Source organism: Lepidochelys kempii, chromosome 1 (assembly GCF_965140265.1).
Source record: "Lepidochelys kempii isolate rLepKem1 chromosome 1, rLepKem1.hap2, whole genome shotgun sequence".
Classification (NCBI taxonomy): domain Eukaryota; kingdom Metazoa; phylum Chordata; order Testudines; family Cheloniidae; genus Lepidochelys; species Lepidochelys kempii.
Window position 1 is genome coordinate 229513435 of NC_133256.1, and position 272219 is coordinate 229785653.

At 42.2% G+C, this 272219-nt stretch overlaps 3 protein-coding genes across 5 annotated transcripts; all 3 read right to left on the minus strand.

Annotated features, from left to right (window-relative positions):
* Positions 1-16723: 16723 nt before the first annotated feature.
* Positions 16724-78729, minus strand: BMAL2 (basic helix-loop-helix ARNT like 2). Its single transcript, XM_073317364.1, has 16 exons — positions 78539-78729; positions 66637-66784; positions 61366-61404; positions 59248-59405; positions 55467-55546; positions 54578-54670; positions 53376-53493; positions 52448-52591; positions 50362-50602; positions 48458-48564; positions 47762-47912; positions 38164-38222; positions 35263-35371; positions 23837-23924; positions 20698-20806; positions 16724-19709 (listed from the first exon to the last, which is right to left on the minus strand). The coding sequence occupies exons 1-16, from the start codon at positions 78600-78602 to the stop codon at positions 19573-19575; spliced, it is 1845 nt and encodes a 614-aa protein (XP_073173465.1). The 5' UTR covers positions 78603-78729; the 3' UTR covers positions 16724-19572.
* A 20226-nt stretch (positions 78730-98955) lies between these two features.
* Positions 98956-157347, minus strand: STK38L (serine/threonine kinase 38 like). Of its 3 annotated transcripts, XM_073317398.1 has the most exons (15): positions 128707-128724; positions 128397-128517; positions 122782-122926; positions 120658-120709; positions 118208-118330; positions 117678-117761; positions 111222-111345; positions 110498-110652; positions 109373-109475; positions 108459-108520; positions 106441-106558; positions 105854-105977; positions 102584-102679; positions 101547-101638; positions 98956-99966 (listed from the first exon to the last, which is right to left on the minus strand). In XM_073317398.1, exons 3-15 carry the CDS (start codon positions 122913-122915, stop codon positions 99839-99841), a joined length of 1395 nt encoding a protein of 464 aa, XP_073173499.1. In that variant the 5' UTR covers positions 122916-122926; positions 128397-128517; positions 128707-128724; the 3' UTR covers positions 98956-99838. The 3 variants fall into 3 exon arrangements, with proteins under 3 accessions (XP_073173499.1, XP_073173489.1, XP_073173480.1); XM_073317388.1 differs by lacking the exons at positions 128397-128517; positions 128707-128724 and adding an exon at positions 157229-157347; XM_073317379.1 differs by lacking the exons at positions 128397-128517; positions 128707-128724 and adding an exon at positions 123101-123241.
* A 100056-nt stretch (positions 157348-257403) lies between these two features.
* MED21 (mediator complex subunit 21) lies at positions 257404-267911 on the minus strand. Its single transcript, XM_073317412.1, has 4 exons — positions 267629-267911; positions 266392-266506; positions 264019-264119; positions 257404-260177 (listed from the first exon to the last, which is right to left on the minus strand). The coding sequence occupies exons 1-4, from the start codon at positions 267668-267670 to the stop codon at positions 260001-260003; spliced, it is 435 nt and encodes a 144-aa protein (XP_073173513.1). The 5' UTR covers positions 267671-267911; the 3' UTR covers positions 257404-260000.
* Between the last annotated feature and the right edge of the window lie 4308 nt (positions 267912-272219).

Genomic DNA, 272219 nt, shown 5'->3' on the forward strand with positions numbered 1-272219 from the left:
TGAAAAACGGTGTGGCTGGTTGTGAGTGCAGCTCCTCAGAAGTAACTCATGTTTGGTTCATCATGCTCGTTTCCTGCTTTTCAAGGGTTATCACTAAAGTTAATTATTCTAAGGCGGCAGAATGCAAAGTTCTCCAATAGGCAAGCAGCCAATATCAGCAAACAGATTTTTTTCCATTTATTTAAGTCCCGCCATTCGGCGTTCTCCATATGATTTTCTTCATCAGAGGCTTCATAGCAAGAGTAGCTTTCAAGTTTCAATACTGGCAATTGTTTTAAAAAAAACCAATTAGACTAATTCCTTGACCTATACATGTGAACTTTCCCATCTGTATCTGGGTTAGACTCCAAACTACAGTATAGATTTCATTATGTTTTCAGGACCATGCATACTTACCACACACCTGGGATATGAACATAGTCGCTTGACCTGAGATGTGGCAGTTAACAAATCTCCATCACTTTGCTGCTAGCCATTGGCAGCCACTGGAGTTCGCATCAAAGGCTGGGTTTTTAGGTACTATGTGGCCTCCATTATTGTAGTATCTGAACCCTGGTCTACAGTAGAAGTTTAGGTCGAATTTAGCAGTGTTAAATCGATGTAAACCTGCACCCGTCCACACGATGAAGCCCTTTTTTTCGACTTAAAGGGCTCTTAAAATCGATTTCCTTAATCCACCCCTGACAAGTGGATTAGCACTTAAATCGGCCTTGCCGGGTCGAATTTGGGGTACTGTGGACGCAATTAGACGGTATTGGCCTCCGGGAGCTATCCCAGAGTGCTCCATTGTGACTGCTCTGGACAGCACTCTCAACTCAGATGCACTGGCCAGGTAGACAGGAAAAGGCCGGCAAACTTTTGAATTTCAATTTCCTGTTTGCATGGTCACCTGCAGCTTGCAACGCTGGCCAGAGCTCATCAGCAGAGGTGACCATGATGGAGTCCCAGAATCATAAAAGAGCTCCAGCATGGACCGAACGGGAGGTATGGGATCTTCTCGCTGTATAGGGAGAGGAATCCATGCTATCAGAACTTGGTTCCAGTTTTCGAAATGCCAAAACATTTGTCAAAATCTCCCAGGGCATAAAGGACAGAGGCCATAACAGGAACCCAAAGCAATGCCGCATGAAACTTAAGGAGCTGAGGCAAGCCTACCAGAAAACCAGAGGGGCGAACGGCCGCTCCGGGTCAGAGCCCCAAACATGCTGCTTCTATGATGAGCTGCATGCCATTTTAGGGGGTTCAGCCACCACCACCCCAGCCGTGTTGTTTGACTCCTTCAATGGAGATCGAGGCAACACAGAAGCAGGTTTTGGGGATGAGGAAGATGATGATGATGAAGTTGTAGATAGCTCACAGCAAGCAAGCGAAGAAACCAGTTTTCCCGACAGCCAGGAACTGTTTCTCACCCTGGACCTGGAGGCAGTCCCCCCCGGACCCATCCAAGGCTGCCTCCCGGACCTGCCAGGTGGAGAAGGAACCTCTGGTGAGTGTACCTTTTAAAATACTATACATGGTTTAAAAGCAAGTATGTTTAATGATTAATTTGCCCTGGCATTTGTGGCTCTCCTGGATGTACTCCCAAAGCCTTTGCAAAAGGTTTCAGGGCAGGGCAGCCTTATTCCGTCCACCATGGTAGGCCACTTTACCACTCCAGGCCAGTAGCATGTACTCAGGAATTATTGTAGAACAAAGCATTTCAATGTATGTTTGCTGGCATTCAAACAACATCCGTTCTTTATCTCTCTGTGTTATCCTCAGGAGAGTGATATCATTCATGGTCACCTGGTTGAAATAGGGTGCTTTTCTTAAGGGGACATGCAGAAGTGCCCGTTCCTGCTGGGCTGTTTGCCTGTGGCTGAACAGAAATGTTCCCCGCTGTTAGCCATGGGGTGGGGGGGGTGTGAGGGGCTAGCCACGTGGTGGGGGGCGACCTTGGAACGAAAGCACATGTGATGTGTATGTAATGTTAACAGCAAGGTTTAACGTGAAAGACTGTAGCCACTGTTCTAGAAAATGTGTCTTTTTAAATACCACTGCCTCTTTTTTTTTTCTCCACCAGCTGCATGTGTTTCAATGATCACAGGATCTTCTCCTTCCCAGAGGCTAGTGAAGATTAGAAGGCAAAAAAAATGCACTCGCGATGAAATGTTCTCTGAGCTCATGCTGTCCTCCCACACTGACAGAGCCCACATGAATGCGTGGAGGCAGACAATGTCAGAGTGCAGGAAAGCACAATATGACCGGGAGAAAAAGTGGCAGGCTGAAGAGAGTAAGTGGTGGGCTGAAGAGAGGGCTGAAGCTCAAACGTGGTGGCAGCGTGATGAGAGGAGGCAGGATTCAATGCTGAGGCTGCTGGAGGATCAAACCAATATGCTCCAGCGTATGGTTGAGCTGCAGAAAAGGCAGCAGGAGCACAGACTGCCGCTACAGCCCCTGTGTAACCAACCGCCCTCCTCCCCAAGTTCCATAGCCTTCTCCGCCAGATGCCCAAGAAAGCGGTGGGGGGGGGGGGCCTCTGGCCACCCAGACACTCCACCCCAGAGGATTGCCCAAGCAACAGAAGGCCGGCATTCAATAAGTTTTAAAGTTTTCAACTTTTAAAGTGCTGCGTGGCCTTGTCCTTCCCTCCTCCACCCCCCCCCCCGCCCAGTGCTTCTCTCCTCCACCACCTGTCCTGGGCTACTTTGGTAGTTAGCCCCCATTTGGGTGATGAATGAATAAAGAATGTATGAATGTGAAGCAACAATGACTTTATTGCCTCTGCAAGCAGTGATCGAAGGGAGGAGGGGAGGGTGGTTAGCTTACAGGGAAGTAGAGTGAACCAAGGGGTGGTGGGTTTCATCCTGGAGAAACAAACAGAACTTTCACACCATAGCCTGTCCAGTCATGAAACTGGTTTTCAAAGCTTCTCTGATACGCACCGTGCCCTCCTGTGCTCTTCTAACCGCCCTGGTGTCTGGCTGTGCGAAACCAGCAGCCAGGCGATTTGCCTCAACCTCCCACCCTGCCATAAATGTCTCCCCCTTACACTCACAGATATTATGGAGCGCACAGCAAGCAGTAATAACAGTGGGAATATTGGTTTTGCTGAGGTCTAACCGAGTCAGTAAACTGCACCAGTGCACTTTTAAACATCCAAATGCACATTCTACCACCATTCTGCATGTGCTCAGCCTGTAGTTGAACAGCTCCTGACTACTGTCCAGGCTGCCCGTGTATGGCTTCATGAGCCATGGCATTAAGGCTGGGTCCACAAGGATACATATAGTCATTTCAACGTCCCCAATGGTTATTTTCTGGTCTGGGAATAAAGTCCCTTCTTGCAGCTTTTGAAACAGACCAGAGTTCCTGAAGATGCGAGCATCATGTACCTTTCCCGGCCATCCCATGTTGATGTTGGTGAAACATCCCTTGTGATCCACCAGTGCTTGCAGCACTATTGAAAAGTACCCCTTGCCGTTTATGTACTCGTCGGCTTGGTGCGCCGGTGCCAAGATAGGGATATGGGTTCCGTCTATGGCCCCACCACAGTTAGGGAATCCCATTGCAGCAAAGCCATCCAGTATGACCTGCACATTTCCCAGGGTCACTACCCTTGATATCAGCAGATCTTTGATTGCGTGGGCTACTTGCATCACAGCAGCCCCCACAGTAGATTTGCCCACTCTAAATTGATTCCTGACTGACCGGTAGCTGTCTGGCATTGCAAGCTTCCACAGGGCTATTGCCACTCGCTTCTCAACTGTGAGGGCTGCTCTCATCTTGGTATTCTTGCGCCTCAGAGTTCCATGAAAGTACCCTTATGCATGCGAAAGTTTCGCAACCACTGGGAATCGTCCCAGACCTGCAACACTATGCGGTCCCACCAGTCTGTGCTTGTTTCCTGAGCCCAGAATCGGCATTCCACCCCATGAACCTGCCCCATTAGCACTATGATGCCCACATTGCCAGGGCCCGTGCTTTGAGAGAAGTCTGTGTCCATGTCCTCATCACTCACATTACCGTGCTGACGTCGCCTACTCACCCGGTATCGCTTTGCCAGGTTCCAGTGCTGCATATACTGCTGGATAATGCGCGTGGTGTTTAATGTGCTCCTAATTGCCAAAGTGATCTGAACGGGCTCCATGCTTGCCGTGGTATGGTGTCTGCACAGAAAAAAGGCGTGGAACGATTGTCTGCCGTTGCCCTGACGGAGGGAGGGGTGACTGACAACATGGCTTACAGGGAATTAAAATCAACAAAAGGGGTGGCTTTGCGAGAAATTGAATGGCCCCCTCAAGGATAGAACTCAAAACTGGGTTTAGCAGGCCATTGATTTCACAGAGGGAAGGAGGGAGGGAGGAGAAAATGAATACAAAACAAATCTGGTCTATTTCTTGTTTTGAGCCACTTCATCTATCTTTATACATCTTGCTGGCAGCAGACTGTGCAGTATGACCGCTAGCCGTCATCATCTCCTGGGTGCTCGGCAGAAGAGGGTGCAGTATGACGACTAGCCATCATCTTCTGCTGGCTGGAGGTTAAAAGACAGCGCACTCCTGGTAGGACTGAATCGCCATGAGACAAAACTTAAAAGGGAAATGACCTGGCTGAGTCACTCCCATGTTTGCCCAGGTGCCCGATTAAAAGAGCACTCAGGACTACGTCGATGACGGCTACCAGTCATACTGCACTGTCGGCTGCCAAAAGGCAATTAACTGCTGCTGTGTAGCAATGCAGTACCATGTCTGCCAGCACCCAGGAGACATACGGTGACGGTTAGCTGAGCGGGCTCCATGCTTGCCGTGGTATGGCGTCTGCACACGTAACTCAAGAAAAAGGCGCAAAACGATTGTCTGCCCTTGCTTTCACGGAGGGAGGGAGGGAACGGGGGCCTGACAATATGTACCCAGAACCACCCGCGACAATGTTTTAGCCCCATCAGGCGCTGAGATTTCTACCCAGAATTCAAATGGGCGGTGGAGACTGCAGGAACTGTAGGATAGCCACCCACAGTGCAATGCTCCGGAAGTCGATAGTTGCCTCGGTACTGTGGATGCACTCCGCCGACTACATGCACTTAGAGCACTTGTGTGGGGACACACACAATCAACTGTATAAAACCGCTTTCTACAAAAACGACTTCTATAAATTTGACCTAATTTCGTAGTGTTGACATATGAGAAAATCTGTAATGTATTCTCCTCAACAAGTCATGCAGTGCTATTCACACTTGGGAGCGATGAGCAAATGGGGGACTGAGGGTCCATGAAACTCAGTGACTTGTCCAGGGTCAAACAGGAAGTCTGTGACAGGGTAGGAAAATTGAACCTAGGTTTTCCACGGTCCAAGCTAACAGCCTAATCCAGTGGACTACTTTTCTCATCCTCTCTTGGTATTTTATATATATATATATATATATATATATATATATATATATATATATATATATAAAAATGTGTCTTTGCATTGCTTCAGTAGCTGTAGCAAAGCACACTGTGTCATCAGTGTTCAACCAAGAGAAATCCCAGCTCCTTTCACTTGTCAAAACCTTACAAGGTTTTGTCTCATAATAAATTCTTTGTATATGTTAAACACCTGAGGACAAAACACACCTTTGTCTTTCACCCTGTCCTGGGAAACCCCTCACTGCTGCCTACTGCTGTTTGCACTGTAGTCTGTTGTTGGTGTCTGCCAGTATCCTCCAAACATTGTCGTCTTGGATGGCATCAAAAGCAAATGATCAGTAGGTTATCGTACTCTGCATTTTTCAATGATGTGATGGATTTTTGTGATTTGGTCATACGTGCCCTCAGCCCCCTCCACAACTAACTTCTTGTGAGGGTAGTTCTGCTTCTATCCTTTGTTTTATGCAGTCCTGCAGTATGTAGAGCAGAACTTTGCTTGTGAGAGATATGGGGGACATGGTACGATAGTTACTACATGCTATAAAACCAGTTAGTGAGGAATATGGACTATTCCTGAACGGGACAAAAACAAAATGCCTGCACATTGACACAATTAACAAACAGGATGCAGACTGATATCATGATAAACAGACACGCTGTAGAGGCAGTAGATGAATGTAATGATCTGGGATCATATATATCCAACCAGTGAGGCTATTCTAAAGAAAACAGAAGAGGACTAGGGATGACTTCTTCAGCTATAACCTCCCTTAAGTAAGTGTGGGAAAACCATGGATTCATGAAATGTACGAAGGTGGGACTGGTGCCCATTTTTTTCCACAGCAATTTATGGATGTGAATTGTGTGAAGAAAATGGAAGCTTTCGAAATGAGGTGCTGGCAAAGACTGTTGCATATCTTTAGACAGAAGAAAAAAGGACAAATGCCCATTCTCCTTCCTCTACCCCCTGATATTCATCATTATATTTATTAATGGTTTTCCCACACTTATTTTATATATGAGAGAGAGAGATTATATATATATATATATATTTAAATTATATCCTATTATCCTTACTCTTTCTCCTTTGCACCACAAGGTTACCAGTTGAAATCCCACCCAGGCTGGGACTGCTTGAAGTTACTAGTGGTCCCTGTAAGAGAAGCTGGTGGTGTCATTCCAGTGTCTGGGGTGCCACTGTCCACACATCACAAAGCAATCACAGCTGACACTCAGTTAGAACCCCTGTGGGCAAACTGAGCAAAAGGGCCCCAAACTGAACTTTAGAACCAGAGATGGAACTTGAACTACTCTCTCAACACTAGAGGGGGTTTCTCCCATCAGGGTTCAGGCCTAGACAAAGATTGTGGAATGGAAAGATCTATGGATTAGAAATGGAGTTTACAGTGTGAATTTACTGTGGGACAAGTCATGTCACCTCTGTGTCCATTTCCCCATTATTAAAATGGTAATAATACTTCTTCTCCGCACAGGAATGTTTGTGAGGATTAACTAGTACGGTGCTTTGAAGATGTAAAATGCTACATATATAAGTACTAAGTATTACTTTGGTGTGCTCATGCTGAACCTTTCCTGAAGATAGAGGATTTCATTTCCAATGCTGTCAATCAAGAATACCTTTTTCAACAGTACTAAATTCAGCTATGAAAAACAGATGAGACAAAACGGTGTCATGAAAACATCAAGATGCACAGGCTGATCATTTTTATTTAATACTCTCCCCTGAAGTTAAACTTCAAATTAGAAACAAGGCACAATTTAACAGTGAGGATGATTAACTACCAGAGGAAGTGGTAGATTCTCTATCTCTTGCTGTTTCAGATCAAGACGGAATACCTTTCTGGAAGCTACTCTTTAGCCAAACACAAGTTATGCTTTAATAAACCCAAGTTATTGGGCTCAATGCACGTGAAATGTGTTGTGAGGCTAGATTACATGATCAAATGGTTCCTTCTGCCTTAACTTTATAAATCTTTAGGGGTGGGGGAAATCTATGAACATGGTGGTTTAGATATAAATCAAACCCAAAGCATCCTGATACTGCAAAAACAAAACCCAGACTGGTAAGATTTTGTAAATCATAAATCAAACCCATGCTGGTTTGCTCCTTCCTCCCATTCAAAGAAAGGTGGGGTGTGGATACAATGGAACCCACATCTAAATCAAGTTTGGGTTTAACAAAGGGAAAAATGTGTCATCTTGCAAAACTGAAACATGAACTCAAATAGCCTCTTAGATCCCCCTCTAACCTCAATTACACATTTTGCCTTGGCAGCAAAACTTCCTCTGTCTGTTGCACTTGGGAAAGGGGAGGGGGTATGTGTATGTGGGAGAGAGGGCCTATGATTTTTAAAGGGAGTCAGATGCTCACTTCCCACTGAAATATAATGGCAGTTTGGTGCCAAACTCCCTTAGCTCTTTTGAAAATGCCAGCCAGTGTAACCTAGGGGGTATGACTACACATAAACTGCTGCATCTGTGCCACTGAAGCACATCAGTGAAGACACTACCTATGCCAACAGAAGGGGTTCTCCCATCAGTGTAGGTATTCCACCTCCTGTCGACCTACCGCTGTCTACACTGGGGGTTAGGTCGGTTTAACTGTGACACAGGGGTGTGGATTTTGCACACCATTGAGGACAGATATCTAATGTTTTGAATCATCATTTCATCTAGGTTTAAAAACAAGGCAGGCAAACATGCTGGAATTAGCTAGGCCGACTATTTAACAAACTTGAGTTCTGACTGCTAACTGTTCCTTTAATACATCTAAATCATACTGTAACTAATCATTTAACTAATTTGAAAGAAAATGTAACGGCAACTCCTGATTATGATTATTCATCTTAAAATAGAGGACAGGCAAAAAGTATAGAAGCACAAGTGATTTAGGAAGCTAAGGCTATGTCCACACCACCGCTGTAAGTTGAATTACTCTACGCAACTCCAACTATGTGAATAACGTAGTTGGAGTCGACGTATCTCAGGTCAAGTTACAGCGGGGTCTACACCGTGGGGGGTCGATGGGAGAAACTCTCTAATCGACTTACCTTACTCTTCTCGTCGGGGGTAGAGTACGGGGTCAACTAGAGAGAGATCTGCTATCGATTTGGCGGGTCTTCACTAGACCCGCTAAATCGACTGCCAGTGGATCGATCTCAGAGCGTCGATCCTGGCTCTAGTGTAGATGTAGCCTAAGTCTAATTGAAAGTCAATGGGACTTGTGTTAGTCTCTAAGGTGCCACAAGTACTCCTTTTCTTTTTGCAGATACAGACTAACACAGCTGCTACTCTGAAACCTGTCAATGGGACTTAGGATCCTTAGGCTCATATGTCCCATTTTCAAGAGCAACTAAGTTACTCGGATCCTTTTTGAAAATTTGACCTGACAGCTAATCTCTAAGGATCTAAAACAATAAGAACAGCTAGAGAGAAGACAGGTTTGGGAATCTGAGAGGCACAATTAAAAATCTGGGAATTGTATACTGAACTTTTACATAAGGCAAGTCACATTTGTTGTTTTGTACAGTTTTGCTTACTTCAGTTTTGTCATTGAAATCACATGTTATCTTGGCTTTGGTCTTAGTCAAGTTTGTCATTGCCAAGGGATAGCTTTTGTAGGGCCATTCAACACAGTTTTACAATAGCTATGAAATTTCATCCTCTGCCCCTTGGACTTCTAAGTGGTGTTTGTAAGGCACAGAGAACTGAAGAGATAAGTGTTTCTTTATTATTCTTAGTAAAATTTAAGTAAGAAAGAGTTATTCATAGATTTTCTGTAAATAATGATCACCACATATATTTTCAAAAACCAGCTCAACAGAAGTGGCTGCACTAGATCAGATGAGATATAAACTTGAGGTATGGGCCACTTTTGATCATTAATCACCCCATGGTCATTTTTGCAAGAATAAAGTAATCTGGTCAAATTTCAATTCTGGTAATTACAATCTGCCTACATACCTGTAATTCCATTTGGAATAATCTCCCTGAAATTCTTAACTCTTGTTCTAAACTTCTCTGTTAAAACAACTACTATCCTTTTTTGAAAGGTAGCAGAAGTGATTGAACTGCAGGATTGGTCCCTAATTTGTATATTAGACCTGACCCTGCATATATTTATTAAGCATGTGAGTAATTCCCGATAGAACTGCTCATGTGAGTAAAGTTGCTGATGTGTTTAACTTCTGGAAAGATCAGGCTTTTAGTTACAGAAGTAACATACATGGGATCCTTGTGGAGGAAAGAAACTACAAACAGATGCAATTATTAAGGATCTGATTTGGTCACACAAGGGCACAGATTGTGTGTCTTTAACAGATGTCCATGAATTCTTTGGCTTCAGCCCCAAGTGGCGGGGCTCAGGGAGGGAGTACGACCTTCACACCGAGCCACCTCTGTGGGGCACCCAGCCTGTAGGGCAGTCAGTGTCAATTCCTCCATGTCCAGTGGAGTTTTTTGGTTGCTGTGACAATACCCTGATTTTGTACATTTTCACCTTGCCTGTTCTGTGATTTTTGCCTAATTTTACCATGACCAAATCATATCCATAACAATGATTATAATACAACTTATTTAACATAGCCACGAGTGGAACATTTGATTCAGGACCATTATTATTTGGTTTTCAGCTGAAAAATATAAGCATACAATCAGTTACATGCCATTATTTTAAAAGGTTAACTTGCAAAAACAATCCCTCTAATTAGTATTAATTAAATTAAATTCTAATTACATTCCTTCTGAACAATTACAGAAAATTGCTCTTTTCTAATTTGATTTGAATTTAACCATCACGAAAATGTCATATCTTCAAGGAAAAAACACGAATAAAAATACTCACTTCTATAGCACTTTATGGCTGAGATTTTCAAAGCCATCTGAATTAATTGTAATGGGAACTGGACATTGTGACAAAGTGACTCACCAGCTGGTGTGCTGCCTCATGGCTGGGTTTTTCCTCTCCATAGCCCCACTGCCCAGCCATTCAGATCCTCTTGTGGCCTCCATCTTGTGACTAGGCCCTCTCTCCAGGTCACATTTAGTCTTTTGGGTTAAACCAGAGTTCAACTCAACAATAGTTCCGTGACCTCAGGTCAGGTCATCAGCCTGGATCCAGGCCCGGTATTCCTTCTGCCCGATGTGTCTGGGGTCTGAACCTAGTTGCCCTCAGTGAGGCTCTAGGGGAACCCAGTCTCTCCCTCAACCCTGGGTTGCATTCCAAGGACCCTGTAGCAAGCAGTTAAAGTCTGTATCATCCAACATCTTGATTTTTCCCTGGACTACTTCCTATGTCAGCCTTCTTTCTCCTCAGAGGCTTGCATTGTTGGCAGGGGTCTGCCCTGGGCCAGGCCCCCCGGTCCCCATTCCCAATGTGACAAAGGAAAGAAAACTAAACAAACAGAAATAAATACAGGCACCAACCCTTCTGTCCCAGAAGGATCTTTTGCCATTTGTGCTCCCACTCCACACCACAAGAGACCTGAGGTAGCTTATCTGATAGCTGAGGATGCAAGTTGTGTCTCTTTTCCAGGGCTGGTCCTCTGAACCGGGCTTCTACCTTTTTAAGGCTCTTCCTTCAAGTCTTGGCATGCTTCTCATGATTTTCCCCACAATTTTGTCTGTTACAATGAAAATCTAAGTTTAGGTCCACCTAGCACATATTACAAGTACTACAGTCTCTGGTCTTGTTGCTCAGTGAAGATCAACAATTCTCAGAAGGCCTCTGAAGAAACAAAAATTGAATAGAAAAATTAAGGGCTGATAAATAATTTTAGGATTCTGGCTAATTCTACCAAAGCCATCTAATAATGTAGGATTATCCTGGGTAATTCACAGAGAAATTGTACACTATTTCCTTGAATAATACTTATTCGAGTGTCTGATTGACTGGGGGTAGGATATCTATTCTCTCCTTAGTTCAGAAACATAACTCCCATTACCATTCACCTGAGTTACTCTGGCACACGCACAAGAGCATTGAGAACAACTTTTAGCCATCTTTGTTCAGTGTTGCTTTGCAGAAAATCTTTTAAGAATCTCAACACAAAACCTATTCCCCATATCTTTTCTCCAGGACAGAAGCTGTTTAGGGGAACAAAGTAGTCTAATTTCTTGTTCCAAAAATTTTTCAACATTATATTTTACTAGGGTGGGACAGTCCCCAGGATTGCAACATGGCTCATCAGAGGCTAACTTTGGAAAGCTCTTTTCCTGTTATTCTGTCTTAATATATCTGGGTTTGGCTAATCAAGGTTAGAGTAAAGTATAAAAGCAGGCAAGGAACAGCAGGATGCACACGTTGAGTTATAAATGGTATGGTAAATTTTCCATTAATACTTCAAGAAGTCAGACTTGGGTTGTCTTATTGGAAGTGAAGTGTTTTAATTCCCACAAGCTCTCTCTTAATACATCACACCTCTCTAAGTTCTTTAAGGACAGAATTTGACATCTGGTCTTAGATACACTTGTGGAAAGCTAAAGACAAACAGATTACAAACGTTTAACTAAAAAAACAACGAGGAGTCTGGTGGCACCTTAAAGACTAACACCATCTGTTAGTCTTTAAGGTGCCACAGGACTCCTCTTTGTTTTTGTGGATACAGACTAACCCAGCTACACCTCTGATACTATAAACATTTAACTGAGGACTGAATTTGACTCACTGGGATTGATTTACTTCTTAGTCACTTACAGCCCATAAAATCAGGAGCAGTTCCACTGATGTCAGTGGCATTACAAAAGCATGACACTAGCATAAGTAGAAGAATCCAAACCAGTATGTTTAAAATATTTCCCACCCCTGAATGTTGCCAATAGCAACCCTCAACATTTTTTTCTGAATGGGTTGCCCCTGTAGGCAGGACGTCAAAAGCCAAAGCACTATAAAAAGACTCCTTGTGTAAAATTACCCCATTCAGTAAATATTCAGAAGTGTAAACGTGGCAACTATGTAACTGAAAAAAATACTTTTTCTTTATCACAGAGTAACTGGAATGAAATGTTAACTACAGGAGACCAATCCTATAAATGTTCTGCATACAGCGTGCTGCTAGAATTGTGCTTTGGATCACTTAATTGAACTACTTGTCCAAACTAAGTAGTCTTCTAATAGTATAAAAGACATGTTTTCCTGTAGCTGTATCTAACTTTTCATTCCGTTTGATCTTTTGTTCATATCTAATCTCCCAAAAAGTTAGACCGTTTCCCTGAGTTTCCCTCTAGATCACCCATGAGAACTCTGAAATACTGACATCTCATTTCTGGGATATTCAATACACGTATTTTTGTCTTGGAAACTTAAATGTTCCTTGCAGAATTTGAAAATAAAATACCACAAGAGCTAAAACATACTACAGCAAACTAAACAATTGCTTTTCAGATGACAACCTAGCACCATATTGTAAGTTACTTTCCATGCAATGCACCTCAAGAACTGCATAAAAAGCCTAACAATTTAATTACAAAGCAACACAAAGCCAATGACAGCTATTTATATGACAATTCAAGTGGCGGTTTCCTAATATGAAGAAGGAGCTTAATATAGCTTTCTATAGTGTTCATATCATGAATCTTCAACAAGAGACCTTCCCTGGCAGAGCTCTTTAAAATAAAATATTAGCAATGAAACAAATACTAGGGTAAATATTCAAGACTCAGACACTATCCAGGTAAGAACTTTATATAACTATGCTTACTACTATACTAGAAAGTTTTGCTAAAACAGAATTATTTTTGCCTTTGGAGCTGCAATACTGAAACTCTGAATGCAAGTTAGAAAACACAGTTGAGTTTAACAAGAACTTAACTGAAATTAGAAATGAAATTGTAGGAGCTTCCACAAAGAATCAAGTGGCAGCCGCTAAAAAAACCCAACCTATTTAAAAGCTTTACATCATCAGAACAAGTTTTCATCAGCTGATTCTACCCTAAGGACATGACACTTACTAGCATCTTCTGAACACCTCTGCTTTTTAAGAGACTAAACCATTTCTTGGGAGATACTAAAAGTGTCTGATACTGCAATTACATTGGACTCTGAAATGAAGGATGACAGGATTCTGAAAGACTCCATGGATCAGAACCGTTCAGAAGGAAAGGAAGGAATTGAGGAATGGATTCACTTATTTTCCTATTTAGATAAAACATTATCACTATGAGAAAGGGGCGACCCTTGTCAAGCAAGCTTATTTTTTAAAGTATTTTGTCTAAATAAGCTCCTTTACAGTACACAGATGATGTGATTCCTGCCACAAGGGACATACAATCTAGAAGACAGACTTTACCATTCAGCCAAATCACATATTAGCTGAAAGGTGACATGTCTGTCCCAAAGTCCATTAAAAGTTACTCTGTTTTACCTTTGCTGAGGTCACCATTAAAGTTTTACATGACACAGCAAGTTTGATGAAGTTGGGAAGATATTTCTTTTCAGTATGTTACCACAGCGTTGTGGGCATTGTGAAGGTGATGAAGAAGCCAGAAGGACTTATTTCCATGCTTTCCAAGGTTTGGTCTTGGTGGCTGTGTCCTGATGAAACCTTAACCTTATGGTTTTGTTTGTGCTGATTTCCAAGTTTGTCTTTTTATATACAGGATTGGAGCACCTCAAATCCCTCAAGATTTGGGAGGAGGAGGAAAACTGCACCGTTGAAGCCACTCCGAGCTGTCTCAATCCTGCCAAAGGGCATGAAATGCAACACGCCTCACAGCAACGATGAAGTATTAGAAAAGTTACTAAACTAATTAAGACAAGAGCAACATACCATATTTAATAGTGATGACAACCTGTCCGCAGGAGGTGACCTCCATGAAAGGAGGTATGCAGAACTCCTTCCCTTCCCAAAGCACACCAAAGCATTTCCTGGAAAATGGATACAGCCAGGAGATGCTGCAACAACAGCATACGAGCCTTCACTCTCCCCTCTCTCAGGGTCCTTTCTTTTTTGCCCATGTGAGGCACATCTCTTCACCTTCAAAACTGCCAGATGTGACACCAGCACTCATAATGCATGAAAGATGGCCAAAATGTTATTAGAAAATTTGATCTCTGCTGCCACATTTTTTGTGTGGATTAAACAAAACATTTATCCTTGTTAAAGTCCTAATTTGCAAACATTCCAGCTGCTGTCATTCCTCGTGATAGCTAGTACATTTTGTGAGCTTAAATGTGTCTTCTCATTCCTCAAGATGAAGCAGGGGTCTAGTGAAAGGGACCAGTTTTGGGGGAGGGTTCGGGTCTCCCATGAGAGAGACTAAACCTCCCCCCCTCACCCCAGCCCTCCTAGGGCCAGCAATGAATGCCAATATTTGCTTAATGAAAATAGTGAATAGTATTATATAATGACATGAATAATGGAGTAGAATGTATGCTTATAAAATCTCTGGATGACACCAAGCTGGGAGGGATTGCAAGCACTTTGGCAGACAGAATTAGAATTTAAAATGATCTTGACAAATTAGAGAATTGGTCTGAAGTCAACAAGATGAAATTAAATAAAGACAAGTGCAAGATCTTTCACTTAGGAAGAAAAAATTAAATGCAAAACTACAAAATGGAGAATAACTGGATAGCTGGTAATATTGCTGAAAAAGAGCTGGGGTTTATAGTGGATCACAAACTCAGTATTAGTGAACAGTGTGATATAGTTGTGAAAAAAGCTAATATTCTAGGGCATATTATCAGGAGTTTTGAATAGAAGACATGGGAGGTAGTTGTCCCGTTCTACTTGGCACTGGTAAGGCCTCAGCTGCGTCCAAGTGTGGGTGCTTAAGGAAAGATGGAGAGAGAGTCCAGTGGAGAGCAACAAAAATGATAAAACGTTTAGAAAACCTGACTTATGAGGGAAGGTTAAAAAACTGGGCATGGTTAGTCTTGAGAAAAGACGATTGGGGATGGCCTGATAACGATCTTCAGATGTGTTAAGAGCTGTTATAAAGAGGACTGTGATTAATTGTTCTCTATCCATTTAAAAGTAGAAGTAGTAATGGGCTTAATCTGCAGCAGGGGAATTTTAGGTTAGCTATTAGGAAAAAAACTTTCTAACTATAAGGGTAGTTAAGTTCTGGAAAAGGCTTCCAAGGGAGGTTATGGAATCGCCATCACTGGAGGTTTTTAAAAATGGGTTGGACAAACACCTGTCAGGAATGGTCTAGGTTTAACTGATCCAGCGTCATCACAGGAGGCTGGATTTGATGACCTCTAGAGGTCCTTTCCAGTCCTACATTTCTAGGATTCTATTCCAAAATGTCTTTTCTGTCCTATACTGGAAACAGTTGAGTAAACCCAAATTGATAGCGTAGCGCTTTGTCTCGTTAAAGCCGCTGACCACCTGGAGGTTTATGAGTCTGCTTCTGCCATTAAGCTAATGGCCCTAGTAATTGGCAGCACGGGCTTTTAAACCTTGAAGTGGTGGGTTCATTCTCCCACCGATGATCTGACTGGGGATCATCATTAGACATCATCTAGCCCCCAATCAAAAAAAAAATAAATCCCACACATAGTTAATTTGGGTTACACACCCTATCTGGGGAAGACTGTCCAGAGTTGCAGAAATCCACAAGTGTTCAAATCCCCATACATGTTTGCAGGGATTGGACCTAAATGTATCTAGTGCTTGAGCTCAAGAAACAGGTCAGAGGTACGAGTAGACTCTCAAACCACAATCCATGGTCTACTGTTACCTGAGGATGGAGGGCCAAATTATATTAGCAAGAGTGACAATGCCATCTTCTGAAGTCTTGTAGTGTGGTAGTAAGCCATATGTCCGATACTTTGTGTCATTCTAAACCCTCTGTGTATAGTGTGTGTCTTCAGCAACATTGTGCCAACAAAAGGAGCATAGGAGTTAGGTCATCAGTAACAATGGTTACCTTGACCAGTAACATATCATTTTCAACATTCAAACACTAACTTTTTTAAACCTTCAATTGCTGTTTATACAAAACATTACCACTTTTAAGAAACTTTGTTACAAATAAATTGAACTCCCCCCCGCCCATTTAATTTCATACATCACATTGCTCTACGTTTAAAAAAGGAGATTTGAAGAAAATGTCGGACATAAGCCAAGATTTGGGCAAGCGGTACTTTTTCAAACCATCAGAACTAACATTTTTCCCTCACCAAACACTGCCACGGACTGTTCAAGCAGCTCATTAAATTGATCTTCAGACTCCAAACACAGACTTTTAGAGACCCCCTTTTCACCCCTATTAAAATAGAAATCCCGGCACAATCTTAACTATTATACTGCTACCACATCCACAATAAAAACACCGGGCTTTAAACAAACACACATAATTACCTCAAATTTGTATAAAATATATTTTAATTTCCCCTCTCCGTTCATCATCATAAATATTTACAAAAGACATTGTACAATGTAGAATAGTGTGAAATCAGCAGGCTTGACAAATGGGGTTTTGCAAACAGAAAGGGTTCAATAAAGCAGCTAACAGACATACTTACTGTACAGGTTGCTGATTACAAAGGGCTCAGCAAACTAGCGGAACAAAACTAGTTCTACAATAGGTTTGCCTCTAAGGTAAAAAAAGGTTTTCCAGGAGTAATCTGGGAGGAATCCCAAAACAGTGGTTTGATTATGCATGGTAATATCATCTCTTGTAAGAATCAATACTCCATTCTTGCATGGGAGCATCTGGACTCTTCTTTGAACAATCTGGTTTTAAACTGTTTATTTCTCTGGGTTACCTATAGAACTTGTTTTAATTAGAATTTATTTTTACTTTAAATGTTCAATTAGTAAATGCAGAATAAGGAAAACAGCCATTGTGTTTCATAGCTTTCCCTACAGTTAAAGTAATAATTAGAATCCATCTTTCAGAAACAGTTATAAAAATAGAATCTGATCACCATTCTGAAAAAGAGTCCTGATTTTCTGTGTTGCTCCATACCAAGGGCCAAATTCAGCTCTAGCAGTAAAATTATATCAGATATTATTGTCCCCAGGGTTGGAAATATATACATTTCAGACATCTCAGTAATCTTCTCTAATGTCTATAAGGTATACAGCTGTCCCAGTTAAGTATAGGAGTTAATGCATCACAGAAGAAGATTATAGTATCCCACCTTTCAGAGTCAAATTATTGTCAAACAGAGGAAGTTTGACATCTAGTGGCTATTTAGGGTAATTACTTAGTACTTTTTCTTGAAATATCCTAGGAAATTTTCTATACACCATTCTACACTCTTATCTAGATGCATCGGCAGTCTGCCAAGTGTCAACCATCACCTTTAATGTTAGGCATATGTGTACATCATCTGCAATCTCTTCCGTTAAAATATTAATAATTTTACATTTAGAAGACATACTGCTTACAAAGTGAACCTGTGTTTTCAAATTGTAAAAAATATTCTAAAATGAAAGGTCTACACATCTCAAACATTTTCAATGCTTTTCTTTCATTTCATGAATTTGGGGCGGGGGGGGGGAGCATATATGGCATAATCCTTTGACTGACGCACTCATTTATCTGCACATACAATGTACGAGGTAACACATCCGTACCTGGATACTAATACCATATTGTTTTAATACAACATATTAAGGGTGCTGCACTCAAGGGTCACTGGATCACATGTTTTGCAAGAAGATTATAATATTAGAAATAAGAATGCGAAATACATCAATTATATATTAAAGGATTGTAGTAGCACAAAAAAAGTATTTGCAGCTAGTATTAAGTAATAGAATACTCTTTTATATAATACCTTTTATAGTACTTGTATTTTGGAGAAATCAATTCAGTGCATACCCCATATTGCCACTTGCGAACCACCTATTGCCAATACACACACACACACACGTACGTTTCTCCTACTATTTTGTGTAGTTACATAACTCAAATGTAGTTTCAACAGTCTCAATTAATAGATAGAGATAAAGGCCAGGATTCTTTCAAAAGTGGCTAGTGATTTTGGATGCCTCAGTGTTTAAGACCTCAACCTTAGACACCTAATATTGGTGAGCAAAGCTTGCAAAACTGTATTTACATAAGACATTAAGCAGGAAAAAGCCATTAAGGTCAAACATACTTTACCACTTCTGACTAGTCTTAATCCCACTTTATTACTTTTTAAAATCTCCAGCTCCTCAATTCTCACTTTTCTCCAGATGTAAGATTATATTAACTAATTTTATATCTGCTCTCTTTAAATAGCTATGCTCTATAACAGTGGTTTCAACTTATGGTCCGTGGACCCCTGGAGGTCCATAGACTATGTCTAAGATTTCCAAAGGGATCCATCTATCCCTTCATTCAAATTTTTTTAGGGAACTGCAAATGAAAAGAGGTTGACATCCACTGTTCTATAACATATTTCCAAGGCAATAATATCCCCTGAACTATAGTGACCAAATTGCTTTATTACAGTTACAATATTACTACTTTGATTGTGTGTTCTGTCCTCTACTAATATATTTAAATAATACTTTGTATTAAACTATTTTGTTTCTCTCCTTCTGCACCTGTCACATTTGTGCTGTGGGACAATGTTTAACATTGTTTGTCCAGAACTCTCAAAGACTATTGTTTTTACTTGACTACAAAAATTGCACACAATACTTTTAGAAAGGGCAAAGAATTTTAAAATGTAGTGTCCCCTTTTGTACTATAGTACTTTATCTTACAATTTTGCAGTGTGGAAACCATATTTTCAAAGAAAGCATAGAGGTACAAAAACAAACATATCTCAAACTGCGCAAGTAGAGAAAGTCCTACAGAAGTGACGTATAAATAATACACTTTTCCACCCAATTCGTAGAAGAAAATTACAAATAAAAGCTTTCTTTAAAAAGTATTAAAACATTCAGATTAACACAGTTATTCCTATACATTGTACGGTATCTTTGGGTTAAAGCTTTTTAGCAAAAATATAACCATGACTTGTAAGCACTCTAGTTAGATAATGGAGCAAAAAAATTTTGAGGTTGTTGGTCATGAAAAAAATCACATTTTTTCCATATGTGCAGAACAAGCCATTTCTTTGTGAACAAAGCATAAAAGTCTTAGCAAATATACAGATAGTAAATATGAATTAAAATAAAGCCTTAAAAATTACCAATACAGTACTTGAGGATGTGTGGTTGTTGTGCATTACAGAATTTTACATTCTTCTCATTTGTATAAAAAAGAACCACTAGGAAGCCCATTGTATATCACTGAGTTCTGTTGGATCCCCGAGGCCTCCTTCAGCTTCCAAGTAATTCATGAGTGAAGCCATGGCAGTGTCATCATTTTCACACACTGCATCAAAATCCAACTGGCAACTGTCACCTAGGAAATAAGTAAAGAACACTATTTATGCAGCACAAAAACTTACAGAACAAGGTCACTTTCCAAACAAACTTACTTTTAAAACAGCAGCTGTCCTTGAAGACAAAGGGCACTTTACATTCTTACATGTGTTCAAAGATGGGTAAATTGAAGCAAGGTTTGGATTCAGGAGAGACACTTAGTCAAAAAAATAGGTAACTTGATTCTGGGACTAAACTTATGCCACTCCAGAGGCATACCTTAAACTTCATGCTAATAAAATGACAAATTTCAATTCATGCCAGTTAACTGGCAAACTTCACGCCACACCACTTAAGCAGAAAATTTTATTCCAGTTCACGACACTGAAGTGGGAAACTCACCTGTCACAGCACACAAAAGAAGAGCTGATCAATTTTTTTCTTCTTGGTTTAAAAAAATGGCCTTATTTTAAATAATCAAAATTTCAAAAGACATTGTTTTCATTTTTCACAATGTTTTCCACATTTTTATTTTAAAACATTCCAGAATTTTGTATTTACCAAAATCTCAGTTTTTGATAGAAAACAAAATTTCAATATAAAAGAAAAACGGGTCAGTCTCAGACCATATGAAATGGAAACAACTTCAAAATTTCAACCTGTATTGCAAAATGTTAATGTTTCTCTCAGCTCTACATACACAAGCATTCATACTTTTTACATGGAGGGTCTGTACATCATGGCAGATTATATTCAGTTCCCTTAATCCTGCACAGCTCCTATTTTTGGAAGGAAGAACTGTGAAGCAGTCTATTTGTGAGTAGTGGAGAGCAAGAGAACAGACAGTAAACTTCTACTCAGGCTCTCTCTGCTATCATGGGGTATAATTATAATAGGAACCATGATAATCTCTCAAAACTGGCAGCATTTTTGAACACACCTACTATACTACCTTGTGATAAAGCTGCAACCGTTAACAGAGTTTTCTTTAAAGGATAAGTCATGAATTGTAGTAAAAGAGCTCTTACTGAGAAGAGGTTCATTGCTTGGGAATGAAACAGTGTCCTGATTTTGCCCCAAGGTCTCTAAGCCCTCCATTTCTGAAGGACATAACCGAATCGACTCTTTATTTGGCACCTGAAAGCACACAAAAAATGAAAATAATAAAGTTAGGTTATAAATTGATTAAAACCACCACACAAATTAATGAATTTCTCTCTAAGTCTAAAAAACGATCAAGGCTTCCATTTTCCACTTCATGTGCCATAATCTCTACAAGTTTACTGTAACAATAAAAATATATTTTCATGAAAAATACATTCTAGCTTTAAAAAAGACCCACCACATGTTAGTTTCCATACGTAAACTAAATTATTTGGACTGTGAAAATTTGTTTTAAAAAAAGCTGGTATTTCTGTTGTATTTTAAATCTTGTGTTCAGCATTCTAAGATTTAAAATGGTTTTAAATGGGTTTTAGTGCTTACAAGGAGTCTAGGAGTGCCAGGTTGACAGCAGTGGAAACTGACGTCTTTTCACCTCCAAGATAACAGAGCAAGATCTACCACGGTGGTTTGGCAGTAAACCACTTTTCCTATAGGGGACCGTCCCTAGGGGCAAGAGCCAGGGATAGCTCTGCCACTGCAGCTGTGGAAGCAGTTTCCCACATAGAAAAATGAAAAGAGTCCCAGTAAAATAAGTTTGTCTTCATCCCTAGTCCATGCACCATTCATATCTGTAATTTAAACTGAGTACCTCTCTGAGCCCTCTGTTATCTTGGATTCTATGGCACACATTACAGTAGTAGAAGAGAAAACAACAAGACTTCACTGAAGTAACCAGGAACAACACTAAGGGACACATTCAAAGAGAACCTTTAAATAAACACAATATATAGCTGAAGTCCTGGAGAGTGGTTCTATGACCGTAGGCTGCACTAATTAGAGGAAAAAGAACAGGAGGACTTGTGGCACCTTAGAGGCTAACAAATTTATTTGAGCATAAGCTTTCGTGAGCTTCAGCTCTCTTCATCGGATGCATTCATTTTTTTTTCCTCTCCACTGAATGCATTCGATGAAGTGAGCTGTAGCTCACGAAAGCTTATGCTCAAACAAATGTGTTAATCTCTAAGGTGCCACAAGTACTCCTTTTCTTCTTGCGAATACAGAAAAACACGGCTGCTACTCTGAAACTAATTAGAGGGTAGTTCAATATCTATGAGCCAATCAGTTCTGAGAAGGACAGACCTACAGTAATCCATGGGTGGAATGGACATCAGATATTAAAGAGGGAGAAAGGAGGGGAAAAAATCAATCAGTGTAGCACAACGCTGTTGAAAGAAACTCAGAATCAGAGAAGAAAAGCTACCGTATATACTCGTTCATAAGCCAAATTTTTTTTAGTAAAAAAGGGAAGCAACAGAGAAGGGGGTCGGCTTATGAATGGGTATAGAGAGGGGAGAGGTGGGACACAGCCACCCTCCCCAACAGAGGGGGCAAGAAGAGGCAGCACAGCCAGCAGAGCCAGAAGGGAAGAGGCGGGGCCAGAGTCTCTCCACTTCTGACCATGCTGCTCTCCCGCCAGCCTCTGAAGCAGCTGCAGCTCAGGGGCTGGCAGGCTGTGACCGCGCCGCCTGGCCTGCTGGAGCAGCTCCAGCTGGGCCAGACAGCCTCCCCTGGCCAGCCCCTGGTAAGGTGGGAAGGGATGGAATGGGAGGGGGGGCGGATCCCGGGCTAGGGGTGGGGCGGAAAGGGGTTACACGGGGAGGGGTCATGTAGGGAGTGGTCACAGGGGTTATTTCCCTGACCCCCAGCTTCTCCCCTACAAAACATTTTCCCACCAGTTGCTGTCCCGGGACATTTTGTTTACTTAAGTTTACCTGCGTGCCTGCAGACGCTCGAGGAAACAAACCATCTTGGCCCACCAGCAGCTTATCCTGATGGGCCAGGAGCCAAAGTTTGCTGACCCCTGAATTATAGGGTTGGCTTATGAATGGGTCATAAAACTAAGCCATTTTTACTTATCCATCTTGAGGGGGTGGGGTGGGGGGTGTTGGGAGTCGGCTTATAAACTATCTGGCTTATGATTGAGTACATAAGGTACGTTTAAGTGGAAAGACAGTGACTGGATTCACAACAATGTTGTTGGAAGGAAAGAAATAAGGGATTGGGAGTATGGTGTACATTGATAACAGTAAGGGCAATATTGTACAATCTTGCAAAAAGATTCTTTATGCATACCCACCCCCATGCTGTGACATCAGTCAACATCACTCTTGGGTTAGATAGAAGGGTAGAGTCTCATAGCCCTGGTCTACACTGGGGTGGGGGCAGAAATCGATCTAAGTTACGCAACTTCAGCTACGTGAATAACGTAGCTGAAGTTGACGTACTTAGATTGACTCACCGTGGTGTCTTCACCACAGCGAGTCCACTGCTGCCGCTCCCCCATTGACTCCGCCTGCGCCTCTCGTGGCGGTGGAGTACAGGAGTCGACGGGAGAGTGCTTGGGGGTCGATTTATCGCCTCTAGATGCGATAAATCGACCCCCGCTGGATCGATTGCTGCCCGCCGATCCGGCGGGTAGTGTGGACATACCCATAGAATACGCTGCTTCTCCACCTCTTTTATAAAAAGATTTAAAATTCAGAGGATACACCTCAATGGATTACAGTTGTTTCACAGTAGAGTGGGGTGAAAGGTATATAGGAATGGTCATAGGAACCAGACATTTATCTTCATATTGCTGAATTGAATTCAGTCTTGGTGAATATTTTTTAACTATCTGATGGCTCCTGGGTGGTGGTTTCAAATAATTTCCAAGTTTAGAAAAGTCCACATCACAAAAAACACCCTCCCCACATCTAGCATTTTTTTGTAGCCTCAGCAAAGATCCCCCAAGACCTTAACAGTCTTCCCAGCCCTGAGGGATGGTTACTCAAGGCTTGAACTGAGGTTCACTGGTGGTGTAGTGAAGAGAAGTTTGTACTCTTGCTGCCTGTGTCGTACCTCTTCTGTGAGCAGAAGACTTCAATACCCAGGATTGTCAGATACCTTGCACTGGCACTAATTCACACACAAAAATCAGTTTTAAGGTAGATCAAATGTAGGCTTTGAATTATTTGATAGTGACCTTTCATTGAAAGTTCTTGGTGTTAATGATATACTTACATTGCTGCATTTTGGAGTTAAAGTTGGAGAAGATTTCCTCATAAGATCAGATGGACTTAACTCACCAATAGATGGAGAACAGTGTAACCTAAAAAATATACATATGCATGTTGTACAATACATTCACTGTTGAGTATGAACTTCAATCCCTTCCATTTTAAAATGAGAAACTTATTTTGTCAGAGCATAGCAATACCCACCAAAAAACCACAGGTGATAAGCTTTGAGACTTCAGACAACACTGCTTTGTCAAAAGCGAAGCTTAAATTCGGTCACATAGCTCACACACTTCCTGCTCCAAATTTTGGTAAAGACAGAGAACCAGTGGATCATCATGACACAGGATAATTAGTAGAACCCACTTTTGCTTTTTCTCAATTATCAAAATTAACAGACTTCAGGAAAAACTGTCATGAACACTTCAGTACAAAACTACTCGCTCTGGAGCACATAGCTTCCAAATATCAGAATACAGCTGTTCAGAAATTTTGGTATATAACAGAGTGGGAGGAAAAAGAAAAGAAAAAAAAAAAAGGATGGACTCTCCACAGGTCCTCTTGATATTTGCTTTTACTTCTAGTGTTATTTCATGAAGTTCTATCCTTTCCTTAAATTCTGGCGGGAAAACGAAAGTTACCTCTTTGAGATGGACTCTGCACATACACTCATGAGAGCCTTGGAGATGCAGCACTGATGGTAGAACAACCTTGTAGCAGTGGCATTGGAGCACTCTCATGCCTTCTCCTGCGCCTCCCCTCACTGTTCCTGAACATTCTGCACGAGAGGCGAAAAAGGGGGGCCATGGAGCTCCAGCTGCCCCAGTTCTTACCACAGCCTCCCCAGGTTCAAAGTTGCAATTAGGACTCTGAGGAAAAGGGGAAGGTGGGTAGGGAGTGTGAATGTGAAGAGTCCATTTAGATGAGGACCAGTTATAAAGGAGTAACCTTCATTTCTTTGAGTGGTCTCTGTACATTTTTCATGGGATAGTTTCACAAGCAGTACTAGTCTCTAGAGGGTGAGGTGCTGAGTCCTAACTGAATTATCATTGTAGTACTGCCTTACCAAACTGAGCATCAACCAGGACGCTAGATCTAGGGAGTAGCACTTTGTGAAAGTATGAATAGAGCTTCAGGTTGCAGTTCTGCTTACTTCTAAAAACTGGGATATGCCTGAGGCATGCCATGGAAGCCACCTTTGCCCTTTGGAGTGTTATCTAAACTACAGTGGGAGAGAAACATCTGCTTGTAGCTTTCCTCTATACAAAACTAACCCACTTACATAAATGCTGAGATGTACTTGGCTGTTCTTTATTTTCACTACCCCCATATGAAATTAAAGCTTTGTTGACTTTCTAAATTTCTGAGAACCATTTAAGTAGAAGGCTATTGCCCTCTTGGCAGCCAAAGTATGCAGTTTTACCAGATCAATGTCTGGATGGACTGATGGAGGTGTGTAGAAGAATGGACTCATTGTTGGAGCACCTGCTCACAGCTGGTGCTGGGGGAGCTTTTTCTTCTCTAATGCCCCCTGCTGATGATTGCTTTGGTCCCGCAGCAGTCATCATCTTCTTGAAACTCAGCCCTCCAAGCAGATCATGTTTTATTTCTACCCATTTCAGACTCATAAAAAGTCCAACAAATAGTCCCAATCATTACATCTGGTCTTTGACCCTCAACTCTGGATCCCACCATTGCTACATTCCTGCACTCAGGGCTTTCAGTTGTCTTTAATCCCTTCTTAGGGGCCTCCCGTCACCTTCCCAAGTGACTGCTCAGGGAATCCAGGCCCTCCTACTACACTGGGTTCCAATCCAAGGACCCTGTAATCAGCAGCTGAGGTCTGCTCAGTGAGACCTTTTCTGCTGCCTCTGTGGACTTCTTCCTACCCATAGCCTTTTTTCCAAGCCCCTTTCTGGGCTCTTGTAATGAGCAATGCCCCCCAGGGCTTCTCCCTGAGTGTTTGGTTCCTGCCCTTGGCAGTGTTGCAGATCCACCACAACTCTCATGTCAGGGCTCCTGCAAACAGGCTCCATGCAGTATTCCACTCCCAAGGTCCTTCCATCTAGGAGTTCTACCTCTGCCCAAATCCTCCAGGATCACCCTCCTGCTCTTGGGTTTGGCCTCTCCCTGGTTGGGCCAGATCTTCCCCTTTACCTCAGGGCCCTGCATGAGCCTTCTACCTAATGGGACATCCCAGCTCTAGTCAGTTCCACCACAACTTTCTCTGTGCCAACTCCTGCACTTCAGTTCTTTACTACCAAGAGAGGGACTGCAGGGTTCCTTTCCCTTTCTCCCTGCAGGCCCCTTCTGCTGGGGACCTCCTACTTTTATAGCCCCACCCAGCTCTTTCCCAGCAGGGCTTCATCTTGAATTAGGCTTCGCTCACCACCCAGGTACAAGCAGGTGAGTTAATTGGCCTCTCAAGCCCACATTAACCCTTTCAAACTGAGGATGGGGTATTCATCACACTACCCCTCAAGACTGTACACTGCCTGGTACAAGGTCTTTTTGCCTTGGGGAGGAGCCTTCTTTAATTGTGCCTATTATCCACCTGTGCATCCCCCCTTCTCATCTTCCAGGAGCACTATCTGAAACTCCAACCTAAACTTCTCTTCAGCTCCCACCTCTCTCTCTTCAGGGCTCCCACAAGGACTTCTCTACTGTTTCTAGTTTTCCTCTTAGACTTGCTGCCTTCAACACCACATCCTCAGTCCCAACCCCCTTAGGTGCTTCCACCACCAAGGCCTCTGGCTTTTTCACCCAGCCCTCAAGTCGCTGATGCGGAGCGGGAGGGTGGTGGTGGTGTCAACCATGTTTTATTAGGGGCAGTGATCTGTATCTGCACTCTCATAAATCTACAGCTAAGGGTAGCATAAAATCCCTCCTTTACCTGTAAGGGGTTAAAAAGCTGAAATAACCTGGTTGGCACCTGACCAAAAGGACCAATAAGGGAGGAAGATCCTTTCAAATCTGTGGGGGGAGGTTTTGTTTGTGCTCTCTGTGTGTGCTCTATCGGGACAGAGAGAGGGACCAGGCAGGAAAAAAACCTCTCCTAAAACCCTACCTGAAATAAGCATCTAAGATTACAGAAATTATAAGTAAAGCAAGGAAATGCGTTAGATTATCTTTTGTTTTAGCTTGTGAATTTTCCCTATGCTAAGAGGGAGGTTTATTCCTGTTTTCTTGTAACCTTAAAAGTTTTGCCTAGAGGGTGTTTTAAATCTTATTACCCTGTAAAATTACCTTCCATCCTGATTTTACAGAGGTGCTTCTTTTACTTTTTTCTTTATAATAAAGTTCTGCTTTTAAGAACCTGATTTGTTTTTAGTGTCATAAAAACCCAAGGGTCTGGTCTGTGCTCACCTTGTTTACCTATTTGTTTGGTATATTTTTCTCAAGCCTCCCCAGGAAAGGGGGTGAAGGGGCTTAGGGGGATATTTTGGGGAAACAGGAACTCCAAGTTGTCCTTTTCCTGAATCTTTGTCTAACTCACTTGGTGGTGGCAGCAATACCGTCCAGGGACAAGGAAGAATTTGTGGCTTGGGGAAGTTTTTAATCTAAGCTGGTAGAAACAAGCTGAGGGCGGTCTTTCATGTGGGACTCCACATCTGCACCCCAGAGTTCAGAGTGGGGAGGGAACCCTGACATACAAACATATTGTTCAGACTCTGTATTTACCTCAACTTCCACCCAATTTGTTGCAGGGGTAGTACACCTCTGTGTTCCCTCGAGCCTCCTACTAATAGGGCTTAGTTAGCTGTCAGGGCCACAGCCACACCTGTTTTACCTGCAACCATTATACTGGCACTGCAGGACAGCCACTCCTTCTCTTCCCCATTGCTCAGGCCCCATTCTCTCTCTAGCTGCAGCTCACTTTTCCTTGAGGGCAGTGCCTGTTTAAATGCCCCACTACCATACCAAAAATCTCCTTACCCATGATTTGGCCAAGCCTTTTCAGTTATTTCCATGCTTTTCCCCCCAGAGCAAGCCTGTGTGTCATGATACACCTAGGGGAAGGCCTTTCCTGCCCACCAGCATAGCACACGACCCTGGCTGGTCCTCGGCACTCCTGGCTCCCAAATAATTTTTCTTTACCCTATGCCTGTGGCTACTGAGTGCTTCCTTTCTCAGGCTCTCCAGGAGGTTTGTTGCTCCTTCTCCAATAAGAACAGTCACTCTGTAGATCCAAACTGCACCTCCCACTGCAACTGTTGGTTCTCCAGGAACTACAACAGTGCCTGAGTCTGCTTTGGGTGCTTAGTCTTTTCCTGAAACAAACCCATGAAATCTGGCAACCACATAATGTCCCTCCATGCTCCACAGTGGGAGAGTAACCCTTTCAAGAAGGCCTCAGTATATACTAACTCCTCCCTCTTTTTTCTTTCCTTTTTCCTATGCACCAGTGACCCTTCTCACTTTCTCCTTATTTGAGAGCTGACTGTTCTGTCTGCACTCTTCACCTATGTAGAAGAGCAAACTTACAACTGGAGCATCCCCTCATAGCTGGGCGTGGTGTAGCAGCTCTTTCTTCTTTAACTTCCCCTGCCAATGATCACTCTAGTTCCACAGTGGTCCGCCTCTTCTGGCAACAACATGCGTCCTACGCATGTAATAGAATGAGGAGGAAGGGTATTGTTATTTAAAGGCTGGAATACCAGTTCTTCTTCTTGATGGTTGTTAGGATATAGATATTCAGGCCTGTTGGCAAAGGCCTATACTCTAAGAATTTAGGTGTATTCTTATCACTTAGCCAGTTATAGAGGTATAAAAGAAAGACTCAAAATCACTGTCTGCCGGTGTAAGGGCCTTCTCTGACTGTGACAGTCTGAGGCCCTGTTCTTAGGCTAAGGCCTATGGCTAAGCAACAGAGGCAGCAATAAGCTGGGAAGCGAATGGTCACATCCTCACATTCCAAACTAGTCACATTGAAATAAAGTGCTATTGGGCTATTAGGAATACAATCCTGTCCTGATAATGCCTCTCGCCTCCACAGAAAGGGAAGTGCCTAGAAACTGTAGAAGGAAACTTAGTTTGATAGCATCCTGTCTGGCAAGAACTCACTTATCAATAGCTGGGATGTGAAATCCTCATTTCTGTGTTGTTCTATCACCGTAGTCCCCATTTCTCTATTGTTTGTCTGCATAATCTCTGTCTGGTTCTGTGATTGTTCCTGTCTGCTGTATAATTAATTTTGCTGGGTGTAAACTAATTAAGGTGGTGGGATATAATTGGTTAAATAATCATGTTACAATATTTTAGGATTGGTTAGTTAAATTTCAGTAAAATGATTGGATAAGGTAGAGCTAAGCAGAACTCAAGTTTTACTATATAGTCTGCAGTCAATCAGGAAGTGGTGGGTGTGGGTGGAGGAAGGGAACAGGGAATGGGGATGGGGAATTGGAATCATGTTTTGCTAAGGGGGGGAATGGGAACAGGGACACAGGTAAGGCTCCGTGGTGTCAGAGCTGGGAAGGGGGACATTTAAGGAAGGAAACTGGAATCATGCTTGCTGGAAGTTCACCCCAATAAACATCGAATTGTTTGCGCCTTTGGACTTCGGGTATTGTTGCTCTCTGTTCATGCGAGAATGACCAGGGAAGTGGGTGAAGGAATAAGCCCCTTAACAATGGTTAGTAGATCTCAAGAGATCTAGCTGTAGATCTAGTGTCATTCAGATTTTTCTAAGACTGCATCTGATCTTGTACCAAACAGACTATCTCCTTAAAAGGCAAGGTCTTCCATATGTGTTCTTATATTTCTGGTGAAGGTCAGATGATCTCAGCCATGAATGCTGCTTTAATGCAACAGCTGACACCACTGCCCTGGCTGCTGTGTCTCAGGGGTCAAATATGGCTCAGGACTTCCACCAGCTTTTACTAGTCTTCAGGAAGAGATGTGGCAAAAATAGCCACCTTCTCCCACAGATAGTACTGGTAGCTGGACATCACAACTTGATGATTAGAAACCCCAACATCCACGGACCCTGAAGAGAAGACTTTTTCTGCTGAGGGCATCGAGCTTTTTTCTTTTTTGGCTGGATGGGCTAAAATATGCCTGTCCTTTCGTTCTTTAGGAAACAGCAGCAACTACCAGTGAACTGGGAGCTGGATGTTTGTGGGAAAAGTCCATATATTTCATATAGTACATATAGTAAGTAGAAAAGTTTATCAAGACATTACTTGACCAGTTGCAGGATTTGACCATATAAGCTTGGCTAGCTGCAATAATGGTTCCAAAATGAGGAGTGTGATTTTACCGCTGGAAGGAGATTCCAAAATAACAAACACAGGATGAGAAGTCTCTTCCACTGTGAATATTTTCTACACTGTAGCCATTCTTTCTACTAGTTAATGTAACTGAGCATCATCTTCTGACAGAGAAGATGACCCCACATAAGAATGGCCACGCTGGGTCAGACCAATGGTCTATCTAGCCCAGGATCATCTTCCCACAGTGAATGGTACCAGATGCTTCAGAGGGAATGAACAGAACAGGACAATTTATTATAGAGTGATCCATCCACTGTCATTCAGTCACAGCTTTTGGCATTCAGAGATTTAGGCACACCCAGATCATGTGGTTTATCCCTGACGATCTTGGCTAATAGCCACTGATGGACCTATCCTCCATGAACTTATCTCATTCTTTTTTGAACTCAGTTGTACTTTTATATATCAGGAGACACTGGTTGACTGGTTCCATGCCAGTGTTCTGGAATTTGGTGACACCTTCTGGTTCATCTTCTGAAAAGATATCAGGGACTAACATTGGACAAGGGTCCCTCTGAAGTGGAGGTGCAGACTGATCCAGATGAGTTCGATCCAATGCGCAAAGTTTACCCTGTTCCCTCTGAGGAGAGAGGATCTTTGTAAAGATGGGACTGGTCAGCATCCTTTTAATAGCTAGGCAAAGGCCAGTAAGGTCTGTGACGAGTTTGGTCACAGAAACTCCCTCAAGACTGTCACTAGATGTGCTGGGATACCACTGCGAACAAACCCCCCTGCCAGAGAAGTCTTCCCTCCACTCCCATATTGTGGATCTAGACACACCAGTCAGCTACAGCACATGACCAAGAGGTCATGCCCCCCTGCAGTTCACAGAAACTAAGATTCACTTAGCCCAGGGGCTTCTCAGTTAACAGGGACTTTCCCAACACCCAGTATTCAGTCTTTCTGGTAGACTAAACCCCAATTGAATCTGTTTTGCTCTGTATAAAGCTTATACAGGGTAAACTCAAATTGTCCACCCTCTCGAACACAGATAGAGAGATATGCACAGCTGTTTACTACTTGGGGGAGCAATTACTAACTCTGGGTTAATTAATAAACAGAACTGATTTTATTAAGTATAAAAAGTAGGATCTAAGTGGTTTCAAGTAATGACAGACAGAACAAAGTAAGTTACCAAGCAAAATAAAACAACACACACAAGTCTAAGCCTAATACATTTAAGAAACTGAATACAGGTGTAAATCATCCTCAGAGATGTTCCAATAAGCTTCTTTCACAGACTAGACTCCTTCTTAGTCTGGGCCCAATCCTTTCCCCGGTACAGTTTTTGTTAGTTCCAGCTTAGGTGGTAACTAGGGGATTTCTCATGATTGATGCCCCTTTGTTCTGTTCTACCCGCTTTATAGCTTTGGCCCAAGGCGGGAATCCTTTGTCTCTCTGGGTTCCCACCCCTCCTTCTAAATGGAAAAGCACTAGGTTTAAGATGGGTTCCAGTATCAGGTGACATGGTCACATGTCACTAAGACCTCATTCTTCATTACCCACAGGCTGGCCCCCATATCCACAAGAAGGCTTGCAGGTAAATAAATCATCTACAGCCAATTGTCCTAGTCAATGGGAGCCATCAAGATTCTAAACCACCATTAATGGCCCACACTTTGCATAATTACAATAGGACCTCAAAGTTAACTTCATATTTCTAGGATTAAATACAAGAATGATACATACAGACAAATAGGATGAACACACTCAGTAGATTGTAAGTTTTGTAATGATACCTTACAAGAGACCTTTTGCATAAAGCATATTCCAGTTACATTATATTCACATTCCAAGCATACTTGCATAAAGCATGTGGAGTGCAATGTCACAAGGTCATCTAACCCAAGGTGGTATATTCCATTCTTGCCAGTATTCAGCGTCGGATTCTCCATCCTATACTCCTAGGGGAATTATGCACCATTATGCGTGTGCAGAATTCATGTCCACCACAGATTTCTTTGCTGACAGGAAAGCAAAGGGAAGCTGCAAGAGAAGTTACGCAACGCTCCCTAGCTGTGCAGGTACATCGTTTTAGGCACCCAGAGCAGCCGGCGGACCAGTAAATCACCACAGGGCTGTGGACACCCCAGCCAGTGGCTCCTACCCTGAGCCAGAATCAGCTGCTAGTTCTGGCTGGGCTGGAGGCAGGGGAGGACAGGATTTCCTCTTCCTCTGCACAGAGTGGCTGAGGCTGTGTCAGACCCACTCCCAGAGACCTTCCCCAGCTGCAGAAAGCTCAGCATCCTTCCTTGCTTCCTGCCCCCATCGCTCCTCAGCTGAAGGGGGGGGCAGGGGGCACTGAATAGGGAGTTGCTCTCCCATCCGCCCAATCCCTGTGCATCTGGACCTACCATACCCAGACACCTCTGCCAATCCTCACCCTGTACATCCAGAACCTCCCGAACCCTCCATACCGGACCCCCACCCCATTGAACCTCAACCCCTGCATCTGGAGCCCCCTGCCCCCAGACCTCCTGCCTCCAGACCAACCCACCCTGAGCTCCCTGCACTCAAACCCCCACCCTGATGAGCCCCATCCCCATTAGCCCCCACATCCAGACCCCCATGCCACTGACCCCCAACTAGCTGCACCCAGACTCCCACTGCCCCAGCACCCAGACCCCTCCACTGAGCCCCAACTGCTTTCACCTGGAAGCCCCTACAGAGTCCCATTGCCCCTGCATCTGGACCCCCCCCCCCCATGAGCCTCTGTGCATCCAGATCCCCCCACACACCTAAACCCCCCACTGAGCTTCCTGCCCCCAGACTGTCCCATATAGAATCCTCTCACCCACACCTGGATCCCCCTCACACTGAGGCCGTCCACACTTAGATCCTGCCCGGTTGAGCTTGCCAGCCCCACACATGGTGCACCAAGCGCAAAGGAGCAAGGCCCCAGGGTGTTTCTGGGGTAGTCCCAGGCCTTGTGCTATGTCATGGTTGGGTGCAACCTCACCACTGAGTCTGTGTCCTGGGGGTGGGGAAGCTGCAGGGTGATCTCCCACCTTTGTACAACCAGTGGCCTGTGCTCCCCACTGCCATGCTGGACCCTCTGCATTTATTTATTGACAAATTAAAATTCTGCACAATTTTGCAAGGTTTTAAAATATTGAGTGCAGAATTTTTAGTTTTTTGGCACAAAATGCCCTTATGAGTAATCCTAATATCCCTGTTGGATAAGGGTATTCTGTTTGTCTAAATTATCTGTACGTTGTGTCAGTTTAATGTCTTCTAGTGTATCTGAGCCACTCCACAGGAGAAAAAAAGGTGGCAAGTTAACAGGTCTGTACTGGCCCGAGTCTTCAGACTGTGGATCCCAATGCAGATGAGAGAGAATTCAAACTTGAGAGAGTATTAGTCTTGGTAAGTATAGTACAGAAAATGGCGAAGCAAGCTTCCCTAGGGACCCTGTAGATGTCCTGAGGAATGTAGCAACACTTCAGGGGAAACCTGTAACTTGGAGGAGGGATTTCTACTTTTTTTCCCCAGTGGGGAAGATGCAGGAGGGATACCCAACATATATAATATACATTTTAGATTCCCTTTCCTTTCTGCCCAGAGGATCCCTGAACCGGGGTGGCCTTTGGCTCAAAGTATGGTTCTCACTGCAGAGTATGGTTCTGGAACTGATTTATGAACTTATCTGCTTTCATTACTGCAGTGGTGGCCCAACATTGAGGAGTCTGAAGTTGTGTCTGGAGCCTTTTTGGCCATTATTTTGGGGGGTGGGGTTGGGGGGAGGAGAGGAGAAATAGATATGCTTGTTACATTGGGGTATGACCTTTCTTTCCAGATTTATTGTCACTGGGATCCTTTATTTTTGGTTTGGGCTCCGAAGGTCTTGGAATTGAGGCCATGGGATCTGAGAGGGCCCTGGTGTACAGACTGGTCTGCTAACAGAAGCCAACGGGTGCACCATTTCTTTTGCTCAGAACAGAAGGGGCTGGATCCCAGCGATTGCATTTCTAAAGCTTGGTTCTCCCATCAAAGGTCAACACTTGCAGGAACCCATCTTGCTGAACGGTTAGATCTGATGGCTGCAGATCCTTTGGTACGGTGATGCTAGATTTTACCGCAGTAATGGGGGGTCGGTAATTGGGACAGGATTGTATACTCTTTTGAATCCTTGAAGGAGCTGGGGCTGAAGCAGGCCTATCTGTACTCATGGATTCTAAAAATCTGGAACCAGAAGACTTTGCCATTAAGGCTTCCTGGAGAAGTAATTCCAGAATATTTGGAGCTGGTTTTCACATACCTTATGAGTTATAAGTGTGAAGGTGTGCCATATGGCACAGCAAGATGGAGAATACCTTCTCCGATCTAAGTCAAATACCTTGCATGGGTGTATGAAGCTGGTAACATAGCAGGAGAAGAGACACACCTCTTAAATCTTAGTCTTTTCTCTTTTGGATCTGTGGATTTATGCTGAGGCACAGGAATAGACTAAAATGAATTTAAAAACTCTATTTATTTAGAAGAACTTTTATTTAAATGGTTAATTCTATATTAACAGAGCTAGTCAAGGAACTGAGTTTTGAGTCGATGATTCCCAGTCGGAATGACTTGGTGAGGTTCATGGTCTGGCTGCAACTGTGCTTGAAAGGAACTGAGGAGGCTGGAATGCCAGACCACCTTTTAGAACCTCACCCTCACAATATTCGGGAACAGTGAGTAGAGGGATGGGCTCTAAGGCTTTCCAACAGGCACTGCTACAAGAAGGTTCCACATTAGAGCTGCACTGATGGCACATCTCTTAAGTATGAACAGGCAGAGGCCATATGAAGGTAAGATTATTTCTAGTCCCCAGGTATCTGTTCTAATTTAATTAAAGTGAAGATGTGACAAATCCAGAATAATACAATTTTTAGAAATCTGGGTGAATAAGCAAACTTTTTAAAATAAAGAATGACTAGCATACTACTAAGATAGTTATCAGGTCAGTGCTCTGCACTGTCATGAAGAATCTCAGGTTAGGTTGCTATACTTGGTCTCTCCTGAGGCAGTGTACCAATGCTGAACCAAAAAACACCTACTCATATATGATAAGATAAAATAAAAGCAGTACACTAGTGAATTCCCAATTACTTATGCTTCTCCCATCACATTCTACTCTTCTTTGCTTAAAAGCTTAAAATACAATTTCAATTTTCATTACCTTTCTAAGTTCATTACTTCATTTGCAATCTCAGTTCCTATGCTTCCAGCACCAAGTATTGTTCCAGAGGACATCCCAGGTACACTGGGAAAAGACTGCTTTGAAGTATCTACAATTACAAAATGAAAACTAAGTTGAAGTTCATTAAATGTTAAAATATTTTCACTATACAGCAGGAAACAATTAACCCATCTCTTCTCAACCTTTAACCTCTTATTTACCTAAAACAGATTCCTTACTCGTGTTACTAACAACTTAGAGAGAATTTTATAAATCTAATTGATTTTCATTGTTCACTTATCTTCGCATTTTACTAAGCTTCACCAGTGAAACTATTGCATTTCATTTACAATCAGGGTGGACCACTTAAATCATGATTTAAATTGGCAATCATTTTGCATTTGTATTTTTTAGTTATTTTCCTAAAGAAAGGTTAATTCTCATTAATTAATAACCATTAAAACACATTGATGTGAAATAAAATATAGCGTTTACACTAACTTTGGTGCTTCTTTTTTGGTAACCAAGAAGATACAATGTATCTACACAAGATTATTTAATCTATTATAGTTTAATTTACATCTATTCAGATTCTTAATTTTTACACCTTTTATTTATGTTAGAAAATAGTGAACAATGCACTTATTACATGTTGATTTTTTACTTGTAATTTGTGTCAAGCTCTGTGTGATGAAAATTAAAATTAAATTAATTTTTTTATTAGCTAAATGTGCTAGATACCTAAGAAAAAAGTTTTACAATGTTTATCAGAATGTGTTTTGCATCTAAAACTCACTGATTTATTAAACAAAGGAAGTAGTATCTGTAGTTAGTGAATTGAACACATTGTTTCTGGTCACCATGTTCTTCAAGACTGCCATTTAACTGAACTGGTTAAATAAACTGAAATGAAAATATTCTCTTTGCACTTGCACAAGACTCTCAAAAATGGCCATACTGGGTCAGTACAATGGTATATCTAGCCTAGTATCCTGTCTGACAGCAACTAATACCAGATGCTTCAGAGGGAATGAACAAAACAGGGCAATTATTGAGTGATCCATCCCCTGTCATCCAGTCCCAGCTACTGGCTGTCAGAGGCTACAGACACCCAGAACATGGGGCTGCATCCCTGACCATCTTGGCTAACAGCGACTGATTGACCTATCCTCCATGAACTTATCTAATTCCTTTTTTAATCCAGTTATACTTTTGGAAACAAGTTCCAAAAGGTTGACTGTGCATTGGTGAGAAAATACTTCTGTTTGTTTTAAACCTGCTGCCTAACAATTTAATTGGGTGATACCTGGTTCTTGTATTATGTGAAGGAGTAAATACCGCTTGCTTATTCACTTTCTCCACACCACTCATGATTTTACAGACCTCCATCATATCCCCCCTTATTCATCTCTTTTCCAAGCTGAAAAGTCCTAGTCTTTTTAATACCTCCACATGTTCCATACCTTTAATCATTTTTGTTGTCCTTCTCTATACCCTGTCCAATTCTAATACATCATTTTGAAATGGGGTGACCAGAACTGCACACAGTATTCAAGGTGTGGGCATACCATGGATTTATACAATGACCGTACCTGGTCTCTGCGGGCCACAACCCCCAGCACTGAATGCACACATATGCCACCCGCCCACAAGGCAGGTAATCATACATGTTGCATTCAGTACAACAAACAGGATAGCCCCCCACTCTGCTGCTGGACTTCTGCCTGAATTCTTTTTACTCCTGCAGCTTTTTTTTGTTTTTGTTTCCTACTTTTGTCAAAAGCTGACTTAGCATTTCAGCAAACTCTGGTTCCAGGTGCATTGCCAGTGACTTCCACCAGTTCAGTGGTTTTACTTTTTTTAAAACTTCGGCAGCAAATATGTACTGCTTAATTTTTTAAAATTTACATTATCTTCATAAATTATAATAAATTTAGGCCTTAAACATAAATTGTCATAATTTAAAATTTAATTTTAAATGTTTTTTTAAAAGGCTACATTTAAATAAAAAACTGATTTTAATGTGATTTTTAAAGCACTGATTTTTATCCATCCTGCTTATCATCAATTTCACGTTTTTCTACACATGTACTGTGCTGCAGTTTACCAAACTGCAAAGGAATGTTTAAAAATTGTGGTTTCTTTTAAAGTCACCTTTTATAAACCTTGCAGGTTCTGTAACTCTAACCCTCCTTTTTCTTGAAAAAACACAAACATTTAAATATAAATAATCATACTGTCTGTGCTGTGTTTCCTATCAAGAGTGCCAATAGCGTTAGATTGTTTTTTTCGTTTTACTTTAAAAAAAATTTTTTTTTAATTATCTGCGTACAAAGCCCAGCTAAAAGAGGATGAGTGAAAAAGAAAAGGTCTGTGGCTAGATGACATAGCAAGTAAGGAAGCAGGTAGACAACCGATTCTATTTACAGCATATAAACACCGAGATAAATCTGTCAGTACCATCCTACATTCATAATTGGGTACGCGTAAACATCCCAACATTATAATACCAACTAATATTAAACAAATATTATCATGATTAAACTCAGAATGAACCATTCATCTTTTCTTTTGAACTTGCTATGTGTTAGCAGTGTACCATTCTGCCTAGCTGAATACACAAGTTTAGGAGAAGGTGAATAAGGGAGACCAGGCAAATAATCATGATACCTTGGATCACAAAGGGACGCAGTGAGCTACAGGAGCTAAAGATGCTATGTTTAAGTACAGAGCTTTGTATTGGCTTTGAGAAAGCTTATTTTCCTCACACAACCCACTTGGATCAGATGGTCACAGGACCCAGATTATTCCAATACTATATACTAATCGCTTATGGAATGATCTTGTAAGAAATGTACACACTACGACGATAACATTTTGTGACCTAAAAACTGTACTTGCCTTCTGAGGACTGGGAACTACAGGGTAGTAATGCTTCGTCTCCCGACTCATTGTGACCCCTTAGAATTTAAGGGCATAGAAAAAAAATCAGTAAAATTTAAAACACAATACATAGTATACTTGGTATTTGAATGAAAGTAGTACATGAAACCGAGTAAAACATGTCACAATTCTGGGCACATGACAAAGTTATATATGTTTGATCCTTTTTCACCAGAAAAACTGAATTCCTACTGCTAAATAGGAATGCTCTGTGTGTTATTGCTTTGTGCCAGGACAATCCCACTTTCTGTGGCATTGTTGGATCATATTAAAGAAGTTCTGTATTAAAATCACAAATGAGCTTGATTCCCCATAGTTTAAATTCCAGGGTATTACTAATTAAGAGGTCTCTTGGTTTTTGGTACTGTTTCTCTCCCTCTGTGTGTGAAACTTGCAAGCTGCTAATTGCATTAGTACATTCTAAGACAGAGTCTGCTCTCAAAGCAATACTCTAACAACAGAAACAGCACCCAGAGACTCCCCGCCCTTTTGTTGTATTAACAATTGTGATTAAAATAGAGACAGAGGATGTATGTGGATGGATGCTTGGTGTGGATAATAACTGAATGATCAGGGAGGTGACAGCCTCAGAATCCAGTGTCCATCGGCTGAAGAAGGCGACAACTGGAAATAACCAGAGGACCCCCGGAGGGCAGACTGGAATCCACCCAACAGCCTCAAGAATGGGAGAACCAAAGAACAAGATAACATCTAGCAGAATGGAGCCGTCAAGAATGTGCTATCTGCTGATTGATTCAGCAATAGCATGATGAAACAATTCCCATAGACTGGCATAGGAAAAAACTCCTATAAAAATGGAGTCTAGAAAGTGAGAACTTGGGGGTCTGATTCTGCAAACCAACTTCCAGGAGCATCAGATGAGCATCTGACAAGGCCCTGCTCCCTCCTCATGTCCAGGCCACCTGGCCAGTGGCTTGGCATAAGCAACTCTAAGGCTGGTAACTATGATAACAACCTTGCGGAACGTGTGTGTGTGTGAATAAATATGAGATTGAATGGAATGTTATAGCTATAACTAACTGCTTACTATGATTCTTTCTGTATTCACAATAAATGTGGTATTTTGCCTTTTCCTCTTTAATAAGATCCTGTTGGTTTTTAATTTATTGGTAAAAAAAATCAGGAAAATTTAAAACACAATACATAGTATACTTGATATTTGAATTAAAGCAGTACATGAAACCGAGTAAAACATGTCACAATTCTGGGCACATGACAAAGTTATATATGTTTGATCCTTTTTCACCAGAAAAACTGAATTCCTACTGCTAAATAGGAATGCTCTGTGTGTTATTGCTTTGTGCCAGGACAATCCCACTTTCTGTGGCATCAGGTGAAAGATTTAGCTCCACTTATTCGCCAGTTTTGTTTAGGTTATATTTTACAACCAGCGAAGGAAGCTAGAGCAACAGAAAACACAAAGAATTAGACCATACTCCTCTATCATGAGGCAGTGAGGAATGCACTTTGTCTAAAACCTGCCCAGGAACATAACTCACCAGAATGGGTAATCCTAATGTGCAAGGGGACCCATGTTTGACCTGCAGATTGGTGAAGACCAGCTGCTTAGGCTTGTGTCTGAGGAAAGTCACATAAATGCCTCCAAGCACCTCAGGATGAATCTGTGCTCCCTTCTTCCCAGCTTAAGGAGTAGTAAATTCCATGCAAACTTCTGCCAGGAAGGGCAGAGAACCAAGGTTCTTTTCTTGTGTCTCTATGGAAAAGCTACCTCTATATTCTCCAGTGTGTGTTTTGTGGTTGTGTATGTACCTCTCTCATTCTCAGCCCCAGTTACCAAGGGAGTCAGGATAGTACACCAAAACAGGCCCCATCTGAACTTTCTGGCTGAAAAAAGTGTCTTGGGGCACATATCCACTCTGCTAGACGGATAGCTATGGAGGAACTTCACCCAACCTGCTGTTGAGACATCAGAGAATTACTACCTCTCCTGATATATATGGCTTGTCAGGCACTGGGGATTGGCAACAGGTGGGTTGGACAGTCATCTTTCTTGGAGGAGGACTATGTTCCCTTTGACATTCAGTAGGTGTCCGTGGCTGGAGAACCCAGTAGTCATGAAGCTGTTACGGTGTCCATACCACTAACAGATGAAGTGCAATTACTGGTCCTACTTTTATGTATCTTTTTACCTGTTGAACTTTGCCAAATTGTTACAGAGGGAGAACTGTGTATCATTCCCTACAGTACCATGAGACCTTAAGATAAGAATACAAACTAATTCACAGAAACTGAACAAACTCTTTGGGGTGCGAAAAAGAGAGTTTCAGCTAGCTGGATTTAGCACTGCATAATTTTACACTAATGGAGAAATGATTGAACAGATCAAGTAAAAAGTAAATAGAACCATGATCTTCTATCAAACGCCCACATGGAAGCAAACAGAGTAACGGTTGCAAAATGCTTTGTTTCAATTTTAACATTGCCATATCTTTCTAAAAGGTGCTCTCTCACACAGTTATGAGTGTGAAAATGCAATTTGAAAATTGTAAATAGGTCACAGAGTAGATAGTGTCAACTAAGGCAGAGTGTTTGGTCATCTCTGCATTTTTTTCCCCCCAAGAAATGTGCCCTTAGCAATGTAGGTGTATGGTAATAGCTACTGAGTGGTGCCTCTTACCTAAGCCAATCTGCATGTGCTGATCAAGTGCCTAAGAATGAAACAGGTAAAGGGATGGATTTTAAAGTGGGAGGCAGCAACTTAATAAAGCTTTAACTTTAATACCAGACGTTTACGCAGGTCCAACATGGTGCCTCCTGCTAAATAAGTTTTCAGGTTTGGCCCCCTATAGCCTCCCTAACCCTTAGGATTCAGCCCATTTCTGAATTCTCTTACCCTTCCATTCTGAGGGAGAATATGGGTACACATGAAGGATACCTCAGTCAACAAAGATTTAAGGTTGGGTCGCACATGCGCAGTCCCTGTCTCACACCGCCTCAGGCAGTTAACTGGTGCTATGCGACCAACCGCCCCTCTGTTCCTTCTCTACTGGAGAGATCAAGTATTAATGTCTGAAGTAGAGGGGAGGAAGGGAAGGAGAAAGGATAGTGGAGCACCCTCGGGGACACATCTCAAAGTACCTACGTTACGGCACACGGTGAGTAACTTTCTCCTCTTCTTCGAGTGCTGTCCCTGTGGGTGCTCCACTTTAGGTGACTTCAGAGCAATGCCCTCCAGAGGAAGGAGGGGGCTTTGGAGTTGAAGGAGTAAGAAAAGACAGTACACTGAGTCCAAAGAACGCACTGAATGTTGCCTGTTGTTGTAATGCGTAATGCTATGTAAAGGCATGGACTGAGGCCCAGGTTGTAGCCCTACAGATGTCCATGATGGGCACTTCGTTAAGGAAAGGAACAGAGGTCGAGAGGGCTCTGGTGGAATGTGTGCGAATCCCTTTAGGGGGTTGCCGGTCACATTGATGGTAGCATAGTTTTATACAATCAGAGAACCACTTGGAGAGCCTATGTTTGGATATGCCACTCCCCTTGGAGCGTTCAGTAATGGAAATGAATAGTTTGGGTGATTTACGAAATGGTCTTCTTTTGTTTATTTAAAAGGCCCTCCACACATTAAGAGTATGAAGTGTTGTGTGTTTTCTATCCTCATGAAGTTTAGGGTAGAATGTCGGCAGGTAAATGGGCTGATTAAGGTGGAAGACAGACGATTTTAGATAAAAACTTGGGGTGTGGTCTCAGGAATACGTTATCTTTAAAAAGAGACAGCGTATGGGGGTCTGTCATGAGAGCACTCAACTCTCCTACATGTCTGGCAGATGTAATGGCCACTAGAAACGCCACCTTCATGGAAAGGTGTAGGAGTGAGCATGTAGCCATGGGTTCAAATGGGGAACCAGCGAGGGCCCAAAGGACTAGGTTGAGGTCCCATGGTGTAGTAGGATCACATAGCTCTGGATAGACGTTGGTGAGGCCTTTGAGGAAACTTTTGGTGAGAGGGTGAGCAAAGACAGAATTGATCCACCTTGTGGTGAAAAGCTGTAATAGTGGAGAGGTAAACTCGTACTGAAACTCATGGAGAGACCTGACCTTTTAAGTTCTAAGAGGTAATCTAATATTGAGGGTAAGGAGGCTGAAAAGGATGATATCTATTTTTGCTGGCACCAAGCATCGAATCTCTGCCACTTGAGTATGTATGTGTGGTGGGTAGTTGCTCTGCGACTATTCAATAATATGTTTTGTACATCCTCCGAGCAGATCATCTCAGATCCCTTGAGCCATGGAGGAGCCACGCTCTGATATGGAGTCTTTGTGGATCCAAATGCAGGGTGAAACCCAAGTTCTGGGACAGCAGATGAGGCAGAAGCAGGAGCATGATTGGTGGACGCACTGCCATCCTGAGAAGGTAAGGATACCAGGTTTGTTAGGACCATGCAGGGGTATTAGAATTACTTTCACTTTGTCCTGCCTGATCTTGTGGAGCACGTGGTTCAGGAGGGGGATGGGAGGGTAGGCTCCCAGACCTGCCCTGGAGCAAAAATGGAGGCATTTGGTATTTTGTGCAGTTGCAAAGAGATCTATCGGTGGGAATCCCCACTGTTGAAATATGCATTGGAGTACGCGGTTGCCTAGCTCCCACTTGTGGCCCTGAGAAAAGTGCCTGCTTAGGATATCTCCTGTGGTGCTCTGGCATTCAGAAGGTATGAGGCAGAGATGTGGATACTGTGCCTGATGCACCATTGCCAGAGTTTCATGGCTTCCATGCATAGGGAGTGTGATCATGCTCCCCCTTTTCTGTTTATGTAACATATATAAGCTATGTTGTCCGTAAGGATCTGAATGGCCTTGACTTTGATAATTGGTAGGAAGTGGGAGTAGGCTTTGCAGATGGCTCGTAGTTTTAACAAATTTATATGGAGAAGGGATTCTGCAGGGGACCAGTGACACGGGACAGAATGTGGATGCAGGTGTGTCCCCCATCCGAGGAGCGAAGCATCTGTGGTGATGATTAATGTTGGCATGTTCTGAAGGAAGGGCACTCCCATGCAGACGTTGTCTGGGTGTGTCCACCAGAGTAGAGAGTCTTATTTTGTCCGGCATCATGAGGCATTTGTTTAAGCTGTGTTTATGTGGGACATAATATATACGGAGCCATCCTTGGAGGCAATGCACGTGTAATCTCACATGACTGATGACAAAAGTTGTGGCAGCCATGTGACCGAGAAGTTGTAGTAGGCATGTCCTGACAGATACCTGGGGACTGCTTCATGTCGTGGCTATGAGATTGGTTAGAGCAAGGAAATGTTGTTGAGGTAGGGAGGCTATGGCCTTGGGAGAACTGAGATGGGCCCCAATGAACTCAAACTCTTGCACTGGCGTTAGAGTGGACTTTGTGCATTTATTTGGTGGCCTAATCTCATGAAAAGGGTCTCCGTCTGTTTGGTGGCTTCTAACGTCATTTGCCATGTTGGTGCTTTCAGCAGGCAGTTGTCCAAGTATGGGAATATCATGATTCCGTTTCTCTGGAGCTAGGCTACAACCACTGCTAGTATTTTCAAAAAAACCTGATGGACAGTGTATAGTCCGAAAGGAAGAACCTTGTATTGGAAATGTTCCTGACCAATAGTAAATTGGAGAAACCTCCAATGGGAAGGATGGATTGTTATATGAAAATACGCATCCTGGAGTCAAGGGCCAAGAACCAATCCCCTCTTTCTAGTGCTGGGATTATGGCACCTAGTGTGATCATCTTGAATCGTTGTGTCTTGACGAATTTGTTGAGTTGGTGTAGGTTGAGTACTGGTCTCCATCCGCCCGACTACTTCTTCGTTAGAAAATAGTGGGAATAAAAGCCCCTTCCTCTCTGTTTTTTTGGAAACGGTTCTACTGCTCCTAGATGTATGAGGTGGATTACCTCCTGACACAGTAGAGGCTCATGAGATGGGTCCCTGAATAGGGATGGAGAGGGAGGGTGGGTAGGGGGTTTGAAAAGAAAGGGGATGGAGTAACCAGTTCATACAATTTCATGCACCCATTGGTTGGATGTGATGGTTTCCCAGATTGGATAAAACTGAAGTAGGCGGTCTCCGAATGGCCAGGAGAGAGTAGAAGTCTCCAGAACAGACAGACATGGGGTTCTTGGGCCCTCGGCCAAGGCTTCAAATTTGTTGCCTGGATGTTGATAGCTACAATGCAGCTACAGGAGAAGTAGGCTGTCCTTGATTACCTCAGTTTGAGGCCCTGTGACTCATACTGCCGATGTTGTGAATACGGAGTATGGCGGTAATATTGAGGAGCATAACAACTCCTCTGTCTTTTCTTGGGTCTAGGCATATAGATCCCCAGAGATCACAGTGTCGCTCGTGAATCTTTGAGGGTGTGAAGAGAGTCATCAGTGTTTTTGGCAAAAAGTTTGGGCCCTTTGAATGGTAAAGTCTTCGACCATGGATTAAACTTTCCTAGAAAAGCTGGAGAGATGGAGCCATTAGGCCCTTTGCATCACCTCTGCAGTCGCCACTGATCTTGCAGCTGTGTCTGCAGAGTCCAGTGCAGCTTGGAGGGCTTTTCTGGAGACGGGTTGTCCCTTGGATACAAGACTGTGAATTGTTCTGCCTTCAGGAATAAAATCAATACATTCAGAAAACTTTGTCTAGTTATTGTAATATTTTGCCAGCAAGGTCTTGTAATTGGCTATGCGTAGGTGTAGTGTAGCTGAAGAGTAAGCCTTGTGGCCAAAATGGTCAAGGCTTTTTCAGTCCTTATCACAATGTGTTGTCTTGGGCTGTTGTCTGCCACATTCATGGACTGCATTGACCACCAGTGTCGGATGGGAGAAAAGGAACTCTGTGCCCTTCGCTGGCACCTAATATTTTTTGTCAGACCTCTTGCAGGTTGGAGGAGCTGTTGCAGGCATCTTCCAAATGGTCCTGACAGGTTCCATTATCACGTTGTTCATAGGCAAAGCGATTTTGGAGGGGGGTGGTGTTCAAGATGTCCACCAGTTCGTATTGTGTCACCTGGACCTCTTCCAGAGAGATGTCCGGAAAGCTAGCCACTCTTTTAAATAGGTCCTCAAATTGTTTGAAATCATCCCCTATATTAGGGGGAGGAAGCATGACTGTGTCGTCTGGGGAAGATGACGACAGGTGGGTAGGTGGTGCCCCTTCCTGGTATGGTCCTCCTCTTCCTCCCCTTCCCCAGCCAGTTCCGAAGGTCCAGGTACCAAAGGTGCAGACAATTGCTACGTACTCAGTCTAGAAGTGGTGAGCAGTCCCTATTGTGTGGGGTAAGTTGCCCATGGGTTCCACTATGCCCACTGGGGTGGGAGAGGCATAGGTGGACCCCAGGGTTGGCCATACCACTGTAAATGTTTGGGATCTGCGTAGTATGCCCCCTGAAAGGATCCTGATTTGGGTGGCTCATGGTGGGCAGGAGATTGTGGGGGAGAATCTATTTGTCCCTCCTTGCTTAAAAAAGGTGGAGCAGAACATAGTGGAGTGGCAATGAGACTCGGTGCCGAACGTGCCAGGATCGTGTTGGTGCTGAGGATGGGAGAGTCAGGCGTAGATCTGATTAAGAGATTTTTGTGCCATATGAGCTGCTGTGGAGTCTGCATGATCTGCACCGGGGGCTGTGCTTGGAGCGGTGCTGGGAGCTGCGGTGCATATGTTGGCACCATAGGCTGTGCTAGTACGTACACAGAGCGTGATTTGGGGTTCAAGGACTGAGCCATGGTCTGCACCGGTGCTGCACAGCTGTGTGTTGATTGTGGCTTTGACTGAGTCAGTGCCAAGGCATGGGGTTCTGATTTCTCCTTAGCACCTCTGTCCGAGCTGGCTCTTTTAGAGTCCTTAGCTCTCGCAGTACTGGCGGTGCTGGATGGTCCCGCTATCTTGGCTCTGGGCACTAAAGGTGTGGTCAGTGCTGATGCAGTTTGCCTGATCGCGGAATGGCACTTCTTGGCTGATTCCTGCATTGGGGATATAGTTACCCACTTTTTAGACACTTTTTTAGTGGGTTCATCAGAAGTCTGAATGGAGGAGGGACCCTTGTCAGAAGCCATGATTGGCGAGGCTTTTTCCAGGGGAGGTCCAGGCTTCAGGCTCAGAAGCAGGTCTGAGAGACTTCTCCATGAGAAGGAGTTTGAGTTGCAAGTCTCTAGCCTTTCTTGAAAGCCGGAGAATAGAAATGGGATGATATTTAATAGCGCAAAGTGTAAGGTCATGCACTTAGGGACTGACAAGATTTTTTGCTATCAGCTGGGGACTTATTAGTTGGAAGCAACAGAGGAGGAGAAAGTCCTGGGTGTACTGGCTGATCACAGGATGACAATGAGCTGCCAATGTGATGGGGCTGTGAAAAAGTAATCCTCTGATCATATTAGCATCAGACAAGGTATTTCCAGTAATGATTGAGAAGCATTATTACCACTATACAAGGCACTGGTGAGACCTCATTGGGAATACTGTGAGCAATCCTGGTCTCCCATGTTTAAGAAAGATGAATTCAAACTGGAACAGATGCAGAGAAGGGCTACTAGCATGATCAGAGAAATGGACCTTAGGAGAGGAGACTCAAATAGCTTGGCTTGGCTAACCAAAAGAAGTCTGAGGGGAGATATGTTTGCTCTCTATAAATACATCAGAGGGATAAATACCAGACAAGGAGACTAATTATTTAAGTTAAGCACCAGTGCTGAGACAAGAATAAACGGATATAAATTGGCCATCAACATGTTTAGGGTTGAAGTTAGACAAAGGTTTCTAACCATCTGAGGAGTTTCAGAGTAGCAGCTGTGTTAGTCTGTATCCGCAAAAAGAACAGGAGTACTTGTAAGGTGCCACAAGTACTCCTGTTCTTTTTGTCTGAGGAGTGAAGTTCTGGACCAGCTTTCCAAGGTGAGCAGTGGGGACAAAAAAAAAAATCTAACTGCTTTGAAGGCTGAGCTTGATAAATTCATGGAGGGGATGGTATGATGAGATTACTTACAATGACCCATTTGTGACTGCTAGCAGCAAATATCGCCAGCAGCTGGAGATGAAACACTAAATGGGAAGGGTTCCAAGTTACTACAGAGAATTTTTTCCCAGGCGTCTGGCTGGTGGGTCTTGCGGACATGCTCAGGGCTAACTGATCACCGTATTTGGGGTTGGAAAAGAATTTTCCTCAATATCAGAGTGGCAGAGACCCTGGGGGTTTTTCATCTTCCTCTGCAGCATGGGGCAGGGTCACTTGCAGATTTAAACTAGAGTAAAGGGTAGAATCCCTGTAACTTGAAGTCTTTAAATCATGATTTGAGGACTTCAGTATTTCAGTCAGAGGTTATGGGTGTATTACAGCAGTAGGTGGCTGAGGTTCTGTGGCCTGTGATGTGCAGGAGGTCAAAAAACTAGATGATCACGATGGTCTTTTCTGGCCTTATATCTAGGATTCAAACAATTGCAGATTTTGTACTTTCTAGTCCTGTTTTTCTCATTAATATTTTTTTAAATTAATAGCTTTATATTAATGATATTCCTAATTAAGACAAAAAGTAAGATGCAGATTCACATCACCAGTTACTTACAACACTACAGTATTGGTTGATACAATGTACTCCAGTTCTTTGGTCCATGGATTGATGAAACTAAACCACTGACTCTTCAATGTAATGAAAGTTCCATCTTTTGCTCTGAATTTGTAGGAATTTGTAAATATTTTTTCTTTACTCTGCAACACTAAATAGGAAAAAAACATATTAAGCTCATCCGGATTTGTACACACAGGAGGACACAACTGACTTTAAAAAACTGTATTGACAACTCAGTTTTGGTAGCCACACAACCAATAAAACAATTTCAATTTAATATAGTGCCAACAATGTGTTTGGTACTTTCCAGATAAGCACAAAGACTGAATTCCAATCAAATTTCAAACTCAGCCATCTGATCAGACATGAAGCAGAGCCCATCACCTCAGCTCTTGCAAGTCAACAGTGGGAAGATTTGAGGCTTGGTGGTCCTTTAAATTCAATATTTAATTACATGACTACATACGACCCCTGCTTCATTCAGTGGACAGAGACTGAGGCAGAGGGTTAAGGGAAGAGAAAGAATATTCTCTTGTGTTTAAAGCACTGGCAATACTACAGATGTTACATGCGATACAAGGCAATACTTAATGAGGACCTTATTTCTAACTTTTCCTAACTCGTGAGTACTTGATTTTCTTTTCACATAGTCTTTGTATGTCATTTGTATTAGGAGGACCAAGCATTTCATACCTGCTTTGTGTTTATCAGCTAGATGATTGTGATCATCTTGATGGAAGTACTCGTAACAAGAAGTTCCTAGAAGCTCTTGTGGCAGATACCCTAAAATTGCTGTTGCACTGTTAGGCAATAAGAGAGGATTCACACATAATTAAAACACTTTATTCAGCATCTTATGCCAATATCATACAAAACAGAAAAAGCATATTTAAAGGGGAAACACATGTTTATTTGGGTTTGAAAACAAAATTCTACTACAACAGGTACAGATCTAAACAAGTGTAAGAAATAAATGATGGTTAAGCAATAGATTACCTTGAATCCATTAGCAACAGAAACAAGATATTAACATTTTTATGTTAGCCAGTACCATCAGACACAAACTAGTTCAAACCCATATTTCGCAGAGAACATTTGTATTATGTACACATTTAAACAATTAGGATGTACTGCACTGTTAGTTCTACAAACTAGCTCACTATATAGAGAAGAGGCTGATTTAAATTATTTAGAAATTCCACTGTTCAATTAATCTAAAAAAACTGGATATATTTTAAAATTATTGCTTTGAATTCTTCTAGTGAGAATGAAGCACTTAGTGCTTCAAAGTGTTACAAGTCGATATTACTTTCATTCTATATTAACAGGCTTCATCCTCACAAATAAAAGGCAGAATTGTCTAGATAAAGTACAGTAAACCAACCTAATAGTATTTCTACTTAAAGTACTGAGCTACAAAATAAGAAAAACTGACAACTGAGTCTATCCCATAAAGTTTTTTAAATAAACCAGTAACACATGGACAAACTCCCATGCTTATTAAATAATTTGTTGGCATAATTTAAATGTGTTGCATGAATTTTAAGAAACAAGATTAATGATTTTCTGGTTAAATGCTAACTGCTGACACTTATGCTTAGTTTTCTGAAATTCTAATTTGAGGTTTTTGATTAATTAGTTTAAAAGCATTGTGAGGGGTGTGCTCCCCATACTGGCCCTGCAAGAGCTGAATTGGGCCAGGTGGGTCCAATTAGCTAATTAGCCTGCAAACAGGGGCACTTTAGAGGCTGGAGGCAGTGGCTCACCTGTGCAGGAACAGACAGGGTCTATAAAGGCAGGAAGCTGGCAACAGACAGGGGCTGCTAGGAAATTGGGGGCTGCTGGGAAAGGTTGCAGGAAGGCAGGCAGCAGTCCCTCCCTGGGAAGAGGGAGGAGGGTTTGCAGATGGTACACCCAGAGCAAGGAGGGAAGCCAGCAGTTGTAGAAGTAGTCCAGGGAAGGAGGAGTGAGGGCTGGGAGAGGAAAGCCCAGAACTCTTGGGTTGAGGTTCCCTGGACTGGAACCTGAAGTAGTTGGGCAGGCCTGGGTTTTTTTTTTATCAGCCACTGATGCCGTGGCATAAATCAGATGCGGAGCAGTCAACTGGAAGACTGCCTGGGTCACTGTGGGAATGGCAGAGATTTGAAGGACTGTAGCCTAGAAGAGGGGAAGGCTGAGTAACCTAGCCAGAGTAACCTAGCTGAGTCACAAAGATGATGCTGAGGTTCCTGGGACCAGAGAGGAGCTGCAGACCAGAGTGAGAGCGAGAGAAAGAGAGACAGACAGTGTGATGGCATGCAACCATGGGAAGGGGCATCAGCCTCGCGAGCTAATCCCCAGAGTGATCATAAGGAGGCACCAGACCAGCAGTGAGTGATGCATCCCTTGACAAGCATAATTTAACAACATTATGATGTGCTCTTTAATCTGATCAGTAAATTATTTAGTGTAAGGTAATACAATACTTTTTTTTAATATGATGTCTTACATATGTGAGTCCTGCTCAACAAGTTTTGTTCTATGTAACAGAATGCATTAGGCAACCTACATAAGGAATCACTATTGGCTCTTTCTATAATAAAGAACAAAATGCTTACCGTAGGTCTACATAAACAAATTTTCCATCCATGGCAAAGCGTGTAACAAATTCTGTTGGTTTCACCTTTATCTCACCACTCTTTTGTGGAACAATATAAGGATGCAATCTCCCAACTGCAACAAGACAGTTAAAGTCACTGCTGTCTTTTTCTGCATTTTTCTCCTCTTCCACTCCCACCTTGGTAGGAGGCCAGCTCCTCAGATGGCCAGTACAATGGATTGTACGGTACTTTTTGTGATCTAAGTGAAAAAAAGAGGAGTTAAATTCCCAAATGAAAATTAAATTTTAAATTTCTCTTCCAGCTGTTATGTTTTGTGCCTACATACAGGTCTGAGCCCTACAGAGCTGTAAATAAAGTAATTGAATAGCATCTTAAATGTTCTCACACAAAAGAAGAAAATTAAACCAACAGTTTAGTAATACGTATTGCTTTCATTTACTGCAAATATTTTATGCAGTTTCTTTTGTACTGTGAATTACATTAAGCTGAAGAGACATTCTGTAACTTGAATATCATAATCTTAAACAAGGAGACAGATATGGTTATTGAAGTGTAATTGCTAAGACTAAGACATTTTCAGCAAAATGTAAAAGCTTAATTTCTGTTTCTTGAATTTATAGTATATACTGCAATTCATTCCAGTGGATCTCTCACCATTTAATTATGTAACATTCAGGAATCACTACAAATCAGCTGCAGTCCTGCATCCGTCCCATAGTAAGAAGTTTACTATCATACTACACAAGAGAGCAGATGGGGATATTTTGCCCAAAGACATTGGGGCAAACCTTTATCATTCCAGAAAGTCCCATGAGATTGTTAGTGTCCATGCACTGCAGACAGGAACTCTTGTTTTTAGAGTCCTATACGAAGATGCTTTGCCCCAAAGTAAACTGCATGGAATTCAATTTATCTACCTTGGGAAAATGAAAGGCTGAGTCATTTCCATTGGTATTTCAACACGCGTTCTGGGGCATGTCTAGATGTTTAGTTCATTAAGTCATTGTTTTCTTAGGTACTGATATATGCAGTTTAAGAATGAAATGTTGGCCCATTTACAGACAATAGGAGTTTTGCCACTGACTTCAATATGGCCAGGATTTTACACTAAATGTTATGAAAGAGTCAGAGTAAATTAAAATTATTCCATGGTTAATATCAACAAAGTCAGCTTTACATTTAAAATAAAAATGACAATTTTTGGAATGTCTAACAATTTTAGTAAGCCTTGGAAAACTCTATTTTAAATATAGAGTCTAAAACAAAAGCTTTGTTTAAATAAAGCGTCCAAGTACACTGAAAATATGACAAGTGTTTACTATCGCTCATGGAAACCAAAAAAAGCTATAAAAAGATGGGATGTAAATCAGCCAAAAGTTGCACTAAAGAATTAGAGACAAGGTGGATAAGAGAATATATTTTATTGGACCAGCTTCTTTTGGTGAGACACAAACTTTCAAACCATGACCTGAAGAAGAGGTCTGTGTGGCTCAAAAGTTTGTCTCTCTCATCAACAGAAACTAGTCCAATAGAAGATATTACTTCATCCACCTTGTCTCTCTAATTTCCAGGGGCCAACATGGCTACAACTACACTGCATATTAAAGAATTAACTTTAGTAGTTTTTATAATAAAAGGAAAAATCATACCTGACATATAAATACAATAATGTATTTTTGGGAGGGGGGAGAGGATTTTTTTCCCCCCACTACTTAAGTTATCCTGTCCAAAACAGCAGATTTTGCAACCCTATTAATAGTTATCTCCATGACAGACATTTCTTCTTGCTCCTGTGCTTTGAACTGTTCCAGTTCCATTCAGTAATTTTCCTCAGGCTTCAACATCCCACCAGAATCTCACGTACGCTCACAAGCAGTGACTGATTCTTTTTTTTCCCCCTAGGGGGATAACTAAGACAGGCTTTTCCGAGATCATAAAAACAAGGTCTTATCATGTATATCTTATTCCCTACAATTATTTTGTGACGCCACTGCTACCTATTTAGGCCCTGTAACTGACTCAGAATTTAAATATACCATATTTAAAAACAGAAATCCTCCAACTCAGCCACACTTTGAGATACCTTTCTTTTTTGAGTTGGGCAAGCATTTCTTTTCTTCCTTGACTGTGATCCTACTACACTTCATCCGACAGAAGAAGGAACGCCGAGCACCAGAATGCAATCGAGCTGATCCAGCTTGAAAATCCATACGTACTTGCAAGCCAGCTTGTAAAAGTTTAATAAGACAGTCAGAAAAAGGTCTTTGGACTACACAGAATTATTTGTATGTAAATCATTATTATATTCTCCCAATTGCCTTACTGCCTCTTAAATTTTTGCACGTACAATTAACTATTGAAAAAAGTTAAATGAATTAAATAAGATGAACAAAACATGATTGTGAAAAGTGGAAGCTAACAAAATATTTTAATATACTATTCAATGCTATGCAATCTTATTTAGTAAATTAAGATTTTAAAAACTTTCAATTTCTATTTGGTAGGGGGGAAGCTGCAAAGCTGCTTATAAAAAACACTATAAAATAGTGATCAGCTGCACAGTATATAATGTTCTCCATACTAGCAAAATAAGACTTGGTTAAATTGACACTTAGCATTTTCAGAGAAGACAGTGATTCTTGGTATTGAAGCATTTTATCCCATGCTCGACTACATCAGGTCTTTTGTATTGACAAGACCTATCAAATACAAGAAAAAAAGTAGTATGCCTGGTTAAAAAAAATTCATACCAACTCTTGGTAAATGTCTAACAATGTAAACTTCAGTCATTCTTATTACCTAAAATGAGTTCCTTTCTGATGTAGCTTTCAACTTGTTTGTGTATTCTAAGCAGCAGTTATGCATTCAAACATGATTTGTTTGTGCAAATCATCTGAACGTGTTTGCACATATATGCTTGAATGCATGAATATGCCCTACATAATAACCGAACTTAAAAACAAATGAAGACATTACATTAAAAATCTGAGTATATTTAAACAGACACTTACTTTTGGCATCTATAAGCTTTTCTCTTGGTGAAGCGTCTGAGGAGGATAGTTGCTCCTTCACTTTAGCAACATCTTTTGGATGCAAGTAGTCAAATAAACTTTGTCCAATCAAGCTGGCCTAGTGAAAAAATGTTAATTTAAAAGCTGTGCATTATACACTCTATTCCGCATCTCCTCACCAAGGAGCTTAATGTTGAAGGCTGTTTTAGAAAAGGTCAGAATTTCCAGATATCTGAATTATTCTGTCTAAACGGTAACATTTATCCATTGAAATTTTCAAACAACAGCTTTGCTGAATTCTTATTTTTGTTTCAATATTTAATTAAAAGCATATGAACACTATAGAAATTAGTAAAAAACAGGGTGGCAGAAATGCAATTATATCTTACCAATTAAGTTAAATGGTGAAATCGAAAAATATTCATTCATGTTGTTTTCCTACCTTTCAGTTTTTAAGGGGTGATGGTCTCTCTTACTGCTGGCTAGAGAAGGGTAAGGGGACAGACAGCCTAGTTTAAACTCTAAAAATGCTATGAGGAAAAATGAAAAGTGAAGGGGTTTAAAAGGAGACGTGGGTGGCACAAAGGACTCAAAAAGCTTCTCATCAGCCACTGGGCAAGGCAGTTCAGGCCAGAGATTTCCAAGTAAATAACCTGCATCTCCGTAAAGGGGATAGCACTAGACTGGTCTTCATTCTTTCTCCCTTCCCTGAACTAAAATGATTCTAGATTGGCTGGTTTCCATACTACAGCAACACAGATGTCAGTGTAGGACTATTCAATCTTAAAATCTTTGAAACTAAGCAATTACCAAGTTGAGTTTCAATCTACTTGCACTGTTGAAATACTGGTTTTCTAAAGTTCAGAGAATCATTCACCATCCAAAAGCCCAAATCCCCATCAATAAAAGGAGGAAGCAAGGACATCTTCAAAATATATTTTTCTCTTGGGTTGGTATGTAAATCATTTCCTGAAGATCATAGTTTGAAATTAGATGCCAGTAATTGGGTCACAGCGTTCATTGTAGTTGCAGAATGCTTCTAATTTCAAAGTAACGAACCTTTGGAGTAATTGTGTCGAAGAGGAAGCTAAAGCCCAAAGATTTAAAGAAATCATGCACAAGGAACGGTATTTATAACAAAACCAAACACATTATCTAAAAACAAATTTCATTTTAATAAAAAATGACTTGATTATAACTACCTGATCATAATTAAGTATCTCGCAGACTGATTCAGAGACAAAGAGAATTTTTCCTCTATCACATCCAACCACAAACAGGAACCCATCTGCAGTCTATAAATATAAAAATTAGTCTTTATAGAATCAAACAAACACTGATGAAAAACAGCTATATACAATGAGTATATTAACTGATGCTGGAGATTATAATTGTACACCTCAATATTTTAGGTGAATTACAATTTATTAAATAAGAGAGACCAATTAAAATGACAGCAAATATCCAATCAGACCATGACACAGAGCTTAAAAACAAAAATGGTTTTGGGAAAAAGCAGCTTAGCTGTAGAACAGCTTAACTTGGAGTTATTTTACAGATTCTTGCTAAAGGATATTATTACACGCAATAGACAAGGCAAACTTTGGCAAATGAAAGTGTGATAAGAAAATATTGTAAGTAAAAACAGCTACTTTCATAGGTTAATCTCCACATCTTTCAGTAACTTAAGTGTATACTTTGAAAACCAAATGAAGTGTAGAAAATTTGCTGGCATATTAAATGGAAATGAAAGATTTTTTTTTTTTGTATAAGTGCACACACTTAGATATTTACATAAATACAATGAACATATCCACTTAACACATTCATTATGCAGTTTTTATACAGATTTACGATACTCATGGGTACAGTTTGCATAAATGCCCTATTAACACATACAGTTTCCATGGCTCTTATAGAAAAATCCTGTGCATATAATTCTATTGTTAGAGTTTATAAACTGAGTCTTAACAAAGATATCAAAGCACTGACTTGAAGGAAGAAATGTAAGGAAAAGCCCTTTGCAGTCAACTGAAGTTAAACCAAGCTTTAAAGAGGACATCACTTGATACATGGTTTCTTTTTACTTACCTTAAGGATTAACTGTCTCAGCTCACCATCCTGTAAAAATGAAGGCTTATATTGGACTTCTGCATAAGAACTAGTAGAACCTGCAAAACAGCAAGTTATTTATAAATGTTATAAAAGAAACAAAATTTAATCATTTGTTTCCTTTATAAACAAAGCTGCTTTTTCATCAAATTCACATGTAGAACACGCACACAGTGCTTTCTAACCATAAAAAAATAGTTTTCTGCTTTCCATACTGGAATGTACAAATTCACTTTTCTTTTAATAAACAGGTCATTAAACAGTCATAACCTCATCTCAGGAATTCTAGACCTATGCTAAAGCAAATGTGTTTGGGATAACACCCAGAACACAAGACCAGATGTTTGCAAAAAATGAAGAACCCTGCGGAAAAAACAAGTAAAAAGGAAACAATTTTAGGTGGGGACTATTTTAATTAGATCTTAACTAGACTCAAGATTATGACTTCAGTTCAAAATGAAAGAGGAGCTTTGTAAGTTATGCAAGAACTCATGCATGTTACCAATGTGGTGTGACTTCTCTCTCTCAAAAAAGAAGTTTGTATTGAAGTATATTACTAGGATATTAATTTATAGAAGATTAAAATTTTCTGCCTTCATCTTTGAGATTTTTCAACACTACCCCTTATGCAGAAATAACCTTGAGATGTGACAGGCAATGTAAGTGCAAAAAGGAGTTGGTACTCAGCAGCAGCAATTCAGTTAACCAGGGCAAAACTGTAGAATACATTTAAGCCAGATCACATCCACAAGCATGGAGCTGTCAAACAACATTGGCCACGACAGGCTTACTCCTGAAAAAAGTGCCCTTATACCAGCAAGTGTTCAGCATCACTTGTTTTATGTCTCCTCAGAGATAGTACCTCTAACAGAGCTTTCCCCTAGAAGGCCTCTATTCTACCATGACTCTACTCCAAACCCCACTGTATCTTCCCTTCCCCAAACTGGATAATATTAAACAAACAAACCAAGAACAGCCAAAATAACTGTCCGTAACATCACCGATTTGATTTTGCATTGCTTCTGTGTAGAACCGCTTTGTTTTTCATTTTAGAATCTATCATTAGCTACATATCATTAAGAATATCACTTAAGTAATAAGGGAAGTGGTATTTAGGAGAACTAAAGACACTTCTACTACAAGCAAATGAGAGATTAAACATTTTTATAGTCCTAGGTTTGATAGATGTCTAACTTGATCTGAATCCTGCCTGCACCATCAAACATTGATTAACATACAAAAAAGGCTCCACCATCCTTGTATATACTAAGCTCTCTGCATGGAGCTGTGTGTGTTAAAATCCGTAAGCTTTCCCCTCTTTAAGTACTGTTCGATGGAGCAATTCCTTCAGTCAGCCCCTTTTTCCATGTTCCTCCAGCTGCCCAATGGCATGCCTGCCATGGCATACACTCTGGTTTCATTCATTCAGATTAGATTTCCATCTTTTTTGGCTAACTTTAGAGACAAGGGGTTGTTAAACTCTATGATGAATCTTGGCATGTGTTATAAACTCTTTCCATTTCATACCTAGTATTTCTCCTGCGGCATTTGCTTTTGAAGGCATTTAGACATGTCTAAACCTTTGGTGGATATCCAGCTTTCACATCCACACATTAGGTGGAAATAACATTTGAGTTGAAGATTAGCAGTTTGGTCTTTAACTAGTAGCTTTTTAATGACCAAATCTTTTTTCAGCTGTTGAATGCAGTTGCCACTTTGCTAATTCATGACTTTATTTCCTTCTAACTATCCCTTGGGATAAACGTTTTGAAAACAGCAGGCCTACATAGGCTGAGAAGATCTCTAAATCATTATTAATTTTTAACAAATCATGACGACTAGAGGAGTGCTAACACTGTACCTGTGTTCAAAAAGGGGAAGCGGGACGTCTTGGATAACTAACTGGACATCAATCCCAGGCAAAATAATGGAAAAGCTGATAAAGGATTAAAGGATGTGAATATAATTAACACCAGTCAGTGCAGCTGTACAGGAAATAAGTCTTGTCAAACAAACCTGATTTCATTGTTTGATGACACAAACTTGGTTGATTCAGATGTAGATGTATTTAGACTTTTGTAAGGCATCTGACCTCACAACATTCTAATTAAGAAACTAGCACTATACAATATCAATACATCATGTTAAATGGAAGAACTTGCTAACTGACAGATCTCAAATTAGTAGTCATCAATGGGGACTCAGTGTCAAATGGGAATGTTTCTAGTGGTGGTCTGTAGGGACCAGTTCTAGATCTGATGTTATTCAGTATTTTCATCAATGATCTAGAAGTAAATATAAAACCACTACTAATAAAAATTTACTTGACATAGACCACTGGAGTACCAAATAATGAGGAGGACAGAGTAACCATACAGACTGATCTGGATCACTTGGTGATCTGGGTCCATTCAAACAAAATGTGTTTCAATATAGCCAAATGCTGTAGTCTAGTTGAGGGTAAATGGAGGTAAACAGAGTTTACCCCCTTGACATTTGGGGAGTGGAGTTTAGATTAGTTTACCAATTTACTGATGACCCAATTGGGAAATTAAGGCAGGCACACCGGTAACACTGCACTTGGCCACAAGTGGATGTGCAGGGACAGCATGCACCTGTTACACAATCCTTGGATGTATGAACACGAGATTAGCGAGTAGGACCAGGGAAGTGAGTTTATCTCAATATACGGCACGAGTGAGAATGATACTGGAACACTGTACTTCTGGTATCCCCGCTTTAAAAAGATATATGGAAAATTGGAGAGAGTAAAGAAAAATGCCACAATAATGATCTGCGGACTGGAAAAAATGCCGTATAGTGAGTAATTTTAAAGAGCTCAATCTGTTTAGTTTATCAAAATGAAGACCAAGAGGTGACCGGACTGTAGAAAATGTCAGGTACTAAAGGGCCCTTTAATCTAGCAGAAAAAGGTATAACAAGAACCAGTGGCTGGAAATTAAAGCCAGAAAAATTCAAATTAGAAATAAGGCACTTGCTTGATCCCCATTGTCTAGAGGAAGAATACTATTGCTTTGGAGAGGATGCATCATAGGACAACAAATAACTGATTCTCTTGAATAAAGTCACAAGAACCAAAAGTTATAAGATTTTTATTGCAAAAGGAGGAAATTCTGATGTAACTGAGAAGCTTAAAAGTTGTTTTTTTTTTTACGCTAATAAGAGCTTCAAAATCTAGAAGACAAGGTAAAAATAAAACTAGGAGCAGCTAAGAGAATTTAAACAGAACTATTGTGTGTGTGTGTGTGTGTGTGTACAATGTTGTACCTTATAGATATAACTAATGTATCACTGACAACAAACAAAGTGCATGCAATAGTTCGATATACACGTAAAACTATGTTTGGGGAAGTCGACTAAGATACATGGTAATACAAATAACCAACAGCAAGGGACATGAGAGTAAGTAAATCTAAAGAGCAGACATGTTGACTCAGCTGACTTTTTGTTCCTAAACTTATGTTTCAAATGTAACTGCTTCTTTGCCACAGCGTTTCACTCTAGTCTTTGCTATCACATAAAAGTTTACATTTCGTCCTAAATAACTAAATGTAAGAACAACCTCTAAAATAAAGTGCAATATCTTCAAAATTCAATCTTTTGGTAAATATATTTAGTGAACCTGAGAGTTGAATTCTCTAAGTATAGATACAGAATAGCTAACAGTTATATAACTAAAGAAATTCTGTTGTGTAATTCCCATTAAAACAAGGAATTATAAGATCAGTTTTTAAATTACCTTTTAATGACTTGAAATGCTGCACAGCCATTCGTAATACTGTAAGTTTGTCTAATTTACGTGCCATAGGATTGCACTGAGGTATCATAGCAGATAATTCTTCTATCAAGTTATTCATTTTATCTCTTCTTCGTTTTTCTGTTTGACTATGAGCCTCCCTAAGAAGAAAAGTATTTTAAGCAAAGTTCAAAAGACATACATTTTTCACTAGATTTTCCCCTGTGCTATATACATCAACTTTATCAGGGGACAGATTGTATTGTGAGAAACACCATCATCCCGGAAGAACTTATGTACAATGCATATATTTGACAGCTAATCTGTCACCTGATTCGCCTGAAATATGCAGCAGCTGCTTATGGAAAATGTGATGTGAAATTGTGAAAATAAAACAAAAAAAACCAAAGTAGCATGAACTTGCTGAAAAGTGGTTGGAACAAAAGAGAAGTGGAGGCTTTATATAGTGTTTTGTCTCTGTTCTTTCCCATAATGCTGAATTTGATTTTACAGAAAACATTCCCCTCTATGCATACACCTGTGGCTGCACATTACTTTTAAGGACCAATTTTAAAGAAAATCTCTGGTTTTACAGAAAAGTTAACTTTGACTTTTCTTCCAAAGCAACCAATTTTTAAAAAATATCTGGATTAGTTATCCCACAATAGCGTTGTTTTTCCTATTTTCCTCTCAAATCTTTGCATTTGCTTCCATCCCATCCATCCCCAGACTAAAACTTTTTTTCTGACACCAGGTAGTCATACACACTGTTTGCCTTTTCCTCTGTGTCTCTACAACGGAAGACAGAGACTTAGCTCTCTAGCCATAACTTTACCATGGCACAGCTACACTGCTGAAGCGCTGCTAGCGCAGATGCTCTAAGCCTATGGGAGAGAGCTCTCCTGTCAACTGAATTACTCCAGCCCCCGAAAGCCTCACTAGCTACGTCAGGGGGAGAAGCTCTCCTGCTGACGTAGCACTGTCCACACCAGCGCTTTTGGTCGGTGTAACTTACATTGCTCAGGGGAGTGGCTTATTCACATCCCTGAGTGACACAACTTATACTGACGTAAACTGTAGTGTGCACGTAGCCTAACAGACAAACATTTGGGGGAAGTTCCCAGCTTAGTTGTACAACACCTGGAGAACCCAATGAACGGGTAGTTTATTGCAACTGGGATAGATGGATTCAGGGGAACTGTATCGTGCAGAATGCATTTCGCAGCTGCTAATGCACAAAAGTTTTATGATTTGCAGTCAGGAAAGGAGATTGAGGTCACAAACACGTTGCCCAAAGAAGCTTCTGGAAACCAACAGTGGGGGAATATAGTGTTGAACCAAGCCCTAAAATATTCCTCTTGTGAACTAAATGCATAACTTTACTTTTTTTGATTACTGAACAAAGTAATTCAAAACAAAATTAAGAACAAAAGGTGAAAATTAACAAAGGACAAGATTTTATATACAGGATTTTATATATATTCACTAATCACTGGGACACCTATTGAGAACTGAATTTTGTGTTTAACAAGTAAACCAAACAGCAAGGATAGTACATCACTAGAGACTTGTTGATTTAGTTTGACAATTACTGTTTAGATTTAAATTATCAGATAATAGTTTTGAGTAAATATAAAAGGATGTTTACTAATTATTGTATAATAATAAAGATTTTGGTAATATGAGATCACATTACAGGACTCTGCTATTAAACCTTTGCTGAGAAGAAAGGAATGACTAGCATTTTTTGTTTGTCAATGCCACAGTTTGCGGATTAGTGGATTGTGGATTAGAAACATTTGACTGTTACGTTACAAAGTTCTTCAAGTCACAGAGGAAAATTCTCCAATTTACACACGCCATGAATATATTACATTAACTAATATATACCTAGTAAAACCACGAGGTAAACATTTTCAAAGCCAATGATGGGATTTAGCTATACAACTTACACTGCAGTAAATGGAAAATTAAACCCCCAATCAACTTTGAAATTTCAACATGAGTTTAGAAAAAAGTTTAAGAAAATTGGAAACATTAAGTATTTGAAAACTTTGAACAAAACTATGAATTATGACTTTAGATTTTGGTAGAAAAATGTACTTTTCCAAATTACTATACCTGAAATATTTAATTTTTACATGTTCTCCATCTTCACTCCTAGAAAAACAGAATACATATTTACATAAATTCATATATTAAATGTTTATAAAAAACAGTACATTAATTCAAAAAGAAACATGAAATATTGCTTATTAGTGCACAAAGTTCTGTAAGTCTCAATTCTTTAGGAACCGTTCCACAACGCAAGACCAAAACATAATAAACTGCACTGAATTTAACTTTGAATGTTCACACAGTTTAAATATTATAGTCTAAAAATAATGGAACACACGATTGGTTTAGGCCCCACATTTGGTCTACCATAAAACCTGTAATTTGATGAGAAATGTTCCACAGATTTTTAACACTAATACTATTGCCAAGAAAAACAAACCAACCACAGTTTAGGATAGACATACAATATTTTGTACTTTGTTCAGTCAGCACATTTTTCTAAACATAGCAGTAACATTAGTGATACCAGTCTATAAAGATATAAATGAAACAAAGCTATATTGTCTTCTGTTGTGAGAAGCAAGGGGAAAATGGTAAACATTTGCTAATTGAATGAAGGTGGTCAGCACACAAACAATTCTGAAAAAAAGTATTTACAAGTGTAAGAATATACTGTAGCTGGTACACTGTCACTGATCTGAATAACCTGCCCCTAACTTCCAGTCCCCTCCCACCCCCAGCCTCATCTTCCCCATCAACCAGGAATCTTGTCCTAACCCATTCCTTACTCCTTGCAGGTCTGACTCTTTCCCCTCTTCCACACTGCCTGGTCCCAAAAGGAGGTCAGTGAGAGCACAGGAGGAAAGGCTCCCTGTCTCGTGCACAGACTCAGCACAGACTGCAGCAACCCAGAGCAGCAATTGCAGTGAAAGTCCTGCTCAGTCATGAGCTGGAGCATGATCAATGCAAATGAAATCTTCAGGGAAATTCAGCTCCCTTTCTGAGCACATACTCACAGTCAGTAGAACTGAAGAGCACCTCAAGAGATGATGATGTCCATCCTACGGTGCTGTGGCAGGACTACATATACCTAAGCCATTCCTGACAGATGTTTATCTAACCTGTTCTTAGAAGCCTCTCATAGAGGGGATTCCACAACCTCTCATGGAAGCCTATTCCAGTACTTAACTATCCTTTGATAGTTTTCCTGTTATCTAACTGTGACAGACCATACCCTTATGTTCACCACTTTTACAAAACCATGATGCATTTTGTACAAAGTATGCCTTGTGAGGTATCATTCAAAAATTCATAATCTACTGAACATTACTGTCCTGATAAAAATATGTGTAACACCAGTATGTAAAGTTATAAGATTTTACTGTATGGCATTGTTGAGAGATGCTCAGAGTTTAGAAAAACAATCCAAACCAGTTCCTCAGGGAAAAAAGTTTAGACAGCACCTCAGCCAGGTGTCAACATAATCAAGTGGACTATTACGCAGTGGAGCATCCATTCTTTGGGAGGAAAAAGAGTATGACCTAGAAATTTACATTTTGGCAATGGAACAGGAGTGGGTTCCTGTCCAAAACAGATTTGCTGTTGCCTGAACCCCAGCTGGATAGGATTCTCTCAAAGAAGATAAACGCTTTAAGAAGGGGGAACAGAGGACACATATCACCGCATCTTTACTCTTGCATCATCAACATTTGAAAGACAAAGGAAGCATCAGTGAACTACGGGACTGGTCCTTACTGAAGGAATTCAACCAGTAACAGCATGAGGTGAGAAAAACCTTTACTTTGAATTCATTTAGTTTCTAAGTTAGGTATTAATTTGCATTTTACCTTTTATTTCTTTGTATCCGATCCTGACTTTTATGCCTCATTATTTGTAATCACTAAAAATCTTTCTGTAATAAATAAACTTGTTGTTTTATCTAAACCAGCATGTGTTTGGATCCCGGTTCCCCTTTATCTTGGGTGCTGCCCCCTGGCAGTACACCCACTCTCTGGGTCTCCCCACCCATGGGAACCCCCAACCCTCTATCCCCACCTCGCCTCAGTCTATGGCTACTGCCAGTCACCACCATCTAGCCCCCGCTCACTGGGGCGGACTTCAGTGGACAAGCCATTCATCATTGGCAAAGTGGGGCTTGGACCTGCTGCCTTTGCCTACTCTGGGCTTCACCTTTGCAACCCCAATACCCTTCCAGGCCTTTAACAAGGCCTGAAGCCTGGGGGGTTTCCAGGCTGGAGCTCCCCAGCTCCTCCAGCCTTCCCCCAGTCCTGCTCCACTCTAGGTACCTTACTCAGCTCCCAAGCAGCCAGGCCCATCTCTCTCCACAGCTAGAGAGAGACTGCCTGAGCTCCTGGCCCATAGCCTTTTATAGGGCCAGTTGTGGCCTGATTGGGGCGTGGCTCCAGCTGAGGCTGCCTTCCCCATCAGCCTAGCCTTTGGCTCACTGCCACAGCCCTCTCCCAGGGCTGGCTGCAACCCTTTCAGGCCCAGAGCAGGTGACCACCACGCGACAGTATATTATTTCCTATTAATGAAATGATGGGCTTTTTGTGAGCTTGTACTGGACAGAAGGAAAGAACTTGTCAGTACAAAGACGCACACTTCTGGGAACAAGTCTGGGAATTTGCTGGTGTCACTCTACAATATAGTTCAAGAATGGATGGCTAGAAATGCTCATATCATTCAGCTTGGAGTGATTTTGCATGCTAGAAGCTGTGGGTGAACAGGCCAGGAGTAGTGGTTCTTACAGCAAAGCAGTGTGAAATGCACGCCCGGTTGCAGGGTTGAGAGGACGCAGCTGTTCAACTGGCCAGATTTGTACCCTGGGGAATGTCACCCTAGCCTAAATCTCTTTTGCAGCAGATCAAATAAATTAGTTCTTGTCTTACATTCAGTAGACATAAAGAACAATCAATGACTGGCCACTTCATAACAGCACTTAAGATACTTGAAGACGATTATCAGGTCCTCAACACGGTCTCCTCTTCTCATGACTACACCTGCCCAGTTTTTTTTTTTTTTTTTTTTTTTTTTTAACTTTTCATCATAGTTTTCAGATTTTCTAAACCTTTTATCATTTATGCTGCTCTCCTCTGGAATCTCTCCGATTTGTTCACCTCTATCTTAAAGTATTGGACACAGTATTCCAGCTGAGGCCTTGTGTAGTGTGGGACAATTACCTCCCATGTCTTACACACAACACTCCTGTTAATACACCCCTGAATATTAGCCTTTTTCGCAACTGCATCACATCGTTGGCTCATATTCCGTTTTGTCTACTATAATCCCCCCAGGTACTTTTCCGTAGTACGAATGCCCAGCCAGTTATTTCCCATTTTGTGGTTCTTCATTTGATTTTTATTCAAGTGTATTACTTTGCACTTGTCTTTACTGAATTTTGTATGGTTGATTCAGACCAATTCAGGATGCCCCCCAGCAACCCTTTTTTACCCACTCTTCTCCCCCGGGCAATGCATGGGGCAGGAACTTCCCCAACTCTCAGGAAAGCCAAGCGGGCTCTCTCCAACCATCCCTGGGATACAGCAAATGGTGCCATGGCCCACCTCCCTGGGATAACAGCCTTCTATTGCTAACTAATATTGTCCATTGCTGTAGCTCAAGCTGTCTTGCAGTGCTGAAACTTTAGGGTTCAAACCCTGCTGACAATGCATGATTTGGGCAGGCAGGAGAGGGTAGAAAGATGAGAGCAGTTTTAAAACCAAGTTCTCTGGTATACCTTTTTCTTTTTTTAAAAGACATCTTCAAAATTACATACAATAAAAGTAAGTGACCTTTCTACATAAATAAATCTCTTGAAACGTCAAACTTATTGTTCACATGCAACCTTAATTCTGCGTCAATGTGTTCAGGATAGTATATGATCATGTTATTAAAAACTATTTTTTTTAATAAGAACCTGCCTCATTAAGTGCAGTGGTCCAATAAATGAGGGGGGAGAATTAAGGTTGCCTGGTCAATCCAATCTGGAATTTCCTGACTTTTGAACACTTGATTTGCCAACTTAAATAAATATTTAATATCTTTTTGCACATAACTGACGTTTAATTTCTAAGGCATGATACATTTGAATTATAGTACACTGTACCAGAAATTTGGCTATACAAGCTGTCTAAACAAATTTTAGTCAATGAGGTCTGGTTGGCTCAGGGAATTGTCAATGACTAGATTCAGAGCACTTCAGAAACTCTAGATTCCTGGTTCAAATTAGTACACACAGTCATTATCTGTACAGGGCTTGAAAAATCTACTTTTCGTTGAGTCTGAAATTTCCCATGGAACAGTGGGATCCTATGCCATAAGTTCTGCAGGAGCTAAAGCTGTTAATTTTTCAGAAATGGATTTGTTTGGACTACTTATTTAAAAATCTTAAGAGGTGCAGGGAACAACTGAACATATCATGTGACAGTGGAAGTCAAATGTTTACATTCTGGACGCATATTGTAGTTTGTTGAGGTTCAGGAAAAGAAAGTGCTTTCACTGGTACAAATGCAGCATGGCGATTTTATTTTCATTTATTAACATGATGATTCTCAAGCTGTAGTCTGTGGACCAAAAGAAGACTAGAGAGCTTGCTGGTCCAATGTGCTGACTCTCTTCCTTTCTTCCAGCTGCTAAATAACATTCAAAATACACCTTAAGGTACAATACTTTCCTAACTGTTTTTCCATGTACGCAATTGCTGTAGCTGCCCCAGGGATGTTACGTGCTTGTGGATGGGAGAGGAGCAGTCCACAAGATAACCTCAGTATTAGACCATGCTCCACACTATGAAAGAGTTTGAGAACTCCAGCATCAAATCTTTCTAGGTTGCACTTCTGTCTAGATGCTTATGTGACTGCCTACCCACTTCACCATTACACCAACACCATATTTTGCAGTTCTAAGTTTAAGAGCTAATTAGCCAATCAACCAGACACTAAGTGATATTCTTGTTTGTATTTGTAATACCCCTCTGCTACAAGTTAGCATGCCTTTACTGAAAAAAGGAGGATAGAAAAAAGTTACGGTTTGAAATTCTAGCACCAGAGGTATATAACCAAAGGTCTGGGACCAGAAAATGCCATTACAGAAATCCACCTAAAATCAACTCAAGGGAGTCAGGACCCTGTCTGTCTACAGTTCTTGATCTCCCAGGATTTCCAAAGAATGGATGTGCAATACTGTTTTCCCTTTAAAATAAATGTAATGGGAAATTGCACAAATATATTACAAAGTCAAGCAAGAACAGATGCTTGCCTCCAACTGGTATTGTCTCATCATGATGTAGAGACAGAGTAGAAGCAGACCACTTACTGGTTATCAAAATCACTTCCTTTGCGCTTTTTTGGAAACTCAACTGAAAATGTGTTGAAAGAACAGGCAGTGGCAGGGTTGGTTATTGGATTCATAAGGGTGGAGACTGCAGAGGCAACACATTGACTCCCTTCCATCACAAGATTATCTGTAAATGAAAAAAAATTATAACAATAAACCAGAAGAGTATTATTTGCTCATTTTTATTTTTATTTTAAAAACAACTCTCCACCCAAAAGTACCTCATCCAGAGCTCTGGGCGTCTTCGACATACACTTAAATCCACAATACTAGAAGTGTGACAATATAAATTGTCAAATGAAGCAGCACTTCCCCTTTCCCCCAACCATAATAAAACTTCAACTAACCACCAGTCATTAGAACCAATAAAACTTAAAATGCATTCCCCATATGCATGATCCCACCGGCTACAATCCCATCCTGTAATATCTCAGACTTCCAAAAAATGCATGCTGATACAGATGAGCTTTTCAGAGTGAGCAGAAGATCAAAATATTGGGGCTTTTTCAAGCCAGGGACCAAGCACAAACAAAACCTTACAAGGATACACATATCGTATATAAAAGTCACTCTAAATTACTAACAAATTTCTACAGCTCTATACTTTAAAAAGCAGCTAGGTATGCTAAAAATATTTTGTACAAATGGAATCATAGAAATGTACGACTGGAAGGGATCTTGAGAAGTGATGAAGTCCAGCTCCCTGCACTGAGGTACAACCAAGTAAACCGAGACCATCCCTGACAGATGTTTGTCCAATCTGTTTTTAAAAACCTGCAATGATGGGGATTCCACAACCTCCCTTGGAAGCCCAGTCTAGTTTTTAATTATCCTTATAGTTAGAACACTTTTCTTAACAGCTAATCTAAATCTCCTTTGGTGCAAAATAATCCCATTACTTCTTGTCCTACCTTCAGCGGACATGGAAAACAATTGATCACAGTCCTCTTATAACAGCCCTTAACATATTTGAAGACTTATCAAGTCCCCACTCAGTCTTCTTTTCTCAAGACTAAACATGCCCAGTTCTTTCAACCTTTCCTCATAGGTCAGCTTTTCTAATCTTTCATCATTTTTGTTCTCTCCTCTGGATTCTGCCCAATTTAACCACATCCTTCCTAGAGTCTGGTACCCAGAATTGTACAAAGTACTCCAGCTGGGGACTCATGAGTGATGAGTACAGGACAATTACCTCCCATGTCTTACATACAACACTCCTGTTAATACACTCCAGATTGCTATTAGCCTTTCCCACAGCTGCATCGCATTGTTGACTCATGTTCAATTTGTGATCTACTATTCCCGCCCCAGATCCTTTTCAGCAATATTACCAGCTATCCAATTATTCCCCATGTTGTGGTTGTGCGTTGATTTTTCCTTTCTAAGCAAAGTACTTTGAATTTGTCTTTATTGAATTTCATCTTGTTGATTTGAGACCAATTCTCCAATTTATCAAGGACATTTTGAATTCTAATCCTGTCCTTCAAAGTGCTTTCAACCCTTCTCCACTTGGTGTCATCCACAAAATTTATAAGCATTCTTCCCATTCCATTATAGCACTGGACCCTTGTGCAACCCTACTAGAAATGCCCTCCCAGTTTAACAGTTAACCACTAGTATCTTTGCTTTGAACATGGCTTTTCAATCAGTTGTGCACTCACCTTATAGTAATTTCATCTAGACTGCATCTCCCTAGCTTGCTTATGAGAATGGTATGTGGGACTGCATCAAAATCCTTACTAAAAATCAAGATACATCATGTCTACTGCTTCCCCTTATCCACCAACCCAGTAACACCATCAGTGAAGGAAATTAGGCTTGTTTGGCATGATTTTTGTTTGAAAAATCCATGCTGGCTATTCTTTATAACTTTATTGTCCTTTAGATGCTTACAAATTCATAGATACTAAGGTCAGAAGGGATCATTATGATCATCTAATCCGACCTCCTGCACAACGCAGGCCACAGAATCTCACCCACCCACTCCTGTGAAAAACCTCTCACCTATGTCTGAGCTATTGAAGTCCTCAAATCGTGGTTTAAAGACTTCAAGGAACAGAAAATCCTCCAGCAAGTGACCCGTGCCCCACGCTACAGAAGAAGGAGTCCTCTAGATGCTTACAAATTGATTGTTTAATGATTTGTTCTAGTATCTTTTCAAGTATTGAAGTTAGGCTGACTGGTCTATAATTCTCCAGGTCCTCTGTTCCCCTTTTAAAGATAGGTACTATGTTTTCTCTTCTGCAGTCCTCTGGGTCCTCACCCATCCTCCATGAGTTCATGAAGGTAATTACTAATGGTTCCAAGCTTGCTTCAGCTAGTTCTTTAAGTATCCCAGATGAATTTCATCAGGTCCTGCTGACTTGACTACCTCTAACTTCTCTAAATATTCTTTAACCTGTTCTTTTCCAATTTTGACCTATGTCCCTTTCCCCCTGTTAATATTGTGTTGAGTATCTGGTTACCATTAACCTTTTTAGTGAAGACTGAAGCAAAATAGGCATTAAACACTTCAGCCTTTCTGATGGGATCAGTTAGTAAGTGATTTACTACCATTTTCAAATCAAGCAAGAAAAGTTACACATGTGTATGTATGTACCTGGAATTCTTCAAGATGTGTTGGCCAGACATACTCCATTTAAGGTATGTGTGATGGGTTGGATCACAGAGACCCCCTTGGGACTGTCACCTGACGTGCTGAGACTACGTCTGAGCCCGTTTTCCCTGCCAGCTTGGGACTTCAGAACCCTGCTTTGTTGAGCCAGACTCACTAGCCTGCTGCAAACGCAGACCCAGGTCTGAACTACGTCCCCAAAGCTGCAGACTTAACTGAAAACAGCTTAAGAAGTGGTCCTGTCTCCAAAACCTAGTTCCCAATGGGATCCAAACCCCAAATAAATCCATTTTACTCTATATAAAGCTTATACAGGGTAAACTCAAATTGTTGGCCCGCTGTAACACAGACAGAGAGATATGCACAGCTGTTTCCCCTCCTCCCCCGGTATTAATACATACTCTGGGTTAATTAATAAGTAAAAAAAAAGTGATTTTATTAAATACAAAAAGTAGGATTTAAGTGGTTCCAAGTAATAACAGACAGAACAAAGTAAGTTACCAAGCAAAATAAAACAAAACATGCAAGTCTAAGCCCAAAATACCAAGAAACCAATTACAAATAAAATCTCACTCTCAGAGATGTTCCAATAAGCTTCTTTCACATACTAGACTCCTTCCTAGTCTGGGCCCAATCCTTTCCCCGATACAGTTCTTGTTAGCTCCAGCAGTAACTAGGGGATTTCTCATGACTGGAACCTCCTTTGCTCTTTTATAGCTTTGGCACAAGGCGGGAGTCTTTTCTCTCTCTGGGACCCCACTCCCGCTTCTAAATGGAAAAGCACCAGGTTTAAGATGGATTTCTGTACCAGGTGACATGGTCACATGTCCTGTGAGGCCCCAAGCCTTCATTCTTCCCGGCCTGACTCACAGGAAGGCTTGCAAGTAAACAGAGCCATCTACAGTCAGTTGTCCTAGTTAATGGGAGCCATCAAGATTCCAAACCACCATTAATGGCCCACACTTTGCATAATTACAATAGGACCTCAGAGTTATATTTCATATTTCTAGTTTCAGATACAAGAATGAACACCCTCAATAGATTATAAGCTTTGTAATGATATCTTACAAGAAACCTTTTACATGAAGTATATTCCAGTTACATTATATTCACACTTATTAGCATATTTTCATAAAATCAGATGGAGTGCAACATCACAGTATGCATGTGCCCAAGACTGGAGTCTTTTGGCCAGCAGTGTCCACTGTGCCCACAAATGTGCCCTAGAATTCAGTGCCCCATAATGAAGGCATAAAAGGGCAGAGCAGGAGAAATGCCACCATTTCCTCTCCACAGCAAAATCCAGGTGACATGGGACTAAAAGGGATAGAGGATGAGTCATGGAATATGTAATATGGCCAATGCATCTTTAAGAACTCCAGTTACTGCAAAGGCAAGAAACTTCCTTTCTGATTCAAATGCTTGTTCTTTGGCTACTTGACTAGTTAAGGTGACTCCCAATGTAATAGAGATTGCAATTCAGATTCTTAGGACAACAGAGATTGTAACATAGCCTTTCCAAACACAGCATCTGGTCTGAAAGCTTCAATGCTAGTGCATTGCTTTGTAAATGTGTGAACAGATTCCCAGCTGTCTGCTTCGCACACGTCCACAAAAGGAAAACAATTTCAAAGATGCAGCAGAGGCTGCCTAATTTCAGGTAAAATGAGCTCTGAGAGATAAAGGAGGACCCACTTTAGCCACTTCATAACAGGATCTCACACAGATCTCCATCCAAGATCATCGCTAGATAAGTTGGTTTCCCCTTCATCTTTTCTGCTATTGAAACAAAATCTTGATGTGAAGCTAAAACATGTCCTCTATGAATAAATGCTAATGCACATCTGACAGGAAATGGAGCTTAGCCTCTGTCTTAGAAGCACGTGATTTAGGGAAAATATAAGCAGATGAATCTGTTGGTTCAAATGGAAGTCTGACAACTTTTGATAGAAATTAGGCTGACGCCTATCAGACACTTTGTTCAGAAAGAACATGGCATATTATCAGGACCCCACCCTTCTTGCAGAGATAACTGCAACTAAAACTGCCATTTTCATAGGGAGAGAGATGTAACTATATGCACATTGCCATTGGTTCGAAAGGCAGGACCATCGGTGAGGACAGAACTAAAGTTAAGATTTCACACAAAGATTCCCACACTTATGGGTGGAAACGTCTTAGCAAGACCCTTCAAACACTTTACAACAATGTGACCAGCTATTGGAGGGTGATATATGCATTTTCAAACAGCCCTAATTATGATACACTCCTTAATTACATGAGAACATGTTATTTTGCTACAGGATCCCTGCTAATTTAAAGCACAAGATGGATTACAAGAGGGCAGAAATAAGATTGCAAAGGCAACTGTAAATCTAGCATTTCCTAACATTTGAGTTCTTCACTTTGCAATCTCAAAAATGTATGTTTGACATAGCTGGGATTTTTTGTTATTTTTTGCATTTGTGTGTATTATTTGTATATGATATAGAGGAAAATTCACTTGACTTTTTTGCTTTCATTTATAGCAGAGAAGGCTATAAGAATTTTTTCTACCTTTTATCCTAATTATTAAAATTTCAGTATTAGTATGTGATGACTTAATATAAAATATTTGGGTGCATTTGCATTTAATCAGTCCCTGAACATTTATTTTTAGCACTGCCCATTTTGTTAGGTTGTATCAATGTCCAGTCAATACGACTCAAGGACAACACTTCAGTAATGGGTAGTTACATGGGATACTGTGAGAAACACTTTCTACACTGAAGAGGCTCCTTCTATTGAAAATCCAGAAAAAAAAAACCACCCTAAAATTCAAATTCTGTTAAGCAACCAAGATTAATTTTTTTTATGGAAAACATGTAAAAAGTAATATATTGAAGAACCTATTTTTGTTTAAGAAACAATTACTCTACATGCTGCATACTGCAAGTAAGAACTGAAGATCTTTATTACAAATAGATTTAAAACATACTGCAGCATCTTAGAATAAATAAAGTTGGATTAGAAACAAAATACTTTTGGTTAATGTCACAAGAAATGAAATTGCCACAGAATGGGCCCATTACCTTACTCTATCCCTACATTTTTTCTGAAAACTTTACCAAGCATAAGATAAAAAGATATCAAAGCTCAAGTTTAAAAGTCATAATTTACTCACAGTGATATATGCAACATGTGAAACAGCAGTAGTTGTAGGTAATTAAGTCTGTGCAAGTTTGAGGTTACACTACATCAACCACTTACAAAGTCACACCGAGTCATACTATTTAAGCCAAAGATCTGTCCAAATGATGCCTTAGACTATGAAGAGAGTATCTTTTCCTTGAGTTTATAACTACAACAACCTGCTGTAGGCTGAAACAAATTACATATCGCAGCCTTGGAAAGTTTAGGACATAAAAAAATCATTATTAAACAAAGGGAACATTTTGGCATCTTCAGATTTGTATTATTCAATTAAAAGATAGACAGCTTAATTTTAAGACTGTAGAGCCAGATTTTCAGTACATGAGGTACACAAATTAGATGCGTAAGCAGGTACACAACTGCAGTAAACGCATACACAAATTAAACATATAATTTCTGTACCTACTGTCTGAAAAGGGAGCTTTTAATTTTGTATACTTTTAAAAAAAAAGACACCATTAATTTAAAAGTCGAAAATTACTTTTACAAACATAAAATACTACTGGATTTTTTTTTAAATTTAACACCACTTGAATTAATTGCGTTGAATGAAGTAGGAATTATGTATTTGTGCCAGTACAGGCCAGGGAACCAGGTTCATCTAGCAATGATAGCAGATCAATCAAGGAAGGTAGGTGAACAAACTGAAATCCACGATTTGTCCTTTCAGAGACTTACTTCTGTAATTGCATATGTTCTCAAATTGCCTTTGCTTAAAAGGAATTTTCTTTCCACTCCTTATGGCATAAATATTTCCAATCAACCTAAGAAAGTTACTAACCTCCCGCATTCATCTTTCATTTCTATCTACCTTACTTTCTTTATGATTCACTGTAACTGATATGCTGTTACACTTCTTCTCTGACGGACTTATAAAAACACTACCTAGCTGGTGCTGGTGAAGATTTCATTACTAAAGGAGCTTTCTTTTGGCAATCTGTAGTTTTAACCTGTCACTACAGGGTTTGACTCAAGATTAAGAAAACGGGGAACTGAGGGACAAGCGGGAGCCGCAATCGGCTGAACCTGCGGACGCGGCAGGTAAACAAACCGGCCCGGCCCACCTCTGAACAAGCGCCGTCCCAAGTTTAGGAACACTGACCTAGGTAATGGACTCATATAACTGTAACAAAGTAGGTACATTTAAATTCTGCCAATAGCTTTTTTCATATTCTATAGACAGGGGCACACACTGGAAATTTCTCACCCTGGTGCAATTACTCCCTCCTTTGCACAACTATGGCTGTTATTAAAGTTGTGTCAGCATTTCATTCTTATAATTTAGAAATGAAAACGCATTTTAATGCTAATCCTCTTTTTGGGGATAGGAGGTGGGAAGGGAAATTACTCAGAACTCTCATGCTTGTTCTTAGCCCAGAGGTGAATTTTTGTTGGGGTATGCTTGAAGAAAATTCTATTAGCAGTTTGAGTTGTCAGAGCATAAAAATGGTGGTTTTTTCATGCTTTAAGAAAACTATTCAGATACTTTTTATGCTCAAATTAATCCAGAATATTTTAGTAGCTCAGACCTGGCATATTCCAAGATTTCAGCAAAGAAAACAAGCTTTGACAAGTTTGAAAAAGTCTGAGTAAGAAGTAAGTTAGAAATGAACGTAATAAGAGATAGGACAGTTCTTTACCAATGAAATGGCCCAATCTTGTAAATCCTTACAAGTCCCATTGACTTCAGGGTTTTCATATTGTGGCCTGGAACATGCACAGAGTGCAGTCACACAGCAACAACTCACCTAAACACCCACAAACAGAAAATAACCACAGTTGGTTTAAATTTTCAAAAACAGCAAATGATCATGGTTGCCCAACTTGAGACTCAAGTCAAGGTGCCTAACTGGCCCTTTTAAGGCCACCCAAAACTTAAAGCACTCAAAATCAATAGTTACTTCTGAAGACTTAAGACAACTCTGTTTATCTAAATCATTAGGCACATGCATATAGGATCACAAGTTAGATTATTCAAATAATTGTGCCCCATTTGATAGGTTGTTTAAATTTTGTTTCTTTTTAATAAAAGGATTAGTTTTCTAAAATTATTGTAATGAATAATTACTGCCGAGATACATGCAAGAATGAGGAAATTACATCTGTTCAACATATATAGGCATTATTACTCTACTCAGTGGAGCAGAACGTTACACACAGTATTGTGTGGGGAGTCAAGTTACAGTTGCTATGACAGCTTTCATTTTGAAGCTCCTAAATTGTGTACACCAAAAAATTTCAGCAACAATGTTCCATTAACAAGGGTGTGTGTGTGTGCGCACATTAACTATCCTTTGTTCAGAGTTTTAAAATTTAACATAAAAAGATTTCAGATTATTCACACTGATGTTTAGCATTCAGATCACAGCAGAGAACAAAATTTCAAAGTTCTGTCAGTGTTTTAAAGAGATTCAATAGCAAAAGTAGTAGATGCATACTGACCTAAATTAATTTTTTTCACTTTTTGTACTACAACTCACACACGAACAGAAAACCCACCACACATAATGGGGAGCAAGAAACCGAGACTTAGTACTGAACACATTACAAGCATGGACAGTAAATAGATGATAAACTCTTAACAGGTTAAACCAAAATCATCAATAATTACTAGTACAGACAATTTTAAGTACTTGATATTTCCTCAACAAAAAATTCATAGAGCTATCACTGTTTTGAATAAGCAGTAGTCAAAACCCAGTGATTTTATCAAATAAACCAGACACGTTGAACTCTGGGGTACAGATGTGGGGACCCGCATGAAAGACCCCCTAAGCTTATTTCTACCAGCTTAGGTTAAAACTTTCCCAAGACACAAAATTCCCTGTATCTGGGATTCAGTATGCTGCCACCACCAAGAGATTTAACAAAGAATCAGGGAAGAGACCACTTGGAGATGTCTTCCCCCAAAATACCCCCCCCCAAGCCTTAACCCCCTTTCCCGGGGAGGCTTGAGAATAAACAAGATGAGCACAGACCAGCCTTGAGTTTTTAGGACACTAAAACCCCAGTCAGATTCTCAAAAAACAGAACTTTATTAGAAGAACAAAAAAAAATAAAAGAAACACTAAGATTAGAATGGAAGATAATCTCACAGGCAGTCAGATTCAAAACATAGAGAATCCCTCTAGGCAAAACCTTAAATTACAAAAAGACACAAAAACAGGGCTACACATTCCCTCCAGCACCACGAATTTCAGAAGCCAAAAAAAAAAAAAACACAAAAGAAAATCTAACGTATTTTCTAGCTAGATTACTTACTAACTCTATAGGAGTTGGATTGCTTGCTTTCTTGATCTGTCCCTGGCAGAGGCATCACACAGACAGACAGACAAAACCTTCCCCCCAGCCCAGATTTGAAAGTATCTTGTCCCCGTACTGGTCATTTTGGTCAGGTGCCAGCCAGGTTACTTGAGCTTCTTAACCCTTTACAGGTAAGAAGATTTTGCCTCTGGCTAGGAGGGAATTTTCTAGCACTGTATACAGAAAGGTGGTTACCCTTCCCTTTATATTTATGACACATGTATTTAGTAAACAGATTTGAACTACGTATATGGGTTTGGCCCAGTAGGGTGTATGTATACTTAAATATGAATGTAATTAGCTACAGAGAACATTCTATGCCAGTGCTTTAAAATCTTCACTGCCTCCTTAGTCACTTTCAGGTGCAACTCAGGGAAATCTACAAAGTACTGTAGCTTGGATCCAAACTGAGAAAACACCAGTTGCCGCACATCCTGTTAGGAGAATTGATGTTAGCTGTTCTCTCGTGAGTCCTACATTCCAATGACTGTGGGCAAAATCCTGACTCTTCAGAAGTCAATGGCAAAACTCCTGGACCTATTGAAATCAACAGAATTTCAACCAGGAGTTTTCAGTGGTATACCTTGGCTCTTGGTTTTCCTCAATGGTACTGAAGAGCCCATCTGTTTATTGGGGGGTTTGCACGACGATATATTACTACTTCTAGTTAAAACACAAACCCACAGGGAGCTAATGTCAATAATCTAATTTTAGTTTTTTCTTAATTCATACAAGTGCACTAATAATAATAATGTGAAAGGGTAAACTTAAAAGTAAGTATTAATCAAGAGATTGGTCTGGACCTATTTCAATCTTTAGAATAAAAATTTTAGAGTCTTTCACACAAGTTAAGCTATTTATAACTTAACATTAAAAGTAAGAAACTACTAATACAGTAATTGGTCTACCAGCTCTTAAAGAACCAACGCGAACAAGTATCAGCAATCTGATAGTGGAAATTGACAAGAGTAAGAAATATAAATTACTATAAAATATGTGACCCTATGGTACATTTTCCTTCCTATGGGCGCTTCTCCAGGGGAAGGGGAAAAAAAAAAAAAGCTATGCAAATCCAGTGTTTTGGGGGAGGGATGTTTTGGTTTGTTTGTTTGTTTGTGGTTTGCTTCTATTTCCTCCTTTCCTTACAAAACATATACAGTGCGGATCAAATACATTTTCCCCTTTTGAACTGATTTTCATGGAAGCTAAAAGATAAAAAAATAAACCTCACATGCTATAAAAACAAATATCACTGTTTCACACCCATTTAAACAACCAAATGCTGTCTAGCTTCCATAAACCAAGAGACAAAAACTGTCAGGAAAAAAAATAATGACCTATTTTTAGGCGACTAGAATGAACACACACACATGAAAGAAAACCCGAACACCAAAAGGCTTAGTAGTAACTAAGCAAAGTAAAAGTGACAGTTGAAGCAGGAATTCACTCTCTCTTCTGTGCCTCACAGCCAGGTACAAAGCATCTATTTCTTTCCTCAGATTGAAATCATGGAAGGGACAATATATACATTTTAAAGGAGAAAAAGCCCAAACTGCTGCTAATTTTGAACCTCGCTCAGGTCCAGAGGGTTATGGTTAAGAACAAAGATCAAACCTAAGTATATTCACACACAACAGACACACCACACTTAAGATGATGGATTAAACTAGTACACATCAGAAAGCCGATACCTAACAGACATATTACACACAAACTTTTGTATAAAGCAAAGCCTTATCAATCATCTACTAAATAAAACAAAAACAGTGCATTACAGACCAGAGAAAAAAAGTATTTAGCCCAATTCATCCAAGTGCAGACATATGTCTACAACAGTGATAAAAAAACAGATTAGTATGTGACTATTTAATATAGGATCTATGTGTGGGTGTACATAATGAATAACAAAACAGGTTATTTTTTGCAGATGCTTCCCCATTTAAGACTTTAATAATACTGCATGGGCAAGTGAGCTGGTGTAGCTCAGTGGTTTGAGCATTGGCCTGCTAAACCCAGGGTTGTGAGCTCAATCCTTGAGGGGGTCATTTGGGACCTGGGGCAAAAATTGGGGATTGGTCCTGCTTTGAGCAGGGGGTTGGACTAGATGACCTCCTGAGGTCCCTTCCAACCCTGATATTCTATGATTCTATGACTCTGCTCTGAGCCAGAGAATGGGTATTTAGCCTGGGAAAAAAGCATGTCCATGAACATAATGGAAGGGGGATGCACTACCATGAATTCAAGAAAGGCGGTGTGAAATTGGGATAGTATATTGGGAATGTCACACACGTAGATGGGGCACAACACAGACACCCAGGAAAAAAGAAAGACACACTGCGTATGTGTGTATTCATATCCCGTGATACAGAAATACGCCCGGGATACAACGCAGACGCACACACAGGAACAAACCCAGGATAACACACACACAGGCGGGTTTCAGAGTAGCCGCCGTGTCAGTCTCTATCCGACAAAAAGAACAGGAGGGCTTGTGGCACCTGGGGGACTCACCCATTTATTTGAGCGTACGCGTTCGTGAGCGACAGCGCACTTCAGACAGAGAATGTGTGTACGCGCGCACACACCACCCAGGATAACGCACAATGGGTGTATGTAGATGTACACACACACACACACCCGGGATACAAAATGCACGCTCGGGAATGGACGAGGACGAGGCAGGAGCTCCCTAGCCCCGCACGGGGTACAGGGCAGCCTCGGTCGGTCGGTCTGTGGTCAGCCCCAGCCCCAGCCCCAGCCCCCGCCCCTGACCTGCCGGCGCCGCTCTCTGCTGCTGCTGCTGCTCCTCCTCCTCCTCGGCCCCCGCCTCGGCCATGGCGAACGCCCCCGGCCGCAGCGGCACAGAGCGGGCGAGGCGAGCCGTTGGCGCGAGCCCCGCCGTGGGCCCGTCCGAGCCCCGGCTCTCAGCACCGCCCCCTCCGCCGCGCGCCTCTCGCGAGATCCCCGTCAGAGCGGGCGGGGGAAGTTGCCGGTGCCGGTGCCGGCTCCTGGGCCTCGCGGCGGGGCGCGAGGTTTCCTGGCGGGAGCCCGCAGCGCAGCCCGGCCGCTAGGGAGCCCCCCCGCACGTGGCTCAGCCACGGGGCTGCAGACAGCACGTTATCCTCGTGCCCCTTCTGCCTGCAGCGGCTGGCCGGGCTGGGGGTCGCAGCCTGTTGCTGCCAGGTCCAGCGCGTGTAGCCAAGTAACGTCCAGTACCACAAACCCTGAGACAGGGCCTCAGGGCGCTTGGTTGCCCCGTGCTGCACTTGGGGGCCATGATGACAAGACCAGCCCCATGCCTACAAAAGTCTTGAGTGAGGCCTCCCACACTCCCTGCCAAATCATGACCTTTTAATTCGTGGGGGTCTTTTTATTTACCTTCTGTTTTTTTAAGCGTAGGAGTGGTTTGCTCCAGTCACATGTTCAAGCCTTCCTCCATAAATATGAGGCCCAGAAACTTACAAAAAGAAAAGGGTGAGATTCTCACATATTCACATGACTCCTGGAGCTGGGGCTTTAACACACACCAAATATTGTGAGACTTGCAATACAAATGGTGAGCATTGAGAAAATTGACACAAATGATTTGGATCCATCAAGTTTGGGAACTTGAATTTGGCCAGAAAAGACAGATTTCAGAAGTGGCAGAAGCAGAAAATATCTGGGTCTAGTTCAAACGCATGCTGTTGGGCAGGGCATGGTGACTAGGAGTCAAGTCTGTTGTTTGCTTTGTGACCCTGGGTAAGTCACTATCGTTACTCTGCCTCAGTTTTCCTAGTTGTAAAATGGTGATAATGATACTGTATAAAGTGCTTCACGATCTAAGGATGAAATGGACCTGGATCCTGTGAAGTACTGAACATCCTTAATGCTCACTAAAATCACTGGGAATTGGGGAAATTCCACAACTTATCCGAATAGACTCTCACTCAAGCTTCCTTGGCTGTGCAACTTCTTGCACTGAGGTTGTTTGCACTTCTACCTATTATTCACACCAGAGGCAATTTACAGGTGTCAGCTCAGCTGGTGTCACCCAGCACGCCTTTCTCAGAAATATGGCTGGAGTCCAAAGATTCATGTTCAAATCACAATACCACACTCTCTCCTTGTATGGAGTTTTGCACTAAGTACTCAACACTGTTCATTTTTGTGGTTTCACATGAACAGTCTAGAAAAAGACTATGACAACTTTCTTAGTGAAAATCACATGCTAAAGATGTGTAATTGTTTCCTCCTCTTCATTTCTGTTTGAATTCATGCTGGTCAGCCTTCCAATCACTTTAGCTGTGGGGAGTCTGAGACCTTTTGTTCCACTCACAGGAGAGAGGTAGAGAGAGTGAGTCTTTTTGCTGCATTAGATGGAAGAGTAGCTGTAACTGCTCCCTAGGTCACGTGTACCTGGAGCTTTCATTGCATAAAACCCTCATAGACTCTGTATTCTGTCAGGAAGTGAGAGCAGGGTTCCCTGGAAAACGGTTGTGTGAAAACTTCTGGTGCTAGACCCTCCTTACAACTTAAGCCCTACTTTAACGCCCGATCCTCCAAACGCTCATATGCATAACTGCATATAGAATTGGACCCTAAGCAGTCAAACCAAGATGTAAGTGGTGAAGATGGCCTTGTATGGGCCTCAGTCCTAGGATGAAATGTGCACATTATGTCAATGTCTGCTGTGTGGATTCATAAAGTATTTTACCATATCCAGTAACAAACACATTTCACATGTGAAAACTCTAGCCAGTACCATTCAAAATTTTTAAAAGTAACCTTATTTCTCTTATTCATCGTAAAGACTTATCAGACTTTTACAAATGGGTTTTGCTTCATGCAGAATGCCAGCATCAGGTGTTGTTCCAACAATTAGATTCACATTAACATTATGAAGTTTTGCACAGGAATATTGTCTTTCCCCAACTTCAGCCTTATGTGAAAGAATTAATGAGTACAGGGCAACTAATATAATAATTACGCTTTCATGCAACTATCATACACCACCAATTCATTGTGTGTTAAATCTGAAACAAAAATATAAGTAATTGCCAATCAATTTATAGTGTTATTAGCTAGGTCTTTGCCCTTTAAAAATAAAAGTGACAATAATTAATTCCATCAGGCAATTTAAAATCTGCTCTTTTGGACAGATCCTCTCAATTATTATTTTTCATTTGTATTTCAGTAGCACATAGATGCACCAGCTGAAATTGGGACCCATTGTTAGTCTCTAAGGTGCCACAAGTACTCCTTTTCTTTTTACATACACATAGTAATTGGAGAAACCATAGAAACATAGGAGTGGAAGGGACCTCAAGAGGCCATCTAATAGATTCCCCCTGTGCTGAGGCAGTTCTTACTCTGAAAAGTTTACAAGCTAAGTGAACAAGACTAACAAAACATAGGAGAAAAAGCATGGGAGGGGGCTGAGGCACAGAGAGATTAAGTGATTTGTCAAAGGTCATACAAGAAGTCTGGCAAAACCAGGAATTAAACCCAGATAACGCCAGTCTCAGTCCACTGTCTTAATTATATCACTGTACTTCAGCTACTTGCAGGTATGTATATGGAGCTTTTGGAACTGAAATAACTGTGTGATTAGTGCACCTTCAAGGTCTGGAATATTCCAAGCTGGCAGAGTTTCAGAGAGTGGGCAATCAGTTGTACCTGGAGCAGGCTGGAAACAAGATCCAAAATGAAGTGGGGCTGGATGTTATTTATAAATAAGGACCCATTGCTACAATTATTATTTAATTTTTCTTGCTGTTGTCCAGATATAAAGCCACGGTATTTAAACAGAGCATGATTGGTTTGTTAGGATCTGGAGACATAAAGGAAAAACAACATTACATTTAAAATACAGGAGGAAATATTCCACTGCCTAGAATCACAAAGTGAAAAGGGAAATGTGAAAAACAGAAAAGGTGTATTTACTTCCAACTAAAGCAGTATACATTACTTATATAAGTACTCTCTCAATTAACTTTTAACCCTGAAGAAGCTGAGGGCACACACTCAGGTGTGCATGCATGCTAGTAGTTTGTCTGGTACACTGGAAAATGAAAGCATGACAAGGGTTTAAACAAAAGCGGTACTTAAACTTGCTATTGAAGGAATAAATGAGCAAAGAGATTTCTCAGAAAAGGCCATTTGCTTCAAAGGATAGTCTTAAGCAATACATGACTGGTGGGGTTATGGCTGTCTCTGTCATTTTATAAGCACCTCACAGCTGGTGGCTGTTCTGGTGATTAAGTCTTTCCTTTCTATTTGTGCAGTCACAATCAAGAGACTACACCTGGCTCTCTTAAAAGGCAACTTTCTAAATTAAAGAAAATTACACAACCCTACAAAGGGCTCTCATTGTAGCTTTGCAGCTGTTGCTGGAAGGCAGTGTCACATGTAGAAGAGAGAAAACAGCAATGTCTGTATTTGCTATGTAATTAAGGGTGGCCTTTTGGTATGCTGGGAAGCCTACACTCTGAAACAGAATTCTTGCTCTCTCTCCCTGCTTCCATATCATCCTTTTTAACAACCCCTTTTAAGAAAACAGTTTTGAAAGTTTGGTGTGAAATGCCACTTCCTAAGTTTTACTTTAGAATCTTGGGCTGCCAGACTATTGCTTGTTTGTTCATCTTCACTGCTACAATAATTTGCTCTTTCATCGTATCTTTCATCGCTGGCTATCAAAATACTTTGCCAGCATTAATGAAATAATCGTGTAAGCAAGTATTAATTAAGCCATCTATTAAATGAATACAATTAGGTGGAGAATGAATGATTTCCCTGGATCTGTGTGCAAAGCTCACCCCACCCCTCCAGATCAGTGACACCAGAATAAGGTGTGCACTGAGAGTGGAGAATCCAGTGGCGATCACGTTCTGGAAGTTTGCAATGCCAGAGTTCTGTCAGTCAGTTTGGAGTTGGAAAATCCACAGTGGGAGCCATTGTCTTCCAAGTGTGCAAGGGCATTAAGCATATCCTGCTGCACAGAACTGTGACACTCAGTAATCTGTAGGGAATAATGGGTGGATCTGCAGCAATGGACTTTCTGAACTGCAGTGGGACAATAGATGGCATATTCCTATTCTGTCCCGTGCTTCAGGGGGATGTGGGGTCCAGGGTGGCCTGGAGCCGGGTTGCTTGCTGCTGCCAGTGCCAGGCCCCCTGCTAGCCCCCCAGGCCACCCTGGACCCCACATCTCCCTGAAGCACGGGGTCTCTGCTTGGACCCGTTCTGGGCACCACCAAAAATTATACAAACCTGGCACCCTTACGTGTCTGCAAGGTTAGGGGCCCCTCTTGGACAGAAGGTCCTGTCCAAGGCCCCGAGTCAGTTTAAATCCAGACTTTTTATAGCAAAAGCCCTTTCTCTCTTGGTCTCTGGAAAACCCAGTTTGAATCAGAACATACAAACAGTACATACAGGATTAGTATCTAAGTGATTCACCTTAATCACTGCCCATTGTTTTTGGTTCCTGGAGGAGTTGAGGTACCTTCCCCGCACAGAGTTGCATGCAACGTCTGGCCCACGTGTTACATAAACCAGTTATAAATTTAATAGAGTCTGTTCTCGTAAGATATTGCATGGATTGCAATATCCGTCACAGGTGTAGGTGTACCTATGGTTCTCCTAGTTTTGCCCTGGCATGGAGTGATAGGGGTAAGGATTCATACCATTCTGCCACTTATGTTAGGGGATATAGGGAGCAGCAGCCATGGAGTTTTCCATGGATCAGAAAGGCTGCTGTGAGTGGGATTTCTCAGCATATAGCTTGATAATGCTCTAACATCTGCGTACGTTGCCTGAGCAAGCCCATGATATCCTGATGCACTTCCCAATGCACCTCTTGGTCTCTTTGCCTCTCCTGCTGCAACCACTCTCTCCATTGTTGGCCCTTCCTCATGTGACCTCTCCAACATCTGTGTTCATGGTCAGCAGCTGTGGAGGACTGAAATATCTTCTCCGACATATCCTCCCCAGTCTTCTTCTTTCTTTTCCTGATGAGTATCATATGTTTGGCAGGTGTGGAGGAGGTACCTCTAAAGGCCACCACAGCAGAGGTTGCTAATTAAAACAGAATAATACAGGATTAGATTTACAGTTCCAATGGAAAGGGAAAGATAAGTCTTGAAACTCCCTTACATTATTCCCATAAATAACTTTAATAAGAAATGCTAAGTGTCACTTTTGCTTTGGAGCACCTTGTTACAGCATCACTCTGCAGCAAAAGTCATGGCGAATATGGCCTTGCAGAGGCAGAGGGGTGGTGTCTGTTGCCTGGAAGGTTTAGACACTGGATGCCTATGGGTTTGAGTATAGGGAAAGTGAAGTGCATATTGCCAATATTTTCATAGGCAGTGGTGATTTTGGCGGACATCTGACTCTTGAGGGTGACAAAGGCACAGAGAACCCCCTGCTACTGATGTCCAGAAGCTCCCAGGCTGATCTGCTGCTAGTCAGTTTACTGCAATAGTGCTCACTGAACTCTCACTGAATGGTGTGGGAGGGTTTCCTCTTCCAGGGGAAGAAACAAGGCCACCATCCCTAGAAATGTTCGGGAGAAAATTGCAGAGTAACTCCATAAAATTTTAATTGAGATTGCTCAAGAGGAGAAAAGGGACATCCCTATTCAGATAAACAGAGTACTCCATATGGCCCCCACTGCCTAGCCCAACAAGCCAAAGAAATGAAAAGTGGATGCCACCTCTATCTCTTTCTTCTCCTTTTTATCCAAGCGCAGTACACTGATCTGATGTGGATTGTGAAATCGGACTCTTGGAATTTATTTTCTAACATTTTACAAACATAATGTGAGCAATCAAAAACCAGTGCTTTGGTTCTCTAAATGCGCAGATGGGATAGACACCATTTTTAAACGGTGAGGGACAGAGAGAGATGAGGTTTCAGGCAATGAAAAAGCAAAACATGCTCATAATGAATGATACATGTACAAACTTACTTGCGCTCCCTTCCCCTTCATCAGTGGGCTTATCAGCACACACCTGGCTTGACTCCAGTGGCATTTCAAGCAGTTCCTGGTTTATTATATGGTTTGTATCTCCCTCCGGGTCTCCCCATACCGTTGCTGTATACCTCCATGTCAGGCTCCTGTGAAGTGTCCACAGTCGTAGGCAGGGTGCTGGTGGGGTCACCAGTGATGAGCTGGCAAAAGCTGAAGAACTGGTTCCTTCAGTCACTCCGGGTCTTTGGCGGCACTGAAGGACCCACCGCCGAAGTGCCGCCGAAGACCCGGAGCGAGTGAAGTTCCCGCCACTGAAGTGCTGCTGAAGACCCGGAGCACTGCTGGGTGAGTACAAATTTAAAAGGGATTCTCAGGGGACCCTCCCCAGCCGAGAGCTCAGGTGGGCCGGACAGGAGAATCCCGCAGGCTGGATGTGGCCTGCGGGCTGGAGTTTGCCCACCCCTTTAACAACCAGTTCTAAACCGGCTTCAAAATTTAACCACCAGTTCACACGAACCGGTGTGAACTGACTCCGGCTCACGACTGGGGGGTCACTGCCAAGTATGGCATCCAGTTTGTTGTAGAAGCTCTGTGAGGTGACCCTAGATCTGTTGTTGCCCTCTCTCGCCTTCTGATAGGCTTGCCAAAGTGCCTTTCATGCAGCACTGCTTTTCGTCCCTCTCATACCCCAGTTTCAGCATCCCCTGTTCAATCTACATGGAGATCTCTGTATTTTTTTGGCTGTTCCTTACCTGTGCTTGCACAGTTTCTTCTTCCCACAGGCTGAGGAGATCCAAGACTACTTGGATCAAGACTACTCCAGGCAGCACATGCAGTAACTCTCTGTGTATGTGAAGCCAGCCTGGACAGATGCTCACAAAAGGTGGGCTAGTAGTTGTGCTTGCCAAGGTGGGCAATCAGGAAAAGGCATTTCAAAAATATACTGGAGATTCTAAAGGGGGTAGGGGCAGGTTTATGGAGTCTGTGAACCCTGGGCAGTAGAGTTAAAAATTATTACCAGAGCGACCACTGTTGCAGGGCAGTGGCATTGTGAGACAGCTGCTGGAGGACAGTTAGGGTTGACACAGGCAATGCAGTGTCTGCTCACACTGCATCGATGTAAATAGATTGACTGTGCCTCTGCATTGTTCAAGGAGGTGATGTTATTGTGTCAAGGTAATGGGGTGCTTACATTGGTGGGAGGCAAATTTAGGTAGACACATGCACAACTAGGTTGAAACAAGTTGACTTAGGTCAACCTAACTTTGTAGTGTAGACCAAGCCTAAGCCAGTAGCAGAGTTAGAAAAGAACCAAGGAGCCTTCACTCAAGACCTGTGCTCTAAGCACTAGACAGGACTCCCTCTAATCTTTGAGGATTACGAGGCCCAAAGAAAATCCTGTACCTTAAATCTGTCCCTATCCTAAAATGGCGGGGGGAGGCAATAATAGCCCTTCTGACACAAGAGCATTGAAAGCTCTTCTGAATGTCTTGTTTTTCCTTTCAAATTGCCAGTTTTTGCTAAGCTAGGCAGCACAAAAATCAGAGGAGAGGTAAATAGTGGTCCAAATTTTTGGTAATCATTTTATACTGGTGTAACTGAGTGTAAGTTGTTGTAATTTACATATCAAGGGAAGGGTGTAAAGGCACAACTGCAGCAACAAAAGCAAACGCTAGGAAGGTGAAAGACTGCATCTCTATTTTGTCTTGTCTACACACAGGTTTTGTATTGATTTAATTATATCAGTTTAGAAACCAATATATTTAAAGCTGTGCACCTCTTCATGTGGATGCCGTGATACGGGTATAAAGGTACCTTAGAGCGGTATAGCTTATTCACTTAAATGTATCCAAATACGCTAGACCAATATAAGCACTTTTATACTTGTATATCTGTGTCACACTAGGGGGTCACACCAATTTAATCATATCAGTTTCTAAACCAATAAATTACCTTGGTACAAAAACCTGTTTAGCCCAGTCCTAACACGCTCTTGTTGTTTGCAACCACACCCTTCTTACTTATGCACTCTGTGGTACCCTTAACCATGGAGCTCCTTCTACCTCCTCAAAGTTTAAGTTACAATAAATTTGATTCCCACCATCTTACTGGTGTATAATTTACACCGCCATTTGTCATCCAGCAGTTTGGGCAAAGAAGCTTAGGATGCAGATCATAGTTGTGAGCCACTCTGATCCTAAATGTAACCAAAAAGCTGTAGAAGTGGCCAGCAAATAGTAATAAAAAGCTGCTGTCTTCTAGGAATTCTTTACAATTAACGTTTATTATTAATTATTATTATTATTCATATTGCACAATAGGCTGGGGAAAATCTAATCATTTGTCATTTCAGTTTGGTTGTCCTACAAGAAAGCATGGTTGTCCCAATTTTCAGAGTAAATTTTCTGTAAATTAAAATGAAATATTATTTCTTCTGTGAATGGCTAACTTGGCAATTCTCTACATTCTGCTTTTTCTGTGAGCTCAATCGTTGAAATGTGGGTAAAGGTTCACAAAATGCTACATAAGCTGTAACAATGAATGGGAGACAAAGACTGAATTAGTTCAAACAAAGACACCTATTGATATAACTGAAGGAGTGTGAAGCATCTCCAACTGACTTCAACTAGCTTTCTTTTCCCCCCAATAAAAATAAAAGTAATTAGCATCATTAATACCATCCAAGAGATTGTCTGATAGAGGACCAGGGAGAATTAGAGGGGCAGAGGCGTTTATTATGGAGGGGAAAAGGGATATTGTTAAAATGAAAGCCTACTTAATACTTTACATTTCAAATGCTTTAACTATTTTTCCTTCTTTTCTGTATCTTTAATAAAAGGTTTAAAAGACTTTTAATGGTGTGCTTGCATGGAACTTAGCAGACCGAGGTTTCTGTATTCCAAAAGCCAAAACCTTGTTTTGTGTTGTACAGTGATAGGGTTCTATTAAAATCTTTAAATATCTTGGCTCATTTATTCCATTGAAATTAACACAAACAATGTGTTGGTTTGTGATTCTGGAATTTTTTTTATGAATGTTAATTTCAGGATAGATATTGATGCTTAATGACATGTACTAAAGCCAGTGCATACAAAGCCATACAAAAATATTAGTGAGTGTCTGATGGTCACATTCAAAATTGTTTGTTTCAGATAATGGGCACAAAGGTCCTGATTCAAGAAAGTATGAATAAGACTGAAGCACATGCTTGACATTCAGCACATATTTATGTACTGTTCTGAAACTGGGTGGACGTAAGCATGTACTTAAGTGTTTTCATAAATTGGAACCAAAATGAATCCATGTGGCAAAGCTACATTGGTTTATCTGTATAAATGACAGATACTAAATCAGTAGAGTTTGGAATATTGGAACAAGTCCCAGAGGTGCCTAGGTTGAGCAGCAGTCTGCCAATCAATTGATCAAATGAGTATAATTTGGCTGTAGAACAGGATGCATAAAGTTATTAAGGAATTTAAAGTGTTTAATGGACTAGGATGTATCAAGGATATAATATGTCACATTGATCTAGAAGCCAGTATGCCTCTAAAATACAGGCACCACAAAGTCTCATTAGCACTGAAAAATAAAGTAAAAGCTAATTATTATCAGACGGTAAAATTAGATGATATTGGGAGAATACAGACACCAACCATCAGTGTGGTCATTGTAATAAAACCCAACAAGTATCTGTAATAAACCCAAAAGATCTGAACAAGGGCATCAAATACAAGCGCTACTTCCACAAGAACAGTCAATGGGGTCAAGTCTGTACTTCAAAATGTAAGAGTATTTTCATTTTTGAATACAAGCCAAAGACTGATTCATTAGACAAAACGTTTAACGTATATTATCTGCATTTGTTTTTGTTTTTTTAATGGTGCAACATTAGCCACCGGAGTGTGTGTATACTAACCATTGGCATGCAATAGGGATATACTTTTTTGTAACTAGAAAAGGAGTACTTGTGGCACCTGAGAGACTAACCAATTTATTTGAGCATGAGCTTTCATGAGCTACAGCTCACTTCATCGGATGCATACCGTGGAAACTGCAGAAGACATTATATACACACAGAGACCATGAAACAATACCTCCTCCCACCCCACTGTCCTGCTGGTAATAGCTTATCTAAAGTGATCAAGTTGGGCCATTTCCAGCACAAATCCAGGTTTTCTCACCCTACCCCCCCCCCCTCCACACAAACTCACTCTGCTGCTGGAGAGTGACTCTTACTTGTCGTATGACTTAGGTCAAAGAACAAAATCAGTCTCTTACCAATACTCCTGTGTGTCACACTCACTTTTTATTACTATTTTAACCTTCTGTTGTGTAAACCTCTCCCTTGCTTGATGCCGTGTGTCATAAATATAAAGGGAAGGGTAAACATGTTTAAATCTGAATGCTTTTTCATTGTTCAAAAGATCAAACTTCTTTAAAAAACCAAACACACACCTTTGTCTCCAAGCAAATAGACAGAAAAGCTGTCTAGTTGCTCTTAGGTAAAAGAACTTCAGGTCTGTGAAGACTTGTGAATTTCCCTGCAGGAGATTAACTACCCTGCCTTTTGGTAGAGAAAACTCCAGCTCACAAAAGACAATTCCCTTTTGTCTCTGCTCTGGCCCCCAAGCAAAGAAAAAAACCCTCTAACTGCTTTCAGCTTAAAACCTGTTTCCAGCAGCTCAAAGGAAAAAAAAATTTCCTTTTCAAATCTGTGCTTCTGGTTCAAAAAATCTCAAATTGATCTCAAAATGATTTCAAGTTAATCCCACCACTCTGCCACCATGTCAAGGTTCCTTCCCCACTCTGAACTCTAGGGTACAGATGTGGGGACCTACATGAAAACCTCCTAAGCTTACTTTTACTAGTTTAGGTTAAAACTTCCCCAAGGTACAAACTATTTTACCTTTTGCCCTTGGACTTTATCGCTGCCACCACCAAATGTCTAACCAGTATATAATTGGGAAAGAGCCCATTTGGAAACGTCTTTCCCCCTAAAATCCTCCCAAACATTACACCCCCTTTCCTGGGGAAGGTTTGATAAAAATCCTCACCAATTTGCATAGGTGAACGCAGACCCAAACCCTTGGATCTTAAGAACAATGAAAAAGCATTCAGATTCTTAAAAGAAGAAAAAGTAAAAAGAATCACCTCTGTAAAATCAGGATGATAAATACCTTACAGGGTAATCAGATTCAAAACATAGAGAATCCCTCTAGGCAAAACCTTAAGTTACAAAAAGACACAAAAACAAGAATCTACATTCCATTCAGCACAGCTTATTTTCTCAGCCATTTAAAGGAATCAGAATCGAATGCATATCTAGCTAGATTACTTACTAAGCTCTAAGACTCCATTCCTGTTCTGTCCCCGGCAAAAGCATCACACAGCCAGAGAGAGAGGCTTTGTTTCTCCCTCCCCCCAGCTTTTGAAAGTATCTTGTCTCCTCATTGGTCATTTTGGTCAGGTGCCAGGGAGGTTATCCTAGCTTCTTAACCCTTTACAGGTGAAAGGGTATTTCCTGTGGCCAGGAGGGATTTTAAACGTGTTTACCCTTCCCTTTATATTTATGACACCGTGCGTCTCAGCATTCAGAGTCTATGCATAGAAACAGAAAGCACTGCATGGTAAATAAGGAAAATCATCATCCCAATACTGTTTATGCCACTTGTTTCCCCATTTAAATGTGTTCATAAGTGGGGGTTGGTTTTCTGGCTGGCCAACAGTGGCTAGTTCTGAATATAGGAGAGTGAGCCTGGTCCAGTGGTGCAGCAGGAGACCAGTTTATATAAAGAGACAGTCATTTTTATTTAGATGCGCTGGATCTTGCGTGCTCTGTCTTTTTAGCTGAGCACATTTCTCTGCTTAAGCACTAGGGCATCTTGAATACAGCTTACAAGTACAATAGAGGAGGTGACACCTTATGTAAGCAACAAGCAACTTCTGTTTTTCAAATGGCTTACACAAGCTTCTCTTGTTGTTAAAAAAAAAAAGCCCAAAACCTAGAGCTGTTAAGTCGCAGTGTGCCACTGAGCATAAAAGTATCCATATTACTAGTTATTTATGTAGGTCTCACAGTGTTTGAACAACAATATATGTTAGCTCTTAGGGCAAGAAGAGGGTCCTGTTAAGTTCTGCCTAGCACACAACCCCAGGAGAGTGTACATTCTAGCTTGAGGAGACATACCCACCCTACCTCTGACTGAGCTACCATGCTAAAAACAGAGATGGAGCCATGGTGTCCCTAGCAGGAGGTGTTAGCCACCTGAGTACATACCTCCAGTCTCAGATGGGATTGTATTCGGGCGACAGGTCCCTCTAACCATTCCCATTGCTGAGGCTATGCCTCTATCTTTATCATGCTAGCTCAATTAGAGCTATTGTGACTATATCTCTTTGAGCTGGAATTTGCACCTCCAGCTCAAAGAGTAGGCAGGGCTGTCCCCAGTGGTGAGCTGGAGCAGGTTCACACCAGTTCGCGCAAACCAGTTGTTAAATTTAGAAGCCGGTTTAGAACCGGTTGTTAAAGGGTCGCGCAAACTCCACGCTGACAGCCCATTAAAGGGAATCCACTCTTCCAATGGCCATCTCAAAAGACTTTTTAGAGAGAACACGTAGACAATAGTGACTGCTTGACCAGTGGGGACTGCCTGATACCCATGTCAAAAGATCTTTCGAGCAAGCTGGAAGAAGCTATAAAAGAGGGGAAGTGACATCATCACTTGGCCTCTCCCCACTCCCAATTAAACACCAGGAAACAAGTCTGGACTCGGAGGAAAGAGACTTTGAACTGGGGGAGGTGGTCCCATGCCAGGAAAGAGTTCCAGCTTGTGTATTGAAGATCTGTGACCTGTTTGTACCATCTGTCAGGGTGAGACACTGCTTGATTCAAATCCTATATAGTTTGTAGAATTCAGACTGCGAATTTATTTTTTATTTCTGAGGTAACCAACTTTGGTCTCTACACTTGCTATTTATAATCACTTAAAATCTATCTTTCTGTAGTTAATAAATCTGTTTTATATTTTACCTAAAACAGTCTGTTTTGGTTGAAGTGCTTGGGAAATCTCAGCTCAGTTTACAAAGGCTAGTGTGTGTCCTCTTCACATCGAGGCAGGGGCAGACTGGGTAATGAACTTACACTGGCCAGGCTTCTGACCAGTGCAAGACAGTACAGTTCTGGAGTGCAAGGCTGGGGAGCTGGGGGGAATTGGCTGGAGCCTCCCTATTGATGGTTCACAAGTACCTGGGAGATCATTCATGTAACTCAGTTGGGTGTGTCCCTGCTTGTGGATGTCTGTGTAAGTGCAGTACCTGCCAGAGGTTTGTGACTTGACACAGCATCACAGCGTAAGAGGGATACCCCAGGTTGGTGGGGCAGAGGGCTCAGCGGTTCCATGATCCAGTTTGCATCTTAGGGATCCCATCACAGCACCTCCCTGCAGTCTGAACTTAGTTGCTGATCTCTGTGAGGGGGGTGGGACTTAGCACACACCCCATAGGTCAGCATCTCCCAGTGGCTAGTTTGGGCAGATCACCACCTCGCATGCTGACTTTTGTGAATCGCTTTTTAACACTTTGTCTATCCTGCAGCCAAAAAAAGAAAGAAAAGAAAAAAAACCCCACAAAACCCACGGCACCAAGTCTCAGAGCCCAGCTCAACTGACTTAAGCTCACCTTGTGACATTAAGAATAGCAGTGTAGTTATTCCTGCTCGGGCTTAAGCCTGGGCTCGGAGACCCACCTCCCTCACCTGGTATCAGAGCCTGGGCTCCAGCCCAAGCAGGAATGCCTACACTACAATTTTTGGTGCCGCAGTGTGAGCCCAGCTCTGAGACTTGCTGCCACGGGGCTTTATTTTTTCCAGTGTAGACGTACCCTTATGTGAATCTCTCTCCATGTTCATTGTCTAGCGGAGTGGTTCTCAACCAGGCTCCCGGGGCCCCCTGCAGGGCCATGAGAAGGTTTCAGGGGGTCCGCCAGGGCCAGTGTTAGACTCGCTGGAGCCCGGGGCAGAAAGCTGATGCTCCACCTCATAGGGCTGGAGCCTGGGACCCAGAACCTTGCCACCTGGGGCTGGAGCCGAAACCTGAGCAACTTAGCTTCGCAGGGCCCCCTGTTGTGTGGAAAACCAGTTGTTATGGCACAGGTAGGCTGTGGCATTCTTATAGCTTGTTGGGGGCACCTCAGAAAGTAAAAGGTTGAGAATCCCTGCTCTAGGGAACTCAGGTACTGGACTGAAGCTTTGTGAACTGCAGTGTATTCCTGTGAATTTCTAGGCACTTAAAAGTTAGGTGCCATGATGCTCAGCGTCACAATGCCTAACTCCCTTTGTGCATCCAGGTCCAAGAGACTTTAATAGGGCCAGGATTTCTCCAGCAGTATCCCTCTCAAATCTCGCCTCAACATTACAGCGCTCAATCATCAAGTCTTTACTCAGTCAAAATTCCTCTTGAAATCCAAGGGCCAGATTCTTATCTGTTACGATACTGTAAATGCACAGTAACTTTTGACTCAGGAAGGACTTCAGACCGAAGCTCATACGACCTGATCCTGCCAAGTGCTGAGCAACTGTTAAGGATGCTCTACATCTCAAGGAATTGCTCAGGACCTTGAAGCATCAAACCCTGATTAATACAAAATATAGGGCAACCTTGAAAGTCTGAGCACTTTCAACTGACTAAAGTCAATGGGAGCTGAGGGTTCTCAGCACTTTGCAGAATTGGGCCCCCAGTGCACAAAAGACTGAGTATAAGATATCTAGTTGGGGAATGTTTGGTACAGGTCTTAAGTAGTCTCAGCGAATAACTTTCTAAAAACATTAAGAGAATCTTTGGAAATAAAAAGAACCCCTTAAAAAAGGGGGAAAGGAATAAATGATAGCTAAAGCAAGATGCTAGTTTAGAATAGTCTGAATACTCTAAAAATGCTTTTAAATGCATGATTATTCTTTGCAGGAACTAAATCTCCCAGTAATAGGACTTTTTTTTTTTAAAAAAAGAAAGGATGATTGCACACATACTATTATATTATTACCGTTTCTCCTCATCTTCACCCCAACTCAGTTCTTTATCTCAACCACATATTATATCCTGTCTTTTCACTTGTAAGCTCTTTGTCATTTATTATATTTTTGTACTGGGCCTACCACAATGGGGCACAACCTAGCTGAAGCTTTTGGGTGCTACAGCAATATAAATGTTAAACAATCACCATCACCCTTGGTCTTCTGCTTTCCAAACCCTGGCAATAGGGAGTTGTTAAAATGATATTTTGTTGTCTGAAGTGTTGCAGTAGCTCTATTGTGAATTGACTTGCAATAAAAAAGTACGTTTGCAGTGTTGTTGTAGCTGTGTTGGGCTCTCTCAGATCCTGGGACAAGATAGGGGAGCTTTTTAACTGGACCATCTTCCGTTAGTGGAAGGGACAAGCTATCGAGCTTCATGACCTGAAGAGCTCTGAGCTTAGAAACTTGTCCCTTCCACCCCCAGTAAAATATATTACATGTAATCATTTGCAATAGTTGCCACAGAGCTGATGCGTGCCGGGGAAGGGAGGTGGTTCTTCCCATAACAAATGGGTGGGACAAGTTCTCCACGACAGACTCAATTTACTAAAATGTGGTCCACACAGGAAAAAGTTTGGGAAGCTACAATAAATAGTAATAACTATTTTTAAACATATGGTTGCAGTCTATGTAATGATAGCAACAGCAGCATGGCTAATTGTTTTGACCGAAGGCAACCGTAGCTTTGACTGGTGTATGATGGAATTCAATATGGGCATATCCAACACTGAAAGCCTTCAACTGTCTCAGAAGTCCTCTGTCATCCACGCATTTGGAAAGAGAAACAAAATGACATTATGAACTGGGTTAAAAAACAGTGCAACTTTACAAAAGAATGCTACGTTTATTTTCAAATGCTGTAAAAAGCCTCATATAAATCTTTTATAATGCTTCTATGTAACTTTCCCCACCACAACCAATGCAACAGTCCAGGGGAAAAAAAAAATAGCAGTTGTCATTTAGACTCAGAGAATGAGCTTTTGTAATATGAACAACATTAAAAGGACAAGGTACAGCATGTTACAATGCTTGAAATTACCCCACACTGTATGCAATGACTTAGGTTTTTAATAATTGACCTATAAAAATAAAATTTACCTAACTCGTCAGCAAGGCAAATTAACAGTGCAAATGCAGTCTCAACAATATTCAATTCTGAATGCTGGCAACATTACTTTGTACTTTTAACCCCTTCTCACACAACAAAATAATCCCCCTGACCATCATTTACTGCCTGTACCTCAGTTAATTAACCCATGCTGATTCAAGAGGGACCCAAGTCCAAAAATTCAGCTTTATTTCAATCCAAACTTCCTCCTCAGTTTGGGGGTAGTCAGATACAGGATTTTGGTTCAGGCTCACCTCTATGCAACTGATGATTTAACAGTTTCTCCTGCTGGAATAGGTTAACTTCCCAGAAAAAAACCTTTTATGAATTGTATACCCCATTCCACATTTAACAGAAGTTAATAAAACATAGGCATGGAAATCAAAACTTCACAAGGTTGCAATCATCAAGCCATTTCAGGATCTTTGGTACGCTGAGAATAAGAAAGAAAATGGCACAATGACAAACACTGGCAAAAGAAAAAAAGATAAAATTAACAAGCAAAAAGATATGTTGCACTTCCTTGTTTTTGGAAAGCCAGTGTAGATAAACCTTCTGTTGCCTTTAGATCATTACAGTGTCATTGTTTTGCCTTTAAAAAGAATTCCCACTACCCTTCTAAAAGCAGTATACTAGTATTTTCTTTAATTTGACTTGCTGATTAGATTAAAATAATGCCATTTTTTCAGAAAATAAATTCGACTATCATGATAAGGGAGATTATTATGCTAAATATACTGCAGTAAGTCTCCCTAACAGTGTAACTCCTATGTGAGCATTCATTTGATTAGCCATCAGCAGTTTTATATGCAAATTATCTTTAGTGTTATGACTAGGAGGGTGTAGCTTTTTCCCTGGTGATAAACCAATTAATATGTACAGACAAGTCAGTGTAGTAGATAGCTTTAAGTTCAATGTATATACTTCTCCTCTCCCCCCACACACAAATAACCAGTTTTTCTGAGTGTTTGCTATTTTCATGAAATCTCCTTAATAAAATTACCTTCAGGTATCTTGGAAAGTTCAATCACATAGGGCACATTTTTTTTAATCTTTATAAAGAATGGCTACTTACTCTGTATTAACTGTGGTTCTTCAAGATGTGTGGCCCACATGGATTCCACTTCTGGGGTACATGCACCTAATAAGTGTGAGATTAGATTATTTTGAAGAGCAGCATCTGTTGAGGCCGCATCTGTGTCCTGGATGTTCTGAGGGCATAAGGGCCAGAGAGGGCCCAACCATCCCTCAGGGAAGGTGGTCAGGCTGTGAACACATCTCGAAGAACCACAGTTACTGTAAGACAAGTAACCTTGTTTATGTGATTGTCCACATGTGTGTCACTTCTGGTGCCTCACAAGCCGTGACCTCACTGTCAAGAGATCTACTTGCGCTCTGTTTAAACAACAGTTGCAGGACAGCTCTGCCAAAGTGGACATCAGATCTGAAACTCTCTACTAAGGAATGGTTTCAGAGGAACAGCCGTGTTAGTCTGTATTCGCAAAAAGAAAAGGAGTACTTGTGGCACCTTAGAGACTAACCAATTTATTTGAGCATGAGCTTTCGTGAGCTACAGCTCACTTCATCAGATGTTTACCGTGGAAACTGCAGCAGACTTTATATACACACAGAAATCATGAAACAATACCTCCTCCCACCCCACTGTCCTGCTGGTAATAGCTTATCTAAAGTGATCAACAGGTGGGCCATTTCCAGCACAAATCCAGGTTTTCTCACCCTCCACCCCCCCACACAAATTCACTCTCCTGCTGGTGCTAGCCCATCCAAAGTGACAACTCTTTACATAATCAAGTCGGGCTATTTCCTGCATAGATCAAGGTTTTCTCACATCCCCCCCACCCCCATACACACACAAACTCACTCTCCTGCTGGTAATAGCTCATCTAAACTGACCATTCTCCAGGTTTAAATCCAAGTTAAACCAGAACATCTGGGGGGGGGGGTAGGAAAAAACAAGAGGACACAGGCTACCTTGCATAATGACTTAGCCACTCCCAGTCTCTATTTAAGCCTAAATTAATAGTATCCAATTTGCAAATGAATTCCAATTCAGCAGTTTCTCGCTGGAGTCTGGATTTGAAGTTTTTTTGTTTTAAGATAGCGACCTTCATGTCTGTGATTGCGTGACCAGAGAGATTGAAGTGTTCTCCGACTGGTTTATGAATGTTATAATTCTTGACATCTGATTTGTGTCCATTTATTCTTTTACGTAGAGACTGTCCAGTTTGACCAATGTACATGGCAGGGGCATTGCTGGCCCCGATAATGTCACGGCTAACCTGGTGGCTGAACTTTGTGACTTTGTCCTTACCCATAACTATTTCACATTTGGGGACAATGTATACCTTCAGATCAGCGGCACTGCTATGGGTACCCGCATGGCCCCACAGTATGCCAACATTTTTATGGCTGATTTAGAACAACGCTTCCTCAGCTCTCGTCCCCTAAAGCCCCTACTCTACTTGCGCTATATTGATGACATCTTCATCATCTGGACCCATGGAAAAGAAGCCCTTGAGGAATTCCACCATGATTTCAACAATTTCCATCCCACCACCAACCTCAGCCTGGTCCAGTCCACACAAGAGATCCACTTCCTGGACACTACAGTGCTAATAAACAATGGCCACATAAACACCACCCTATACCGTAAACCTACTGACCGCTATTCCTACCTGCATGCCTCCAGCTTTCACCCTGACCACACCACACGATCCATCGTCTACAGCCAAGCTCTGCGATACAACCGCATTTGCTCCAACCCCTCAGACAGAGACAAACACCTACAAGATCTCTGTCAAGCTTTCTTACAACTACAATACCCACCTGCAGAAGTAAAGAAACAGATTGATAGAGCCAGAAGAGTTCCCAGAAGTTACCTACTACAGGACAGGCCTAACAAAGAAAATAACAGAACGCCACTAGCCGTCACCTTCAGCCCCCAACTAAAACCCCTCCAACGCATTATTAAGGATCTACAACCTATCCTAAAGGATGACCCAACACTCTCACAAGTCTTGGGAGACAGGCCAGTCCTTGCCTACAGACAGCCCCGCAACCTGAAGCAAATACTCACCAACAACCACATACCACACAACAGAACCACTAACCCAGGAACTTATCCTTGCAACAAAGCCCGTTGCCAATTGTGCCCACATATCTATTCAGGGGACACCATCACAGGGCCTAATAACATCAGCCACACTATCAGAGGCTCGTTCACCTGCACATCCACCAATGTGATCTATGCCATCATGTGCCAGCAATGCCCCTCTGCCATGTACATTGGTCAAACTGGACAGTCTCTACATAAAAGAATAAATGGACACAAATCAGATGTCAAGAATTATAACATTCATAAACCAGTCGGAGAACACTTCAATCTCTCTGGTCACGCAATCACAGACATGAAGGTCGCTATCTTAAAACAAAAAAACTTCAAATCCAGACTCCAGCGAGAAACTGCTGAATTGGAATTCATTTGCAAATTGGATACTATTAATTTAGGCTTAAATAGAGACTGGGAGTGGCTAAGTCATTATGCAAGGTAGCCTGTGTCCTCTTGTTTTTTCCTACCCCCCCCCCCCCCCAGATGTTCTGGTTTAACTTGGATTTAAACCTGGAGAATGGTCAGTTTAGATGAGCTATTACCAGCAGGAGAGTGAGTTTGTGTGTGTATGGGGGTGGGGGGGATGTGAGAAAACCTTGATCTATGCAGGAAATAGCCCGACTTGATTATGTAAAGAGTTGTCACTTTGGATGGGCTAGCACCAGCAGGAGAGTGAATTTGTGTGGGGGGGTGGAGGGTGAGAAAACCTGGATTTGTGCTGGAAATGGCCCACCTGTTGATCACTTTAGATAAGCTATTACCAGCAGGACAGTGGGGTGGGAGGAGGTATTGTTTCATGATTTCTGTGTGTATATAAAGTCTGCTGCAGTTTCCACGGTAAACATCTGATGAAGTGAGCTGTAGCTCACGAAAGCTCATGCTCAAATAAATTGGTTAGTCTCTAAGGTGCCACAAGTACTCCTTTTCTTTCTACTAAGGAATAGTACTGAATGAAAATGTGGACTGAGTCCAGGTAGCTGCCCTACATAGCTCAAAAAAAGGGAATGCTACTTAGAGAAGTTGCAGAGGCATGATGGAATGGGCCCTGATCTTCAGAAGTGGAGCTACGGAAGTTGATTAATAAGTATAAGGGTGGAACCTGTCCTATGTTGGTATGCGCTCACTGTTGAGCAAGAGGAGGAGTATCTTTCTTCCACAGGTGGAGCTACCCTTTTAGGTGTTCTCGGGAGCTCTGTACCAAGGTGAGAGGCTTCTTTGAGGAAAAGAGCAATGTTGTCTCTGCTTGTTTGATGACTGTTAAATTACTCTGTGCATGGGTGCATGTACACCAGGAGAGGAATGCATGTGGACAATCACTCAGACTTTTACAAATATGGTTGATGGTTTTTATACTGTATATTTATATCTAAAACCCACCAGGTCAGCAGTAAAATAATGGTGCTACAACATTAGCCCATGTTGCTTTTTAAAATGATATGTTTTTCTCCGGGTGGATTAGATGGCTTACAGTACAAACAAAGCCACAGTACACAGAGGCATAATTAACCTTTATACACCCATAGGCAGTGCACTTACAAAGGGATGTATGATCCTTTTATTCCAGTACCTTTGTATAATAAAGTTAACAAAAATATTCAAATATTAAAAAAAAAAAAAAAAAAAAAAAGCCAGCTGGCACTGCCAACTAATTCCTGTAGTAGTCTTAGAAATCCTAATCCCGTAGAATTTCTTTGTGAAGTCGATGCGCACCAGAGTCACTGTATTGATATCTACGCCAAGCAGGCCTGGTGATGCAGCTACCTGAGGTTTTTTTTGTTTGTTTTGTTTTTAATTTTGTGGGGTTTTGTTTTGTTTCACAACTTCCCAGCTTTCATGTAGGAAGGGATAGAGCCACGCTGTGTAAGCCCTTCAAACCTCTTGTAGGTATAATTGAGGAAAACCCAGTCTTTGGATTTGTAGTCAGGTTCTGTGGTATTTGGCACTGGAATGTAGAAATCAAAAGGAAAGAATTAAAAACATTAGTATTGCTGGTAAGAGAAGCTGCCACACAATGTCAGGCAAACAATCCTGAAGTTGGTTCTCTCTAGCATCATAAAGACTACAGGTGAAATCCTGGTCCTAGTAAAGTCAATGGAAGTTTTGCCATTAACTTCAGGAGGGCCAGGATATCAACCGGCATCTTTGAGGAAGGAATGCCCTTTATATTGCCTGCCACAGTAAGATACTGATCCACAACTGTGACCACAATTAAAAAACCAACAACTTTTAGGAGTTCACACGCACATGGTATCCCACCAGAAACAGCAGCAACAAATCAGACCTTTCCCAACAGGACTATATCACTCTATATTTACACTCTTCTTCACTACTTAGTGCTTTTGTGATGTTTGTAGAACATTGAGGAGAGCTAACATTTGACTTTATGAACATCTAATATTATTCCAGTGCTGAACACAGAATTGTTCTTGTAAAATAATTACTCAGAATAAATGTTCCTATAGTTCTAGGCCAACATTTTCAGACGTGGTGCTGAAAGTTAGGGTCTCAAGTTCATATTTAGGCATCAAAAGAATAAGCAACATTTTCTGTGATACTGTGTATCACGAATGCCTATTAAAGTCAATGGGAGTAATAGATCCTCAAAACTTATGAAAATAAATCCATGTAATTTAATTAGCTGCCTAAATATAGACTTAGGTACCTAACTTTAGGCATCCAGGTTTGAAAATTCTGGCATTAAAGGAAGAGGAAAACCAACTTGCCATTATATAGGAGCCATTTCAGAGTTACAGAAAAAAAATTAAGATTTTGGGTAAGTGGGAGGAGCTAGAAAAATAGTAAAGACTGTTTGACGCCAACATACTTAAACATGCATCTCAACACACATAAATAGTATAACTGAAGCCAGTGGGAGCTGAGGGAACCCATCACCTTGCAGATTCAGGTCTCATACATTTAAGAATCTCCTGCTATATGCGGACCTAACTTTTTCAAAAGTGCCTATATGACTTACAATGAGAATTAGGTTGCCAAGGATCTAACAGTCCTTAGTACTGCTGCTTGTCTATCGTTTAGATGCTTTTGAAATTTTGCCCACAAAGAATATAACATTTGCTTCTGGCTTAAATTTCAGTGTTACCAAACATCTGAAACCAATTAGTGCAATACACTTTACCAGAAATGTGGTGATATTGTCTATATGGTGAAATCCTGTAGCTGCTTACCGTTAAGGCAACACACCTTCTCTCTCACACCCCCACCCCCACCCCCACCCCCCTTCACACACACACCCCCACACCCTTTTTCCCCCTATATTAACTCAATATTAAAAGCTATCTTTTCACGCTGCCCGAGAAAGAGGATTAAGGAAGGGGTAAGTTCACAGATTTACATTTTTTTTTATTTAAATGCAATTCACTAACAAAGTTCCCAGATAATCCAAACACAGTGCAGGTCTGAAGTAGCTGGATCAAGATACTGGAAAAATGAATAAAATGGAGATAAACTGTATGGTTATATTTTGGGATGTGTTAGATACGACTGCAATTTACAAGGTCTCACCTGGCTGTAAAATATCAGATTCAGGAAATTCATCGAAATTGGAAGTGTCGTCAATACTTTTGATTTCTATAGGAATTGCAGCTGGCCTCTCCCTACACACAAATAAAAGAGAACCGAACAGTAAGAAAGGCTTCATTACCTTTTAATTTTGCTACAGGATGACAATATCCCCCTTGTAAACACGAAGGTCAAGATCCTCAGCTGGTGTACAATGTTATACCTCCACTGACTTCAACTGAGCTAAGTGAGCTGTGGGATTGGGTGGGGTGACCATTAAGGAGAAATATGGGCTTTTACATATGAAGGTACGATATTTATAAGACACAGGTTTACCTTGCATCCTGAAAGGATGGGAGCAGCAGCAGTCCCTACTGGCCATATTTTGAGTGCCACTGAAGTCAGTTTTAAAAGAGATGCCCCTGTGTTTCATTCATAGTTGCAGCCTTTTCTCCTTTTCATTCTCTTTCTCCATGTGATTTCTGTGTATGATTTTTTTGTTTGCTATTTTTATTTGCTGGGGTTTTTTAATTTTCTTTTTTTTCCCCTCCTCAAATGACCTGGTCAGAAGGCTACATGCTACCTCCGGGTGACCACTGGCTGTTCTCGGGGAACTGGCCACATGTATTTTCAAAGCCATGAGCTATACTGGCAGCCTGTTACAGTACGGGTAGCTGTGGGAGCAGGGGGAGAGGTGGGAGGCTTCTAAGGTCTGGCCCACTGCAGCCATGGGAGCAAACATGCTGGAGGTAGGTGAGTGCAAATCAGGAATCACTCTGCTTTCCCTGCCACCACTGCTTTCTGTCCTGCATCACTGCAAACTAGTCTGGATTCTCTCTAGTTTAGGGAATGTTAAAAGACTGATCAGCTCTATGAATGTCAGTTTCCCTCCTCTGAGAACAAGGCTGGAATTGCTTGTTTTTCCCAAGAGGTACACTTTAAAATAAAAAGCTAATTAAGACAAGTTATTCCTGCCTTTACAGCATATGAAATTATTGCTACCAAGATTTAGATCCAATATACAAAGCACATCTATATACCTGATATGTCCCCAGTCAACTTCTTCAAAAAATGGATGATCTTTTATTTCCTCTACTCCATTACTACCAATTCTATTTTCTGAATCAATACAAAATCTGACGGGGAGAAAAGGAAGAATGTTACAATCAATGCAGAAAGGAGCCTACAAAATAAATCATTGTACAATCCTGTAGCAGAAATTTTGTAAAATCCTTTAAAATTGTTTTATCTTTGGATTGTTCAACTTCCCATTACACCTAGAAAAATCACAGAAATAAAATGTTGTCCGTCATATTATAAAAGGCACAATGCTACAATGGTAATATCTCATATTTCCCCTCCAGCCCCAGGCTTCTGTGACCAAGTTGCTGCCAGGGCTGGTTATTATTCAGTAACAGAAAGACGTTTAGTTTCTTGGAATTTCCAGTTTCTCTATATGGTCTGGCCCAAGAGAGATACCTTGATTTTAAAGCATCCATTTCTGCTAAGTACGTGCTCTTTTTAACCAACCTCCAAAACCTCCTTATCCGCCCGCATTACACAGCGGCACGTTCCACCAGACAAGCAGTCAGTGCTGCGCTGTGATTCAGCCTCCTGGAACTGGTAGCTTAGCCACCAGACAACTGGAGAAGCAAGTGCCTTGTCAAGCATCCATAATGGAGAAACAACAAGGCCCTTTCAAACAAAGAGCCCAGTCCCTCTAGGTTCTAAGCCACCCATTGATCTCATGGGAGTTGAATCCACTCAGCTACTTGCAGATTGGGCCTTCAGCGTGCTGCATGACACTGTGCTGCCCTCCCATAAACCCCTTTGCTGACGGACATGCTGCTTTTGTATAAACTAATGTTGCTTCTGAAAGTTGAAAGTTGTTTAACTACATTCCACTTCTGCTCTCACGTAGTCATCTGTTCCGCACGGAAAGCAGTAGACAATTTGTGCTCAGCAGCAATTGTTGTCCAGCAGATCGAAGATTCTCTCCATTATTTCAGGCAACAGAATTACAAGAGTGTGTGTTCGGCAGTTGCTAACACACTCAGAGCAATTCATTTATAAGAATCAATCTGGGTAACTGGCTATACCTAAATGATCACAACATCCAGATTCATAAAAGATATTACCTGCCAAACCTTCACAGAAACAAAACTCTTTCTTGCCAGCACAAAGCAAGTTCTGACAGGCATTTCAGTAATGTAACAAGTCAGTCAGGTTATAAATTGACTAAGCCATACTCCCACAAGAGTAATATTCTTGGCTTACATCTGAATGGCACTTGTAGGAAATAATTTCACACCTCAACCTTTGAATATATCAAAGTACCCTTCTGTCAAAAAATAAAAAAGCCAACGAAAAATTATTTCTAATCTGATCCTTGAAACCAAATCCCTACAGGTCAATCAATATTAAGTAAGGAATAAACACCACCACCACCACCACCAAGAAATGGCTTTTGGAAATGTGATTTTATCCAGATAGCCCAACAACTCTATATTGGGGTTCTCAGGACAAATTACTTGGTGGCCTTGGAGTGCAGCCACCAACTCTTGCTGGTGGCCACTCTCACGCTTTTTCCTAAAATACTTAATTAACTTTAGGAAAAACAAATAAATATGCACATATATACATCCAAATTATTGTAATTTATTCATTGCTAGCTAGTAAGTCAGTTGTGAAAAGTGATATTAACAAACATACAAGTATCATTTACTCAGCCCCAGAAAACGTGGGGGCAAATTAAGCCCTGGCTGGGGGGGTCAGGGGGAGCGGGGACCATGGGGATGGGTGGCTGGATGAGGCAGCAGGGGGCCAAAGCCTGAAGCTGAGGGGAGGGGGCTTGGGGACAGCCCAAAGCTGCGCGGACAGAGCCTGGGGCCCACCACCACGCATTCAGAGCTCGGGGCTGGAGCCTGAAGCCCCATGGCCAGAAGGTGAGGAACTCACCAAGTGACTGCTCCTCCACCGTTGTGCCCCAGGTGTCTCCAGAGGGGGGCAGGGTCCAACCCTTGCTGGAGGCCCCAGCAACCAACACTAAGGCAGTGCAGGAGCAATGGGGAGTGGAGGGAAGAAGCACTGCTTTGCTCCTTTTACCCCCCCATCACAGCACAGGATGCTATGACTACAAGAAAAGCTCACGGTGGCCACATGCAACCACAGTGGCTGCATTTGAGAAATGCTGATTAAGTCAAACTCCATTATATCTGCTGTGTTGTTTTGTTTGGCTCTGAATTGATGTGCTTTACGTGCTGGATGCTGTTCAGTTATTCCAGTTCCCCGATGGATAACAAAAATCAAATTTTCAAAAACATTCTTTTTTTTCAGATCTGTTCTGTCTCTGTTGCTGGAGACAGACACTCCAAGAGATTTGCAGTTGCATTATTCCTGTTCCCTCATGCAAAGCATTCAGATGAGAATTTGGAACAAATTTTTGTGAGGTGTAATTGAAAAACTGAAAAATTGAAATATTTACCAAGAACAGATGAAGTGGATAGCGGAAAGAGTGAAGTGGGAGAGGTACCTGGATGGGGTCCTTCAACTTCTCTTTCAACCTAAAACCTTCTCTGTGTCTAAAATTAAAAGATGCTTTGATCTTCCACTTGATTGAATAATTTATCCCAGATAACTGTGGACCATTATTAATAATTTTTATAGTGCTTGTCACAAAAGACGGCTTCTAAAGTTATATCTTTTGAAAGGTAGCTGTAATAAAGACTAATGCAGCCTATGCAGCCCACGCATCTCATGCTTTACAAGACCAAGTATTACACACTAAAATCTATCATCACTGTTCTTTTCCTGCATCCTCATGATCCTCCCTTTATTCCTCCTCTCTCCCCATTTCTTATATTCTTTCAGGGCCCACTCATGCAGTCCTAATACAGACAGAACTTCCATTGAATGGGGGTTCTGTCAGCCTCTGATGAAGTGAGCTGTAGCTCACAAAAGCTTATGCTCAAATAAATTTGTTAGTCTAAGGTGCCACAAGTACTCCTTTTCTTTTTGCGAATACAGACTAACACGGCTGCTACTCTGAAACATTAGTCTAATTCAGGACTTCCCTCCTTAGGGCCTACTCTTGATCCCATCAACTTCAGTGGTAGCAGATCCGGCCCAGCGAGCTGAACTTCCATCCCTGTAAAGCTTTGCCTCAGGAAATGGTTGTATGGGGAGAAGGAGAGGAGTTCAGCACCTTTCCACACTGCAGAAATGAGTTTCTCTACACACTGGAAAATGAACATAATGGAAGATGATCATGTCTATGGGTCTGAATGGCCGCAAGTGTTTTAGTTACTCACCTTAGAATTAAGTCCTTTGCTTTCTCTGAAATGGGCACCTCTGGAGGAAATACCAATGTTTCTTTCCAGTTCATAACTTTCCTATAAGTTTCTTGTGGCGTTTCTGAGCAGAAAGGTGGATACCCTATATACATGGAAAAAAGCTTAATGAGCTTTTCCAGCATTAGAAAAATGTACTTAGGCCCAGTCTGCCATAAAACAAAGCCATTTTGCTACCTCTCCCTCAAAAAGTTCTGCATGGCAATGTCAGCGAAAAAAATTCTCTCCTTGACAGCTACCAAATACCTTTGGAATAGTAAAGTTAAAGGTTAAGGGGACTGAATCTGTAACAATTTTTACCAGTGAGGCTGGTCGATCACTGGACCAAACTACTAAGGGAAGTGGCGCATTCTCCATCTCTGAATGTCTTCAGATTAAGAGTGAATGCCCTTCTGGAAGATCTACTTAGTTGGGCATGAATTGTTGGGCTCAATAAAAAAAAGTTACTAGATGAAATTCTATGCCCCGTGTTATACAGCAGGTCAGACTCAATCATCTAATGGTCCCTTCCGACCCTAAAATCTATCCCGGGGTTGGTAACAACCTACCTATTAGCATTTCATACATAATCACTCCCAAAGACCACCAGTCACACAACTTGTTGTACCCAGTCTGCATGAATACTTCCGGAGCAATATAATCTGGGGTCCCAACAGTAGAGTATGCCTGGGGGAAAAAAAGTAGGGGTTGGGTGGGCTCTTTATATGGGTTATACACTCACCATTTTAAAGTTCTGTGAAAAAAAAAGTATTGGAATGAATATATAGAGCACTAATATTTAGTGGAAAAAGGGTAAGTCATTTGATAAGTCACAATACATAAAACTCAAGAGAGACCATTCATTTAGATACACAAGCACAGAACCAAAAATAACTTTGAAGTTAGGCTGCCCCCCCTGCCCCCCCGAAGTGTGACGAGACCATAGTACATACAGACGGAAATATCAACGATTTCTTAGATCACAGTTCTTTATCTACATTTTAGCCTACCGTATTACTAGTAAATTACAAACGAAGTCAGAAAAAGTGTACATTCAACATCTGACGCTCCTGAAACACTAACAAACTGTTCTGTATATGAGCGCGTCTGCATTGCAGAATTAACTCAGGCTCTTATGCAGGTGTTTCCCCTAACATGGCTCCCATTCACACACAAAAAAGTGAGGTGTGCTTTGTACCTGAGCTCGCTGGCCTATCCTGGGGTACAGGTTAAAGCTAGAGCTGGTCAGGAATTTCCCAACGGATGGAAATTTTGAATGTCACTCATCTCTACTTAAAGCCAAAATGCTAATTACACTCAGGGTGGTAACCTGCCTACTTTGCAGTGAGGACGCGGGCTCAATCACTCAACTGCTGATAGTTTTCCAATGCCTTCCCACAGATCCCACTCCATGCCCAGAAAGACAGAGACGTTCTCCTATAATTCACTAGGAAACAATCACAGAGCATCTCATTTTACTGCAGTGCAAAGAACCATGGGATGAGACCTCAGAAGTCCTAGTGTCTCACACAAGCAAGTACAGTGCCAGTGTTGACTCAGGCTAGTGGACATGGCTTTATGGTTTGGCTGCTCACACCCAAACTGGACCCATCCAGGGGCTCTCGCCCAACTGCCAATCACCCAAGTTAACAGTGCAGTGAAGACACAACCTATAAAATTACAAAACACACAAGCAAATAGGTGTTTTGAAAAACAAATGTGTCAGATATTTTAAACCAGCTCAACCACCAATGTAAATTTTATCGAGTCAAGAAATGCCAAAGTTAAGGGTCAGAGAGCAATGTTTGCTTGGCTGTACTGCACACATGCAATGTTTATTATTTTTTCTATTTACAAATATTTATTAATCTTTTCAAATACAGCAAAGACATACTTTTGTTGTTATTTTATGAGTTTAATATATTACAGTTTGTGATTTACAAAGCATACAATCAATTATATGAACTCAGTTGTACAATGTAGTTGAGTTACCTTTACTGGTGGACTGTTTTTGAATATCCTTACTTAGGCACTAATCATGCAAACACTTGTTGTTAGCATTAATTCAATGTATGATGATAGCACTTTGAGGACCCAACTGAGAGGGGGGCCCCACTGTGCTAGGTAATATACAAACGTATGTAAGAAGCAATCCCTGCTCTGAAGAGTTTCCAGTCTAAATGACAAGACAAACGAAAGGTGGGAAGGGAAACAAAAGCACAGAGAAGTGAATTGACTTGACAGCAGGTCCAGTGGCAGAGCCAGGAATAAGTGCTCCAAGTGGCAGATCTGTATAAAAGTTTCCATGGCTCCATGCTATAAACATTTATACCAACTGAAGATCTGCCCTCAGATCTTGTGACTGAATTTGGTGCCTTAACTACTAAACCACACTGCCTCTTGACTACAGTGGAACTACTCACACAAAGTTAAGCACGTTCATGTTTGCATGATCTGGGCCTTTGAGATTTTAAGGCAGCAACTTGAACATTAACGCAGACTTTTAAAGTTTGTCTGTACAAAGAGGTATGTGCAGACAACTTTATTTCTACAAAACGTAAATAGGTTCCACTGCAAAGTGACTCACCAGCTGTCGTCTGTTCTTCTTCCACGTTTCTGCTTTTCTCTTTGAGTTCATATTCTGAAATGCTTAGTTACAAAACAGAGTTATTAGACATTAAAAGATTTGTGAAAGAGTACAAGAAAAAAAGAAAAAAAAAATCAGCCCGATTGATAACATGTCATTTTTACAAAATAATCTTTTTGTACCTTTAAAATGCCCAATTACAGATTTTTATTTTTTTGGTAGAATGGAAGAGGGAAAAGGGAGATTATGTCAAACAATTCTAAGCTGCCTGGACAGGGAATGTTTAAAGTGCAATAGTAACAATAATGATATTTGATACAATGATCCAAGGATTTCTTAATGTTTTACAACATTAACTAACTGAAGCGCAACACCTTTATGTTGGGCCTGGTAATGTATATACACAGATTACTCCTTCCACCAATAAAATACAGGCACCTCTGACCATGGCAGCCATTGCACAGCAAAGCTGGAAGTTAAGAACAAGGAATCCGAATTCAGCCACAAGGGGAATTTAGATCAGAAGCAGGTAATTAGTTACCTACCATTGAAATGTGACCATGGCAAATAGGATGACACCCTTACCATTATGAAAAGTTTCATCAGATCATTACTGATTCCAACTGATGAGGACATTCTAGCTGAAAGAAAGTTTCCAGAAGTGCAGGGTCCGCTAACATTATGGGGGATGGGTTCAATTCAGACTCGGAGAAAAGTGCCACCTACAGAATCACCAACACCATCTCCTTCCTCTAATGCCTAGCTATTCTGTGGAGTCTTCTCCCATTCAAAAAACAACTCAACCCAACCCAGTCTTGCTTGTTCTGTGAAACCTAACAGGCTTAAAATTACAGTGTGGAATGGCTGCAGTCTAAAGCCGTTTAACACTTTAACTAGAACACCTTTATACTTACAAAAGTCACTTGGTGGATTGTGTGTGAGGTTCCTGTAGAATTCAGTTCGATGAGCTTTCTTTAAACCAGTGCATAGTCCAAAATCAGATAGCTTCACATGACCCTACAGAATCAAGAGAAGATAAAAACATTATTGGAAAAGTTGAGTGTTAAAGGGAGCAACGCATCTTAATAACATTACCTACTCACTTCAGAAATGCATGAACTGCAGATTTGTGCAGGATTATTTATCTAGAGGGCATTATAATGACTGAATCTTTATTCAGCAAGAAAGAATGATTTTTTCTTAGCAGGGGAATCATTGCCTCTTCTTTGTAATGAATGAACTATGCTTAATTATTCCAAAGAATTTTGGAGTTTTGTTTGTTTATCTGATGCTTGGGGTTAGAGGGAAAAAATGGAAAAGTACAATACTGTTTACTTAGGAAGTCTCAACTAGGATGAAATATACTTTAAAAAATTTAATATCGTGTTTTAATCCAGTTTTATAGCTAGATTTAGAAAGATACAAAGGTGGTCATCAGACTCACATAAGGTAACAGACTAGTTTAGATTCTTGGCTCTTACCAGTAAATCTCCCTTCTGATCAGTTAACAGATAAAAAGCCAAATGAGATAATGGCATCAAAAATGACAATGATCATTTAAAAGAAAAACTGAACATTTATGTAGCATTATCGTATATTTTGTACTTTATGCTTTTCTTAAAGTAACAGACTGCAACAACAATTAATGTATGTGAATGTGGTTTTAGCTCGACACTACAGTCTGCAAGTATATGGACATTGTGGATGGGTCTTTTCTAGCATCTAAGAAGATCCCCATTGTAAACACTTTCAGTAAAGTGAAACAATTTAGTGCTACTTTTGCTATGCTAATTGTATAGATGTTCTACAAGATAAAATATGGGAGGCAGATTCTGATTTCACTCCCACCAGTTTAAACACTAGTGTAATGCTAACGGATACAATGGAGTTTCATAGATTCATAGATATTTAGGTCAGAAGGGACCATTATGATCATCTATTTATTTCATCGAGTTATTTCTGATTAACACACATGTAAGGGAGATTGGCATCAGACAGTAGAAGTTTAAACTTAAATAGTTTACAAACAAGTTACATGCCTTGGCATCCAGCAAGAGGTTATCTGGTTTAATATCTCTATGTATGAATCCCAGCTGATGAATGGCATCGATGGCCAGCACAGTTTCAGAAATGTAAAATTGTGTTTCCTCTTCTGTTAAAGTGTCTTTCTTCATAAGTAAGGTCATCATATCACCTACCCACAGAGAAAAACACATTAGAAAGACCAGTGCATTTTAATTACCCAGGATAGCCCTACTGGAAATGTCAGTAGATTCCATTAGAATCCTACAATTGGCTTCTGCAGGTTTCAACTGCACGGAATTGCTAGCCCAATAGACCCATTGTTACTCTGCTTCAGAGCCTGTTTGGCAAATTGGACCTAGCAGGAACCAGCTGAAAATTATTAACTGGATTTTTAAGTAGGGTACTCAGTGAGGTGGAGTCAGTTTAATTACGTATCTCCTAACATATACCACACAGTAATTGTTTTCAGCAATAGCCACTTTCACAGTTATTGGCATCTGTAGAGAACAGCAGAACAGCTGATTACTGGAATTATTTCATCCAAAACCACAACTGTGATTACAGATGTTTTAAGGGCTTAAAAAAATGAAAAAAAAATGCAGGAATGGTGATATCACTGACACTGAAATTTAACATAGCATAAAAATCCCATTAAGATTGCTTTTGTCATCAACTACATAAAAAAAGGAATAAATACTTTAAGCACTGAGCCACTGAACTCATTGGTTTGCTTTTTACCTCCAGGTAGGAACTCCATGATCAGGTAAAGATTCCTTTTATCCTGAAAACTATAAAACATTTTCACCACCCAAGCACCATCCGCTTCAACCAATATGTCTCTTTCTGCTCTGATATGGGCCACCTACATGCAGATAAACAAATTGTCATTAATATCAAGGACAATTATTACTTTAATATTAAATTGTATATCTAGTTACTGTAACAATCACTACACTGTTCATGATCTCTGATGAAGAAACTGTTTATAATCCTGTGTCAGGGTGCTGGGCAACAGCAGCGGAGCCAGCACTCTGGTCACTGTAACTAATTAATTACTCTAGAGTAGACCTCATTACGAAGAGCTGTGCCTAACTGATGGGCTGAGGAGAATGAAGAGGCTAATTAGCCCATCAGGCAGATGATACAAAAGGCACAGGAAGGAAGGAAGGAAGAGAGGGGAAGCAGAAAAAGAGAGAGAGAGAGAGATCTCCCCTGCCTCTGGAGCTGAGGGCTCCCTAGGACAGTAGGCATAAGGCTGTACAGCATATAAAAGAGTGGTGGAAACACTGTGGTAAATAAACTGCATGGAGTGTTTTTACCAATAAAAGGTCTCTGAGCAGTTTGTGGGCTTGAACAGAGAGGCAGGAACAAGCCGCCCTGGTACACATCTCCGCACAGAATCTCTGTGAAGCCAACTGTGAGAGAATAACTATATGGCAGTCATGATTTTTTGGAGGCAAACTCCTGATTCAAGAGACTATCTCAAAGCATTCCCAAAGGTAGGATGCTGTTTGTAAAGGGTGTTTCTATTTTATGCATAATATTCAGTAGTTGAACAGAGCTTGTGGAAAATGGAATTTCTTTGGATGTTTTATTGAAACTGGCTATTGGATTTTTTTATTTCAAGAAAGGCATTTTTTTACATATTAAAGTACAAACCCATGTCAAGGTCTGGTCTGTAATGTAACTTTCCCGATTGTGAATTCATAGATACCTGCAAATGGCTGGAATGTAATTTGAAAGGCAATGTGAAAGCCTGGTACAAGTATTGGGTAAAGTGTAGGATCTTGTCTTAAATCATGCAGAAACAGAGGTAAAATGACAGGTGGAGTATTATTATTGACAATAATTATCAGACCTCTCATTTATGTAACCACAGTAAGTGAGCTGATAACTGTTTTGTATAATACGTTCCTTATAGCACGATTGACTATGAATCTTCTCTAATAACAATGGGCTGGTTGCTAAATTAACCACATCTGTAGAAATGAGAGATACATTGGTACTGCCAATTTCAGCAGTTTTTACTTCACAGCCTGTTTGTCTGGCAGAAGACTGGTTCCATCATCAATACAGGTAAAATACAAGTGCCTGAGCTGCAGCAATATATCCCAAGTGATATTCTGTTGGTTGAATACAACTTACGAGCAAAACTTTTGAAAAATATTAATCAACTCTTCACAAAATGCAATGAGAAATATCTTAGGCTTTGAGACACTTATCTGAAAACTGTTTACAGAGTAGTACAGGTGGAAAAGCACCGTGACGTGCTATTTTTGTCTGCAGCACTGGCAGTTGGGAGAACTGTGGTGCTGTAAAGGGGGAGCATTTTAGTGGAGAAGAGGCTTGTGCAGAAAGACTACATGGTATGATGTAACTCAGTGAGGTTCGCTGGAACTTAGGGATAATGCAGCTAAGCACTGTATTCCATTGTGCACTGAGCGTTCCCTAATTCTTAAAGAAATTGATATATGAAGAGTTGAACAGTAATCCCTGACAGCTGAAGGTTTTTCATGCGTCGGATACAAGAAATTATTAAATAGAAGGAAATCATCTTACATGTTTCCAGCTTTCAGAGCTATTTTCACCAAGCAATAGAGAGATCTGAACTTTAATGCAATTTTTTTACCCCCCTACCTCCCAACTCTACTGGCCAGAAATATTTATGCGATGACAGTAGACTTCACATTCCTCGTTCTGTCACCTACCCGCAGCAGCCTACTCACTTCAAGTTATTTGCCTACCCCTAATTAAGTGATCCCATATTACTACCTTGAAAATGATTTCTTTCCTCACTCCCTCCTTTGCAGAATAAGGATATTGCATACAATTAAACTTAGTTTAAAAACAAATCATGATGATCTCTCCCAATGTCAACATAGTTGAAATTGTGTAGATTTTATTGCATTTATCTTCAATGTGTTGTTCCTATAGAACACATTAGGCAGCAGAACATTGAGCAAATGTAGGCTCCCTACTCCCTGTAGGTATGTCTATACTGCAGCCGTGGGTGTAATTTCTGGCTCAGACAGATGTACCTGCACCTGCTTTGATAGAATTAAAAATTGCAGTGTTGTTGCAGCTACACAGGCAGTGTCACAGGCTAGCTGCCTGAGTGTATAACCCAGGAGAGAGGGTGGGACTGTACTTTGGCTACTAGTCTCTGCCACCACCCATGTTGCCCATAGTTATTTTTAGCACATTAGCTCAGCCAGAGCTAGCGTGGGTATATCTACCTGAGCCAGAAGTTACACCTCTTGCTGCAGTGTAGACATAACAATTATGTTTAAATGCCACAGGTTATGTTTCAGTCATGTACCTATTCAATGGAACATCTATTTAAAACAATGGGATGGGCAAAACATATTTGACCAGCAGAGGGCTTAACAACCATATCTCAATTTTCAATTTGGGCCAAGAAAATTTTTTCAAGAAGCCTCTTGCATATAGAGTACTGTCAGAATGCTCTGTACTTAAGCTCCTTCTTTTTTCAGTTTAAACTAGGGCTGTCAAGTGATTACAAAAATTAATTGCAATTAATTGTATGATTAATCATGCTGTTAAACAATAATAGAATTATTTAAATATTTTTGGATGTCTTCTACATTTTCAAATATATTGATTTCAATTACAACACAGAATGCAAAGTGTACAGGGCTCACTTTATATTATTTATTACAAATATTAGTACTGTAAAAAACAAAATAGCACTTCAGTTCACCTAATACAAGCACTGCAGTGCAATCTCTTTATCTTGAAAGTTCAACTTACAAATGTAGCATTATGTACAAAATATAAATACATTCAAAAAATAAAACAATGTAAAACTTTAGCGTCTACAAGTCCACTCAGTCCTACTTCTTGTTCAGCCAATCACTCAGACAAACAAGTTTTTTTACATTTGCAGCAATAACGCTGCCCTATTCTTGTTTATAACGTCCCCTGAAAGTGAGAACAGGCCTTTACATGGCATTGTTATAGCCGGCGCTGCAAGATATTTACATGCTAGATGTGCTAAAGATTCTTATGTCCCTTCATGCTTCAACCACCATCCCAGAGGACATGCGTCCATGCTGACGACGGATTCTGCTTGATAATGATCCAAAGCTGTGTGGACTGACGCATGTTCATTTTCATCATCTGAGTCACATGCCGGCAATTGAAGGTTGATTTTCTTTTTTGATGGTTCACGTTCTGTAGCTTCTGCATCAGAGTGTTGCTCTTTTAGACTTCTGAAAGCATGCTCCACACCTCGTCCCTCTCAGATTTAGGAAGGCACTTAAGATTCTTAAACCTTGGGTTGAGTGCTGTCGCTACCTTTAGAAATCTTATATTGGAACCTGTTCTATGTTTTGTCAAATCTGCAGTGAAAGTGTTCTTAAATAGACTCAGACTTTAAGGGCAGAAGGGACCATTATGATCGTCTAGTCTGACCGCCTGCACAATGCAGGCCACAGAATCTCACCCACCCACTCCTGTAATAAACCCCTAACCTATGTCTGAGCTACTGAAGTCCTCATGTCATGGTTTAAAGCCTTCAAGGTGCAGAGAATCCTCCAGCAAGTGACCCGTGCCCCACACTGCAGAGGAAGGGGAAAATCCCCCAGGACCTCTTACAATCTGCCCCGGAGGAAAACTCCTTCCTGACCCCAAATATGGCAACCAGCTAAACCCTGAGCATGTGGGCAAGACTCACCAGCCAGACACCCAGGAAAGAATTCTCTGGAGTAACTCAGATCCCACCCCATCTAACATCCCATCATAGGCCATTGGGCATATTTACCGCTAATAGTCAAAGATCAATTAAATTGCCAAAATTAGGCTGTCCCATCATACCATCCCCTCCATAAACTTATCAAGCTTAGTCTTGAAGCCAGATATTTCTTTTGCCTCCACTGCTCCCCTTGGAAGGCTGTTCCAGAACTTAACTCCCCTGAAGGTTAGAAATCTTCATCTAATTTCAAGTCTAAACTTCCTGATGGCCGGTTTATATCCATTTGTAGCCAACATAAGCTGGGTCATCGTCAGAGACTACCACAACACCAAATAGATGTCCGAATGCAGGTAAAACCATGGAGCAGGAGACATATAATTCTTCTCCAAGGAGCTCAGTCACAAATTTAATTAACACTTTTTTTTTAACAAGCATCATCAACATGGAAGCATTCCTCTGGAATGGTGGTTGAAGCATGAAGAGACATATGAATGTTTAGCATATCTGGCATGTGAATACCTTGCAATGCTGGCTACAAAAGTGCCATGCAAATGCCTGTTCTTACTTTCAGGGGACATTGTAAATAAGAAGCAGGGCAGCATTATCTCCCGTAAATGTAAACAAATTTGTTTCTCTTAGCAATTGGATCTGCCATCGAGGAGCTGGCTGGTGAATCTTGCCCATATGCTCAGGGTTTAGCTGATCGCCATATTTGGGGTCAGGAAGGATTTTTCCTCCAGGGCAGATTGGAAGAGGCCCTGGATGTTTTTCGCCTTCCTCTGTAGCATGGGGCATGGGTCACTTGCTGGAGGATTCTCTGCTCCTTGAAGTCTTTAAACCACGATTTGAGGACTTCAGTAGCTCAGGCATAGGTGGGAGATTTTTCGCAGGAGTGGGTGGGTGAGATTCTGTGGCCTGCGTTGTGCAGGAGGTCAGACTAGATGATCATAATGGTCCCTTCTGACCTTAGTATCTACGAATCTATGAGAGAAGTCGGACTGAGTGGACTTGTAGGCTCTATAAGTTTGCAGAATGCAGTTATGTAACAAAACCAAAAAAATCTACATTTGTAAGTTGCACTTTCACTTGTATGAGTGAACTGAAAAATACTATTTCTTTTGTTTGTCATTTTACAGTGCAAATATTTGTAATCAAAAGTAAAATAAAGTGAGCACTGTACACTTTGTATTCTATTGTAATTGAAATCAGTATATTTGAAAATGTAGAAAAACATCCAAAAATATTTAATAAATTTCAATTGGTATTCTATTGTTTAATTGCGATTAATTTTTTTTAGTTAATTGCGTGAGTTAACTGCAATTAATCGACAGTCCTCATTTAAACCGATTTTTTACCAAAAAATGCTCGGGTTTTGCAAATTAATCAGTTTTTTCCGATTTTCACCCCACTTTTGTATCATTCAAATATATAAAAAATAACTTGTTTTATTAGGAAAATACAATATTTTGCATGAGCTTAATGTATTACAATAATACATTAGTCTCTGTGTACATGCAAAGCTGCCCATTGAAGTAAGGCTATGTATTGGTCTAGAAGATACACACAACAACCAAATAGGCAAGCACGTAAGCTCTGAAGTGTGCACGCATCTGAACATACTTATGAATCTCATGCCTACCATGTACACTTTTCAAGTTTTTAGCAGATAATGGTTTAAAGATTTGACACACTAAAATGGGAAGAAAACAAAAACCTGTATCAGAATATGTTTCAGAAGACAAGGAAGTATTCAAAGTTTTAAATAAGCAGGAGAAAAGGATGAAGTTGAGTATATGTATTGCAAATGGTGTGGCCCAATTATTAAAATGTAAATATTTATAGGCTAATAGTTCTAAGTCTACAACAGTAAACTGTTTATTCAAATAAACAATTTTATTTGGGGATTAGAGATATATTGTTTTCTTAAACTCAGAGGTGACATTGTGTTTTGAGTTCTGTACCAAACCACTTTGATGTACAGAATTCAAAGCGTTAATCTCCCGAATACTTTTTTCTCCTGTCTTTCCGTCCACCAAAATAAACCCTGATATTTCACCAGAAAAATTATTAATACTTTTTGGCACTGATTTTCACCTGTTTTTGTTGTTGGGGTAATAAACACTGATAAATTCCCAGGAAAAATTAAATAAAATAAAAACTGAAAACGAAGGGCCCTATCTGTACTATAAAATCTGAAGGAAAAGGGCATTGTCCCTGCTTCCAAGAGCTTATAAATACAACACTTTTCAAAATGCCATTATATCATCTTACTTTCCAGCCTTTATTAATATTTGTATTACCATAGTGCCTAGGAGTGCTAGTCATGGATTAGGAGCCCACTGTGCTAGGTGCTGACCAAACACAGGAAAAACTGATGGTCCCTGCCCCAAAGAATTTACAATCTCAGTAATTTCCTAGCATAAGCAACAGAAACACAAAAGGTATTTACTATAAACCTAGGAGCATTCCATTCCACAAACCTGCTCTTTTTCCAGCATATCAGCTTTTCTCAATATCTTCATTGCATAAATATGACCCGTATCTTTCTTCTGGACGAGGCGTACCTAAAATTAAATCGAAAACCATCATTCTAATATACCTCACAAAATTGTTAATTGTAGTATTTTGGAGGACTGAAAATTGTTGGCACTTAAAAGATGCATTTGATTTTAAAATCAGGAAGGCACAAGAACGAAAGAAACATGACATAATCCATTTATACACTTTTACACCAAATCGCAAGTTGTCTTTTGAACTTTACTGATGAATAGATTTTAACTCTCTCTTTGGGATGATCAATATTTTGACAAATTCATAGTCAAATCAAATATCACCTTTAGATCAAGGAAGCTAATTTTTACAGTAAAATCTTATTAGGGCTTGTCTACACTTGCAAATTTTCTGAAATAGCTAATCTGGAATAACTCCCTATGTGGACACTCTTATTCCAGAATAAATATAACTTTGTCTGATTTAGCTTAACCCACTTCCAAGCGAAGAGGACACATACTTCCCCAAATGCTCCTCTTCCTATAACTTTCAGAGATTCAAAATCATCTAAGCCAAGCCTAGTCCTCTTCAGTCGCAGGAATTCTGTTTCTTTGCGTGCATGCTGTGACCGACGTAGTTTTTTCTATGGAAACATATCACATGATAATTACAAAGTTTATTGTAAGTTAAGTAACATACATAATTGAAAATATTTTGAATATATAAAACCATATTTTAGAAAAAAAGTTTTAGACCATAGGAAATGTAATTCTCCATCAGATCTCTGGTCTATCTAGTCCAATATTCTGTCTCTCACATGACTTGCACCAGATGCTTCAGAAGAAGGTGCAAAAAACCGCACAAAAAGCAGGTGTGAATATTCTGTCCCGCAAGGAAGAACTCATCCTAGTAATTAGAGATTGGCTTCCAAAAAAAAAAAAAAAAGCTTCAGTTCTCCATGTTTAAGATAATGACATTAGTAGTTTTAAACAATTATAGAGAGGGTGGGGAATTCTTCAATGAAATTTTTTTTGGCCAGAAAATATTGATTCATCAAGACCAATACTTTTTGCATGAAAAGGTCTGTTAAAATGGGGCTTTTTTTGTTTTTTTACTTGAAAAATTTTAGTTTCATCTTAAAAATGGAAAATTCTGGTTTTCCTGTTCAAAATGATTTTTTCTGATTTGCAATTCAAACTAGTTATACTAAAAAAATTAAATGGTTGAAATTGAACAAAACATTTTGAAATAAATGAAACATATTTCAAATGACCCAAAAAAATTTTTTTTTTTTATTTTCAGTTTTTGTCCCGATTCAGGACAGAAAATGTTTTCAAAAATCTTCCACAGGACATGAAAACAGATTCTTTCAGCTCTTACTGCACCTGTACTCCAGTCCCAGTTGTGTGTTTTTTGTGCTACTTGCGTAAAGGGAGACAGTAAAAAAAAACAAAAACAAAAACAAACAAAAAAAAAACAAATCACGCAGACAAGTCTGGGGGACGTTTAGTTACTGGTTTCCGCTATAGATGAGAGAGAGGGAAGACACTTTGTTTAAAGTACATACCACTATACAGTGACCTAAATAAACCCAGTTACAACTCTTGAGGTGGAGTGTGAGTGGGAGGACAGATACTAACTGATGGCATTTCAAAGTATTGTTTCCAGTGAGTCTTCAAAACTTGACCATTCATAAGTTTGAAAACCGCTACATATGCCACTGGGTAAAATCCACTGGCCTAGAAGACAGTTCTACTTTGGGGGCTGGACAGGTGGGAAAGGTCAAGAAAAGCAAAAGCACAGGTTCCATGACTTGGACAGGGGGAGAAAAGGCAAAAGGCAGCCATGGGTAGCCTGCTGGGCAGCAGAGATCAATATTTACTATCTACACCAAAATCTACTTTTATTAGCCAGGCAACTGGATGGTCATTAAAGTCCCAATACATTTTAGTATATAAAAGTGTCAAAGGGCTTCATCCTGAGAGATGCTGAGCACCTCACCTTCCAGTGATGTTAACAGGAATTTTAAAGGCGCTGAGACCCATCAGGGTGAAGCAATGAAGTCATACATTTTTATACTATATTTTTATTATCATTTAAAGCCACAAGATGGCATTATATACCCACTTGCTCTCTACTTTCTCTCTCCAAAGAGGTATGTTAAATGCACCAATACAAGAACTGTTTGAGGTAGATTTTATTGTATTCTTATTGCATCACGTAAAGTGCAATACAAGAAACAATGATGTGAATGACCACATCAAGGCAATTTAATGGAGGAAATGTTGAAAGATCCAGTGAGTGTGATTCTCTTCTCACTTACCTTGCTGTGAAGCAGGGCTAACTCCTCTACTGCTATAAAGCTGGTGCAAGGGAAGGAAAAGCTAGGCCCAGTGTTTTAAAAAAACCTTAGGATTTGGTTCAGTGAAAATATAAAGCCACTGTGGCGAATTCAGCCCTCAGGTGAGTATGCGCAAATCCCATTGACTTCAATGGAACTGGTCACATGCCTGAAGTTGGGTACATAAACACCTTACTGAATGAGGACCTATAACCTAGATCCTCTCTCCTGTGTATTTTGTCTTCTGCCTCTTTCAGCCAAGTGTTTCTGGCCCTTTTTTCTTTCCTTCCCAACTCCTAACTGAATTTCAAACAGATTTGTACCCCAAAAAACAAGTGTTATGTTACATTCTTCTTGGGTGCCTCTATCCTATCGGATGATAAGTACTGAACAGGGGTGTAAGCAACTTTTTTTTTTATTAAAAAATTTAAAAGCTTATTAATGGCTTCTATTATAAACACTAAAATATGCTGTTTCTTTATAACAGCAAAACTTATATAATAAAAAAAATCTCAGTATCATATTGGATAATAAGACTGTTAAGAGTCAACCATATACACATCGAACACTAGATTTGAAAAGTAACCATGAAAGATAAAGCCCTTCAAATGTATTTCAATTGGTATTACCTCTTCATCTGCCAGGCCTTCTTCTTCCATGGCCACTTCTAGCTTTTTCTGCCTGCACAGGTAGACATACAAGTACACATTTAAAACAAAAACAAAAAAAATCAGACAGTACAAAAATGCCTTCACTTCACAGATCTCCCCTCTTTATCCTTGACACAAACTGGAGAATGGAAGTGTAATATTAAAAAGTTGTAATTTTAGAGTGCTCAGCGAACCCATTTCTTGGAAAAGAGATCCTGTATAAAAACAAGTTTCAGAGTAGCAGCCGTGTTAGTCTGTATCCGCAAAAAGAAAAGGAGGACTCGTGGCACCTTAGAGACTAACCAATTTATTTGAGCATAAGCTTTCCTGAGCTACAGCTCACTTCATTGGATGCATTCAGTGGAAAATACAGTGGGGAGATTTAGATACACAGAGAACATGAAACAATGGGTGTTACCAAACACGCTATAATGAGAGTGATCACTTAAGGTGAACTATTACCGGCAGGAGAGTGGGGGGGAAAAAACCTTTTGTAGTGATAATCAAGGTGGGCCATTTCCAGCAGCTGACAAGAACGTCTGAGGAACAGTGTGGGGTGGGTGGGCGGAATAAACAAGGGGAAATAGTTTTACTTTGTGTAATGACCCATCCACTCCCAGTCTCTATTCAAGCCTAAGTTAATCGTATCCACTTTGCAAATTAATTCCAATTCAGCAGTCTCTCGTTGGAGTCTGTTTCTGAAGTTTTTTTGTTGAAGAATTGCAACTTTTAGGTCTGTAAGTGAGTGACCAAAGAGATTGAAGTGTTCTCCGACTGGTTTTTGAATGTTATAATTTTTGACGTCTGATTTGTGTCCATTTATTCTTTTACGTAGAGACTGTCCAGTTTGACCAACGTACATGGCAGAGGGGCATTGCTGGCACATGATGGCATATATCACATTGGTAGATGTGCAGGTGAATGAGCCTCTGATAGTGTGGCTGATGTGATTAGGCCCTATGATGGTGTCCCCTGAATAGATATGTGGACACAGTTGGCAACAGGCTTTGTTGCAAGGATATCATTTAAAAGAGAACACCACGTACCTATGTCTGTCAACTCTCTAGTCACAGAGCTCCCATTGACTACAGTGGGAGTTTCACAAAAAGGCATACACGATGATATGCCCCAGTCAGCATATGTTAGCTATTATATTTTGACAGCACCAGATGTCTGCACAGAATTTCACATAAAAAATGACAAGGTCTTTGCCCCAAAGAGCCGTCTAAGGCCCCAGTCCTGCAAACACTTATGAACATACTCACTCATGCCTTTGCTCACATGTGACCAGACCTGTTGAAGTCAATGGGTCACATGGGTAAGTTTATATATGTGTGTAGTGTAGTAGTCCAAATCCTAGATACAAGGGAATAAAGTGATGAGGGTGAAAGTATGAGCCTTTTGAAGTGAATGGGACAATACATGTGAGTAAAGATTTTGAACAACGAGTGCTAGGATGTTAAGTTCTAGGGTTTCATTTTGAGCCCTTCTCTACTCAAAAATCAAGACTTTTCCCCATTTTGAGAAATACAGCAGAATCTCCTAAGTAGGACTCCCCAGTGGACAATCTATCCTCCCAACTGGGAGTGAGAGGCCCAATTAATAGCATACCAACTAAATAAGAAGCGGCTCAAAAGATATTAAAACCTGTTCTTTGGTTGTATAACCTCAATAAAAAAATTTCTGTTACCACAGAAACAAGTATTCATTATTGTAAAGACTTGGTATTTTGACACTTTGATCAGTAGCTTTACATTGCGATGTCGCTGGAAACTAGGGATGGATGATAACGGAGGTTAAAATGAAGTTGGTTGGGTCTATACTAGTGCTTCTGGAATTATTACCACCCACACTAGTGCAACAGTGAGAGATTTTAACAAATATGCGAGCCCAAACAAGGCCTTAGTGCTAAGATACATGTACCCTCAAAAGAATGTACCCTCAAATGGTTAATAATTTGGTTAGAAATCAATACAACTTTCTAAGAAAAACTTTGTGCAGGGACTAAAATGACTTTAAAGCACAGACTTGGTCTGTAGAACTACCACACAAGGCCAGTATAAATAAAAAGCTAAAAAGTGTGAAAGAACCCAGACACAGTACCTGGTTTCTCTCTCCTCATGCTGTAAAATTAGGTTGCTGTAGAAGTTCTCCAGTGTAAGTTTGGCCACAGTCACTCTCTCCCGGGTGTGGTTGCTCATGGGAAAGGATGTTGTAGTCCCTCCAGTCATTGCCATAGTAACATGTACTGAAACAGAGCACATAAAAAGTTACTCAAAAGAAATGTTTTGTTCCCCCCCAGAAAATCAGAGGCAATGTGAAATTCATGGGGAACGCACCTCCCTTGTACATAAACAAATCCATAAACTTCATATTGTAAAGTTAGAGAGACTTAATAGGGGAGGATATGCTACCTACTCACCAAAAAATAACAGAAACCTTTCTACTGGCAAAACAAGGAGTGAATCATAGCAGAGAACCATGCTGGCTACAGGCAACGAACCCTCATGTACTTGTCCATGCATTAAGAGATTTACCACTGGCTGACTAGAGTCCTGCCCAAAACAAATATATAAAAATAAAATAAGTCTGGGGCAAGAGAAGAGAAGCCATCCATGTAGCTCTCTAAATGTAATATGTATAGATGGCACAAGAAATTGAAGAAATTGAAGAAATGCAAATCCTTAGCAAAAAGAAATGGTGAAAATGACAAACGAGCGAACACCTAGAAAGATAAGCTAAGCCAGGCATAAAAATTTGATTGTAAACTATCTTACATTTAAAACCCATTTAATAGAATTGAATACTGACACTTGGATAATACAGTATCTAGAAATCATAGAAAAGGCAACTTCCTTAGTTTATGGAGAGATTTTTCTTACTATAAACATAATAAAAAATGGATCATGAAACTCCTCTTACTCCAAATGATCAGACTCTGAGGGAGTTTTCAATCACAAGGCAAATACCTTTCCAGGTAATTTCCTTCAGGCCCATTTACACGCCATATTGACAAGTTGGTAAAGAAGAACTGTTTAGGACATTCAGAAAGGTGTTTTCAAGAGACGTTCCTCACATGTGGAAATCACTGCAAGGAAGTGTTTAGGCCTTTTCAGGCTGTGAGTGAATCCTCCTACACCAGCACACAGCCATTCCATGTTTATGCCTTAACTACCTGCAGGACAGGGGATGTGGTCACTAAGTGGCAGGACGTGGCTGCTCGGAAACAGTCTGGGGGCTGGTTAAAAAGACCAAAAACCCCGCCTCATTCTGCCGACTGGTTTTAGGGCTGGAGTCTCATGAGCTGGGTGGGCTGGAACTCCCCACAGTGGAGGTGAGCAAAGCCAGCTCAGCTCTCTCAGATCCAGGGGAGCAGGGCTGTTAGGAAGCGTTCTTTTCTCCTAGCAGTCATGTTCTAGCCCTGGGTAAAAGCATGCTGGGAAATAAAGCAGTGTATAAGCTCTGCCATTCCTCCAAAGAGAGAGACACCTGGGCGAAAACATTCTGTGCTGAGGGCTCCTTCCTAAAAAGCTACTTTGTTTGTATAATCCTTTTGCTTCATAAAGGGATTTTGAGTCAGCCTCCTCTGACAAATACCTGAATCAATGTCTGATCTTTGGATATATATTGTAATGCCCTTTTTTTTTTGTTTTTTTTTTTTTTGGTGAACTGCTAAAAAGTCCCAGACAGAGGTAGGCTTTTAGTTTATAAAATCTAGGGACATGCCTTTTTTTTTCGGTCTGACCTGTCACACACACAATGAGGCAGTTTGCGAAGATGGCATTTGGTCTTGTTGACTTTTAATTGAATTTTATGTGGCAGTAAGACATTGTCTCTTTGCTAGAAACGTACTTGCTGTGCAGCAAGTAGTGGGGTTTTACAACACTATGCGGATAGTATTATTTTAACTGTGCATTTTGGACTATGCCCATATGCCACTTATGAGAATAAGGTGAATATTTATACCTACACAACGGGGATACTGATGCACTGCAATACAGCAGATTTTACAATCCTGTAGCTACTTCTGAATTTTTTTAATCAACATTTTGTCTCCTTTGATTTTCTCCCAGTGAGACCTGTTATCTGTTCAGTTAACCTATTATCATCTTTATTAACTACAGATAAATACCAGACAAACAAAAATACAAGAGGTTATCCTCTCTTACACCAATACCACCAGGTGTGCATGTTCTCTCTCTCTCTCTCTCTCTCATGGTAGCAAGTTTTCCAAAAGCCAGAAAACTGATCTACAAAATCTCTAGCCATTTCTATTAATTATATACCGTTTCAAGTCAGTCCACCGATAGGTGGAAGTCTTGATTAAATATAAGTATACTGTATTCCTATCGTGTCCATACACGTTGTAAGAGTTTCACTGCAGTTCTCTATTGACAAAGACAGTGAAAGGGAAACATAGACCAGGTGATTTTACTATTGAAGTTCAGTATATGCACACATCCAAACTGAACAATTCCAATTACCTTTCTAGAGCTGAACACAGAGTGATATCAGTGATCAAATTATTTCCAGGAATGATCCAATATGGCAAAAACAGCCTTTTGATCCTTTAGGAATTTGGGCACTGAATGTATTGTTAACCCAAGCTCAAAATAGATTAAACTTTAATTAAGGTATAAAGACTTTTTTGGTTGTACCAGCCAGGTATTCATCATTTGCAAGTCTAGTACTCCCAGTTGGCTAAAATAACAATATATTTTTGTTTCCTGTTCATTTGTTTTCTCCATGCTCCTATACACACAAATGCAGACACTACTAAACAGGGAGTCTCAGTCACTTGATTTCATTAAGCCTGATTTTTTTGGCACTAAAGCACTAGACTATAAATAGAATGGTTGATTCTAATTGAGAGTAGTTCTAAAATAAGAAAATACAAGAGTTCCTGATTAGTAAATTAGGGATCTCAGAGAAAGCTATTTAACAGATAAGAAGCTTGCCATTACTGTCATAATATAGCATAAAACCACCAAGAAAGGGAGAGAATTACTGTTGCAAGTATCCATTTCCAAAATCCCATTTGCCTCCCCCCACTCATGTCAGCCATTTCTCTATGTTGCAATTAATGCTTCCTTCAGACTAAAGTTTAGAACACATTTTGCTTACATTGTGATAGTCACATTCAAGTAGCTAACAGTTCCAGCACTGTAAACAAAATCATCCCCAAACCATCCTCTCAACTAAGGGCCTAATCCTAATAAACTCCTTTGATTTCCATGAGTGAGAGATGAAGGAGCACAGAGGTCTTACAGGAAGTGCACAGCACCTTTCAGAGTTGTATAAATTTCCACATGCGTACACCCCCCCCCCCCACACTCAGCTGGGAAGAGGCAAGCAAAATATTTAAATCTGGCCTTTATAAACAACTGATGCGGGCAGAGGGTGGGGTAGAAAAATCAAAGGAAGCCCTACTCAGAATTTTGGCTGAACACTGCATTCACTGATCTCACTATATCAATCAAAATGTTTTGAAAAGGTGCCACCCACATTTCTTGGAGATACCCATAAAAGAGCCATTAATCCACCCAAGATCATGCCATTTACATAATGGAATCATTCTATTCCTGAAGTACCATCAGAGTTGCATTAGGTTTATGGAACTATAAAGAACAGCATTTAAACCAACCAGTCTATTTCGCTTAAAGCCTTCTGGCTGAGAAACCCAAAGCCCTAAGCCCTTTTCAGCATGTCTATTACTCTGGGAAAATTGATATAAAAGATTATGACTTAGAGACATCACCACAATCTGATCAACATGAACCTTTACATTTACTACTAGTAAAAATTGCTTAGACCATACCCTCCACCCTTTTAAATCTAAAATCTTTTCTAATTGGACTGTGAAAGGAAAACTAAAGCACCAATTACTGCCTCTTCAGTCTACTCTCAAATCAGTTGTATGACTGGATTTAAATCTATGTCAGGCCCCTGCCAAATGTTCCTGAAATCACTGCTCGACTGGCGAAAACCTCAACATAGCACAGTTTCTCCTACACAAATGGCCATGCAAAGCCCCCTGCTCAAAATCTATTATTCTTCTTCAGCGTGTTGCCATGGACACTGAAATTTTGATTAAACCAAAGCATAGTGGAGCATCATAGTGTCTGTGAGATGGAACCACTTGCTATAGGAAGCCAGAAGAGAAAAGATGGAACGATAAAGCAACTTGAGAACGACTGCCCTCTAATGAAACTGACCCTCAGGAAAGTTGGGAGCATTTCCTAGCAAGAGAGAAATGAGCACACAAAACCTGTCTCTCTCATATTCAGAGCACTGCGTCATCTCCAGACTTCAGAGATTCTGATGAGATCAAATTCAGAAAGGCCAGAAGAACTTAAGGGTGAGGTAGCATTAGATCTTGTGGGTAGCTGCCAACTGACAGCAAGCATGGAGATGTTGAGTCCTGAGTCATTGCATGATAATTAGAGCCCCATTGCTACTTACACAAAATAGCTATTTACACTAAAGGTGTGGGTGGCAGAGGGAAGTGGGAAAGATGATCTAGTGGACAGGACACTGGCCTTGGACTTAGACTCAGGAAATGTAGGTTAAATCCTGGCTCAGCCACAGACTTCCTGTGGGACCTTGGGAAAGTCACTTAATCTACCTTGTGCCTCAGTTCCCCATCTATAAAATGGGGGTAATACTTCCCTATCTCACAGAGGTGTTGTAAGGATAAAATCCATTAATATTGTGAAACGTTCAGAAACTACATTGATCGGGCCATTATAAGTACATGGCTAGAGAGAATAACCATGATGACAGATCCTTCTATCAAACCTTTCCAGCTCCTTGTATTTTGTTTCGAATATTTTTTTATTTCAATCTTTTAATGGGAATTCATGCTTATGAAAAGGTGTTATAAACACTGAAAACTGAAGACATCTATTCACTCAACAGGCACAGCATGAGCAGAGGAATGAGATCTTTCTCAAATATGTTTCTTATATTCAGGGGACACTATAGTCTCCAAGCCCATTCAATCCTTGACATCTCTTGCAGAGGCTGCCAGCAACAGGGCAAATTAGTGAGAGTTACAGTGGTAGTTTTCTTGTTGTGGATAGCTCTCCAGCAAGAATTGGAATGAGGTTACTAGTCTCATTAAAGATAAACCCTCTGCACAACTTCATTAGATGGTACTATTTGCTACCACTCATCAAATTAAATGGCATTTGAACCAGACAGTGCAAATATTCTTCCCAGCCACCACCATTTTTGCAAACTGTATTTATGAAATTTTAAAAGTTAGTTTTTAACTTCTCTGAAAGCCAGGGGGAGTATGTACAAGATGGACATTGTTGCTAAGAGTAAACAATTGACAAATTGGAGCCTCTTGTATTGAGCACAAAACTTCCGATTTTCTTCCACAACTTTAACAAACATATACCAACAGCCCTACACAATAAAATGAGTTATTCAGACTACTGGGTCTCTCACATGTTAGTGGGGAAAACTTTTGAAACCTCTTTCTGCTCTTTTGGGTTTAAAATGCAATGCTTATGTATGTAGACCTGAGGATAGGGAATGCCTGTCCCTGTGACAACTATGGCCCTTTATTAAATGGTCAATAAAGACTCATTAATGCAAGCCAATACGCATTGGCGCTCCTGATTCCTAGAGATCACGGGCCTAGTTCTCTGCTGGTGTAAGCAGTCAAGACTGCATTCAAATCATGGAGCCATATCACTTACATTACACACCTGTGTGTAAGGACAATACTGAGAAATAGTTTCTTGCTTCAAATCATAGCTTCCACAGTGCTCTCAGTGTAGTAAGTTTTGTCACTTGATCCCAACTTTCTCCTGAAATCAGATATGCCAACTGCAGTTTCAAAGTAGACGGGGAGGATAGAAGGGAAAAGGCAAAGAGGAGTAAAACAGAGTTATGCTGAGGGAGTCATTCAAATGAAAAAGCACACAGTCTAGTAAAACAATTATCTTCAGAAACCCAGTTATCACCACTATATACAACAATGCAGTGTCAGCTCTTCCGACGAAGAAACCACATTACCTTTACTGTTGTACAGTTGCTTGACCAATGACAAACATAACAGCAGAGCAAAATTGAGCACCAAAACAATGCTGCCTAGTGCTATGTTTTAAAAAAATGCAAAGTGCTATCTATGCAAGTAGCAAGGAGAGGGCAAATTAAGAGCCTCAGAATATGAAAACCAGCTCTGTCCTCTCTAAATTGTTCAAATCCTCTTTAAGAGAGACAGAGGCAGGAGACTAAAAAAGAACCAAACCCACAAAAGCCACAAATAACTGCATGATTCACACCAAAAGGCAGTGGGCAGGGTCAGCTACAATGGATGAGGCAATGAAAGAGTCAGCAGCATGAGGTGATGTGACATGCTAGTGAGACACGGGGGAGGAGAAGCAGTAACCCGGACACTGGAGGCAGCTTCCAAAATATAAAATCAGCCCCCACACTAAAAGGTTACCACTTCTGTCTTAGCTTTAGTAATGCCTGTCAATGAATATCCTAAAGATGAAACTGAGGGCGAAAGAAGTCAGCTTGCATTATCCACCCTGAAGAAAGGTGTCTCTCTGCACTGTCATTTGCTACTTGTGCAGAATTTGGTATTTGTGTTGCTCACCTTTTCACTCTGCACATTCTTTTGCATCTACTCTTTTCTTGCACAGACTTCAAATCTTCATGTACATCAAATTTAATAAAACTTGATCTTCACCAAATCAATGTGTCTTTCTACTAAGGCTTAAAAATGCACTATCATAGCTGCATTACAATCCAGAAACTGGAAAAAACCCACATTGATCCAAAATCTTTGTTGAATTAAGTCTCAGAGCAATATGCAGACAAGAAAAATCCCACCTTGGTGGACTAACATTGCCATGTCAAGTATGGCGCAACATTTTGCAAACTGCCTGGGGTAGATAATAAGACTATACCAATGGTGGGCAACCTGCAGCCCGTCAAGGTAATCTGCTGGCGGGCTGCAAGACAGTGTTCACATTGACCGTCCGCAGGCACGGCTTCCTGCAGCTCCCAGTGGCCGCGATTTGCCGTTCCCGGCCAATGGGAGCTGCGGGAAGTGGCGCAGGCCACAGGGACATGCTGGTCACCGCTTCCCGCAGCTCCCATTGGCCGGAAACGGCCAATCGCGGCCATCAGGAGCTGCCGGCAGCCGTGCCTGCGGACGGTCAATGTAAACACTGTCTGGCGGCCCACCAGCAGATTACCCTGACGGGCTGCAGGTTACCTGCCACTGCTCTATACTATTGAAAAATATGATTTCGCATTTTTGAGAGAAATGAAAGATATAGTACCTGAACCAAAGTCCACTGAAGTCAACGGAAAGACTCCCACTGACTTCAGCGAGCTTTGGATCAGACCCATTAAGAATTAATCTTATTCTGGTGACCTGGGAAATATTAACTGCTAAAGTATTGTTACCCACAAGTTAGTTAGCAGATCAGTATAACTTTTCAAACACTCCCTTGTGGGACACTGAGTAGTACAAAAAAAAATTATATCCCCACATAATTCATGTTTCACGATAGCACCATCCTTCAAAGCCTCTAATTTTGTTTCCCCTTCTACTTTTAAATAGCAACTTTTACAGTCAAGTATAACAAATCAGATGCTTAACACATACACTTTTCCTTCCTTGATAATATTTCCATAAAGGTCCTTATTGATATCTTTGGCATGTGCTTTTACTACCATCTAAACTTAAGAAAAGGGAAAATGAAACCCAAAACTTCAGTACAGAGTAATGAAAGGATTAGTTCACTCCCACTTCCTCTACCCTTACATGTTCATTTACTTTACTTATTTCCCCCATTACCCAGATACTCTACAAGTATCTAGGTGGGGAACAAATATTGAGTAATATGTTTGTCAATCTAGTAGATAAATGTATAAGACAATCCAATGGCTGGAAGTTGAAGCTAGACAAATACAGACGGGAAAATAAGGCATAAATTTTTGACAGTGAGGGTAATTAACTACTGGAACAACATACCAAGGGTCGTGGTGGATTCTCCATCACTGACAATTTTTAAATCAAGATAGGATGTTATTCTAAAAGATCTGCTCTAGGAATTATTTTGGAGAAGTTCTATGCTTACGTTACATAGGAGGTCAGACTAGATGATTACAATGGTCCCTTGGAATCTATGAATCTACAAACCTTTAGTTTGTCATTATTTTCCAATATGTATTAAGCTATCTGTAACCAGGTTCATGAGTTTTACTATCTTGAGCTAGAGAATGAATTACGTTTGTTCTATCTGAGTGAACACCAAGCAATACGGAGTAAAATTAGTTCTCTCAGAACAGGCTTTACTATTTAAAAACAAAAAGCACTCAAATGTTTTGGCCATTTTAAGTAATTCTCGCCCTGCCTGTGGAATGTCCATAATAAGTCACCCATTATAACCACTTACAGTTAAAACCAGATATAGCTCCATGACTCGTCTGGCACAGCTAATGCATCAAAACAGCAGACACGCCCAACATTTGAACTTTCAGATTGTGAAAAAAATCTGCAGAAGGTATTCATAGACATGTAGAAATGAGAGATGAAAAAGACCTATTAGATCATTCAATCCATCAGACATTGCAGCTCTGTTAATGGAGACATTCGGAATTCTCAGAATACTGAGAAGGAGAGCCTAGAAAATAGCTAGGAATTTAATCAGTTAAATTTATCCAAATGCCCATCTGTTGTGTTCAGCATAGAAAAAGTAATTGTTCTGTCAATAAGGCCATGTCTACACTAGTGAGCTTATAGTCGCACAGCTGTAAGGATGCAGTTGCACCACTGTAAGATCGGTCATGTGGCTGCTCTATGTCAACAGGTGAGAGCTCTCCCATCAACATAATAAAACCATCTCCATAAGCAGCAATAGTGCTGTGCCTTAGTCCGGCAAAATTTTTGTCACTCAGGAGTGTGGGTTTTTTTCATACCCCCGAGTGACATAAGTTTTGTCAACATAGGTGGGAGGGTAGACATGGCCTTAGATTTTAGGAAGACTTTAGTAAGCATCTGAAACAATGGGCCAAATTCAGAGGGGATCTGTAAGATAATGTAACTTAGATCCCCTTACATTCAGACAGAATCATATATTCTGTCTACCCAAGTGTAACAGAGGGTTTTATCGAGACTAGGAAAAAAAAGTGCTTTTTAAAAACATTGTGTTAGATACCAGGATTTAAAACATATCTCAATCCCTAGAGCAGCCACAGTTTAACACTGTCACAGTCATGTCAGCAAATTGTATCAACCATGAGCAACTAAATCTAGGTAAAAGTGTTACCATCCTACATCTAGCCTACATCAAAAAAAGCTGAGGTCTGTAAATACTCTACATACTCTCACCTGCTTTTCCTCATCTACATGACATACCCTTCATTAAACCACAATCAGCTAACACGGGTTGTGGTGGCAGAAAACTGTATCTATTCTAGGTGTTGATTCAAAAGACCCCTTTTGTTAGCTACATTATTTTAAAAAACACCTTTTTTCTAGTCAAAACAGTCACAGAGTACAAATGAGTTCTAAGGGAGTTTGTCTGAACTCAGGGAGGGTAAGTAATACCACCTTACTCACTACCTTTTAATTTGGCCCAAGGAAATTAATCTTCTTTTTCATTACAAAACACTACCAGTAATGATAAGGAAATATTTCCAAATATGGAATATAAACTGAATATTGGAGTTCTGTTGCACTTAAGGATTTCCTGCTATTCAACTAAGTACAGCAGAAGTAACCTCCTGAAAACAACAGGCTGTGATTCATTGCTATCCTACTTTCAATGAGCAGCAAGCAGGGGGACTGACAAATGCAAATTCATTTCCCCAACAGGAAAACATACTGGGCGGGTAAAAGCTATGCACAAAAAAAGGTTAATTTTTCACCCAGCTCAAGTGGTAAAGAAACATTTGACTCAAAATACCGCAGTATTTGTTTTGGTTAGCAATGGAGATGGTGGTTACCTAAAGTTTAGAACCACTAATCTACCAATAAGGTCACTTAAGGACCTAAACATTTAACAATACCTACATGCTGCAATTATGGCCTCTATATTCCACTATCAATAGTGGTTCTCTCTATTCCTATGATAACAGTACAATTTTGAGACATCATGTACCCAATATATACAGTCAAAGCTTTATTTGTTCTGCTCAAGTCTTACCAAGCTCAGTCTCTTCAGAGCTTCTCTCTTGACAAACTATTTTCAAAAGAAAGTATTTGCTCTTTGATTGGACAGGGGGCACTAAGATTTCAAAATACTTTGCAAATATTAATGAACATTGCTGTGAAATAGGTAAGGATCATTATCTCCATTCTAGAAAGAAGGAACCTGGGAATGTGGCACCTATGCTGTACCACCACCACGGGTCATAAAGAAGTGCCACCATGACAGGGTAATAGAATAAAAGGTCCTGATTTAAAAGAGGTGCTGAGCACCCATATTTCAGCCGACTATAATGGGAGCTGTGTATTCTTAGGAAAATCAGGATGGCATCCTGACTTCCAGTCCTGGACTGTGTTAATGTGTCTCTCTCAAAAGTTACTGTAAGATTTGAAACAACTTTAATTTTGTTTAGAATTTTTGTTATTTTTGGCAAGCAAGGAAAATTATGTAGCATTTTTTCTCTAAGATAAAAACGGTTGTGTGCACTGAAACTGCACATGTCACACATCACCTTAGCTTGCAATATTTTTTCTTCCTTGTCATAGGACTCCTCTTAGCAGGGTTTGAAAACAGTGAATTGCTCTCTGGCCCAAAGCACTTAAGCGAGTGCTTAATCTTGGGCTGTTGCTTATGTCCAACCCTCTTCAGCAAAACACTTGTTTTAAGCCCCACTGAATTCACTAGGACTTAAGCACATGCTTAAACATTTTGTTGCAAAATCTGGGCCATGAAATAATGAAGAACAAAGCAAGATCAACTGTTCAGAGGCCTCTCACAAACTTTCTTTGTCTTTCTTAATTACTTATTGCGTTTCTGGTTCTAAGGAAAACTATACCCATTTCTTTTTAGACCCTCCTTCAAAAAGAATGTAACACTTCTCACCAGGAATAAACAGTGGAAAAGTATCTAAAGGTATATTTTTTCCACAGATGACCTTTCTGAGCCTGTGATACCATCATGGTGAAAAGACATCATCTAACAGTGTGTGGGATTTCTATGTGCAAGACTATAAAAATAATAGTAAAAATAGTAAGAGAAGTGGCTTCTGATAGGCCATTTTCCATAAAAGTCCCTTGACAGTGGAATTCCATTCTACCCATGATTCAACAGAGCCCAAATCTGTTGATCTTCAGGGCATGCTGCAAAGACCATCCATTTTCCTAGGAGTTCAGGGGCGGCAGGAGCACAAGGAGACTCTTGTGGTCTGAGAAGGGTATTGTTGAGGCTTGATTTTCATTTTTTGATTCAATATTTCTGGTGTGGAGGGTAAAACAACACTGAATTTATTCTTGTTTCTATGGTTGCATTTTTAATGTATCCAAAGTCTTCCAAGTCTTGGACAGGCACTTTAAAATCATATAAAATAAAATAAATGCAATAAATACACATGGTAAATCTATGCTAGCAAATAAGAGGAGCTCTAAAGGAGAGGCAAAGGAGAAACTGGATGAGTTGTTGTGGCCTGTTTTGTGCAGGTGGTCAGATTAGATGATCTAATGGTCATTTCTGGCTCTAAAATCTATGAATGCAGATAGAACTGTGTTGCTGGGAGCTGGTTCAATGGCCACTGCTGACAGATTCTTTTCTGATTTTGATTTTTGGAGCAGGAGCCAGTCAGTGGATAAAGCAGATGCTGTGCGAAGCAGGAGCCTGCTGAAGAGATGATACGTGGGACACACACAGATGATTGAAAGTACCTTCTAAGTGCCTGGACCTGGAGCTGTGGAGATGGATGTAGTGGGTAGAGCTCCCCCCCACATAGAGCAAAGTTCAGCCCACCCATGCTGCAGAAGGAAGAAGAAAGATTATTTCAGGAAGGGACCATGAGACTAGCAGCGAGGTCCCTACAGCAATAAAGACAGCTGCAAAAGGAAAACATTTCCATCCTGTTTTAGTATCAGGTAACTCTAGAGTATAAAATCAAGTGCAATACTATTCTAATTTTGCACTCAGACAGACAGTAGCTCTGTAGCTACACTCAGCATCACAAGAAAAGACACTCTTCAGCAAGAAGGTGTCACAGGCTCAGAAAGATAAACAGACTCAAACTTTATTTTCAGATCTATTTCAGAGAATCCAAGGGCATCCCCAGCAAGGTGTGTGTTTTACCTCTGAGCTCTCTGATGCCTGGACTGAGATAAATCTTATTCTCTTCTATATAGCTTCTTATACTGCTCTCATGACTGTAGTATCTGAGTGTATTAAGTAACATGCTAACATCTGCCACACATTTGTTCTCTCATCTTTCCCCCAGGGAGAGAAGTGTGTGCAGTGGAGTGTTTTCTTTTGGCTTTTTCTATACACACACAGACATACACATTACTATATGTTTATATTGGTGCAGACAGGTCAAAAAAGGCAAAGCTATATCCACACTGTAAGAGTGACAGCAGCAAAGCGGCAGCGATGCCACTATAGTACAGATGCTTCCTATGTCGATGGAAGGGGCTTTTCCATCAGCATGGTTAATAGACTTCTCTGAGAGTGGGTAGCTATGTTGACGGAAGAATTCTTCCATCAGCCTAGCTGTCTCTACAGTGGGGGTTAGGTTGACCTAAATACAGAGCTTGAGGCACGAAATTTTTCACGGCCTTGAACGACATAGCTAGGTTGATCTAATTTTTAAGTGTACACCTGGCCTTAGAGGGGAAGGTGCTAAGGTTTGTGATGGGCCTTTGTTTCTGTGGGACTTGACTCCAGTCTTGGGCTTGCCCTGGAGACAGCTCAATCAAATGGATGGCGTTTTCCTTTAAATTAATCTCTACCACTCAATAGTTCAATTAAACTGTTTCCCCGTTAAATGATTGCTGCATGCCAAGGTGTGGGCAAAAGTCTTGGCCACCATTTCAGCATATAAAAAAAATGAGGGAAAAGGAGCAGAGGGTAGCTGCTTGTCTGTTTAGATTACATAAAAGCACCAAGGCTCCATATAAATACAATTAAATACAAATATGATTAAAATGTCAAGTACAAACAACATGAACACATTGCCCAGTGACCATTAGTTACATTCTGTTTAAACCAACTTTTGCCTGCTCGCTGTGAAGAGGAGAGCGTTAAAAGGCTTTGAAAACATAGTAAGATTAATACATTCCCATGTCTCCCTAGTTCAAACTATATTAACAAGGGAGACCATTCTTTTGATTGATCTCATTGAATAGAAGGTTAGTCATATTAAAAATTAGAGACCGTCTCCTAGATGATGTCTTATATATTGTACCTCTCCATATTACTGATGAGCTGCTACATATTATTGATAAATAACTGTGGCCACATTTACAAAGCCTAAAAAAGCTTTCTGCCATGTGTTGCTTTGTTCCTGCATGCTGTTCAGAGTCCACACATGGACAAGCCAGATCAAACAGTGGTGTTGTTGACATGGGGCAGAAGGCTCTTCTATGCATTCGGGGTTGACATTTCTTATGTTTTGATCTGGGCAGTCTGATCATACAACCTAGCGTTTGCTAGCCAGCTTGTCACTAATGAAAGCGATGGCTGGAAGAACATATATGTTTGACTTATGACAACAGCAGGAACATCCAACCCCAAGGGCCTTCTTCAGCTCCTCTTACACATTCCTAATCCTGGCAAATCTCCCATTGTCTTTAATAGGAGATTTACCTGCAAAGGTAGTGCTGAATATGTCATCTACTAGTGATAAAGTTAGACAATCCTTACTGCAAAAACAAAGACACATGCTTGGGTCTGGCTGCCGATACTAGCATTTAAGAAATGAACAACTGAAAAGTTACCCCTGTTTTAGATGCATATTATGCATGTACAAAGAGAAAGGATGCTTCTGTGGTTAAGACAGAGGAAATTGTATTAAGTAACTTAGAAGATTTGGGTTCTGTTTTCACCTCTGTCAAGGACTTCCTGTGTGACTTTAGGCAAAACACTTGCGCTGTGCCTTAGGTTCCCCATGTGTAAAATAGGGATACCATTTCTCTACTTTACAGGAACATTATTAACTAATCCATTTTAGAAGTTCTCTTAAAATAATTTATAGTATTTAAATTGGTTGACCAAAACTCATCTCTCTCTCTTCGGGGGCTGGGTTAAATGTTTTAGCATGTATCCTACAATGGGACCCAAATGGACAAACCCACCAGATCTGACTGTAGTGACTGGAAGCTATTATTAGTATACCTATTCCATCTGAGTCATCATTGTATATATTGATACATATTCGTGTATTTTTTGATAGAGTGAGATAAGCAAGTATACTTTACTCTGAAAAGTGTAAATTACATAGGTGCCCCGAGCACAGGATGAGCACTTATTTTGGTTTCATAAAGTGAAATAAAGAGAAGATGACAAAAGGAAAAGAACTACTCCAAATATTAACAATTTAATGCAAGTGACCAGTTCGGTTTGGCAATAACATTTCCCAATGTGGTTACATTTTCCCTTGACTAAAAGCAAAATGTTGCTACTAGGAGTTCAGTAGAATATATTTAACTGAATGTCTCTCTAATCAACATTTACATATTCTTTTACTCATATGCAAACAAACTGTGTTAGATACTTTAAATCAGCTCTCTTTAAAAATATTGCCAAATGCACGACACCTGGCTATTTTTCAAGTTTCCTTGTAAAGACATACGTGTAAATATATCAGAAATATAGTTTGCTGCAAATATGTTTTAAAATGGAGAGAGAGAGAGAGCATTTTTATTTCACAACACAGAACAGAGCTAGCACCATTTTCCCTTTATGCATTATGAAGCGACAAGCCACATTACCAAAGAAAAAGAAAACATTAAGGCCGATAGCGTGGAGCTGCTCCAAAATCAGGGTCAAGCCGTATGAGTTCTTTATAGTTATGATTATTCCTAGCAGATAAAAAAAAATGAGTGCTAAAATTATAACTTTTACTAAAAACTATTTTAAAAGGGCTCTTGTGATCAGAAGAGTGATTGCATAAAAGCAGCACTTATTTATTCAACTGATCAGCTCCCCATCTGTATTCAGAGTCCAATCTGCTTAGTCTAGTGGCAAAAATACATTTTCACTAATATGAAACCATCTTTGCCTTAGACATCAACACAGCTATAGGAAAGGGAGCTGGATTTTATTCTAACTCATGCATCCTCAGACAGTGGTGTTGGAACAATTTTTATAGTGGGCATGCTGAAAGCCTTTGAACAAAACTGTAAACCCCCTATATAATGGAAACCACTTCAAGCCGGGAGTACTGCCGCACCCCCAGCGTCCCTAGTTCCAGCACCCCCTGTCCTCAGACTAAGTAGGGCTACGTCTTCACTACCTGCCGGATCGGTAGTGATCAATCTATCAGGGATCGATTTATCATGTCTTATCTAGACGAGATAAATCAATCCCCGAATTGACACCTGTACTCCACCTTGGCAGGAGGAGTAAGTGGAGTCGATGGGGTAGCCGCCGCAGTCGACTCACCGCCGTGAGGACAGCCAGGTAAGTCGAACTAAGATACTTCAACTTCAGCTACGCAAATAGCATAGCTGAAGTTGCATATCTTAGTTCGAACCCCCTCCCCAGTGTAGCTTAGGCTTAAGATTCTTAGTGGGGCTATAAAAGCAGAGAGGAAGCTGCTGCAGTGGCAGCTCCCTAGAGGGAAGGGTGTGTCCTCTCCCTTCGTAGCTTGTTGAAAGTTGCAAAGATCTCTGGTGGTTGTTACCGAGTGTTCTGAGTTGCTTTGTTCTTGTTTTGAATATTCTTTGTGTTAATAAAGTCAGAAAGGTACTTGAACTGAACTACAGTTTGGGGGTTTATTTTACCTCCTCAGCAGCAGATGTTTCATTTCTTTAGAATCTTCCATCCAAAGATCTCAAAGCACATTGCAAATATTAACTAACAGAGCCACACAGCAGATCCGTGGTATGGGTGGGTCAGTAGTATTATCCACATTTCACTACTCAGGAAACTGATCTGCAGAGGACTAAATCCTGTAGTTACCAGAACTCTATGGATTTCAAACAGGTATAAATTAGGGCAGGATTTGGCCAGAGACACCCCCATCACACGGGACGGCTGTAGCAGAGCTGGGAATAGAACCCAGATCTCCCAATTCCCAATCCTCTGTCTTCATAGTAAAAAGTCAATATTGGGCATATATACAGTGCTTACCACCTGTAGAGATCAAAGCATTTCACACTTGAGGATAAAGATCTCTATTCTCATTTAATAGTTGGGGAAATTGAGATACAGCAAAATTAAGTGAATTAGCCAAAATCATTGTGTGAGCCTAGCGTTCAAGACCCAATCTCTAGTTTTCTTTCCATGTATTTATGTTTTGTATACAGTGCCATAGTCACATGGCCATACTTTGTCCAAGTCATTATACATACATACAACACAGAGCACCTCTTTTAAATCCTGGTAAGAGGAAAGGAAATGTTTTATTTGAATATCTTTTTTAAAAAAAAAAATCAATCAAGCAAAATATGTAATTTATCAAAACTACATACTCAGCAAAGGAAGAGTTGAGAAACAATCTCTGTAATCCCAGATGTAACCAGCTGCTCACAACTAAGAATTGAAATAAGGTCAATATTTGAGCCTTTGGGAGAGGCAAGCTATTTCTCTGGAAAGACGTCCACATGTTCTCATAAGGAAATATGTGTTTGAAAACTGAAGATTGTGCACTTAAGGAAAAAGAAACAAAACTAAGTATCTATCGGTGCTCATAAGATTTAGCATTCAAAACTAAGCGAGATAGAAAAAAGCTCTATGCAGTTTAAATAAGAGAAGATTGAACAAATAACAAAAAAATCAACTGTTTAAATGAAGACTGAGCCAGATTCTTCACGAGTACAAGCGCATTAATTCCAAGGGAGTCCCATCTGCTTCTACCACTGGTGTCTCTTAGGCTCAGAGGTTTTAGCAGCTGCTATTACGAAGCAGATTCTGATGCTCTTCCAAACACAGTTAAGAACATTCCAACTACATCATGTACCACGTACAGTCTCTGAATTAACAAGATTTTGTTTGCAATTGCAGTGATATTTTATCAAGGTTATACCAACTGAATACCAAGGGCAAGAGCAAAGCAGTGCATGTACACTGCAAAGCACAGCTGGGATTTCACAGTGGCCTTGCCATCACTGGCTTTTTTCCTGGAAAATTTTAATCCAAACTCGCATCAAACAGTTAAACGACTATTTTTAACTTGTACTTCACTTTAGAATATTGGGTAATTTTAAGAGGAACCAGATGGCGACAGATTCAGAACCTGAGTGCATAGGTCATGTAATAAACCAGACTATTTCTCTTCCTTCCCCACTGACTGAAATGGACCTTTGATTTTAGTTTGTTAGAAATTCAACTAAATTGCAAGTACTACAAGTACAATTCAGATCAGTGGTGGGCAACCTGCAGCCAATCAGGATAATCCACTGGCAGACCGCGAGACAGTTTGTTTAGATTTGCACAGCCGCCCGCATCTCTCAGTGGCCGCAGTTTGCTGTTCCCGGCCAATGGGAGCTGCGGGAAGCGGTGCAGGCCTCAGGGACATGCTGGCCGCCGCTCCCATTGGCCAGGAATGGCGAACCACAGCCACTGGGAGCTGCAGGTGATTGTGCAAATGTAAACAAAATGGCGGCCCCCCAGTGGATTACCCTGATGGGCTGCGTGCAGCCCGCAGGTTGCCCACTACTGATTCAGATCAATGTTGGTGGAACTTGATCATCGGTATTAAACTCTAACATGGACATTCTTTGGCTGAAATGACAAAAGCTTATTCGCATGATTAATCTTCATGCAGTTGGCTTTGTTAAGCAGATAGAGATATACTGAGAAGAACAGAGAGTATGAGTGTCCTGTGAGGAAAGTTTCAGTGATTTTGAATTTTGGATGTTTAGTGAACTGCTCCTAAATTCGGTGAATTAATTAATTATGGCTATGAAATTTGCTACTGCAAAAGGCAGCCTGAGGATCTTAAAGGGCAAATAAGAACTGTGTTTCGAACGTAAAAAAAAGCGGGGGGGGGGCGGGGGGGGCAGAAAAAGTAATTTTAAAAAAAATGTTCCTTTCAAGGCTCTCTTTATATTTCATACACAAACAAAAAAGATCATTTGAATCCTTTGCATATCGCCTTTTAAAAGTAACATGCAGTCAAAATGCAATTATTTCTTTTGACAAAAAGCTCTTGTTCCCTGGCGCAGCCCTCCCTGCCTGGCGGCGCGGTCGGGACGCACTGAGGACAGTCCGCCCTGGTTGACAGTCGTGTTGGAAGCAGGAGGACCTGTCCCCCTCACAGCCCCCGTACCGCACCTCCCGCGAGGGGGGAAGCAGGGGGCCAAAGGGGAAGGTGCGGCGGCGGTCATCTCCCTCAGCCCCAGGATGCGGCGAGAGTCAATGAGAATTTTGTCACAGATTTTAATGTGAGCAGAACTGGGCCCTATATCAACAGAGCAGACTTTTTTCTGGGAAAGAGCAATGCTCTTTGAGCAACTAACCTGAGCCACACAGGACTTTTGGAGGTATTAGAAATACCTGTTGTTGTTTTTTTCTCCCCCCCCCCGCCCCAAGTATTTTTAAAATACTTTCTTCTGGTCTTTAGTAAATACTCATTTAGGGCTTGTCTACACAACTGCTTAAGTCAATGTAACTTACATCACCCAGGGATTTGAAAAAGCCACCCTCTGGGCGACAAACGTGACACTGACTTAAGCGCTGTCCCACCAGTGCTAAGTTGGTGGGAGACGCTCTCCTGCCGACACAGCTTCCGCCTCTTGTTAAGGTGGAGTAATGCCAATGGGAAAGCGCTCTCCTGTCAGCATAGTGCATCTTCACCAAAGGTATTAGAATGTAATCAATGTAGTTTCCCCTTTAAATAATATTGGCTAGCTAAATTTTGCATCATTTAAATAGGAGTTTGAGAAAAAAGGAGATTCCCTTGGCCTCTTCTCCCCTACCCCCCATCAAACACACAGAATATTATATTCTTTTTTTTTTTCGTGGGGAGAAAACCCAAGAAAAAGCATAGGCAGGTGCCAAAGTCAATTGACCATGTGCAAAATAACACTCCATATGTATATGGAAAGTCTACTTATTGTAAGTGACTTCATCTTGTAAATCAGATGCTTTGTTGACAAGATGATCACCACCCTTGAATACAAGGAAGCTGCACCCAAAGTACAAATTCAGTCATTCCAGACAGAAGTCTGACCTGCCATCCAAGACAAATATGGAATTTAATCTGTACTGCACTGAATGGGATTTATTAGTTTGCAATATCTGGAAATCATTTACTTTACCATTAGAAGTGTTACTTAACCAATCTTTCTGCAGTAAAACCCAGCCCTGCTGCCTTGGAAGCAAAGGGCACGGGGGGAAAAGCATTTAGATTTTCCTCAGTCATTGCAGAATCTCACCCGGCACACTTCAGCTGCAGACAGGGCAGATATATATGCAGTGTAGCTCTCGCCTCTAGTATATTCTAACCACTCTGCATAAGGGTACAACACTTTTTCATCATCCATTGTCCAGCAGCAGCTTTTAAAGATGACATTTTAGAAGTCTATGGCACTGAGATTATGGAGACAAGAAAACATTGTACTTTTTGGATTAAAGCAGTTCGTGCCCAAACGTTTCCTCTTGTGCCCCCCCCATCACCATTACCTTTAATGGAATGCATCCATGTCCCTGCACCCCCACACTGGGAGCAGAGTTGTGGCTGGGCCATTGGCCGAGCCACGGCTAGGAGCAGGGTCAGGGCAGGGGCTGGAAGTGGAGCTGCAGCCGGGGAATGGGGCCAGAGCAGAGCTGGGTGGCGCAGCCTCACTGCCACCAGTGGGCACTGGCTAGCACCCCACTGTGCCCCCCGGTCATTCCTCCACACCCATCTAGGGCGGGCATGGCCCACAGTTTGGGGACCATTGGACTAAAGGAATGTCCTCACTCTAGGAACCAGGTGGGGTAGGCAGGGAGGTTAGATTAAAGTGTCACAACTAAGTAACTAAAAAAATGTGGCACGTATCCAGAGTAGGGACTTGTTACAGAAAAGAGATGTTTTTTGTGTAAAATGAATTGGAAGAGGGTTTAGAGGAAAGCATCCCTTAAGGAATCTGGGGAAGAGGGAGTTCAGAACTCCAAATGTCTGGCACAGATGGGAGCCAAACCCTGCCCCTTTTCCAGCTGCTTTCTCTCTCGTATTAGGGGAAGCCAGTGAGGCTTGCTGGGACCAGGTTGAGAAGGGTGAAGGCTGACGGCAGCCCTCCCAAATAGGTGGAAACGATTAAGGAAATAACGATCACCTGCACTGAATGATTTATTGTTGAGTACTCCCAGATGTTTGAAGTCATCGGTGGACAACCTGCGGCCTGTCAAGGTAATCTGCTGGTTGGCTGCGATATAATTTGTTTACATTTGCACGGCCGCCCGCAACTCCCAGTGGCTGCGGTTTGCCGTTCCCTGCCATTGGGAGCTGCGGGAAGCAGCGGCCAGCATGACCCTGACACCATCAACTTTGACCCAAAATTTCATAGAAAGGCTTCAATGAAATTTTTGAAAAAGAGAAAAAAGAACGAGGAGTACTTGTGGCACTTTAGAGACTAACAAATTTATCTATAAGGTGCCAAAAGTACTCCTCGTTCTTTTTGCTGAAACAAACTAACACGGCTGCTACTCTGAAACTTCAAAAAGAGAGTGAGTTCCAACAATTTTTTTAAAAAGCAAAAAGAAAAGGAATACTTGTGGCACCTTAGAGACTAACCAATTTATTTGAGCATGAGCTTCGTGAGCTCTCATGCTCAAATAAATTGGTTAGTCTCTAAGGTGCAACAAGTACTCCTTTTCTTTTTGCGAATACAGACTAACACGGCTGTTACTCTGAAACCTTTAAAAAGCAAAAAACTCTTTCCTTGCAATGTCTGCTACCCAAGAGCTGCAGCATTATTCCAATGCTTAAAAAACAGAAAGTGAAACTGACTAGAACTGGATTGTAAACAAAAGTGAAACTGGCTATTTTACTTTCATTGCCAGATCTGATAAAAGTAAACAGTATAAATTTAATTTTTAAATTGTTATTCAAATTCAAAACATTTTTAAAAATTATTATAAAATTATTGTATCTGGTTAATTATGCACCCTACTTTTTTTTCCTTTTCCATTTCTGACTCTCCAAAATTTATAAAATCCTTTCAGCCAGCTAGTGGACAATGGTTATAGTGTCATTTGAGGCTAAATGGCATTTCATTATTTTTAAAATTGATTGTATCCCCCTCTCTTCCTTGGCAATCACTGATATACTTTTTTTGATGCCCACACTCTGCAAAGACTTATGCAAATACACATTAACTTTAAACCATCTGAATAGGGCCACTGGAACAAACGTCATAGAATCATAGAATATCAGGGTTGGAAGGGACCTCAGGAGGTCATCTAGTCCAACCCCCTGCTCAAAGCAGGACCAATCCCCAATTAAATCATCCCAGCCAGGGCTCTGTCAAGCCTGACCTTAAAAACTTCTAAGGAAGGAGATTCTACCACCTCCCTAGGTAACGCATTCCAGTGTTTCACCACCCTCCTAGTGAAAAAGTTTTTCCTAATATCCAACCTAAACCTCCCCCACTACAACTTGAGACCATTACTCCTTGTCCTGTCCGCTTCTACCACTGAGAATAGTCTAGAACCATCCTCTCTGGAACCACCTCTCAGGTAGTTGAAAGCAGCTATCAAATCCCCCCTCGTTCTTCTCTTCTGCAGACTAAACAATCCCAATTCCCTCAGCCTCTCCTCATGTGTTCCAGACCCCTAATCTCGTCCACTGTCACCCCTAGGTCCTTTTCCGCAGAACTGCTGCCTAGCCATTCAGTCCCTAGTCTGTAGCTGTGCATTGGGTTCTTCCGTCCTAAGTGCAGGACCCTGCACTTATCCTTATTGAACCTCGTCAGATTTCTTTTGGCCCAATCCTCCAATTTGTCTAGGTCCCTCTGTATCCTATCCCTGCCCTCTAGCGTATCTACCACTCCTCCCAGTTTAGTATCATCCGCAAATTTGCTGAGAGTGCAATCCACACCATCCTCCAGATCATTTATGAAGATATTGAACAAAACCGGCCCCAGGACCGACCCTTGGGGCACTCCACTTGACACCGGCTGCCAACTAGACATGGAGCCATTGATCACTACCCGTTGAGCCAGACAATCTAGCCAGCTTTCTACCCACCTTATAGTGCATTCATCCAGCCCATACTTCTTTAACTTGCTGACAAGAATACTGTGGGAGACCGTGTCAAAAGCTTTGCTAAAGTCAAGAAACAATACATCCACTGCTTTCCCTTCATCCACAGAACCAGTAATCTCATCATAGAAGGCGATTAGATTAGTCAGGCATGACCTTCCCTTGGTGAATCCATGCTGACTGTTCCTGATCACTTTCCTCCACGTTTACCAAAACTAAAAAGTAATAGAAAGTCAACCTGAAGTAAAGAGGAAATGTATTAAAATAAAAAAATTTATATAAAACAAGCCAAGTCCATTTTATATTATTCATTCCCAATGAGACTAAGTCACATGGTTAAAGTGAAACGAGTGTTTGAAAGACAGGGGTCTTAGACAGTAAGCTCTCAGGGTAGGGGCAGTGTCTCTGAATGTGTTTTAACAGCACCTAACACAATGGGGCTTGATCCCATAGTATAAAATAATAAATCAAGGCATAGTATTTATACCACACTCCTCACTGTGATATCTGAGCATCTTAATAGGAGCAGTAACAGGTCTTGGGTGAAATCCTGCCCCTATCTGAAGTTAGTGGGAGTTTTGCCATTAACTTAATTAGGTCTAGAATTTCACCCCGTGTGTAGCGCTCCCACTGAAGTTATGGGAGATTCATATGCAAAGGGTTTAAAGGATCAAATTGATTAGTAATTGAAGCTTTTGATACAGACTCCCACGGTATTCTTGCCAGCAAGTTTAAAAAGTATGGATTGGATGAATGGACTATAAGGTGGATAGAAAGCTGGCTAGATTGTTGGGCTCAATGTCTAGTTGGCAGCTGGTATCAAGCAGAGTGCCCCAGGGGTCGGTCTTGGGGCCAGTTTTGTTCAAAATCTTTATTAATGATCTGGATGATCAGGGCCATCCCTAGACATTTTGGTGCCCTACGCAGCCCCTTCCCCCCCCCCGTGTGTGTGGGGGACTGACCCCAGGCCTCCGTGAGGGGGCAGGAGCAGGCTGGAGGGGTGGGGACAGAGGGAAACCACCCCCCACAGCACTCACTGGCAGTGCGGAGTGGGTTGGAGCCGGGTCGCTCCACTTCCCGCCACCCAGTGAGCTCAGGCCGCCTGACCCCTGCTGCAGTCCCCTGGGATGTAGCTCGGGAAAGGAGCGGGGGCTTTGGGGAAGGTGTGGAGAGGGCGTGGGGCTGGAGCGGAGGTGGGAAGAGGCAAGGCATGGCAGGGCAGAGCAAGGGCAGGGGCTTTGAGGAAGAGGCGGAGCAGGGGTGGGGGCAGCTTTCCTGGCTGGGTCAGCCAGCCGGGGGACCAGGCTGGCCACTGGAGCAGCACACAGCTGCATAGGGCACCAGGAAATTTGGTGCCCCACATTTCCTGGTGCCCTACACAGCTGTGTAGTTTGTGTATGGGTAAAGATGGCCCTGTGGATGATGGGATTAATTGCACCCTCAGCAAGTTCACAGATGACACTAAGATGAGGGGAGAATTAGATATGATGGAGGGTAGGGATACGGTCCAGAGTGACCTACATAAATTGGAAGATTGGAAGATTGGACCAAAAGAAATCTAATGAGGTTCAACAAGGACAAGTGCAGAGTTCGGCACTTAGGAAGGAAGAATCCCATGCACTGCTACAGGCTGGGGATTGACTGGTTAAGCAGCAGTTCTGCAAAAAAGGACTTGGGGATTATAGTGGACGAGAAGCTGGATACGAGTCAGCAGTGTGCCCTTGTTGCCAAGAAGGCCAACGGCATATTGGGCTGTATTAGTAGAAGCATTGCCAGCAGATTGAGAGAAGTGATTATTCCCCCTCTATTTGGCACTGGTGAGGCCACACCTGGAGTATTGCATCCAGTTTTGGGTCCCCCACTACAGAAGGGATGTGGACAAATTGGAGAGATTCCAATGGAGGGCAACAAAAATTATTAGGGAGCTGGGGCACATGACTTATGAGGAGAGGCTGAGGGAACTCGGGTTATTTAGTCTGCAGAAGAGAAGAGTGAGGGGGGGTTGATAGCAGCCTTCAATTACCTGAAGCGGGGTTCCAAAGATGATGGAGCTCAGATGTTCTCAGTGGTGGCAGATGACAGAACAAGAAGCAATGGTCTCAAGTTGCAGTGGGGGAGGTCTAAGTCGGATATTGGGAAACACTATTTCACTAGGAGGGTGGTGAAGCACTGGAATGGGTTACCTAGGGAGGTGGTGGAATCTCCTCTTTTAGAGGTTTTTAAGGCCCGGCTTGACAAAGCCTTGGCTGCGATGATTTAGTCGGTACTGGTCCTGCTTTGAGCAGGGGATTGGACTAGATGACCTCCTGAGGTATCTTCCAATCCTAATATTCTATGAAGATATTATAATCCTAAATTGGACAGCTCCATCCTTCTGTATATATTCACACAAGTTTTTGCAAAATTTAAGTAAAAATTTTAATCCCATTAATTTTGTTTTCCTATACAGTGGTTATTACATAAGAACATCCATAGAGGGTCAGACCAATGTCCAATCTAGCCCAATATTCGGTCTTCTGACAGCGGCCAATGCCAGAACCTTCAGATGGAACGAAGAGAACGGGGCAGTTTTGAGTGATCTATCCCATCATCCAGTCCCAGTTTCTCACAATTGGAGGTTTACGGACACCTGGAGAATAGTACTGCATCCTTCACCGAACTCACTAACAGCCATTGATGGATCTATGCTCCCTGAATTTATCTAATTTTTTTTGATGCAGTTTATACTTTTGGCCTTCACAACTTCCTCTGGCAATGAGCTCTGCCGGTTGGTTGAGTTGTGTGAAGAAGCACTTCCTTATGTTTGTTTTAAACCTGTGCCTTGGGGGACCCCTAGTTCTTGTGTTATGTAAACGAACAAGCAACACTTCCCTGTTCACCTTCTCCATACCAGTCTTGAGACCTCTGTCATATCCCTCCTTAGTCATCATTTGTATAAGCTGAACAGTCCCAGTCTTTTTAATCTCTCCTCGTAGGGAAGCTGTTCCATACCCCTCATCATTTTTGTTGCCCTTCTCTGTGCCTTTTCCAATTCTAATCTATACTTTTTGAGATGGGGTGACCAGAACTACATGCCGTATTCAAGGTGTGGGTGTACCATGGATTTATATAGCAGCATGATGATATTTTCTGTTTTATTATCTATCCCTTTCCTAATGGGTCTTAACATCCCGTTAGCTTTTTTTTTTTTTGGTAGATGAATATTTTCAGAAAGCGATCCATGATGATTCCAAGATCCCACTCTTGAACAGTAACAGCTAATTTAGACACTATCATTTTGTATGTATAGTTCGGATTTTTTTATTCCCTAATGTGCATTACTTTGCACTTATCACTGAATAAGCCACATCACTTCAAATCTTTGCCCAGTCCTGCATTCCTTGCACACCTGGAGCTCCAAATGATGTCCGAGTGTTCCTTCCTGTGCAAGGAATGCACGATCAGGCCCCTTATTGTGCATAATTAGCTGTAATTAGAGCTGACTGTAAAGTAGTCAGTAGGTGCAACAAAAAGCTTTAATTTTTTTAAAGAATTTGTGGAAAATTTTTTCAACTTCATTGATTTGTCAATAAAAAAAGACCTCCCGAAAAATCAAAAATGTTCAATTCTTTTCCTCTGTCTTTTTTCAGTAACAAAAGGGAAATAAGAAAAAGGGGGGAACGGGGAGAAAAACAGGAGAAGCCAAGATCCTATTTCCTGCACCTCTGAAAACAATTTTAAAAAATCCTGACTATTTTGTGGGGTGAGGTGGGGGAGGTTCCTCTCTGCACCCCAGTCAAAAAACTGCAAAAGGTTTCATTTTTAAAAACAGTTGTCATTTTAAAAAGTTTTAAACAAAAAAGAAATCAGATGTTTCCACTACAATGCTTTTTTTCTTTTTTTTGGCATTAAACATTTCTATTAAGGCACATGTTCTGTCTTTTTAAATCCTTGCTCTCCTACCAGCATAATGTAGAAGAGATATCATCCAGGTTTAAAGTTTATATAAAGAAAAAAGAGATGGGGGTGTGTGTGGAGGGGCTGGAGATGCTGCAGCTGGTGGCTCTTACCCTGCACCGGGCTCAGCTGCTAGTCCCAGCTGGGGAGGAGAACAACAGGACTTCCTCTTCCCCTGCAAGTAGTCGTCGTGGCCAGGTCAGACCCACCCTCAGAAAACTCCCTGGCTGCAGGAAGCTCCGCACCCCCCACCCTTTCCTGCACCCATTGCTCTTCAGTCACAAGGGAGGGGATCACTTTACGAGGAGATGCTCCCCAAGCCACCCAACTCCCCTGCATCCAGAGCGCCCCGTATCCAGAGCCCTCTGCACCTTAAACCCCACTCCACCAAGCCACACCCCCTATATATGGAGCCTCCTGCACCCAGACCCCCCTCCGAGCCCCTCCCCACTGCATCCAGACCCTATGCCCAGTCCACCCCCTGCTGAACCCCCTGCACTCACCCCCCCAACAAATCCTACCCCCCCACACACCTGGACCACACTGATGAGCCCCCCGAATACAGACCCCCACCCCACTGAACTCTAATCAGCTGCATATGTACCTCCCTCACCAAGCCCCACTCCCCCAACACCCAGACATCCCCCACTGAACTCCCTACACCCAGACCCGCCTCTGCTGAGCCCTAGCCACCTTCACCTGGATTCCCCTGCACCGAGAAACCCCCAAATAGCCTCTGTGCATCCAGATCCCCCCTGACCCAGACTGCCCCACACAGAGACCTCTCATCCCACACCTGGATCCCCCCCCCCCACTCTAAGCCCCTCCACACTTGGATCTTGCCGGGCTGAGCCTACTTGTCCCCTACCTGGATTGGACAAGAGATTCCGCCTCTCTTGCTTACTGACTTGGTGCACCTGGCATGGAGGGGCAGAGTCCCAGGGTACTTCTGGAGCAGGCCTGGCCATTGTGCTGTGCCAAGGTTGGGTGCAGCCTTATTGCCGAATCTGTTTGGGGGGGGAGGAGGGCGGCTCCAGGGTGATCTCCCATCTCTGTGCAGCCAGCGGCCTGTGCTCCCCACTGCCATGTTTAAGCCCCCACATTTATTTATTGACAAATAAAATTTGCAGAATTTTAAAATATTGTGCGCAGAATTCTTTTTTCCACAGAATTTTTAATTATTTGGCGCAGAATTCCCACAGGAGTATTAACTTAATGATAGTTGTAATATTGCAGTTCAGATGGAGAATACAAGAAATGGGTTACATTTAACTGCAATACTGTCCATTTCTTCTAAGCAGGGACCACTCTAATGTCAGAACTACTGTAAATTCATGTTTTACTTCTTCCTAACAAGGTCTCCCTAACTTTTCATTATTAATTCAAATATATTTGCAGTAGTGTCCACTAGGAACTGTACAGACACATCAGGATGGTCTCCGTCCAAGGAGATCACAAATTTTATTAATCTTAGTATCACTATTTTACTTCAAGTTTGCCCAATTACTATTCTTAATTATCCAGAATATAATAATCTACCAAGAAACTGCTGGTGGTGTTTTGAACTGTTTGTAATGGGGGAAGACACATGTTGGATTGTTTTCCAAATTACCCTGTAACTGAGAAACAGTCTCACAACATCCAAACTTTCTATACAGCCATATCTGTTGAGTTGACATGCTCACATAGGAAGTGTTGCAGAAATTCATATTACTATTCTTATATTCTAAAGGAAGTCTCCTTTCCCATCAGCTGAAGCACCTGAATATCTTCTGAGGCAGGAGAGGGAGAATACCACTCAAAATTAATGGTATACAGCAGACCTTCATTAAGCCAAATACTTTATAACAAGTTTGCATAGAAAATTAGTCTATCCCATTGCTCAAGAAAGATTTGAGAGCAGAAGTCTTAGTGAGATCACATACTATTAAGACTTACTGATCATTGTACAAATAAGGAATTTACAATGGTTCTTCATTGCTGGGAGGCAACCATGCCTAATGGTTAGAACATAAAAGACCACAAGACTTTACCTTAAATGACACTTAAAACGAGTTCTAAATGACAACTGTTTGCCTTTTTTTTTTATATATATATATATATATATATACATACACACACACACCTGAATGTATGAGAGATTCCCTCCCCTTCCCACAGCACACATTTTAAAGCAGGCTTGCTCTGGCTTTTTTTATAAAGATGTAGTAGAAACCAAGAGCCATACTGTGAAGAATTTCAAGTGGTGAAAGGAACAAATTATTTTAAATAGCAAAGGCGAAGCTTAATTTAGCAAGTTTCTTTAGACACAAGAAAACTTTCGATTTACAGAAGTGAAATACAACAGGTCAGTCATGAGGAACGCTGTGCCAGCTGTTCAATCAGAATGTTTTACCACCACAGCTGGGCAACCAAGACAGTGCAAAGAAAACCTAGTGATAAAAGTGTATGTGCAGGATGTTGCAAAAGGGTGACGCCAGTGATGAAAATTCCTTCTTCCTTCCCCTGTTAACTTCTCTTAACAGTGTGAACGCAGCTAAACACACACTGCTTTCTAGGACATGTAGCTGCTGTAAGTCCTGAGATAAAAAACACCAGCCCTAGGAAATAATTCATTCAGAGTGTATTTGCTACACAAACATCTGCAAACTAAGAGTCACAACTGCACTAAATAGTAACTTGGGTTAACAGTTGGCCATTACATGTCTTAGTAACAGCAAACTCTTTCATTGGTGTCCGATTGCTCGGTATCCACTAGAAAAGCTCATTTTCATCTTTTAAAAATCCCTGACTTTTCAGTGAAAGTTTCCTGTGCTGCGTAAATTACATTTTCAGCACAGAACTACCACTCACCCACAGACTTTGTTCTGACTCGTCTGCAACTATGGCTGGTAAAAATGTTCGTACGTTATACTAAATCACCACCTTCTGATTGTGTTCGCTTATTCTCCACTCCTGCTTTGCCAAAGCTCTAAGTAACACCAAGCACAAGTTGTAGAACCTAGCAGTGCATCATGCTGGCCTTTAACCTCAAGAAATGGCGACCGCCTCCAAATGCACCGTTGGTTTGATTTTATCCAAAGAGCTATGAATGAAAGCAGTCTATGTTACTACCACACTACATGCTAAAACTAATTACATTTTTAGGTGGAACAGACAATCCTTTCACTATTAGACTGATGTTTGGCTCAGGTTGCAGTAACGCCCTGATCACGCTCCAGTGAGCGGAACAGGCTGGGACTAGGTTTCACAACTGTTCATGTTTAAGAAAACATTACTTTGTGAGGTGGGCCTCTTTCTCCCACCCCAATCATATAAATCTCAAGAGGGAGGTTTCGACTTGGGATCCACCACTTCTACCTGGCTAGTGTGGCTGGGGCATTTCCTCCTTCCAATACCTCCCGCCTTGCCTTGGCGAGAGAGTCTAGTGGGTAGAATTCTTAAATCTGATGGTTCCTCCTGTCTTCTCTCCTTTGGGGGAAAGTTCAGTGCTGGTTGCGCGATTCCCTTTAAGGAATGTCCCTGGTTGACTCAGGCAAGAACCAGACTTGCTAGGAGTCAATAGGCACACTTGTGCCTTCCCCTGACATCATCTCCAAGTGCCTAAATGCCATACATGGCAACCAGGGCAGGTGGAGTCCCAGAGTCACCCTGGGAAAATTATAGGGGAGCTGTGTGGCCAGGTAAGCTGTATGTGGCCAGCCTGTGGAAAGCCCATCTCTCCTGTAACCTTTCTGCAGGCTCAGATATGCAGAAGTAACTGTGGTAATAAGGGGGCCCTTTCACAGCTGTGTAAGCACTTGCCCACCACAGGGTGGTGTGGTAAGGCTGAGTGAGTTAGTGATGGTAACGTGCTTCGAGGATGAAAGTGCAAGGTAGCAGTAGTATTATAGTAGTGTTACCTGGTGATTGACTCAGACCCTTAGCAACAACATTAAGTTGAGCTCCATTAATTTTCTAAAAATCAGATGTTAATTCAGACGCAGAGCTGCCAGATAACACGAACTAAAGAGTGAAACCTGCGGGAAAGATCAGCCTCATTAAGCAATCCTTCAAAATCACTGGGCTCAATTACCTCCATGAGTTGCATCAGCAGAACCCAAGCTTTGCACTCCTGGCAACAGAAAGTCCACTCAGATGTAACAGCAAAGGCTTCCATCTGTAACCTCTTCTCCTCTGGTAGGGGCCCAGAATTAGCTCACATAGTTCCTGAATTGGCTGGGTGTCTACCAGCGATTCAGCACATCTCCTGGACAGCTGCCATCTGCTGGGTTACTACAGAATCCCAGATGGAATTTAAAGCCTGAGCATCCCATTGGGTGAAACGTCTTCCCTCACCCTCTGTTGCAGCTGCCTCTAAAGGGGATGTGGGTAGGTGCTGCAATTTGCAATTATGGGAGTGAATCTGGCCCATATAAGTACACTTCTCCTCCACCTTTGTTAGCAGGCCTTCTTCTTTAAGCAACTGATATTTGCTAGTCCCTTGAAATCTCACTTAAAGCAGTTTCACTGTAATCATTTGAAACATGGAGCTCAACATTTTTTTTAAAAAATCTATTTTTTTCTATAATAGCTTATTTATTAGATTTGAAACTCTGTGGTTTGAATTTACAAGAAGGATATATTTCCCCACAAATTAAGCAGTACCTGTATTAGCTTAAGCATCATTCCACTGCAAAGGCTCAGAAAAAGTTGTCAAGCAAACATTTTATTGTCTGACCACATCTCTCTAATGGGCAGTTTCAGATATTTTAAAACAAGGTTTGATATGGCACGATAGGAAACGATCCAAGTTCATGCATAAAATACAACATTAAATACCACAGTCACTAATTTTAATGCTTCCTGAATTGATCAAAATATTCGTAAGAGGTACACTAACAGCTCAGTTTACTTCTCTATCCTTTGTTTTTCTGTTATTCTTGGAGAAAAGTGTTCTTTTGGAGAGAAGTATGCAGGAGCACTGGGACTGCCAAAAGTTACTCTTTCAAGCTACAGAGACATCATATTTGCCACATCAGATCAAAGCATCTAATCTTAAGCAATATCCAGAATTCAGTGCTTCAATGGAAGACAAACACCCCCCTCCTCAAATATACACCTTGTCAAGTGTACTGCGCTATATACAGCAGTAGGAACTGATTCTTCCCAGAACTTCAACTGATGCCCTGAACCATGAGATTTGATTACGGTCACTGTTATTTTAAGTTGCATAGCTAAGATGGTTACTGATGATGATGCAGTTATCCAGCCCTTTTAAAAACCCTGCCACAGTGCATCTTAAAGAATTAAACTTCAGTTATTTGTTATTTACCAACTCCATATTTTATACTACTGTAACACAATTACTTTTGATGGCAGGTTTTTCTAAATGTAGCTGTACATTAAATGAGTAAGGAATGAGAGACGATTAAGTGATTTTGTGTACAATAATAGTATGTTTGATTATGTCAACTATCATTACCCTACGATACACAAAGCCTCTTCTGGGGGAATAAAACCGAACAATTTACCATATCATTACAGCTTACTCTTTATGTTGATGAATACTGTATTTAACAGGCTTATCAGACATCTGTCATCATACAATTTCAGAAGTTTATCAACCAGCTTCACATTTAAATAATCTCCCTAAATTTGAGAGGGAATAAAGCATGGTCATTAACAAAATAAATATGGACAGAATAAAAAGTTAGGGACAATTAAAAAAAAACAAACAACCAGTCAAATGGGCCCAATCCACCTTGCTGGATAAAACCCATTGGGTTAGACGGTTCATACCCAACTCATGGGTGTGAGAAGTCACACCCCTGCAGTTCACCCTTAACTCCAGTGGGCACAGGATCAGACCTTCAGTGATCATCAGTGTAAGGGTAGCACAAGGCCTAAGATGGATGATGTTATCAAGGTCCAGACTGCATACCCTGCTTAGATCACACTATCCCTATTGTATACTTAAACACAGGGGCATGATCCAAAAGTATTCAAAGTCAATAGGAGTTTTCCCATTGACCTCCGTTTTCTTTGCAACAGGCCTCAAAGTGAGAAATATGAGAATACCTATGTGCCATAAATATTTGCTTCCCATATCAACTAAATTCACATTAACTACTTTTCCTTGAAATAAAAATGTCATTGAAGGTTTGCTTTTAGGGATTTTTGTTTTTAAATCTAACAAGTAATAATATTTAAAATCAACCCACATATAGCACAAAACACAAGATAAAACTATATCCATTATATATGCTACAATAACATGTTTCCCAGGGTTAAATATTTTGGCCAACATTCACCACTAAGAAAGATAATGAAATGTAAGATGTTTAAGTATTTCAGTTACTACTCTAAATAAAAACAAAACGGATACTGTTTCACCTATTGTACTTCTGGGGTGGAGAGAATGAAATAGTTTAAGATTTCTGCCTGTTCTGCGGCACACATCATAGAGTATGCACAGCAAAACATAGAGATGTTTTTAGTGTTATATACACTTCCAAACAAGATTTATCCACAGCCTGGGAATTTGCAAAACTGCAGTCAACACTGAAACAGGGTTAAATACAGGGTTAAATACAGGGTTAAATACAAAAACAAAAGACAAACAAACAAACCAACCACATCAATACTTTACAAACAAGATGACCCACTCATTAGTAAGGAACAAATGAAGAAAATCATCAAAGCTCAGTACATCCCACCAACAATCTGAGAATGAAGAAATTGTATCTCTGGTGAAAGAAAGACAGACCTAAATAGTAATACACCCAGAGCCTAACCTGTTTAAAGACTTATTTATTCCCATTGTAGATTTTATCACAGAGATATCGGCATGTAATGCCAATGGAAAGTGACTTCTTGGTGAGTATCTGAAATATACTGTTCTAACCCAAAGGTTGATTTGTTTTGGGGTTTTTTTAAAACATCAGATGTACAGCATATACAAGACTCTCCTACTCCTGTCTGCATTTTCACTTTTATCCCAATCACTGCCACTGTAGTTCAGTTAAAAATATAAACCAAGCAAAAGGCTGAGCTGGCAAGCTACGGGCCTGATCCAAAACCCACTGAAGGCCACAGAAATGTTCCCACTGACTTCAGTGGGTTTTGGATCAGGCCATATGAGCCAGGTTTTCTTTTTTCGAACGGTGTATACGTGTAGAGATTAAACTGGCACATATTTAAAACAGGACAGAACACTCCTAAACCAGACTGTGTAATCGACTGCCTCCACACCCCACAGGATCTCATACCTGCCAGACACACCTGAGCCTATTTATTGACTTTTACTGTTTATAGTACTTTATCTAGTCACAGATCTGACTGTGTTCATCTCCCATCCCAAAGAGGTCATACCTGCAAAACTACTGTACAGATTTGTGTTCATCTCTCACTATGCTCACTCCAAAGAGCCTGCCCAGTGATAGGCACCCATGAAACACAGATCTTCCCCGTCTCCTAAAGTCTAAGACACACACTACCCCTCAGCCTTTTGGGGAGCATATCTCAACCATCTGGATGAATTTGAAAGGCAGGTTTTTAAAGCCTTTCACACCGATGAAAAAGGGGGTTCTGCTGTGTATGTGAGTCGCACTCATTTAAAAACTGCACCTCAGTTGCAGCCCTGGGGTCTCTACCTCGTCCAGGCTTTGAAGCTGCGGGGAGGTGGGGGGGAAAGAGAACGTGAAGAATAAACCTGCCAAGTTAGAAACTGAAAACGTGACATGGGAGAACCCCTTATTGGGAATTGTAACCATCTCTCACTCTCCCCCTGGTGGTGATGAATTTTGAGGTGGCAAATTTGGTAAGAGATTTGAAATCTCCCTTGCCACCTTTTTAGAAATCTCAGCTCATTCAATTTATCCCTCACTCACAACACAGCCTGATACACACACACACACACTCTGTGTCCAAGGGGGAGAAAGGAGCGGAGCCAGGCCATTGTCCTTATCTCTCGGAACAAGTACGGATTCCTCTATTACTCTCGCCCTTCCTTAGCGTCTCTCTCCAGCAGCCCCACACAGCTCATACTACCCTCCCTGAGCCTGAAGGGCTATGGCTGCGATTGCTGCCTCACGGTGGTGGGGAAGGTGTGTGTGTGTGTGGGGGGGGAGATCCCCAGTTGCCAATGACAGGATCTCTCTCTCTCTGCACCAAAGACAGAGGCTCCTTCCCCGCCTCCCACCTGCAGCAGCAGCAGCAGCAGCAGAGACCGTCGGCGGACGGGCACAGCTCTGCCCGCAGCCGGGGCTGCCTGCAGCACTCACCTCCCTGCGCCGGGCGGCCGGCTCCTGCGTCCCCCCACTGCCGGCTGCAGCCTCGCTCTGCGCGATCCCTTCCCCCGCCTGGGCCGCTCGTGCGAGCAGGGGGAGGGCGGCAGCGGCAGCGGCAGGAGGGACCTAATCGGAGGGCTGTTTACTAACCCGCTCTCGCGAGAGCTCAGGGCACCAGCCGGGAGGGGAGCGATGGGCTGGGGGGGAGGCGCGCGTGTGTGTGTGTGTGGGGGGGGGGGGTTGTGGCAGCTCCTTTCAGGCTGGAGGCCCCCGTGCGCCCCCAGCGCCCCTCCGCAGGCAGCGGGGCCAGCTGCTGCCCGCCTCCAAGGCGCTCCTCCCCGCCACCGCCCCGGCCCCGCGCCTGGAAGCGGGCGCCGGCTACAAAGTGCCCCCAGCGCTCGGCCACGCCGCGTCCGCAGGACAGTGCCCGGGGGCGGGTCGCGGGTCTCCGGTCGGACAAACTAGCGCCCCGCGGCAGCCCCGCTGAAGGTCACTGTGCGCCCGCCCGCCAGCGCCTCCGCTGGGCTCATTCAGCCCGGCGCTCCCTTGCCCTCCACGGGGCCACGCCGGTTTACACGCGCTGAGCAGCGGCCCCCACCCCCCACTCCTTTTAAACTCACCCCCCCCCCCCGCAGCCTTGTAGTAGCCGCTCTTCTCCGTGGGGCAGTTAGGGGGGCATCACGGGCTGGCAAAGGTAGAGAGATCTCAACCTTGGGAGGGAGGTGTCAATAGTGGGGTTCTTTAATTAACATTATGCACACATGACACAATTGTACATTTTTTAGTGGACCAAATTGTGTGGGGGCGTACAAGCCCTTTAAGTTCAGTGGGGTCCTGTACACATTAGTGCTCATGGATGAGGATGTATTTAAGTGCCCCACTGAAAGTGTCAACTGTGTTCGTTTATTTTTATCTCATTGTTATTAATGTAGCTAGGCATACTACAAAGTATTTTTCCTGCCCCATAGATTCTACAGTTCAAGCTGATGTGCATGGACAGAGCCATGTATTCAATCATCAGGCGGTCTCTGCCTAGACACAGGGTCCATCTGTGTGAATCAACATTCAGAAATGTTGTATTTGGTCCATCTGACATGACAAAAGCCTGAAAAAAAAATCATTGCATTTTGATCTGGATATGTTTCTGGAGAGGACTGGAAATGGAGAAGCTGCGCTTTCTGATTTTCAGCAGAGAATGACACCACTCTGTCTAGTTGTGGTAGATGAGTAGATATGAAATTTCAGAATTAGCAAGGGAGAAAAATGCTCTCTCTTCAAAAATAAGCAAATACAAAATAGAAGGCTAGTAGATCTGGAGTAGCAGTACTTTCCCAGAGCAGTCCGCTGGGGGCAAAAGTCTTTTTACATCTCTACAAATGATGACAAGAAACAGGAGAGACTAGAAAACACCCCTTTTAGAAAAAAAAATAGTGGATATGGCTATCTATTGTGATCAACTTCCTCTGCTTGTCTGGAAGTTTGGATTTCACTCCCGTGTTCTTTAGCTGCTAAACCCCTTTAATGTCATCACCTAAACAAAGTTGGGGTTAGCATAAAAGATGACCACCAGCTGAGACAATGAAAGTTGAAGGAATATTCACAGCATGATGTTACAGTTCCTGACTTGCTGCTACTGCTGTTCCATTGGGTCCTGCGAGCACAGCAGATGGCAAACACTGAACAGTTGTTTTACCAGTGGAAAATTACTGAGTTTTAGGAGGAGGGTGGTGAGGCCTTTTTTAATTAGGAGGAGGGGAAAAAAAAATAAAAAAAAGCTGCTAGTCCCTTGCATCACATGTCCATACTCACAAAAGTGAGTAACGTCTAAGTGGTCCCTTTCTCATTTTAGAAAAGCAAAAGTGATGCACTATTTGTTACTTAAAATACATAATGAACAAGCTTTGATGAATTTTAGTTCTCATTAAAAAAGAAATGTATTTTAAACAAACTTCTGAATCCAACATCAGCCTGACTTAGACAAAGAAATTACTTTTTTCAATTTTCCTACTTTTACCAGCCTTTCAAAACAGTTATGTCACACAATTTTCCATTGCAACTCTGGCATGCTTTGTTTTTACTTTGGAATTTCACATTTGCATAAGTGCACCCCTAGAAGTCCTAGGACCTGATCCTGCACTGGGATTGACTCAACTCCAATTAACTTAAATGGGACTTCTAACACAAGTAAAATTAAGCATGTGGGTATCTGCAGGATCCAAGCCATACAGCAAGCAAGAAAAAGTATGTTAAAACTCACAAATGCACCACAATGAACCATATAGGAGTCTGTCCTGCAAAATCTTAATGACAGTAGGTCCTACTCACATAAATAGACAGTGTGCAAATTTACAAAGGAGCATATGTGGTTATGCCTCATACCCAGTGTCTCACAATTGAATGTTAATACATATCTTGGGCCTGTTCTTGCAAACTCTTAAGAAAATGGGTAAGTTTACTCACATGAGTAGTCCCAATAACTTTGACATTACTACTCATGTGAGTAAATTTATTCACGCAATTGTTTGCAGGATCACTCCCCTTATTTAGTCAAATAAACCACAAGCTTTTAGGAAGATGTACTTCTTGTCCCACCTTCTGATCTGAACCTGAATATATTATTTAATGTATATCTTTAGATTATCACCTTTAAAATATATTGTATATTTTTGTTATCATTCTATTTCTCTAGATGCCTTTAGCAGACACTTCAAAGACAGTCCAACTGAGATCAGCAAGTAACCCACTACAAAAATTATATTATAAATGCACAGTTCTGACCTCTTATGTCCCACAGTTTGTACTTTCCTGAGAGCACAAAAATTTTTTTGTTGTATTAATTAAATATAGATACAAGAAAACCATTCTTGTTCATATACACATAGCCTAGGGAACAAAATTAAATCATTCATCTAAACAAAATATCAAGGAAATTACTTTAGTCACCTTTCAAAGTGTCACCGCATATCCTGTCCTGGATGTCTTAGCAATTCACAACAAACCTTCTAAAAAATATAATAAAATAAGATCAATGTTTTGCCAGTTTTAGAAGCAATCCAAAAATGACATTTTTCCTTTGTAAGTGGAGGGAAATGCCTCATTAGATGATTGCTGACTTGGCTTTCACTTCTGCAATAGGATTCAAGGGAACATGACATTGTTGTTCCTGGCACAGGTACATCACATTTCTCATGCTGGAGTTTAAGATGTGACAAATGTGTTTCTTTTTATAAGTGATTACAACTTTTATATACTGAAGTTTACTTAAACATCTTCTCTTAGAATATTATTCTTCCTGAGTTCTCTTTGGATAAGATCCTTTTTGATGATTTATTTAGTGCATGATCTTGTCCTTAAACTAAGATACATATGGATTATGGTACAGAACATGTTACAAAAACAACTACATTATTGTAATGTAATCTTAAGAAGCTCACAGTTCCTCAGGAAATACAGTCAGCATGTGTCTCTTAAAATACTGGAGTTGGGGGAAGAGAGACTTGATTTGGACTCTCAAGTAGACATTGGTGGAATGATGAAAATCTGTATTCAGAAAGAATTTCTTTAATTAAAAAAAACAACATTCTTTAGATAAGAAATATTATTCATAATGAATACCGTTATTCTTTCAGGGCTCTATGCAGCACTGCCCCTATTCACATGTCCGCACTTGTTGCCTCTTTCTTCACCTCTGCCAACTTCTCCTTCCTTAGCACACTCTACATCTTACTAGCTCCATGTTTTTTCCACGTCACCCTCTGCACATGGAACAGCATCCATAAACCGCAAGGAACCTCACTCTTTCCCTTACTAAAAAAAAAAAAATCACTGCTTTTAGCTTGCCTTCCACCTGCAGCCATCTACATGACTTCATGCTCCCAAAATAAAATAAATTTAAAAAAGGGAACAAGATCTATGCAAAGAGTAAATAAACCAAATGATGCAACTTTCTGTTATATCCTGTTCCCTGCTCCTCTAATATGCCTATTTTAGTTCCTGAAACCCTTACTCACATGAGTTATCCACTGAAGACAGTGGCCCCTATGTTGTTGCTTGAAAGGGGTCTCCACAGCACCACATCTCCCACTCCAAAACCTACAGAAGCCTCTCCCAAAGGTCCATGAGCCACTTGAAGGAGGAATGGAGATGAGGCTGGCCAATGGGGACGAGTATCCATGGCCAAGGCGAGAATATACATTATCCCACTCCTGGGGCCATGGAAAATTAGTCAAAAAAAGATAATACAGCCTCAGGCTGTGACACCTTTACTAAGGAGACTTACCACTTCCCCACACACAGAGATATCCCAGAGACAGCTGGGATGGCTTCAATGGAGCTGCGCTGCAAGGGAGCTGGTGTGAGGAGACTAGAATTAGTGCCAATGGATGGGTCATCCATGCAGAGATCCCTAGCATGCTATGAATCCCAGGGAGCTGACAGTTCTAGGGGCAGGCCCAAGCCCATTTCCATAATGAAACAGACAACACAACTATGTGGAGGTGGGGAGGGATCACCGCAGTGGCTATTTCCTGCACTGGGTGGATTCATCCAAATGCAGCAGTGCCAACCCCAAGAGTTCAAACACCATGAGTCAGAATCCCCATTAAAAAAAAAAAAAAGAGTAGAAGAAGAAATCATGGTTTCTGGTCAGTGGGGATCGATGTAAGTTATGCAATGTCAGCTACGTGAATAATGTACTTAGTTCAGGTTTCAGAGTAACAGCCGTGTTAGTCTGTATTTGCAAAAAGAAAAGGAGTACTTGTGGCACCTTAGAGACTAACCAATTTATTTGAGCATGAGCTTTCGTGAGCTACAGCTCACTTCATCGGATGCATACCGTGGAAACTGCAGCAGACTTTATATACACACAGAGAATATGAAACAATACCTCCTCCCACCCCACTGTCCTGCTGGTAATAGCTTATCTAAAGTGATCATCAAGTTGGGCCATTTCCAGCACAAACTCAGGTTTTCTCACCCTCCACCCCTAGTTTTTAAACTTCCGCTGCCCATCCATAATGTGGGAGCGACAATTACAGGTTGAAAATTCAACCGTAGATTCAGACAAAATGTATACACAAACAAACAGGTCTTGGCTTTCCTGTACGCTTGCTCCACAATCTCCCCCCTCCCACCACACACACACACTCACACACTTTCTTCCACCCAGCTCCCCAGAGCCCTCCTTTCTACCTTGCTCCCACCAGCTCCAAGTACCCTGATAGGCTCCAGCATGATATCTACCCTCTTATCTCCAGCTTGTGTGGATGGTGCTTCTCCTGGGCTCCTACCTTCATTAACACCCCCTCACTGCACTGTGATGGTAGTGGGGAGGGAAACAGTCACTGCTGTACCATGCTGCTTCAGGATTGGTTCCACACAGAGCACATGGGGAACCCCAGTACTGCAGGTGGCTGCTACAGCAGTATAGGTTGTGTAACCCACACACCTCCTGGGTGTGGTGTTCTGTCCCCTGTAGTGGTACTGAGGCCACTTAGAGATTAATGAGTCTGCTCTACAGTCTTAGCTAACAGCAATATGGCTTTTAGCTCATGCAGTAAAAGCTTGTGCACTAAGCTCCAGGGGTGCCAGTTTCAATACTGCCCACCGACAACCACAGCATCCTCTAGTCATGTGTATGAAGGGGCAAACTGCAGGCAGGAAATTCCTGAGCTGCTGGTGTTTTCTTGCAAGACCCCCACAAAACCACTCTGAAATCATGACACTTGAGACAGTGCTGTAAGTGTTGACACTAATGCCAGTGGTATTAGTCCTATACACTTTTAGGTCCTAATCCTGCAAAGCAATCTACCCACATGGACCCTTAAACCAGCTCACAGTCCCTTTGACTTCAGTGCATGATAGTATCTTAGGGTATGTCTATACTATATGCTGGATCGGTGGGCAGCAATCAATCCAGTGGGGGGTCAATTTACCGTGTCTAGACTAGATGCGATAAATTGACCCCCAAGCGCTCTCCCGTCAACTCCGGTACTCCACCGGACCAAGAGGTGCAGGCGGAGTCGACGGGGGGGGGGAGGGGGAGGAGGGGGGGAGCATCAGCAGTCGACTCACCGCAGTGAAGACACTGTAAGTAGACCGAAGTACACCTCTACCCCGATAGAACACAACCGGATATAACACGAATTCGGATATAACGTGGTAAAGCAGTGCTCCGGGGAGGGCAGGGCTGCGCGCTCCAGTAGATCAAAGCAAGTTTGATATAACGCAGTTTCACCTATATCCGGGTAAGATTTTTTGGCTCCCGAGGACAGCGTTATATTGGGGTAGAGGTGTACATCGACTTCAGCTATGCTATTCACGTAGCTGAAGTTGCATAATTTAGATCGATCCCCCCAGCGTAGACCAGGCCTTAGACTGTAAGCTCTTGGAAGCAGGATCCTAGTCTTGGATGTCAATAAAATTCCATGCATTTCTGTGGTGCTGTAGAAATCATAAATCCTGATTTAACAAAGCTTGTTCTTAGGGCTTAGAGGAACTGGGTCCTTAGCAAGTTGGTTAGTCTCCATGAACACCCCATAAACTGTTGTAGGACTTTTTAAATAAAACATTTCAAAATTAAAGCATAAATGGGACTTTATAAAGTGGGGATGGGAGAATCACAGAATTTCTCTAAATATCCTACACATTACCTTGTAAATAGCACCTCTTACCGTTCCCCCAGTGAGCCTGCACTCACCAGCAGCGGCGGGAAGTGGAGCAGCCTGGCCCTAACCCTCTCTACTTCGACAGCTCCCAGCCACAGTGCTCCGCTTCCTACCACCGGTGAATCCGGGGGCAGAGGGGCTGGGGCAAGGGAAGCGGAGCCGCTCCTCTTCCCGCCGCCGGTGAGTGCGGGGGTGATCCTTTCCCAAACCTCCCCGCACTTACCGGCAGCGGGAAGAGTAGAGCAGGCTTGGCCCAGCTTGCTCTGCTTCCTGCCACTGCCAGCGAGTGTGGGGTTGCTGGGGGAAAAGAGGTGGAATGGAGGCAGGCCGGGGCAGAGTCGGGGGGAAGGGTAAGAGGTTGGGCAGAGGGGGTTGTCCAGGGCCCCACACCCCTCTAGGGACGACCCTACCCCTTGCAGTGGGCTCAGCCCGCGGTGGGCCGGCCAGGGGATGGGGCTGGTTGCCGGGGCTGGTGCTGCCGCGTATGCAGCACGTAGCTGCCTAGGGCACCATGAAATGCCCTAGGCAGCTGTGTATGCCTAAGGACGGCCCCGCCTGATGCTTTGTCCTAGTTTATTTGTCCAGCTGGTCCCAGTTCTTCCACCTAGACCCCAGCTCCTCTGAGATCTGTCTCTCCTCCCACCTGCCCCTTTGCTCCCCACACTGGTTGCTCGTTTCAATCTCCTTGTCCAGCTAGTCCCAGTCTATCCTGCCAGCTCCTCATCTGATCTCAGGCGTCCCCAACCCACCCCAAGCCAACAGGCTTCCTGGCTTCCCAGCCCACTCTCTCTCTTACTGCTCCCAATCCCCGTCTCCTTGCCCAATCCGTCCCAGCCTCCCTCCTGCCACCTAGACCCAGTCTCCTTGTCTACCCAGTCCCGGTTTCTCCCCTGCACTCCAGTGCCACAAGACTCCTTTTCCCAATCTCCTCTGGGTCCCAATTCCCTCCCTCTGGATGGCTTGTGTCCCCACTGCATTAGAATCAGATGGCTTCCTCCTTCATGCCGCTTGGGTGCAGCAGGAGAGTCACTGAGAACACATGAGAGACAGGCCCACTGCTCTCAGCTCCAGTGCCCACCCTGGGCAGCCATTATAGTGAAAATCTGACTTTGTCCTTGTATCCCTGGGCTGGAGCATGCTCACTTGCTCTGTGGGGATGGTGCATGTGCAGTTTGGTCACTCAAAAGACCTGAGAAGGGCTGCTGCACTTGCAGTCTGGTTGGTAGTAAGAGCTGAGAGAGGACAGAAGCTTCAGGGAATTTAGCTGCTAAAATCTAAATCATCACTAATGAGCATGCTCGAACTGTAACTTTTCAAAGGCTTATAACTTGGACAAATCTGGGTGGATTTTCACAGAACTAGCAAAAGGCACATCCTGACACAAAAGTCACCCCTTTGCTAAATTTCAAGACCCTGTTCCAAATCACAGGGACAATCGAGCTTCTTAAAGAAAAGTCACCAGAATTTTTCAACATAGGTAAAATAAAGTATTTTTCCCTAACCCCATTCCTGGAAATGGCTGAATTGTTTTGACTGAAATCTTCCAGAAGTAATCAGCCTAAGGCAAACACCAAGCATCTAAAATTTCAGACCAAACTGTTAAAGTATGGCAAAGTATATGGTCTTATAATGGGAAATGCTGGATAATCTTAATAGGCCGTGCTCTCTCTCTCTCACACACATGCGCGCAAAGAGAACAGCAGCCCTGCTCAGGCCATGGCAATACAAGCAAACCTTTGAAAAGCAGAAGAGCTAAAAGGAAAGTACTAGACTGGAGGCAGTTTGGCCCTGATCCAGAAAGGTATTTAGGCTCCTAACTTCCATTGAAATCAGTATCTGAAGAAAAATTGAGTGTAAGCTTGACCCTTTCACCAACAGAAGGTGGTCCAATAAAAGATATTACCTCACCAATATCCTGGGACTGACATGGCTACAACACTGCAATTTGAAATCAATGTAAGTAATGAGCCTAAATACCTTTGTGGGTCTGGGCTTTCATGTTGATATTTGGACATATGGCTTTTCTCTTTAAAATTGGAACAAAACCAAAAAAGGTAACATAACAATTGACAGAGGTTTTTCACGTTATTTGCTACTGCTCAATACATTGTTTGGAAGAAGGTTAGTTTAGCTGGCACATTGACAGTACTGATAAATGAATGGGTTAAGGAAGTGAAGTGAAAGCTTCTATGTAAAAATGTTTGGAATTTTGCAAAGTTTTCTTTTCCCCCCAATCACCAAACAGGGATGGAGAGAAGATTCTTGGCAAGGCAGGGTTAGCTGGAGGCACTTGCTAATCTGTGCCCAAATTCCCAGAATTTCTTCCATGTAAAAGCAGAGCTGAAAGTAGGTGTGATGGGTGACAGTCCTTGTTTCTGGGTCACATGGTTTCATGGAGCAGTCACCAGACCTGAAACAGGATATGTAAATTTTTGTTTTAATGTGTAAGCCCCAGACTTAAAGGGCGTATATCAGCAGACTTAGAGGGATGGAAATCGCTGGTCCCACTATCAGGGAAAAGGGGAGCCACTGCAGGCCAGCCTCATTTACATAAATTATAATGTTGCTTCCCCACATTGCTGTTGATTTTATATAGAAGGCACTCTGCTATTATGGTGATGGGCAGCAGTACAAGATGGATATTTCCACATCAGGTGTTTTCTTGCTTTCCCTGGAATTTGTCCAGGGAAAAAGGGGTAAACAGTGAGGTGGCAAAATTTGCAGATGATACAAAATTACTAAAGATAGTTAAGACCCAGACAAACTGCGAAGAGCTACAAAAGGATCTCTCAAAACTGAGTGACGGGGCAATAAAATGGTAGATGAAATTTAATGTTGAGAAATGCAGAGTAATGCACATTGGAAAGCAGAATCCCAACTGTACATATAAAATGATGGGGTCTAAATTAGCTGTTACCTCTCAAGAAAGATCTTGGAGTCGTAAATAGTTCTCTGAAAACATCCATTCAATGTGCAGCAGCAGTCAAAAAAGCTAACAGAATGCTGGGAATAATTAAGAAAGGGATAGATAATAGGACAGAAAATATAATGTTGCCTCTATATAAATCCATGGTACGCCCACATCTTGAATACTGTGTGCAGATGTGGTCACCCCATCTCAAAAAAGATATATTGGAATTGGAAAAGGTTCAGAAAAGGGCAACAAAAATTATTAGGGGTATGAAACGGCTTCTGAATGAGGAGAGATTAATAAGACTGATATCTGCTGGGAGAGCAATACAGCGGTGCATAGACAATCCAGGAAGTTTTTGGAAAGCGTAGAGGACAATTTCCTGGCGCAAGTGCTAGAGGAGCCAACTAGGGGGGGCGCTTTTCTTGACCTGCTGCTCACAAACCGGGTAGAATTAGTGGGGGAAGCAAAAGTGGATGGGAATCTGGGAGGCAGTGACCATGAGTTGGTTGAGTTCAGGATCCTGACACAGGGAAGAAAGGTAAGCAGCAGGATACGGACCCTGGACTTCAGGAAAGCAGACTTCGACTCCCTCAGGGAACGGATGGCCAGGATCCCCTGGGGGACTAACTTGAAGGGGAAAGGAGTCCAGGAGAGCTGGCTGTATTTCAAGGAATCCCTGTTGAGGTTACAGGGACAAACCATCCCGATGAGTCGAAAGAATAGTAAATATGGCAAGCGACCAGCTTGGCTTAATGGTGAAATCCTAGCGGATCTTAAACATAAAAAAGAAGCTTACAAGAAGTGGAAGGTTGGACATATGACCAGGGAAGAGTATAAAAATATTGCTCGGGCATGTAGGAATGAAATCAGGAGGGCCAAATCTCACCTGGAGCTGCAGCTAGTGAGAGATGTCAAGAGTAACAAGAAGGGTTTCTTCAGGTATGTTGGCAACAAGAAGAAAGCCAAGGAAAGTGTGGGCCCCTTACTGAATGAGGGAGGCAACCTAGTGACAGAGGATGTGGAAAAAGCTAATGTACTCAATGCTTTTCTTGCCTCTGTTTTCACTAACAAGGTCAGCTCCCAGACTGCTGCGCTGGGCATCACAAAATGGGGAAGAGATGGCCAGCCCTCTGTGGAGATAGAGGTGGTTAGGGACTATTTAGAAAAGCTGGACGTGCACAAGTCCATGGGGCCGGACGAGTTGCATCCGAGAGTGCTGAAGGAATTGGCGGCTGTGATTGCAGAGCCATTGGCCATTATCTTTGAAAACTCGTGGCGAACCGGGGAAGTCCCGGATGATTGGAAAAAGGCTAATGTAGTGCCAATCTTTAAAAAAGGGAAGAAGGAGGATCCTGGGAACTACAGGCCAGTCAGCCTCACCTCAGTCCCTGGAAAAATCATGGAGCAGGTTCTCAAAGAATCAATCCTGAAGCACTTGCATGAGAGGAAAGTGATCAGGAACAGCCAGCATGGATTCACCAAGGGAAGGTCATGCCTGACTAATCTAATCACCTTCTATGATGAGATTACTGGTTCTGTGGATGAAGGGAAAGCAGTGGATGTATTGTTTCTTGTCTTTAGCAAAGCTTTTGACACGGTCTCCCACAGTATTCTTGTCAGCAAGTTAAGGAAGTATGGGCTGGATGAATGCACTATAAGGTGGGTAGAGAGCTGGCTAGATTGTCGGGCTCAACGGGTAGTGATCAATGGCTCCATGTCTAGTTGGCAGCCGGTATCAAGTGGAGTGCCCCAAGGGTCGGTCCTGGGGACGGTTTTGTTCAATATCTTCATAGATGATCTGGAGGATGGTGTGGATTGCACTCTCAGCAAATTTGCGGATGATACTAAACTGGGAGGAGTGGTAGATACGCTGGAGGGGAGGGATAGGATACAGAAGGACCTAGACAAATTGGAGGATTGGGCCAAAAGAAATCTGATGAGGTTCAATAAGGATAAGTGCAGGGTCCTGCACTTAGGACGGAAGAATCCAATGCACCGCTACAGACTAGGGACCGAATGGCTAGGCAGCAGTTCTGCGGAAAAGGACCTAGGGGTGACAGTGGACGAGAAGCTGGATATGAGTCAGCAGTGTGCCCTTGTTGCCAAGAAGGCCAATGGCATTTTGGGATGTATAAGTAGGGGCATAGCAAGCAGATTGAGGGACGTGATCGTTCCCCTCTATTCAACATTCGTGAGGCCTCATCTGGAGTACTGTGTCCAGTTTTGGGCCCCACACTTCAAGAAGGATGTGGATAAATTGGAGAGAGTCCAGCGAAGGGCAACAAAAATGATTAGGGGTCTGGAACACATGAGTTATGAGGAGAGGCTGAGGGAGCTGGGATTGTTTAGTCTGCAGAAGAGAAGAATGAGGGGGGATTTGATAGCTGCTTTCAACTACCTGAAAGGGGGTTCCAAAGAGGATGGCTCTAAACTATTCTCAATGGTAGCAGATGACAGAACGAGGAGTAATGGTCTCAAGTTGCAGTGGGGGAGGTTTAGATTGGATATTTGGAAAAACTTTTTCACTAAGAGGGTGGTGAAACACTGGAATGCGTTACCTAGGGAGGTGGTAGAATCTCCTTCCTTAGAAGTTTTTAAGGTCAGGCTTGACAAAGCCCTGGCTGGGATGATTTAACTGGGAATTGGTCCTGCTTCGAGCAGGGGGTTGGACTAGATGACCTTCTGGGGTCCCTTCCAACCCTGATATTCTATGATTCTATGATTCTAAGACTGAGACTTTTCAGCTTGGAAAAGAGATGGCTAAGAGGAGATATGATTAAAGTCTATAAAATCATGACTGGTGTAAAGAAAAGTAAGTAGTAAACAACACTTCCTTAACACAGGGACAAGGGGTTTTAGGCAGCAGGTTTAAAAAAAAATAAAAGGAAGAATTTCTTCACACAACACACAGTCGACCTGTGGAACTCCTTACCAGAGGATTTTGTGAAGGCCAAGACCATAACAGGGTTCAAAAAAGAACTAGATAAATTCACGAAGGATAGGTCCATCAGTTGCTATTAGCCAGGATGGGCAGGAATGGTGTCCCTAGCCTCTGTTTGCCAAAAGCTGGGAATGAGTGACAGGGGATGGATCACTTGATGATTACCTGTTCTGTTCATTCCATCTGGGGCCCCTGGCACTGGCCACTGTTGGAAGACAGGATACTGGGCTAGCTGGACCTTTGGTCTGACCCAGTCGGGCCATTCTTATGTTCTTATGACTATCCTTTTATTCTGTGTTTCTACAGCACCTACCACCATGGGGACCTAGTCCATTACTGGGACTTCTAGGTGCTATGATAATACAAACAACAAGTAATGATATGAATGGTAATAGATTGTCACTATGGCTGTACTCATAAAGGGCACAGGAGTTGTGAGAGACATGACCTGCGATAAGTGGGTTATCCTGACTGCTGGCTCTGTATCCAGTTCCCAGAATCTACCACCTGTACATGGAGAGAGCAGGGGTCTCTATGCTAGAGACCAGGAGCTCTGTTCCAGGGAGCAGAGTGTGATGGGTTGGATCACAGAAACCCCCTTGGGAATTGCCAACTGGTGTGCTGAGACTACCTCTAAGCCTATTTTCCCTGGCAGCTTGGGACTTCAGAGCCCTGCCTGGTTGTGCCAGACACGCTAGCCTGCTACAAACACAGACCCAGGTCTGAACCAGGTCCCCCAAAGGCTGCAGGCTTAACTGAAAAAAGCTTAAGTAGTGTTCCTGTCTCCAACACTCAGATACCCAACTCCCAATGGGGTCCAAACCCCAAATAAATCCATTCTACCCTGTATAAAGCTTATACAGGGTAAACTCATAAATTGTTCACCCTCTATAACACTGATAGAAAGATATGCACAGCTGTTTGCCCTACCCCCTCGGTATTAATACATACTCTGGGTTAATTAATAAGTAAAAAGTGATTTTATTAAATACAAAAAGTAGGATTTAAGTGGTTCCAAGTAATAACAGATAGAACAAAGTGAATTACCAAGCAAAATAAAATAAAACACGCAAGTCTAAGCCTAATACAGTAAGAAAACTGAATACAGATAAAATCTCACCCTCAGAGATGTTTCAATAAGCTTCTGTCACAGACTGGATGCCTTTCTAGTCTGGGCACAATCCTTTCCCCTGGTACAGCCCTTGTTCCAGCTCAGGTGGTAGCTAGGGGATTTCTCATGACTGCAGCCCCCTTTGTTCTGTTGCACCTCCTTATACATCTTTTGCACAAGGTGGGAATCCTTTGTCCCTCTCTGGGTTCCCACCCCTCCTGCTAAATGGAAAAGCACCAGGTTAAAGATGGATTCCAGTTCAGGTGACATGATCACATGTCACTGTAAGACTTCATTACCCACTTGCCAGCACACAGGTATACAGGAAGACTTACAAGTAAAAAGAGCCATCTACAGTCAATTGTCCTGGTTAATGGGAGCCATGAAGATTCAAAACCACCATTAATGGCCCCCACATTGCATAATTACAATAGGACCTCAGAGTTATACTTCTTATTTCTTGTTTCAAATACAAGAATGATACATACACACAAATAGGATGACCACACTCAGATTATAAGCTTTGTAATGTTACCTTACATGAGACCTTTTGCATGAAGCATATTCCAGTTACATTATATTCACACTCATTAGCACATTTTCATAAAATCATGTAAAGTGCAACATCACACAGAGACTCAGTCTAAGGATACGGTTTTGATCTAGGTTCCCCAGATAGAGATCCTGTACTCTGTGTGGTATGATTTTTGAACAACAGGATCAGAGCTTGTGCAGAGCTGATTTCACAGTGAGTCCTGACCTGACCAGTGATGCAGAGCTGCGTGTACAGAAATAGGTCAGGTACCTGCACATCCAAGTGGCTCCTGGCAGTGTGGACCTCTTTGCACTGCTGCAGACAGGCAGGAGAGCCATCCCAACTGACTACCACTGAGTCTAAGTGGATCCATGAGTGGTGGCTTAAGGGGGTAGGGATTGCTTTTTGATAGAGTTCTGGACCTCAGCAAGCCAGACAATTAATATACTGGAACTGTACTATGGGCTGTACTCCTGATATGACAAAAGGAGCAAAACCCAATCAGTATATGTAATTATGCATCTGGTTATGTTTTCTCTCCCCACCCCTCACTTCCAAATAAAAGGTATTTGTGGTTCCATGATCCAAAGGATTTCTGATTGTTTGTGTGGGGAAGCAGCACCTGCAATAGCAACTATGGAGGTTTGTTATTAATTTCCCAGAGCCACATGCTCATAACCCACCAGGGGTGCTGGAACAATTTGTATAGTAGGGGTGCTGAGAATCATTGACCCAAACTGTAAACCCTGTATATAATCGAAACCACTTCAAGCCAGGGAGTACGGTAGCACCCCCAGCATCCCTAGTTCCAGCACCTATGTAACCCACTGACCAACAGAAAACATTTAAAACCCCCAAATTGGGTCATTCGTGACCAACAGATGGCTTCAGCATCTGATCATTTAGATATGGGAGAGTAAGATCCTCTTCTGTAATCTACAGCAAGAGAGGCTTTCTTCCCTACCTGCCCTTATGCAAGGTGTTGACTGCAACCTTTAATGCTTTGAACCTGTCATCCTGAAAAACCACTTCTCCCCATACAGCTGTCATGACAGCTGAGATCAGCTGAGTCAATCTACTGTTGATGACTAGAATAAATCTTTTTAGGACTAGTGGCAAGGCATTCTCCATTGGGGACTCTCACTAATGGAACTTATTCCCTCTGAGATACACCAGAGCTGGAGTCTGGTGCTCTTCAGGGTATGTTGTAAGGTACACTGATTTAGCCAGGCCTTTTACAAACTATCAGAAGGCAGTAATACGGGGTTTTCTTGCTGCTGGATGCAGCTATTGAGCTGCTGTATATGGTTTGTTAGCCTGCCTAAGACGGTCGCTTTGGTATCTTCAGTATCAACGTATTTGTTTAAATTTGACTGCTGCTAGGCACCTAGAAGCTTCACCAAAGGACATAGAACACATTTTAAAATAAATAGATGTCAAAGCGATGCTCTCAGAGAAATCCCCTGGGTACTCTCTGAAAGCTTCTCTCTGCCTGTCTGTGTTACCACAATATATTTAAAAAGGAGAGAAGAATGCCTCCAGCTTCTCCACAAAGGCTTGTTGAGGAATACCAGCCAGCATTAGCCATCTCCAGTTCCTCACCCTAGAACAATGGTTCTCAATCTATTTACCATTGTGGGCCGCACATGCAGCTCATTGTGTTATGTGGGCTGCAGCCGCACAATAGATATACTACCTGTATGGCCCTGAGAAGGTCACATGGGCCGCAGCTATGTGCTGATTGGGCCGCAGGTTGAGAACCACTGCTCTAGAAGAATCAATGCCAAGTAGGATTAGTGTTCTGTCACCACTCTGGCTAGTTGGCTGGGACACATCGTTCATCGGAGTCAAAGTGAACACTAAATTTTGTTCTCTTTTAAAAACAGTCTTTATAAGTGTATTCCCTGCTTGGCCTCCACTTCCTATACTGAATTCTAAGCCATGAGATTCACAGGCTACTGGTCACAGGAACTTAGTTCTTTCTTTGACAGGGTAAGCTCACGCTACCTCAAACAGCCATCTTCCATTAGTACAGAACTGAATAGGAGAAAAGTAGATGAGCCAATGCAAATCACATACCATTAACCAGACAGCCAAAAGTACTATGATGTGGTACTAATAAATCCAAGAGGATAAGGCTATGTCATTCAGTCTCTACAGTTCAAGTGGATGTATCAGTTTATTAAATAATAGGTGAATAGTAACCATTACTGAAGCAACTTCATGCTTCAAGCTACCACATCAGCTCTAGAAGTTTTCACCCACCTAGTGGGTACATGAAACAGACTTAATAAAATTTGTTAGGGGGTAACGTAACTGTGACTTCGTGGTCTTGTTTTTAAATTGCCATCTCCCTCCCCCCACCCCCATTATGCTCAGTCCCATATAAACTTATTTTGACCCAACCAGATAGACACCTGCAGAGCTAGAAATCGTCAAATGCAGTCTGAGCCCTGGTCTACACTAGGAGTTGAGGTCGAATTTAGCAGCGTTAAAATCGATTTAACCCGGCACACATCCACATGACGAAGCCTCCCCCCCCCCTTTTTTTTTTTTACTTAAAGAGCTCTTAAAATCGATTTCTCTACTCCACCCCCAACAAGGGGATTAGTGCTGAAATCGGCCTTGCCAGCTTGAATTTGGGGTACTGTGGACACAATTAGACAGTATTGGCCTCCAGGAGCTAGCCCAGAATGCTCCATTGTGACTGCTTTGGACAGCATTCTCAACTCAGATGCACTGGCCAGGTATACAGGATAAGGCCTGTGAACTTTTGAATCTCATTTCCTGTTTGGCCAGCGTGGCAAGCTGCAAGTGAGTGCAGAGCTCATCAGCAGAGGTGACCATGATGGAGTCCCAGAATCGCAAAAGATCTCTAGCATGGACCGAACGGGAGGTATGGGATTTGATCGCTGTATGGGGAGAAGAATCCGTGCTATCAGAACTCCGTTCCAGTTTTTGAAATGCCAAAACATTTGTCAAAATCTCCCACGGCATGAAGGACAGAGGCCATAACAGGGACCTGAAGCAGTGTCACGTGAAACTTAAGGAGCTGAGGCAAGTCTACCAGAAAACCAGAGAGGCAAATGGCCGCTCCGGGTCAGAGCCCCAAACATAGATTCATAGATTCATAGATTCATAGATATTTAGGTCAGAAGGGACCATTATGATCATCTAGTCTGACCTCCTGCACAATGCAGGCCACAGAATTTCACCCACCACTCCTAAAAAAGACCTCACACCTATATCTGTGCTATTGAAGTCCTCAAATTGTAGTTTGAAGACCTCAAGGAGCAGAGAATCCTCCAGCAAGTGACCCGTGCCCCATGCTACAGAGGAAGGCGAAAAACCTCCAGGGCCTTCCAATCTGCCCTGGAGGAAAATTCCTTCCCGACCCCAAATATGGCGATCAGCTAAACCCTGAGCATATGGGCAAGATTCATCAGCCAGATACTACAGAAAATTCTTTCCCGGGTAACTTGGATCTTACCCCATCTAAAAACCCATCACAGGCCATTGGGCCTATTTACCATGAATATTTAATTACCAAAACCATGTTATCCCATCATACCATCTCCTCCATAAACTTATCGAGTTTAATCTTAAAGCAAGATAGATCTTTTGCCCCCACTACTTCCCTCGGAAGGCTATTCCAAAACTTCACTCCTCTGATGGTTAGAAACCTTCGTCTAATTTCTAATCTAAATTTCCTAGTGGCCAGTTTATATCCATTTGTTCTTGTGTCCACATTGGTATTGAGTTTAAATAATTCCTCTCCCTCTCTGGTATTTATCCCTCTGATATATTTATAGAGAGCAATCATATCTCCCCTCAACCTTCTTTTAGTTAGGCTAAACAAGCCAAGCTCCCTGAGTCTCCTTTCATAAGACAAGTTTTCCATTCCTCGGATCATCCTAGTAGCCCTTCTCTGTACCTGTTCCAGTTTGAATTCATCCTTCTTAAACATGGGAGACCAGAACTGCACACAGTATTCCAGGTGAGGTCTCACCAGTGCCTTATATAACGGTACTAAAACCTCCTTATCCCTACTGGAAATACCTCTCCTGATGCATCCCAAGACGACATTAGCTTTTTTCACAGCCATATCACATTGGCAGCTCATAGTCAACCTATGATCAACCAATACTCCAAGGTCCTTTTCCTCCTCCGTTACTTCTAGTTGATGCGTCCCTAGCTTATAACTAAAATTCTTGTTATTAATCCCTAAATGCATGACCTTACACTTCTCACTATTAAATTTCATCCTATTCCTATTACTCCAGTTTACAAGGTCATCCAGATCCTCCTGTAGGGTATCCCTGTCCTTCTCTAAATTAGCAATACCTCCCAGCTTTGTATCATCTGCAAACTTTATTAGCACACTCCCACTTTTTGTGCCCAGGTCAGTAATAAAAAGATTAAATAAGATTGGTCCCAAAACTGATCCTTGAGGAACTCCACTGGTAACCTCCCTCCAACTTGACAGTTCACCTTTCAGTAGGACCCGTTGTAGTCTCCCCTTTAACCAATTCCCTATCCACCTTTCAATTTTCCTATTGATGCCCATCTTATCCAATTTAACTAATAATTCCCCATGTGGCACAGTATCAAACGCCTTACTAAAATCTAAATAAATTAGATCCACTGCGTTTCCTTTATCTAAAAAATCTGTTACTCTCTCAAAGAAGGAAATCAGGTTGGTTTGGCACGATCTACCTTTTGTAAAACCATGTTGTATTTTGTCCCATTTACCATTGACTTCAATGTCCTTAACTACCTTCTCCTTCAAAATTTTTTCCAAGACCTTGCATACTACAGATGTCAAACTAACAGGCCTATAATTACTTGGATCACTTTTTTTCCCTTTCTTAAAAATAGGAACTATGTTAGCAATTCTCCAATCATATGGTACAACCCCTGAATTTACAGATTCATTAAAAATTCTTGCTAATGGGCTTGCAATTTCTTGTGCCAATTCTTTTAATATTCTTGGATGAAGATTATCTGGGCCCCCCGATTTAGCCCCATTAAGCTGTTTGAGTTTCGCTTCTACCTCAGATATGGTGATGTCTACCTCCATATCCTCATTCCCATTTATCATGCTACCATTATCCCTAAGATCCTCTTTAGTCTTATTAAAGACTGAGGCAAAGTATTTGTTTAGATATTGGGCCATGCCTAGATTATCCTTGACCTCCACTCCATCCTCAGTTTTTAGCGGTCCCACTTCTTCTTTCTTTGTTTTCTTCCTATTTATATGACTATAGAACCTTTTACTATTGGTTTTAATTCCCTTTGCAAGGTCCAACTCTACTTGACTTTTAGCCTGTCTCACTTTATCCCTACATATTCTGACCTCAATAAGGTAGCTTTCCTTACTGATCCCTCCCTTCTTCCACTCCCTATATGCTTTCTGCTTTTTCTTAATTACCTCTCTAAGATGCTTGCTCATCCAGCTTGGTCTACAACTCCTGCCTATGAATTTTTTCCCCTTTCTTGGGATGCAGGCTTCCGATAGCTTCTGCAGCTTTAATTTAAAATAATCCCAGGCCTCCTCTACCTTTAAACCCATAAATTCTTCAGTCCAATCCACTTCCCTAACTAATTTCCTTAATTTTTGAAAGTCAGCCCTTTTGAAATCAAAAACCCTAGTTGCAGATTTATTTTTGTTAATCCTTCCATTCAGTTTGAACTGAATTAGCTCATGATCACTTGAGCCAAGATTATCCCCTACAACCATTTCCTCTATGAGATCCTCATTACTCGCCAAGACCAAATCTAAAATGGCATCCCCTCTAGTCGGTTCAGCAACTACTTGTTGAAGGAATCCATCAGCTATCGCATCTAGGAAAATCTGAGCCCTATTATTATTACTAGCACTCATCCTCCAGTCTATATCTGGGAAGTTAAAGTCTCCCATGATCACACAGTTTCCATTAGTATTTACTTTATTAAAAACATTAAAAAGGGCTCTATCCATATCCAAATTAGATCCCGGCGGTCTATAGCACACCCCAAGCACTATCCCAGGGGAGGCTCTAATAGTTTTCTTCCCCAATTTAATTATTGCCCAGACAGACTCAGTCATATCCATTTCATCGCTTCTTATTTCTTTACATTCTATCTCATCATTGATATACAGTGCTACTCCACCACCTTTACCTTTATTTCGGTCTTTCCTAAACAGCACATACCCTTCAATACCTGTAGCCCAGTCATGACTACTATTCCACCAGGTCTCTGTTATACCTATAATATCTGGTTTCACTTCCTGCACCAGTAACTCTAGTTCCTCCATTTTGTTACCTAGGCTCCTTGCATTAGTGTACATGCTGCTTCTATGATGAGCTGCATGCCATTTTAGGGGGTTCAGCCACCACTACCCCAACCATGTTGTTTGACTCCTTCAATGGAGATAGAGGCAACACGGAAGCAGGTTTTGGGGACGAGGAAGATGATGATGATGAGGTTGTAGATAGCTCACAGCAAGCAAGCGGAGAAACCAGTTTTCCTGACAGCCAGGAACTGTTTCTCACCCTGGACCTGGAGCCAGTACCCCCCGAACCCACCCAAGGCTGCCTTCTGGACCCGCCAGGCAGAGAAGGGACCTCCTTTTAAAATAGTATACATGGTTTAAAAGCAAGTGTGTTTAATGATTAATTTGCCCTGGCATTCGCGGCCAGTACAGCTACTAGAAAAGTCCGTTAACCTGTCTGAAGTTGGAGCAGAAATCCTCCAGGGACATCTCCGTAAAGCTCTCCTGGATCTACTCCCAAAGCCTTTGCAAAAGGTTTCTGGGGAGGGCAGCCTTATTCCGTCCACCATGGTAGGACACTTTACCACTCCAGGCCAGTAGCATTTACTCGGGAATCACTGTAGAACAAAGCATTGTAGTGGATGTTTGCTGGCGTTCAAACAACATCCATTCTTTATCTCTCTGTGTTATCCTCAGGAGAGTGATCTCATTCATGGTCACCTGGTTGAAATAGGGTGCTTTTCTTAAGGGGACATTCAGAGGTGCCCATTCCTGCTGGGCTGTTTTCCTGTGGCTGAACAGAAATGTTCCCCGCTGTTAGCAACAGGAAGGGGGAGGCAAAATGCGACCTTGTAACGAAAGTACATGTGCTATGTATGTAATGTTAACAGCAAGGTTTACCGTGAAAGAGAGTATACCCATTGTTCCATAAAATGTGTCTTTTTAAATACCACTGTCCCTTTTTTTTCCCTCCACCAGCTGCATGTGTTTCAAGGATCACAGGATCATCTCCTTCCCAGAGGCTAGCTAAGATTAGAAGACGAAAAAAACGCACTTGCGATGAAATGTTCTCTGAGCTCATGCTGTCCTCCCACACTGACAGAGCACAGACGAATGTGTGGAGGCAGACAATGTCAGAGTGCAGGAAAGCACAAAATGACCAGGAAGAGAGGTGGCAGGCTGAAGAGAGGGCTGAAGCTGATAGGTGACAGCAGCATGTTGAGAGGAGGCAGGAGTCAATGCTGAGGCTGCTGGAGGATCAAACTGATATGCTCCAGCATATGGTTGAGTGCAGGAAAGGCAGCAGGAACACAGACTGCCACTACAGCCCCTGTGTAACCAACCACCCTCCTCCCCAAGTTCCATAGTCTCCTCACCCAGATGCCCAAGAATGCGGTGGTGGGGCCTCTGGCCACCCAGCCACTCCACTCCAGAGGATTGCCCAAGCAACAGAAGGCTGGCATTCAAGAAGTTTTAAAGTGCTGTGTGGCCTTGTCCTTCCCTCTTCCACCACCCCTCCCGGTGCTTCCCTCCTCCACCACCCCTCCTGGGCTACCTTGGCAGTTATCCCCCTGTTTGTGTGATGAATTAATAAAGAATGTATGAATGTGAAGCAACAATGACTTTATTGCCTCTGCAAGCGGTGATCGAAGGGAGGAGGAGAGGGTGGTTAGCTTATAGGAAAGTAGAGTGAACCAAGGGGGTGGGGGTTTCCATCAATGAGAAACAAACAGAACTTTCACACCATAGCCTGGCCAGTCATGAAACTGGTTTTCAAAGCTTGTCTGATGTGCACCGCGCCCTCCTGTGCTCTAACCACCCTGGTGTCTGGCTGTGCATAACCAGCAGCCAGGCGATTTGCCTCAACCTACCACCCTGCCATAAAGTCTCCTCCTAACTCTCACAGATATTGTGGAGTGCACAGCAAGCAGTAATAACAGTGGGAATATTGGTTTTGCTGAGGTCTAACTGAGTCAGTAAACTGCGCCAGCGCGCCTTTAAACATCCAAATGCACATTCTACCACCATTCTGCACTTGCTCAGCCTGTAGTTGAACAGCTCCTGACTACTGTCCAGGGTGCCTGTGTATGGCTTCATGAGCCATGGCATTAAGGAGTAGGCTGGGTCCACAAGGATAACTATAGGCATTTCAACATCCCCAACGGTTATTTTCTGGTCTGGGAATAAAGTCCCTTCCTGCAGCTTTTGAAACAGACCAGAGTTCCTGAAGACGCGAGTGTCATGTACCTTTCCCGGCCATCCCACGTTGATGTTGGTGAAACATCCCTTGTGATCCACCAGTGCTTGCAGCACTATTGAAAAGTACCCCTTGTGGTTTATGTACTCGCCGGCTTGGTGCTCCGGTGCCAAGATAGGGATATGGGTTCCGTCTATGGCCCCACCACAGTTAGGGAATCCCATTGCAGCAAAGCCATCCAGTATGACCTGCACATTTCCCAGGGTCACTAACCTTGATATCAGCAGATCTTTGATTGCATTGGCTACTTGCATCACAGCAGCCCGCACTGTAGATTTGCCCACTCCAAACTGATTCCCAACTGACCAGTAGCTGGCGTTGCAAGCTTCCACAGGGCTATCACCACTCGCTTCTCAACTGTAAGGGCTGCTCTCATCTTGGTATTCTTGCACCTCAGGGCAGGGGAAAGCAAGTCAAAGTTCCATGCAAGTGCCCTTATGCATGCAAAAGTTTTGCAGCCATTGGGAATCGCCAGGTTCTGGTGCTGCATATACTGCTGGATAATGCGTGTGGTGTTTAATGTGCTCCTAATTGCCAAAGTGATCTGAGTGGGCTCCATGCTTGCCGTGGTATGGTGTCCGCACAGAAAAAAGGCGCGGAACGATTGTCTGCCGTTGCTCTGACAGAGGGAGGGGGAACTGACGACATGGCTTATAGGGTTGGCTTACAGGGAATTAAAATCAATCAAGGAGAAACAAAAAGAACTGTCACATAGAATGGCCCCCTCAAGGATTGAACTCAAAACCCTGGGTTTAGCAGGCCAATGCCCAACCCACTGAGCTGTCTCTCCTCCTGGTATTTCAGGCAGGACTGAATCTCCATTAAACTTTTCAAGGTGCCCCTGACAGACCTCACTGAAACGATTGTCAGCTGTTGATTTCATGGAGGGAGGGAGGGGGGAGCAAATGAATACAAAACAAATCTGGTGTATTTCTTGTTTTGATCCATTCCATCTATCTTTTACATATTTGGCTGGCAGCAGACGGTGCAATAGGACTGCTAGCCATCCTCATCTCCTGTCTGCTCGGCAGAAGACTGTACAGTAGGACTGCCGGCAGGACTAAGGAGAATGACCTGGTCGAATCACTCCTATTTTAGTTCCTGCACCCATGTCTGCCCAGGCACTCCTGACCGACCTTACTGAGGCAGCCAGGAGCACCTCAGCCATGATGATGATGGCAATGGGCTGCTGCTGTGTAGCAATGCAGTACTGCGTCTGCCAGCACCCACGAGAGTACGGTGACAGCGAGCTGAGCAAGCTCCATGCTGGCCGTGGTATGGTGTCTGCACAGGTAACTCAGGAAAAAAGGCGAGAAACGATTGTCTGCCGTTGCTTTCACAGAGGGAGGGCCTGATGACATGTACCCAGAACCACCCGTGACAATGTTTTTGCCCCATTAGGATCTCAACCCAGAATTCCAATGGGCGGCAGAGACTGCGGGAACTGTGGGATAGCTACCCACAATGCAACGCTCTGGAAGTCGATGCTAGCCTCGGTACTGTGGAAGCACTCTGCCGACTTAATGCACAATGCACTTAGAGCATTAGAGCATTTGTGTGGGGACACACAAAATTGTCTATATAAAAACGATTTCTAAAAAAATGACTTCTATAAATTTGACCTAATTTCATAGTGTAGACATACTCTGAGAGTTGTATATTTTAAAAGCAGCCATGTTCATCTCCCAAGCTTTAAATAAGCTATATGCCTGGGGACTAGCTAGCAGCATGGATGCCATGTCTTGACACAGTAGTTAACTTATTATTACCACTATTAAATATTCCTTGGTGTGTGCAAATGTCAATGAGGCCAAGGCACAAAACAGAAATAAAAGCAACAAAAGTTGGCATATTAGAAATATTACAAATTGCATATGATTACAGCCTCTATTTCCTTGTGCAAGTTTCTTCCACACAGGTCATTTTAAAGACATCTCTAAACTAGTCTGATTTCTCTTGGGAGAGGTTGCAGTTAAAGGTTTATTACAGTTATTAATTTATTATTGCAGTTAAAGGTTTATTAAAGCTTTAGGTTACAGGAGTTGTCAAGAGTTAAGGCTCTTTTAGAATCAAAGCCACAAAATCCTCTAAATCCAATTTCATAAGATTCCTCTTTAACGTTCTAGAGACAGTCCATCTGAACAAGCCAGCCATAAAAAGGTAAATAAAAAAAAGAAAAAACCCCTCCCCTCCAACACCAATGCTTCCGGAATCTAAAGGGAAACCCTTCCGTAAAGGTGTGGTTAAGGAAGCATCAAGAGACTCGGGTGATGAACTTCATTACTACCAAAATAAGACATTTTTGGGACATATGTTAAGAGAAGTGGTTCTGTCTGAATGAAGCAATTCAACAAAGATTATCCCGTTTGTCTGTTTGCAGCTCAGACTCAATCCCACACTACTGAAGTCAATGGAAGTTTTTTCTAACTGATTTCCTTCACAAAGGATCAGACAGACCCTTAAGACCATTATGTTTCTGTTTTGTGCAGTGAAATGTATGACAACTAGACAGTGAAGCTTTCTGATTGTGTGTTTTACAACTGCAGGGAAGTAATATTGAAGTCAGATTCTGTGTCATTTACTGTAGACTAAAACAAGACAAGTTTGGCTATATCCTTTGAGTAAATATGGTTTCCACCAAAATATGTTGTGCCTCTTCGATGAAATTTTATCTTACTATTCATGGGGCGGGGGGGAAAGAGAGGATTCTTTGGGCATCTGTCATATTGGTTGGTCAGTTTATGTTTTAATGGCAATGTTTTTAATTTAAAATATTCATAATGAATGTTATAAGGAAAAGATAATCGGCACTTTTGCCAAAAAGATAAAGTTTGAAGAAAGAACCACCTAAATGTCTTTTGTTCTAATAGGGTATTACAAACAGCCAAGAGTTTAAAAAAATAGAAATAGCTGGCAGTGTTCTTTTAACTTAAAATTGCATAACTAAAACTTACACCAAAGCTGGTTATGCTAGCATGTGCCTGTCCTTGGGCCAAGATTTATTTAATGTTAACAAAATTTCTTTTCGGTATTGTGTCCTAAATGTGGAGCAAAAAATTAATGATGTTTGAATCATTTACAAAACCTGGTTACTTTATGTAAAATGTTAATGAGAACAATTAAGTGAAGAAATGAGATACTCTCTGACCTAATTAGCCTTGCTCATGGAACTTTCTCCCTTGCACAGGCCTCCAGGCTGTGAGTGCAGAACCCACTCTTGACATACAGACTAAGTCAGCTGTTCTTGCCAAATTACGCAGCTCACAGCAAATAAATAAATAAATGAAAAAAATAAAAAAATGTCACATTGCACACAGAGCAGGCTCCAAGGCTAAGAAACAAATTTACAACATCCTCTCAGAACTCCATGCCCTACATACAGCATCAAAGGCGGCAGTGTGAATACTTTGGCTTGAATCAATGGATTTTATTTTATTTTTCAGTGGGGGTCATCAGCCTGGATCATCAGTGCAGAGTTACTGTGTGAAAAGAAGGGACCACTGTAGAAGAATATATCAATTCAAAAAAAATATTTTCTTCAAACTTCCCTTACGTCATTCATCTCTTGGCTGAGGACAGACAGGAGAATTTTCAGCCCCAATGCAAATTTTTGTGACAGCAAAGTGAATGAGGAGTGCGAGGGCAGGAAATAAAACCAGGCTTAGAATGGAGTGCCTCCTGCAATGGTAACTACAGAGTCAATACCGTGACTCCCTGATCAATAATTATAACCTACTCCCCTCTTTTTGTCCCCCACATTTAAAGAGGATGCAAAAGATGCATTGGTTTCAATTATTTTTTGTTTATGGCACTGTATTACTCATTGAACACTTTGCAAATATTTAGGATAGATGATCCTTACTCAGAGGACAAGTTAGGGGAAGGAAAACAACTATATGTAATTTATATGCAAGTCAACTCTAATCATATTCATAGCCCAGCAAAAGGGGCTCTTTAAAACATACTTAACTGTGGAAAGACACGTGACTAGAGCCTGGGAAATATGCACAAACGTTTAGAAGGTACAATGCCTAGCAGTATCTTTGATGGATGTTAATGGAAGGAGATTCCTTTCTCTTAGCATAGGAATTATATAAATCATACTTCCTCATTGGCAGGATTTCCCAAAGTTCTAAAGCCTTCTTATTTGGTTCTATGTCACCAGATGCTGCTCCAAAAATCAAGTAACAGACTGGATTGCAAGAAGATTATTTCACCTTCTCATAGTTATTCTAGCCAGGGTGATTTCTGATTAAAAATGTACAGGAGGTAACAAAAGCCCCAGGAAGCCACAAAGGTACTAGACACATTTGGAGAAAAACTGATTAAGGAGATTTGTTCACGGCTTGAAAAAAGTTAGTTGAGGGAAGGGGTCACTTTAATCTGGGAACTCATGCAAGTTGAATGATGAACCTAGTAAAGGATATTTACCCTAACATTAAGTGCAGGTTTATTATTGAAACATTCAGGTGGTACAAAGACCACATCCCACATTTGGTCTTACTGATGGGGAGATGGGATTTCCTGACATTGGGCCAGGTAGTGGCTTTAATCCACAGGGACATCTCACACTGCTGTGAATAACCAATACAGATTCTTCTAAGAGCTCTGGCCACCTCAAGCTGGAACAAGACACTCTGCTACCCTTTCACGGTATACATTGGATTCTCCTTTCCCCCACACCATACTGACCATTGTCCTCGTTGGTGGGAATTATTTTATAAAGATACAACCACAGGTTTGGGGCCTGAGCTGAGAGGTGCAGAGCAGCCAGAACCTCCCACTGAGGTTGATGAAAAGTTACACAGTCAATGAAAAGTGGCTTAGCAAATCTCAGGATCAGGTACTAACAAGTGACTTACCTAGCAGTCAGGCAGACTACATCTACACTGGAGCTGAAAGGTGTGATTTCCAGTTCAAGTAGACATACTTGCACTAGTTTGATCAGAGCTAGCTCACTAAAAATTTGGTGCAGTGGCGGTGGTGTGAGCAGAAGGATGAGCTAGCTGCCCAGGCACAGTCCCATCCAAGACCCTTGGTGTGTACTTGAGGTGGCTAGCCCCTCTTGCTGATCATGCCATCATGACTACAGGCTGTTATTTTTAGCATGTTAGCTTATTCAGAGCTAGCGCAGGTATGTCTCCTCAGTCCTCAGCTCCAGTGTAGCTGTACCCATGCTGACTGCGGCAGGGGTAGGCCTGGGAAAAGAATCCAGACGTCCTGACTAATAATTTACACGCAATCAGTGGTGCTCAGTCTTTTCCATACCATGATCCCGTCTTACATGACACTCCAAATGAATACAGAGTTAAATATTTGATCTTGTTCAGGGGCTTTTTGCTAAAATTTAGAAGCCATCATGCGTGTTCTTTCAAGCTCTGAGTGACTTGATCCCCTGTGGGAACAGTACTGAGCATATTTTGGGAAACACATATTGTGGTTATGGATTTTTGGCTAACCCTATCAGTTTCATACATCAGCAACTAAGAAATGCAAGACTCCTGTAAGTTTGTTTTGCACAGGGACTAGAGATCATTTGGTTGAACTCTAAACTTCACGTAGCAATTCATGACAGAATATTTTGTGGTGCCTTAATTTAGCCAGTGTATTTGTGTAATTTGCTCAATTATGTTCTCTAGAAAATGGGGGGAGGGGAGACGGGAGGTGAAATGGTTTGAAATGAAATATGCATTCTCCACTACAGATATTTTCTCTAAGAGATGCAATGTAGCACCCTGCCCAGTAAGGGGTTTTCCCAGACATTCTGCAGCGAGGGACTTACACGAAAACAGCATCACTCAGCTCTCTCTGCTGTTGTCTCTGTGTGAAATATAGATTATCTCCTACTTGTTCTCAAAACTAGAAACAGGCCTGAATCACAAACTGCAGTTACAGATTTGGATCTAAATATCCCTAAAGCTCAGATGTGTTCAGACCCATTGTTCTTGGTCAAGTTCATCTCCATTTGAAATGAGAAGGCAATGAGACTCAGGGAAGAGAAGTTGGTGTAAGAACTGATTAGTACATTCTAAATAAGACAGAGGGGGGGAAAAGGAGAGGACTTCAAAATGGCAAGGCTATCATTACCGTTTGAAGAGGCAGCGCAGTAAAGTGGTTACAGCAGGGGACTGGACGTCAAGACTATTTGATTCTATCCCTGACTCATTATGTGACCTTGGGCAAGTTGCTTAGCCCTATTTCTGCCTCAATATGCCTACATGGAGAGTACATATAATACTCATAATTAAGGATAAGCTTTAGTCATGGAGGTCTCAGATTCCATGACTTCAAAGAACCTCCATCACTTCTTCAGCTTTAGCCCCCCATTGCAGTGGTGGAGGTTGGAGCTGTCAGCCGCTGCGGTGGGCAGCTGGAGCTGTCAGTCGTCCCATCCTGCAGGGCTTGGGCTTCAGTCATGTTTCCCACCCTTGGTGGTCAGCCATTCCCCTGCCTTATTTTTAGTAAAAGTCAGACAGGTCTCGGGTTTCTGTGAATTTTTGTTTATTGCCTGCAACAGGGCCAAAAGTATCTGTAACAATATCTTAACCTTATAATACCTCACAGGGGCACTCCTTTCCAGGAAGTGTTTCCTGTCAGTCAGAAGGCAGTGAATTCCTTGGCAGATGTAGCACATTAGCAAAATCACCAGATTACCTTCCTTCAGGAGCATTAAACAACAAAATAGGATACCAACGTACATATATCATACTCTATCACAAAATGTCTCCAAAACAGAAAATGCCTCCATTATTAGTGAAAATGAAACTCATCAAAATCTCCTGGAGAGAATTTTAGGGTGGATTGTGTTGATCTGAGCTGTCAATTGAAGTCTCTCTCCTTTTGATAGTTTTTGCACTAGTCATAGGACTGGAAGGCACCTCTTCGGACATCAAATCCCATCTCTTTCTGTCAGAGGCAATCTTGTCATCTAATCACTTTCATGAACTTATCACAAAAGGTACCTAAACATACATCCATGTCAGGAAAAGGTTGAGAAATTTCCCATACATTTTTATAACCAAAGGACTAGAACTATGGTTACAGTCATAGGTGAAACAAGAGAAAACAATATCTTTCTGAAGTGGACTCTTGGTAAGCAGGAAATAATCTCTATAGTCCCACCTAATAGGAATGTGTGACCTGTGCTAACACTAGAGGAAACATCCTGTTTGTCAAAAATCCCAAACATGACATCAGCAGCCTGGGTTGTGGTAGCCCTATTGGTCCCAAAGTATTAGAGAGACAAGGTGGGTGAGGTAATCGCTTTTATATATCACCTCACCCACCTTGTCTCTCTTATCAGCCCAGGACAGGCATTGGTGACTACCAAAAGTTTGTGCTGCAGGAAGGCACACCAATAAATTCTCATGTCACCTTGTCATTGACTTTAACGAGAGAAGGATCAGGCCCATTTTCTAGTCAGAACGGTGCTCCAAAAGAAGGCCTGTGGTAGAATTAGAGATGTTAGATATGGGAAAAGCCTATTAGCGATAACATTTATCTGCCACTTCCCGGGGCTGTGGAGAGGATTAGTTAATATTTGTAAAGCATTTTGAAGATAAAAAGCACTAAGTAAGTATTATTCTTTTCTAAATGGATTCTAGGTATTTGCCTGCATGATCAGCCAAATTTTCTACTGTAACCAAACTTTACTGAAACTAATTTTAAATACTTTTATTGCTTTCTCAACATTGTGTAAATATTTTATAGCTAATGCAGTCACCTGGTGAAGAACCCCAGGCCACATATGTCAAGGCTACCATACCAGCATAAACACCAAACCACCGTAACTGTTCCAAGGTTATAGTACCCCACCCATAGCACAGAAGTCAGAGATGGCAAATACATCTTAGATCATCTTGTGCACTCCCTGGTCAGTGATTATTTTCTATTGCTTTATACAGTCTAGGATAAAATATCACACTATGTGGCTTTTGTCTTCCCTTTAGAAATGCATCTGTCTAATATAACTCAACTGCCTATTAAAAAGGTTTCCTGCTTTTCAGTCTACATTTTCCTTTGCTTAATTTAGTCCATAACTGCTTATTTCCCCTGGGATTACTGTAAACAATTCAGCTCCCTCCTAATGTTTAGCCCCTTCCGATACTCAAAGACAGTTGTCAAATTCCCCTTAGTTGCATTCCAGGAACTCTGGAAGTCCCCTTCTAAAAGCAGTGGCTGCAGGAATGCGGTCTTTGTTACAGATTCTTCACTGCTCCCTCACCCCCATTCAATAAAGGGTTGAGAAAGATTCCACTCCAAAGAAAATCCCCAGGAAAAAAAAATTGGTATTCCTAAGGTACAATCAAGATATTTCTGGCCTACTTTTTACATCATAAGCAGGGGTAGGGGAGGGAAAGGGGAGAAATAAACCCAGTTTCCCCCCCCCCCCCCGCCCTTGAAGGTTACCTCTAAGTGAGATTTATGTATTTAGTAATATCATCTAGGCTGCTGCAAACTACAGATCTATATATAGTTAAATATATTCAAGTGAGATATTCTGTTTCTAATGCAACCCAGTGGGAATTTCCAGAGGAAGACAGACAAGAGAACAATAGTAGTTACATCTTAGAGTCAGTATCAATACAGAGGTCATATAATAATAAACTGTTAGTCCACTGTGTTTTCTGCCATATCAGTGCTGAGGGGTGGAAGGTGCATGACTAGGTAATTATACGGAAGGAATTTACATTGCTTATTCATAGTCACAAATCCTCAGCCTGTCTCCCTTAGCCTTCCCAGAATTAGAAAGGATGAAGTCATGAACTTTAGATTTAGAGAGCATTTTATTATCTATATTGTATACTCCATGGGACAGGGACCAGGTCTTCTTCTGTTTCTTGTACAGAGATTCAGGACTGGTAGTGCTTAACTTATTTACATTTTAGTAAATAAGTTTAGTGCAGTAGATCCCAATTTCAGAATAACAAGTAGAAGATTAACAATAGTGGGAGCTATATATTTAATGTGGTCTTGGCTTGGGAAAGCTATTTTCTAGGTAAAGAGAATTTCCCAGCAATTCTACTACTCAGAAAAAAACACTTCTCTTATTGGATCACACAGTAAGAATAAGTAAATCATGCACATTCCAGACTAGAGAGAGAGAGAGAGAATGAACTATAATTTTAAAAGCTTAAACATTTATATAGTGACAGTTCATCCAGTGGTGTAAGTTATCAATTGCTGATCTGCAAGTCAAAAATGCTCTGTGCAAAACCCAAACAAGGTTTCAGTCAGTGTTTTCCACCACCTCATAACCTAATCAGCAGAAACTCTGGCAGTCTGAGCTTCATAAAAAACTCTGCAGAAGTCAGGTGGTAAGGAAGGTAACAGCTCTTTACTGCTGTAGGCTAGAAATGAAAAAGCAAGGAGAGGCTCTATATGTCAAACAAAACACAACACAAAACCAAGCCCCAAACACAGTGGTCTTTGAGAACCTGTGCTTTTTTATTAAACACTAACTGAACATCAGACTTTTAATTGAGGCTTCAGGCAGGGTTCCAGTCCCTGTTCAGAGAATAGCTGGAGAGCAAGGATAGTCCAGTGGTTAGTGCACAAGCCTGGGCCAGGGCAGACCTGGGCTGAATTCCTGTTCCACAACTCACATCATGTGTCATCTTGGGCAACTTGCTTAGACAGAGATCTTCAAAGCTATTAGGTACCTAATTCTCATTGATTTCAGTGGGATTTGGGTGTCTAAGTAACTTTGAAGATCTGGGCCTCCATTCCCTGCCCCCCATCTGTAAAATGGGATGATAGTACTCCCCTATCTCACAGGGATGATGTGAAAATAACTATATAAAAAGTTGTGGTGCTGGGAACATTGTAAGTATTATAGATACAATGGAGCTACTTTATTTGTTATTGTATTTGGGAACTGACAAAAACACAGATTAAGCTTTAAAACTTTTTCAGTTCATATCACTGCATCCTTATTTATGCTTTCACGAGCTCCTATAAGATCTTGATCTCTTTCCACAAGTTAGTAAATTTAGATACTAAAAGATGAAATTAAGAATTCTTCTTTAACATAAGTTTTAACTTTTGAACGATTGCTTGTCTACATGAAAAACTTTCACTGGCTTAACTAAAGATGAGTTTTAACTACATTGGTTTAAAACTGGTGCAATATGCTGACTGGACACTTATTTCACTTTTAGCCAAGCTTTTTTCAATTTTAAATAGATTATGAATCAGTTTAAACTAAACTGAATTAAGCCACTCTTAAATTGAATGCAGAGTGTCTACAAAGGCATTTGTATCCGTTTAAGTCAGTTGGAAAATTGACTTAAGCTAAATAGGTGTAACTTGCTCACATAGATACGGCCATAGTTAAAGTCCATAGCACTTTATACATTGGTTCTCAGATGTGGACACATGACTTAGTGCTGTGTTCCACCCCCTGAATCAGGGGATCTGGATACTATTCCTAGCTACGATATTGGGTCTGCATGACCACGGGCAAATCACTCAACATCTCTGGACCTCAGTTTTCCAATCTCCAAAATGGGGATAATGATCTTTTCCCATTTTCAAGGAGTGAGAACTAAAGTCTGTAAAGTGCGTAGAGATTCTTGGATGGATAGAGCTATAGGAGGTGCAATGCATTGTTGCAGGGGGGAGTGGGAGAAGAGGAAGTCTGCTCTTCTGGATATGTTTTTGCAAGTCTGCTATAGACCACTGGACCAGGGGGATGAGGTAGATGAGGCTTTCTTCCGGCAACTCACGGAAGCTACTAGATCGCATGCCCTGATTCTCATGGGTGACTTTAATTTCCCTGATATCTGCTGGGAGAGCAATACAGCGGTGCATAGACAATCCAGGAAGTTTTTGGAAAGCATAGGGGACAATTTCCTGGCGCAAGTGCTAGAGGAGCCAACTAGGGGGGGCGCTTTTCTTGACCTGCTGCTCACAAACCGGGTAGAATTAGTGGGGGAAGCAAAAGTGGATGGGAATCTGGGAGGCAGTGACCATGAGTTGGTTGAGTTCAGGATCCTGACACAGGGAAGAAAGGTAAGCAGCAGGATACGGACCCTGGACTTCAGGAAAGCAGACTTCGACTCCCTCAGGGAACGGATGGCCAGGATCCCCTGGGGGACTAACTTGAAGGGGAAAGGAGTCCAGGAGAGCTGGCTGTATTTCAAGGAATCCCTGTTGAGGTTACAGGGACAAACCATCCCGATGAGTCGAAAAAATAGTAAATATGGCAGGCGACCAGCTTGGCTTAATAGTGAAATCCTAGCGGATCTTAAACATAAAAAAGAAGCTTACAAGAAGTGGAAGGTTGGACATATGACCAGGGAAGAGTATAAAAATATTGCTCGGGCATGTAGGAATGAAATCAGGAGGGCCAAATCTCACCTGGAGCTGCAGCTAGTGAGAGATGTCAAGAGTAACAAGAAGGGTTTCTTCAGGTATGTTGGCAACAAGAAGAAAGCCAAGGAAAGTGTGGGTCCCTTAATGAATGAGGGAGGCAACCTAGTGACAGAGGATGTGGAAAAAGCTAATGTACTCAATGCTTTTTTTGCCTCTGTCTTCACTAACAAGGTCAGCTCCCAGACTGCTGCGCTGGGCATCACAAAATGGGGAAGAGATGGCCAGCCCTCTGTGGAGATAGAGGTGGTTAGGGACTATTTAGAAAAGCTGGACGTGCACAAGTCCATGGGGCCGGACGAGTTGCATCCGAGAGTGCAGAAGGAATTGGCGGCTGTGATTGCAGAGCCATTGGCCATTATCTTTGAAAACTCATGGCGAACCGGGGAAGTCCCGGATGACTGGAAAAAGGCTAATGTAGTGCCAATCTTTAAAAAAAGGGAAGAAGGAGGATCCTGGGAACTACAGGCCAGTCAGCCTCACCTCAGTCCCTGGAAAAATCATGGAGCAGGTTCTCAAAGAATCAATCCTGAAGCACTTGCATGAGAGGAAAGTGATCAGGAACAGCCAGCATGGATTCACCAAGGGAAGGTCATACCTGGCTAATCTAATCGCCTTTTATGATGAGATTACTGGTTCTGTGGATGAAGGGAAAGCAGTGGATGTATTGTTTCTTGACTTTAGCAAAGCTTTTGACACGGTCTCCCACAGTATTCTTGTCAGCAAGTTAAGGAAGTATGGGCTGGATGAATGCACTATAAGGTGGGTAGAAAGCTGGCTAGATTGTCCGGCTCAACGGGTAGTGATCAATGGCTCCATGTCTAGTTGGCAGCCGGTGTCAAGTGGAGTGCCCCAAGGGTCGGTCCTGGGGCCGGTTTTGTTCAATATCTTCATAAATGATCTGGAGGATGGTGTGGATTGCACTCTCAGCAAATTTGCGGATGATACTAAACTGGGTGGAGTGGTAGATACGCTGGAGGGGAGGGATAGGATACAGAGGGACCTAGACAAATTGGAGGATTGGGCCAAAAGAAATCTGATGAGGTTCAATAAGGATAAGTGCAGGGTCCTGCACTTAGGATGGAAGAACCCAATGCACCGCTACAGACTAGGGACCGAATGGCTAGGCAGCAGTTCTGCGGAAAAGGACCTAGGGGTGACAGTGGACGAGAAGCTGGATATGAGTCAGCAGTGTGCCCTTGTTGCCAAGAAGGCCAATGGCATTTTGGGATGTATAAGTAGGGGCATAGCGAGCAGATCGAGGGACGTGATCGTTCCCCTCTATTCTACATTGGTGAGGCCTCATCTGGAGTACTGTGTCCAGTTTTGGGCCCCACACTTCAAGAAGGATGTGGATAAATTGGAGAGAGTCCAGCGAAGGGCAACAAAAATTATTAGGGGTCTGGAACACATGAGTTATGAGGAGAGGCTGAGGGAGCTGGGATTGTTTAGCCTGCAGAAGAGAAGAATGAGGGGGGATTTGATAGCTGCTTTCAACTACCTGAAAGGGGGTTCCAAAGAGGATGGCTCTAGACTGTTCTCAATGGTAGCAGATGACAGAACGAGGAGTAATGGTCTCAAGTTGCAGTGGGGGAGGTTTAGATTGGATATTAGGAAAAACTTTTTCACTAAGAGGGTGGTGAAACACTGGAATGCGTTACCTAGGGAGGTGGTAGAATCTCCTTCCTTAGAGGTTTTTAAGGTCAGGCTTGACAAAGCCCTGGCTGGGATGATTTAACTGGGAATTGGTCCTGCTTCGAGCAGGGGGTTGGACTAGATGACCTTCAGGGGTCCCTTCCAACCCTGATATTCTATGATCTCAGCTACTTCTTCTCACCTAGGGAAGTAAGAGTCCTAGGTTTGTGACATCTAGGCTGTTGCCCTGATAGTTTCCAAATTTGGTATGAAGACTTGGTGTGCCAAATGTTCACCTTTCAAGCCAATCTGAGTCCATTTTCAAGTGAACCTTCACCAGTTATGGTTTCACATGAAAAGAATGAAAAAAGTCTCAAAACCAAGCAAAAAACTTTGGCTTGCGTAAACAAGGACTTGCACACACAAATATTTGCATGTTTGTGTCCATTTTTTGTGGATGTTTCCAGGTGCAACTTAAATGACTATTTGAAAGTTTGGCCATAGATGTGTATCTATCACACTCTTGCAATCTCATTAACATGGCAGGGAAAGTGTAGCAGGGAGAGGCATGTACAAATGACCCTCCTGGAAGGTCAGACATATGAGACAGAGTTAACATAATGTATTCCAGGGCATGGTGTCTTCAGACATTTTTTTAAAAGACTATACAGGGAGCAACTGGAGGGCTTGTTTACTGGATGCTTTGTCTTTACAAGCATTTTAAACAGAAAAAAAATGCATGTCATGAACCCATCCTTTAGAAAATGGGTCAAATTCATTGCAGTCAATGGAGTTGTTCTCCTTTACATCAACAGTGAGTTTGGCTCAACACAGTAGAAACTAAGGAAAATGCCCTTAAGTGGATCTATTCCTTACCTGGCAGCAGGGAGCACTTTTGGCTAGAGAAAAGTCTAATGGTGCCCTATTTCCAGATTCCACCTCAGTTTCCCTGTCTATACTCCATCTGTGGAGCACCTCCTTGCCTGACCCAATAAGGCTGTTCAGAGTGTGCAGGGCAGGTGAATGGATTATATTGCAGTTCAGGAATGAAATGGATCACACCAGTAAGGTGGGGAGGAAGGAGATTGGGCTCTCTCATTGGTGGTGGGGAAGTCATCAGCTGGAAGGAGAGAAGACAGGCATACTAAGGGTCAGAAGTTTGTGTCCAAATTCTTGCATAACAGATTTTTGGCAATTAAATATGTGCTTTCCTTTCCTTTGATACATCTTTTAGCACCTTCTGGGCTGTTTGGAATTTAGTCTTTGTTTTTCAGTAACAGGACTGAACAAGCCAAAGTTAGTTTTGTCTTGCAAAATACCTTGGAGCAAATGTGCCGTTCAACACACGAAAATAAAGGTGGGTCAGGGATTGATTCTGCAAACCATTACTAAGTGAGTAGCCTTTGCCCATGTGTATTGTATTGATGGTGCTTCGCTCTAGTTGAATAACTGAAAGCTGCAAATCAAGGTACATTTATAGTTCAAATAACATTTGATGAGAAATGTTTAATATATAGACATTAATACCCTCTCTGGTTCTAGCCAGTCAGCAGATGCCAGGTAGACCACTGTGGCTTAACAAAGAGGCTCAGTTACAGGAAAATAAGGTTATTTAGAACCCTACACTTTTCCAACTTGAAGGCCTGTGAACAGAATTTGTTAGCCTCTTGTCTGCCATAAAAGAAGGGTATACACAGCTAATGGATAGTGAGAAAAGGATCAGCCAGCTGAAGAACTAAGCTTCCACACCATTTGATGGCTGGTTCTCAAATATTTCCTCACCAAGGGAAATACAGGAAATCAGATTAGATAGTCTTTTGGACCCTTCTGGCCTTAAAAACAAAAAACAAACAAAAAAATATGAATGTCTATTGCCTCTAGGGAATCTATTTTTCATGGCCTGCTTTTGGGGCAGCAATGCTACCCTGGGTGAGAGGAAACAGCCAGGGTTACCATGCTACAGCAGCCTTTGCAAGCCAACATTCTCTCCAAGGGGACATGGCTGCCAGCTGAAAGCCACCATTTTTTCTGCTTTATGGTTTGTCAACAGTTGTGGATTACTAATGGTCCTGGGGCCCCCATCCTTTCTCCACTTTTCATCCTCTGTAGTTCAAGCATCTGTGTGCACAAAGGGTGAGATAAAGAGGAGTCAGCCTTCACCCCTGAAATCACTGTAGTGTAATACAGGGTGACATGTCGTATGATAACAAAATCCAGCAAATATACAAGTAGAAAAGAGCCTAAATGGCTGCATTCGAGACAAAGTACAGCAGAACTTCAGAGTTATGAACACCAAAGTTACTAACTGACCAGTCAACCACACACCTCATTTGTAACCAGAAGTACACAATCAGGCAGCAGCAGAGACCAAAAAAACCACACCACACTGTGCAAATACAGTACAGTGTAAACAAACTACTAAAAAAGGGAAAGTTTAAAAAGATTTTACAAGGTAAGGAAACGTTTCTGTGCTTGTTTAATTTAATTTTTCTTCCGCATAGTAACGTTTCAAAGCTGTATTAAGTCAATATTCAGTTGGAAATTTTTGAAAGAACCACCATAACATTTTGTTCAGTGTTATGAACAACCTCCATTCCCAAGGTGTTCATAATTCTGAGGTTCGACCGTAGGACATTCAAGGATGTCTCATCAGTACTTTCACTTGCAGATGCTGCCTGCTCCAAAGAATTCCACCTCCTTGATCACCATGATGACACTGCAGACTCAAAGTATCTGCCAGCATCGATCAAAAGTGAGGTCTATGTGCCATTATTGAAGACAACAATCACTGGGCATACTTAAAGGCCAAAATTTTCAGAATGGCTCAGCACCCGTAACTGTGGCCAGGTATTCAAAAGAGCTCAGCATGTTGAGTGTGCATTGGGAGCTGAGCTCTTTTGAAGATATGGTCATAAGCATCACTATGGGAACAGCAGGGTGAGTACTTTTGAAAATCTGGCCTCAGCTGTGGTGCTGAGCACGTGAATATCTGTCTCTGGGCACTGTGGAAAATCTGGCCCTGTTTATGCACAGCCATAAGAACTAACAGAACCTAAAATGGAAGCTCAGGTTGTACAGATTTAGTCCAGACCTGCCCACCTGAAATGGGCATGTCTTGCCTACTTAGAACATTTCTGTCGGGGCTCTGGGGGCATGGGTCGATGTGGTGGGATGGGTTTCAAGGGTCTCAACAATGCAGTTCAAGTTCAGTCTAGAGAATCAAAGCCAGGAGCAGCAGTCTGTACACAAAGTGTCACACAGCAGAATCAGGCTGGAGTTGAGGTCAATGAGCCACATCAGGTCAGAGCCAAATGAATCAGCTGAAGTAGGATCAGTGGAACAGAGGCAGGGTGAGAAGTCAGGAGTGGACCACAAGCAAGGCCTGGTATCAGGAGCAGGGCCATGAACCAGGAGCACACAGCAAGATCTGTTTACAGCACCAAGCTGGGATCCACCTAGTTGCAGACAGCCTCCAAATGTTCCCTCTAGGTCTTAAACAGTGTTCCTGGGCCAATCAGGAAACATGGTAGACTCTGCCCATCAGGACCAATGCAAGCAGGCAATCCAGTGGTTCTTGAACCTATAGGGCTCATATGATGCTGTTCCCTCCTTTGCCAGAGTGGTCAGGTGATAATGTGGACACAGCAACTGTTCTGGAGCCAGTATAGCTGGGTTCCAGAGCCTCATTTCTCCACCAGCCTCCTCTAAGGTCTTGCTAACACACTAGCTCTCTCTGATACCCTCTACCAAGCAAAGAGATTCTGTCCTGCTTCAAGGTATATCTCTCTCCTCTTCTTCCCCCCCCCCCCCCCAATGTGGTCAGAGTGAGGACCTGAGCACAGAGATAAGAGAAGAGGTTGTCTACATGGGAAACAGAAGACTTCTAAATAAAACCAAAAGGATGAGGACACCAGCTCATTGTTTCTTGAGGACATCGAGAATGCTGCTGACAAAAGTAAAACCCACCCAGTCACTGACCATCTAACAAATCAAAAGCAGCAAATGCAGAGCCAGATGGTGGATCCAGCTAAGTGGGTAGACAGGCTAGTGTAGAAGGAACAGTTCTGAGAACAAGAGAGGGCCAGATGATCAGAAAGTCACTGAGGTTCAAAAGCAGTAGTTGCTCACAGATGTCCAATGTTTTCAGTTATAGTGGCCAGTAACATCTCTAATCAACTGTTTAACATCACGGAGCAAGCAGCTGCACAGACAATAGAAGGTGGAAGTTAGTGGGAAGAGTTCAGCAGTTCAGATTTGAGAACTATTTTGTTTATTTTCTTGACAATTAATGGCCAGACTAATTGTTGTTTTTGGCCTGCTATAGACAAAGCTATCTATTGCTACAGTAAATCAGAATCTATTTCTGCAAAGCTGACAAATAAATGTGGACAATGAAATAAAGATCACGTTCTGCCAAGGAACAAGAGACTGCCCTTTGCAGTAATGTAATGCAATCTGAATGGGTGATAAACCACAGAGACTGTGAGAAACGAAGGCACACACCAACTCCAGACACAACAGATAGTGAGTAAGAAATACCTAGGCAATTTCAGACTTCGCTAGAATAGCTGGTCTGTGTTGCTGAAAGAATCAGTGCTATCAAGTCACAGTGAAGCACAGGGAAGGGTATAGTTAGTGACTGTAACAAGTAATCAACAGATAAATGCCACATAGGGCTTCTAAGTAGCAGGCAGCACCTAGTGGATGCCACAGACCAATATATAGTTCATGCTACATAAGTGACATTAGGTAAATCTGGCTTGGCAGCAGGAATAAATAGGATAAAACAAGAGTGGCACAGATAAGATGCCACAATGAGATCAGTAGATATTTAATGGTGACACCTTGCCCCCACTAGCAGTTTGATCCTGAGGAGACCTCTTTAAGACTGTGGGCCAGATTCTCAGCTGCTGCAAATCAACATAGCGCTATCAAAATCAATCAGCTGAGAATTTGGCCCATAGACTTCAATTGGACCCTGGAGTTACAGCTACTGAGCACCTCTCCAGCTCAGGCCCCATAGAAGCAAAGTGGGCCATCTCAAGGGCTGTATATTAACCATCTGTCTCTTGTGCACATGCAATCCTTGCCAGTCTATGTGACAATAGCAAGTGAGATGACAATACTGTGGTTGCATTCCACTGATATGTCAAAGGAGCCCTCTGTTTCAGTTATATGCATGTTTAGAGGACACATCAGAGACCATGTGAGCCGAGGTTGCATACTGATGTATGGTTATGGTCTATACATCTGAACTAGGTACGTGCTGCGTGTTACATAGTATTTATGAGACATAGTTAGAGCCACATGGTAAGTAATAATCTTACGATTAAGTAATAATCCTAGGATGCGCAACATCCTTAATAAATCAAAAGAAGCTTGACATCAGTTTACGTTGCTTACACTAGTGATCTCACTGATTACCTGAGAAATGTGTGAAAGCAGAAGACAAACGTCAGATGCATCAACGTATCCACGGTAATGCGATACAGGTGATTAACACAACCTTCCAAGGAGAGGATTCATTGCTTATTTTATCACATTATACTTAATGAGCTTGGATGTCTGCTTCTGTCATCATGCACAATGGTCCTGTTATGAAACCACATGCTGCTTTGTGTGTCAGGTAGATATTCACTGTTGCTCTAATCAAAGGGAATTGGCAGAAAAGTACAGCTGAAATTTCATCAACATCCAGTAACTACATCACTATTTCCCCCCCAATATAGAATTGGTGTGTTCTTGTGGGAGAAACTGTGGAACTTGTCCCTTCTGGAAGTCTGTCAGACCCTGGCTTTTGTTAGTCTCAAAGAATGCTGCAAGGCTAGTTTTTTCCAGGGATGTCTTTACCAGATGTGCTTAAGCTAAGGCACTGTTCTATATTTTCCCATTGTTAGAGTGGATAATAGGGAAAAGGAAGGTTCATATTTTAGGTATAGCATAATGCAGTATTATTATTAATAAAATAATAAATACTACAATATGAGTCGAAGGCCAGGATCTGAATCTAAACTCCTTCAAATTTCAAGATTCAGCAGGCAGTGTTTTGAATTTGAACTCTGCAGCCAGACCTATCTCAGTTATTTTTGTTTAGGGTCAGATCCAAAACAAGGAGGATCAAGTTCTACCATCTGGATCTAGCCCAAGGCAGCAGCAATCTGGTGACCACAACCGATCACATGAATTTTCAACCACAACGGGGCTGACATCTCAAAAGAGCACCACAGAAGTTTTTGGTGTTGAATTCAAACTCAGCCCTGAACTTAAGCCTTGATTCATCTTTGAACTGAGCACATCCCCAGCCTAAACCTAATCTGGATCCAAACACACTGTCCCCAGCCCACCTCTAAAAGACAGCTGTCATGAAATAGCCAGATATGGTATAGGTGTCTAGGACAAATATGAATAGCAATTGTTGACTCAAGATTTATTGCTGCAGACATCTCAAAGGAGGCATTTTCCCTATGGATGAATCACACTTGTCCAGTCAGGCCCATGGCATTATTACGTTATTTCCCCACAAACTCTCACCTTGCCAGAACCTTAAAGATACCATAAATACAGAAGCAGCAGTATTTATTCTATTTCATATAAACAAGGAAAGCGAAATATAAGACATGCAGATATACCTTATTAGCTTTGTTTAAAGCAGCTCATTGTGGGGCCTACATTAACGGTTCTCAGCCTACGCTGTCTGCCTGATGGCCAGCAGCCAGGCAATACCCACCACCTACAGCTGTTGTCTACAAAGACACAGCTGACAGCAGCTTGTGACTTGCTGTTCTGTTGCCCTGATCAAGCTGTTCTGAGGCTGACTGAATCTGTGTCACTGCATGCCATGACTATGCCACTTGGTTTAATTAAGATGCTATCACAATTGAACTGCCTACAGCCGACAATTTATACCTACCAGTGTGACGTAATCTCAGCGGACACACTACTGAGCTCTGTGTCAGTCTATAGGCTGATACACAGAAATCAATCATGTGTGAGATTATTCCTGTAAGGATAAATCCACTCACATGTATATACCATGACATTTATGCAACATGATCCTCCGGCCACCCTTCATTGAACTACCTGTCACATAACACTGATTATGTCATATTGCAACACAAACAGTTTGGAGCCATGAATGCCGCACTGTTTTAGCAGCATCCTTGCCCCTGCTGTCCTCTCCACTGAGGACACTTCTCTCGTCCTGGATCTATTATGATGTACACCCCTTGAAGATATCAGTGCCATCACCATGTTGTGGTTGTATTTTAATGTTTGAGTAGGGTTGCTATTGCTTGCCTCAATTTTGGCATCACTTATATAGTTTCCCTATTTAGTCCATCTCAAAGCTGGGAACAGAAATTAAGTTGCTGGGTCCTTCCTCTCATTGGTGAAAACTACATTTAGTGTCTAGGTACAAAATGGAGGTGAAGGCACTTCCTCATTTTCCCCACTCTTCCTGCCTGGGTCAGTTTGCACAGTGCTTTGACAATAAGAAAGTGCCATGTATCATTTGTTAGAAGTACACGTTACCAATGGTCACTACTAGCACAGAGCCACATAGCACAGAGCTGACATCCACTGTTTGCTCTCTCTCTCTCTCTCTACTGCATCGACCCTTGTGACATTTGGGCATATGAGAGAAATTAAAAGCAATTACAAATCAGACTGCACCCAATACATCTCAGTGGCTCCCAGGCCAGACCCCAGGGCGAATGAACAATGTTCCTTTGTCCCAAAGCAACGGTAGTGGAGGTCTCTGCTGATCGGCTGTAGTACTGAAAGGTCATGAACACATTTAACAGGTTTCAGAGTAACAGTCGTGTTAGTCTGTATTCGCAAAAAGAAAAGGAGTACTTAGAATCATAGAATATCAGGGTTGGAAGGGACCTCAGGAGGTCATCTAGTCCAACCCCCTGCTCAAAGCAGGACCAATCCCCAATTAAATCATCCCAGCCAGGGCTTTGTCAAGCCTGACCTTAAAAACTTCTAAGGAAGGAGATTCGACTACCTCCCTAGGTAACGCATTCCAGTGTTTCACCACCCTCCTAGTGAAAAAGTTTTTCCTCATATCCAACCTAAACCTCCCCAACTGCAACTTGAGACCATTACTCCTTGTCCTGTCCTCTTCTACCACTGAAAATAGTCTAGAACCATCCTCTCTGGAACCACCACTCAGGTAGTTGAAAGCAACTATCAAATCCCCCCTCATTCTTCTCTTCTGCAGACTAAACAATCCCAGTTCCCTCAGCCTCTCCTCATAACTCATGTGTTCCAGACCCCTAATCATTTTTGTTGCCCTTCGCTGGACTCTCTCCAATTTATCCACATCCTTCTTGTAGTGTGGGGCCCAAAACTGGACACAGTACTCCAGATGAGGCCTCACCAATGTCGAATAGAGCGGGACGATCACGTCCCTCGATCTGCTCGCTATGCCCCTACTTATACATCCCAAAATGCCATTGGCCTTCTTGGCAACAAGGGCACACTGCTGACTCATATCCAGCTTCTCGTCCACTGTCACCCCTAGGTCCTTTTCTGCAGAACTGCTGCCTAGCCATTCGATCCCTAGTCTGTAGCGGTGCATTGGGTTCTTCCATCCTAAGTGCAGGACCCTGCACTTATCCTTATTGAACCTTATCAGATTTCTTTTGGCCCAATCCTCCAATTTGTCCAGGTGCCTCTGTATCCTATCCCTGCCCTCCAGCGTATCTACCACTCCTCCCAGTTCAGTATCATCCGCAAATTTGCTGAGAGTGCAATCCACACCATCCTCCAGATCATTTATGAAGATATTGAACAAAACTGGCCCCAGGAACGACCCCTGGGGCACTCCACTTGACACTGGCTGCCAACTAGACATGGAGCCATTGATCACTACCCGTTGAGCCCGACAATCTAGCCAACTTTCTACCCACCTTATAGTGCATTCATCCAGCCCATACTTCCTTAACTTGCTGACAAGAATACTGTGGGAGACCGTGTCAAAAGCTTTGCTAAAGTCAAGAAACAATATATCCACTGCTTTCCCTTCATCCACAGAACCAGTAATCTCATCATAAAAGGCGATTAGATTAGTCAGGCATGACCTTCCCTTGGTGAATCCATGCTGACTGTTCCTGATCACTTTCCTCTCATGTAAGTGCTTCAGGATTGATTCTTTGAGGACCTGCTCCATGATTTTTCCGGGGACTGAGGTGAGGCTGACTGGCCTGTAGTTCCCAGGATCTCCTTCTTCCCTTTTTTAAAGATTGGCACTACATTAGCCTTTTTCCAGTCATCCGGGACTTCCCCCATTCGCCACAAGTTTTCAAAGATAATGGCCAATGGCTCTGCAATCAGCCGCCAATTCCTTTAGCACTCTTGGATGCAACTCGTCCGGCCCCATGGACTTGTGCACGTCCAACTTTTCTAAATAGTCCCTAACCACCTCTTTCTCCACAGAGGGCTGGCCATCTCTTCCCCATGTTGTGATGCCCAGCGCAGCAGTCTGGGAGCTGACCTTGTTAGTGAAGACAGAGGCAAAAAAAGCATTGAGTACATTAGCTTTTTCCACATCCTCTGTCACTAGGTTGCCTCCCTCATTCATTAAGGGACCCACACTTTCCTTGGCTTTCTTCTTGTTGCCAACATACCTGAAGAAACCCTTCTTGTTACTCTTGACATCTCTCGCTAGCTGCAGCTCCAGGTGCTATTTGGCCCTCCTGATTTCATTCCTACATGCCCGAGCAATATTTTTATACTCTTCCCTGGTCATATGTCCAACCTTCCACTTCTTGTGAGCTTCTTTTTTATGTTTAAGATCCGCTAGGATTTTACCATTAAGCCAAGCTGTTCGCCTGCCATATTTACTATTCTTTCGACACATCGGGATGGTTTGTCCCTGTAACTTCAACAGGGATTCCTTGAAATACAGCCAGCTCTCCTGGACTCCTTTCCCCTTCATGTTAGTCCCCCAGGGGATCCTACCCATCTGTTCCCTGAGGGAGTCGAAGTCTGCTTTCCTGAAGTCCAGGGTCCGTATCCTGCTGCTTACCTTTCTTCCCTGTGTCAGGATCCTGAACTCAACCAACTCATGGTCACTGCCTCCCAGATTCCCATCCACTTTTGCTTCCCCTACTAATTCTTCCCGCTTTGTGAGCAGCAGGTCAAGAAAAGCTCCCCCCCAGTTGGCTCCTCTAGCACTTGCACCAGGAAATTGTCCCCATCGGTATGCATCCGATGAAGTGAGCTGTAGCTCACGAAAGCTTATGCTCAAATAAATTGGTTAGTCTCTAAGGTGCCACAAGTACTCCTTTTCTTTTTACGAACACATTTAAGATCCTGAATAATCTACTCCTCTAAATACATACCACTCTTCCTTGGGCACCATCGTCCCCTTCAATGAGCCTCTAGGTGCTTTACCAGGACATACGTGATGCAGATTAACACACTGTTACACAGTAGGTTTGCATAGCGAGTGTTTACAGGGGTTGGGCTTTGGAGCTGTGATGTTCAATAAATGGCTACCATAATCTGTTATGAATGAGTAAATAGGGCTTGCCTCATGCAGGGTGTGATCATATTGACACTATCGCTGCATGTATAGCTTCAGGACAAAGGGCACTCTTGTAACAATTGTGTTTAATTGTATATTTGGCAGTTTGAGGTGATAGCATGTGTCCACATGAAGGGACAAGAGTGGTAATGTAACACGTGACCCCACAGAGAGGGCGCAGGATGATAGCAGTACAGGCTCCTGCATATGCCTTTGACAGATGTATTGCATAGGGCCTGCTCCAAGTGCAATTGTCTGGAGCCACCCATCCTGGCTCTTGTATTCTTATCAGTGCTTACCTGTAGATCTCTATTTACAGTAGGCCAGCTTGTCAGTTAAGCAACATGCAATATTGTAGATACAGCCATGTACATTAACTGAAAGGAGAGGCCATCCGCTGTCCAGTCTCTACACTTTTAACTGTAAAGTTGGCTCCCTACAACTTCTATGGTGTGCTTCAATTCAGATACAGCTAGTTCGAGAGTGGAGCTGGGATCTTCAAAGGAGCCTTAGGCAGGTAGGTCAAATAGCTCTGAGCACCTTAGGTGGAAATTACCTGCACAAAGTCAATGGTATCGGGGCACCTACCTGCCTTAGGCTCCACTGAAGCACCCAGCTTGAGTCACTGTGTTCCTCTTCTTGCCCCCAAATGCACCATGTTCTTTGTGTAAGTCATCTTTGGCCATACATTACAATAGTTTTTTAGACTTACAGCCATGCCACTCAGGACATCCCATGGGTTTGTATCCATCAGCCATGCTTCTCGAAGGAGATCAGCATTAGCCGCAAGGTAGCACTTCCTCTTCTCTCCCAGAGGCTCTTAAAATGAAGTTCTATTCATAGAAATCAACCTCAATCACAATGAGTTACCACCACACTATTACCTGTGTGCACACACAAATCCACACCCAAAATCCTGTTACACTTTCCCCCCTGTCTCTGCAAACCCATTATGGGTCCTTTTACCTGGGTTGGTTCATACACAAGGCTCTGTACTACATCAACCTGCACTCCACAGCTTTTGCATTGTTGAGATTTAGGCCCACCTGTAACATCTCTAGGAGATGGATTTCCTGTTGCTGATGCTGCTTTGCCTGTGTGTTGCCATTGTTGGTCATGGCTCCACTTCAAAAGGATTATTTCCCTCAGCCTGTTTTCCAGATGAAATTAACCATGAGGACACATATGTACATCCAAAGACTCTGTCCAGAGAGCAATAAGCTTTCTTCCCCCACCCTAGTTTATACTTCCTCATTTCTACACGAACAAATTGAGCCTAGTCCTAGCTAATCCACCTGCTGGAGTGTCACTGATTTTTATGTCTGGTAAAATGATCTAATTCACCTCAGCTGGGGTGATGCAATCATACATCCCCCCTGGACAAGTTTCCTGATTTCTTGCACTGAAGTGAGTGGCCTTTGTTCTACTCAGAGAGGAAGACTGTTAACCCTCTGTCTTCCAACTCCTAGAGGGAGCCTCCTGCCTGTGCTAGAACACAGGAACTGGCTGGCTAATGCTTTCAGCTTCCTACCTTCAGCCTTTCATTCCCAATAAAGAAAAGGAACAAAAATGAAAACTCTGAGTTCACACAGTGTTAAAAGGAAGTCAAATATTCTTCTTATAGTCAGCAAAGCATCTTATGACACATTACTTTTCACGTGCCCTTTGATCTAAAAATAATGTCTATGATTTTAAAAATCATTCCTGCTGTGAGTAGGGTTGCTCTGCTTTAACTGCTTGCCTTGTTTTCCACAACTTTGCTTTGGTTGACCTTTTATTGGTTCCATTGTGCAATGAAGAATCATACTCAGATTCCTTCACAAAATGGGCACTGTTTATTTAACACACACAAGGTGACTATCACAGGGAGGGGTAGAGATCATGACAGCGGGTCAAAACCATTCAGAAGCTAGCATTCTTCTCCCAGGCAGTTATGCAAACCTCTGTCTCCAGACTTAACCATAGGTGCAGGCTAGAACATTATTAGCAACAATATGGGCAACTGACTTCCCCCCTGTACCCCTGCTTCCCCTCCCACCCTTTGTCTCTGGATAGGCTCTCTGGGACAGGAACTACTATTGATTTTCACATTGCCTAGTACAATGGGGCCCTGTTCCAAGCTGGGGCCTCTTGGCACTGCCATAATGTTACTAATGCTAGAAAGATGTCATCTATTTCCAGGCATCTATTTCTAGACAACAGGAAATGACACCTGGTGCCAATGTTCCCTCTAATTTTTGACAGGCTGTGTGCGCAAAAAAATTCTTCTGTTCAAATTGTTGTGCTTCTGTGCAAATTTTTGTGCACGCGGTGTTTCGCCATGTGCGCGGGGTTTAGGATCTGTTTGCACACGCACACGCACACAGCTTAGAGGGAACAGTGCCTGGTGCTCTAGTTGACCCATCAGTGATCATTAACTTGTTTATACACAGCAGGCTCCATTGCTTAAATGCAAGAAGACAAGTGTACAAATCTAGAGAACAATGAATGAGAGCAACAGTCATTAACACATCAAAGCCGGATAATAAATGCAGGGCAGCTCATCCTATGGAGCTGACTGACTTCATGTATTGTGGAGTTTTTAAAATTTCCCTACCCAACATTTGTCAGAAGAATACTACTCCTGTGGGGCTTAGCTCTGTATGAAGGGAGCCTTTATGGTTTAGGCTGCTTTGCCCTGTGCTGGTGATCCCAGACATATTTAAAAGCAGCGACTGGGGGGATCCCTGGGTGGGACAGACCCAGCCACCCTTTCCTAAACCCCGCTGTAGGGGATAAGACTGGATGTAGCTGGAGCACTGCTTCACTCTGGGAATTTCTGGGCTGCTGTATGTAAAGGTGGTCCAGTTTAGGATCTGGCCTATACCAAGCGTCAGTGTATGAAACAAAGGATTTATCTGCTGCTATGCTAGTTAGGATTAAAACTTCAGGGCTATCAATCAGACTAGGGCTCTGAACTTCAAGATCCTCATATGGAAGAGGCAATGGATGCTCTGTTTAATGATTAAGTTTGATAACACCTAGGTGAAGTAAGTGGGAAATCTATAGATTTCTGTCACAGGCCACTGAAACGTAGTAATGTTCAGTGTGGAATACAGTCGAAGTTTAACAGTGAACAGCAGTGCTTTACAAGCATTTAGGACAGGAAGTGAAGAATACTCTATTAATTTGAAACTGGGGAGTGGGGATTTGCATGGACAATTTAAAAAAAAAAATGACCTGATCTGGAATTTAGCCAAGACAGCATAATGAACACCCTTTTTCTTATGGACATTACCAGGGGATTTGTAATGGTTGCAAACAGCCAGTACCCCCATTCAAAGTCTCATCCAAAGGACGGGCCCTGCAGCAGCACAGAACTCTAGAGCGCCATACCGGGGTATTGAGTCTATCCAGACTGACAGGTTTCAGAGTAACAGCCGTGTTAGTCTGTATTCACAAAAAGAAAAGGAGTACTTGTGGCACCTTAGAGACTAACCAGTTTATTTGAGCATAAGCTTTCGTGAGCATCCGATGAAGTGAGCTGTAGCTCACAAAAGCTTATGCTCAAATAAATTGGTTAGTCTCTAAGGTGCCACAAGTCCTCCTTTTCTTTTTATCCAGACTGAGATGTTAAGAATGCCAGCTGCTGAGTCACCCACCCCACTTCTTGTAGCACAGAGGTAATTCCTGGCAGTCTCCCATCCAACCCTTCCCCCTGCCCCACCAACCAACCAACGAAGCCCTTTCACACACACACACACACCCCCACAGACCAGCCCTGCTTTTCGTGTCCAAACCACTGGGATCTTCTCATACCTCAAGGTAACGTGAAGAAGCTTTTCCCCAATGCATGGTATTGCACAGTTAGGCACATTTAAGGCATTTTACATTCTCTTTTTATACATCCATCATTGGCCACAATCCAAAACAGGGTAGCAGGTAGGTGGGCCATTGGAATTGCCCTTCTGGAACAGATCAATATAAATGAATCAGCTGCTGGACCCTTTTCCTTAGAAAGCTATCCTCCGAGTAATGATTTCTCATTGCAACTTACTCATGCAGTGGTATTGCTTTAATAAGTCATGAGGACATCAGGACACTGATAATGGCACCAGTTTAATGCATTGGCAAGGGAGGCCCTGTGCGAAACAGGCAGCCAGCTGAGAAAGAATAGAGTTAGGATTGAATCAATTTAATTAGATTCCAGGTAACATGCTAGTGCCAGGATGCTCACTTTTAAAACCCATACAAAATAAGCATTATGACCTCATCACAAATCTCATAGTCTGTTTAATTTAGCTTAATCAAGAAGTCACAGAGTCACAGTGGCTGCTTCCTTTTGCTTCTTGGCAAATCATTTGTTGGGTTGGAAAAGACTTTGTTTTGCTATTGATTTGCTTTCTATTGCACAACCTACGAGCTTCATGAAACAAAATGAGTATTTCCTGTGTGCCTGATCCCCAGTCCATTGAACTAAATGAAGACCCTTTGCATTGACCTAAATAGCCTTTGGATCATATTCATCCCCTTCTGCTAGACCAGGGGTGAGCAAACTTTTTGGCCCGAGGGCCACATTGGGGTTGTGAAACATTATGGAGGGCCAGGTAGGGAAGGCTGTGCCTCCCCAAACAGCCTGGCCCCAATCCCCTCTCCATCCCTCCCACTTCCTGCTGCCTGACTGCCCCCCTCAGAACCTCCCACCCATCCAACCCCCCCTGCTCCTTGTCCCCTGACTGCCCCTCCCGGGATCCCACGCCCTATCCAATCCCCCCTGCTCCCTGTTCCCTGACTGCCCCAACCCCTATCCACACCCCTGCCCCCTGACAGGCCCCCTGGGACTCCCACGCCTATCCAAACCCCCCCCCCATTTCCCTTCCCCTGACCGCGCCCCCCCCTCCCAGAACCTCCACCCCATCCAACCTTCCCCTGTTACCTGTCCCCTGACTGACCCCCTGCCCCTTATCCACCCCACCCACCCCGCTCCCTGCCTTCTTACCATGTCGCTCAGAGCGGCAGAAGCTCACAGCCACGCCGCCTGGCCGGAGCCAGCCATGCCACCGCACTGCCCGGCAGGAGCGGCGGGCCAGAGCGCTGGCAGCACGGCGAGCTGAGGCTGTGGGGGAGGGGCCGGGGACTAGCCTCCCTGGCTGGGAGCTCAAGGATCAGGCAGGACGGTCCCACAGGCCGGATGTGGCCCACGGGCAGGAATTTGCCCACCCCTGTGCTAGAACAAGATGCATCAACCTTCACCTCCTAAAGTAAAGATAACAAATGATATTGGGGCAGACAGATAGCTTGGAAGGGAGATGAGGAGGAAATTCTTTTCTGCAGGCCATTCTCATGTTTCTTCCTCACTGGCACCTATGCATTTAGAGCCTGTCAGCAAAAGGTTCAGTCATCAATCAGTGATGATATTATTGTGCATTGTATAAGAGATGGTTCTGCTTTTGCTGAGTTCTGACTCTGAAATAAACAAGGCTTGAGAAGGAAAAAATTCTTTGAAGAGTCCAGGATAACATGAACAGTCCACGAAATCTGAGACCCTGAATTAGATTGTATCAGGTTGCCAAAAAGCAGAGAATTTCATGGAACAAGGAAGAATCCTTCCTCCTCTCCTCCACTCTCTTCTTTCTCCTCCTTATTTCTTTTGTTCCTTAAACAATAGCAATATCAATTGGTATTAATATCGCTAAACGACTGGCATACACCACCCCCTGTTTGTTCCACTCCATTTTGGGAGACTGCCTCTGTAACTGTATAAAATAATCAGGCTGGTTTTAAAACAGGAGAAAAGTTAGTGAGATTGTTAACATGGAGAGAGTGTTTTAGATTCAACAGTGATAGAAACAATATAAAAAGACAGATAATTATATTTGAATGCTGTTTTTTCCCCTTTGTATTAACAGATCAGAATATGTGTTGCTAGTTACATAGCCACTCTGATAGGTGGCTAGTTTGCTTGTGTTCTTACTTAGTACATACCAGGAGACAGATTGCAATGTGGGAGAGGGGTTGTAATAGATTAAAAGAGGAATATTTTAGGACTTTAGTAATTGTCTATTGCAATAGCTCCTGGAAGCCTCCTACATGGACCAGGAACCTGCTGAACTAGGTACTGTACAAACAGACTAAAAAAGACAAGCATGAGCCAGATTTTGTGCTCAAAAATTTACGAACAATTCCCACTGATTTTAATGGAAACTGTTGGCGCCTATCTGGGGGAAGATCTTGTCCCTGGTAATGTTGTGCAAGCCGCTTGTGGTTTTACACTGCACCTGACCAAGAAGAAAGACTTTCTGTACGTTAGTAGAATGGCAGCAATTCAGACAGGATCACTCAGTTGAGCGGCACAGTGTATTAATCAATGTTTGTATAGTAACTTGATATTCTCAGATAAAAGCCACTGCAGACATGCAAAGTGCAAGGCAGGAAGAGGTGTAATTTTTAGAGGAACATTTTCTTGCCTTATTTTTTTTTTTTGTTAACCGTTTCACTGCTGGCTCTCTGAAGCCTCTGTGGTTCTGTGGAGTACAGGGCTGCTCTTTGATGTGCTGACATACCACTGAAATGCCAGCTTTTCAAAAGGATGACCCCGTGGGTCAATGCCGGAGAGACAATCTACGCAGCTTACCAAGAACCTTAGTCAGCAGAAAAACAATTGAAGGACTTGTATAAGTAACATCTTTAGTAGGGTCAGATCAGACCATGAATCAGAAGCATTTTCTCTCTTTTCTGAACCCATGAGAGTCTTCTAGAAGAGTTACCACAGCACCAGAGACTTATGCACCTTAACATTTTACAGAAGCTTTTCTTTGGTCATCAGACTCAAGCAGGCACTTTTAATTCTTCAGGGAATGCTCAACCGAGCAAAACAATATGTCTGACTTCTTCTATGCCATATCTTCCCTTTTGAGGACTGACTGCAGTCTTCCATTGCATTGAAAGCGAGGAGGAAGAGAATAGTTTACAATAATAGTCTGTCACTTTTATATTGCTTTCTATCCACGTCATCTTTCCTTCTCAAAGCGTTTTACAACTTTGGTTGAATTCAGCCTCACAGCCACCTTGCAAGGGGGGTAAATAACATATTCTATTTTAGAGATGGGAAAACTGATACAGAGCAGTTAAGCAGTTTGTCCAAGCTCACACAGAAAGACCATAGCAGAAATATGACCAAGACCCAGTTTTTCCTTACTCTTAGGCCATATCTACATTGCCCCACAGTTTGGACTATGGGAGAGTGAATAGCAGCGTGCACACCTGACCAAAGTGCTGCACTGTAACTCCCCCGTATGGATGCTGTTGGCACAAACTAAAGGGTTCCTAGTTTGCATTAATGTAGTCCTCTTCAAACAGGATTGCATTCATACCAAGTAGCAGCATATTCGTTTGCACCTGCAGCATCCAGGGGAGTTACAGTGTAGCACTTTGGTACACCAGGCTATTCACACCCCCACGGTTCGAACTGCAGGGCAGTGGGGACACACCCTCAGTCATGTAATGTAGCTACAAGACTATCTCCCCGACCCCCAATGCCTGTGTCACACCAGTAGGATGCTAGCTGGCCACAGATGGAGTCACATAGGACACACCTCTAGATGGGATTGTCAAAACAATTGGAGTTCCCTTGCCTGAGTAGGGGTCCATTCCAGAGGGACAACAGTCTAGTCCAAATCAAGGCCTGCCCTTTCATCAGGGAAACAAGGAAAGTTTCTTTAACTAACTGGGAAAAAACCCAACAGTTTTCCATTTCCCCAAGGGAACACTTACCTCCCTAGCCTCAGGACCCCCACTACCATTTAGAATTATGTATTCCACGGATCAGACTAGCTATCGCTGAGGCCTACTGCCTCCCATTTATATCCTGCACTCTCTGGATTATTAACTGCAACTGCCTCCCTCCAGGGCTGACACTTCTAGACGGTGTTGCGAGTTGGAGCCTGTTTCCATCTATTTTGTGTACTTATATGGCATCACCATAGTATCCCTCACAATCTTTAATGTATTTATTCTCACAATACCTCTGTAGGTGGGGCACTGCTATTATTCCTATTTTACAGATGGGAAGATGCAAGGCTTGCAGCTGTGAGAATTAGAGGATTGAACCCAGCCTCCCAAGCCCTAAACTAGTGACCTAATCATTGGAATGTCTTTCCTTTCATGCTCTGTCTCCAGGACAGACTATTAGCCCCTTCCTCTCCTGGCCCAATATGGAATTTGTACAACCCATCCGATTCCTGTTCAGAAGTTCTCTGCCAAATTTTATAACTTGATTTTGCCAGATGCAAGAGATCACTGCACCAGTATTGCACAGTGCTCTGGACCTCAGGAAGTTTCTGGCAAACTATATGAATAAACTGAGCATAGTGTAAGGAGGTCTCTAAAGAGGCTCACTTCTCCCACTTCCATTTCAGGAGAGCCAATCTGAGACCTTGGATCCCCACCATTCACAATGATTCTGCCTGAACTGTCATGTGTTAATTTTCAAACCTGCATGAAGCATGACTGACAAAAAACAGTATTCTGTTCGGAACTGGTTTTCCTGGTTTTCCTGTTTTAAATACAACTGTGACCTTTAGACTGAGAGACTCTTGCAACGTACAATTATATGGAAGTGAAAACAGTCTTGCAGCCTCTCAGATTGTTTCCTGTTGTTTTTGTGTTCACCAGACTTGTACAGTTGGTAAATCTCTGTGACTTGTTCTGATGCCTAACAGCCATCTTCTACTCCTTCCTTGGGTTTCTCACCTGTCAAAGGCAGCATTTTAGGGGTTCTCACAACAAATTTTCTGGTGGCCTCAGAGTGCGGCCACCAACTCTTGTTGGTGGCCGCTCTGACAATTTTCCCTGTCTAACCTGCTCTTAAAAATCTCCAATGATGGAGATTTCACAGACGCTTGTCCCCTCTCAGTCGTCTCGTCTCCAGACTAAACAAATCCAATTTTTTCAATCTTTCCTCACAGGTCATGTTTTCTAGACCTTTAATCATTTTTGTTGCTCTTTTCTGGACTTTCTCGAATTTGTCCATATCTTACCTGAAATGTGGCTCCCAGAACTGGACACAATACTCCAATTGAGGCCTAATCAGCACAGAGTAAAGCGGAAGAATTACTTCTCATGTCTTGCTTACAACATTCCTGCTAATACATCCCAGAATGATGTTTGCCTTTTTTGCAGCAGTGTTACATTGTTCACTCATATTTAGCTTGTGATCCACTATCACCCCAAGATCTCTTTCCGTAGTACTCCTTCCTAGGCAGTTATTTCCCATTTGTATGTGTGCAACTGATTGTTCCTTCCTAAGTGGAATACTTTGCATTAGTCCTTATTGACTTTCATCCCATTTACTTGAGACCATTTCTCCAGTTTGTCCAGATTATTTTGAACTTTAATCTTATTTTCCAAAGCACTTGCAACCAGTCCCTCTCCCCCTGGCAGGAGACAGAGAGGGAGATTGGAACTGAATGCACAAGAAGAGTGGGACCAAGAACTAGTGGGGCACACTGGGAAACAAGGAGCTGGAATTCACTGACAGAACCGGGATGGGCTGGACAAATGGATATAAACTGGCCATGAACAAATTCAGGCTGGAAATTAGAAGTTTTCTAACCATCAATCATCTGCAGACTTCTTAAAACAAGTGAAATAATTGCACTACTTGAAAAGTCTTTTGCAGCTTTATGTATGGCACAGTATTCATTGTGCCTGGCTCCTTTAAGGTATTTTCAAGAAACCTAACATAGCTTTGTAAAGTGTGCAGTATTTTCTAAATGTAGGACTTAAGGATAGACACTTAGTACTTGGCATCTGCATATTTCCTCCAAATGTTGGTAGAAAAAAATTTACCCCTCAGAAAAGGAACTAGACAATCTAATTTTATACCTTAGTGAGGAAGTGAAAAATGAAAAGCTTATGCATGACAGTTTGACACCAGCACAGATATATCAATAATATCCCGGAAAGAGCCTTTCCCAATTCATAATCGGGACTTTGGAACAACTAAGCAGAGATTTAACATGAAACCTAATGCATGCTGGGGCAGGAAACTCTGGGAGTGTCAGTAAGTGTGATGTCTCTCAAAATCTGGGAAGCCTAGATGGACCCGGTATTTCACCAAATATTAGTAGCAGTCACATGGCAAAATCTCTGCCCACCTTACTGACAGTGTATCCTGGACTAAGGGTGGGGAAAATAGCTTTCCCACAACCCCCAAAAAGTGTGAATAAACATTGTATAACCAATATCAACATGTGCCTGTATCCAATCTGTGAGCAGCTCCTTGCACAATCTATTACTATTAAGAGAAAGAATAATCTGCATATATCAACCATTTCTGGGTCAGGGAGCTTACATGCATTACATGAGGACCCTGACCTCTGAGCCTTCCCCATGGCCTCTTAGGATCCTCTTCTTGCAGAGGTCTTATAAAAATTGCACATTCGTATTATTTAAGGGGGGGGGCAGAATCAGGTGTGGCTAATTCGTGCCCTATGCTTCCGATACTGGCAGTGGGTTTGCTGGCATGCACTTTTGTACAACAGAAGCCAGAACTGTTACTAGTGATAAGTTCATAGAGTATAACAGTGATTGATGCTTCCCCTACATTATCACAGTGCTCATCAAGTCTGTTTAAAAAAATAAACTGTTATCTTTTGTAAACAGTGCAGTTGTAGTTTTGATTGGGTTTTGGCATGAGCTTTGAAATAGGAAAGTCACTTTACAGAAGATAACACTGCACTAATGTAATCAAAGGACAGCTCTCAGAATGATAAAGAGTACAGACTACATTCTCAAAACTTCTCACAGCACAGGTGTCATGTGACTTATTGGGAGTACACAAGTCACCAGACATGTTACTATCACTGAGCACAGGGTGACAACATGTAAAGTCCTTTGTGGACAAAACTTTACATGTATATAAATTGCCCCCAATGGGCTGTCAGTGACCTGAGTGTGCACATCAGAACTTCCAACAGAAAACAGAGTATTCAGTTAGTAATTTTCCTATGGAAACAAAGTTCTCCATATTGTTCGTTTTGGAGGGGAATTTAGGTTAAAGGGTGAAGACAATGGAACTTTTATTTTAAAGCAGAGAAACAACTAGATTGCATTCAGAAAAATGCTATTGATCGAGTGTCTCAGAAGGTTGCAGGTAAGGTGATGCAGGTGCCGTTTTACCTGCATACATCAAGTTGTACATGCCTGCCAATGTTTGGCAGCTACGAACAGGGACATTTGGGAGAGAAGTAGAGACACATCTTTTAACAATACTGAAATACATTGGACTGGGAAAATTTCTTTGAGAGAGAGAGAGTGGGTAAGTGGTCAATATTTTGCTGAAAAATAGGGACTGACCCTTCTAAAATGTAGAACTAAAACTCACCCAGGAAAAAGACTAATCAATGTATTAATTAGGCGAATTTAGTTTTGGAATCTCAGCAGTGAGCTCAGTCAGAATGACATTATTATGAAACAAAAGTGTACAGGGCAGATGATGGAACAATGGAAAAGATATGTCTCTGCTATGAAGGACTACTGTGCTCATCATCATGGTATCTGGGTTTGTTACACATATGTGTAGCCAACAACTGGCAAAAACCAACCCACTTCTTTTTATACTGCGTTCCTCCAATGATTGACACAAGCACACATACACATGCCCATCTGCAGGCCCATGTTAAGAAAACAGAAAGCCAGAGTGTACAAATCTCACCCTTTCCCCCTAAAAATTCAGGCACTGATGAACTGTAAGAAGGAACAAATTCCAAAGCTAAGGACCCTTCTTTGCAGGGGCACCATTTCAGATTTTGGTAGGGGGGGCAACTTTAACTGTGATTCCAGGGGTACTTAGGCACCTGAAAACTCTAGGTTTTTTTTGCAGACAGTAACTTAGACACTAACTCACAGGAGGCCTGGATCTAATTCCTATATAAAGAAAGAAAATAAAATAAAGATTAGACCCATTCAGCTCTAATACTAACATGCTCTGACATCTTGTGTCATGTCACTTAAGGGCCACTAGATAGGTTTAAAATGTTAAAGTATAGTCTTACTCTTGAATACAACAATTAAAACAATTGTGGAAAAATCTAATTACTTTCTATCATGTAGGCTACTTACTTTTTGCAGTTCGTCAAGCTTAGAATAGATCATTTAACTTTTGGAAACATCCTGTTAGGGCATGAGTTTACACTGGACCTACACTGCTCTAGGGGTGTTACCATACTACAAATAATAGACTAGAAACGGACTTTAAACGGGAGCGAAACTGACCCTTTCAAGTTACTGTCACAGTATTGCCAACCCCAAATGTTCAAAAATCATGAGTCAGGCTCACCAAAAACCATGAGATTATGTAAAAATAACATATTTAGGGTTCTTTTTAATGGCCTTCTGATTTTTGAGCCTTTAGGGTGCACTGGGGTCACATATAGAAGCTTTCTCCACAGCCACAAGGGCTAGAAACATACTTTCCCTTTAAGAATGAAGGCTAAAATCATCACCTAGCCACTTGACTCCAGGAGCTGGGGCTTTAAGGAAAACAATAATTATCATGAGACTCATGACAAAATCATGAGAGTTGGCAACAAGTTTCACTTCTGTTTAAAGGCTTGTTACTTTCTGGAAGGCTCTTAAGAACAATAATACAGTGACTGACCGGCATTTCTCACAGGAAAATATTTAAAACCAAACACCAAGAAAAGTCGACATTTTAAAGTTGAGAAAAAATTGAGTCTTCTAAGGTATATCAGGGCCACTGCAAGCAGGAAAGGGAAATAAACAGGCACAGGAGCTCTGGGCAGCTCTTCCTCTTGAAAAAAAAGTTGGACGGTCAAATCTTCCAGTCCTCAATCAGGTAAAACGTCTATTGGTGTTAGTGCCTTGTTTTGGGGCTGGCACACCCCATCCTCTTTGGTGGAGGGGTGTTTTGGCCCCACGGCTGAGTTTGGATGTCCACCCCTGGCCTCGGGACAGTGTGGCCTAATGGTCAGAGTCAATAGGGTTGTCCTTTCAGTGGCCTAGCGGTAAGGATCAATAGGACAGAGCCAATAGAACTAGCCTTCGGTCAGGGCTGCGTGGCCTAGCAGCCAGAGTCCATAAAACTGCCCTTTTGGTCAGGGCTGCGTGGCCCAGTGGCCTGAGTCAATAGAACTGCCCTTTCGCTCAGGGCTGTGTGGCCTAGTAGCCAGTCAGTAGGGTTGGTGAGCTGGGATGCCATCCCAGGGTGGTTGGAGGCCAGGGTAGGGGGACATGGGCTCTCCCTCTCCACCGGGTCCCAACCCAGGCCCCTGTTGGTGGCAGGGTTGCCCTCCACCAGCTCAGTGGGGATCCTGATGAAACACACTGAGCTAGTCTCCGGTTCTACAACCGACTCCCTGCAAAGTTTCCCTGGGTCACTTCCTACCCAATTCTCTGCAGCTTGCTGTCTCGGGGTCCCCACAATCTCTTTTCCCTCTGTGGCATCCCAAGTTTGGGGGTTGTGGGCAGTCTCCGTCTGGTTGGCCTCTGCGTCCTAGAGTGTGGGCGATCCTTCTGCAGGAGCCGTCAGCACACCTCTTTCCTTTCCAGCAGTCAGCCCAGACTGAGCTGCTCTGTTTCCTTTTATAGCCTGGTTACAGCTGGAACATGCCCAGCGGAGCTGAGGAGGCATGGCCTCCTTGGCCCAAAGAGAAGGATTAACCCCTGCTGCACCAGTGCAGGGCTGGTACACCCCATCTCATGCTCCACTCATAGATATTAACATGTACTCAATAATTATACACTTCATACTTAAATATCTGAGCCATCTTATCCAGGTTTCAGAGTAGCAGCCATGTTAGTCTGTATTCGCAAAAAGAAAAGGAGGACTTGTGGCACCTTAGAGACTAACCAATTTATTTGAGCATAAGCTTTCGTGATCTACAGCTCACTTCATCAGATGCATTCAGTGGAAAATACAGTGGGGAGATTTATATACATAGAGAACATGAAACAATGGGTGTTACCATACACACTGTAACCAGAGTGATCACTTAAGGTGAGCTATTACCAACAGGAGAGCGGGGGGGAGGGCGACACGACACCTTTTGTAGTGATAATCAAGGTGGGCCATTTTCAGCAGTTGACAAGAACATCTGAGGAACAGTTGGGGGGCGGGGATAAACATGGGGAAATAGTTTTACTTTGTGTAATGACCCATCCACTCCCAGTCTCTATTCAAGCCTAAGTTAATTGTATCCAGTTTGCAAATTAATTCCAATTCAGCAGTCTCTCGTTGGAGTCTGTTTTTGAAGTTTTTTTGTTGAAGTATTGCCACATTACACAAAGTAAAACTATTTCCCCATGTTTATCTCCCCCCCCCAACTGTTCCTCAGACGTTCTTGTCAACTGCTGTCAAGAATCGTCAACTTTATGGACTCTGTGGATGCAATTTCTGTTCTTTGTTCTGGAATTGGCCTGAATACAGCTGAAACCCTAAGAATGAGGCACAAACACATCTGATACTCATATGACACTTTCTTATTCCTTCCCTTTCTCAAACTCAGAACAAAAAATGACAAAACAAAATGGTCTTCAGTTAAAATGTAAAATTTCACAGCAGCTGTGACATTCCCCTCTGGTGTTATCTGGATCAGTGATCTGCTAGGTCACTCCAATCCTTGACTCTGGGAGCCAGCCTTACCCTGCTCTTGCTGTGAGAACCCCCACTCCTGGGTTGTTCACACACAGCCTCTGGCATGTAAGCTGCTCCCAGCTACTTGCAACTGAATGACACTAGCCAATATCTCCGGTCCCAGACACAACCCTAGGAACCTCCATCTTGCAGTGTCCAGTTATGCCCGCTGGACACTGCAAGCTTATATGAGTTTGTCAATTTAACAAAGAAATTGATATGTACCAGGCTTGTTATCCCAAGGGGAGTCTCTGACACGCTTCAAACCAAACGCACTACTTCAGATAGAATAAACAAACAGGTTTATTAACTAGAAAGATAAATTTTAAGTGATTTTAAGTCAAAGCATAACAAGTCAGATTTGGTCAAATGAAATAAAAGCAAAACGCATTCTAAGCAGATCTTAACACTTCCAGGGCCCTTACAAACTTAGATGCTTCTCACCACAGGCTGGCTGTTTGCCCTTCAGCCAGGCTCCCCCCTTTGATCAGCGCTTCAGTCGCTTGGTGTGGTGTGGGTAGAATGTAGGTGAAAGTAGATGTAGGTGGAAGAGAGAGGAAGAGTATGGCAAACATCCCTCCCTTTTATCATGTCCTTTCTTCCCTCTTTGCTTTGCCCCACCCCCTTCAAAGTCAGGTGAGCATTACCTCATCGCAGTCCCAACCTGACCAAAGGAAAGAGTGTGACTCACTTGAGAGTCCAACAGATCCTTTTGTTGCTGCCTAGGCCAGCGTCCTTTGTTCCTGTGAGGCTGGGCTGGGTTTGTCCCATCCATGCCCTGACAAGGTGTGAACTGCCTCTCTGCTCTTGGAAAGTTTTTGCCTGGGCTTATTTTAAGCCATGAGGACACATTTTCAGCCTCATAACTACATACATGAAATTATAACCTATAACATTACTGTAACAATTACAATAACATTACTGGCAAAGAGTCCTGTGGCACCTTATAGACTAACAGACATATTGGAGCATGAGCTTTCGTGGGTGAATACCCACTTTGTTGGATGCACTTTGGGATGCACCCACGAAAGCTTATGCTCCAATACGTCTGTTAGTCTATAAGGTGCCACAGGACTCTTTGCCGCTTTTACAGATCCAGACTAACATGGCTACCCCTCTGATGCTTAATAACATTACTGTAACAACAATGCTCAGTGCATCATGAGCCTTCCGAAGACACCCGAGATGACAAACTTTGCATTGGATACCACAAATTCATTTTACAAGGATGAACAAGGGGGTGCTGGGCAGTGATGAGCTGCCAAAATCTTAACAACTGGTTCTCTCCTCACCCCACGAGGGGGTCGTGGCCCACCCCTGCCCCCTGGGACTCCTGCCCCATCCAACCCCCCGCGTTCCTTGACACCCCCCACCAGGACCCCTGCCCCATCCACCCCCTCCCCTGTCCCCTGACTGCCCCCAGAACCGGGCAGAAGGGTCTCGTGGGCCACCGTAGTCCCACCCCACCCCTAAGAGCCAGAGGGTCCTGCTGGGGGTGAGGTGGGGAGTCCCGGTGGTGCTTACCTGGGGCAGCTCCCAGGAAGCATCTGGCAGGTCCCTCTGGCTCCTAGGGGTGGAGTAGCATATTTGGGGGGCGAGTAGGGGGAGCGGCCAGTCCCCCCACTGATCACATCAAAAGTGGCGCCTTAGGCGCTGACTCCCTGGGTGCTCTGGGGCTGGAGCACCCACGGGGAAAATTTGGAGGTGGAGCGGAGGTAAGCTGGGGCTGGGCGACAGCTCCCCACCCCGCGCCCAGCCCCAGCTCACCTCTGCTCCACCTCCACCTCCTCCCCTGAACACGCCGCCCCACTCTGCTTCTCTGCCCCCTCCCCCCAGCTTCCCGTGAATCAGCTGTTTGGCGGGAAGCCTGGGAGGGCTGAGAAGCAGGTGGCGGCTTCACACTCAGGCCGAGGGTGGCTGAGGTGAGCTGGGGCGGGGAGCGGTTCCCCTGGGCGCCGCCCCCCCCAGGTTACCTGCTGCGGCGCGGGCGGCCCTCCTCGCGCCCCCCCGCCCGAGCTCACCTCCACCTCCCTGGGGCTGAGTGCGAAGCCGCCACCTGCTTCTCAGCCTGCCCCGGCTTCCCGCGCAAACAGCTGATTCATGGGAAGCCTGGGGGGGTGGAGAAGCAGGGTGGGGCGGCGCGTTCGGGGGAGGAGGTGGAGGTGGAGGCGGAGTGGAGGTGAGCGGGGACCGGGGGTGGGGTGGGGCGGGGAGCTGCTGGTGAGGGCTCTGCACCCACCAAATTATTCCCTTGGGTGCTCCAGGGCTGGAGCACCCATGGAGTCGGCACCTAAGGCACCACTTTTGGCTGGTTAAATTAAGAAGCCCTTTTAAAACCGGTTGTCCCTCGCGGAACAACCGGTTCTAAAAGGGCTTCTAAATTTAACAACTGGTTCTAGCGAACCAGTGCGAACCGGCTCCAGCTCACCACTGGTGCTGGGTGTTCCCCTGAGGTACAGAGCGTCACAGCAGCCATTGCTCTACAACCCAGCATAGGGCAGAACCTGCCACTGCTTAGGGATTAAGTGATCTCTCATCTGACTCTCATTCTCTCTCCTTCTACATCCTTCCTGATCCCTAGGCTGCTTTTCATGCTGTTAACCATGACATCCTTCCCAAATGCCTGGAACCATTTGCTGGAGTCTCAGAGAACTGGCCTTCTTGGTTTTGCTCCCATCTATCAGAGCTTTTTTTCTGCAGCATGCAGAGAGAAAGGCTGGTCCAGTGGATAGGGAGCTAGCCCGGAGACACCTGGGTTCTGCTTCCCCCATGGACTTCCTGTATGACCTCAGGCCAGTGCCTTAGGGACAGAGTTTCAAAGGTTTTTAGGCACCCAAAGATGCAGTTAGGCATCTAGTGGGGTTTACAAAACACCTAACCTTTTAGGTGCTTTTGAAAATCCCACTAGGTGCCTAAATACCTTTGAAAATCTGGCCTTTAGTCTCTCTGTGCCTCAGTGCCCCATCTATGCAATGGGGATAACAGCACTACTCTACCTCACCGAGGGGCTGTGTGGTGACATAGGTTAGACAGTGTGAGGCGCTCAGATACTATGGTGATGGGGCCGCACAAGTACCCCGGGTAGAGGGGGAACTTCTCTGAACCACTGCTATCCCTTTGCCTGATTTTGGCCCCTTCTTTTTACCCATCCCCCTCACATCTCCTTCTTTTCAGAATGTAACCTTGGCTCAGAGGGCTTGGCTGTATTTCTTCTGAGTCCCCTGCGTTCTGTTTTCAACCCCCTGGCTCCTGTAGCGGGATTTCAGTTTCACAGGCTCATCTAACAACTTCCAGATCCTAAATCGAATTACAGGTTTCAGAGTAACAGCCGTGTTAGTCTATATTCGCAAAAAGAAAAGGAGTACTTGAGGCACCTTAGAGACTAACCAATTTATTTGAGCATAAGCTTTCGTGAGCTACAGCTCACTTCATCAGATGCAGTGAGCTGTAGCTCACGAAAGCTTATGCTCAAATAAATTGGTTAGTCGCTAAGGTGCCACAAGTACTCCTTTTCTTTTTTAAATCCAATTACCAGCCCTTTCTTATCTTAATCACCCTGCCTCTGTTTGTAAACAAAATGCTGACTCCCTGCTCCAGAGGCACAAGCTGGGAGCAACCCCTGTCCTCTGACCTCTGTCTGGGGCTAGGACATGTGTAGCCAGCAAAGCTCCTGTACAAAACTTGGGGGGGGGTATTACCCCCCCAAAATGGTGCCCCTGCACTGTGTTTTGAAACTTTTGCACATGAAGCCATCTTTCTTTACATGTTTTAGAAGTGCCCAATTTTTCCCACCCCAGAAACCCTATTCTATATAAATCTGCTAGTGACCATTACTGAGGCAAAACTCCCAGGGAACCCAATGGAAGTTTTGCCTAAGCAATGGCTGAGGAATCAGGCCTAAAATTACAAATCCGGGTGGGGCAAAACCGTAAAGTCCAATACAATATCTACTTGATTAGACTTACAACAAGGTGAAATGTACCCATACAAACTGCTAAAGAACCCACTGATTAAACTGCACACGTAAATGTAAATCAAGAGCTCAGATATCACTTGCTAAACATACGCTTTATCAGCAAAATAGCCAAGTTTTTACTGTTCTGAAATCCACATGGGGCAATGTCAGCTCCAACATTCTGCTATCCTTCACCCATAGGGATCTAGCATTGCTGACTATAGGAAAGACATGTGTGCACCTTCTTAGAAGATATGGAAAATACGCATAGGTTCTTTTGTTTGCTAAGGGGTTCCACAGCTAAGGCCTGATCCAAAGAGCATTTAAGGAAAGACTCGGTCATTAATGTCAATGGGCTTTGAATAAATCCCTAATCACATTGAAGAGTTCTTTAGAAACATAATTTTCACTCAGAACTATGAAGGGTCCATCCCAACCATTTTACTGTCTGGGAAAGATTTGTTGGTTAGCCCTTTGGATAAACATGTTTAACTAAAGAAAATTAATTAAAGGAAAAACAAATAGGATTGCAGCAGATCACTATTTATCAGGACAGGCTTAGGACACAGACAGACAGCACCTGGCTGAGGAAGTTCCTTCCCCTTATTTAACCACAGCCAAACTATCTTCTCCATCAGTCCTTTAAAGTAGAGAGAAGGAGAGGAGAGGAGAGGAAAGGAAAGGAAGTAGGCTGGCAAGATGCACACAGCTGAATATTGAAATAAGATGGAGAGGTGGCCAGGCATAGGGATACAGGAAGACTGTCCCCTCTGGCAAGATCAGAGAAGAACTCGCAACTAATTGTGGTGAGATTGTGGGGATGGAAATGAACCCCCAGTACAAAGCTTCTTATGGCTTTTGGCAATGTAAGCATTACTTATAAAAAATATCTAATTTTTCTAATAGGTAATAACTTTGGGCAATTTCTTAGGTGCTTTAATAATTAATAATAATTCTTCCTAGTCCCAGAACATCCAAACCACGAGTAGAACAAGCTTTGTTAGTATTTGAAGCTTGGGGATGATTAATTTAGAAATTCTCCTTTAACGAATGCCAAGAACTCTTGGTATTTTATTTTCTGACTTTAAAAGAGAAAACAGAAATGAACTGTAAAGCTTCTAAGAAGTAGAGAAAGTATTTAAAGACATGAAGAGGGTTTTATCCTGTTTTATCACTGAGCTTAGACAAGATTCCTAAACAGGAAGAGCATGAGGTCAAATAATAGCTCAATCCTACTTTATCTCATAGACTGGGGTGGGCAAACTTTTTGGCCCGAGGGCCACATCTGGGAATAGAAATTGTATGGTGGGCCATGAATGCTCACAAAATTGGAGTTGAGGCATGGGAGAGGGGTGAGGGCTCTGGCTGGGGGTGTGGGCTCCTGGGTAGGGCCAGAAATCAGGTGTTCCGGGTACGGGAGGGGGCTCTAGGGTGGAGCAGGGGTGGGGCTGGGGATGAGGAGTTTGGGGTATAGAAGGGTGCTTCGGGCTGGGACCAAGGGGTTTGGAGGGCAGGAGGGGGATCAGGGCTGGGGCAGGGGGTTGGGGTGTGGGAAGGGGTGCAGGCTCCAGTTGACGGTGCGGGCTCTGGGTGGGGCTGGGGATGAGGGGCTTGGGGTGCAGAAGGGTGCTCCAGCTGGGACTGAGGGGTTCGGAGGGTGGGAGGGGGATCAGGGCTGGGTCGGGGGGTTGGGGCGTGGAGAGAGGCTCAGGGATGCAGGCTCCAGGCATCCCTTACCTCAAGCAGCTCCAGAAGCAGTGGCATATCCCTTCTCCGGCTCCTACGTGGAGGCGCGGCCAGGTGGCTCTGCACATTGCCCCGTCCACAAGCACCCCCCCTGCAGCTCCCATTGGCTGCAGTTCCCAGCCAATGGGAGCTGCGGGGTGGCACTTGGGGCGGAGGCAGCGTGCAGAGTGGAGCCTCCTGGCCGCCCTTACACGTAGGAGCCAGAGCGGGGCCATGCTGCTGCTTCTGGGAGCCCCCCAACCCTGCTCCCTGGCTGGAGTGCCGGAGCACCAGAGCGGGGCAAGCCCCAGACCCTGCTCCCCAGGCGGAGCTCGAGGGCCAGATTAAAACGGCTGACAGGCCGTAGTTTGCCCACCCCTGTCATAGACGGTGACAAAGCATGGACTAGGAACAAAGTCATTCCAGACTTATGCAGACATTTTCACAATTACTTTAAAATAATACTTTCAACCGGTTAAGAAGCATGTGAGATGAAGACTATGCACAGAATAATACTGTACGCTCTAGTGACTTTCCCACAACCCAGGAATAACAAATCTGCAATAAAAGTGTCACAGGTGTTGACAAAATACAGACTATCCTGTTCTTTTGTTGTTGTTTTTGTTCTTAAATATAACACAATGCCATGACCACACCTTGTACTTAAAGGTGATCTGCAAAAGAAAAAACAGATTGGATTTGTGCACAATATATTTTAACATCTTTCTGAAGAAGGCAGGCCTGGTGGGGTAAATATTTAAAATCTATTATTTTCTGTCTGCTTTTACTTCAAAAATAACAGGAATGTTAAATCTGATATTTTGGTGCTGTGCAGATGTGGGCATGGCTTTTCCTAGCTCCTAAATGATGAAGTCAGGAAACTGAATCTTTAACAAAGACATATTTTCTTCCACATGTTTATCAAAAGTTTAAGTTAAAGTTAAAGATAAAGCAAAGAGTATTAAACATCCTGAATAAAACTTTACTTCACCTCTTAAGTAATCAGGTTAATTCATCTGTGGCAGACCCAGAATTAGAACACAGGATTACTTGAATCCTGATACTGTATAATGTCTGCTCCTAGGCCCTGTTGATTATCTTACTTGGCATTTGCTCTGGGTTTTTTTATTTTCATTTCAAGCCTTTTCAAACTAAATATCATCAAACAAAGGCTGAAAAAAGGGGGACAGATGGGCCTAGGCACCATCATCAACAATAAGGATAATCATATTTATTTCTTTAAAGGAACACAACCCTAATTATGATTTTGTCAGAGTTATATGTTTCTCTAACTGTTGTAACTTTCATGTGGTTTCACTCTCTCTGTGCCAATGAAGTTTTCTCATGGCCCTATTTGGGGCAAGAGTTTGTATCCTTCTTTGTAACTAAGACCTGTTACCAAAGATATTATGTGATCCTGGCACTGCCTGTACTGAGGTCAGAGTTCAAGTTCTCTCTTGGGGGCCCAAGTTCTGAAAATTCAAATTCTCATATATAATGAATGAATATTTCCTGGGCAATTGCACAAAAACGAAGAAAGAAAGGAAAAAAAGAGGCAGGTATAAAAATAAACATATGGAGACTAATACTGCAGAAAGCATCTCTGGATTGGCAATAAACTTAGTTACACTCTAGATTACATGTAGCATGGCTGAAAAATCCTTGTTGTCCTATGCAGCTGACAGCTGTCTGTTTCTGCCTTTCTGCTCAGTGTATAATCAACCAATACCAAGGGTGTATGTTTTTGTAATCAGCGAGACTTCTCTTTATAGTCTGTCTTAGCTTTGGGAAATTTAAGTCTCAAGTCTCAACTAGCATTTGACATTACATCACCCACTGAACCAGACCAAGATGAGAATTCTGGTTGTGACGCGTCCACTTATTAATAAGAGAAAAGACGTGTCTCTTTGAACACTAGTCTTGTTTGCTTCAGTTGAATTCCTATCACAAGCATGCATTGATATTAGACAAAATTCTCTTGAACTGCCTCCCCTTACCATTAAATTATTATCAATTCACCGGGCTTATCGATTTCCAGTTCACATGTTTGAGATCAGCTTTTGTTAACATGTAGTTTAGTGGGATACACCCAGCAGAAGTTCCAAGACTAGCAGTAAGCAGCAATTATTACTGCCCTTCACACCCAGTGTAGTTTATTCAGATACAAGTATTATAGAAAAGGCATCAGAATGGCTCATAAGTTAATACAGAAGTATGAATAATACATAAAATACAATTAACTTCCCCTTAAGTCCAAGGTTCTTCAGATCTAGAGTTTTGGTTCCTCTCAATTCAAGACACCAGGATCAGACAGGAAATGTAGATCTCTGTCTATGTTTGAAGAGGTTCAAATCTGGCTTCAAACGTCACCAAACTTTGGCATTATTTGGATATGGGGTTTTGGTTTGGGCCCATCTCTAAATCAGATGCCCAACATGTTATAAACAGATTTTCATTTGACATAGCTTAAAGAGTCACCAAATTATCTTGAAGTTTAGTCAGGCACAAAATGCTTAACATTAGGGATGGGCAAACTAACTCAGGTAAAATAAGAACTGACAAAACCCTTCTCTTGAACCAAACCCAAACTACTTATTGACAAATCTCTCTCTCTCTTTTTTTTTTTTAACTTTTGCACAACTCTGCTCTTCCTACAGTCATTTTGGCTAGATCCAGAATCAGAAACACAAAAATAGTGCAAGACAGGACAATTCTTGGTGTTTCCAACTTGATTGAAACCAAGCGATACTAGAAATCTTACAAGAAAGACTGTTCTTCCAAGATTTCCATCCTGATCTCACACATGCATCCAAAAATCCGTTAACATTTGGATCATTTGTATTATTCCTCAAAGTTTATACTTCAGAGGTCTGAGTCTCCCTACACAGGATATGAGTAACTCTCCTTGACTTCAGGGGGATTTACTCATATCCTGTGAGGGGACAAATGGGAGGTAAAAAGTAAAAGGATTCAAGAAGGGAAGATGAGAGAGAGAGTGAATGAATTAATACACTATGGATCAGAATCCACAGTTAATGAGACACCAATAGTAAGTGGGATTCAATTATTCCATCAGCTGTGTTTGCATAACTCACTTTGAAGTTAGTGACAATTGTGTGCACATGATTGATACAATGATCAGACCCCTCATGATTTTAATTTATTTGTATATCTTTCAATGTGACACTTTCAATATATATAATGTGTGTGTTATATGTATATATAATATATGTATGTGACTGTATATTTATTTATATACATATAAATATAAAAGACAATTAGGATATTTAGGGGTAAAACAGAAAAGCAGTGATTGACCCGAGCCTATACAACACTTCACAAAAAGAGTGTGAGACCCATTTCTCAAAGTTTAAATCATGGATTGCCCATTGCTTGGTGGATTACATCTACTAGGACATTTCCCACATCGCTGAGCAACAGAACCTTTAACGTATGAGGCTGTATAGCACCCTGTACTGTAAGAAGACTTTTACCAACCTTGCTTACACATTCCAGAGACGGGCACAGGAATTCCTTATTTTTTTACCATGTACATGAGCGAACCACATGGAGTAAACACATAAATAAACACACTGACACTGACAACAAAGTGGCAGCTTCTGTCAACCTGGTCAGGAACTGGAGTAACAGGTTTCAGCAGACCAGGTAAGAGAAGCCGCCAAAACAAACACCTGCCAAAGCTCCTGATGTTGCTGCCACTTCAGGTGCTCTCAAATGTTGCTGTCTCTGCCCTCTTTTGTGGTGGCTGTCATCACATTCTCTCCAATAGTGGGGCAAACGGCACATGCCAAGATGAGGAAAAGCAGTTTAAGTCAGAGGCAAGTCTGGATTCAAAGTTCAGGAATGTTTGCATCTGGCATTTTGCTTCAGCCTCAGATCTTTGTCCCCACAGCAAAGCAGGTCCCTACGTAACACACAGCAGCTGATGCAGAGCTGGAAATAAAGGCTTGGATCCAAAAAAGCTCCTAAGAATGTGCATAAATTTAAGCAAATGAAACTACTCAGATGCTCAAAAAAATGTGCGTGCCGTTGTGCTTTGCCAAATCAGGGCCTTGGAAAGGAATCGGTACTATGTTCTGCGCATAGGGTACAATCAGAAAGATACAGGGTAACTTCAGCATTGATTGAGAATGTGTTCTAAGATGTGTGCTCAATAGAGGACAAGGAGAAGTTGTGTTTTATGTTGAGGAAAAGCTGGGGATACTAGACAAAGTATTCAGCAAGCTGCCTTCCTACTGCTGATTCCATCCGATACTTGGCACAGAGCTTTTGCAGCTGCTTCGAGAAGGCCCTGGAGGGATAGGGAGAATAGGAATACCACACACAAAACACTGTCCCAAGGCTGAGGGCTGGGTCAAAGCCTTGCAGCTCTGTTTGGCGGGGTCAATTTGTTGAGTCACTGTCATTTCCTAGCACGTTTCACTTGGCACCCATCCTAGCTGAAGTGAAGAAATCCCAGACTGGTATGGCCCAGGCTCCTGTCAGCAAAAGGAACACACTGAAAAGCAGGGGGAGGAAAAGTGAGAAATTTAAACAATTTCGCTGTTTGCTCCCTTTACCCTTTTTCTCAGCCTCCTGATGAAAAAAGTCCCCTGACCAAAGCATGTCCTAAGGCATGATTACAAACTCCTGACTAACATGTTTCTGGTTTCCCCAGAAGACTCCTGCTTTTGGGTACCCTCTGTTCAGCCCCCAAACAGCAGCCTGAATCTCCTGAATTTATGGAGAGGCAGCTGCTTAGCCAGCATCAAGCAAGCTTTGTGCAATGGAAAATGGCCTTAGGGTACGTCTTCGCTGCAATCAGAGGTTTGACAGCCTGCATGGGTGACAAAAAGGTTACATACCCAGAGTCCTGGGTTGGCTTGTGCAGCCTGCATTGCTGTAGCTAATTTGCTGTTTTTATTCAAGCTGGCTAGATCAAAGATAATTTGGGTATGTCTACACATGCTGCAGTCACAACTCTGATTGCCGTGTAGACGTTCCCCTGGGAAACTATGGAGCAAAAAGGTGTGGAGTGAGCAGCCATAGCCAGACTCTGCATCAGGATAGAGCCAAAGACCTGAGGGGAGCAGGGAAAGCAGATCCTGATGGCAGGAGTAGGTCACTGCAGCTCAGCAAAGACAAGCAACAGAAGCTAGGGTGCAGTCGCTTGTGTTGAAAGTAGGGATTTTTCAGCTGGAGTCTATGCAAAACAGAATGAAGCTGGATAAAAATTGTATATGTGTTTAAAATAAATAAATAGATATCTGTGTTATCCAGTGAGATGTAAAACCAAGGTGTTATGCAGTGTGTGTGTGTGTGTTAAAGATCTCAGAAGGCTTTTGAGCCCCCTGCCCAAGGATCAGAGTGTGAATCCAGGTGTCATGGCCAACCTCCCCCCTCGCACTTAAAATTTCAGCTGTGGTTTCAATGATATTTACCTTCCCCACCACATCTCCTTGTGATCCTGTTGTTGCTACTCCATGTCCTCCTACTCTGGACAACACAGATTTCTATTTTATTTATTTATTTATTTTTAACACATGCACAATTTTCCTCCAATTCTATTGTGTTTTGGATAGGCTACAATTCCTGAATGAGCAACAGGAGACGTGGGGCTGGGCCTGAACCTGAGAAACATGGGTTCCATTCCCTGCTCTGCCACAGACTTCCTGTATGACCTTGGACAAATCACTTAGCTGTCTTAGTCTCCCGTCTGTAGAATGGGGATAATAGCAGCGGTGTTCTGAGGATAAATACATTAAAGCTTGTGATGGGTTCAGTGATTATGGTCATGGGGACTGGATAGATAGATCATTATGAATCACATGCCCAGTTCTAACCTTTAATGCAAAACTTTGGTACTTACAATCTATGGTGGTGGTTTATCTGCATCATTTATACACCACCCAGCTCACCATGACTGAATCTCAGGAGTCAGAGCACTGGAATAACAGGGGATCTTGTGGATGAGGATTGAGGGAGTTTGAACAATATCTGACTGCCTGTCTGTGGCAGTAGCAGCAGTATTATTAATTTCTCATGGTCAGGAGCACAGAACACAGTTTAAAGGTAGATGCAATTATCGGCAGTGGGTGTGATTTGCAAAATGTGTTAGCCACAGTAGTGGCCCCTGTGTGTGTTCTCTGGAATGTTGGTTTGCTTTTTCATTTTGAAAGCCATCCATCATTCAGTTCCTGTTCTCTCTGTTTTCCCCTCATCTTCCCCTACACACCCATTTTACCCTCACCTACTAGAATGTAATTCTTTTTCTAGAATGAGAACAACAATAGGGAGCCATTTAAAAAGACTGGAGTCTGCATTTCTTGGGAGGCTATAAATATGATAAACCTGGGTAGGTCTGATTCTCAGAAATGCATGACACCTATAACATCCATGGACTTAAATGGAGGTGTGAGTGCCCAGCACTTCTCAGGATTAGCATTTTGGTGTTTAGGATTAGATTTCTGACTGGGATGATTTATGGTCTGTTTTGCTTTAATTGCCCGTATCTTATTTATAGGAATATGCACTCAGCGTTGAACATGTACAGTGAATAAGAACCTTGGCTCAGAAACTCAGAGGAATTTAGACACCTCACTTCCATTGACATCAATGAGAATTAGGCACCTAAATACCTTTTGAAGAGCTAGGCCTTTATGGTAAAAAGGGGGATGATACAGACACTTTGCTGTTTAATAACAAAGCAATGTAAACAAATGCTTTGCTTTCTTTTATATTAGCTTTCTTTTAATTGGTTTCTATTATCTACCTTATCTAGCTAGGTGTTTCTGATGGCTTTACACACTGGTTAAACTCTGTTAAACAGGGGTCCATGTCAAGCCAGCACACCTTGCAGAAATGGCAAGTGGTGGGAAGAACTGTACAGATCCAGATACCTGTGCATTATGGAATGAATCTTGCATCTTCCTTTACAGGTAGGTAAGTCCCACCCCCCAGTAACACAACTAGCACGGTTGTGCTGTGCAAGAGCCGAATTAGGCCAGGGATTTGGGAGCCTACACACGGTTCGTGCACCTTATGTAGCATGGAGCTCAGTTCTTCAGTGCCTCCCTGCATACCAGCTACTACCAAGATCCTCCTGTTCTTTCCCCCATATATAGGGCATGTTAGGATCATCTGGCTATCGCAGCCTTAGGGCGGAGATGATGGCAGTGGATTAGCTCAAAAGCACTTTTGTGGTCTAGTAAGGTGAATTCCTTCCTGCCAGTGTCCCTTAAGAGCTATCAAGGACTCAATAATCAATCTGTGCACTGGAAGGGTGGATCTGGGCCTAGTGGTATAAATACACAAATAGCTAAAGCTACACCCACAGTATACAAAATGACACAATTAAACAATGAGTCAATTTACTCTTGAGAATACCCCTATCTGTTTAACCTCAGAGATGGATAAACATGTGTTGCTTTTTCCGGGAGAGAGACCAAGGGTGAAATTCAGAAAGGATGGGTATAGGGAAGTGTGATGGAGTGTCCACCTCACACAAGCACTGAGTGGACCAGAAGGAGTCAATTAACCCTAGAGATGCTGCACCTTCAGGGGAACCAGGTGCTGATAGAGCCTAATGGCGGATGAGTTGGAAGAGCATTATAAAGCCAGGACGTGAGCAGCAGCAGAGGCTGCAGGGAGGAGATCCGTGGTTACTCCCTCAAGGGAAAAAGGAGTTGGCTATGGACAAGGAGGAGATGCAAGGGGAGAATAAGCCCTGGGGTCCTGCCCTGGACGAGGAACTCTTACAAGAGGCCTACAGGGAAGAAGTAGCGATGGAGAGTGTAGGAAGCTCTGGGGGTAAACCCAGAGATAGGCAAGGAGATAGAGAGGTGGGGTAAGAAAGAGCCCAAAAACACAGCAACAGGGTCTGAGACTAAACAGACCTAGTTTGCTAGTCATCGGGTCCCTGGGCTGGACCCAGAGTAGCAGGCAGGCCCCAGGACTGGAGTTGGAACAGAAGACTGTCTCAGATGGCATATGGACAGCTTGTCTAGTGGGACTTTGTTACCCTGGGGGAAAGGGGTGTGTGTGAGGAGACTGTATGTTGACTGGCTGGAGGGCTGAGTCATGAAGGGGGTGGGTTACAGCGTGAGTAATATGTGGAAAGGGGTACCAGATGAGGTGAAAACTAATTCACAGATCCAGCCCCAAGGAGGCTAACCTATGGTGAGTGTACTCTTCCCCCACTTCACTGGGGGAAGTAAGTTTACACTTCGGAAAGTGGGTGTGAATCAAAGGAAGTCTAAGTTGCTGTCTCGTGTACATTGAGGGAAACGAGGAGAAGACGTAGGGGGCAGGGAACTAAGTTACACAGCCCTTAGCAAACCTAGACTTCCTTAAAGCTCACGGGGCTCGACTCTTTTACTGGTATAAATCAAGTGTACACTGAAATCAGTGTGAAATCAAATGTATACTGAAGTTAAACATGTGAGGAAAATCAAGACCATAGACTTGATTACCCACTTCCAAATTTATCTCTTGATGTTACATTTAACACTGAAATAATAACTGTCGATAATCTGCAAAAACAACTGTGAGGAAATAAAATGGGGTGAGACTAAACCTCAGACAGAAAAAAAAGGCTGTTAACAGAATGAGATTATATTGTGTAACACTTTTTGTGACATAAATGTTTGGTCAGCTCAAACATTAACACAGGCTGACCTTTTCAACCCACTAAGCAGAGGCAGGCATGACAGCAATTCCTGTGGCATGACGCTTTCACTGAATGACATAATTCTCTGCTAATTTCTTGAAAAACCTGTGATGAAATATACACTAAGACAACTGTTCTGGCCCTTCCAGACCCCTGTGAGTCAGAGACTAATTTTTCCCGTTAGAAACAAATGAAACATCACAGCCGGTTTTCTGAAAGCTGTGACAATTAGAGAGGGATTGGGTTTTTTTTTTTTTAATATGGACTTAGACTGTACTGTTTCCATAGTTGGATCTACTTAAATCACTTAGAGTTCTTTTCACATCCCTTTATTTTGACCAGGTCTGTAGTTAGAGACCTTGGATATTTGTAGTGCTAATGTGTTTTGGAAGGCTAATTTTTCCCTATGTTAGGAATGTTATGATAGCTATACAAGGGGACCAGATGACTCTTGGGTTTGGTAACAGAATAGGGAGTCTCCCTTCTAGGTAACCAGTTGACCCACATCAGTACTAATCAAAGGTCATTCTCATCTAATGGATACTTGGTGGTCTCTGTGAAATGAATTGGTAGTCTCAGTACAGCGGTCACGTGCCCATATAACAAGCACCATAATAAATGGCACTAATTGGTACCCTGTCAGCACACTCAGCAGCAAAGCCAATGGATGAATAGACACGTAAAGCTACGAACTGCCATTGCACCACCTAAAGATGACCACCTTGAGCTGGAGGAGCTAAGACAGTAGCAGCAAAGGAGGGAAGTTTGCTTGGGCAGTGCTTATGCTGTATCTATTTTGTGGATAAAGAAAGGACTTGAGTTTTCAGAGCTGTCTATCTAGGCAATGCAGAGTAAAGCTCCCTAACTATACACATCACCTTCTCACACACATATACCCACACCCACTCAAGAAACCGACACCTTTCCTGCCACCAGGAAATCAAGAGGGATCAACGAGAGTCACCCAGATGATGTGTGTTAGCTAAACGTGTTGTAACTTTGACTTTTAAGAAAACCCTTTATTATGTGTAGCTACCTAGTTGGAGGCAGGGTGGAAAAGAATTAGGTACCGTAAACAATTTTGAATGGATCTGAGAGCCATCAGAAGGACTGTCAGGTATGATCAACCAGAAAATCCTTTTGTGAGGGGGTATCTATGCTGATAAATCAAACATATCAGAGGACTCCACTAGATATATCTGGCAGAGGACTTGGAAGAAAAGTTAGAGCTCTGAGACCCAGACAGGAGAATATGTCTGCCCAAGAGGATCAAAGGAAAAACTGGATTGTTAGAAATGTAAGGTGTTCTCTTTCCTTTTCATTGAACTAAGATGAGGGATTCTTATCCAGATTACTTTATGCAAAGCTTAACCCCAGATTTATGCAAATCTTTTCTTTTGTTTTAAAATGCTTCCCTCTATTTTAATAAATCTTTCTTCAGCTAAACAGGTCTTACACAATTGCCTGAGTAATTTTTTGCAGACAACTATGAAAAAAGCTAAACCTCTGAGGAGAGGCCAAGAAAGGAAAAGGGTTCTGAAACCATACCCCACTTGTATGTCTCCATCAACAGGCTATGGGCCAAAGAGATCCTATCCCAGAAGATGTGTCATGTGCAGAGTTGTGGTCAGACTGACACACAGGAAAACACTTAAGGACCAAAGTGGAGACATGAGTCGAAGGGGGACTAGTGACACTGTATGAAAAAATTAAAGTCAATACAATATTGTAACAGGACTTGCTGGCCCTTTAAGGGAGACTGTTAGCCCAACAAGGCCCGGTTCCCAGGTCAGCCCAGAATGAAGACATTCCAGGAATTCTAGCTTCCAAGCTGATGGGAGCGAGAGACCTGACAGTGAGTCATAGTGGGGAAGGGAGCTGGACTATAAGTTAATTCCCTTTCCATAGCGTGATAGGAAACAGCAAGAGAGTGTGCTGTGTGGTGGTTCTCCCTGCTGAGAAACTCTTGGGGGGAGAAAGGGCTTCGGGGAGGGGATGGGGAGTGGAAAGGGAAATAATGAACTTGAGCTCTGCATCTCCCAACTGGAAAAGGACTTTCTAGAAGAAGCCTATAACCTTAGGAGGCTAGTAGTTATAGCCACTGGGTACTCTGGGCATACTCTGAGGGAGGGCCCATGAAGGGAGTGAGGTTGGAGGAGACACCTGCTTTTATCATATAGGCCCTTTTATGTATTTGAAGGAGGGAGGGAGCTCCCCTATGACTGTGTGGCAACACCTGGAGATGGCGTACTTATATCCTTGTACCAGGAGATGTGAACCCCTGACAGAAGGGGAGAAATTCATATGGATCCTGGAGAGAGGATTGTAGCTTGGGGAATGAGTAGCTGAGCGAAAGGTTGCTTTGGTTGGAGTGTGTCTGTGTTTTTTTGTTTTGGGTTTTTTTTTTTCCTTTTGACTTTTGTTTGCTCTGGAAGGGATGGAGTTTTTGGATTAGCCAGAAAACAAAACTACCCATGAAGAAGGGAACTGAGGCAGCGGATGCATCTCTGCATGGGAGAGGTAAGGTTCCCCATTACAGATGCATTGAACCAGTAAGACAACAAAAACAATGGAAGTATAGAAGAATACAAAAATTGCAAACTGCTGCACAATTTATATCAAAGGTTGTAGGACAAAAATTATTATAATACTGAGTAATTTGAGGAAAAATATATTCCAGTGTAACTAAAGATTGTCATAATATTACAGATAGACAATTGAGAAATGTTAAGACTGAATTCTTATTTTATCTCACCCACTTTTCCCTATATTCCTAATCTGGGCAAGATTGTGCTCGTCTTTATGATTTTTCTAGATTAGGAAAAGAGGATGAAGTTAAATTGGAAGTTAAGTGTCTTAACTCACTCCAATTTTTTCTCCTAATCTAGACAAACTATGTGGCACTCTCTATAGAGCAAAAAAGGTACTTATGTCAGTTGTTAACCCAATCTGATCTGCTTAACTTGGCTGAAAACCCTGATTAGCACATGCGGACACAACTTCAGACAGTTTTAGCTGGTTGTGCTGTAGTCAAGGTGGGAACACGACTGAATTAAGTTAACTCTGTTGAGGTAACTCAGTAGAAAAAGCACCTTTCTGACTATGGACAGGCCCTTTGTTGGTACACGCTGGTCTTGTGTTGATAATAATTTAAAGATGTGTGAATGAATTTTTTCCCCTTTCTTGGGATGCAGGCTTCCGATAGCTTCTGCAGCTTTGATTTAAAGTAATCCCAGGCCTCCTCTGCCTTTAGATCCATAAGTTCTTCAGTCCAATCCACTTCCCTAACTAATTTTCTTAATTTTTGAAAGTCAGCCCTTTTTAAGTCAAAAACCCTAGTTACAGATTTATTTTTAGTTAATCCTTCAGTTCAGTTTGAATTGAATTAGCTCATGATCGCTCGAACTAAGATTGTCCCCTACAATCATTTCTTCTATGAGGTCCTCACTACTCACCAAAACCAAATCTAAAATGGCATCCTCTCTAGTCGGTTCAGCAACTATTTGATGAAGGAATCCATCAGCTATCGCATCTAGGAAAATCTGAGCCCTATTGTTATTACTAGCACTCGTCCTCCAGTCTATACCTGGGAAGTTAAAGTCTCCCATGATCACACAGTTTCCATTAGTATTTACTTCATTAAAAACATTAAAGAGGGCTCTATCCATATCCAAATTAGATCCCGGCAGTCTATAGCACACCCCAAGCACTATCCCAGGGGAGGCTCTAGTAGTTTTCTTCCCCAATGTAATTTTTACCCAGACGGACTCTGTCTTAGCCATTCCATCGCTTCTTATTTCTTTACATTCTACCTCATCGTTGATATACAATGCTACTCCACCACCTTTACCTTTATTTCTGTCTTTCCTAAACAGCACGTACCCTTCAATACCTGTAGTCCAGTCATGACGACTACTCCACCATGTTTCTGTTATCCCTATAATATCTGGTTTCACTTCCTGCACCAGTAGCTCTAGTTCCTCCATTTCGTTACCTAGGCTCCTCACATTGGTGTACAAACATCTTAATTTTTGCTGGTTGGCCTCGCTCACATTCTGTACCCTATTAGGCACGGACATTCTACCGCCAGTATCACCTCTTAGACTGGAATCCACACTGCCCTTCCTCCTTATATACATTCTCCTACTCATGGCTGTATCCTTTCTTACTTCATTTTCTTCCCTCACAATGCTAAAATCTGGCGTGGAGATTACCTGGACATCTCCCAACCATCTCCCCCAAATTCCTAGTTTAAAACTCTCTTAATCAGCATTCATCCTAGAAGTCTATTTCCTTCCCTACTCAGATGAAGTCCATCCCAAGAGAACTGTCCTCTGTCCATGAATGCCTCCCAGTGGCCATACATCTCAAAGCCCTCCTTATAGCACCACTGCCTAAGCCATCTATTGATAGTCATAATCTTGTCACACCTTTGTTGCCCTTCTCTAGGAACAGGCAGAATCCCACTAAAGATCACCTGAGCCTCGATTTCCTTAAGCGTCGTCCCCAGTCTAGCATAGTCTCCCTTAACACTTTCCAACGAGAATCTAGCCGTATCATTTGTTCCCACATGAAGGATAATTAGGGGATTCTTTCCTGCTCCCTTTAGGATCCTTTTCAACCTCAGGTCTACATCCCGTATCTTAGCACCTGGAAGACAGCACACCCTTCTATTCTCTGGATCAGCTCTGGTTACAGGCCTGTCTATTCTTCTCAATAAAGAATCCCCGATCACATAGACCTGCCTTTTCTTGGTGATGGTGCTATTCTCTAGTCTATCCCCTGTTCCCTCTGGCTGTAAGTTCTTTCCATTCCTATGCTCCCTTGTAATCCTCTTCAACCCATCCTGTATCCTCCTGGGGCTCAAATTTGGTGTAGTCTCCATTGGCTCTTCCCCTTTTCCCATAGGGCTAGCCGCTCTTCTCTTCTTTGTTTCCCTTCCACCTTCAGTGACTACCTGCTGAGCCTCTTATTCATTTTCCAACTCTGCAAACCTGTTCTTAAGCTCTATTTCTCCTTCACTAGCCCATCTTTTCCTCTGCCTGGTTCTTTTAGTCACATGCTTCCTCTGACCACTTCCTTCACCCAGTCTCCCCTCAGAATTCCTCAGTCCTGCTTCCATCTGCAAGTCTGAGCTTTTCCCTTCCAAAACCTCATGTCTTGGCTCCATAATCTGCTCAAACCCCTTTCTAAACTCAACCAGACTTTCCACCTGCATTTTCAAACCTCAGATCTTTTCCTCCATCATCTCTATCAGACAGCATTTCATGCAGACAAAACTCTTACCAGGTACCCCCTCCAGGATCACGTACATACCGCAGCTTCCACATCCAGTCATCTTCGTTGTGTCTTCCACTACATGAGTCACTCCCACTTCTGCCTCTGTATCGGTCATAGCCTCTCCACCTAAATCCTGTTAATCTGAGAAACACAAACCACACCAAAACACCACCACCCACAGCAAAAAAACAAACCCCAAACAAGCACCACAAGACAAACGCCCACTGAAACTCCCCTGTTTACAGCTCTCTTTGCTAGCTCCTGTGCCGCTACAGCTGTCTGTACCGCTGCCTGACTGGCTGGCTACCTTTATAGGACCCCTAGTCAGAGAAGCCCCGCCCCCTAATCAGGGCTCAGCTTCTCTCCCAGCACAAAGCCCCTACCAGTCTCTACACATACAAATACAAAACCAAATACAAATACCCTCTCCTCCAACAGAAGATACTTTCAAATCTGTGGGGGAAGGTTTTTGTTGTGTGTTTCTTTGTGTTCTCTCTGGGTCAGCAAGGAACCAGGGCAGGGAAAATACATCTCCTAAAGCCATACCAGAACTAAGCATCTAAGATTACAAATTGTAAGTAATGGGAAGGAAATGCGTTAGCTTTTGTTTTAGCTTGTGAATTTTCCCTAGGCTAAGAGGGAGGTTTATTCCTGGGTTTTTTTTGTTTGTTTTTGGGTTTTTTTGCAACTTTAAAGTTTTGCCCAGAGGGGAATTCTCTGTGTTTTGAATCTGATTATCCTGTAAAATTACTTTCCATCCTGATTTTACAGAGGTGCTTCTTTTACTTTTTCTTTATGATAAAGTTCTGCTTTTAAGAACCTGATTGGGGTTTTTAGTGTCCTAAAAACCCAAGGGTCTGGTCTGTGCTCACCTTGTTTACTCTCAAGCCTCCCCAGGAAAGGGGGTGAAGGCTTTAGGGGATATTTTGAGGGAAATGGGAACTCCAAGTGGTCCTTTTCCTAAATCTTTGTCTAATTCACTTTGTGGTGGCAGCAATGCTATTCCAAGGACAAGGGAGAATTTATAAATTGGGGAAGTTTTTAACCTAAGTTGGTACAGATAAGCTTAGGGGGTCTTTCATGCTGGTCCCCACATCTGTACCCTAGAGTTCAGAGTGGGGAGGGAACCCTGACAGGGTTGTAGGAAGAATGGAGACATTTCCTCACTCTGTTTTTCCTCCCTTCCAAACTTTTCCCTCCTTACCTCACTCTCTCATCCTTTCAGACTTAAAATGATTTGGTTGTGATCGAGTGGATTGGGCCCAGAGATCCCTTACTGGAGGCTTTAGAGTCCTGCCACACCCATCCCAGGAAAGGAGCAGTGGAGGAGTCCTCTAAGCAGCCTAGAATAGCTGCAAGGGAAGCAGCTAATCAGAAAGGCTGCAGGGAGCAGCCAATCATGGCCCAGGAGGGCCATATAAAAGGACAGTTAGTTCCTTACTGGAGCTTGAGTAGTGCAGGTTGTGCTCCTGGCTGGCTAAAGGGAACTGCAGTACCATGGATAGCTCAGTGCTGGCAGGGACTGGGGCAGCAAGGAAGAGCTTGTGGCTGGCTACTGGGCCTGAACTTAGAGGAGCTCTGAGGTAAGGGTGAAGCTTTGGTGAGGACTGGGCTGTGGGGAGGTGGCCCAGGGAACTGAAAGCAGTGTAGTTAAAGGGGCATGGTAGACTGCTATTCTTAGGGTCCCTGGACTGGGACCAGAGTAGTGGGTGAGCCAGTTACTCATAGGCCACTGGGTAACTTTTCTACAATTGGACAGTGAGAAATGCCCAGAAGGGGAACTGAACTACTTAGTGGCTGAGCTGGAGAGCTGGGGCCAGAGAATACCAAGAGAGTGCCTCCAGGGAGGAAGCCGTGGGGGTCTTGCCCAATACTAGGGCTGGGACTACTTAAAGAGTGTAGACACACTTGACCAGAAGGGGTGCTCATGAGATGAGCGCCATACTGTTACAGGCCTCCCTGCTCCTAACAGCACAAATCATTTAACTTTGCCCCATCCCAAAACAAGCACAAATTTATTTTACCCTACTCAGCAAAAAGATCAACTGATTCTGGCATTTCATACTTGAGAAGGAGAATTTTCACTCCTCCAGCCCTGGAGGAAGCAAGGAGGCCAACAACAGCACATGATCTTCAGTCTCCCAGTGAGGCAGCAGCAGAAGTTCTTTATCCTCCCCACAGTCTGCCGGGAGGGGAACAGAAGGAGCCCGTGAATGGGCATGAGTTACTGCAGAATGGGGACCACCGGACCATATATAGAGCAGGGGAAGAAAGGAGCTCTTCCTACTACATGTCCTGAGGACCAGGCAGTCTGTCCTGCTTGGCTGCTCCTCCCCAGGAGGCAGGGAGAATGGGGAAAGACTGCCTGTCACTTGGAAACTTCTCCTTAGACCCAGAGGAGAATTTGACTCTGCAATCTAGAGGCAAACCCCAAAGAGTTAACAGGTCTGAGCATAGCAGATTCTCTCTCTATCCTGTGAGGGTGCCAGAAACTGTTTAGTCCAAGGGCCATTAAACAGAGATGAGGAACAGCAGGAGAATGTGTTTTAAGGAAGGGGAAGCCCTTTAATTTCTGGTCCCCAGCCAGGTAGAGTCCAGACCATACAAAATGCAGACATTAAAATAATCTCTCTTACAGGTCAATTTGATCATATCACTCCCCACTTTCAATCCCTCCACTGTCTGCCTATCAGCTATCCCTTAAGAATGAATGAACACCTGTTGCAGGCCTCTGCATAAATCTCCCTCCCTGCTGTAGAATCCCTTGTTGAGCTCCACATTGCTTCCTGCCCCTTCAGCTCCACCACTGATCACACTTGCCTGTTTGTCAGCTGCTGAGACAATCACCTCTGTGCTTCCTTCATGTGACTCTATTCATGGTTTTACCTTCCTGAATTCTTCCTCCTGGCCTCTCCATTTTTAAGTCCTACATAAGATCCCATGGCTGTTGTGCTGCCTATAATGAGTCTTGTTGATTTGTTTGGAAAAATCCCTCTTGCTGTTCTCCTGCCTGGACCTCTGTCTACTTCTGTCAAATCTTAAATTGGAACCTCCTCAGTGTAAGGACTGGCGCCTCTTGTCCATCTGGAAAGTAACTAGCACATCACTGGCATTACCACAAACCAGTAACAGGACTGTGTGTTGGACAGAGAGAAAAAACTAATATTTGTTATGATTACTGTGGAAGAGGACAAGATGGCTCTGTCCTTCTAGTCACATGCTCTGTCCTCATTAGCAAGATCAATTGATTAATCTGTCCTTTAGTCAATGGGAAATACCCTTCCATCCCCACATATATTTGTAAAATTTGAGGTATCCAGATCACTACTGATCAAAGGTCATTTCCATTTAATGAATGGTCAATGGCCTATCTGACATGAGTTGGTGGTCTCAGTCCAGTGGATATATGACCACAAAGCAAAACCACCACAGTACAGTAAATGGCACTACTTGCTTTTTTCTGCTGAGAATGCTAACCAGGGTGCCAAAGGTTGAATGGACATGGAGAATGGCAGACTACCACAGTCCCCATAGAGATGGTCCCTCCAGGTTAGGGTTAATGAACACTAGCAGAGAAGGAAGCTTGCATTGCCACTGGTCGCACTGTATCCATTTTGTGGCTAAAGAGAGAACTTGAGGTTTTTGGAGCTGTCAATCTGGAAGCTATTTCAAGCTTTAAATTCACTTGCACGTTAACGAGAAAAATAAAACTTGCTACAGAGAACAATGTATCATACTTAAGAGGATAAATAGCAAGATTCTGTGAAATAGGAAATAAAAATAAACACAAAGATCTTACCCAAGGAAAATTACTCTGCATAGGTCCAAGGATATTTACTCCACTTTTGTGTAATCAGTTAAACAATTTTCCACTACACTTGTTCAGATTTATCCAATCAATTTCAGGTTTCTTTGGGAATCATGTGGCTTGAAGGCAAATGTGAGACAAACAAAAGGAATACTTGGTGTATGTAATTTGTCTGAGTAGCAGAGAATAGTTCATTGTCCTCTCCATCTAACTCGGAAGGTAAATGTCTCTTGTAATAAAAGCTGTACAGAAGGCCTTACGCTCCTACTTTCAGTTTAAAAAAACTAGACAAAACTTGAACTCACTGGAGCCTCCTACTAAATTTGCAATGGACATGTAATACCAGAGAGAAAACGTCAGGTTTTAAACATAGTAACTGTGCCCAGCTTGTTCTACTGAATGTCTTAGTGCTTATGATTAAGGTTACAATTTGGTCATGGATTCCATGATTAGTTTAAGAGATACTGGTGATTTCTTCAGCTTCAGCCCTGCTCAGGCTTTGGCTTCAGCCCTGTGCAGCAGGATTTGGGCTTCCATGATTTATTGTTTATTGCCCACGACCTGTCTGTAATTTTTAATAAAAATACCCCTGCCAAAATCATAGCCTTACTCATGATTAACTCAAGGAACCTGTCATTTAGAAATTCATAAATCGTGCCAGTAAACGTCTTAATAAAGAGAAGCAATTGTGAACTGGCAAGTTCACAGTTAACTGCTAAGATGCAATTGCCACACCTCAGCGTCAGATGTTATCTACAGAAACTAACCACAAGTTCCCTTTATAAGGCAGTGGCTGCAAACTGTTTAACTTCAAATCTTTTCTTGAGTAAAAGAAAAGTTATGTTATTGCAGATTTTTATTCAGGCTGGGATCAAGTGCAAAAGTTATACATGCTACAAAATAATCTTTCTTCCTGTGAATGAAGTGCTAATCCTTTCCATGTATTAAATCCAATGGGCCAAATTAATCAAATAGGTAATTCTACTGGTATCATTTTATAGGGATGGATTTGATACTTTAATGGAAAGGGCCTAATCCAAAGCGTATAGAAGCCAGTGGCCTTTGGATGAAGCCTAGAATAACGTTACACCTCAGAAGATTAAAAATGACCTATTAAGGAAAATGCAGTAATACGATTAGAAAGAAGAAAGGTAACATAAGGAATATTGAAGATTACTTGGATTCCACAGTTACTTTTGATACACTAGTGACCTCTAAAAATAAGGTTGAGTCCACTTTTGTATAAATAAACTTACTACCAGCCCAGATGTCAGGTTGATGTCAGGAGAGGAGTCACACCCCTAGACAGGCCAATGGCCATCCTCCTGCGTTAGGGAGGCTGTCACTGGTTAATTCCCAGTGCTGCTTTCAAGTGCACTGGCCAACTAGGGACTACCTATGAAGGAACAGTAGTAGGTGAAGGTGGTTCTCTTCTCATCTCACCTTTGACTGCTATAAAATGGTTTCAGTGGGAGCAAGATTGGCCCATAGTTAAATTAATTTCTGCCCAGAACAATTCTAATGCATAAGTAGAATTATAGTTTGCACTCTTCAGTGCATTGGAACAATTCAAGAATTTTCATTCTGCTTCTCTATAAACGGAGTTTCACTCAGTCCAGCTTCACTTATGGCCTGATCCAGGAGTCTTTCCAATGATTTCAATGTTTACTTCACATGGCTTTAGAGAAGGCTCATAAACAGGTTCCAATATACATTCTGTTGTAACACAAAGAGTATGTCAACACTTCACACTAAGTCTGGGTCTTTGGGATCTGAGTTTATGAGTTTATCAGTGTTTCCAGGCCCGTGCATAACCATCCACACTGCATTGTAAACCTGGGTTTACAATTGCTGAACCTGGATCTGATTGCACTGTGGACAGTCAGATGTAGTGGTCAGAACAAGAGTCAGGTCAAGTCGGGTACCAGAGAGTAAGAGTCCAAGACAGGCTAGAGGACAAACTGAGAGTCAGGCAGAGAGTAGCCGACTTTCTAATCGCACAAAACCGAACATCCTAGCCCCACTCCTTTCCTGAGGCCCTGCCCCCCGCTCAATACATTCCCCCTCCCTCAGTGGCTTGTTCTCCCCACACCCACTCACTTTCACTGGGCTGGGGTTGGCATGTAGGAGGGGGTGAGGGTTCCAGCTGCGGGTGTATGTTCTACGATGGGACTGGGGATGAGGGGTTTGTGGTGCAGGAGGGAGCTCCAGGCTGGGGGTGGGGCAGAGGGGTTCAGGATGTGGGAGGGGGCTCTGGGCTGGGGCAGGGGATTGGGGTGCAGGGGGGGTAAGGGCTCCATCTTGGGGTGCAGGCTCTGGGTTTGGGGTAGGACTCAGGGTTGGGGCAGGGGGTTGGGGCTTGGGATTGGGGAGCGGGCTTACCTCGGTTGGCTCCCAGTCAGCGGCACAGTGCGGGGGGGGGGGGAGGGCTAAGACAGGCTTCCTGCTTGTCCTGGCTCCACACTGCACCCCGGAAGTGGCCAACAGGTCCAGCTCTTAGGCGGAGGCCAATGGGAGTGCAAAACTGGTGCTTGGGGCGAGGGCAGAGCGCGTGGATCCCTGTGGCCCACCCACCTAGGAGTCAGACCTACTGGTCGCTTCCGGGGTGCAGCGTGGTCCCAGGATAGGTAGGGACTAGCCTGCCTTAGTTCCACAGAACCGCCAACTGGATTTTTAACGGCCCAGTCGGCAATGCTGACTGGAGCCGCCAGCGTCCCTTTTCGACCAGGTGTTCCAGTCGAAAACCGGACACCTGGTCACCCTAGGAGGTAGCAGGAGGTAGGCAGGCAGGGTCTGGTTATCAGGAGGTCTGAGTCAGACAGGCCAGAGCAGGACTGGCTCTAGGCACCAGGAAAGCAAGCGCATGCTTGGAGCGGCACAATTCCAGGGGCGGCATTGCGGCCACCCCCTTTTTTTTTTTTGCTTGGGTAGTTGTGCTCTCGGAGCTTGGAGTGGCAAATTTTTTGCTTGGGGCAGGCAGGGTCCAGTTACCCGGAGGTCAGTGCCCTGGAAGGAAAGATGGAAGGGGGCATGGGCGCCGGGTATAACAGGCCAGGGCCTTCCCTGGCGCAGCTGCCGTTGACCCGCCACTGGACACCTGGGCCATGGTGGCGCTGCCTCTTCCCCTTGGCCCCCACCATCTGCTGCTGCCTGACTGCTGCTGCTCGCCATGTCCCTCCTCCTCGGGGATGGGGGAGTGAGGAGGGAACATGGCAAGCCAGCGGAGGGTATGGGAGTGAGGCGGCTTGCTCAGCCAGGCGCTGGCGCTGGCTGGAGGTGGGCCGGGCTCACAGGGCTGGCCCAGCGCTGGGGGTGGCCTGGCATGACTAGGGTGGGCAGGCCACAGGGCTCCTCCAGTTGCAGGGAAGCCCCTCAGGGCTCCTCCTGATACAGGGGGGTTTGAGGCTCCAGCATGCGGAGGGTGGGGCCTCAGGCGGAAAGAGCGTGGCCAGCAGGTTAGCCTCCCCAAAGTGGGGGTTCCCCCCCCACACTTGAAGGGGGGATTGGGTTCAAACCTGAGTCACAGCCTGGGCTTAGTGTTCAGTGCAGACATACCCTAAAGGAGAGGTTACTCACAGTCTGCAGTAACTGGAGTTCTTTGAAATATGTTCCCCTATCTGTGTTCTCCTTCTGGTGCTGTACCTCTGCAGAACAAGATGTGCTAGAGGCCTACTCATGCCCTCAGCTGAGAATATACAGGGCTGCACAGGCAAACTGCCCTCAGTTCCTTCTCCATGCCAAAATTCTACAAAGGAAACTCTGAAGCAGAGGGGAAGGTAGTGGAGCACCTATAGGAGGACACATCTCGAAGAATCCAAGTTACTGCACAGGCTGACTTTTCCTCCTTTTCAAGTAGCATCTCCATGGGTGTTCAACTTTGCGACTTCTGAGCAGTATCCTCAGCTGGAGGCGGGAGTTTCAGAGCTGAGTTCCATACTGAAGACAAGACTGCATTCCCAAGCACAGCATCTGAGCTAGAAGGACGAACGAACAACCACCTGCTTGGAAAAGGCATGTATCAAAGTCCAAGTTGCAACCTCGCAAATCTCAACAATGGGAATGTTTGAGTATTGCCCTAGAGGCAAAGAGAGACCTCATGGAATGGGTTAACAGATAAAAGGAGGCAGTATATCAGCAGCTACATAACAGGGAAATAATGCATCTAGAAATTCCTCTCAAAAGCCTCTGGATGGAGATTGTGGAGCCTTTGAATTGCTGATGGATCGAAACAAACAGTTTGGGAGACTTTCTAAATGATCTGGTTCAGACCAAATAAAGGGTATGGAATGTCGCATCCTCCCTGGTCTGACACGGCTTCTGAGAGATAGGTGACTTGATGTGAAATTCAGATGACATGTTAAGTAGACACTCAGGTTGTAGACGTAATTAAACTTTTGTTCTTGAAAAACACTGTAAAGGAAGGGTCCATCTTTAAAGTTACAATTCCCCTGACTCTTCAAGCAGAAGTGACGGCCACCAAGAATGCCATTGTCATGGATATGTAAAGAATGTAACAGATGGCATCAGTTTGAAGGGGGGTGTCATAAGACACTTGAGTATGACCCATTAAATCCCATTCTTGGGTGGGTTCTCAAAAATATTCCTCAACCCTTTAATGAATCTCATTATGGAGAGATAAGCAAACACTAAGAACCCCTCACACCAGGAATAAAAGGCTGTCGTAGCTATCAAGTGAACCCTGATGGAATTCCTAGATAATCGTGACATCTTTAATTCCAGCAGATAGTCGAGGAGACCAGAGAGACCAGAAGAATAAGTGGACAAAAGATGTCACTGGTCACACAGTGGTGAAATCTTTTTAGTTTCTGCAGTACTGTAGAAGTAGACCTTTTTCTACTGTTTAACACCTGCTGTACCTCTGCAGAACAAGATGTCTATTCCCAGGAACCATTGAGTAACCAAGCCTTGAGCTGAAGAATCCCCAGGTTGGGATGGAGCATGTGACCGGCATCTTGTGAGGGAAGGCTGGGAATGCACAGAAGATTCATTGCTGGACAAACAGCAAGGTGAATCAGATAAGGATACCAGGCCTGTTTAGGCTACACTGGAACTATTAACATGATCTTGGATTTGTCTTGCTTGATCTTGTTTACTACCCTCAATATCACGGGCATCGGAGGAAATGCATACAGAAGGCCCTTTGTCCAAGGAATGAGGAAACCATTTCCTAGTGAGTGAGGGCCCAACACCCCTCTTGAGCAAAATTGATTGTAGTTTGTGTTGGTAATGGAGGCAAACATATCCACTTGTGGAAATTCCCAAGTCAGAAATAAGTGCGTGAGAGTCCAGGAGTCCAATTCCATAGGGGAAGGAAAGACAGGGAAGGGGTGGTCATTGCAAAACTATAAGTATCATAAAACTCTCCTTTGCCCATGCCAGCCCTTTCAGAACCTGGCTGAGAAATGTACAGACACAGTGGCTGCTTGTTAATACTCTTTTTTGTTTTCTTTGATACTTTCCACTAAATGCTTTACAGTTGTTCATGGTATTTCAATAAAATCATTAATTTACAGCCATGTCTTGCTTGAGGAACATGTCAGGGTGAACGGGGGTGTGCGTGTTGGGGGACCTGGCTTCAGGCATGTACTATTGCAGCAAGAGGGGATATTTCGGGGGAGGGGGTGTATATATTGTAACTTACCAGCCTGGGATTCCAGTTCTTGCCACAGCTTGGGGTCCTCTTCTGGTTCCTTGTGGAGATGCTTCCTCAATTAGGGCTGCCGAGTAGAGGTAGCAAATAATATGCTCCTCTTTCTCCAGGTCTCCTGGGGCTTCCTCCAGGATTTCTTTCAAGGTCCCTGCTGCCTCCTTGCCTTGCCCCTCAGTGGTGTCCCATCATATGATGAGGCCAGTGGGGTTGAGAGTCACTTCAGACTCTGTATTTGCAGCCCTGTATGTCACCTGGTCTAACTCATTGTAGTATTAGCATGTGCTAGATCTCTTCCCCAAGCTGTTGTTGGAGTGCTTCACCCTCCTGTAAACAAGCCTGAGGTGCTTCATGTGCTCCCGGCATGACGATGGACTCTAGTGAATGCCCACCTCCTCCAGTCTCCATGAAATCTCCCGGTACAGGTGTATGTTCCTGCCACTCTAGGCGAAGTCACAGAGGATGATTTATCCTGACCACACACTCATCTGCACCCAAGCATGCTCCAGAGACCAAGCAGCTGCTCTTGGAATATGATCCATGATCACCAGTGCTGATCAAGTCTTCACAGGAGAACTTATCTTAAGAGCTCAGTGCAGGTTGCTGCTACTGCTGGCACTGGGGGATCAGGGACCTTTATACCTGTGGGTAAGGATCAATGCACTGTGGGAATGGCCCTGGAGAACTATTAGTACCTGTGACCTAGTACACACCCCTTGCCCCCATCCATACTGCACTGTAGAATGGGTACAGAGCCATGCCACAGTAGAGGCATGTACATACCCACATCCTTCATATGTGCTAGTTTTCCTGCACTACACTGTCCTCCAGGAACATGTTTCAGGGCTTCAGATGTGGACAATATGGGTTTGTGGCACAACACACATGTAACCATGTACAGTCACAAGTGTAGCTGCAGCCTTAGAGGAACTTGGAGTCCTAGTCACAGTCAGTACTGATGAAGCACAGAGCCTCGCCTGTACCCAAATCAGGCTGTGAGGTTTCCAATACAGCCTTATGCTTAAGAGACTGAGTCTTTATTGAAGTGAACTTATTAGAGGAGAATGAATCCTCTTTTAATGAGTCTTTCCTCGCTCCTCCAAAGATCTCCTTGGCGTAGGTCAGGACAAACATGCAGATGCGGAGGGGGCACTATGTATACTGAAAGACTCATGGCCGGGGGGGTCTCCTGGCCTGGATCCTACGCTGGATGGAAAGAATGCTGCATCATTAAGAACTTAAGTTTTAGCTCCCATTTCTTCCTAGCTCTGCTTTTAAATGTTGAGCAGGTGCTACCCTTTTCAGGAATGTGCATTTTCCCTAAGCAGTGGGTACACCAGGAACATCCATCACTAGTTGCAACAGCTTCCTGGCTCATGAAGCAATGTTTGAAGCCTGGAGATCCTGGCATACCCTAGGATGATGGGGATCTCTAAAATAAATTTAAAAACCTAAGGGGGAAGGGATTATAAAATGAAACCCCTCTACAAAATGATTTAAGTATAAGAATAAAGTAAAGAACTAGACTGAGGAACAAGCCTTGACTAGTATACACACTAAACGTTCCATCTCAGAACAAGGCAGTTGAGAAGGGTGGCTCACTCACACAGTGCGGTATATCCTTGGTATGGGGCACACGGTAGTGTAGAGTCATACATGGGCCAATCTCCGATCAAAGGTACATGGGGTACATGTGCACCTGAAGTGGAGCACCCATTGTGACACTACCTGAAGAACAGCAATTTACTGCGCAGCAAGCCAGGGCATGAATCTACAGGGAGCCAGCTTGCCCTGCAGTAACAGTGTATGTGGATGCTACTACAGTACACTGAAAATCTTGGATCCTCACTTGGCACAGTACCCTTTCAAATAGTAATATGCTAAACTGCATTCAAGGTCTTTCACTGCACTGTAGCAGTGTCCACACAAGGAGTGCAGCAAGTTGGTGCGCTGTAGATTCAGATCCTGGCTTGCCGTGCAGTATTTTGCCACATAGATAAGCCCATAGATGTGTTTGACAATTTTACCCTAAGTCCCATGCTGCAAATTAAAATGAAGTGTGATTCTAATAGACTACATCATTTTATGTTCAAACTCTGTGATCTTGTGATAAAATCTAACAGCCTAATAAAGTTAGATTTTTCCATTGTGATGTTTCCTTTCCTATCATTTTATACTGTATCTCTTTAGGGGTGAATCACACACACAGAGCCATAGGACCCAATCCATAAACAGTTACACACATGCTTAGCTTTATGCAGATGTGTGGTCTCAATGAATTCAAGTGTTTACAGGATGGGGTCCTTAGTCCTCTGCATCTTACATTTTCATATTGCTGAGTAGTCTATAACGGGGTGGCTTTGTAACTGCAGAACTCATGTAGCACCATAACCACCTCACTTGCATGATTTTAAATACTGTTTACTAGGAGCCTGACAGGAGTTTATTACTGTTTTTGAAACAATGCTGAGTGAAAACGGTGCATTGAAAACACTCATTGCCAAATGCAGTCTGAGAACTCTCCTTTGAGTCCTATATTCAGTACACACATACAATGCTCGCTGGGGCGTGAGAAGATGTTTATCTAACTGTAGAATCTTGAAAATGTCCAGATATCAAAATTAATGTGCTAGCTTATCTATCAATATAAATGCTTTAAATAAAGTTGGTGGCACGCACACACAAAAAATAGTAATTTACACTTTTCAGCTACCTGCTGAGAAAAAGTGAGAGAACTTTACACAAAGACATCTTATCCACTTCTCAGCTATAACAAACAGCAGTCATATCACCTCCCTCCTCAAACTCTTCCACTGGCTTCCCACCCTCTTCAGAATTCAAGTCAAAATTACCCTCATTTTTAAAACTCACATGTTCTTGCTCCCACAGAGCAGAATTGTTCAATGGACTATCAGCATTCTAAAGAGAGCAGGATTTGTCCCTTTCTCTCTCTCCCCTCCCTTCCCATTCCTTTTGCTTCAGCAGCTGCCTCCTCTGCCTCATTCCACAATTTTACTACTATGTGGGTGCAAGAACCTCCTTCTCTGCAGCTCCTGGCATCTGTGATGATCTTCCTGGGCCTCATCCTCATTATTTTTCAATCTTTTTAAATCTCAGCTGGAAACAGTTCTTTTCCCCCTCTCTTGTTTCTATCCTTTATGCTGTGATACAGGAAAACAGTGAACAATAACATGCTAAATTTAAATGTGCTGAAAGTGACAGCATGTGCTTAAGTGCTTTCCTGACTGGGGGCCTCTATTTCCACTTTTATTCTGTAAGCGTACGGGGTCTTTTAGCTGCAGGACAGGGCCTGGAGCCAGAAATCCAGGGTTATGTTCTCAGCTCTGCCACAGATAACCATAGTAAAGCTGGCCACATCACTGTCTCAATTTCCCCATATATAAAATGGGAACAATATTTTTTTTCTGTTGTACCTATTATTAAATCCTTGAAATATTTTCAACGACACCGGTGTAAATCCAAAGTAACTCCAGTGTAACTGGCAGTAGAAGCTGGTACCCTCAGGTTTAAAGCACTATTACAAATACAAAATGTTGTGTAAATCTGTGTATTTATCAAGTTTTTGTATATTAAAAGTATGAAGAGAATAGAATCAATTTCAGTAGACAAAATGCTATATAATTACTATTTCTTGATTACCATATCCTTTTCCAACCTTGGTAAGCAATATTTACTCCTTTAAGTAAGTAAATATTAAGTTTGTCAACAGAGGAAAAGCTGATGCAGAGGAAGTCATGTTTATATAAACATTGAGTTGTGCTGTATGAATGTTAATTATAAAGAGAGATTCAGGAGAAGCCCAGCCCTGATACTGGTGGCAGTCTAACAGTTCACAGAATAGACAGCCCTTTTGGAGTTGGAGCTAGACATGAATCTATATAATAAATCGGTACAGAATGCTGCATTTATATCTCACACTAGTGAAACTAAGAAATGAAAAATCCCAGAATTTCCCACCAAACAGACAGACTATACAATTCTTCTTGCATCCACTGCATGCGGAACTGAATGCTGTACTAGTTTGTGATGCTGGTTCAAAAAACTGGAAGTTGTTATACGGCTTTCTGGGATTCAAATACTCACACAAAAGTGTGCATGGCTCTCAAATTAAATATTCATTATGAAGACAGACAGACAGACAGGCACACTAAGACAGCCAAAAATTTCCCAAACACCAGTTCCATAAATGTTCCCAATTTGAAAATGAGTGCAATACAAGCAAATTAAACAAACACTAGATAACATAACTGGAGCACGAGGAATACTCACTTGTAATATAAACCTAATATTTTTATCCCCCTTTGATGCTGGAGCAGATTCACAGAAGTTAGAGATGAAAATATCTGATTAGATTATCAAGGACATGATCCATAGCCCATTGAAGTCAATGGGAAAATGTCCATTAAAATTCAATATATTTATAGTCCTTTTTTCCAGTTTAGATATCTGGAGTGACAGGGCTTCCATTGCTTCATATGTAAATAGATTTAACAAACTAATGTGTATATTCATAATTTATTTCCCTTTAGGGCACAGTAGTGATCTGGAGGTGACTGCAGTGAAGTCTCTGTCTGGAGCACTGACTAGGGATCATCTGGTAGGAGCAGGTGGGTGTATTCCACAACTGATTTTCTGTAATTACAGGATGCAGATCCTGCACCCCATGTTCTCTGAGGGCTTCAGATAAAGCATCAACCTCACCATCACCACTTTAGTGTGGAATTTCACACTCTACATTAGACCAGCTCTATGATGAATGGGTTTCTATGCAGCTTCTTACGAGACCTTTGAGAGCACCCTGAGGGTGATCACTAGGAAAGAGACTGATATTAATCCTCTTATCTATTCCATTGCTTTGCCCATGGGAAAAAATAACCTTTGGTTGAATGGTACAGTAGGGAAAACTCTACTACCAGCACTGTACAACACCAACATAGCGCCTCTACTTCTTCATTCCTCCTTTCCTCTTTCATACACATTAAGAGCTATGAAACCTCATCTGATGCTAATATGCCTCTGAGTAATTGTTCCTATTAGTGCTTGGGACACTTCTTATTGGAAATAAGCCACCCACCTCAATGTCTATGAATAATAGAGGGCTGAAAATACAGAAGCGATGTTAATTCACACTATTTGAAAGTACTTTTCTTACTGAATTCACCCCACTCTAGTTTGGTAACTTATTTTGCTGAAACTGAATGGGCACTGTGAGGAGTACCTGTCCTCTTAGCATAGATGTTTATAGTAAAGAATCTGAGATTTCAAGCAGCCATTTTTTGCAATTTCTTTGCTAGTGGGCACAGTGGCGTCTCAGAATGAAATGCTCTTGCTCAGTTGAAGTGGTTTAAATTATTATTCATTGGAATCTTCCATTAAGTGCTGTGTCATCTTTCTTCAAAGCACAATTTGTTCACTAGGAAGTATTCCTTGTCAAACCCAATACGCAAAGCTATTGTACACCACTTGCTCAACATTTTTGTTTGTTTTCTTTCCATAACACTCTGTCTTCATTTATTCTGGCTTCTGTGGACAAAATGAGTTCTGTTTGCTCGAGGCCAAAAGAAATTTCAGATTTTTTTAATACTTGCTGTTTCCCCTGGTGTTTTTGAGTAGATTCGGAGCAGGGTAGATAAAAATCAATGATTTCTTTTAAATAAAACAAATCTGATTTTTAATGTTTTTTTAATCAGATTTTTTTGATAAAATGCTTTTTCTGAGGAAAAAATCTATCTAAAGATAAAGATACATTATAGCTCAAAGATATCTCATTATGGAATAAGGGATTATAAATTCTAATTCTATAGTATGAGACTATATTAATATAATGTTTAAGAAAAGTTTTGTAAATGAGTTCCCCTAATTCATGGCTTAGGGACTCAATTTTATGGGGTTTTAGAGGCTTCTGTATAGATTATTTAGGTTAATCTTTCTATCTACCCACCCCATGGGACTCAGTGCTAAGTCTAGAAGATACCATCAGAGATGCTTAGTTTTGCAGTTCTCAAACTGTGGATTTGTGTTTCCAGAGATAACATGCTTGTTAACAGCAAAAAGGTTTTAAAATAAATAAATAAAATATGGAGGTGAGAAATAACAGACCTCGTCCCTCTGCAAATTTGTGTACACAGAGTCAATCCCTTACCTCTCTCTAAAAAGTGCAAACTTTCAAAAAGTTCAATGAATAGAAGATTGTTGGGGGCGGAATAGATCTGGACAAGGAGAAGAAGTCTGGAGATAAATGTGAGAAGTGAGGCACAGGCAGTAGAAACAAAAACTTGAAACTGTTTGAGCAGCATATTCCAGAAGTTTTGAGGTCTTTCTGAGTGTAGCCTTTATTGATTTGAGATCTACCATACGATTCTCTCACTACAAGGGAAAACCTATAATGGCAGCAGGCCATAAGAGAGACCCAGTTTGGGAATATTTTAATGAAATTCTCTACCTGTAGGTAAGTCAGGCATGCGTGCAAAATGCAAACACTGCAACAAAGAAATGCAAGGCCTGGTTGCCCAAATGAAACAACATCATGAGAAATGTTCCTTCTCAGGAGGAAGCTGTGTTGAAGATGATGAAAGGAACATGTCTGAACATGCAAGATCTGCAGGTTGGTAAACTTTTTTATTTCATTCTTCTTTCTTAAGGACTGCCTGTCTTCCTTCTGGACTATTCTTGAATTCTCATGTTTGAGCAAAAAAATATAGTTGTTACTCTATGGTACTACCATTTTAGATGCAGTTGTGACAAGAAATAAATAGCTGAAATAGGCAGATCTTTCTTTTACAATTTCACCTTTAAAGTAGTACAGAGTGCCAGTGAATGCAATGAGTAATACTAAATGAGCAGTGTGATAATAATTAAATAACTGCATTGACTTATTTTGTTTAGGAGAATCCATCCTCAGCACACAGGATTCTGAAGACTAGCCACCTTCAAGGTTACCATCATTTTCTATAGTTTCAGAGTTATCTGCCAATGATAGTGTTTCAGTCACATCATGTATGTCACATAGCTACAGTATATCACCTATAGCAAAAAGAAAAAAAAACCTCCATCATCCAGGAACAACCATAGATAAGTTTGTGATAAGAACCAGCAGATTACAAAGAGAGGAAATTGATGAAATAATTGCCCGCTTTGTTTATGCAACAAACTCTCCTTTTCCTAAAATTGAGAACCCACACTTCATTAACATGGTTCAGTCATTAAGACCAGGATACAGTCCACCCAACAGACGTCGCAGGCAAATTGCTGGATAAAGTGTATGAAAGAGAAATTGAGCCGTGTGCAAAAGATCTAGAGGGTGAAATTGTTAACCTGAGTCTTGGTGGGTGGAGCAATGTCCACAATGATCCTGTTGGACGTGTGTGACCACAGAAGAAGGGAATGTCTTCCTTACAGAAACAATTGACACATCAGGAAATGCACACACAGCAGAATGCTAACAAGAAGTAGCAGTAAAAGCTATAACAAACTGTGAAAAAAAATTTCAAATGTCTAGTATGCAGCTTGGTCGCAGACAAATGTATCCAAGATGAGAAGAAATTTAAAAGAATCCCAAGCTAACATCATACGGTTGCAGTGCTCATTTGATGTACCTCCTAGCCAAAGACTTCAGTGTTCCAGAAATAAAGGCTAATGTTGAAACTGGAAAATACTTCCGTAACAACCATTTGCAGCTGCTAACTCTCCCACAAGACGTGCGATGGAACTCAGTAGTGGACTGTTTTGAGCACTATATCAAGAACTGGCCTATTCTGATGAGTTTGTGAGCAAAATTGTGAAAAAATAGATGGCCCTGATCCAGCCAAAGTTCTCAACATTGGGCTTACGAGAAATGCTGAACACATGCTGAACATCCTGAAGCCTATTTCTGCAGCCTTGAACAAAATGCAGGGAAATAACTGTTTTATTGTGGCCGCTGTTGAAATTTGGAAGGAACTGAGATCTTAAAAACCGAAATATGTACCAACAGAGTTAAATTACAAGCATTAAAAAAAACAAAACAAATAGGACAAACACTATCTGCAGCTCATTTTCTTGCAAATATTCTCAATACTCGGTACCAGGGTCAAACCTTAACTGCTGAAGAGGAGGAGTTGGCTAGGACATGGACATCCAGCAATCATCCCTCTATAATGCCAACTATAATAAACTTCAGAGCTAATAGTGAACCATTCAAGAAATATATTTGCTGATGATGTTTTAAAGAAAGTCACACCTGGGAACAGGTGGAAGTCACTTAAGCACTTGAATTCAGAGACTGTTGAAGTGATAATCTCACTTTTAACAGCAGTAGCTTCTTCTCTTGGTGTAGAAAGTATATTTTCTTCCTTTGGACTAATTCGTTCTAAACTGAGAAATCATTTGGGAGCTGAAAAAGCAGGAGAGCTTGTTTTTCTTTTCCAGATTATGAACAAACAGGAAACTGAAAGTGAAAACGATTGAGTTAGCTGCAGAAGCCAATATTTTAAGTTTCTCATGTTGACCTGACTGATATAGTCAAGTTAAATGAAATATTAAAAAAAGAAAAACCACAAAAATTAAGTATTTTAGTTAACAATTTTAACAAAAACAATCCTGATTTAAAAAAACTTGACTGTTTAACTACGTTCAAAAATTCATATGCTTGTTTTGTTAAAATTTTATATGTTAGCTGCTGAATACATGTTATTGTTTTAGTTAAATAAAACAATTTAAATGTCTGCCTAGTGATGTTCTCCTCCTAATATGGCATGGCAAGAAAATCATTAATATTTGGAAGATTAACCTGGTGAATTGGAGATAGATATTTATGAAGGCATTGGGAGATGAACTATTTCAATTACTTTTGGTAAAGGAAGTAATCAAACATTCATTTTCTGATATAGTTGTAAAACTAATCTGAAAATTTTCAAAATAAAACACTTAAAAATGAAACCTACATCTATCTGAGTTGTGGAAAATATGTATTAAGGTTATAACAACCATCAAGAATACACTTTTATCTATTTAACTCACTAGTCAGGAAGACTCAATTTAATCATGATTTAAATCAATTTGATTTAAATCAAATCCACCCTGATTCTGAGCCATTTGGTGGAGGTAATAAAGATCTCAGATAAAATACAGTGCCTTCTCGCAAGCCTTGTGAGGAGCAGACACAGATAATGAAGCAGATCTAAACTGTAGTCTCAGAAACCATAAAGAGAACCCAACTTCTTGGTTTTTTATATTTTTTTTTTTGGGGGGGGGGTAGCATCTTTGAAGTGTAGCTTAGTTTACTACTAAGCCTCAGCACAGCTGGTACTGGGGGTGGGGGGTTGACATGTGGTTGCAAGATGTCCTCATGACTATCAGAATAAGGCAGCTAAAAACAAAGGGAGTTAGTTTTCAAATACGCCTCATTACAATAGCCTAAAGATGAAGATGTACAACTTCTATGCTTAAAGGCTCAAGAAGACAAAGTAATTCCTAGAATCTTTTACTATTCCTAGACACCATGGTGATGGATACATTACATATGTAAGCAGTCACCCTCCACTTCAAGATGGCTTCCACTACTTCCTTTCTTCCCCTCAAGGTGCCTCTGAGCTGCACCAATGGCTTTCCTTTGTCTCTACTACCAAATTGAGACCATGAGAAACCACAAGAATCGTTAGTGCTATCACTTTTCTTTCCCCTTTTCTCACCCCCCCACCCACAATTATGAGCAAAATTACTCCTTACACACTTACATTTTGTGGGTTTTGGGGGGTTGGAAAGAAGGGGAGAAATGCACTGCACAGCCTTAGCCCCCCCAACACACCTTTATGCAAGCATTTACCTGTTTTCAAGCTCTACCTTGTCCTGAACATAACCAGTACATTTGGTTGTGCTAGTTTTAATCCACTTTCCATTAGCACTGAAACAAAATGCTGTCTATGAAAGCACTGCCATAACATATTACTACTCGCTATATGAATCATCCTTATTTCCCCCATTCTGTGCTGCAGACCTGCCTATAACTCAGACCGGACCACCGAAGCAAGGGGGAGCAGGCTGAGCTGCTAGGTTGTAGTTAAAGCGCAGGTGAAAGTTTGCACTGTGGGACTCATGCACATCAGTATGTGACCCACCCATGCTGAGTAACAAATGGAAGGGTGTTTTAGAGGTTATAACTGAAAAACAATCACCCCCTTTAAAAAGAAAGCATTCAACCAATTTCCTTGCTTCGTTTGTTTCATTTTTATTACATTGTCCATAACCAAATGTTGACATTTTAATAGAAATGCTGAACTAGACATCAAGGGGACACACAAACAGTGTGCATGCCCTACTTCACACCAGCATAAGAGTTAAAGTTCTTCAGATGCAGAACAGAAATAGCTGCTCTGACACTAGTACACACTTTAATATAAAGGTGGCCGGCACATTAACATACTAGAGTAAGCAGCAAGCACGAAGAAAATGCTACACTAAGGCAACGTTTTAAACAAGGAAATCTGGAATTCCAGCAGTAGCAACTTCCTAATATTCAAACAAAAAGAGTACAAAACTGAATATACAAGGATGGTGTAACTCTATAGTAATCATGCAAAGAGAACTTCTGAATGGTTAAGAAATATTGAGCTTGGGTTTACTTCTGGCAAGTTAACAGCTGACAAGACAGATATTAGTGCCATTGTGCAACTACAGAGATTAAAATGTAGATAGGGAATCCATTTGAGTGCTATTTAATCCATCTCTACTCTGTTGAACTCCTATAGCAATATATTAATCCTCAAAACTCCTGTGAGATTGGGAAATTTTCTCCATCTTACAGATGAGAAAACAGACAGCTAGCTCCAAGTGTTCACTAATTTTGGTACCTCACTTTCAGGTCACACAACTTGAGACACGAGCATGTTTTTTTAGATATACTGAGCACAGCTCCTAGGACTTCAATTGCAGTTGGTGTCTGACATGTATTTTAAAAAAGAAAAGAGTCAGACCCTCAGAGTCAGCACCCAAAATTAGTACATAGTTGTGACAGACTGAACTCTAGTGATTTACCAAGAGACAAAAGAAACCTATGGCACAGCATGGGCCCCACTTCTATATGAAGTAATAAACCATGTTTCCCTTCTTCCTTGTATGTAGGTACTGCAGGAGTCTCACAATAGCAGGTGAAGTTTAGGATTTAATCACACTTAAATGGCACATTTCCATTTTAGCAACAACTAGCAGTACTTACCACTTTGTAAGTAATTATATTGTGAAAGTCCTCTTTAGAACAGCAGACTGTTACAGTGGTAAGCGTACAAGGTGTGTCCCATGACCTACTCAACTCTTCTTTTTACAGCACAATTTAATGGGTGTATGGCTCCTTGAATGCATTGCCAGTGGTAGGTTGCCAAAAAACAAGATCAAATTGTTTCAGATCAGCTGAACACAATAGAAGCGTAACAATTCCATGTACATCAGGGAAATTTGCCCAGTACATACAGATAAACAATTTGAATCAGGCAAATAAGTAGACTATATGCACACAGACTCCGAGAAAAGCCAGTCTATCTTCAAGGCCAAAGTAAAACTTTTAGACTGCTAAGGGAGAAGGGTGTACTCCAGTACTATGCCACAAAGTTCAAATATTGATCCAAACATCCCTAAAAGCTTGTGGGGTTTGAAGTGAGCCCAATTTTCTATATTTTTAATTCACACCATTGGGGCACAATTTTTTTCAGTATGGAAGAACTCTTGAATATCTCAGGGACTACCCCTTTCATATTTACACTCACACAACATCCATGCAGTGGCTACAGCAACTGCTTACACAGAAGAGCAATATTAGAAAAGAAGTTAGCTTCAGCTCTTCCATCGCTGGCTTCTATCCCTACTGGACACCTTTTGTTTCTTCTCCAATTCCTCTGATGCTACTGAGAGGAGCTGCTGGTTGTAGTTGCATCTACTTTTACAGGCACAGGCTTTGCCATGAGAAACCTGGCATCTGTAGAAGCAACCAGAAGCAAAGGGGTAGAGCCAATTCCATAAGACCTGCTAGCAGCCTGCAGGGAACCAGCAAGTGCATCAAGAACCACTACTGCTCCACAGTCCCATTTGTGAACCACAAATTTGACAGACACCTGATCTTGGCTTTGGCTCTTTAAGTATTAACAGGATGCAGCTGGCAAGAAAACTGCATACTAGCTTGCAGCCAAAGAAGATAAAATACAGTCAAATAATAAGTTTGCCAAACTGTCACAGCAGAAATGGTAATTAAACAGTATATATAGCAATGCAAGAGGTGAGCACTCGAACAACCTCAGAATGCACAGTACTTTGCTCATAGAACTCTGCACAGTGAAGCACAATTTCCTGTAAAAGCCTCACAATAAAATAAGACACCCTAATCTTGAAGATTTAGAGGAGAGGGAGGTTACCAAAAATATGCTGAGAAAGAATTTTCCCTTATTGCCCAGTAGGAATATACAAATTTACATTGTGAAGATGACCGCGCATCAGATACTAATCTATGCATAAGAGAAGCTAAACTTACCAAAAAAAGTAGTATTTTGAAATAAAGGAAACACATTAAATGTGCAGTGCTGGAGCAACACGAACACCAATTCTTAGTTTATAAATGCTTTCCATGCCAAACTTGAGACTATATAACAAGACTTTTAGGCTTTGACAAGTGACATGCTTTTACCATAATCAGTGCACTCAAAATATTTACACAACAGTATGGCTCAATATTATTGTGTTTGATACAGAACTTTGTTTTCAAAAATATGATTTTATTCACAATCTAATAGTTCATTTTTGCAGCAAAATGCTGCCCCCTGCTGCTATGAATCTGGAACAGGTTGGCTATGAGTACCACTTCTGGTCTTCAGCTGTGATTGAGCAATATCTGCTAGGGCACTCTGTATCTTTTCTAGTAGCATATCCCCACGATAAACAACCTCTTCCAGACGGGCAGCTGCTTCATGGTTTTCCTCCTCTAACCGATACAGACTAGCAGCCTTTAAATACAAAAGAAAAGTTAGGGGATTGTGATCACCACATAAGGCAGAGTTTTCTTCAAGGGAATGGGTGGAGAAGTTGTCCATGCCTGTGATGAAACCTAGTAAGACACCCATCTTTAGCTCCTACATCAGTCATTCTCTGCTGGAGTACAAGAATATCATTTATCCATTATAAGTTTGCCATCTAAAAATGCACTTCTTGCCTGGAGATTAAATTCATCAACAAAAATAGATGTTTTGTATCTCATATTGCCAATTTTAGATGAACTCAACTACAGCTTTCTTAACAAACAAAAACCAGAACCTTTGTCCCTACTCAAAAGAGATGAGTAAGGTGTAACACTTTCAGATCTCATGGTGTTAATTAGCAGGGTGGATAAAAATCAATGATTTTTTTTTTTAAATTAAAAAGATTTTTTTATATAAATCTGATTTTGAGGAAAAAACTTATCTAAAGATAGCTCATCATGGAATAAGGATTATAAATTCTAATTCTATAGTATGAAACAGTATATTCATGTAATGTTTAAGAAAAGTTTTGTAAATGAGTTCCAATAGTTCATTGATTAGGACCCAACCTTATGGGGTTCCACAGGCTTCTGTATAGATTATTTATGTTAAACTTTCTATCTACCCAATGGGACTCAATGCTCAGTCTAGAGGATACAATCAGAGATGCTTACTTTTGCAGTTCTCAAACTGTGAATTTGTGTCTCCAGAGGTAACATGCTTGTTAACAGCAAAAGCATTTTAAAATAAATAAATAAATATATGGAGGTGAGAAACAACAAGCCTCAGCCCTATTGTCCCTCTACAAATTTGTGTACACAGAGTCAATCCCTTACCTCTCTCTACAAGCGCAAACTTTCAAAAAGTTCAATGAATAGAAGATTGCTGGGGGCGGAATAGATCTGGACAAGAAAAAGAAGTCTGGAGATAAATGTGAGAAACGCTTGTTTTCTTAAAATATTACATGTTTGCTGTTGAAGAAAAAAAAACAGAATACTTAACGATGTTGTTTTAGTTAAATAGAACAATTTAAAATGTCCGTCTGGTGATGTTCTCCTCCTAATACAGCATGGCAAGAAAATCCTCCAAATATTAATGATTAACCCGGTGAATTGGAGATAATTCACCTCCCAATTTACCTTTGGTAAATGAAATAACCAAACAATCATTCATTTTCTGATATAGCTGTAAAACTAATATACAAAGTTTTCAAAATAAATCACTGTTTAAAAATGTATAGTGTGCACCTTCTAAAAATGAAACCTAAATCTCTGAGTTGTGAAGAATATGGATTAAGATTATAACAACCAACAAGAATGCACTTTTACGTAGAAAACCATGATTTAATCGAGTCTTCCTGATTAGTGATTTAAATCAAATCCACCCTGTCAATTAGTTTGTACTACATTCCCCAACAAGCTCATCTTTGGAACTGCACAGCCAGTGCCTCCAGTGAGGGCCATTAGACATATACACGTGGAGGACAATGGGAATTAGAATCCAACCATTTGTTCAATAATTTAACTGTAAATCGTATGACATGTGACAGTAGCTAAAATATGGGCATTTATACTAAAGACATGGTAATGGACTAGCTATCTGAACAGAAAAGTGAAAAAAGGTCATGTCTTGGGAGAACAAATGTGGCAGCCCCATCTATTTAGGATACTGTTGGTGGCACACTGAACAAGAGATGCCACTAAGGGTTACTTGATTAACAGCGAACACTCTACTGTTGTGAGATTTATGCTGCTAGCATGCTACAGACTGTTCAAAGCTCAAATTGATCTGATCAGCCACTCACGTGTTCACAGAAACAAGACCAATCAGTGATGTCATGATCATCTTCGAACTCGGACAATCGTCATCATTTAGGATAAATTCATGAAATCAGGTTTCAAGTCCCGCTACATTTTAAGTTACGCATTAGTGTCAATAAATTGAGTCTTTTTGTATTGCACCTTTAGAACCTCCACTGTTTTTCTGAGGTAAGCATTCAGCCAATTTCATCCATCCCTATAACATAGCCCCCTAAGGGTGGATGGTGACATTTGTTTGCAACACCACACCAATTTAAGAATGGAAGTAAATAACAAACAAAAAGCCACATCCAATTGGAAGTGTAACCAGAGGACAACCTGACCAGGACTAAACATCTATCCTTGCACAAAGGGGCCATGGAATCTAATCATCACAGGCACTGGTCAAGGTCTTTTTTTGAAAATGTAAATGCAGTGGCCCCTAAAAATCAGGCATAGACACTGCTGCAATATCAGCTCAGAGGAAAGCATGCTGTCTACTGGGTTATCAAAACCAGTTTCTGTAGTGCCTTGGTTTTCCCAACACAAGTGTCATTAGGGTCAGACATGGCTCAGCTATGAAACATGACAACATCATAATCTGTGGTATGTCTGCACAGAAGACTAAAAAACTATTCAGGTTATTTATATGGACTGTGAAGTTACACTGATGCTATATGGTCTGAGTTTTTAAATGTAACTAATATGTTTAGTCACTACTATAACTAGAGATCTAGCAGAATATAGCACTTTTGTTCAATATCCTATTTATGCTTCTCCAGTTTAGACATGTCTAATCTCTTTTGTAATCTGCATTTATCCTCTGCAACTCTGAGACTATCAACTCATCTGCAAGAACTGAAAATACAAAATTTACTCTTCCCATCTTAAAATTGCTTCAATGTAGCATAGGGAGTTAGGGCTCATCTTTGTACACATACTTACACAAAGTAATTTTAAAAAACACTCAAACTAGGGCTAGGAAGGGCAAGACAGGTGGGCCACCAAGCAAGACTTGTAGAAAGAGATGAGCATTGGAGTAAACTACGTTGGGAGGTAGGACTGATTGCTGGAGAGACCCTAGCACACGGGTTCTCAAACTGGGGGCTGTGATCCCTCAGGGGGTCACGAGGTTATTGCAGGGGGGGGGTCGCAAGTTGTCAGCCTCCACCCCAAATCTCGCTTCACCTCCAGCATTGGTAATAGTGTTAAATATAAAAAAAGTGTTTTTAAACTGGGTGGGGGGATTTGCACTCAGAGGCTTGCTGTGTGAAAGGGGTCACCAGTACAAAAGTTTGAGAACCACTGCCCTAGGAGGAGGCACATGGGCCCTTCTGAGGAAAAAAGGTTTGGGGAAGCAAGTTTGATCTGCTGACCTGCAGGAAGGTTTCCTTGTGGAGCTAAGAAGAGGAAAGAACCGTAACATTTCAGAAATACTGAAAGTCCTTTAAAAAATGAGTGGTCTAGACACAAAGCGGTAGTACCATGTCAGATACAGCAGTTTTAGTAAACTCGCTTGTGACATGCTCTTATAGAGATTGGATGAAACCTGCTTTGAGAGCCAGAAAACTTGCAAGTTTCTTTTAATAAAGAAAAACAAAAGGTATATTAAAACAGTTGTGTGTTTAAATAAACTGAAAAAAACCACATGGCTCTTAAAAATAGTTTCAGATGGTGGTGGAGAGGGCAGTTTCTTTAGGAGCCCCGTGAAAAGAAAAATGAATTTAATATAGCTCAGAGTTCCAAGGTTTAAGTCTTCCCATCCCGCTTCAAGTTTTAAGTTATTCAATGTAATATTTCCAATAAATTAAGCTGTTGATTACAGGTACTTTTTTTTGGGGGGGGGGGCACAGGGGGGAGAGACAACAAAATATTCCCTCAAACTTTTTTTTTTTTTTTTTTTTAAAGGGAGCTAAGATTATATCCTTTATGCCACCTGTGATTTTGGGCTGGAATATTCAGAGGGGATTAAGAGGGTGGAGATTTTTTTGCTGTGTTTCAAGTGTTTTAGATTTTAGTGATATTCTTACCTGCAAAGCTGCTGTTGATTCTTCACTAGGTAATGAATCTATTAAAACATCAATATCCTTAGCAGTTCGTGCAATCAATGCCGCAAACAACTGAGCATATTCTATAAAAACAAAAATCAGATTATCTATTACAATTTAATTTACCTTTTTAGAGGAGAGCTGTGATAAACTTAGTGCTCACTGAAGGTACAAGTCACCTAGAATTTTACTCTGAATTTCAGAAGATTTATACTGATTTCTAACTCCAATGTATTCTTAAATTTTAAAAACTCTTTCCTGTATTAAAGACAGTGATAATACCCTTCCATCTCAAACCATAGATTGTTTAAGCTAGGATCAGAATCAATCTAACAAATGGCATTGGAATGGCTGCCTTATTTTGCAAAGAGACAGCTAACTCTTAAGCCAGATACTCCATTCTAGCAGCATATCAAACATTCCAGTTACAATGTGTTACATATTCTGGAGCATCGAGATACTCTAATGTTTCAATTCGTTCCTTGAATTTGGTCATTGTGCTTGTTAAAAAAAGAGCAAGGATTAGATTAGGATAATGCGAATAAATCTGAAATTTATGAAATGTTTACACAAACTTGGTAACAGACCAAGAGAAGGATTCTTAAAAGATTTACCACTACAACAATTAACGTTACCACTTAAACTTAAAAATGCTCTTACTTTGTTAATGTACAAATTCACCTGAAAAGCTCAGTTTTCACTTTGTTAGTGACAGGATTTTAATTTAACTTCTAAATAACATGAAAATGTGTGGAGTACTTTCAAAAAGAATATTGCTAGTTTAAAGTCAATTCTGAATGAAAAAGTTTTAAATCACATTACAAGTAAAAACGCCAGGTTACTATAGCTGAAAGATTAAGAGGGAGAGCTGTATTTCCTCAGCTTACTTTGTACATTTGCCATACTTTTAGTTATATTCACTGTTTTCCCTGTTTGTGTAGATCTCTCACAGCTGCATGGGAGAGAAAATTTTAATATAGGAAATGGACTATAAAATTCAAGGATAGGTGTAATAAGCTATATTTTCAAACTTGATTGTTTTTCAAAATGACAATGTTTACTTAAATGTGTACTGTGACATCACCATATATCACCTTGATATAGAAATACTGAAGTTTTACAGATTGTACTTAAGCTTTCAGAGATTATCAGTACCTGAAGATAAGAAACTTACAGGGAGACTGATCTGCCAAGAAAATTTTGACTTGCTTAGAACCTGGACTTTAACCTGAACAGTTACAATATGCTGAAATACAGCTTGCCTTATCTAGAGTTTAAGATGGTTAGATCACGTCAACTTACATGATCTAATGCCTTTAAACCTTAAACAAAAACTTGGGCTCCTGAATCATCACTTACTAGATACCAGTATCTTTGACTGGACCAGCTGCCACTAGAAAGGCAACAAGCGAAAGCTCTGCTTTTTGCACCTTTAACTAGCTCCTCACAGAGGTCTCCAATATCAGATGGCAAGCCCTTATAGGCCACTGTAGGACTGGCTGACAGTCTTCCAGAACTGCAACAGAGCATCATTTGTGCACTGTGCTAGCCTTAGTTGAGATTCCTGAGGTCAGGCCTAATCTGATGCAAGACATGTAAAATAAAGGGGACTAAAGAGCCATTTAGGCATATAATGTGTCTTAACTATAAAGCCACATTTAAAAATTCTCAAAACATTAGGGCCATTCTGAGCATATAAATAAATATTTTCTAAATATCACATATCCATATGACTGAACTTTCTTCCCAGCTTGATTTGTTTTTCCATCTGAAGTATGATATTAGATCATATATTTGCTTTATCTTTAGAAAAATGACCAGAATTAATCTGTAAAAAAGTACAGATGGAAAAGAGTTTTTGGTAAACTAATATGAATGTTAACTTTTATAACTGCAGACACTAGCGAGAGAAGGTATTATTCCAAAAACATTAAAAGCAAAACCAGATTGATAGCTAGATAAGCTTTATACTCAAACTAATGTAAAATTTCATGAGACTAGTTCATACTTGGTTTGGCTTTTAAAAACAGAAGTTTCCTGAACACTGACTAAGAATCTCCTCATAACCGTGATCCTTATAAAAATGACTGATGTTTGAATTACTAAATCTATATAAAACAAGGACCCCGAGACACACACATTTCTGTGCTTAGCTTTGTCAAAAAATATTTCGCGTCTCAATCAATTCACTTCCCTACAGTATGTGCAATTATCCATAACTTTGCCTGAATCATTACAACTGTTACAACATCTGAAGAAAGTTTCTTACGCCTGAAATTACTTAATTCTAAATTGACACTACCTATTTTACTAGAGAGTAATCATGTTTAGTTAACGGACACAGATAAAACCGACCTTCTGTAGGATTAGCTGGCTGGTCTTTGTTTATCGCTGTCTGAATGTTACTGAAGGAGGCAGGTGGGCCACACTGCTGCAATACCCCAATCGCATTACAAAACTGATCTGCAAGCTATAGACAAGATGAAATATATTTACACAATCATACTATCATTTTAGTCGGCATTTACACTAAAGATAGTCAGTTTAAACTTTTTGCCCCATCAACCAGTTCACAGAATTGCACTTCAGTAAATGAAAATGGTTAATCCAAGTCTGTGGTAAAGATCCCAATCCTGCCTTCCATGCAAGTGGATGTCTCTGATTGCACTGGGACCCCATGCCAATGCATGTGTCCACTCCCACAGATCAATTAGCAGGACCAGGGATTAATTAAGATGCTACCATTAGCATACTCAAGTCCAGGACAAAAATTTGGTTCCTAAATCCTGGCCTTTAGCAGCTCAGCCCACTGCAGAGATAACATGCTTTCTCCCATTCCCCTGGCCACATGGATAGGTGCTACCCAACCAGTTACTGAGCCTAGTGAAATTAAGTAGGAAGATTATTGCGATCGGAGACAGACGTGGTGTAGTGACATAGAATATCAGGGTTGGAAGGGACCTCAGGAGGTCATCTAGTCCAACCCCCTGCTCAAAGCAGGACCGATCCCCAACTAAACTCATAACCCTGAGCTTAGCAGGCCAATTCTCAAACCACTGAGCTTCTGGGAGCAACTCCCTGGAAAAGCAGCCCCCCGCAGGTCGGGACGGGGAAAAGCCCCCCCCCCCAACTCCACACAACCCCACGAACGGGCTGCTCTGGCCATTCCGCACGCTGGCAACAGCGCCGAGCCCCCCCCCCCCCCCCCCGCTGTGCACGGCGCGAGCTCCGTGCTGGCGGGGACAGACTAGCTCCGGGGCGGCGCGAGCGAAGCGAGGCGCCCCCCGCGCTTCACAAGGGGAGGGGGCGCGAGAGCAGCCGAGAACGCTTAAAAGCCCAACGGCCTCGGCGGGGTTTGTTTTTTTTTTTTAAACCGACGCCACTGTTATCCCCGCCCCCGCTCCGACCAGCGCTGAGAGGGAGCAGACGCCTCGGGTTTGCTACCCCGCCCCCGCGGGGCCCAGAATCCCTCCCCCCAGGGCCCGGGAAAGGCTCGGAGGCGGCCGGGGAGATGGAGGGACCGACGCTCGCTCCCCGCAACCGGGCGGGAGCCGACTCGGCCTAACCCCGATCTGAGCCGCTCCAGCCTCACCGAGTTCACCGCGTCCTGCAGTTGCGTTAGCCGATCCGCCATGACGCTGCCCGAGCGCCCATCCCGATTCCCTCCTGCCTATTGGACAGAGCCTAAGCGGGGCCGGGCCGGGCAGCCAATGGGTGCGCTTGGTGTTGGACGGTTGGCCTTGAGGGGGGGAGGGGAAAATGGGCAGGGCTTTGCGTTGTTCTCTGTCGGGTCCGACGCCCGGCGGCGGCCACGAGGATGCTTTGGCTGCTGCGGGGTGCGCGCCCCCTGCTGGCTGAGAGGCGACTCGGCAGCTGCCGGGGCCGCCCTCCGGAGTGAAAGGCCAAGGGCGGGGCCCAGGGTCCACGGAAGTAAATGGAAAGAGTCCCGTTGACTTCTATGGGCGTTGGAGGAAGGGGCGGGGCATCCTTTGGGGGGAGGAAGGGCGGGGTCTGAGTGTGCGGAGTGATGAACAGCGTCATGTGATATAAATAGGGACGGAAAGAAGCTGGCTCAGGATTGTTTAAGTCCCGCCCCCTAGGAATCACAATGTATTAAACCTTTTTCCTCGACTGGGTTGCAACTCTAAGGGTTTGGACACAAGCAAGACTCTCAGGTCCCGATTCCCTTAGTGACAAGTGCAATGGTTTGTGATGCACAATTTAGCCCATTCTGCTGTTTTAGTGGAAGACCATGAATGGCGGGGAAGCCCCCCTCCCTGCTCTAGGCCAACAGGTAACTCAGAAGGGTGGAAGACCATGAGTGTCAAGGAAGCCCCCCCGCTCTGGGCCCAGGCTAGCCTGAACACTTCTCCCTCCTGAAGGCTGCTGTGTTATACCTTCCGTTTGCTTTTGTTTTGTTGCATAGTTTTGTTTTATCCTTTTTGGTGATTCTTTGTAAGTGTTACACAAATAAAACTCTTCTGCTTCAAAAAAAAAAATAAACAGTCTTGAGCTAGGATGAAAGCAAAATTGTAGTTCTTATATTGATGCACAGATTTATCATTAATTTGCAGTGTTACCAACTCTCAAGCCCAGGCTTCAGTAGTCTAGTAAACACACCAGACTCTCAGATTAAAAAAAAAAAAGTTTTTACTCTTCATACTCCCAGAGAAAAGTTGGGAAATGGAATGCTTCAGAAAGCACAAGGCAAATTAAAAACTCCATATTCATTATTTTTAAAATAATCTCACGATTTTTAAGACAACCTCATGATTTTTGTATTATTAGGGTTGGCAAAACTGCTTGAGCATGTTGTTGATAAACTCTTAGTCGACTAGGGCAATCATAGTTATGCAAGTAGGTACAGAATCTTCAGGCCTGGTCTACACAAGAAAATTAGATCAGTTTAACAACGTGGATCAGGTGGAAAAAATCCACACCTCTGAGCAGTGTGTAATTAAATCAACCTAAATCCCCCTGTAGTTAGCGCTAGGTCAAGCAAAGAATTCTTTCATCAGTCTAACTACCACTTGTTAGGGAGGTGGATTGCTTATGTCCATGGGAGAATCCCTCCCATTGGTGTAGGTAGTGTCTACACCAAACCACTAGAGTGGCACAGCTGTAGCATTTATTTAAGAGTACACAAGCCCTTAGAAGTTGGGGATGGAAGTGACACGTTAGGGCCAATGTAAGATTCTTTGCTACTGTATAATTACTTGTGTGTTTTCCAGTCTAGTTTCAGAGGTCTCATGTAATGTGGTTTCCACCTCTTTCCTTGGGAGATGTTTCTATAGCCCATACATTTTACTAAATAAGAAACTTTTCTTGATATTCAGTTTACATTTTATCTATTTTAATTTCTTCTCGTACTCCCACTTTTACTCCCTTGAACTATTATAAACAATTCTTTACTAGCCTTGGAGTTTACTCCCTTCAAATATTTGTAGAGTGCTATCACAAATCCTCCTTGGTTGTCACTCAAGCAACACAGCGTCAACATTTTCCCTCATAAATCAGTCACTCTGGATCCGTGATCATTTTCTTTTTTTCTGAACTCCCTTCAAACTATCAATATCTTTCTGGTAATGAGGTGCACAGAACTGAACACAAATATTCAGCGCAAAACTACAATGACCTTGTTTGCTTCCACATTACATTGTCTAACTTGTCTAATTTGCAGTCTGCCTTCACTAGCTACTATGTGCAAAAGCATATAGCAGAAAAAAGTGCTGTACCTTAAATGCAAAGCTATCATTTCCAACTGAGACCAAGGAGAAATGTTGTATCTACAAATAATATTGAATACCCAGCAGCCTCTGTGAGTAGAAAATTTTTTGGAATAACATTACATGTTCTAATGACCTGAGCAAAAGACTGAGCTCCAGAAATTCCTGATTTTGAACCTGCGTGCTAACCCTTAGTCCCAGATCCTCAACAGTATTTAGGCATCTAACTTCCATTGATTTCAATGACAGTTCAGCATCTAACTACCTCTTGGGCCTCACTCCCTCTGTGGCTTTAAGCAAATAATTCTGGGCCTGATCCAGTGTCCATTGAAGTCAGTGGAAAGACTCCTGTTGACTTCAGTGGGCATTTGGTTAGACTCATAGGCCAGCATTTTTAAACTTTAAGCTGAGCCCCTCCTCTGAGTTACAATTTTTGGCCATGCTCCCCCGGCCCACACAAAAATAAACACATGCAAGGCTGGGTGCCCTGCTGAGGTGACTCGGCGGTGGTCCTCTCACCTCAAACCCCACTGCGTGGGGCTGGCCCAAGCCCTGCAGCACAGGGGCTGGTGTTCCACTCCCCCACCCTGAACGTTCCTGCACGCCCCCCTAGTTTCAAAACCTCTTCCACAGGCCCTGACCCAGCAAAGTAGTTAAGCACATGCTCTGCTTTAACCATGTGAGCATGCTTAACTGCTTTGCTGGATCCTGGACTTAATCTCTCTCCCTAAATTTCCCCTTCTTTGAAATGGGGATGATAATGCCTAACTCACAGGGGGATTATGAGGATTAATTAAGTGGTATGTCTTATTTATATATTATCTGACTTTAAATGAATTTGGTTTAAAGCAAGGATGATTGAAGTTAGGATTCCTGTCAAGACTTTTTATCATATTTGTATTATAGTTCATTTTTCAGTAAAGAAAAAAATACATAAAATAAATGAGAAAAAGAAATTTGAGGTTCCACAATATAGAAAAATGTTGCATTTGTAATGTTTCAAAACGATCTGTTAACCTGTTTTAATTTAAATTTTGATCTTTTTTAACCCTGTTACAGTCTGATGAAAAATATCTGGATTCTAGATATCTTTTAAAAAATCTATTACTTTCTTGACAGTGAAATAAAGCAAATTGCTACTGTCTTATGTGTGACTTAGGCCCAGCTCCTCAGAGGTACTGAAATCAATGGGAGTTTGGTGCCTAAATACCTTTGAGGATCTAGGCCTTACTTCTGTAAAAAAGATGGGCCTGATCTTCCTTTCACTTACACCATTGTTAAATAGAAATGGTAATAATTTCCACATGCCACGTGCTTTGAATGGGAAAAAATAAGGAAACTATCAAAACAAAGTACTGATATTACAGAGTAGTTCTTTTAGTTAATGTACATAAGTACAGGTTAGACACACATTTCTCAGGGATGGCCTAGGTATACTTAATCCTGCCTCAGTGCAGGAAGCTGGACTAGAGGACCTCTTGAGGTTCCTTCCTGCCCTACACTTCTACGATTTTATCAGTTCTGAGAAAGGGCTGCGTCAAGGAAAAGCAAGCATATACTGATGGCTTTCTTATTTTAAGTCAGGTTAGCAGATAAAAGATACCAAAGTTGTGCAAATCAATTCATATTTGAACTTTAACTTTGTCTTGGCCATTCAGCAGTTGGCCATGCCAGATTCAATTGCCATTAAAAGTCAGTGGGACTTAAGCACACTAAGGAGCAAATGTTGTCTGAGCACTGACAGACGTGGGCTAGTGGGTTTGAGTACTGGGCTATGAATAAGAAATTACTTAGGCTATGGCTACACTAGCTGTGCCACTGTAAGCTCTCTAGTGTAGCCACTCTAAGCCAACCGGAGAGAGCTCTCTCGTCGACTTAATTAATCAACCCCCAGTGAGCAGCGGTACCTATGTCGGCAGTAGAAGCTCCCCCACTGACGTAGCGCTGTCCACACCAGCGCGTAGGTTGGCATAATTTATGTCGCTCAGACGGGTGACATAGTCACACCCCTGAGGGGGAGAAGTTATACCAAAATAAGTGGTAGTGTAGACATAGCCTTAGTACTCATGCCATCTCTGGCTTTGGGCAAACTACTTAACCTCTCTTGGGTCATTAACATTAAACGTCAATGTTAACACTACCGCCTATGAGGATTAATTTATTTTCTGCAATGACCTTCAAAGAAGAAAAGTGCTGAACAATATTTTTAACCTTTTGTCTCTAGCACTGAAGCTGCAATGAGCTCCATGCAGGCAGACCCTGATGCACCTTTGTGGACCTCACTGGGAGTAGCCATTGCAGAGCTCATTGCAGTATCAGCCCTTCTATTTGTATTTTAAGTTAAATTTTGAGTTTGCAGCTTTAGAGGAGGTTTGAGGTTTTAGGAGTTATTTTCAGACTTTGTTATGTTAGAATTGGATTAAGGTGCTGGGGAGGGGAGGGCTGATATCATTGTGA

Excerpts from the sequence above, each read along its gene's own strand:
- MED21 (XM_073317412.1), bottom strand. The coding sequence starts at position 267,670 with ATGGCGGATCGGCTAACGCAACTGCAGGACGCGGTGAACTCG. Across the intron at positions 264,120-266,391 it reads GCCAGCTAATCCTACAGAAG|AATATGCTCAGTTGTTTGCG; the intron begins GTCGGTTTTATC and ends TTGTTTTTATAG. Across the intron at positions 260,178-264,018 it reads AATCAACAGCAGCTTTGCAG|GCTGCTAGTCTGTATCGGTT; the intron begins GTAAGAATATCA and ends TTGTATTTAAAG.
- BMAL2 (XM_073317364.1), bottom strand. The coding sequence starts at position 78,602 with ATGGCCGAGGCGGGGGCCGAGGAGGAGGAGGAGCAGCAGCAGCAGCAG. Across the intron at positions 54,671-55,466 it reads TGAGACAGTTAATCCTTAAG|ACTGCAGATGGGTTCCTGTT; the intron begins GTAAGTAAAAAG and ends TTATATTTATAG. Across the intron at positions 35,372-38,163 it reads TAGTTCCCAGTCCTCAGAAG|ATACTTCAAAGCAGTCTTTT; the intron begins GCAAGTACAGTT and ends TTGTAATTGTAG.
- STK38L (XM_073317379.1), bottom strand. The coding sequence starts at position 123,203 with ATGCATGGACAAGTACATGAGGGTTCGTTGCCTGTAGCCAGCATGGTT. Across the intron at positions 109,476-110,497 it reads ACCTCTTGCTGGATGCCAAG|GGTCATGTGAAGCTATCTGA; the intron begins GCATGTAACTTG and ends TTGATTCTGTAG. Across the intron at positions 101,639-102,583 it reads GTTGACTGGGGACATATCAG|GGAGAGGCCAGCTGCAATTC; the intron begins GTATATAGATGT and ends ATTTGTGTGTAG.